At 40.4% G+C, this 276094-nt stretch overlaps 1 protein-coding gene across 1 annotated transcript; it reads right to left on the reverse strand.

Annotated features, from left to right (window-relative positions):
- Positions 1 to 33265: 33265 nt before the first annotated feature.
- GPR158 (G protein-coupled receptor 158) lies at positions 33266 to 219244 on the reverse strand. The gene is made up of 11 exons (XM_034067256.1): positions 218373 to 219244; positions 203869 to 203974; positions 139480 to 139582; positions 135818 to 136035; positions 116012 to 116080; positions 86884 to 86993; positions 58462 to 58700; positions 45611 to 45749; positions 41327 to 41432; positions 39736 to 39882; positions 33266 to 38979 (listed from the first exon to the last, which is right to left on the reverse strand). Exons 1-11 carry the CDS (start codon positions 219242 to 219244, stop codon positions 37525 to 37527), a joined length of 3564 nt encoding a protein of 1187 aa, XP_033923147.1. The 3' UTR covers positions 33266 to 37524.
- Positions 219245 to 276094: the final 56850 nt, after the last annotated feature.

The following is a 276094-nucleotide window of genomic DNA, read 5'->3' on the forward strand; positions in this document are numbered from 1 at the left end:
CATAGATTTTTTGTCACCTTGGACAACATAGCTCCTGAAGGGCATGTTTAGGCATCTGAAAATACTAACAGGGGACTTGAAGATACAGTTATGCCATACAGCTTTAAGAAATAGAGCAGAAAGATTTTTCTAAATACAAACAGCATTCTGTCAGCAAACTACTTCTTATGGAATCATACAAAGGAAATCCTGGGTTTATACACATTCATTTTTTTTATGTTCATAAAATACTGATGAAATAAGAAACTGATTAGGCAAAGAAGGAAGCAGCAAACCTAACAGATACAAACAGACTGCTTTGCAGAGATGTATCTGCATGTCAGTTTCTAATTTTTGTGGTTTTAGAGATAAATGCCACAGAGAATTCTGTATTTTTACCCCTTCACGCATTTGAAAGTTAGAAGCAGCTATCAAGTCACAACAACAGCACCTCTAAGAGGCACAGACATGAACAGAATATTCTATTCTAATAAAGAACAATTCTGCACCCAACTACCTTATCTGGAAACAACTGTCGGAAGTCATGAAGGCATATTCCTTAGGCTCTGACATTTAGAATAACGTTGTGAAGGAAACAGGAGCTCCAAGAAATATTCTTCAGCTTGCCTGACCTCTATAGCCAGAATTTTGTGAAATGAGAGATCTCTGAAATTTGGAGTCATCTGGGTTTTCATGTCTGATTCTGAATACTGTAATCTCGCTACTTTTGGGAAGAATGCCAATGCCTGACAAAACACTTGTGGTTCTTACGATTGAGATTCTCGGGTTTGATTTCAAGGGCACAAGTGACATTAAAAGTAATCCTGGTTTGGACTTGCTACCTTATTCTGCATCTAGTAGTTTGCTTTTGAGTGCTTCTAATGTTTAAACACTAACTTGTCAATCCTTACACCATTTCTACAGCTTGCACAACTACAGTGGACACAATGGCAATCAGGGTTGTATTTAATTAAAATAAAAATAAATTCAAGGTAGATTTTTTATTACTGACTTGTAAGTGATATTCATATCCTCAATGGGAAACAATGTATCTTTGCAGTTTAGCAGCCTCTGCTGTTACAGATCTTGTTTGCAGAAAGCTTGAAAATATTTGTGGAGGACACTACATCCATCTTTTCACCTACGCTTAATAGATACTGTGTCACTACAGCAAACATCAAAGTGGGAGCAGGAGGCATTTCTAAACAGACCTTTATAAATTAAACTTTTATATGTTCCTTCTAAACAGGAACAGAAAGCCGGTCTAGATATTCTTTCTCTTCCCACTCTGATTTCATCCATGCCACATATTAAGTTTGAAGAGGGAGTAAAGATATTTGGCTTTCTTACAGATACAAAATAATGTCATATTGTAGATTGTGAGCTGGCACTGCAGCTAGACCATATGTGCCACTACCAAATAAGGGCCCGATCCTGCAGAACACTTAGCAAGTTGCAAGGTGTCAATGCCCCATGCAATCTGTCCCTTAGTCTTTGTTGGGCTGAAGACAAAACAACATCAGCAATCCTCTGTCTCCCTCACACAGTGATCTACAGTATAATCCATGTCGCTACTCTAAAGATACTTTCACTACGAAGGGTAAGGACCTCAGGCAGGTGTATTTGTAAGCCCTGAATGAAATTCTAGTAAAAATAATCAGATGTATCAAGTCTCTGGAAGTAAAAAAACCAAACAAACCAACTGCTAATATCACAGGCAAAAAAAAATACAGAGTGAATGAAAACAAATCTAAGAAGCACAATGTGATACCTTCACTTCTCCATTAGATTTTGTCTGTGACACAGCAAATACACCTAGAAACTTTTGATTTGGTTTACTCACCTCAAGGAAGAAGTTGACCAGGTATGGATCCTGTTTCAGCTTTGCACGTACTATACAGAGAAACTGAATTTCTTCACTTTCTGTTGGTGTTGCCAGAACTTCACCACACAGCCTGATCAATTTCTGCACTGGCCACCCCACCAGCCCCCTGCGGGGATCCCTGTGCCTTCAACCCTGCACTAGAGAGAGGCCAAGCCCAGCTGCACCTGCAAACGTGCCTGGGAAACCACCGCTGTCCCACGCAATGAAGGCACTGTGATGCTGTGAGATCCCAAAGTGTGAGATGCTGTGATACTGTGAGATCCTTGCTGTGAGATCCCCAAGTGAAGGCTTGGGAAAAGCACCACAGGAGGACGGGGGCCAGGTGACACGGGAGAGGTGGCCCTAGTAGGGGATGCGTGGTGGGAGATGAGGCTGCTCCTCAAGAGGTGTTTGTAGCAGCAATGCAGGGCTACAGCTGATGCAAGCCCCTTGGATGGGAGAGTGATGGGAATGAGGCCAGGAGCTTCAGTTTCAACCAAATACACTTTTCCTGCCCCCATGGTTTATGGCATTCATGGATTTACCAGATGAAAAGTTAAGATTATTGGATTAAATACACATAGTTGATTCTCCGCTTTTCAACCCCCCAAGGAGGTCTGGGCACTGAGACAAGGCTTCCAGGTCCCACTTAAGAAACAGGCAGTGCCTCAGATGCTCAGAGATGAAAAGAGGCTCTCCCTTGCCAACCCCAGGCAGCTGTAGGGAGGGGAGCTCCAGCTACATCCACCCCATTTATCCAGGCCACTGCAGTCCCCCTCCTGCCACCAATCCTGTGCTTACACCAGACACTCAACTGAGGTACTCCTGTTTGCATTGGAGACAGAACATGAGGAAGGAATCAGCATCAGTAATTACATGGTACAGTTTATGCAAGGTTCACATACATGCCTTTTGGGACAAGTACAGGGCACGAAGGTGACAGGAGAGGTTTGTATGCTGTCATCCCATCTCAGGCAGAATGGATAAGGCCAAAATTATGATTACTTTTGCACCTGAGTAGCCTCATTGGTGTTAATTAGGTGGTGGAAAAGGAGGATCCGTGTAAGCAAGATTCAAATCAGACACTGGTATTTATATCTGCCTCAGGTCCTCTCTATAGGGTTGCTTCTGTCAAAGTGAAGAATGAAACAAAGAGGGAAAAACCTAAATAGTGATTAATGAAGAACAGTCCATGTTTAATCACAGCTTTCAATTCAGACTTTATAATTTAAACTTCAGTAATTGTCTTCATGATTTTGGCATCTGCTTATCCCAGCCTACACACTATCTTTGAGCTAACAGCACGGCTTATCTTTACAATTAAACATTCAGTGTAGCAACAAATCTTCAATTTGGTGTGAGTCACTCAGCTGCTAAATCAAACAATATGTCACTAAACAAACCAGTTTTCCCTGACCTCATATGATGATAATGCCTTGTGAAATAGTCTTGAGATTTCTTTGGTGTAATTTGCTGGTACTTTCTGACACACTTGTTTTCATAAACTTAATTGGGTCCTGCATTAGAAACTGGATACAGCAGTACACAGTTGATAGCAGTTATCATGGGAATGAAGGCAGCCCACCTTGGAACTAGTTGCTAAAAAAAGCAAAATAACTTTCTCAAAGTAAGAGCTGCAGGTGAGGAAAAGTTACAACTGCATCAGCTCCAGTGGGTGTGTAGAGATCTCAACTGTGGCTATGGGGATTAGTAACACTGGTGGGGTGGCTGCTCCTGGTGCAGACAGGACCCTGGTGCTTCCATACACCAGCTTTGTTCCGCTGCTCTGCATCACAGGTGTCTGTATGTGCAGTCCTTATTAGCAGTAATCTGTAATCTTGAGCTTAACACAGTCAAGGTGGCACCTGGTGTCAGAAGGTTATGGTATCTAGCAACTCCATCTCTGCACTCAACCAAAGCAATGCTGGAGCAGAAGTTGTGATGTGCAGCCCCAGGGCAGGCAGGGCTCCCAAAACACACACTGCTATTTCACACAGCTGAAGGTTCTCAGAAGCTGGGTTTGGAGGCTTGGTGGATGCAGTCAGTCCCTTACACTGGCAGCACTGCCGTATGACAGTCACACATCCATCCAGAAATGGGTAGTGTTGTTTTGAGTGCTTGTGCTTTTAGCGCTCTGTCTCCTCAGCTCTGGAAGCCGCCAGAGCTCCAATAACCGTATCTGAAAACACCTGAGAGGGCTTCTACTTAAAGGTCCAACTGTGGCACATGAAAGCAGCTCCGTGCAGGTTTTGCTGTTAGCTGCAGGCACAACATGCCCAGTGGTTGTCCTCACTTCAGGCAGCAGCACAAGCTGCAGCATCGAGCTGATGCTGATGCCTGCCACCCAGGTATGTGTCCTTAGGGCCTCTTGAACCTCATAGAGGCTTATCGAGCCAATACTATATTGCAATCTGACATATTCTCACCTTAGCTGAAGGGATCCAGGTAGTAAGTCAATTTCTTTCGCATTCCTACTTCTGATACAGCTCTTTGTCCCTTGTCATTCCCCTCTGGCAGTGAAGCTAGTGCAGGCAAGTTCTCATGTCCCCATGTTAGCTGGTGTCAGATGAACTTTGCATCTTCTGTGCAGCACAAAATAAAGATGGCAATTTGAAAACTGTGGCCCAGAAGCTGTGTGAGAGTCAAGATGTCATAGTCATGGTGGCCTCCTGCAACCAGGAGAAGATATTAATCTGACTGTACCATTTAATTAGCTTATCAGATTTTTCATTGTCCTGCACTGCTTTACTTCAGTTCTCAGAATTATTTATAAGGGTAGATATCCTCCTTTTACCAAAGGAGGATCCTGTATGAAGCAATAGAAGATACAGAATTAGATATGGGCCATCAGCTGCCTGAATGAGCAAATGAACCCTAATAAATAGGCAGGAGAAAGCCACTTACGAACATGATTTCACATTTCAATCAATGCAGGTAAGGTGAAAAAAAATAAAGTCACTCATTTTCAATAGCAGTGACAAGAGAAATAGGCTTCGTGCTCTGTGTTCTCTTTAATTACTGCCTTTGTCTGGCTCAGAAGCTACATGAGGCACAGTGAATGCTATTAGCTATAGCAGAGCTGCTGATCTGTAAAAAAGCAGTATGATCAGATGCCAGCAAGGAGAAGGTAAGAGTTAGTTAAAAAAATCAGTTGTTTCTCATAGAAATAAAGCAGACCTCAGGGTAGGTGACATTCACAACAGAAAAGACAACAACTGAGAGGGACCCTGAGGATGACAAATCTCACTTGTTTTGATTATACATGTTATTCAATTCTGATTTTGCAAACCTTCACCTCCATTTGTGCCACGGAGCTCACCAGCACCATTTCAGCAACCCAGACTTTCCTGGAACAGTTTCCCCTCCCAGCTATTTGAGGCCTGAAAATGCTGCCAAGTTGTCAAACCACCTAATTTTCAACACAAATTAAAATGAACTAACTTATCCCCTTTACAATGGAATCATGATGGAAATTTTCAATTCTATACCTACAGACTACTCTTGGATCATGTTTTCATGTCTTCACAACTGTAGTAATTTTTTCCAACCATTTAAATTAGCTTATTTGGATTTTTTATTCACCTCAGCTTTTAGGTGAAAGCAGAGATGTTCGTATATCCTACAGCTCCAAGAGCTGGAAGAAGCATGCTGCATGTCATAAGGCTCGTAGTAAAGGCAGGTCACACAGTCCATGCCATTACATGTAGTCCTAAGGAAGCAGTGCTAAACACCTCTCCCAGACGTTTCAGAGAGGTGACTGAAAGACACAGATCCCTCCAAACTCATTTCATTCATGTTGAATAGCAGAATATGAAGACATTTCATGCAACCTCCTCCAGCCCAAATTAGTTCAGCTGTTGTGATGGATGTTCCAAGCTTCACTATTTACACATCCAGGCTACCATACCTGATGTGGTACAGGGCATTACAAGCAGGTTAGTGATCAGACAGTGCCACCAAAGTCACATCCCAACTCATGTTGTTTCATGTTTTCATTCAGAAAACATATCCATCCCAGCATATGTTTTCTCCATCCCCTCATTTACCTGAATGCCTCCAGGAACCACCCTCGATGGGAGAGCCAGCCTTGAGAGTTCTGGGTTTCATCCACACCAGAGACTGCATGGGTGATCTCTTTACTCATCAGCAGCTGTAGCTTTGTGAGGAAATTTATCTCTGTGTGTCCCACCTCTGGTATTCACTTACAATTTATGTATTGTAAATACCCCCTAGGAAAAATGTAATGGCAGCAGATTTCCTCACAGAGCTACGGCTGTGAGTGGCAGGCCTAGTGCAAGTAAGTCTTCAAAGTATCCCTTCAGTGTTCTTACAAGAAAAATGGGTCAGACTTTGCAGCTGAAGTCTTCTGGGGCTTTGACTTTAATTAAACTGTAAGTAAGATAACAGCACATCACCCTTATCCAGGCATACAATGAAGGGGATATGCTGCTATTAGCTCTTGCAAATGCAAAAGCCTGGGTGGGAGCTCCTCTTTCCTGTCCACCTGCCTCAAAGCACACAACAGCACTTGTAACATGAACAACCTGTTTAAATGATACGCAGATGATATGCCATGTGGAATAACACCAACAGGGCTTTTGTTCTTATGCCACTGACCAGAAGGAAGCTTACCAGAGGGAGATGCCATGTTATCCTGGCAGCATTGCCCCCACAAAGTACTTGGTTTTTCAGTGGATGGTCCTGGGAGGTCTCCATGGGGGCTACCAGGCTACTGCAGAGCAGGGGAACAAACCGAACCCCCAACCTCTTCAAGAGGAAACTGGTATTTCAGTACAAGTTTTCATGTAATAAATTTCTTTGTGTAAAAAATTGACATTTATGAGAAAAGTTGTCAAGAATAAAATGGGTGAGAGCAGTGAAAGGCTGACAGGAAGGTGTGTGGGATGCTGGAGCTGGTGGCAGGAGCTGGAAACTTATGTCATAGAGTGTGGTGAGCTAATAGATAACCTCAGTTTTACACTTCCAGGACACAAGAGTGACAGGGCAGCCTAAAAGGAAAGATTCTAGACTGCTTTGCTCAATTTGTTTTAACTTCTTTTCTTTTCAAAACAACACTTTGCTCAGCCCGATAAAGTTAGTACAACTTCATGTGCTTGTTTATACTATTCCCTACCTCTATGCTCTCAAACCTCACAAGTTTTTCAGGTTCTTTTCATGTTTTGTGTTCTTCTAAAATCTCAGGTGCTGCAGATAAAGGGCATCTTCAATGTTTTAGTTTCTGCTGTATTTTATAAAGCTTAGACAAAAATAATTTCAGTCCTAAACTGCAATACTTGAAATTCATTCTCATAATGTGAAGGATGACACTGTATTTTCCAATGCTTAACTTTCAAATTACTAATATTGACGCTGCAGAAAGGACTGAAATGTTCAAACCCTATGACTTTCATGCCAAGTGTGAGGTTTTGAGTTCTGGCATATACAGCCTTGTGCAAATATTAGCCCGTATCTAACTAATCTGCCCTAAACATTTGCTGTACCATCAATAACTACCCTCCCTTTGCAGCTTTTAGTGATCCTAAAGTTCTATCTTTTTGAAGACAACCATTAAGTCTATTCAGCATTCAAAGGAAGCCTCTGCTGATGGCTTTGCTTTCCTCCTCTGACATACATAAGCCTTGAAGCAAAGTACCCTGGATACAGTGGACAGGGAGGTGCTTCTTGAATATCAGCGGATGTTGCCTGGTGTAAGGACAGGAGATTTGTGAGCTTTGCAATTTTATCACGAGTTTCACCTGCTCAGTAATCCAAAGACACATATATAATCTGACAGAACCCTGTCCTGTTTGCTGTGGTTTATCTTCAGCCAAAGAGTAAATGGGTAAATGGTATCAGAATACTGAAAGGGCAGCCAGCAAGGGCAGTGCTTATACACCTGGGAGTATAGTATAAGAAGGAAACACAAATGCATCATAAATATGTATTTTAGAGCTGCAAGGCACCCATGCTCACAGCTGGCACATTTCAGCATGTTGAATTGCTTATATTGAATACCCATAATTGGTGATTGCAGCATCTGATTTACACTGTCACCATGCCACACGTCCTAGAACATTTAGTCACCTACTCTACACTTGTACCGAGATGCTTACATTATAAAAGCAAATATTTAAGGTGGTGCTTTTAAAATTATTATTATTTTTATATGAGGCAAAGCACAGCAGACTGTATTTGTGTCTTGGGTATTACAGGAAAATAAATAGGCCAGCTCCATCTTACTGGTAGCACAGAAAGTATTTAATATATAAGATGGAATTTAGTCTCTGGGGGCTACTTTAAAATGACAACTTAAAAGCTAGCACAGTCCCCTTTTGAAGCCAAAGAACATCAGCCCCGCGGATTCCCTCTCTGCCCTGTGCAGCCCTTCAGAATCCAGCCTTGCTATTTGTAGAGTGTTTGGTGCCATAGCATATTTTGCAGCTGGAATCACTTACACTCACTTGGCAACTGTATTCTGGCCATGCTGGCATCTCCTCAAGCTAGCAGCCTGCTTCTGTTCCCTTTTTTTGCTGCAGTCCTTCATAATTGAAACCAATTGTAGTTCTGCCATCTGAATGCAGTGCAAGGTCAGACAAGGGCTCATCCTGTTGTCTTCTGATGGTCACCCACTGTCTGGAAGTAGTTTAGCATGTACTTTATGCATGACATCCCAGTGATAGATGAAGTTCCTTAGGAGTGGCTCTGGGGAGGGAAGGAAGGAAGGAGGTAGGGGGCTGCTGCCCACTGGTCCCCATTCCTGCTGGGAGACCCATGGCTGCATGCTGCCCTGGGGTGGTGAGCCCAGAGCTGCAGCATGTCTGAGGCCCAGCAGCTATGCTGTCATTTAAACTGCTTCATTCACAGCAGCAGGAGACAAAGCCAGCATTCCCCTGGGGAGAAAGAAGGTGGTGAGTGCTGCCACAGCTCACTGCCATCACCTTATGAGGGTGACATCCACCTGTGATGACAAGAGTGAACGAGGCAAGTTCATGCGCTGTTATGGCAAAACCATGTCAGGTTTGTCCAGACTTCACCTTTTAAAGTAGAACGTGTTGCTGTGTGACTTCTGTCTTTTCTTCACTGCTGAACTGGGAAGGGGCAGAAGATGGGCATGTAACTGTAGGGGTACAATTTTGTCTAGTTCCAGATCAGAGACAATTCAAATGGCAAACTTACTTAAACTAAAGGGGGAACAGGGAGAGGCAGCAGCTGCCAAAGCAGAGCCTGGCATTCACGTTCCTGCTCACTGGGGACACCCTGCAACACTCTTCCGCATCAGAGAAGAGAGGAAACCTGCACCCGGCACCCAGCCAGCATTTGCTGCCTGGCATATGCTTCAGATCATGACTGGCTTTACTTACCTCTTGCCCCATGGACTGATGGAGACTGGCTTTTGGGAGCATCTCACACATTCCTGTGCAGTCACGTTTCCAGTGCTTGCCCTGTCACATAACTGCTTGTCTGTGTGTCTGTTATGACCTGAAGGTTTAGTGGTCTTTCAAAACTGCTTTCTTCCAGGTATTTTGTTTGGCATCAGAATTTGTAAGGGTGAAAGCTGGTGATGAGAAACGCATTTTGGGTTATTCTTACTCTGGCCTCTCACTGAACTTCTCAGCTGAATGTCTCTTAGTGAGATCTTTATTTAAACTTGTTTAAAGATGCTGTGATCTGCCTTGGCAACATCTTATTAGAATGCCAGGAACAAGATAGAAGCGATTAAGATCAAGAGCTGTGCAGCAATTTCCATTTCTGTGCTGCAAGTGTATGACATTTGCTCTGTCCATCCCTCATTCCACCACACACTCGACCTCTGGAGGTCCCTTCCTACCTAAGTGAGGCTCTGATTTTAAGACTGCTCCAGCACAGGCTTTTTATTCAATGTTCTGCAGCTTGAACTGAGTTCCATATAATGAGGACATTTGTTAAACAGCGTCTTTTTGAGGTATGTTGCTGCTTTTAGATTCCGTTTCATAGGTGTTTCCTTGAATAAAATATCCCACAACCTATATTCAGTCACATGAAGGATTTATGCCTGTCTTTTTCTGAAATGAGTGAAGAGAGGCATTCTGTATGGGAAAAGGAGGAACAAACCTTAATATTTTTCCTCTTTAGATTTAATTTATCACCATGTTGCCTTCTAAACTACATGTGTATGTGACTTCCTTTGCCTCCTCAGTGTCTTTCCTTTCTTCCTGGAAACTAACACATCTTGGGCATCTCTATTGCTTTTTCCCCAATATAAGAAAATAATTAATGTAATTTTAACTACATTTTTGGTGTCTCTTTTTCATTACATGGTTTACAACAGCTCAGGAAGGGGGGGAATTTTCCATAGGGAGGCACTTCCATTGGAAGAAGCAGGCTCCAGCAGATGCTCAGTTCCTAAAAGAAAAGTTCACACTTTGTAAATAAATAAGAAATCGGTCATGACTAATTCAGTGGCCTCAGCCACTGCAGTTCCTGGCGGGAGTGATATGGGGGTGGGTTCCCCATGGCAAGCAGCCCTGCCAAGAAGCCAGCCCCATAGTGCACCAGAGCTACACATCCCAGGAGGCAATGGGCTGACACCACACACTTTTGGGTCATTTCAACAAATAAAGGTGGTTTAATTCGGAAGTTCGATTTCAGTGGCAAATGATGACACACAGGTTATTTCACGTACATGTAGAAAAAATCTGTTTGAAAATTTGTTCTTGTGGGAAAACTGTTCCAAATCTTTCTCCCTTCTAAAGAGCATTTTCCAAGCATTGGTCCTTCGGGGGAACTTATTTATTACAATGAAGAAAGGCAGTGATCTCCATGAAGAGCTACTACCTGCATGCTGGATTAGAGTCTCCATGGATCCTATGGCATCTTGAAGCAGAGAAGGGAACCTGCTGGCTCTGTCTGGCCCAGGCATCTCCCAAAGGTACGAATTTCCTTTGGAGGCAGAATATATGCTCCAGCCCCTCTTCACACACCTGTGCCTTCCTGATTCCCCCTCTCGCCTGTGGGAGAGGGAACAACACCAACCCCACGCCTCCATCCTGCAGTCAATGGAAATGTTCCCAAATACCAACCTTTGCATAGACATGATTTCCAAACGTCCCTGTGCTGTGTGGGTTTCGCTGGTTAATAAACCTGTTTTACAAAAAGAGAACACTTTTTTTTTAAGCCTGCTCTCAGAAAGGAATGGAAAGTAACACACAATTAATTGGGAGTCATAATAACTTAGGTACTTGGGGATCATCAACGAAACAAACCATACTGTGCACGTTATTCAATGAGCCACAGACAATGAAGTAAATCAAAGGAACTGAGCTGCTCATAAGTAGAGTTGAATAAATTAAAAATTAGGACAGTGTCACAGAGCAACTAGCTCCTGCAAGCATTGGCTGGGAATAAACAGTTTTTATTCACAGCAGAGGACAGTTCTCACTGTGCCAGTATTAAATAATAGTCTTCCTTCAGTGATCCCACCAAGAAAGGAGAATTGATCTGCTGAGAACATTTTGCTCTACATCAAAGCAGATTTGTAGTGTTCTTTGAGGGCAGGCTGAAGAAAAGTGAATATTCCCCATGAATTTTCTGTGGAAACCCAGTTTTAGAGATGCCTGGATGTGCTCACCCTAAACCTACATCTCTCTCTCAAAACATAATGGAAATGCACATATAACCATAGAATGCGTTGGGTTGGAAGGGTCCTTAAAGATTCCAAACCCCCTGCCACAGGCAGGGATACCTTCAGCTAGAGCAGGTTGCTCAAAGGCCTATGTCTGACGCTCCTTGACAACAAAACATTCTTAAAGACAAAACCTTGAGGTAGAAACCAATATCCTCCCCCAGTCATCTGAAACCTCACTGACCCCTCCAGCTTCCTTTGTGTCCCTGGGGGGGGACCAAAACCTGCACTTCCAGGGTCATGGACTTCCCTGTCACTTCCCATGCCATCCCCATTCACCGTACTTCTCAGTTGCTCCCTGTGCATGGTTCAGCAGGCAGCATCCCTGTGGCTCTGCCAGGGGCACCTCTGCCATCCAAACCCACCCATCTGCATCTTATATAGCACCAAAATAATTCTCATTTTGCTGATGTCATGTAAGTGCAGTTTTTAAAGCTAATATGGAAAGAGGATGCAACAGCTGTGAGAGAAACAGCAGCCACTGTGGAAGACACAGCACCAAATCCACAGGCTGAATTTCAAATGTGAAGAGCATGTGTGTGGCTCTGAGGGCTTTGGCCATGGGAAGGACCAAGGGATGCTCCTCTGCTTGCCTGAACTGTCGTTCCCACAGCAAGGAAGTACAGTATTTTAAAAGCTTTCATTTTGATTTAAGTCCTTTGTGCACAATTTTGAGGGTAACTCCCAGCTCTGGCATGGGGAGCCATGCCGAGTAACTGCTTGCCTTGTGGAAACTCATTTTAAAGAATTTCTAGCATATCTCCTTTTGGTCATCACCATTTCAGGCTGTTTACTGTCTCCTCAAATGGCAGCTGTTAGATACACTGGTCATCTTAAACACTGGGGGTTTTATGCTTTTATAGTGTGGGGAAAGAATAACCACAGTACCTACTCTGGCACGTGGCATTCCTTGAGTTAGTCACTGCTCTCCCACTGTTGATTCCTGGATAATCATTTTTCCTCCTTGGCTGCTCTCAAAAATAGAGCTGAGGTTTTTCTAGGACTCTGGGAACTCTTTCTCACTTATTCAGGGGCCATTTTACATTTGCAACTTGTATTTTGTCTCCTGCCCATATTCCATCCCTGCTGCATGAGCAGCACATGCCCACCTGCACTATCTGAGGTTATGTGGGCACCTGCAAGGTCTGGCACCTCACTACTATTGGCAACTTGGCATCGTAAGTTTGGCTATTTGTTGAAATTTAAATCCTCCAGTGTCATTCCCACATCTGCACTCACTAACATGTAGGCTTAATGCCTTCTGGATGTAAGAGGATATGTTGTATTGAAGTAACGAGGAGCTGATGTGTGCCAGGTGGGACATCTTTGCAGTTTCTGCTCTACTTTTCATTCCTTCATCCTGTGCATTTTGTCAAAGGCCAGCTTTTGCTTCTATGAGGAGACTCACAGAGCTGTATGTGATGCTCAGATGGATGCTTTTCCTTTTCTCTCTGCATCTGCCCTTGTTTGGGAAGATGATACCTTAGACAGACATGGTTAAATTGTCCCTTCCTCCCACTTCCTACAACCAATGTGACTGTATGTCTGTTTGCAGACATCTTATCATGGATGTCAAACTTCTTTGCTATACTTGCAGGGACTCAAAAAGCACTAGAACATGTGCTGTAGATGCTGCTGCTTTGGTCTGTGTGATAAGCTCCCTCACTCCCCATGTGCCTTGCACCCATTCAGGGCCCAGGAAGCCCACAGGATTGCTCACAGGAGCTGAAGCAGCAGCAGGCAGCATCTGCAGCAAAGCACGCTGAAGTTAGTAAGAATCTTTTAAGCCCTCACCTTCATTTTTTGTCCTGTTCTTCATCTTTTGCTCTTCAGTGCCCACAAACCCACAAGCACTCAGTGGAGATTTGCTCTTCCTGTCCCATGCCTGCTAGGAGGATGTTGCCACATGGGTGTGATGAGGTGCCTCTCCATGCAGCGCTCTGCACTGGGGCTGACTGCTCAGCTCTCGCTGTCCATGTTTACTCACTGCAGCTGGGGCCAAGGGCAGCCTTCTGGAGCAGTGTGATTCCTTTGCATGCTCATCTCCCACAACAGAGGTTTTAGGAAGCACAGGCAGTTCCTTTTATTCTGATTACCAAGATGCTACCTGGAAATATGAAACTGGGCATTAAAGAGGAGAGGCATAGGTAGGGCATAGCATCTTTATGTAGTCACTCACTTACCTTGCACCTCTCTTCTATTATTGTAAGATATAAATAAAGACATTTTTCTTTCCACAGCCACCCACATCGTTTACTTAATGTTGCAATGGGCGCAGAAACCACTTGGGGGAACTTTTTCCATTGCAGTTAATTATAGATAAGGAAATTGTCACAAATACATACTGATCTGACTCAGCTGCCTTTATGAGCACTCAGTATCATAGAAATCCAGCAGATTTCACTAAGAAATGTCAGATGCTTAGGACACTTGCAAATGAAGCACTTGAGATTCCCTACTCTGATCATATCGTTTAGGAAAGTCTGGATTTGGGTGAGTGCCTAATTAAGCATTGAATTGGCACTGAAAGACCTTTTTGTTTTTTTGAGCAAGTTTTGAACTGTACCATGACCTACAAGAGCAGGCAAGTGTTATTTAGTTGCTAAATAGGATTTTGTATTGGTATAAGAAAACTATTGTGAACAGTTAGATTGGTGTCATGCTAAAAATGGCTCCGTACACACCAGTGTAAGGCTTGTGGCTTTTTGTCCTTTTAAACTCCTTCATTTAAAATACCGTTTGGGCTCTCGTAAGCAGAAGGTACGAGTGGAAGCTGGGATGAGCACCAAGAGCCTCATCAAGAGCAAAGCAGCGTCCGTCTCCCGCTCTGGTGAGGCAGAGGCGCAGCAGGATCACCAGGTGGAGCTCTGCCCCCTGTTCCCCGTGCCTTTTACAAAGCACATCTTCTAAGGCATGTCCTCTGAATCCTGTTTTCAGTGCTCAATAACGTTGTGCTGCTGTGTCCGTGCAGGGAATGCATGCAGCGAGCGAGCCGTACCTGCAGAGAGGCTCTTTTGGGAAGGGGGGCTGGGGAAGGCTCAGGGTGGGAGGCATGGGGACATCTGCGATGGGCATCAGGGTTTGTGGGTGGGCCTCCCTTTTCCCGAAGGAGCCATTAGATTCCATTGTCTGCAGTGGATGTTTTCAATGGGCTAACCCAGTGGTCCTGTCCCAGTGCAGGCACACAGCAGTCCCAGCTATGCCAGAGCCACCAGCACTGGCTGGTGACTGGGAGCCAGGGGAGACAGCACTGAGGAAATGGAGAGGTGAGGAAAAAGGAAAGAGAAAGGAAAAGGGAAAAAGAAAGGGAAAAGGAAAAAGAGTCTTGATGGCCTGAACTGCTACTTGTGTGGAAAGTGGACTTTTAGCCTTCTGACTCTGTAGCTGTTGGAGCATGACTACCTTTGAGAGAGGAACAAGCACATAATCACCACTGAATATCTGGGCCTTCAGCCTGCTGCTTTCCATGCTGACACCATGGCAGTCCTCCTCGACACTGAGCACAACACAGGGAAGCACTTCCCAGGATGGGGGAGCACCCCAAGAGATGCCCTGAGTCCCCATTTTAGCCACCCCTTGAATCATGACCAGTGCTAATGACGTCTTCTTTTCTTTTGGTGTCATTGACTCTTTTAACATTCAGTTTCTCACCTCTACCCTTTCACGTGGTAGGTTAGATGGGAATTATGCCTAACAATATTTTATCTATTTTTTAGCTTCCATGTTTTGCCATGGGAACCATGCTTTTGGAGAATCAGAATCAGGGGGCAGATACAATGCCATGGAAAGGTTGTTTTTCACAGTCCACAGGATATGTCCTTATGGGCTTGATAGCAGATGTGTTTCCTATTCCTCAGCCTGGTCTGGCTGGTCTGGCAAATGGCTCCTGAAGCAATGTATTTGGTAGCTGTAGAAAATGTTACCCCCTGAACTGAGAATGGAGATAGTTCCAGGAAAAGATGTGACAAACATGAGACCTGTGAGGAGATTTGCTTTTTCAGAAGGCAGAGGACAAACAGAGCACTTGGAAGATCAAGATCTACATAAAAAGTTATTTGTAAGGTGGGATTTGTTTGTGTGGGGGGTTTTTTGTAATAAATATGATTTGGTGATCATAGTCAGGTCACTGGATAAACTTCAGGGCTTCAAAGCACAGCTGGGCTTATGCAGCTTCCCTTGGTGGAAGGTCATCACTGGGATTTGCACTACAAAGGCTTGGCTTTCACCAGACCATCAGGGGATTTCTTCCCAAGAAAAAAATAGATTGGTGTTTGGTATCTCCCTGGTATGGCTTTACACAGTTTACAGGAATTAAAAGGCATTGCCATGCTAAAGCTCAGGGGCCTAGTGCTGCCTGACCAGCTCTTGCTAGGGCTATGGTTTGCCCAGCAGCATTAGGGAAAACAGCAAGAAACCCGTCAGCTTCTGGCTGGGACATCTTGGGAGGCTGAGGATTTACATCATCCTTTAAAACGTTTGAGTCACAGCAAACATTACATCTATTATGACAGATCTTTAAATAGAGATTGAAATGATCATTCTTCTTCTGTACCGTAGGAGTATAAGTTTTTCTTTGCCTCCTAGTCTAGAGGCTTAGGGTTGCCTGGTTACTCTGACTCAGAAGCTCTGTGAGGTGTCTCTTGGTGAAGGAGCAGATATGATCTGGCAATTAGAGAAGCTTGATTTGTCATCTAAATGTAGAAATCCTTAGGAAAAAATAACTATTTGAAGAGCAGTTGTACAGAAACCACAGTGAGAAAACTCTCAGAACATGCATTGGTACTGAACTTTGCTGGCTTGCTCATTGTAGAGGCATGAAGGTCATTAATAATATATGCAATAATCGGGATTTTTATTTCAGTGTTCAATTAATAGAATCCTGCTCATAGCATATAGGAATTGCAAATGTGATCAGAAAAGCATTCTTGTTGAAGAATTTCCCCATGGACTGGCGCTATAAAAAGACTCCATTCAGACAGCAATCTGTTAATCTTCAGCTGGAGTTAAAGGAACGTGATGTATTCATGCGAGGGCCACAGCACAGCCAGCACAGCAAGCTCAGAAGTGTCTTACCTGCTTAAGTGTGCCTGTATGTACATACATATTTGTATGTACTATATGTATGTGTATAAATGGTGCAGATGTTCTTATGACTATACATGTGTGCTGATTTGGGAAACCTGTGCTTCCAGAAATGGTTTTATTTTGTGAAGTATTTCCTCCAGAACTGAAGCCATGTTGTTTTAACAGTTGCTTCATAGATGCCCTTTAGTTGTTTGCATTTTGATGGATGGCAGCAAACACTTTAAGAACAAGGAGGGGCATTTAATGGTCAGGAAGGTGGGGAGTATTTGCAGAGAGGTGAGATCTGTGGACTGACAGTTTTGCTTGGAGGTCCAGAGAGCAGAAAGGCTCAGCCAGTGTAAACTCTAAAAGGTCAGAATTTGATTTAATGAACTTAACCTTCAAGAAAACAAGCCTTTTTCATGTAGCTATCCCCTTAGGCTTTCTTAATTCAACTAGCAATAAATGCAGAACAAACAGAATGACAAAGAAGTCCCATTTTGTAAATCTTGCAGTGTTTTTAACCAAGCGTTGCCAACTCATTTTATGGATGAGTTTTAAGATTAAATTTTGGCTCCTTAATGCTGTATCTAATAGGGGCAAGGTAAATCTACAGCACTGCATGGTTCCTTTATACCCTTCTTTTACACTCTCTACTGTAAGCTTCATCACCAAAGTCTGAATCACCATCTGTAACTTCCGCACCAGATGTGCTCTCATAGACTCACTTTAAAGTGAGTGAGTCTGCTCAGTTGCAGTGGGATATATGGCTTTAACACCTCCATGCTGTTGGGATTTCCTACTTCCCACAGTCTGCTTTTTGCAGGTATTAATGTAATGGCTGTAAGAGAGAAGCAGAAAGCAGTAAGTGTATGCCCTCTTGTCATTAAAAATAGAGGTAAATTGGAAAACATACATTCCCCAGGATTATTTTCATTAGCATGTAAGTGGCTGTAACAAACATTTTATATGTGAAATGGTGAAACTGTTAGGTAGTCATGATATTATCAGGTTCTTGCTAGAACTTTGCCAAAGAAAAAATATGCCTCACTAATCTCTTACTTGTTTGCCCAGAGAAGCTGTGGAAGTGCTCAAGGGCAGGCTGGATGGGACTTTGAGCAACCTGTGCAACCAGATGTCATGTCCCAGTGATGTGGGAGATGGCATGCAGAGTGATGGCTAGAATGGGTAATTAGAAATAATGGCAGTCAAAATTAATACCACCAGTTAATAAATAGGTATGTGGTTCAAATGCCAGAGGCGGATGGTCAGTTGCCTGTGGCAGCTCCTTGTCAGCTCCTGTCCCATGTGCTCCGAGTGGCCCTCAGACCTCCACAACCTTCCAGGAACAACAGGGCCCGAGCCTTTGCATTTGTGTTGAACCACCACTTGTGCCCTCCGCACTGCTCAGCATGCATTGGCAATGGGAAGGAGCAGGGAGAATCAGATTAAGAAGAAATTGCATAAAACATTATGGTTTTGTTGTTGCAGATCACAATATGTCCATAACCAGTAAAAGGACTTAAATCTGGTCACAACAAAGCAGGATTAACAATGGGAGAGTGAATATCAGTGATGCAGTTATTCTGAGCGAGCTACCTCCCAATAGTCTGCTTATTTTCTAATGATCTATTAAAGCATTATTTACATCTTCACATGAGGATCCTCCACCTGCTTCTTTACTGAGCCAATCCACTGTGTGAGATGTGTATGGGAGAGATATATGGAAGCCAGTATGATAATATTTCTGCTTGATTCACTCACATGTCTAACAACATTATTCCAACTGCTGTTACAGTTTTGATTGATGTATGTCTTACATTCTATTTGCTGAAGATAATATCTATGTTAACTCTCAGGAAATCCCAAAATAAAATGAACTTCATCAATCTCTTTTGTATGGTTTTACTGACCTCATCTATGCAATATATTTTGTCTCTACAGATAGTTTTATTTAGGAGGATGTAAAGAGAAACTGCAAATCAGATTCATTATATTTTTATACCTGTCTGTAAATCTCTTTTAGTTATTAAGATTCATGTTCATCTTTAGTCAGAAATATGGTCTTTTGCATCTTTTGTCAGTCATCTTTTGGCTTACAGAAGTTGCCACAGTAGAGATACTTTGCATCCCCAAGTTGTCGTTCTCCAGTAAATAACCCAAACACAGTATTCGTAAGATTTCAGTGTTCCCTACTGTAGAGGAGGAAAGACACAATAACACTGAAATGGACAGTCCAAGGATAAGAAGGATCTGCTTTTACACCAAATTTCTCACAGCATCTTTGTCATACTGCAAGTACCACAGTACTCCAGAAAGTCATTTAACAAAATCACCTGAAGGATAACAAACACAGAGACAGAAAGAAGCTTTCATAGGCAAACCTGAATTCAACAAATTTACAGAGTATAAAAGGAAACACAATGTAGAGGAGACTGACTTCTCAAGCCCTGAGGGAACATCACTTTCCTTTCAGAAACAGGTACATACAGTTACTGCAATGTTAGCCTAAACTGCAGCCCTAAGAAGAATCAGGCTTGTGACAGGCTACAGAACGCGTTTCTGCACTTTTGAGTTAATTTTAGTAAAAAGAAAAGGATTTTAATATTGCCCTTTCTTGGCTAATGAATGATCAAAGCTTTTCACATCTTTGGATGGAAACATGCCAGGCTCATTTTTTTTTTCCTAGTCTATGCCCACATGATGCATTCACAGCCTCCCAGTGGAGTAACATTACTTGAGGCTCAGAGAAAGAATAAATAAATTAGTAAGAGGCAGCTGCATGAAATATACATACACATATATAGCTGTGAGGTCCTGGCACCATACTTGGAACTCCTTTTCACAGACTTGGTCGAACAGCCTAGTACACTTCTGTCTTCCTACTGTGAACAAGTTTACCCCTTTTTAGTCACTTCATTACATATCTGGTGCATAATATTAATGATGTTCTCAGCAAATGAGAAGAATCACAAACACCAGTGATGACGGAGAAATAATCAAGGAGAAGGAAGTTACTAATGGCAAAATGGAGCCTCCCACAGAGCTTTCTGCTTAAAATAACATCTTTTGCTAATTGATACAGCCAATGGTGCTGGAGATGTTTTGTTTTGCACCTGATTTACACAGAGCTCAAGGAGTACTTAAATCAGACATGGTTTGAAGTGTTTATTTTTTTCTAAAGCAGTGTTGTAGAAAGTGTCTTAGAGACCCTGGAAACTTAGCAGCCAAGGCCAGCGATGCTCAAGCTGTGTGGGAAAGGATTGGGACAGAGCAGTTTCACATCATTAGGTGGCCTAGAAACTCACCTGAGTATATCCACCTCTGCATTTAGGAGAAATTGTGATGATTTCCTGGATCCTTACTCCCCAGAGACCAGTGGTGCTGGAAAAAGGAGGAGATGAAAAGTAACTCACCTGCCCAGTGAAACCTGCAGTGGGGTGGGCATGGATTTGTAAGATTGCTGGAGTGTAACAAAGTCCAGGCTGGGTTTTCCAGGCTCCTCTGAAGGACTAAGTGCACATTGCAGTGGATTTTCTTGCACCTGAAGCTGTGAATGCAGATGGTTTTCACACAGGACCCCTGGGGACCCTCGAATCCATTCCTGACAAACAGTAGGCTGCATGCATGTGTTGCTGCATGTAGGAGTTAGCTGCTCCTCTGCCATGAAAGTATCCTCCTCAAAGTTATTTTTGTATAGCCGCTCTTTTACTCAGTATGTGCAAAGCCTCAAGTTTTAATTGCCTTCTGATGTTTGAGCCTTTAGGATTCATGTTTTTATGATTCTCCTTGCAGCTATTTAATTCATATAAACCAAAGCTGATTTTTTCTACCTAATAGTCTCTGCATTTAAGTATGAAAACTAAAGACGCACATTTCTATGAAAGAACTAACTACTTATTTCAGATACTTTCCTGCATTATTATTTAAGGGTGTAGGAGGAGGGAGAGAGGGAAGAAATGCACTTCTCTCTGATTCAATCACAGAGGTGCAAACCATGAGTGGAGCTGCTCCCCCAGCTCCATTCCTAGCAAACAATGGTTCTTTGACCCAGCTTAAGATCACTTTTTCATCTTATTGTTGACTTCCTCAGCATTAACTTTGAGGAAGAGAAGTAATCCCAGGCAGTGCTCTGGCTTAGTGGGAGACAGAAGCAATAGCTACAGGAAGCTTTTTCAAGCCTTTCTGAAAGCAACATATTAAAGGGCAAAAGCTGCGCTACAGAGGATGCTCACTGTGCCAGGACAATAGCACAGATACCCTCACCGGAGCTGGTTAGGATTTTTTTTACATGAAGCCTTTCATATTGCTGTCAAAATATGCCAGCCCACTGAAACTTTTCATGGCAATGTACTGATGTACCTTTCCTCACTAAGAGCTTCTTCAATTGTAATAGACACCTCATCAAACAAAGAGAAGGTAACTCACCATGATGCACGAACGTTGCCATGAACTCCAAAGCTACAGTCACTCCTCATAGTTATTTTAATTAAACATGAAAAGAACCACATAAGCAGCAATGACACTCTCCACAGAAGAAGGTTTTATTTTTCCACCTCTCCTTGGTCTTTCCTAATGGCAACACATTGTGTGTTGGCTCAAAGAACGCATGTCTCAGAGAAGCTCTGCCAGAAGGAAGGAAGTTGGATTACTGTTGCTAGAGGGGCAGAACTAGGGTTTCCAAGGTATTTTAGCTATGTATTTCCTTACTTTCAAAAATGCTTATATTTCTTTTAGATTTAAAATAGAGGCTGAAATCATTAATTGCTACAGCTCTGCCTGTAACAAATATTTTAATTCACTTCAGGCTGCTGCCATACCCAACGAACTTTGTTTAGTAAAATCTTAAGAACATAGTATATTGCCAGCATCAATCAAGACTAGAGCTTCAATGGCATTGTCATCCATGACACTTATGTACAGAAGATAGAAGAAGTGTTTTGTACACTGGAAACCTCTGAATGGGAATATTAATGCCACCAGAGCATGTACACTGGAAACCTCTGAATGGGAATATTAATGCCACCAGAGCATGCCTCTACTCTGGGAGAAACACTGACAGAGAGTAAACCCCAATAAAGTGGGACAGAAGAAAACTTGAATTACTATCTGATGACAAAGTATATTGGAGTAGACTGGCTTCTTTTTACATAAAAAGGATTTCTAGAACAAGATCTCGAAACTTCTTGACGTTTCACAGTCTCTTGTCTAAAGGTCCGCCTGCAAAAAGCAGCTGTTCACGCCATAGTGGCTCACTTTCAATGTATATGAACTGCCATAATTACAAAAATTTGGAATATTGCATAAATGTTACTGGAGAAAAGGTATAGCCTAATGGATCTGTACCTACAATGGTGGTAGAATGTATCTGCATAACAATGAGGTTAACATACAGTGCTAGCCTCCTGCTTTTAGAGCTTTTGCTTGTATTAAATAGCTGCATCTTTAGGCAGTACCTAGGAGATAAATCAGGGTAGTTGGATTTTATTGTGTATGTGTGCCCATGTGTTTATTTAAATGCATTATACATACATATATACATACATGTATATACATATACATTACATATATATACATACACAGGCACAAGCTATTTTTCTACACAAATTACTTTGGTTGGCTATCCATGAAAGTATGGTACAAAAGAGAGCTTGAAGACTCATAGCAGAGTTTGGTGTGCTTCCAGCTGCCTACAGTCAGTGCTCCCAGAGAGATTCTGACTGAAGTCAAAGCAGCCTTCATGGGGCAAGAAAGCTTGTCATAGCAAAGAGTCCAGGGTGACCAGCAGGGCAGGCATTGCAGGAACTGTAGGCACAAGGGCAGAGTTAAGAATAAAGACTTCACTTGTCTCCCAACAGCAAACTAATTGAATTGGAGCAAAGTTGAGAAACCCCCAGACTTATATTAGGGTGGGGGGGGGACAGGGATGGGGACGGGGAGAGAGAGAATGGCAGTATACCTACAGAAGTTGAACGAAAGCTTAACAATTACAGCTATTGACAAACCTGACATAAACAGGCTTTGTCACTCATAATTAAGTAGTAATCTTGCTTAACATTATTCAGTAAAGATAACAGTGGTGACTCTTAACCCAGTTATACCTTAGACATGTACATGGTCAGCATCAATGTTTGCATTTAAACCTTAATTTCCTTCATGTTCAAAGGAGAGAAATTAGTATAGAATCACAGAATCATTCAGATTGGGAAAAAAAACCTTAAGATCATTGAGTCCAAGTGTCAACCTAGCACTGCCAAGTCCACCACTAAGCAGTCCCTAAGCACGACATAGACACATCTTTTAAATACTTCCAGGGGTGGTGACTGAACCTTTTTCCAGGCAGCCCGTTCCAACACTCTACAAGACATTTTAGGGTGTGTTTTATTTTATCTCTTAGATGTGAAGTTTAGCAGGAGACTGTGTCCCAGACTCCATCAACTATCTTGGTCTGATTTGTTAAGGGGACCTAAGGAGACTCACAGATAGAGATGTTGGCTCTTACTCAGATGGATACTATCTTGGGTAGTCCTTGCAAAGAAAGTTGCAAACTTCCCTGGTTTCCTCAGTTCTCTCCCTCATCCCTCCCACACCCTTTCCTGGTGGAGTAATCTCTCTTACTGCTTGTTTTCCCCGACAGCAGGGAATCCCTGCAGCACAGGAGAATCATGGGTTCTCTTGGCTCTCTGTGTGCAATCTGGCTGGAATGTGGTGTGAAAGGATGGTCATTCTGCTGAACCACCGTAATCTGTAAAGCAGGTTTGGTAGAAAGCTCTGGTGCTCATAAGGAACTACTTCACCTGCCTGCACTTGCAGGACATGATGCCAACAGCCCTGTGCTAGATCTCCAAAAGAGATGACAGGAGCCTGGATGGCTGCAGGAAAGCACTGTTGTGAAAGAGCACAGCCCAAGGTCATTCTGCCATTTGGAAATGCTGTGCCATTACGGTGCTCCTGAATGAGGGAGCTGACACAGGAGTATGTACTGTCCTTGAACAATTAAGCAGAGTTAAATAAAGGGTTAACTAAGGAAGCATTTGAAAGGAGGTCAGGTTTCACCTGCATGTGGGTCCTAGTATTTGTTTCTTGAATGAGGCCATCAAGGGGAAGATGGAGTCATGATGCTCAAACACAGTGCATTACTGATACCTACAATTTACTACACTGATGGCTGCTATGGACTGCAGAGTTATAATGTAGGGCAAAACACAGCATGCATGCACAGCGAAATGTATGGATATTCATTTCTCAAAGAAAGAGTATGTTATTTAGCTGAGTGGTGTAAAAGATTGGCTTCAACAGCAGGCAGGCCGGCTATGTGTCTCAGGAGGTGTAATCACGCTGCATATATCACACCTGTGTTATGGCACATAAGTTTTTGAGGAAGAGAAAGAAATAGCTAAGTAGATGTGCTGATTTAGCTCAGTGCTAAGTGACATTTTGGGGGCAGAAAGAAGGGGTGGTTAGAATTTCCAAGTGGGTTGGAGTGTGGTGTACCATTTGCATCCCCACCATTGATAATGGTGGATTTCAGCCACTCACTGTAACTATACAGCAAGTGTCCAGCTCTCTGCACTTGTCCATGTATGGAGCATCTTTTAAGCCTCACTTCATACTAAACATGACCTGCCACAATATTAGCATTATGATCCATACACTTCTATTTTCACTGTCATACAGATTTTCAACCCTGGCAAATTACAGATCTCAAATTCATCATATACCTATTTAATAGTTTCTACTGCTAGAATAACTTCTGCATTACTGAGCACTTTATACCTATGATTAATAGCCTTAATATTCACCTCAGTATGCACATATATTTTACCTGATACTGATACTATTCTCCCACCCTTAATTTTAGTAATTTAAGGTATTCTTTCAATATTTAAAAACTGTATCAGTTTCAAGTGAAATTGCAATCCACATATTATTTAAGTCATTTTAAGCTTCAAGTCACTTTATATGACATCATTGCAATTACATCCTTGCTCAATATATAGAACACTTACTCATAAACGAGAATGAGTTAGTCAGACGCACAGAGTTTTCAAGGTCACTATATTGTTAATAAAACTTGTTAACTGACAGAGGCATTAGTCATAAAGCTGAGTAAATGCAATGATTAAGCCACTCACAGCTCCTCACCATTCTGTTACATCCTGCTTTCTAAAGAGAGCATTTTTATTTTGGGGCCTGATTTAAACCTACTTAAGTCAGTGGAAAAACCCCTTGTATCTTCACTGGGCTTCGAATCAAACTGCCATCAAATAACAGAACCACAATCATGAAGGAAGCAGACAACAGGTTGATAACTCAGGCAGACTCCTACATATCAGCTCCTGGCACAGTTTGTGGCTGTAATGTTCATCTCAGTAAAACAGATGGAGCTTGACCAAGCTCTAGGTGGAACTGTAATCACAATTTATTCCTTCAGACATCTCTTCCTGCAGAAAGCACAGAATTTCCCTGCTGCAGAAAGAGTGGAATCATTATTGTTTGGACTTGATGGGGGTTTGTTGATCCCCCAGTGGTAGGCTGTTACTCATTTGCTGGGTGCAAGGGACTAAATGAGAGTATACATGCAACACACAACCATACAAAGTGTGCAATAAACAGAGTGATGAATAACCAAATGGAGACACTTCAGTTTAATGAAATCCCCACTCAGCTCCTGGGAGAGATCAAAACAGATCATCTCCCTTTTAGTGATAAGAAATACAGTATTTCTGTACACATTACCACTCTATGCTGAATGCTAATGAGTACTATGTATGTGTGGCCTGTATCTGCTCTGCCTTACTCACTGAAAAATTAGGTACTTGAATGATCCTTGCCAGATGAAAAGTTGAGAGGCTAGGAAGAAAACTATGGCTTTGTCAGTGCCAATATGCACAATATTGGATGAATCACATCCTATGTGGGATCCCACATCTCACCTAGTATGAGACATCTTGGATACTTCTAAATCTGAGCTAGTCACCCTAATCTCCCTTGGAAAAGGAAAAGATGGCAACTTTCAAGTGTCATTTCAATGACCGCCTGTAGGAGTTGTCCTTAAGAGTGAAGTAAATTATGCTGAGTAAACCTTCATTGACCATGCAAGGGTCCAAGGAAGACCAACTTATATGTAGGTTTCCACGTGGTGAGATTCATTCAAGACAGTCCCACTCAAAACCATCTACTGCTGGGTACCACAAGGTAACAGAAAGACCAAGTTGCCAGTACACACTGCCACTGAAACAGGCAGAATTCTTCCTCAGCAATGCTGAATCACTGCAATACACCCTTTGGGAAGCAGAGTCTGACACAGAGAGCAAGGGAGCACAGAAATCCTCTATGAGGAGACTGTCCACTGCAGTCCCATGTAGAAGCAAGGGACTGCATACAAGTGAAAATGTCCAGTTATAGGAGCAAGTTGCTAAACAAAACCATACTTACACAATGAGTATATACAATGTCTACAGACTCCAGAGATCAAGGCATTACACAGACTGGTGAGGGACAGGCAGCATCACAGCTAGAAAACTGATCTGGTTAGTATCAGCAAGACAGCAAAGTTTTTGTTGTCAGATGGAGCTAGAAAAAACAGTTTATGAATATTATCTTCACTGTAGAGTGTCATGCTGCAGAGGGACAACAGCAGCAAGGTGAAAGGATGACTCCTCCTACTAGTAATAATAATAAGGGAGCATTTAATACAAAATCATTTAATACAAAATAAAAAATACAAAAAGAGGTATCCAGAAGGTACAACAGCAGCAAAGACTTTGCCCTTGGTGTGATTCACATATTGGCACTGCAGCCCCTGCTACAGCCAGCTGCTACAGAAAGAGCTTTTTCTAAACAAGGCAGTTCTTAATCCAGCATGGTCCTAAGAAGGGAACATGAAGATTTTGGGAGGCAGACCAGCAAGCAGCAGTCAGTGCATATGTTTAAATTGCTCTCAGCAAACCAGGTAGGAAATGGAGCTATATAATTCTGTTAAGAATGTGCAGTTCTTGTAAACCAGCATGGAGTCTTCTACATTATTGTAGAGTATGTGGTTTATTAAACAGTATCTGGATACACACAAACTTCAGTTTAGTCAGCAGAATCATTTTAATCTCTTAAAATTATTTTGATCTCTTTTGTCTTTTAGTTTTGCCTGAAATTACCTTAACAAATCTAAAGCAACAGCTTAATAGGCAAAGGTAGCTGGGAAAGTGGTGAAGAGATTTTTTTACTGTTAGCGATGTGTTCATTTTACTCACGTGAGAGTAACCCCTTGTCCTTTTTTTGCTTTTTCCTTTCCATAATCCTAGGCAGTAAGGACTAAAATAAATACGTAAACAAAAAAATAAATAAATATTTACACTTATTTTTGCACTTTTTTTGGTGCATTTTTGTACAGTGCCTGTCACAGCCCAAACTGATACAATGATAGTGCACTCCTGACCTGTGCTGCTCAGAAGATCCAGAAAGGCTGCAGAGGATGAGGCAGAGTTCAGTCAAGTGGGCAGCAGGGTCAGGAGCAAAACATGTGTCAGCAAGGAGAGGAGAATTGAGAGCAGAAGTCAAGGTGAGGGGTGAGGAATGTTTGGGATGTGAGGATGGAGCATGTGGTCTTTGCTAACTGAAATGATTTTGAAGCTGCAAGAATATAAAAAGCAGTAGGGTTGTGCTAAGGCACAAGCACAGACTTAATAGGAAAGGCACCAGAAAACTGTAACAGAGTTTCTGTGTCTGAGGCAAAGATGGAGAAGCTAAATATCAAAGATGAGGAAACATGTGGGGGAGGCAGGGTAAATAGGATTTCTGAAACCCTCTAAATTCTTTGTGCTTCTAAAGTTTCCCTTGTTTTCAGAGTCCTACTCAAAGCCTGTGTTAGTAAATGAGCTTGTTTTGATCACTTTTTGGAAGAGAAGAGAGGGGGAGGAAATGCAGTCCTTGAATGAGATCAGTAGAGAATGCTAGAAAGGAGGATGAGGAAACATAAAGCTTCCTTAGAGATTTGGGTTTATTTTGCATGAAGGTTGTGACAGTGACATTAAATACAAATAAACTGGATGCTAATGACAGATTTGATCCCCTCATTGTGCCACAACTATCCTCTGAGAGGAGTCAGCTCTGTTTACACAGCCCAGCTATTTTAGCTAAGGATGAGGAATAGACTTTGATATTATTTCTGTGAATTTACCTGGCTCTATGGAATTGAACAGAGATGAAGAGCAGCCAGAATTAAACAGACATACAAAACTGTACCAGAGGTACCAGAGAGGCAAACACCTGAGACTATCCTGTGACATTTGGATAGTATTTGGAGAAGCAAGGAGGATTTTAGTTTGCTCTTCCTGTGCACACAGGAATGCCGTGCTAGCACCAGGAAGCTGTGCAGGTGGGCAAGAGAAATTCTGGAGAACTGACATCCGTGCTAAAAACCAGCAAGAATTCATTTCCTGCATCTGAACAGCTCAGGAGACTGTAAGAACTTTAATGCAGGAAAAGGTCACTTCAAATTTGAGTTTGTCTGGGGTTTATCTCTTTGGCTGAGAAAAACTGTACATTACAAAAAAAGACAAGAGGAAATCTCATCTAGGATAAAATTCCTTATATTAACCAAACTTCCATACTTGCAAGTTAATAATCACCTTATTTGTGGATCAATATGCATTTTACTGCTGTTCAACTTTATATATAATCCATTGTCATATAAAGAATGAGGCGTAGCATCACGCATGTATTTCTTAGTGCTATCAAGACTGTAAGATTCTGACAGCATCCTTCTTCCTACTGCCTTTGGAAAGTAGTCAGGTCATCCCTACACAGTGATGGAAAATTAAGGCACAGGGAGCCTAGGAGCCACACTGGTACCTATGTAAAAAAAAATCTGCCCCTAAATGATTTTCCAAATACTGCACTGGAAGTTTACAGCTAGGCAGAAAAGTGAATTAGTGTGGCTTTGTCCTGGTATCTCTGGTTTGGGGCACAGGGAGATATTTTACCAAGGCAGCTCTAGTCTGTACAGTTTCATGCGATTTAAAAACTCCGTGGGATGTTTGGAGAAGATGAGGATAATAGCGCTGCCATCTGCCCAGGACTTGAGCTGGGGAAACTGACTCCTGGTGATCAAAGGGAGCTCAACAGCCAAGAGAAAAAGCTGAAAAGAGCTTTAGTTTGGAGCACAATGCTTCTGGCCTCTGGCTGAAAAGAGAGCAAAACCAAGCATAAGCCATTGCGACATTTCTAATGAAAAGGGGAACCTTTTGTACTACCTGCAGGGTGGCAAAGGGCAGTAAGCACCTGGTGGGACCACCAGCTGGAAAGCAGGGATGTGAATGGGCAGCAGCAGCTCTTGAGATGATGAATGCTTTTTTGTCCTTAAGGGTTTTGCATCAGGCGGATTGCTGACAGCAGGTTTCTGTTTCCCTTGTGTGAATGTGGACCAAATCCTGACTTAACATAGGCCAGATTATTTGGTGGCCTACTTAAATGGGCTTGTGGTCCCTCCATCCCAGTCTTGGTGAAAAGGTGTCTATGCTGTCAAACATATTCTCTCTCCTGTTTGTCTCTAAAAACTCATTGCTGGTAGTCCAAAATGCATTAATTCTGGTTATCATCAGTGTGTTGTTCAAAGTTTCCCATGCCAAGAATCCACCTGGCTTAGCATCAGCCAAGCAGTTAGGATCTCCAAGCAGCTTTACAAGGTCATGGACTCTATTGCTAAATTCACACTTTTTGCTATTGCCATTTGTAAAGATTTGTCACACCATCAAAAACAATAGCCTTTCAGGCTGGAGTTTTCAAAGAAGTCATTGAATTCACAGAGGACTGGACACTAACCTCCTTTTCTGGTGGCTTTGAAAATCAGTAATTTCTATGCTAAGAATTAACCAACTAAGAGTTTGTGTCTCATTCAGTAACTTGATACCTCCTGTCCTGCAAGTCTTCTTTACCTTTCAGTAAAAATGTGTTTCCCATGTGAGGAGACAAGAAACAAGCAGAGGAAAGTAGGAACTCTGCATTAACAGCCCCCCAGAGCTGCCATGTTTGTTTTCTGTAAATGTATTTCCTTTTATAACCTGCTTGATACTCTAAACATGCACACATTTTTGAAGTAACAATATCCCAATAATCTACTTCCGCAGAAAGTCAATTTAATATGAGGCAAAAGCAGGAACAGCTTAAAAGCAAGAACAGTGCCTTGGTATATACACAACCATATGGATGCATGGATCTTTAATAGACATATTTATATTCATATATAAATATATACTAAGACATATATATAATACAGATGTGCAAAAGTTGTTTCTGCACCTTTTGTTGAAATCAACCCCCACTGGATCAAATGCACCCCTAGTAAAAACTGGGGCAAGAACTACAAGATATGTACTTGTTTCAGCTGGAATCACGGGTATTTTAAGCAGACAGAATGTATAGGCAGTATTTGATCAATCACAAATGTAGTAGAGTTGTCTCTAAGCTCCTTAATTCTAAAAATAATCAGTTCTGAATGGTAAATTAATGAACAAAATCCTCATGGTTTTGCTTTCTTTCCCAGAAATGCCAGGGTTTTTACATTTTTACTATCATGTATTTAATGAAGAAAAAAAGAATAGACAGTTTCATCCCGTTGATTTTCAATTATTATCTGCTAGTCCATTACATTGAATTACAAAGTTGTTCCAAGGAATTCACAACAATAGATACATTTATAAAGTAATGCATAAACCAGTAAAGTAGGTGGTTTAGCCAGTAGTTTTACGCACAAACTTGTGTGTAAAAACACTTGTCATACATGGATGAGGTGGTAAATCCAAAAATCCCAAACCCTACCTAGGCGCTCTATTTTTGTAATACAACTTTGCCATTCCAGTTATAATGTAGACAACAAACAGTTGAATGGAAAGGTCATGCAGTGCACAACTGCAATCTACAATTACTCCTAAATCCAAGAAGCAAAAGTACATCTAACTAGCACTTTGAAAGCAACAAATGCATCATTTCTTGCTTACTGCATTTTCTTGGTCATTAAAACAGAATATATTATTAATCAGAATAAAAATTGTCAAAGTTGTGTTTTAAAATATTTAACTATTTCTGAAGGAAAATTCCATAAACCATGAAACTATTGCCTTCTGACTTCAAACACAAAGAAATTAGTGAGGGAAATGCTGGCCTTGTAATGGAGCAGATGAGATGCAAATCAAAGTTCTCTAGGAAGTTTCTGCAAAACAATCGAAATAAGTCACCACAGAGGTAACAAAGCTGCTGTCAACAAAGGGAAATTGAAATACTATAAAACAAAGCATAAAAATTAATATAAACATAACTATTACAATGCACTGCATACAGAGGAGCACTAGCCAGTTTTGGTAGCTTACACAAATCATGTACCTTTGTCAAGTACCTCATAAAACATGATGTGGGAGCAGAGCTGGACAGGTGCCTTCTCCAGTGCTGCTGTGATTTTCCTTCGGTGACATCTCCAAGATAACTGCTTGGAACCACATGGCTCTTACCACCCTGCAGCTTCAAAAAAATCTTCATGCAACAAGGACATCATTATATGATACTATTGTTAGCACTGAAGTATGTCAAATCAACCTGGTTTTCATCTGTAGTACTGCAGCCAGTCTAAAATCCCTGTCGGTATCATCTGTCAAAGCAGTACAGCTAATAGTGTAACTCCAAACAGATGCAGGCAGCCTCCAAGACTTACCCTGCAACATCTAAACCCACCTCATTGCCAATGCTCTTGTTAATGTTAGTGCAGCAGCAGGGGAAAAGTATGACAGAAAGCCACCGTTATGAGTATCAAGCAGATCAATAAAGTACCAGTTTTTAAGTTTACTCTATGATTCCCTATCATGAAGTAAGAGCGCAACAGGCCAGCAGCAAGCAGGAGAGCAAATGGTCACTCTCATGGGCATAATATCCCATGCCACGGTGGGACTGGAGAGGTGTCTGCTTTTGCTCTGCCTCAGAACGTATCACCAATACCAAGAAGAAAACAAGCAGGCAAGTCTAATTTAGCACACATTTTATGCTGGTAGACCTGAAAGACATCTAGTGGTTTGAATTTCATTAGAAGGCTTCCATTGGGCAGGCACAGCAATCTTCTCTTTTAATTGCTTCTAAAGGCTGCTACCCATGTACTGGAAATCCTTGCCTTCTGCAGCTACAAAGATGGAATAATGATTCTGTACACTCGTATGTAAAATATGTGGATCTATGTTATACAGAGATCATAAATGCACATTTCAAAAATATATGTCTATTTTGAGTATAATGTAATGTTTTTCCTTGCTTTGATGCAATGAAAAATTGGACCCAGCCCATATACCCAGAAATCTAAAATCCAGTAATTTGATGGTAAAATGTTCAATGTTTGATTTGTTTGTACATTTTTAGAGACTAAAAAAAGAAAAATCCCCTGCACAAATGGAGAGATAATGTTGAAATTTCCATGTATTAAAGGACCAGAAGATCAAATATTGAAACATGATGGCAGCTCGCCAAACCAAGTTAAAACAATCAGGATCTTGTACTGAATTTCTAGCATTGCTAAAGCTGATTTCCCCGTTCATGAAAAAAGCTCCTTTAGAATGAGGAGAAGTGTGCTCCAACCTGTCAGAAATACTGTATTATTGAGAAAAGAAAAAAAAAAAGTGGTCAATGAAATAACTTCTCTGCAAGGTTTGCCCATGTTGTATAATTGGTTACATGTCCTGTACTCTTAGGCAGGAGTCAAAGGTGTCCAGGGTATCCAATGCTTTCTTGAACTCATGAGGGTGGTAAAATACTTGAACAGGTTGCCAAGAGAGGTGGTAGATGCCTACCAGGTGGTTATGGAAAGAAAACAGGATGATTATAAAAGACAATCTTCCTACTTACCAGCCTTCTACAAATTAGTGATTAAAGAGTTTTGTATCCACCATGTTTGGGGATCTTGATCGATTTCTCTTTCATGATCTCCCCAATGCTTTTTAAACTCCTAATATCCACAACAATCTGTGAAAATGAACTCTGCAATATATTTTATGCCATATGTAGAAGAAAACTTCCTTTGTTTTGAACTGCTGCCCTGGGTGTTCTGTAGTTCCCCATGACAAAACCCAGCATGTATGAGTTCTCTCATTACCTTCGGACCATTTGTAATTTTGTATAGGTCTCACCCCTATCTCAGTCATCTCCCCCCCAAGCTAAAGAAGCTGGAGCTGATTTAGCCACCTCTTACACAGCAGCCATTCTCTGTCTCTGATTATCTTAGTTACCATTCTTTGTACCTTTTCTGTATCTGTTAGACATATATTTTAGATGAAGAATCAAGGCATGCATGTATGTAGTACAGAAGAGCTACAGGATTTTATGCTAACATCATAAAATCCAATTTTTTTATTTCCTAATATTTTCTAATATTCTATTTGTCATTAAATATATATGGGAATATAGCAAGGACCCTATAATTTTGAACTCAAAATTGCAGCCACTGAGTAAAGAGAGCTATTTCCCTAATCTAAAATCCTGAACACAGTACACATCTAGTGTACAGGTTGATGTCATGAAAATTGGAAAATCTGCAAAATGCTAACGACATGATCAGATCATATAAACTTTAAAACTCAGTTAGTTACTTTATAAGATTGATGAGAAAACTGTTCAGTTTGGATCAGTAATGACTTCAGAAAGTGACAACACAAAAGCCTGCAGACAGGTTTCATATAAATGTGCTTTATTGCAGAGAAGTTACATTATTTACATGCTGCAACACATTACAACATAAATCTATCAAGTATTTCATGGTGGATGCTGTTGGTTGCCAGATAGCATTGTTATAAGAACCACATTATAAAGTGAAGAGACTTACAGCTTTATATAGTCTACAACTTGGAGTAGCTAAAATGTTAAAAGTCAAAGGCAGTGTTTTCTCAGGCCTGCCTGTTGTCATATGCATGCAAAAGCCTAAGGAGAGCAAATACAAAAGTATTGTCCAGTTTCAGGTCTATGATGCCACCAAAGCTGATGATAGGTGTGTACTGGTTTATATTTTAAAGCATATAATCTTGCATAAATTATACAAGTCTAGTAAGACTGGTAGAAATCTAATTATTTATAAACCATGGCTTAAAAATAAAGGAGAAATGCAGCTTGCACATGCATTTAAAAGGACAACCTAGCAAATGTTTGTGACCTTAGTGTTTATTACCTTTTCTCTTAACAGATCTGCTAGAAAATATCTTAATTCTAGAGTTGCACTTCTCTTGGCTGAATAATGACAATGAAACTCCAGAAAAAGATAGCTAAGCAATCTAGCAAATATATGCTGGTGGAGAAAAAACTATGAAATACAGAACATTGTTTATGTCTAACTTAGTATGCCTTCATTAAGCAATGTTTCTAGCAGCATCATAGTGAAATAGAATTGTTGAGTGAAGTTTGGCCCCTCATTTTCTTAAGTGTGAATTAAAGTCCCAATTGAATCTGTAGCCCATGTAACAGTAGCTAAATAAACTGGGGAAAGCTTTGTTGTTTTCTAAAGGGAAGTTCTCCAACTACATCAGCCTTAGGAGATGTGACTACAACAAGCCTAAAGAACCATACCAGACATTTCTTAAGAAGTGAGAGAAAGGGTCAGGATGAAGGAAAAGAAAAACAAATAAGGATATACAAGCCAATGCCTTCCCTGGTAAATCAACCATCATCCTTTTACTTGCCATGCAGCTGGGCTATTTTACACCAGCCAAGGAATGGGCTTTGTTTCTGTGTTTCTAATGAAGTTAGAAAAGGAAAAAAAGAAAAGGAGCAAAGAATTGTAGATGGACAGCAGTGGCACAGATGCAATAATGCATGAAGGGCTTGATCCTGCCAGTGATGACACATACCAGGGGCAGTGGTACTGTGTGGACACCTTGCTGATGTTGCTCCCTTAGTGCACGCTGCACCCCAACACAGCTGCTGCTGAGCAAAGCAGAGGCAGTGTGTCCTTGTTCAGCACGAATGTAAAGGATGGAGGGCAAGACGAGTGCAGGTGCCAGGGCTGGCAACTGCTCTTGTGAGTATGTACAAATATCTCCTTTCCTTACTCTCCTATGGACTCCCACTTTTAACCTCAGCACCTGGCTGTGACAAAGTGCTAACTCAGTGAGTCAGCGCAACCTGCTGTAAGTGGCCCCCCCTCCCTGTTTACACAAACCACTGCTGAGATAGGCTGCAGAACCTTTCTGGAGGGGTAGCAGAGGTGCAAGGTGGTCACCATACTTTGCAGGTTGAAAGTTGTGCCTCTCTCTGCACACGAGGTCAGTGTGTCCTCCTGGGGGACTTATAGAAAGCTGCGTTCCCAGGCTGGACTTATTCCCTTGCAGCAAATTTTAGGGTTACTTTATCTCTGAAGCACTGATCAAATCCCACTGATATTGATGAATAGGTTACTAACAAATCCCATGAGTTGCTGGGACTGGGAAGGGAGAATCTGGGCACACCAAGTCTAACCTCAGCTCTTTTCCACACTAAGCAGAAAGCTAGATTTGGTCTGCATGTAGGATGCCAATGGCACTGTGTATGGAAAGTGGGTGCACAAATGTCCAAAGCACTCAGACTCATATGCCTGACTCCCTTTTACAGGTTAAGAGGGGTTGAAGGGGTCCCAGTTGGAAGATGGGTGTTAAAGGCAAAGACCAGATATTCTAGGCCCTAACTACACCCTACAAAAGAGGGGTGGGAGAGTCAGACAGGCCCAGGGTAGCAAAGATCTAAGTTTGCATGTCCCCGTGGTGGAACTGAGCACCATTCAGGCTAACTAGGTTAGTTGGGCAGTTTGGCTGCTTTAATCTGAAGCTAATGAGCAGAATTTATGATTGAGGCCAATTTGTGTAGACAGCACTGAGACCTGAGCCAATGACTTGAGCCAACTTGACCACAGCTGGCTCAGGTGTTGGCACATTCTCAGTTTCAGCTTAGCAGAGGCAGTAGGAAGATCCGTCTTGATCTACCAGTGTAGACATACCCACAGACCCCTGTCCCTTTTAAAGGACAAAGAAAGTCCTCTTCATGCCCAGCTTAAGTCCCTGTGCTCATTTCATTTCATCTTAAGCCACTTTTTCTATGATGCCACAAAAATCAGTTTATACTACATATGTGTAGGTGCATGTGTGTATTAGATAAGACATTTTATATATATTAAACATATATAAATATCTATTTTATATATATATTATATATATATTAAACAACACATTCTATTCGATCATCCTCATTTCATGTTCTTCCAATGAACCCCATCACTTCTCTCAAATTGCACAAGTTCTTTAGGACTGAGCTGTCTTTGTTTTGGAGTACTGTATAGATAGCCAATTCTAGTGGACAGCACCTTACTGGCACTGCATTTAGATAGCTGAGGGTTTTTTAGTATTAGTGATACTCCTCAGATCTTTTACAATAAGTCCTCAGGCCCTGATTCTGAACCATCACCAAGACTCATAGCTGTGAATGGGCCATCTGTGAATTAAGCTCATATGCACAATGAGGACTGTAGTTATTACTGAAAATTAGCACTGTATTAAGCACTAAAGTTTACTGCAAAAGTATGTGTAAATAAACAATTAAGTAAATAAATAAATAAAATCAAAGCATTTTGGAGAGTGGGAGAGAGATACCATCATTTCCCTTCCCACTGTCTCTTACAATTGCATACATGGGGGAAGAGTAATATTTTGGACTTCTCACTCCATGGGCCAATTTTTTGAGGTTTGCCAACAGGGATAAACAGTACACTGTTGTTCTATATGAACTAGCTCATGTATTTCCCAGGGTTATCTGGTTTTAGTAAAATAGGTAATAATTTGTGGGGAATATTTTCATTGTCATTCTTGCTTATTTTAATAGTGGGATATGCTCAGTATCACCACTGATATTTAAGCAAGATTTCTGTTTGTTAGATGACAGTTTCCAGTTAGTAACAAACAACAGATAAGTTGTCCTAAGACTTACCAGAATAAGCAGCTAAGACGACTGAATTTCCACTATAAACAAAGTCTATGAGCATTAACAGGGAAGTGCATAAACAAGTAACATACTGCGTATAAAACCCCTGAATAATACTGTATCAAACTATAAATAACAGAGAGTAAACCAAAAAAGAAAAAAACACTATATAAATCACAGGAAAGAAAAAAAAAATAATCTCCAAAGCCCAAAGGAATTTCCCTATATGAATTACGGCTTCCATAGCCAGTGAAAAATTACTGCAATTCTATATCTAAACAAAAAAGTCTACAGCAGGTATTTTAACTTGCAATTAGAAGAAAGTATCTGCAGATTGCATAAATGCGCTGTTGTGTCACATAATATCAAAGTTATTTGCAAAAAATTATACAATCTGGAATGCTTTAATATGAGACACAACAATGTACTTAAACACACAGTAATAAGAAAATGAGAGCAATCATTATATAAAATGTGTTTTGGGGATGCATTGAATTAGCGGTGCTATCTAGATTAAATATGTAAAGTGAAAAGTCGTCATTTTAATAAGCTGCTCATTGATACCCCTTTTTGCCATCAGGACATTTTGTGTTCCCTACTTCTGCTGGATCTTTAAAGTCCCAAGGGCAAGTTAAAGCCAGTTTTGGCATTCAGAAATAATTCAGTTGAGATCTACACTGTGCGTTTGTTACCACTGCATTTTTTTCTTTTAGAGAAGTGATTTCACAAAGGCAGGTTTCTTTCATTGACACAGTAAAATCCTTGGAGCAGGGACCATATTCTGGACACTGCTAATCACATTGTTGGCACTCAAGAACTAAATAATAACAACATTAATGATAATTTACTTTGCTTAACTCCTACTTCTTTGTAGTGCTGATTCCCTTGATTTGAGTGATGCTCCTTAGGAATTTTCAGATCCTTTTGGCCTAAGTCCCCTCTGTCTTTCCTGTTTTCCCTTTAATGTTGCTACTCTCCTCAGTCCAAAAGCCTCTTATTTTCGAGGTGTTGCTGTTTTATTTGCACTTATAGCAGAGGTGTTCGATAAAGCTACACTTCTTTCTGCATTTGGTAAATCTGGTGTATCATACTCCCAAGGGCAGACTTCAGCTCGAGATGCTAAAGGTTGCTGGAAGTAACTACTTGGCTTATGGGAGTCAGATGAAAGCACATTTCCCTCAGAAGAGGCATTTTTTTTCTGTTCTGCCAATTTATTGAAGTTTTCTTTTTCTGCTGCTCTCTGGGGTAGCTCTTCCAGCTCCCCAGCATAAGTATTAGGTGTGTATCTATTAACATTCTCATGCTTCAGCCCAGGGGAGACTGGAGACTTGGAATTTGACTGGATTTTGTCATTTTCAAAGACCTGCTGCTCTTGTGTCTCCTGAGAGGCTTCTTCCACCTTCTCTGCACATATTTGATTTGACTGCTGATACCCCTCAGGTGTCTTCAGCTTACGATGAGTTTTCCCCTTTGGCTGGGAAGGGTGTTTTTTCTCTGGCTCTGAGGAAGCAATAGACACGTGTTTTTGAACTTTAGAGTCAGAAGGCACAGGACCAGGAGTTTGGTCATATATTTCCCAAGGACAGACTTCTCCTATGTCGAAATTGTCCTTGTGTAGAGACTTAGCTGGGCCTGTGTCTGGATTTGCAGGTGTCTGACTAACCCTTTGCTGCTTCATAATTGAAGATTTATGGGCTTTCTTTGCTTCCTCAGAGTGGGTAGAGTTCTTCTGGTGGGAATCCTTATGCTCACCTTTATCAGAGACCGAGTGCTTTTTGCCGGCCTCCTTACCCTTTGGCTGAGGTTTTTGAGACTTAGTGCTTTCTTCCAGACTTTGTGTTTTACCTGTTAGTCCCAGAGTCTTTTCCTTGGCACTAGCAATAACACTGAGGGATTTTTGTAACACAGATGTTCTTGGATGCAGAGGCTTCTTATCGGCACTTAAGTTATGTGCACTTGCTGATTTGCACACCAAAGGGACCGATTCAGTGGAGACAGCTTCAACCTTTTCAGGAGCATTTTTGGTTAACTTGTTATCATTCAGTGAGTCCAGTAGCGAATTCTCAGCAGCTATAACTTCAGTGCTTTCTGTAGTTAAGCTATTCGGTTCTTCTGTTTGATCCCTAACATGATCATAAGTGCTGTGGGACTTTTTTAAGGAAAAGACTTTATTTTTCAAAGTCTCCTCTTTTGGCTTTGTCGAACTTGTGGAATCTGGTGGGTTTTTCTTCAGCGTAGCCATGTTCTTCACAGCACTGTGCTCCATCAGGTCCTTCTCATCCCTGGAGCACTGCCTGGTGACTGTCTCTGGGATTTCTGTAATGCGTCGCATTATTGAGCGCCCCAACCCTTTTTTAGAGCACCTTTTCTTCTGGAGATGTGGATTATTAGCAATCATCTTTTTCCTTTTATAGATTTCAAGCTGGGCATATAGTTTCTTCAATTCATCCTGCAAAGCAAAATGAATGGAAAAACTAGCAGGTACAGAACGAGTACAGTCAAACAAGCAGCCTGATGAATGCATCGCCTACTGCTCTAAAAATGGCATTGAACTTATTCCTGACTTGTCTAATTCTTGAATATGCCATTCCTCCATCAACCTGAATCCCAATTTTAAGTTCACACAAACGTGTAACCTTCCACAGCTGTGCGTCATACAGCATGTACAATCCATATACATTTATGCTGTATGTTTCAGATTTCACAGGGCTGTGTGTATGCTTTCCTGCTGAACTCACAGCTGTTCTTTACTCTGGGAATATCACCCCTTTTATCAGGTAATGCAGGAATAAAGTGGTTTTTTTTCTGTTAATCATGTGGTTTTTTTATTTTATCTATATAGTTATGTATAGTTACAGATACGTTATATACAAATGACTGGTCACACTGACACCACATATTGCTTGTACTTCAAGACAATTCAAAGAGGCTATGTAAACTGATAAACAGCTCTTGCTATGGACGATTCCTCCTCTTTAGCCTCCAGTATGACTTTTACTACAACTAGTGATGCAGTATCTCTTCATACTAGTGAATATTTTCCATGAGATTTTACATGACCTGATACCACAATCACTGAGAGACCTGAGCTGGCCTATTTCAGCTGATACCTGCACAAAAATTCAAATTGATGCAATTCAGAATTTACTCATAGGAAAAAGTGTTGTTGTTGAAAATAAATGCTATTTAAATTAATTATATCTACCCGAATATCTTCAGGATCCAAACTATGTTCACTCCATGCTGAATTGATACTGCTGTTCAGATAGGATCCAGATCGACCCATGTCAAGCTCATCTTCATAAGCTTCTGTAGCTATATCATCTCTTGGGTTATTGCTTGAATGTGAAAACTGCATAAAAAAGATGTTGCCATCAGTTTGAAAGTTTATTTCAGCATTACTGTACAATTTTACATCAACAGTTTTTATTGCACAGTGATCCTTCTATGGAATTCATACAAACTTCTGAACTCAGATCACTAGCTATAGGTGTCATTGGCACACGTAGTACAGAATATCAGTATTGTATGGAACAAACTCTTATTAAGAATGGCTTAACTTGATAACTCTTAGAGATTTTAACAAGAAAACCCTCTCCCTGAGCAGTTCATTTGGTGCTTGTTTGAACCTCTTTAAAACTGCATTTAAACCAAGCTAGCAGGAAATAGACTTTCAGCCAGTATTTCCAATTAGGCTACTAAAGCCCTAAGTCTGGATTTTATAATCCATACAGTTTAATAATCCTGCAGAAGGCAATTCTCCCATTTTAGATTCTGACCCTGAGAAGGAAGAGATGAGGTGGCAAAAATGGGAAAAAAAAAGAGGAAGGAAAAAACCAGCAGGAAACAAATAAAGAAGCAGACAAGGTAATTTCTCTAAGTTTTAGTAAATGTGTGGATCAAGAGTGGAGAGAGGCTGTCAGCTATTTTTTTATTCATAGTGATTCACTCATCTGTAGTTACTACTGTCCACATAGTCATCTGACTTCAGGACTTTATGAATGGAACTAAACCTTGTGAATCTTCTCTTAATTCCCTGCATTAGTTTGTGTGCTGGAAAAAAGGTTTGTGCAGTGTTACACAGATAACAAACTAAAAATGGAAATGCTGAATCCCTCATTATGAGTCAGCTTCAGAAAGGGCAACACATTTTTCAGGTTAGGCTAGAAAGGCCTCTCTGAAGGTATGAAATAAAGTACATAGATATGAGATAGAAAATAATAAGAATATTCTAAAGACCAGAAAAATAATTTAAAGTAAGGATATTCAGTATTAAGGCTCAGTCTATGTGTCCTCTTACTATGACTGTTTACTGTATGTACATTTGACAGTTACCAGCATACCCTATTCTGACACATAGGCAAAAGATGGGAATAAAGGCTTCATTAACCTGAAAATTGTACAAGTTGAACCAAATATCTGAAAAAAACCATAATTAGGCAAGGCGGGATTCTTTCCTCCTTGTATTAATCACATCAACATTTTAACTACTTTAAACTCCTGGAATTTTGAGAGCTGAAAGTAACAATCTTTGAAAATGTGTAAGAGTTTTTAAAGTAAAAAAAAAGAAAGTACAGCATTTTAGGTGCAGGGGGGGGAGGGAGGCTTGACTGGGGGGGGAAAAGGGGTGTGTGGTACTGCGGGAGACTGAGGTGGGGTTTTAAACCACGACAGCAACATAGACAAATCTTTTATCTTCCTATTCTATCAGCTGCTATTTCATACAGAATTGCTTCTGCCAAACATCTGTCTGCCTCAGCCTTGGAAAAAGAAAAAAAAACAGGAGACTCAAATACCTTAGGGATCAGAAGTAGCCCAACAGTGACTGTCACAGTCAAGTGTGTGTGTGCAAAGAACAGCATCAGCATCCAATCAGACTGAAGTCTCGAAGCAAGAATGAATCTGAAAATAGAATTCAAGGCTGCAATTCACTGCCTTTTCTCCAGTGCATTAGATTTAACATCTTTAATGTTCCATAGGTTTCTTTTCATTGAAAGGTCAGACACAACTGGTTTTATTCTGTACTGCTTTCATACAGACTAAAAATGACATCCTCATGCTTTGCCTATATATCAAAATTTGAAAACAACTCAGAAAAAAACCAATCTCCAACCAACAAAACAAGCCAGACCTTAAATGATATTGTTTATTCCACCTTCTTCACCCTACTTAGCTGTCCTTTTCGATGGTCTATACTGTCACAGCTTCTTTGGCCTGAACTGAGTTACGGCAGCTTATATACATTAAGGATCTCAATAGGTGATTTTAGGTTAAGTAAGCACATGTACTATGATAAATTGCAGTGCACTTCATAAGTACAGGATGCTCACAGATTGCAGCTACAGAGTGTTGCTGATAACCCATCAAAGAGAGAACCAAACTGAAATGCTTTTTAGCAGGGAGCAAAGAAATGGTGTTTATCGCAGGATCCCTCAGCCCAATGCTGAAGGCCCAAGAGCCTTGCAAATGCTAGGAAATGAGTGGCTGAACTTCCCAAACTAAGCAATTCCTTGTTGAGCTTTCTCAAAGAGCAGTAGAACAAGCAGTGCAGTTAAAGCTAGCTGGAACATGCTTGGCTTATCTGCCTTACTGAGTTCCCAGAGATAGAAATGGTAAGCAATGCAATGGATGAATAGATGTACTACTGGCTTGTAATTTGCAGGTTTACAAAAATCATTCAGACAGAAATGACATTTGCAACTTATCCAAGTCCACAGATGCATATTTTGCAGAAGCTTTTGTTAACAGAAATAGTCTGGCATGAAACACTGGCTTATATGCCATAATAATACAGTCATCATTTCTTGTTTAATACTTTGTAAATTAAATGTTTCATGAACACAATAAAATACTGTAATTATTTCTTGCAGAGATGTTGCTGTTGAGGGGTGCAGGGATATGAGGAGGCTCAGACCTGAGGTTTAGCTAACTGAACACAACATGGGAGCTATTGAAGATGACACGAGAAACTGCTGGATGCAAAAAACAACAGAGCAAAAAGTGAACAAAACTTGCAGACAGTCCTGATGGTGGATGGCAAGATTTCATAGGTGGTTAATGAGGAGCCATTTGAAACAAACTTTACAGGTAACTGAATGGAGCACTGGGGGCTCTTGGGGAGGAGAACTTGCAAGGTCAGTGGTACGGATGGAACCGTATCAGTAACAGCATGTAAGGCTGTGATTACCTAGGTAAAGATATCATAAATACCAAATTTGAGTACAGATGCAGCAAAATTGGGACAAATAGTAAAGGTTGCTTATTTGGGAGAATACAAGGACAGAGACAGAGAGAGTCTAAGGTAGATGGGGGAAGTACAAGCATGGAAAGAAGTGGGGATAAAAAGGGCTAGTAACATGAAAGCAAGTTGTCACTGAGCCCTGTACCTGATCACTGCAGTATCTTCTATCTTCTCATTAAATCCATCTCCTAATGTCTGTGTGATCTCACTCACTATTCTGTGCATGTGTGCATGTCCAACTCATGACCAAACTTTAGGCTGGACTAGCTAGCATACTGGAGACCCACATCAGGCAGGTCCAAGGTTTCAGCTCATGACAGGCTACAGGGCCCCAAACCTGAAAATGGATATCAGATTGGCGTAAGAACTGCACTCATATTTGAAGGAACTCTGAACATAGTGTGATTGTGAACCTACACAGGGTGCATGGTTCACTGGCGGATGTGATCAGCTGCAGAGGAGGAACACAACCAGGATGTACATGTTTGACCTATGCTGGTCCATGTGGCCAGCCATGCATTGCGCGTGACTGCACCAGTTCTCCATCTAGCTAGCTAGGGAACAACAGCAGCCAAGTCCATCAGGCAGAGAGAGGGGAGAAAGCTCCCAGATCCTGATGGCCACTGGATTTGGTGAACCCTTAACATCTCCAATCCCCAAATACTGCGAAGGGTTTTCGCTTGTTGTATGTGTGAAACCTTGACTAAGGCATCCACACCATACCCCTAAAAGCAAAACAGCATTTGTAGTAGCCCTTCAGACCTAGCTGAGATGGGATTTCTATTTGAATGAGATTTTTTTTCCATACAAATTTTGCTGTCCTCAGTAATACAAGAGAAAGAGTAATGCAGGAATTTAATGCTACGCTGATCAGAAGATAATCAAGAATCCTCTGTTTCTGAAATGGGAATAATACTTTTAAAGGAAAACAAAATGCAAACAATTCAAGGTTTTATTTAGCGCTTACATGAATCTTACATGAGCTTTGTGAGTTTTCAGACTGGATGGCTGCCTTGTAATATAGTAGGTGTCCTTCAGGGCTCCACTGCTTTCAACTTCACAACAACTCAGATATGTCACATAAACCTGAGCCTTACATTTCCACCCTTTCAGCTTACATCCAAAACTCGGTGGCGGAAGATAAAGGCAAAAAAGCAAACAAAAATAAAAAGTGAATTTCAAAGAGACTGGATTAAGACTTGTCTATACAGAAATTGACATGATCTCAGGAGGAATCATGTGCTTCCCATGCATTTTATTCATTCCTATCCATAAACAGTATGTTATTTCTTCAACAAACTGCCATGTACCAGACAGAGGGCAAAGAATCAATGCAAAATGTACTTTTTTACTTTTTTTTAAAGAACAAGATCAGCAGGCCTTTGCCTGAAGGATTCTTGAGAGGACAAACTAAGAGACCTAATCCTTTTGTGTCTCCTTCATAAGGCATGTATTAAAATGCCACATTTTCTCCTTTTCCCCTCTCTTTAATCCACGATTACTTTCATCCGGTCCTACTGTTAAAAGAAACTTTCAACCCACATAATAGCTCTTTGAATGCACTGAACTGTGCCTTCTAACATGTCCCAAAATATGGTTTAGGAACATTAATTAATGGGTGAAAATTTTGACTGAGAAGCTTTCATACTGGCTATCATCAATACAAAAGTGTTGTAACTGAATTACCTAACTATCTACCAGGAATGAAAAGGAAAATGCTTCTATTGAATAGAGATTTAAAACACTATTTTTGAAGATGCTTGTGTTAGTTGTGGAGTGAAGAAGATTTGAGACTGTGTGGATGTTGAAATGTGGGGTGAGGAGAAGCTGAAGGAAACAAAAAGTTGCAAGCCTGAAAGGTGCAGCAAACTTCATAACAATGATAAGGGAAAAGAGTACTTGGAAGGAATAGAGATGAAAAACTTGCCTTGCTGCTGTTTACTCAGAAAAAAAAAACATGCCTCATGGAAGCAAACATCAAGAAGGCAGAGAAAAATGTGAGTTCCAAGACAGACCAAGGAACAGAGAAGCTTATTTGAAGACTGTCAGAGGAGCAATTAAAAAAATACCCCAGAAGTTCTTAGTAGATAAGGTCTGTCAGGAGGCAAAGGAAAGTGTGAGAATGTCACAGAAATTCAGTAGGATCTCTTACAGGATGAGATTAAATTAATGTTATCTTACTATTTGACGTATTCTAGGATGAATTCATCTTTACAGGGTGCTCTGTAGGAAAGGCACATATAGTAATTTTCACGTAGCTCTGGCAAAGACCCTTATTTATTTGTTACTACTCTAATAATTTACAAGTATGAAATGTAGAGCTTGTTATAATCTTTACGAGACACGCATGCTTTATATTTGTTATAGCATTGTACACATACCTATGTTTTATATTGGCATATAAAGCACTATGCTTCATGCACAAACCAATACAATTAAAATACAGCTGCACCTTACCAATCTTAAACACCAGGAAAAGTTCACATAAACCAACATTCTTACCTGCTGTTCTAGGGATACAAACCAGTGAGCAGTATGTAGGTGACTGAAGACAGACAGTAGTTTTGTTTTATCTAATTTACCATATATGCTGAACTTTGAGACAAGATCATAACAGCTAATTATACTGAAAAAAACCCTAATTATACAATTAACAGGTTGATTGTACATATTCTTGAATTGTATGGCATCACTTTTAAGTTTAGTCATCAGTTCATCTGCAGAATTAAATATTTATAACACCTTCCATTATGCAACCTAACCCATTCACCCATTTTAAATTGCACCATATGAAACCTGAAAGATAAATAGTTAATTACTAGATCTACAGATCACTTGCCTAATTGTATGGAATATAGCAGAGATAATGAGCTCATTGTGAACTGCAACAGCCATATAACGTGGCTCATGAAATGCTGATGGGACTGTCCGCACTGCATAGCAGAGATAAACACCCCACAAGAGGAATAAAAATTCAGCTGTGAGAAGAACAAAAAGAAATAATTTACAATTAGTTTTATAGATGAAAAAGGAAGGAAATTTGAAGTACTACAGTATCTTCTGTATGTGTGAGTATCTATGTAAAGACAATACATGCTTATACAAGTACATATGTACACACATAGGCATTCAAACTCTTTCAGATACAGTCACTGTACATGACAGATTTGGTTTTAATTTTACACACTTCTTTTATTCCAAATCAGGAAGCTTTGCATTCATGGTGTTTCAGTTTTTCAACTGACAAACTTTAAGACAATGTCTAATAATGCCTTGCTTGCTTTTCAAATTGGTATTACAGAAGTTTGACATTACTTAGAATAACAAGCATTTTATTTGTGGCTCTGGTTCTTATAAATGCAAGTACTGGTGCTACAAGCTTTTTAAGACAACAGTTTCATTTCAAAGGTTTATAACTCAGATATAACAATATATTTTGGATTTAAAAATATCCTCTGTTCATGATAGTTTATTCTGCTGGTACCCATAATATGATGAGTCATTTCTGAGGGTCTAATATAATTACAACAAATGACGCACTTCTCTGTTAGGAGAAAAATGAGAAAAGGAAGAGAGGAGTAAGAGGTCAGGATCATCTTAAACTATCCTCTTAGAGCTAACTCATCTGCCCCAGCATTCCTCTGACTTCAGTCAACAGTTTGCTGTGCTTTGTTTTGGTTATGATACAACTGAAGTGATTTGATATCCACCTTGAAAAAACTGTCCGTCCAGAAAAAAAACCCCACATCCATCCATAAGTAGACCTGGTGCCTGTCCCTCTTGCCTCACAGTCTGGGTTGATGATGACTGGAAGTGTTTGAGTGTTAACCAGCAACATGCAGTTCCACGTTAGACCCCTGTAATGTCAGCACTGCTCTAGACCAGCTTCAGAAATATTGTGTAATCCCTTTGCTACTCATACACTCCTTTTGCCTTGTTGCTTTTTTTCTGTAAAAACTACATTCAAAGGTAGTATAATAGTAAAGTAGTCCCTTTTCACAGATACTTTTTGCACAGAATTATTAAACTGTAACTAGAACTGGTGATTGGTGACATCACCCTACTGTAGTGATCAGCAAATCATTACTGATCAGGTTTGGATAAGGACACAAATGCTTGTGAACCCTGCCATTACCAACAGATTGAAATAAAACATCTGCACTGGATATTTCATGAGACAGGTCCTCTGGTTCCTTTACTTTTAATAGTCTATAAATACTGTAAATTACCTATATTATATTGTTACAGCATTTAGAAACTTCTAATTTTGCTGTGAATCTCAGCTAAATCCTAAGAGACAAGTCTGGGTAGAGTGAAAATTAATTCAGTTACACAGATATCTCTGTGGTCTGACGAGTTCAGTTTGAACTCTGAATAACACTTTGCCTGTTTCTTACTTCTATCAAAAATAGATGGCCTAGCTTCAAGACCATTATTTTTACTAGAACATATCCTACATAAACCTGTCAGTTTTCCCAGTTACATAAAACCAAGCATCTGAAGATGCATAATCCATGCATGCAGCTATTTTTGTGTTCTTCCTTACCAAAAACCCAAGAATAATAAACCTTTTGACTAAGTAATAGTTTGACTTGGAACCTAAGTTTCAAAATGAAGGAAGCATGGTATAAATATTCTGAAACTGTGAGTTGCAGCTTTTTCTTTGAGCTCTGCAAAAGCATGCATGCAGGTATGTCTTTCCTATACCCCCCCCACACTCATTGCTTGGGCAAACTGGCTGCTACTTCCATTTCATTCCTAGTTAATTAGCTATGCTACTAGTGAAGTCTCTTACACCGGTGTCATAAAAACACCTATGCAGGAATGACCTACCAAGCCATCTTGCTCCTGAAGTCTTCTCTGAAATACAGATTTTGCTTCAATTAAATAAGATTAAAGGCTCCTTTACAAAAGTTAGCAGTTTTGGGTTTTGTCTCTAAGTACATGTGCCTCGGATATGCAGAATTGTGGCACTGACATGTATTGCTCTTCAAAGCACTATAATTCATTGCTTTAATTACTCTGTATTGATTTAGAAGAAACTGGAAAGGGGAAAATGGTTAGCATTAGGTCACTAAAGCCAAATCACTGTTATTTTACTGTCCCAGGTTCTATGGAAACTCTTCTTATTAATACAGTTCAGAAGGTATTTTCCAGAACATGCCAGAGAGCCTATTTCCTCTCATTTTGCCTTTCATCCAAAGTCTCCCTGCCATAAGAGACCAAACATTATCAGCAGAATTGAAGAGATGAGCTGTGAAATAACAGTCATAGTCCACAAAACTGCTCATTCTCCTTTCTTTTCCTCAACTGAAGTGAGAAGAGCCTCAAGTCTCTTACTGACTGAAAAGATCAGTTGCAAGTGCTGAGGCTGAGAGCTTGAAAACATTTGTTTTTTAAAGGGATGAAAAGACACATACAAAACTCCATATGCTGAAGGTATCCTATTTGAACTGAAGAGTGTGGGTCAAATTTTGCTTTTTTTCAGAAAAAAAACACAATCATGTCTACATTTGAAAATATGGAATATTTTTTTTAATTTTTTATTTGTATACAGGTATGTCAGAGAGCAAATTAACATGAAAAAGCTGCACCTCCATAATAAAAACCAATTTCAGTGACCTGGGCTCATGTGACCTCCAGATCTGATTAATTCTGAAAACTTCCATTTTCAGTTTTCCAATCATAGTTACAAGGAGTCCACAGGACAACAAGAGGATGCTTCAAAGTATTAATGTACTGAAGCATAACAGTAGTTTGCACCATTTAAGGAACAATGATTTTATAAAAGCTTTACATTTAGAGCAGAGTTGGCATTCCTGTCTGCAGATAATAATTAGTGTGACATCTGGTACACAACACAAATAGAGAACAGCTTTTAAATAACAAGGTAAAGAGTTCCTATGCTTGCTAAGCCATACAATATATATGTTACAATAATTTTATTAGCAATAACAAACAAAACAGACTGATAGAAAACCTATTTATTACCTAAACCACTAATTACAGAGCTAAAATGTATTATGTAGAAGATGTGCTTGAGAAGGGAAATTAAGTTCATATAATTTAACTACAAACTACTAGTGCAATTTATGATAAAAATCTGAAGGTGTGACAAAATTTTGCTGTACTGTTTTTCTACATGTCCTTTTTGGTTTCTAAATATAAAATAAGGTGACTTATAGTAATAAATACTAATGTATTTATCACACCAATGAAAAACACAGATATAACTAACTTCAAATTGAGGTTGGCCTAGAGGACATCCAGTGGGCCCTTCCAGCCTCACCTATTTTTTGACTGTGTGATTCTGTGATAGATCAGACGGATAGATAAGATAGATAGATAGATAGATAGAGGAGCAAATCTGGCCATTGTGCAGCAATGTTCTTACGTACCACTCATCTCTGAGGTCTTGTTAGTTCTGTCTATGGCCCACTAGTGACTGTTTCCTGCCAAATATCTTTAATGATTAAAAGTGGTGAGATATGGTATGAAATTTCTATTTGGCTTGCTGAATAATCTTCCACTAAAAGCCTGGTGTAGAAGAGTGACTTCCTGACCACTAAAGGAGTATCTCAGCATGTTGCAAACCTGCCAAGACCAAACGCAAAGCTCAAAACACATGATCCTGTTACTTTTAAGTATGATTTATCATAAGGCTTATAAATTAGCCCATTTTACACATTAAGAACAAGAGATACCATCTTTTCCCCTTCTGAAAAACGACGGAAACTCCTAGGAGACAGAGCTGTCAACAGCTGCCTGGACAGAAAATGTGAAGTCAAAAAAATAAAGCATAAAAGAGCTCTGAAAAAACTTGCAGTACCTACTCTGTAACTGCCCAAACCAGGCATTCAGATTCCAGGTGCAAATGTCTGACAGATAAAAGAGTAACAAAAGGCATAATTGCTTTAAAGGCATAAATGGATGCAGATATGAATGGAAGGTAAGAGATGAAAATATAATGTGACCTTAATATGTCATGTGCACAAATGAATTAATCTTTAAATATGTCTCTTTCTAGTCACTATCTATTTCTTACCCACATAACCTCTTACCTGGTCTTTGCATCATTTAATCAACCTGTTTATTTATATTCGTTAGTGTTTAAACCCCATGATTATTTTATTTGCAATGGCCATCATGTTTTCAGAAAATGAAGTGTTTTGGAACTTAGCTTGTTTACCCAATATACTGGACCAGAATCATGCTTAATGCCATCAGTCTGTTACAACTAAGAGGGTGCCATGTCTGCTCACCTGGGATTTGCTTAGGCCCCTGCTCATATTCTGCATCTTCTGATAAGGAAGGACAATGATACATGTTCACAATTTGTGACATACATCTGCTCCACAGAAAAGGGCAGGCTCTGTGTTAGTATTATTGACTTAAAACTTTGTCAGAAGATACTGGTTAATATATTAACTAGCTTTTGCTAAACATGCAGTTGTCTGTGTTGCAAATCATTCTTTCATATTTAAAACCAGTACAAGGCAAAGCCATGTCAAGACAGTCTCTGTGACCTTTTCTTGCAGTCCATTCGCTGAGTTGTGTCGTGCCTTGCACAGCACAATGAATCCAGACTGACCTGTTCCCGCCTGTCTACCCCCCAGCACAAGTAAACTCCCATGTTAATCCATATCCTTCCTCATTGCCTGCTCTGCGCATGTCTGTAGTTCACCTGACTGCATAGAACTGCAAAGCAAGATATGATGAACTGAAAGCAGTGATCAAGTCACTTTCCTTTCATTCAAGATTTGGAAGTCACCAGGAACTTCCTTACACTTGGGTAGGTACAGGAAGAGAACACGCACAGATGACAACTGGAGTAAAGGCAGCAAGGGCATGACTTCAGGAAAGATAAGAAAAAGTAGATTCAGAGAAGGAAAGATCATATAAAGGAAACATGAAAAATCAAGAAATGTGAAGCTGGATTTCTGAAGATGGCTTACACACCAACTCTTCTTAGGGGCCTTCGGAACATATTTCATCCTTACTCCTATAGCTTTGCTGTCTCTAAGAACTGGACAGCACTAAAATAAAAATACCACATATGCAGCCTTAACTAATTCTCTTTTACATATATAATCTTCAGTTAGCTATATAATTTCTTAAAAGACCAAACTCATCTAATGCATGTGACAGAGCAATTCCAGAGATAAATCAAGGTTGGGTAATGCAAGCTCTTTGATTTGTTGCAAATAGCATCCGTATGTGCAGTGACTGAGAAAAAACTGCAGATGAGAAAAAAAGGAGCCCTGTGCATGTGCACAACTGCATTCTAACTTTATATTTACCTCAAGCTCCTGTGCATATTAAAGAAACAACTAAAGACAAACTTTGCAGAGATGATCACAGAGAGCATTTCTTTTGCTATTTGGATGCCACCATAGGCATTTTTGCTGCAATATGCAGCCGAACTAAGGGCTGTATTTGCAGCCAGTGAGACCATACATAACATGTTATATATAGCTTTGGCTAAGCTTTGTAACTGAGCCAAAGGCATTGTAAAATGGGCAGCCAGATTAAACGGACCATATAACCCTAATCTCAATTGTGTCTCAGCTCTGGCTCTATGAAATAGGGATAATGCTACCCTGTCACTACAAGATGACAGCAGAAATAAATTTACCTGCATTTGTGAAAAGTTTAAATCCTAAACTGTGAATTTCCTTCCTGCCATGGTCAGGAAAGGAAAGTGAGTTATTTCAGGCTGTCCTGGTTGCTTCTTAGGTCTCCTACCCTACCAGAAATGTCTTTCTCTTGTGCTTCTTCAGGGTGGCCTCCTGGTGGAGATGGCTGTAGGCTAGAATTGCTGCAAGGAACTCCCTGGAGCCAGGATACCCATCCCCACGCTCACTTGCACTCTGCTATCCAAAAGCTACCTGAAAAAAGAAGACATCCCTGAAGGACTAAGGCCCACTTTCATGACTCTGTATGATGTTCTATGTCTGAGCATAAGCATCTTTGCAGGCCATGAACAGACCACTGCTCCCCAAAGACAGTGACATGCTCTGTGTCCTTTCCTTATACTAACAAGGGAAAGCCCATTACAGCTGTGGCTTAACTAAGTTCATTTGGCATTCTGAGCTTTGCCCTGTTGGCTAAACAGTACTGTTCAAACAGTTACGCCATTTTTTTCACACAGGTTTTAGATACAAATTACTGATTACAACTCTACTTATCCACAACACAGTTACAACAACTCATCTACTTCTCCATCAGGCTTCATTTCATACAGTTTAAATTCCCCCTACTGAAATAAAGGGTGCTATGGATCTGAAAGCATGGCTCTTCCATCTATTCATCCACTCAGGGTGCCAGCTGGAGCTGAGCATGCACCGTTTCAAAATAGGAAAAGAATTGTGTCCTCAATTGCTCCTGTGTTGCCAGCCAGCACAGCACAAACTCTTTCTGCCTCACTGCATCCAATCTCCCACCTGGAGAGGTGCACCATGTCATAGGAGAAGTTCTGTTCTTCAGCTGAAAGGATTTTCATATGTTTCAATCAATGAACTGTGATTACATATGGAAGTCTTTAGTATTAAGTTATTCCTAGCAAATTATAAATTACCAGAGCTTTACCTCTCACCATATCACAGCATTGTTTTCATTAGCTAGGCACAGCAATACAGGGACCTATGTATGGAGGAAGAATTAATAGTTTCAAATCCAGACATTTTTTCTGTCAGAACTTCCATGGCCTGTGACTGGGCAAGGCTGAGAAAGAAGACAAGGGGTCTGTGGGCTGCTGGGAGGCAAACCACACAGATACAAGACTGCCTTGCAGGTCCACTCAAAGCAACGTAAGAGACATGCTGACCCATGGTCAGTGGGCCCCGTGGCTGGAGGGTAACCTACAGACAACTGTTGCTGACAGTGGAGACATATCCAGTGACTTGACTGTGTGCAACATGCCTAGAAGTCTCACTGCATGAAACCTATGCCAGTACTTACATTTACAACCTCTAGGAACTCCCCTAATTTCTGCATTTCTCTTAGCCATTATACTCATGCATTTTTTCATTTCCCTACACAGATGCGCTGTTCTGCCTTACTCCTTCCATAGTCTACTGTCATTACTAAGGTCGACTGGCCACTCTTCAGTCTTCATGAGCCCCATTATCCGCTTCGCTTACATGTGGATGAAAGAGGGAGAACAGGATCAGAAAGATCTATCACCAACACCTGAAAGCAAGCTGAATGTGGGACCTCCTCTCTCACATGTTAAGGAAGATGCAAGCAATGCCAGTGGCATTCAAAGTATGTGAAAGGCTGGAAAGACTTGGAGCAGTACAAGAGAGATACTGAGGTGCCGGAGCAGGTCCAGAGAAGGGCAACAAAGCTGGTGAAGGGTCTGGAGCACAAGTCTGATGAGGAACAACTGAGGGAATTGGGGTTTGTTCATCTTGGAGAAGGCTCAGGGATGACCTTATCACTCTCTACAACTACTTAGGAATGAGGTTGTAGTGAGGTGGCGATCAGTTCTTTTCTCCCAGGTAAGAAGTGTCAGGACAGGAAGGAAGTGCCTCAAGCTGTGCCAGGGGAGGTTTAGACCGGGTATTAGGAAAAATTTCTTCACAGAGAGGGTGATCAGGCATTGGAATTGGCTGCCCAGGGCAGAGCTGGAGTCATCATCCCTGGAAGTGTGCAAAAACTATGTAGACGAGGCCCTCAGTAATATGGTTTAGTGATGGTCTTGGCAGACCTGGGGTAATGGTTGGACTTGATGATCTGTCACGGTTTGAGCATGTTTTGAGGGTGTTTTTGTTCAAGGTTTTTTCCAGCCAGGGGGAGTCTGGGAGGAAGGAGAGACAGGACACCTGACCCAGGCTAGTCAATGAGGTATTCCATACCATAGCACGTGATGCCCAGGATGCATACTGGGAAAGAGAAAGCTGGAGGGGTAGAGCTCTGGAGAAAAATGGAGGAGGGAGCACATGGTGCTCGGCCGGGCAGGGTGGAGTGAGTTATGGGTCGGTGGCTGGTGGGGTGTTGTATTCTTTTCACTTGCTGTTTGCTGTATCATTATTATTTGTAGTAGTAAATGGCAGTAGGGGTTTTGTGTTATGCCTTAGCAATTAAACCGTTCTTATCTCAATCCGTGGGGGCTACATTCTTTGGATTCTCCTTCCTAACTCTCAGGGAGTTGGGGGATTTGGTTTAAACCACGACATGATCTTAAAGGTTTTTTCCAATATAGCTGCTTCTACAATTCTAAGTGAATTCCAGAAAGGGTGGTGCAATGACAAGAGGAAGTCAGAGCATCTTCTAGCCTCTCCTAAAGCAATCTTTTCCCATGGGTGGCTTGCAGAAGCATCTGAGTAAAACATTTATCAATACATAAACATGCAGCCAAGGCAACCCAAATATGATTTCCTTAGCAGAATTACTTTATAGAAATGGTGCCTAAATAAAGGCTATGGGATTTGACCTGAATATAACATACCAAGAAAAAGTATCATCACCACAGGCAGTAATACAACCCAAACTGCTCAAACTGGGGGTTCCAGTATCTTTGCTACTCTTCCCCATATCTTTTCCAGATTCACCATATCCTAGAGATGAGGGACATAAACCACACACAGTGTTGGTGATGTGGACTGTGTACATGGTAGCGAGAGGCATGGGTTACAAGTAGGAAAGGGACAGAGCTGAAGGCTCCTCTTTAAAACAGGATTCTTTGCCTATTTCTGCTGCAAACATTTTATACAGCCCTGGTATTATAATTTACAGTAAGTTTTTCACAACTGATCACTTATTTTTACATGATACATTTTCAGAGTATTTAATGTGAGAACTAAAGCCAGATCCTCATCAGTGTTTAATTCTAACAAGTGCCTCCTGGTTGGGCTGTCCACATGGAGGAGGCTATAAAAAGTACTCTGAAAAAACAATCTCTCCATGTCTCAAGACAGACACTCAAAATGGATAGCTACTGTTGACAGTTTTGGTTTTAATCTTTGTACATCGATGCTAAGGAGAACATGGCCTAAAAATGCCCATTTTGGAAACAGTTCTTTATTCATTGCATGTTCTGAACAACACACCCCGAAGATGGCACAGGGCCACAATATATAGAGATAACAAAAAGAAATAATAATCATTCACTCACTGAATGCAGCAGAGGGGCTGTAGAAAATTTAATAAAGGGCCTTGTAAGGCTGTATTACAATGCCCTAACTCAGAACTGTACAGGTGGCCCTAAAGCCCAATCTGTCAGAGCCTGTCCTGGCAACTCATGCCCTCTTTAGATGCACAGATTATATATGTTAAATATCAACAAATGAACAGTGGGAGGGAGCTCTTTTGTGAACAGTCTGAAACACTCACTTTGTTCCTTTTCCTGGCTGAGGGCATGCAGTAATCATGGTGCAGCCTCGTGTTTGGAATCCTCTTGGTGCCCAAGCCCTAGAGCATGACCCACTGATTAGCAGGCTATGGCAGCTGCAACAGCCAGCTGCGCAGGAGCAGCACAGCTCCTGCAGCCGGGAGTCAAACAGGTACTGGGGAAGAATACTCCCTGCACTTGGTTAATATCTGTCATCACTTCTGGTTTAAATAAAACATGGAAAACCACACACAGAATGCAACACTACAGCTCAAATCCATGCTGGATAGGATTTGATAGCTGGCTGGGCTGAAGTCAGGAATGTCCACCTGGTAAGATATCACCTCTGCTCTTTATTTGTCTTTGTGCATGCATGTTTACCTCTCTGCCTTTCTCTCCTGTCTGAGACTTTGTTCATTTAACTGGCTATTTTCCTTTTTTGTTTTTTTTTTTGTTCCAGCTTCTGGGAAGTTCTTTTAAACCCTGTGCTGATACCTGTTTCACTTATAGGATCTTTTCCCTCAGGATACAGAATAATAGTTTGATTGGTGACACTGCAAGCCCTCAGGCACCAAAAGTTCATCGCATGGGTTTTTTTTTTCCCCTAACTCGGAATACTGCCTGTGAAAGGTGGAGGTATAGAATATATTCAGGCCATAGGAAAAAGGCTTTGTAGGTGAGCATTTTCAAGCAACTCAGGTCTTTCTGTAACATCTCAGACTGTCAACCATGCCATTGCTTGTCAATGAGACAGATGCCATAACCTTGAAAGTGATGCAGAAACGAACACAAAGGAAATAAAAGTATCTAGGCAAATAACAAATAGGCTACCCACACATATGCAACCTCAAGAAAAATACACACTAACTTACATTATGTTTGTAGATAAAATAAGATACACTGAATGCTAATTTTTCTCATCAGCATATCACAGAGTACAGAGGCAATGCTAGAAATGGCAACAACCCTTGAGTCTACTTCTCTCACAGAATCCTCTTAAACTTAATGGAAATGTAAATATAAAACATTCACTCCAATAAAAGTCTCCTGAGATAAAGCCCAAGTATCATGATTAGTATGGAAAATGCTTCATAAATCCTAACTCCAATAATGTCTGGTAGCATAAAGGATTCATCTCATTATGACTTTCTAACAGAGACTTGTTAATTCTCACTTCACTAATCTGTGACCTTGAAAATTCCCTCTCTGCATTTCAGTAAAGTGTTGACAGCTGATTGGAACAGGGAGGTATTCCAGCAAGGGCTACAGGTGACAGGCTATATTCCAAAACACACACTAGTTTTATATAAAGTACTGTGCCTGACTAAATTAAATAACAAGACTTTCATAAATTATTGCCTGGCATTTTTATTTTAGCATTTTAAATTAAAAATCATAATCCATCTTTTGCAAGGCTGCTCCCACTCAATTAAAGAAATAAAAGGGGTTCTGCACTATGGGTATTTCTCCTGACATATTTCTGAGATGAAGTATCTGGTTTTGGAACTAGTTCCCACTGGCTGTAAGCTACTCAGACTACTAACAAGGAAAATCTTGACATGCATACACACATGTATATTAAATACACACACATTAGTACAGACTTGTAGGTGTACATCTCCTAGTACTGCTAATGTGGCTGCATAGTTTACTGAAGATATACACAAACAAAGCTCTGTTTATAAAGTAGTTTGGGTAAGAAGGCACAATGACAGAACATAAGAAACTCTGCCTCATTTTGTTCAGGCTTGAGAGCTGGCTTTGCCTCTACTGCCCTTAAGTGTATTTTGAAAAACACTTAAAACCCCTCTAATTGTAAATATAGCTTAAAAATCATCTTGGAGTTTGTTTTTTTTTTTCAATACTAAGGAGACAGCAACTTACACAATTTCTTACCCAAAAGGGGCTATTGATCGGAATTAGGTATTATGATATCAGTTGTTAATCACTACACTACCATAGTCACGTATCCAGAGGATAAAAACATTCGGTTACCATTATGCAACAAAGTTTTATTAAACTACACTGTATTAATGTCTTTGAAATGCAATAAAATTTTGATGCAAAATGGGTTTGTGCAGATGACATCATCGTGTTCTACATTTAATTCTCTTTTGTTATTAATTTTACATCATCTCTAGTGACAGCACTATTCCATTACTGCATAGTATAGTTATATATTATCTGCACACCCCTCCAAAAGGGTTCAAATCAAGATAAATTTCAGAATGTCCTCCTTTATACTCCTCTCTGCATGGTTTACCAGTGAGCATATTGACACATGGGGTACTAGTGCGCCTGACTGCCCCTGAGATCTTACACAAAGGGGAGGAGAGCAGACCACAGGGACACCTTGGAACCATGGAAAGTAATTGGCCAAGCTGGAAGCAGTCTTCTGCCCTTTAAAACTGCTGTGTGCTGGCTTTCCGTGCACCACTCTCAGAGAAAACACTCCTCATACCCCCATGCTGCTTCTATCCATCTCATCTGCATTCTCGTGTGGAGAAGCCAACATTACCTCTCCATAATCCTCAGCAGACATGCTCTTGTTAGTGGGGTGTCCATGGGGGAAGCAAGATAAGGGCAGAAAGGCAAGAATTTATTTCAGCTTCCAAAACAGTGATGTATTTGAGATAACGAGTGGCACCGCTGGCCTGTAGTAGAAACAAGAGCTTTAGGTGAAGAAGCACTGAAGCTGTCCAGCCAGTGGGAGGAAGCACATTATATTGTATAACCAAACCCTTGCACAGGGAAGCCACTGTTTGCTATAAAAGTGAGAAAACAAAACTGAGTAATTTTTCTCCTTGATACGAGCTCTGCAGGGTGTCATGTTTTAGCTCCTGTCTATCCCAAGCACTAAGAACCCATTTAAAAAGTACATTTAGTTTGGACATCAGACGTGCATTTTCTACTCCCTTTATTCGATACTAATTTTTGTAAGTTATGAACAAGTGGTCTGGCAAGTTCTTTCCCTCCTCACACAAGAGAGCTCTGCTCAGTTCTGAGGTGCAGAAGCAAAAAGCGTCCATTAATCTAGTTATCATTTCTCCCTTGAATAGCACAGAAGAGCTAAGTATTTTCTGCCTTCAAAGATGAAATTTCTTGAGCACCCATCATGATTTATTACAATCCAAGTTACAAACCTTTGAAAGTCATAAAAGTCTCAGCGTACTTTAATTATGGTTTACTTCTCAGCCCATTTAAAAACATATATGCCAATATTTTATTTCCCTGGAAGCTTTTTACATGATATTAGGCAGGCTGACAAAACTTTAAAATACTCTAAAAGAAGAAAAATGAAAAGGCAACCAAGGTTTATTTAAGAAATTAAAAGATAAGCTAGAAAATGAACATACCAACAGCCATCATGTAATCCCAGCGGTCTATGAGGCACATATTGAAGATCAGGTAGTCAGATGTTTGCCCTTGGCCAATGAGTGGAATGTTTCTCTCCAAATTTTGGGTTACTGCAGAAGTCCAGCCAACGAGAAACCAAAAGACTATCAGGAGAATAACAGCCAGCATCCTCATCACTCGCCCACCTGTCATGTATGGAATACGCTGAGCAGTTCGGGAAAGGAATACCTTCAAAACCCTGAAAAATTCAGACAGAGAGTTAAGATGAGTACAAGCAGTGTTGCAGGAACTGGATTTTCATTTTAGTTCACTATCAGATTATTAAAAAAAAAATCAACCTTCTTTCCCCTGACAGTGTGTACAAGAGCGAAATGTGAAACATTATTACTTTCATATTCATCGTATTTAAATGGAACTGACTGCTGCCCAGAGAGCGCTACATAGCAATAATAGAAAGTATTAGCTATGCTTATATTAGAGATGCACATCCACATGCTGTGCTGTCAAGCTGTTTTGTACCTTCCAGCTCCCAGTGGAACACTTCTGTCTTTGGAAAAGGGAAGGTCATTTCCATAAAACAGCAATCATGTGTGTGAGATTTCATTTTGTTTTGGTGCTGTTTGTCTGCTAATCCCCAATCACGCTATTTACAGAGAAAAAAATTAACACTTCTAGGATATATTTCCCATTGGGTTTGATGCTTCTGAGACAATACTCCTTGTAGAAATAACTGTGGAAGGCATTTTGCTCATTATGTGGTTTCTGACTTGCTTATGGACAAAGCTTGCCGAGCTGGGACAGAACCATTGAAAGAAAAGCCACATCATACATTAGACACACACCATGTAACAGCCACTGAACACATAACACTCAATTTAAAAGTATTTGCACTTACTATTAGGTTTACTCCCACCAAGAACTGTTTAAGGAAACACCACCTCTATTTTCTACTCATCACCACCTGCTAAAGCAGAAAAAGGTCCTGCTCGGAGTATGAATGCAACCAAAATTTGATGAAACAGCCTCAGGAAGAGCAAGTAGTTTGACTCTTCAGGTAGCACAGAGTATCTCTTTGTGTTGCCTGCAGCATGGGATTCAGAAGCATCTAACCTCTCCTATGAGAAAAGGAGGCTTCAGGGGCTGCCACTGCAGTGCTCCTGCCTCAACCTGGCCAAGCTAATAGGGATGGACAGTGAGGAAACGTTATCAGAACCAGATGGGCCGATGTTTAAACACTGAGATTACAATGAGGAGCCTTTTAAAGTGAGCTGCTTTAGTGATTTTATCCTCAAAACCACGGTGGTTCCTCACTCTTGAGCGTGAGCATGTACAGTGAATAATCTTGATATGCATGAAGCGACAAATTACTTCTGAGGTTTATGGAACTTGAACTCTGAAAAAGAGAGCTGGGGTTTTAAATGCCCTTGTCAGCTCCAAGGCCTTTTCAGCATACCAAGCACCAAGCCATCTCCCAAGCTGCTCCATGGCCAGACTTGGCTTTCCAGCAAAAAATTAGTATCACTCCAGATTAATATTTATGCTTATATTTGCTTAAGAGAAGGTAGAAGCAACTGGCGTTGCCTCTCAAACAAATAACAGAACAGTGTCTTTTAAGGCAGAAGCACAAAAGCTTTTCCACATCCATAAAAATGAATCATCATTTGACAACAAACACAGCCTTCACAGTGTGCATTAGGTGAAGTCAGAGATCTGAATATGTTCAACAGTATTCAGCTGTTTCCCTCCCAACAGTTAACCCGCAGGGGGTCACCGTTTTTGATCTTTCCATGTTTGATATATATTCTGCTCTCCCTTTACAGATGCTAAGTGTTTCATGTTGGAAGCAGCTTCCCAAAGACTTCAGGCAGGATAGACAGAAAACTCCACAGAGGCAAGGCAGGCTACTTCCCTCTACATTGCTTAGTCACAGTACTACAGTTCCAGGGCAGCACTGGTAAATCCTCATTTTATTGTTCTAAAAATCAGTAAGTGAGGGCTTTCCTCCTCCCTGTTGTAAATGCCAATCAATATTTAGCTTCTCTAAAGAGACGAAAAAAGTATTCCTTTTGTAGTGAACTTGAAAACACAACCTTTTCACAGCTGTAGCTTGCCACTTGAGAAAGATTTCACTGTACATGTTTCTGAAGGTTTAAGAATTAGAGAAATTACACAAACCAACTCAGAACTACCAGAAACATTTATTTTCTTTGTATTTTGGCTCTCCAAAGTCAGTTCTTGGTGATTCTACTGAAAGCCAAGATGTGAGCCTTTTCTGGATGTAGCAAGGCAGCACCCATTACATTTTTTCCAGTACTAGCTCATTAACTGCTAAGTATGAGACAGCTTTCTAAGGGAGACAGGTGGGCTGCTGATGCATTATTGATCTGAGCAGAGTGAAACAAATATCTTGGAGTACAGCAGTTAAACCCCCTCCAATTTAGATCATGTTTCTTTTTTTCTCTTCACCAAAATAAGTATCCACCACCATTTCTACCTTGGACATATAGGCTTGCATGTAACCCAACCTTGTTTTTCCCAAATTCTTTTTCTGAGAAGCTGTAAGGAAAGCTGAGTTGGATTTGTAGTGTTGACAATCTCCTTTCCAGAGGCTATGGCATAAAAGTACTCTACCAGAACACAAGCTCCAGAATCTCAATTCCCTCATCTTCCTGTTATCATCTCAACACTGGCTGATGTGCTCCACCTCTTCTCATGTCCTGTGTATTATTGAACACGTATGAAAGCAGAGAGGAGTGCCGAGGAGTTTCCCCTCCCAGGAGCAGCCCTACTCACCAGGCTGGAGGATCATTTGCCTTCCAATATCTCTGACTCATATGCTATCGAAGTTCACCATAAAAAAGTTGAATCACTGCAATATTTGATCAAAATGCCCCTGCAAACACGTACTGTCTGATGACTAATACTCTGCATCAGAAAACTGAGGAGTTCTCCATTCGAATAACTGCCCTGACTTCTGGGTAGACAGTGCTCAGCCCTCCTTTTCTGCACTGTTTTATATCTATATATTGGATTGAACTAGCTATTCAACAAATGAGAGAGATTTCTTACAGGAAGGTAAGAAGTGGAGCTGGTGGGATGCATGTACACTAGGCAAGTAAAAATACTCAGGGTGGTCCCTGGCATCGATGCCAACCAGAACAGAAGAGCAGGCATCCATACTATTATCCTCCAGCACAAGGCAGCTGCATGCCTGTGCCAGCTCCTGAACCACACTGGGGAACAGTTTGGAAGCATTCAGCTTACCACAGACCAAGGGCAAGCCAGGAATCACTAAAACAATTCAGCAGGACAGAAGATGGAGTTCCAGCACGAACAAATGTTTTCTGATGCTGCTTAATTTATTAATATAGATGTAGCCATGGATTCAAATCCCTGAGCAAATTAATGTTTCATTATGTCAATGTCAACCAGAAAGACTCCTCCTCCTGTTCTGTCTATCCCCAGAATACCTGGTAGTGCCAGGCAGTGCTCTGGCAGAAGCTTAGGGCATTGTTTGAGATACAGGGACTCTGATCTAAAGCAGAAGAAGAAAGTCAACCATCTTCCTCAGCATCTTCTAACTCTTCTCCCAGCTAAAACCATTCAGCATATGCAATCCACTCTTATGGGCTACTATTGGATAACCCGTCATTTTCAGTGGCATGTCATCAGCTCTGTTTACAGGCAGATCAGATGGAACACTGCAATGTGCCCTACCTGCTTTCCTGGGAGACACAGCTGCCTTCAAAGCAAAGCTTTGACTTATAGACAGCTACTGGCAGCATTAAAGCTGATAGGCAACAGCCGTCCTTTCTACAGAGTAAACAAAAGGCGCAGTTCAGGCTGAATGAACTGTCTGGAGACCACTGCAGGTAACTCTCAACTCTGCTGGCTGCATTGCCAAGCCTGGGGGAAACTAAGCTATAGGGTCTGAATGTTTATTTGGTATGCCTGGCTTCATATATATGAACAAGGGATTGGCCAAGTTGCAAGCATAGAGCTGAGAGCCAAGTGAAGCCCAGCAGCTGGGGAGAGAAGTGATGCTGCAAGTGAATCTGAGGCAGAGGGACAGAGCATGCTGGCTCACAGGACTGCCTGGGAGCACCCACTTGGAATCAGCAAGCAAAGCATGTGGCTGCTGCTGTAGAAGTTAAATCCTGAGATGCAGTGTGTAAACTTAGAAAATAAATAAAATCATACTGAATTTTCATGTCATATCAATAATCTGCCCTGTGAACAGAAAACATGGCCCCCGAACTATCAGCTGACTGCCTAAGTGGCAGGAACAACAGGTGAAGGATCCGGTTTTGACAGCAATGACCTGGCACAATTTGTTTATTTTTTATTTCTAGCATCTGTCATTTTGTGGCTTTACTGAGTCATCCTGTCAAACTGTTCTGTTCCAGACTGATGATCTTTATTGTGATACGAAAGCTACGTCAGAAAGATAACAGGTCAAGCTCTTATGAAGGATGTTGCCCTCCTGTGGTGCATGGATTATGTCTTATCTGCTTTTTCTGGACTAACAGTGAACACACCGCTAGTTACTTCCAGTTTGTAAACTGATGTGAAATTACTAGAAGTAAAAAAGTACTGACAGCACATGTATGTATGGCACTACGTCATTACAAGAGAGCCTACACTTGATACTTGACACACAGGCACACACACATACACAAACAGTGAATGCAGGTTTTATTTCAACATCAGAAAAGGTGTCTGAAGGAAGAAAATCAACACTTAAGGCCCAAGGCTTTACAAACTATAGTTAGATGCACTCATACCACCAGTTACTGGCTCTCAGCTGGGAAGGATAAAACCCAACTGGGAAAACTGAATGGCTTTCTAATCTTTCACGTCCCAGCTGAAAGTCTCCAAATCAGTCATCATCTACTTCCCAAGTGATTTCTCAAGACCTCAGCATAGAACAGACTTGAAGTCCAGCACTGAAGAAGATACTGAAATTGGGATGATCTTTCACTTTCTTGTGTCTGATAATCTCGAACCTGAGCAAACCTGGGCTAAAAGCTGTGCCATGTCAACAGCACAAAAACAGCATGACAAGACCTACATAATATGCATCATGTCCTTCTTGTCCAGCAAAAAGTACAATCAGAAAAAGAAGTTCTGGCAATTATTTGGATGTATGAATACCTCTAAGAGTCCCCATTCTGAGTGTTGCCAGTGAACCTGGACACATATCACTGATAGCCATCAAAATAACTCCACTTGCAATAAATCAAAGTACAGATAATAGACTATCTCCCATATTTTTTCATTTCAGGAGATATTCTGTATAGCAAATACACTGTCAAGAAGACCACTGCCATGAAAGGCAACAAATTTTTAGATGCACTAACCCTTCCAAATACACTGTTATGGGCAACAGAGCACAAACTGACTGAAGGCTAGCCTGCACAGTGAGACTTCATCTTCCTTTTATCTTACATAGAGTTTTAAAGTGATTTCCTAATGTAGAAAAATAATGTAATACAAATTTATCAGATGTATGGCTAGAAAAGCAAGCTGTGAAGAGGGTTACAAAATGCATTTTACCTCAGTGCCTGGTAAAAACTACCACTAATAAGCAAAGACATATGGGTCGTGACTTGATGCTAACCTACTTTGTAGTTTCCTAGTTTAGTTTTAATATCACATATAAAAAGGTAATTCTAGAGTGCCTAAATGAAAGTTCTCGTTCTGGATCAATGTATAGGAGATAAACTGTGCTGCTGCAATTTCCAAGAGTTTGAGCAGACTGAGGAAGGTAGGAGGGAAATCACATGCTGTTCAAGTGAAGGCTCTGGGTTTTGGGAGGCAACAGGAATCCAATAGATTTCCCACTGCAATCAGAACCACTCACTCATTCCCATGTGAGCAGCACTGGACTCTCAGCCTCATGCATATTTAATAACATGGAAAGAGCCTAAAAATATGACCTGCTTTGATGAAAGTGTATTGATTTGAAGTAGCTTTTGTCTGTCAATCTGTAGTTAGGCCTGGAATAAGCAAACAAAATTATTTGTTATTTCTTTCAATGCAGCCTAGATTCTAACATTTTTCATGCTATTCTACACTTTATTTTCTTCTTTCACCTTCAAGACTGAAGTCTCACTTGAGAAACTCTCAGTTTCCCAGTGGACTATAGATCAAAAAGCTTTCTCTGTCTGCAGCCAGTTCCAAGGACCATAGCTGGAATCTTTTGACAGACCAGCTTTTCCCCAGCGCTTCCTCTCTCCGCAGCTCACTGCCCTGCTGCCCACATCTGTTCTGGCTGCCTGCTAGCTCCCATTGCAGGAGACACTGAAACTGTGTGTGCTGTCTTTTGCAATGCTTTTGTTCATATTACCATATCATCTAGGTAAGTCTCATCAGAAATGGCCATTCCTCAACTTGATTTGCCCATCCTGGGTGTGTGCTGAGGGATGTATCGAGCACTGAGAGGTAAGAAGGCTCAACAAGGGGACTTGCCATGTCACGTAACTAGGTTTCAGTGATGCAGACCAAGTCTCCTTATTTATGAAATCCTCATCTGCTTTGTGCTAATTATCTCTTCTAATAAACCACTTACTGCACTAATACCCCCATGAATCCTGCTGAGATTAGCAGAACTACAGAGCAGTCAGTGAAATATCTGACTGTCGAACCCTGACCAGACAGAGCTGTCACAGAGCATACCATGACTATATAAACCATTAAATAAAAAGCCAGTCAATCTGTCCCCAGACAACTAGCAGTGACATGTGTCCTGTTTGTTAACTATTCAAGGTTAAAGCTACATCACACAGTTACTTTGGTGTCACCAAAATCAAGGGCTCACAATCACAGAATCCTGGTTGAGATGCCTAGAATTCTGAAAATCCCAGGTCCTTGGGACAGGACAAAGCCACCTCTCTATGGGTCTGCTACAAAATGGCTAACCTAGCCAATTCAGTAATTTCTTCCTGATAGATATGTTTAAATAACTACAGCCCTCACTCAGTAAAAACAAGGTTAGCTCCTCAGACATTTTACTCCATAACCAAACCAACCTTGTTGAGCTCTTTTCTTCATTCAGATTTTAGGCAGTTTTGTGGCAGAAACCTTAATTCACAGATCCTGAAGACTCCTGCCACTAGTAGTGTAGACTGAAGATTATAAATCCTTCAGCCGATACAAGCTTTGGCTAAGCTAGTTATTTGCTTCTTAAAAATCATCAGGTGGTTACTAACTTTTTGCAAATCTAAAGCCATTCAGTTCTTCACTCTCTTTGACAATACTTTGTCAAATACTTTGACAACAAGCAGTACAAAGGTTCTCATGGTCATTATTTCTCAGAAGTTTACACTGAGAAAATATACCCAAGAACCCCTGGGTAATCCCTTCCTACAAAAGGTCAAAAACATTTTCAAGGCATTCATTACAAAATTTGCTTCACAAAGCACTGTGGAGTTGACAGTGAAAGAGCCAACTCCCCTCCTGATCCCAGCTTACAGTTTTTCATTTAACAAAGGCTGATGAGTAAAACCAGCTGGGATGACATAAATTCCCCTCATTGTTAGTGCTGCTCCATACAGACACCCTCTCCTACTGAAAACATCCACTGACAACTTCAACAACCATTTAAATGTCAGAGATACTTTCTAGTGATCAGCGATAAGGTAGTCCATCAAAACCATATGCCAAATCTTGTATTTTTGTGCTTAAAACAGTCACACTACAGATAGCAAGTATTGCCAAGGATAAATCCCAAACCCAGGCCAACGTAAATTTGGTAGTAGCTACATATCTTGATACAGAAAGATTTTCTTTCCTTTCTTCTCCTCCTTAGTTCTATGGCACACATCGTTCTTCTGATAAGAGAATGACAAGCCCCACTTTAAAAGACAGTACCTTTTTAGCATTTTTAATGTGGCCAAAAAACCAAAATACCTCCTCCCTTTTAAGCCAAAGACAGCAGATACTCTGAGCTGTTTGCATGATATGAAGAGTTGCAGCTTTAAGAAAAACAAAGCATTTGACATTTTCAACAGGATCATAAGAATTAGTAATCCATAACAGCTGTGCTACATGTTTCACCCTTTTATAGATTTATTAGGTTAATTATTTAGGTACTATACAAGAAGAATGCAAAGCTTTTCTCTGGATCAAAAAGTAGTGAACAGTAATTTAGTGAGCTTGAGTGAATTACAATTCATTCTGTTAGCAGTTTTTACTGTGAGGACTGAACTATATATTCATAGCATACTTACAGATCACTATATTTTACTTTTTGAGAAATGCAGTAAACAGCAGTCAGCAACCGAAGGAAAACAGCATAATTTCACAGATAAATGTCTTCATGTTCAGAATGGATGCTTCATTGGTTTCCCCTTTGTATTCCATTACACATGTGGCTAATACAATATTGTATCTTTTAGTTTATATGTGTTACAAAATAAAAAGATTTTATTTTACTTACATACTTTCATTTAATTTACTTTTTTGTATCTCTAATTACATAGCAAGTTTCTATGCTAAAGCAGCATAAAATGAAATGTGCTGTTATGTGATCTCTTCTTACTAGCTGTCTTAACAACACTAAAACCTATTAATTTTGCTCTTACAACATTATCAAGCAATTCTACTACTGAATTTTCCGGAGCATGATCTGAGATCCTACAGCCTGTAGCCCAGATGTAGCTCTTCACCCAGGCTGGGCAGTTACTAGCTGACATCCCTGGGACCCCATTAATGCACAGACCAGTACAGGTGTGTTTGCATGGTCTCCATGGCCTCAGCAACAAGAAGGTTCCCTATCCCTGCTCTAAAGGAACAAACCTATTGATTTACAAGACCTAATCTCAGAGTTTGAGTTTGGATTTGTCATCACAGGAGCTTCAGTGACCAAATGATTTCTTTGAATACTCCACTTGTAAGAGATGGAAAACAGAGCAAAATTCAGTTAACTTAGGAGCCAAACTGTATTTTCCTCACAGTTTCTCATGCTGGTGAGATTTTCAAAAGGATCTTCAAACTCCATGTGACATTGTGTATTACCTATATTCATAAGATACTAAAGATAAAATTCTTTAAGAAATGATGGAGTCAGTAGACTTGACAGATGTGATATTGCCCTGTCTGTCAGAGACTGCTGAGCAAGCTCAGGAAGACACAGATCTGGGAGGCAGCAGCGGGTGGCAATAGGAGACCTGGAGCAGACTGAGGAACCTGGAAACAAAATTCCCAAGAAACACAGGAGTGGAGAGCTTAAGGAAATTTCAAAATCCATTAAGCTGGATCAAATCAAGACATACCCTGCAATGGCATCACACACAAGTGAAGAACTGGGCACAAACACTGCTATTTCTGAACTGAAAAGAATCAGTCACTTTGACCAGTCAAACAGGTGCTTAATTTTCTGAGTTTTCTCTTTGCCTCTTTGGAGGATGTTCCTGCAGGAGAAGGCACGCACAGCTCCAAACTGTTGCTGACTATGGGTCCTGCTGCATTGTCAGAGGACACTTGAGTGTTTTTCAAAACAAACTGGTTTCAATCTATTGCCTTGAAAAAATTCCAGTGAACAGAAAGAGACCAGGAGAAGTTCTGTATCTGTGGAATGCTCACGGAAGCACTATGCCTAAAATCTTTTGGCATGAAAGTATCTCTTCACAAATTGACTTGCAAGCACTTGTTTCATTTTCTGCTGTGAAATGATGTTCCTACACAGTACTTTAAAATGAAAATCCATTATTAAAGATGCAGGAAGCAAATATCAGCAATTGAAGGGACAGGAACCTCTCCCATCTTTATAAAATGTAATGCATCACCATTTTTATGCCCTCCTATTTCATCAGTATCTTTTGGAATGTGTTTTTTTCCCTTTCGCTTTTCTTCTGTCAGAATGTTTCAGTGCTGGAAGTTACTGTGAACTGGTTAAGAGAGCTTCATACAGCTGCCTTCATATCAAATGACCAGAAGCATGTACACTTCACATATTCAAAAAAAGCCATATAAATGTTTACATTTTTAAGTTACATATTGCTCCCAATCTTACCACTTCATTGCTAATCATACGCAGATATGGAAACCTTATTAAAAAACTAAGCCAAAACAAAAATCCTGTATTTCAGCTAACATTTGTGAAATCCACATAGTGAAATTTCCCAAAATTCTTGCTTTTCCTTCAAATTAATACAGTTAATATGTGGAGAAACCTCTTTTTCTACTAGTCCATATAAATGAAACATGCAGAGTTCTTATATAAAAACACTAAAAGTTATCTATCTTGTTCTAACAAAATAAGAGTTACGTAATTATGAATAAGAACAATCTAAATCTGCATTTCTTCTCAACTGCAGGGACACTGTGGAAGAGGATACATTGAAAGGCCCCGTCTTTGATGTGTTCTGCTCTCATTTACTTGCATTCATTATCACACCAGATAATTAAACAGCACAAATGCTATAGAAAGAACTTGTCTTACTATTTTATTTCATTAAGCTGTAAGAAAGAGAAATCACACCCACTGGACACAGTCCTCCTTTCAGATCCATAATGCAGACTCCTGTACTTCAGCAGAGCTCAAGAAGAGGTACTGGGTTGTCAACACCTTTATTGTATGATGCAAAGCTGACAGGAGTTAATGAAATATGGTACAAAAAGCTGCAGAGACACACAACTGTAATATGTAGTTATAATATTTGTTGAGGGTTTTGTGCCCATTTTAATAAAATAAATGTTAACCACTTTATATGTGATTGACAGGCAGCAGTGTTTTATATCAACCCTTTTGAAAAAGCAGCTCTTTATCAGCACTGTGCTCTCCTTCCACTTGTAGAATGAATATTAACTTTATCTTGTGGTTGTGCATACAGGTATCACAGCTAAGACCTTCATGTGTATTTGAAAGGAAAGTTTATACTTCAGCTTCTCTGCAAAAGATAAGATTCAAACCACTCTTACGACAGATAAAATCAGGAACATCTCCACGTGTCATGACAATCAGCAGTGTTACCACCAATAGAAACTGAGACCATAAACAATGCCAACTTCTTTGGATAAAAGTTCCATGTGATAAAATTTTGTTATTATTAAGAATATTCCTCTGCAAATGTGCACCTGGAGTAGATTACACTGAAGGGAATAAAAATCCTGGCAAGGGCATTAAAGCTCACCGGGCATCTGCAGAGTTTTTGTGTCTCTGGTTGATTCATTCACAGAATGCCAGAACAGCCAAGACTGGAAGGGAGAAATTGAGAAATTGCCTAATCCAACTCTTCTGATCCAAGATGGATCAACAAGAGCAGGTTACTCAGGACCTTGTATAGCTGGGCTTTGCGTTATTGTCTACATTACACATCTCATACAGTGGGGAAAGGAAGAGGTCAGTTGCTGGCATGGAAAATCAGGGACCCTCTGATAGAATATAAAGTCCAACATGCAAGTTAAACACCAAAGGCTTCCACAGAAGCTTCACATCTTACAGTGAAGCTTCCAGGCTCACAGGAGATACTTATGGTGCAGGAACAACATCACACATAAATATGGCTTCACAGCATCAATAGATGTGCAGATACAGCTACTAAAGGTTGCAGTACTACCCGCAGACCTCCCTTGCTATGGTAGTCTCTTTATTTTAAATTTTAAAATCCTGCATTCTTAAAAGCAACAATGACAAAAAGTTGTCATTGTTCAAGCTGTGTTCATTATTTCAAACCCCTCTTTCCTTCCAAACGCAGATGATGCAGAGGACAAACAGACATTAGTTGGTAACTAAGCTGCTAGTCATGTAAATTCCCTGATATTTTGCCCAACTTATTTATGTTTCCTTCTTGGCATTCACTAAGAAGTTTAGAGGAGAAAAAAAAAAGAAATTTACAGTAAATGTAAGCAGACCAAAATAGAACTTTTCAGGCCCAATCTCACTCATATTCCTGTTTGTCAAATACCTCTCCTGATGGAAGAACAAGTAAAGCAATGACCATGTAAGAAAATGAACATCAATATGTGCACAGCAGCTTGTCAGCTATAAAGCAGAAAACAAACTCGGGCCAGAGCAAAGTCAAATACAGAAGAATTAGAAGAATGCATCTCTTCTGTTTATCATATTACAGTAAAGGGACAAATAACTGAAAAATCCAGCAACAAAAAAGCCCCAGCTGTATAGAATCAATGTCTGATAAACAGCTGAAGAGGGATGGATTCTTCTGCTCTGATTAGCCTCAGCCTGGCTTTTGCAAGCAGCACGATACCCAGCAGTGCAGATCAGCCCCATGTTTTTGCATATGCTATTTCTGCATGGATCTGGCATGCTACTGATTACTGTTACTGAAACAGATCAGTTATAATGATGCTCTGGAAGAGATAAATTGCATTCTGTATGTTCTTCTTCCAATGTTTCACATAAAATACAACATACAATTAAAGGAAATTTAAAGAAATGTAGTCCAGAATCATTCTCTAGTATGAGCAATATCTGAATAAAAGGAATCCTTTCATAAGTTTCCATGTTCTATTGCCAGGTAAATGCCCATTCAACTATGTTTACTCTCAATATGTTTAAGTGTAGCAATCAGAAAAACCTGCTAATTGGGCTAGTTATGAGCACTTCTGAGGAAGCTACAGTTTCTTGGAAACTAGTTTCTGAACGTCTGTCTGATTTTAAACTTTGTGAAAATAATTAAAGTTGCATGTTTTGACAAATACTTGCTGTTCCTTCCCCTGCACTGCATAAGCCACACTGCTAGGAATCTGCCTCAATCTGCCTCAAAAATCACTGCTGATCATGACTTGAGTGCTCCGTGGATGGTACAGGCACTTTGAAAAAGACAGAATGGAAGAGTAAGTTGTTCTGTTTGTGAGCAGGCAGCTGGGATGCATGGAGCTCTTGGGACACCAGCTGAGGGCTTTTGGTGACACTGTGATGGGTGTCTTCTACAGCTTGCCTGATCAGGAATACAGACTAGGTCCTGACGTAGGTCTTCTTCAGACACCTAGTGGAAGCCTCATGTTTGCAGGTTCTGGTTCTCATGAGGGTTTTCAGCAACCTCAGTAACTGCTGGAAGTGCAACACAGCAGGTCACATGCAGTCTGGGAAGTTTCTGAAACACACTGATGATAACTTCTTGATGTGGATGACTGAGGAACCAAGGAAAGGAAGCACTCTGCTGGACCCCATTCTTACAGAGAAGGAAGAACTGCTGGGGCTGTGAAGGTCAGGGACAACCCTGGCTGCAGTGACCATGAATGGTGGAGTTCAGGATCCTGGAAGAATGGAAAAAAACTTCAACCTCCTCCAAGCTCAGGAATGGATCTTACCAATCTGCAGGAAATCAAGCAAAGGTGGCAGGAAATGCATATGGATGAACAGGGAGCTCCTGATCAAACTCAGATATCAAAAGGAAGCATACAAGAAGTGGAAGGAGGACCCAGGTGACTCAGGAGGAATATAGAGACACTGAGCATACAGCAGTGGATTTACGGAACCCAGCTGGAGTTCATTTTGGTGAGGGCAGATTCAACTGGCAACAAGAAAGGCTTCTATGCATGTAACAGAACAGAAGCAAAGAAATAAAAGTTTAGGGAAAATGCAGGCCCACATTCAGCAAGGTCACCAGGTGCTTGCTGAATGATGCAAGGACCTGGTGCCAAATGACACAAAAGGACTGGAATACTAATGCCGTCTTCACCTTAATCTGTACTAGGAGGACTTATGTTCAGGAATCTCAGGTCCCCAAGATCAGTGGGAAAGTCTAGAGCAAGGAAAAGTCAACCTTGATGGAAGAGAATAAGGTCAGGGAACACTTAAGTGAACTCCATATACTTTAGTCCATGCATGAGTCATGACAAGATCTGTCCAATGTCATTGTGAGGCCGCGTTCAATACTCTTTGAAAGGTCAAAATGATCGGGGGAGTTACTATTGACTGGAAGAAAGCAGATGTCACTTTGACCTTCAAGAAAAGCAAGAAGGAGGACTCCAGGAACTACAGGTTGGTCAAACTCATCTCAATCCTTGGGAATGTGACAAAAATAAATTTTCCTGGAAACCTTTTCCAAACACAAGGTAACTGGGAGTAGTCAGTATGGATTTATGAAGATGGAATCATGCCTGACTGACCTGGTCTTCTGCAAAAAGAAAACTGGCTTGCCGAGGGAAGAGCAGTGGATGATGTTTATCCTGACTCAGAAAGACTTTTCACACTGTTTTCTAAAACATCCTCATAGAAAAGCTGATAAAATAGAGGTGAGATAAAGGACAGTGAGCTGGACTGAAAACTGTCTGAACTGCCTGGCTCAGAGGGTTGTGGACTAGCAGCAAAAAGTTCAGTTGGAGGCCAGTCACTAGTGCTCACCAAGAGTCAATACTAGGGTCAACACTGTTTAACCTCTTCATTGACAACCTGGACAATGGAGCAGAGTACACCCTCAAGAAGTTTGGAGATGGTACGAAACTGGGGGGAGTGGCTGAGAGATCAGACAGTTTTGCTGCCATTGAGGGGGATCAAAAACAGGCTGGAGAAATGAGCAAACAGGAATATCAAAGTTCAGCAATGGAAAATGCCAAGTCCTGCAGCTGGGCAAGAATAACCCTATGCAGTAGTACCTGCTGGGGGCTGACTAGCTCGAAAGCAGCTTTGCAGAGCACAACTTGGGGATAGTGCTGGACACCAAATTCACCATGAACCAGCAAAATACCCTTGTGGTAAAGATGGCCAGCAGCATCGTGGCGGAGTATACCTGCGTACTCAGCCTGAGGCAAAGCATATCTAGCAGCTTGAGGGAGGTGGGTCCTATCCCTCTACTCAGCATTGTTGAGGCCATATCTGAAGTGCTGTGTTGCCACATCTAGAGTGCTGTGTCAAGTTCTGGCTCCCTGGTACAAGACAGACACAGACATACTGAAGCTAAGCCCAGTGAAGGGCCACAAAGATAAGTAAAGAACTTGACCATCTTTCATAAGGGGAGAGGCTTAGAGGGCTGTTCAGCCTGGAGAAAAGAAGGCTCAGGGAGAATCTTTTTGATGTATATAAATATTTGATGGAAGGGAGTAAAAAATATGGAGCCAGACCCTTCGCACTGGTGCCCTGTGACAAAATAAGAGACAATGGGTGCAGAAAGAAATCCAGGAAATTTCATTTAAACACAAGAAAAACCTTTTTTGCTGTAACTGTGGTCAGACAATAGAACAGGTTGCCAAGAGAGATTGTGGATCTCCATCCCTGGGGAAATTCAGAACCTGACTGTACATGGCTCTGAGCATCCTATCTGGCTAAGCCTGCTCTGAGCAGTTAGGTGTGACTATATGATCTCCAGAGGTCCTTGCCAACCTCAATGCTACTGATTCTGTTATCTTTGTGTAGCCAGTACATATACGTATAGATAGATGGAAAAAAAATGTGTTTTCTTAGTATGTTTTCTGCAACAAGCTTTTTATTCAAACCTTAAATCTTAAAGATTTAATACTCTTCAGAAGTATATTAGCATCAAAAGTATAGTTACCTCTAGAAACCCTTTTGTATAAGTTCTATAAACTTCCTCAGAGCTTTGACTGAATATTCTGTGAAGTATCGCAGATTTCTGTTCTCAGGGGCCCACTACAGTACACCTTTTCACTTTTATTTTCCAAATTTATTACAAGACAACACTGTCACCCATTTTAATGAAGAAGGTAATGAAATGCTCACACTCCCCTGCAAGGTTGTATATACCAATGCAACACAAAACTTCAAGAAATAAATGAAACATTCTGTTCATCTGTCATTCTGTAATAAAATATAAACAAAAAAAAGTCAACTGCAAGGAAAATGAACTCTCATCTCCTGTGCTTCCTCTCCTGTGCACAGGAAGAAACAGCCCTTTCTGATGAGCCAAATTCTGGAAAGTGCTGCTTTGCATGTTCATCATAAAATAATGAAAAAAAAGAGACAATTTAAATTAAGGTCAAAGGTCAGTTGTCATTGGTTCTAAGCCTATCTAGAAAAACAAGAAAAATGTGTCTATTTAAAGACAAATGGAATTAAAATTATTCTGCTGTTCTGAAGGAGCAGTAAGCAAGCATAAGGGAGAGCTTATCTAAATGCCACAGTTCTCAAGAAGAAAGAGGTTTACTGCTAAGAGATAGATGATATACTCAGAGGTTCTCACAGAAATCACATGGAAAACATCTAAAAGATACAGACCCAGGCAATCTACTCACATACCACAATGAGACCCTATTGACAACAACATGGACTGAACAGAACGAGGGGAAAATGCAATAAGCTTGAAGCTCTGTAAAACCTGCAAGGACGAAGCAAGGATTAAGAGTTCCAGCTCCATTTTGAGGTCACACATACAGTAGTTGACAGCCATGAACTTTTTGTTTAAACAAAATTATTTCAATCAGAGAGACATCAAATATTGCTAGAAAAGTCCTGTGGTAATGACCTTCCTTCATAACCCAAAAAAATAAATGTGGGGAAAAGGGAGAAGTAATAAGACTCTTTTGTTATTTATAGCAAGATATTGCCCCAATTCAAACTTGGTGACATCCACGCAACAAGAACTAATCACGTAAGAAACAGATTTGGACTTGCAAATCTAGCAAGCAGCTTAAATGTGCTGCTTCATATAGCATGAAGACAAAAACAAAACAAATCAGCCCAGTCTAAGTGAACACGGAGATAAAAGGGAACAGAAAACATGGTTTGTTTTTACTGAAATAGTCTTGAGATACATAATTTGCTTTCTGTATTCTACCTGATAACTCTTGCAAATGACATTGATGATGCTGACTTTGCATGCTAATACAGATGCATGATGACAGACCTGAGGCTTTCCAGGGCACAGCATGTGGCCAGCTCTTCATACATCAGAGCCTGCAAGGGCTGCATCCAGGCTGCAACAAGCTGGGAAAAAGCTAAACTTAAATGCCCATTATCTCTGAGAAGATAGCTACAAAACCCATCTCACTAATTTTGATTTCTGATATCTTCAAGAATCTCTTGCTGATCTGACAAACAAGCAAGGGAATAGGTAATACTGGTTCTCCAGAAGGAAAATGAAGACTGGATAAAGGTACAACCCACTCCCTGTAAGGCTACAATAAAAGAACGTGAAAGAAACATATGGATGCCCTAACCAGGGAAAACTTGGAGGGCATGGGCTAGACCAAATGCTGAGGCAATTGTGCAATACTCTCATCTTCAGGAGGCATTACAGGACATGCTAATCTAATTCATATCTCTGTATCTCTAATACAGAGATGCTGTATTAGAACAAAGCACACCAGTATCAGGACTGGAAGAACCATGACTTTGTTAGTGAGGTGTGTATCTCAACTCTTTGTTAAGAGTTAGGGTTTTTTTGCTCAAGTTGGCCTCAAGTTGTTCCAGGGGAGTCTTAGACTGGATTTTAGGAAAAATTTATTCACTGAAAGGATTGTCAAGCCTTTGAACAGGCTGCCCAGGGAAGTGGCTGAGTCACCATCCCTAAAGGTATTTAAAAGACATGAGGTGTGGCACTTAGGAAAATGGTTTAGTGGTGAATCAATCTAGCAGTGTTAGGTTTATGGTTGGTCTCAATGATCTGAAGGGTCTTTTCCAACCTAAATGATTCTGACTGGAACACTGTTGCAGGGCTCTCCTGCTTTCAGACATCTGCATGACACTGTACCTTGTGGGGGAAAATCAAGTGTCAAGTACCAAAGCACTTGTCTGGTACTCCTGCATCATGCTTCAGTGCATGGCAAATGCCCATTGGTGGCATGCCTAAATTTTCAATCAGAAAGAAAAAAGCTGTTAGCACAAAACCCATTCATCTATGTAAGTCTGATTTTGGTACAGGAAGAACTCTAGAGCAGTTATCAAAGAGTCTAGGTATCGTTGATGAGAACCAGGGGTTCTTGACAAAGATAAATGAATACCAGTACCAGAATGCCACATGAGAGAAAGAGCAAGCACAGGAACAAAGTTCAAAGAGAAGTATAAATAGACAGTGGCTATCACCATCATGTTTCCCTTCAAATAAGAAAAGGATATGAAAACACACAGAATGTTAAATAAGAATTCTGTGTCTTGCCCATATCAGTGATCCCAATGGTTCAGCTGTGCAACAAATGTGAATGCAAATCCTAATGAAGAATGAGAAAAACTGTACAGAGCACCAGTTCATGGGGCTTCCAGCCCTGAGGTTTCATTGTAGGAAGCCAACAAATTGAACTGAGTACCAGCTAACATTTCTGAGAGATACTGACAAAGTTTTCTTAAAAGAGACTAAGCCACAGACAAAACTGAGTACTGCATAATACGTTGTTGCAAACCCCTACATTCTAGCATGTTCAAATGGTAAAATGGTCAATGTCTTTTTCATGGATATAACAGGGTTTTATTCATCAGAGGCCAGTGCTGGAGGATGCTCACCAGAAGCCATCAACTGCTACTTCTAAAAAGAGTTTGACAGTCACCACCTATAAAGTTTCCAGGGCAATACAAGGGCTATTTTCTCAACAAGCAAAGTATGATTTTCAAATTGAATAAAAACTTGGGAGATTGGGTCACTGAAGCCACATTCTCTAACGCGTCTGAAAAAGTGCAGAGGAGCAAAGTCCAGAGCTGGATTATGTTAATCTGATTTAAAAGAAAAAAAAAAGCCTGTCCAGTCTAAGATAGAAGGCAGACTTACTGCTGAGGAAAGATCCTGCATAAGGTAATTAAGGCTATTACTAAGGGATGGCTAGGACACTGTAATTCCAGCCCTTTTCTCAGTGTCAATATAGTACATATGGAGACTTGTTCAAAGCCAACGAGAGTGATTTCTGAGGTGCTAGAGAAACATGTCAGAAGGAATAAATGATGGTCATTTCTGCACAGAAGGAAATCATAGAACAGCTAGGAAAAAAGACCAGTTTAATAAAAAATTATTTCAAATAGGTTCAATACACAACTTCATATAACAAAACAAACAGTAGCATAAAAAAATTCCTAAGAGCTTGTCACATGTCAAAACTAGAAAAATGAGCACAAGAACAGAAGATTTGAAAAAAACATACACACAAACTTGATTGCAACATATGGAAATAAAGTTTGTAGACTGTTAGCCTTATTTCAGTGAGACAATTGTACCAAACAATTCCACACTTATACATATAAACGCTCTTTCTATGATGAAACTGCCATGTGTCTTCTGACACTAGACCTTGTATAGAAGCTATGAATTTATGTAGCTGGAACAGAAGTATGATTTCAGACATGTAATGCCAACTTGCATTATTCACAACTGAATAGTAGAAAATGATGACAAAGTAATGCTGAAAAACATACCAGAGGAAGACCCTGTTCCACATATAGCAACAAGGCAGCACCAATGCATCTCTGGTTGCTGCTGACTTTTTTTTTAGAATACAAAGATGAAAACAAGAACTGCAGCCTGCACTGCTGAAAACTGATGCCAGAGTGAGAGATGCTTAATGGATATATAAAATGACAGGTAAGGAGAAACAAAAAGCTTAGGAAGATTTATGGTCACAAGAGTGGCTGTCACTTCCCCACTAATCTATGCAAGCCAATGCTTGAGGCAGAGGCTGCCTACAGCAGCTGCCCCATACTCACACAAATTTGAAGTCTTCCCTAGGCAGACCTGTGAGGAACAGGAGGCATCTCCATGAAATCCCAGCAATAGGGGGAGAGATTGTTTTGCTCAAGAAGATTCAGAAAAATAACAGATGTTGCTGTTGCAGAGGCCAAGTGCAGAACATGGCTCCACCAGGACAACTGTGCTGCTATGCACTGCCAGAGCACAACCGGTGGTGATGGCTGCGATGAGACCCAGGGGCTCTTGAGTAACTCAATGCTGCCAGCTAACTTAATTCCCACATTAGGAATAGGCACTCAACATTTTACCCGGATTATTAACCGCTAGTTTTTTTAGATTTGCCCAGAAACAGAGGCTCCAGCTTGAACCCTATACAACTAACTGCAATTATGTACAGAGGTTCACATTTGGACCTAAAAGAGGCAGGATGTACAACAGAGAATTAAAACTCAGCTGCATGTAAAATCTGCCAGTGCACCGTACTATAATATCCTGAAACAGCAAAAGAGTTTAAATTTTTAATACAAATATTCTGTGGTAATTTTTAATTGAAAACATTACAGATTAGGTTTAAAGGAATAGCGTGGTACTTGCAACTGAATCAATACATACTGAAGCTTTCTTCAGGACCTATGGACTCCTGAGCCTCAAGCAGCCAAGGCAACACTGTCTTGGCCTTTCCAGTTCAGATCACAGATCTAATTCATTGCATCTAAAATTATTAGAGCACCTTGGGCATCTTTCATAAAAGTGTGTGTGAGGATAACTCACCAATGTGCAGACTGGTACAATGCTGCCGAGCTTCATCCCTGTGTATATTACAGTATGCCAACACACCATTTTACGTCACCAGGGGTTGCTTACCACTGGGCAGATAAAGACTCAAGTTTTCAAGAACATAATGGCAATGTTTGGCCTTCACAATAAGCCAGAAAAGAAGAACTAATATCTGATAATGTCTGGCCCAGGCACCAGTTTTCCCAGTGCTAAAGATCTGCATTAGGGTAAGTGATCAGGACTAATTTCAAAGCTGCTGGTGCATCCCATTAAACAGTGCAACTATAAATACATCATTTCACTTTAAGAATACGCTTAATTTCTCAATAGACCCATACTAACATGAATCCTACAATTTCTATTGTATGTTCATAAAATAAAGGCCAAATATAAGACTAACCACTAAATTATATAGCTTGATCAGCTGAGGATCATGACATTTTTCTATACAAACCCCTGCAATTTGTAGTGGTATTTAACCAGAGTATCTCTCAAGAAGGGATTCAGCCTTGATCTGAAAGCAGCACAAAAAATTCCTCATGTCTCTTGTTAGTTTTTTTCAGTAGCTAAGCACCCCTCTGAGAAGAATTTGTGCCAGATTGCTCATTTGAATTTCTTCGGCTTTGGCTTCCAGCTACCAGATATTAAACCTCAGTCCAATAGATTAAAGAGCCTTTTGTGACTACTTTTCCTCTCCCTGTTTGTTTATACACCACACAAGAAGTCATTGCTCGTCTTCTTGCTGATCTAAAAAACAGATTAGGTTTCATAGTGGCAAGCACTTTTCCCAGCCCTCGAGTACTTTCTGAACCACATACCTCCTTTAAGAATGCATCTCAGGAAAAGGGCATAATGCATTTGTATTACTCCCAAAGATGTTACCTCCTGCTGCGAAATCAATCTCTATTGATAACCTTTAAAACTCCTCCTCAATTTTGTGTCTTTAACTAGTCCCTAACTATAATTTGCCTTTTGGCTGTACTCAAGTGTACCTCTTTGGCTAAAACCAAGTTGCCAAGCAATAAAGATTACTTTTCATTATTATCCTGAAACAAAATTTACCATTTCACCAAGGTTTCCATTGTCCACAAATTTTATGATTTTTTGCTGGGTTCTTCATTGGAACTGAAAATGCTAAATAGTATCAGGCTTACTGCTGATCCTTCACAGTAGCCCACCAGCAGCCTCCCATCCCGTCATGATTTTGCAAAGACAATCAGTGTATGTGATCTGCAGGTCTTTGCTTCCACTTAAATCTGATCAGCCCCTGTGTGAGTCATAGTTAAATCCCGTTTCACTCTCCTCCTCAAATAGCCTGTAATTCATGCATTGCAGTGCAATGCCTGGTTTCTCTTTCATGCCACAATCCCATCCAGCTGGGCAGAAGATACTGTGTTCAGCCAACCAATTCTGCCCTTCCAATATAATGAGGACACCCCCCTTTACACCCCCTCCCTGCCCCAGTCTGTGCAGCTACATGACTCGTATCGCAAGTGCATGCGCAAAGATGCTGCTGCTGTACTGTACCACAGAACAAAGTTTTGCCACTTGAGGGGGTCCTGGACTTGAACAAGTGCATGTGGATGAGTTCATGCTCATGAACAGATGGGTTCCAGCTCCAGTTCTGAGGCTCTTCTGCTATCGTGTAATCTGATGTGCAAAACCAGTCCTTTCTCCCATTATCTGCTATGGTGCTTTTGCATGCTATCAAAAGACATCTGAAAAGGCTTGTGATTTCTGTAGATCATTGCAAAGAGCCTTCCAACCCACTGTAGTTTTTTTTTCCTTAATCACGATAGCAATATAATTTAATATTAAAACACCAGATACTTTCTTTACCTTCTCTTTGAACTTTCCTAGCCAAACTCAGTCTACTACGATAAAGCAAAATGTGTGTCACATTAAGGTGGTTTAAAAAAGCAGCCCTTGGAACTGTATGGCTGTATCTACAATATTTTATATAAATTAAATATTAATAGGAATATGTATGAGAATATTTTCAGGATCACTGTGCTCTAGTAATCTTACATACTTTATGTGCTGCTGATTTTTTTTTGCTTAAAGATAATGTTTATTAGTCCCAGTTCTACACGGTGCTCCATCAAGATTAATTCTGCACTGAGTGCCTTTATAACAGCTGTGCTACATTTTATTAGTTTATACATATGAAAGTAGCTATTTTATTCAGAAATATGAAACAGAACCATTGTGCTGTCTAGTTAAGGCTAGTTATTGCTTGGGAATGGCAGAGATACAAAAGACTAAATATGATTTTAATAATGCAGATTTTAGCAGGAAAAAAAGCCACAATAAAGCAGAATGTGACTCTTATTTAACCTGGGAAAACTACAAAAACGAGAATTCCGTCTTCAGTGTGCATAATACAGGAATGCTATATGGAATTTACTAACATCTCTAAGTTGTTATCTATCTAAAGCCCTGGGGTTTTTCATATGCTACAAAAATAAATAAACAAACTAGCAAAGGGTGGCTGCAGGCTAGAGAAATGAATTACACCCAGGAAATGAATTAATTAGGTTAAAACATACTAACAAGAAAACAGTTTTTCCTATGACCAGTCTAATTAGTGAAACTTTGCTCCTTATGAACTTCTACTGTATGTGAACACAACACTTTTGCAGCAAGTCCAACTCTCTTCCTCCTAAGCGGTATCTCCCAGCTTTTCACTCTGCCTCAAACCCTAAAGCCTCTATTTCTCTGCCATTTCCCCCAGCAGCCAGGCATGAGGCACAGCATGGGAGCCACCAGCAGCACGTGGTCACTGACCACTCAGGGCACATCAGGCAGAGAGGGACCTGCTGATGCCGTGGGTTTTGGCCTTCTCTCTACAGGAACCTTTGTATGGTCTGTTTTCTGTCCCAACACTTCTTCTCAAAGTGTGTACAACCTCTTATTCAGTGCTATCACTGAAGTCTTTTCATCAGAAACAAGCATCAGCAATGCAAGCTTCAAATAACACAAATGACATAAGAACACAATAATAGTTTCCCTGTCCTGCTCTCCTGGTTTAAACAGAGATGGGTAAATGTGCTACATGTGGAAAAAGCAGTGGAAGAGGACATGGATGCCCTGCTGTCATGTAAGACTTACTTTTTCCTAATTACATTAAATTAATAATAAATACCAAAAATACCCGATGCCTTTCTTTGTTCACCATGTCTCTCTCAGCCAGCTCTAGGTACCTCCCTCTCATCTGAGTCATCAGTATAAGAAAATGAAGCTGATAATAGTGACAGTAATGAAGGAAGGCTCTTTTTTAATCTTTAATTTCTGCACTGCTGTTGGCTCTGATATTCAAAGCAATGTCATGGAGCTCTCACACAAACACAAATTGAAGAGGCACAACAAGGAGCTACAGCTGCAAGAGCATCAGAGGCATGGAGCTCCAGCAGCCCAAAGCAAAACCTATATGGCTGTGAGCCCTTCTCTGCCAAGCATTGGCAAATTTTGGAACCTTCTTGAGATAATTTTCATTGCAGAAGAGAAACTGGCAGTACAAAACATGTATCTTGTCAGTGCAGGATGTTTATTTTCTGAAGTCCAGCTGCCCTTCTTCCTGAAGCCGGAATGATAACAGGCAGTGCTCTGGCAACAATGTTCAGCCAAGGCTTCAGACCGTGGGTCTGACCATGTTTCTCCCCTCTCCAGAAAAAAGTCTTCACTCCTTCACTTCCCTCTCTGCAGAGATCTGCATAGACTTGTGTACCAGACAGCACTTACTGCTTCTCTGACGGGAGCTTCATTTCTGACCACATACCCCTTCCCTTTTTCTGCTTAACACAATGTAGCCATAAGACCAGGGAAACAGCACATCAAACCTGCCCTGATGTTGCATGGAAGATACAGAAACATGGTGTCACTCAGCTTTGTTTAGACTGTCAGGAATTAAAGTTTACAAAGAAACTTGAGATTACACCTTTGTTACACAACTGCACAAAAATAACATGAAGTTTTCTCTGTATTAACTGTTAATTCAAACCCAATTCCTACAAAAAGCCATCTTGGGGTGAATACTAACTCAAGTTGCAGCCTACACGCTTTCAGTAGGAGATGGGAAATCATCCAGTTATAGGCAGTCCCACAAATCCCTCAGAAGGAGAGTCAGATAAATCATCTGTATCTTCTTTCCCTTCCCTAGCTACAAGAGGAGGTTATGCCATGACCTCCTCTTTCATGTTCTCACCATCAATGCAAACCTCCACCCAAGTGCTTCAAGAAGCAAACCAACATCTTGGATTTCCCTGCTAGCACCAGTCTCCTCTCTGTAAGGTACTGAACCATGACACAGAGAATCACACTCTTTTGGGTTGGAAAACACCCTTGAGATCACCAAGTCCAACCTTAAACCTAACACTACCAAGACAACCACTAAATCATGTCCACCACTAAATCATATGTGCACCACTGCACACTACCCACACTGGTCTTACCATCCTTTCTTTATCTTCTACAAAGATCTGTAGAAAGGGCATCTACATGCTCCGACTGTTCCAAATGGCAAGGCACAGCAATGTAATCTTAGCATAGCATTTTAAAGAAGTGCAGAACTGCCTCACAGTGTTAAGATCTTGTCCTCCCACTAACATGCCCATCCCACCACCACTACTTACAAAAAAGCCATTGTATGCCATTGTCTTGTTTTCCATACCTGGAACATTATGTTCTCCATACCTTCTCATTCTCCTCACCTCCCCACTTTCCTCTGTTTCTCCTAGTAATATAAGAAATGGACACTCCCATAAACTAGTGACCCCATTCCTGTGTCGCATTCTGCTAAACTGTCTGTAAACTGTCCTCTGTATGCACACACGCATATATATATGTCTGTATGTATAAACCTATAGCTTTCTTCCATTCTCATGCTTTAACACAGAATTAAGGATTCTGTACTAATCCTGACACCAAGACAGCAGAAGTTAATGAAATACTGAAAATAATGAGATAATCTGTCCATCAAATATAGTGCTCATAAAAGGACACAAAGAGTCCTCAGTCACAGAAACATACAGAAAGATGCAACATCAGCACCTCTTTTAAAACTAAAAGATTAAATCTGAGACATCATTATTTCTTCAGAGAATGATTTTGAAGAATTCATTGTTGAGGAAAGTATTTTTATGTTCACAGCTCTACAGGTACATGTCTTAAATTAAGCTCATTTCCTTACCCTTATTCTTCCACCCCCATAAACATCAGCTCATTATTTCAAAAATGCACAATGAATAAGAAAGAGGCAATTTAAGATGAGGCACTGCAGAAAGTGACTGTGACAGGCGTTGAAAGAATGAATCAGTACAACTTCCCTGTTCTTTTCCTTAAGCATTTGCTTTTGGCTACTTTTCTGATTTCTCCTTGATGCTTGACCATAACAAAATCTCAGAGAAGGCTGGGAAGTGGGAAGCTGTGAGGGAAAAAAGCCACAAAGAAAACAAGTTTTTCAGTGCCTCCTACCTGTCTTTGGGTAACTTTCATGTGCCAGTGCTACTCAAAGCACCTCATTTGTTAGGAAATACAGCTTTAGACTTTCTGGTTATCCTTAACAGCTGCTTTTACACAGTACTGGTTTCCCCATTAAGCTTAGAAAAATCACAAGTTCCTTGCTAGCAATCAGTTCTTCCTCCAGGCAAGACACAGGCTACCTGCAGCAGGGAACCAGTGCTTGTCATGTGTATTTGTGGTGTCTGCAGTAAGCCATTCTTCAACCCTGCAATGACTGTGCATTAAATTAGACTGCCAAAAATTCTACCAAATTTCTATTAGCATTGTACTATTCCTAATTAGCATAACTGCTACAAGTGTATATAATAAAGTTTATCATCTAACTTGACTCAGTCTTTTGCAATGCAGTCTCCTGGACTAAAATATTAAGTACTAAAAAGACCACACTATCAAGAATGTAGGATATGAATGGTCAGGACAGGATCATGTGAGGAACACAAAGATAGATTCCTAGAGAAAATAATTCTAGATTCATGTATTAAATAGTTCGGTCTTTTTTTCTCTATTTTTCAGAAATAAATATAGAATTACTCAGGTTGGAATTACCCTTCAAGGTCATCCAGTGCTCACAGCAGGCTTAGTGCTGAATTGAGACCAGGTTGCTCAGGGCTTTATCCAATTGGGTCTTAAAAACCTCCAAGTATGGAAATTCACAACCTCATGGGCAACCAGCTCCACTGCCTAATTACCCTAACAGTGAAAATGTTTCCCTTGACCCTGATTCTAATTTATATTGTAAAAAGTTGAAATCTCCCATTTCATCATCATCTTTTGTTCTTCCAATATACACTGCTGTAAAGCTTGGCTCCATCTTCTCAGTAACCTCCTTGTAGGTGTCAGCTTCTGCTAGGTCACTCTAATGCCATCTCTTCTACAGGCTGAGCCAGCCCTGTTCCCTCAACCTCTCCTTCCAGGGCAAGTGCTCCAATCCCTGAACATCTTGATGGCCTTTCAGTGAACTCACTCAAGTCAATTGATGCCCTGGGAGAGTCCAAAACCGGACCAAGAATTGCAGATATGGTCAAAGGCTTGCTGAGTAAAGTTGAATAATCACTTCCCCCAGCCTTCTGGCTGCTGTCCTGTTGATACAGTCCAGTAGGCTGCTAGCCTTCATTCTTTTGTGCTGACCAAGGATGAGGATGTAGTTCGTTCTTTGTTTCCTATTCAGTCTTTGTCATGTTTGCTGATTCTGTCAGCAGAGGTGCCAAGTAGCACCAAACAGCTGAATAAGCAAAGCAGAAGTGCAAGATTTTCTGCCCAATTTTGCAGCCTGTCCCAACTTCATATAAACAGAAGATCAACTGCCCTGTCAAAAAATTGCTTCCTCATATCATGTAAAATCATATAAACAACCTTTTAGGGTAGCAAAACTGCAATGGCAATGTGAGTCTTCCACAGTCTTTGGCTGTTTCTTTATATATCTGAGCTACAGATAACAAACGATTCAAGCAAAGTTTCCGGTTCTGTTATCTCTTCTACAGTGCCCTACTTTTTATTCTTTTTGCATCAGAAATTGTCCATCCCAGAAAATATCATGAAGGTGTAGGATTTTCTGGACGGATTTCAATGCAAACATGTGGCCAGACAGTATTAGACAGTCAGAGTTCACCAGCCCAAGTGTACACTTTTAACCAGGGACACAAAATAGAGATCTGCAAGAAGAGGCTCCATTTCAATGGAAAGCAGGTTTTTTCTTCTCCAAAAATGTGACATACAATTAATGCAACATAAACTACAACATACTATCAGTCCTCATTCAGTTTACAAACATAATATCAAACCTTGTCTTTCTAACATGCCAACACAGCAATGAGGTTAAGATAAAAAGATGAACAAGCCTACTCATCCAAGATGTCCAAGTACCAATATACACACATGGAAGATTTCTTTGCTCCAATAAACATACTGACAGAATGTAACAGTAATTTCTTGCACTTCAGTTTAAAAAGGAAAAAGCATTAAGATTTCATCCAGCATACCCAGAAAAAGCTTCAGTTTTTAACGGGACTGTAGAAGTGGGACTTGAAGTTGGGTCTATGAATCGCATATGAATGTACTGCCCACCCTGTGGAACCCAGAACTTCCCACACATTTTTGCTGACAGGCACTGATGTTTGTAAGCATATAGCCTGTTTTCTGTGATCGCCTGAAGAAAGCAACCCTTGACTTATGAGCCATAGGAAAATATAGTAAGTATATACACCATACTGCACTGTTTTACCCACCATTGCTGTACCTTAGCTTACACTAGGAGATCATCTCTCTATGAACACTTTACAAGGAAACTTCTGAATAGTCTACAAACACCTCTATATTTCCTGTGTTCAAGGAACATATATTAACTTCCTGGAAAAAGGAGTTCTTGTACAATTTCACAGCTGATGTATACATTTTTCATCAGATCCTTTCTGCATTCACAGTTCTCTACTGGGATTAGCAGCGCACAATTTGAGCAATCATGAGGAGAAATACACAGCGGTTTTAAAAATCAGAAACAGCGATTGTTTATGATAATGTTTGCAGCTCTTCCATCTACGTACCCACACAGATTGCACATACTCCCACAGAGATGGAAATTAATATGCGAAATACCTGTGCAGTTTGAGCGTCACAGTTCCATAAACAGTAGCAAAGCCCAGAAGACGAACCCATCTTAGGAGAATACAGCGAAATACACTTGGCTCAAAATACAAAATGACAACCTATAGAACAGAAAGAGAGAGCTTCAGTACTGTTTTAATGTGAAAGGGGTTCTTCATTCAGATGCAGAATAGTTGCAAAACAGGACAGCAGACATATTTCAGCTCATATTGCTGTATATTTAGATTTTCTAGTAAAGTGGCAGGAGGATCAGATCAACCAGCTGGCACAGTTCTAGGCACCAACTCCTTCTGAAGGGAGCTGGAAAAAGCTCTATGACAGACTGTGAAGTGACAACACTCTAAAATGCAGTTCCACTGACTTTTCTTAACTGAGTGAAAACATGTACCCAGAGAAGAGGATAGAACAGACAAGGACATTTTCCTTAAGCTATTCGAGTAATATGCAGCTGGCCTAATTCTGATTCGATGGACTGTATTTGCTAGGTTACACCTCAAAGTCACTACTTCTAATAAACTAGCAAAATGATAGCTGGCCATTTTCCTCTACCAGCTATTCTGACACACTAAAATTGATTGCACTACCCCCTCTCTGTCCCAAACCCCCAAATCTCAACATCATATTTGACTCTTTCTTATTCTTTCCCATGTATTTTCCCTAAGGTATACTAAATATCCCTATGCATCACCACTTGCTTAACAAAAATAACCTATTTGTTCACTTATGGATTTATCTAATCACAACAACAGAAAGGTCCTACTGGTCTTTTACTCTATCTACTAATTAACCACGCATGAGAACAACATTCAATGAATAGTAACATAAAGCTACTTCTGCAAGTACACAATGATTATAAAAGCATCATTAGCAAGTAAAATGTCACCCTTATCTAAATCAGGGCTATCCAAGTAATGGACTTGGTCATGATCTGAACCTTGAGTCCATTTCTCCTCATTCCAACAGATGTTTTCCCAGGTGTCCAGAGGGATGATCCCACATTTCTTCCCACTGGTTTGGCCCCACCAGGAACCTGCAGTCACAGGGATTTGGCTGTACCCCTTACCCCATGTGAAGACCTGGCTTGGTCCAGCAAAGCCAGGTCTGGTGTATCCCACCTATTTGACTAGGATGTAGTAAAATGACCCAAAGCACCACAGTACAAATCAATTGGGTAATCCTGGTCTAGAGAAAGAAAGCACTGAAACATTTCAGGCCATCTGCCACAGCTTCATTTAGAGTCAGTACATTCTGGCAGTAGAGGTAGTATTGTGCCTACCGGCTGCCACATGGTATTATTTTCCTAAGTAAATGCTTTTCTATGTGGGAATTCAAGCCCAGGATATTGGCCAAAAGCCCAGGACTATGTCCTTTGGGTGACACAGACATATTTAGGAGAGTGGGGGCAAAAATGGCAGACATGTGGGCTGAGATAGAAAAAGCTGTTGTGCTTCATTGGCATGTTTTTTTCACAGCAGAATCAAGCTATTTCTTAAAAAAATATGGTTTGTTAAATCAAACCATGGTGCAAAATTTAATCTTTTTTTCAGTTATTGGACTGACATGTTTCAAGACAGACGTTTTCTGGGAATCTGACAAATTCTGCATGTGGGGAAGATAACAGAATACAGCAAAAGGCCCACTTCTCCTTGGAAAATCAGCTGGAAAACCAAAATGCACCCAGACACATACATGAACATGCTTATGTAAATAGAGCATACAGCAAGAAGTTTCTCAGAAGAACCTGAGTAATAGTATTGACCTCTTATGCTAATATTATACACATTAGGATAATTGCAGAACCAGAGCAAAGTCTGTAGCAGTAACCCACCTCCTGAGGTTTGCCAGCGGGTGGAAAACACCACGTTTAATCTTTGATTCTTCCAAACTAGAAAAACTCTGTCAAATAAAGAGACTCTGAACATGTCAAAGCTGATATGAAGGCAGAATTTTTCAGGTTATTGAAATGGGTGGGTCTGAAATCTCTCTTGGCATAGAATTTTCTGAACAAGGGCAACAGCTCTCTTTGCCATGCAATCTGACACAGCAATTTTATCTGCAGTTGCTTGCTGAAATATTAACTGCTTCTGTCTAGAAAATCTCATTGATTTGCATTGAAACATTTGTATGAGCAGCTGAGGCATTTGGCTGGCTATCAACCAAGAAAACACCACTTCAAATGCAGCATGGTGTGAGTGGGTATGTGGCAGCTCACCATGAAGGCTGCAGAGGCAAGGCTCTGTTGGTGAAAACTGTTCTCACTTTTTCAGTTTGAATTGTAGACAAATTTTAACTACTTATCTACCTAGTGGTCGAGTACATTGGAGAAGTAAAACTTGACCCAAGTTGATCCCCTTTTAGGTCTTCCTTGTGTTTATACAATGGAGAGTAGTCACTACAGAACCACATAATGGTTTGGGTTGGAAGGGACCTTAAACATCACCTAGTTCCAACCCCCCTGCCATGGGTTACAATCCCCCCAAGGGCCAATACCCACTTCAACTTACTTTTCCGTAACCTGCACATTATAGTCTGGTCTGGCAGGGACAGTTACAAAATGGTCTGACACGGACCAAGGTTTTGAACAGCAAGAATTGCTGTACTTACGTTTTGCCTGCTTTTTAGGTTTTCCAGAAAGTTATTGTAAGAATACATTATTCCCATTCCCATCAGGGCTCCCCGGGATGTTCAGGTGACCACCTTCTCTAACCTCTTGTCAGCATTAAGGCACAACTTTTAAACTGAATACTCTTTCATGCATTGGAGCTAAGGGCTACAGAAACACTGACCTGGAAGCTCAGCACAACAAAAGCCATGCTCAAGCTTTTCATCTTGCTGGAATCACATTATTGTAAAGAAAATGTATGTGCTGAAAAGTATGGCTGCTGCCCTCCATCCCTCACTCTCCCTAGCTAGAAAGCAAACAAAAAAAGAAACAGAGAACCACATAATGGTTTGGGTTGGAAGGGACCTTACAGATCATGTAGCTCCAACTCCCCTGACATGTGCAAGTACACCTTCCACTAGACCAGGTTGCTCAAAGCCCTGTCCAGCCTGGCCTTGAACACTGCCAGGGTTGGGGCAGCCACAGCATTTCTGAGGAACCTGCTCCAGGGCTTCATCACCCTCACGGTGATGAAGTTTTTTCTCATATCTAATACAAATCTCCCCTATGTTAGGTTAAAGCCATCCCCCCTTGTTCTACTGCTGCATGCTCTTGTAAAAAGCCCCTCTCCAGATTTCTTGTAAGCCTCCTTTAGGCACTGGAAGCTGCTCTAAGGTCTCTCCAGAGCCTTCTTTTCTCCAGGTTGATCCACTCCAACACTCTTAGTCTGCCTTCACAGGAGAGGTGCTCCAGCCTCTGATCATCTCTGTGGCCCTTCTCTGGACTTGCTTGAGAAGGTCCACATTCCTCTTGTGTTGGGGGCACCAAAGCTGAATGCAACACTCCAGGTGGGATGTCCTAGAAGAAGAAGTCTTGGTTTTGCTTTTTATCAGCCTGTTCTACCTCCTGGTTATCAGAACTCTATTCCCTACTGTTATTCTCAGATAAAAGCTTCCCTTAAAGCAACAAACTATATGCAGCAAAGGGTTGCTGAGCTCCAAGCGAGGAGCGTAGGATAAGCACAGAATTCACCCACGTACCCTGGCTGCTCTCAGCAGAATAAGGGAATCCCTCTGTAGTTCTAAAAGACTACTCTGCCCACCAAAAATCTGACAATCATTCTTTTTCCCTTTTCGCTTTTATAATGCATTAGACCGTGACAGCAGCATAAATCTCATTAAAAATGCTTAGATGGAAGCTTTCCTGATGGAAGTCACAAAACCTAGTTACTGTACATAAGGAAATGTGATACCCTCTGTTTCAGCAGCTTCTGAAATCCATTTAAATACTAGACATCAGTTTCTGTTTGTTAAACATCAAAGATTTGGGGGGAAAAAATGGCTGGAAACCAGCAGAGAAGTCAGTGCCTGTTCATATCCCAGCTACTGCAGCTGTGCATGCGACTTCATGAACAGTGGTCCATTTTTGTCATTTGGACAAATTCATTTAGATGTTTGCTTTTAACCTCAATGTATTTTAAGCTATTGTTACCCTTTTAAGCTATTGTTAACCTTGCCAAAACACTTTCCCAGCAGTCATGCTACTACTTGTGGAGTCAGAGATGAAAAGACTTTCTAAGGTCACCAGCTAACTGTCAAGTATGTTTAGAGCTGGAGAATTACGGACATGGAAGAGAGACTTAGGTTGCTGACACAGCGATCAGCCAGCTCAGTTATTCAGCTGACATGATGAACAGATGCACATGCTCTCTAAAGACAATGGCTAAAGTCAATGCAGGCACCTTGCCCACTACAGCAAATCTTTGTTATCACGACAGGTAGGACAGTAAAAGTGCAAAGAGGACTAACATTTAACAATTTAATGTTCAAAAGCATAAAAGACATTGTTCTGACAAGAAATGAGCAAATAATGAGTTTCATAGCCTCAGTGCTGCTTCTCCTTGAAAGATACACAACATTTAGAGAGGTACTTTAAAAGAAAAAAAAAAACAACACAACTTTATCAAACTTCATCAGTGCTCTGCAATGTTAACAGTGAGCAATACTTCCAGGCAATACAAAATACTTTGTTTTTCTGATTAAGTGTACTGTGCACATTATAACACAATTAATTTTGTCCTTCACCTTGGGAACAAGATCCAGGTGAAAATGTTTTATTTAATACTGTGCAGTTGCCCAAGGTGCACTGACTGGGATTCAGTCTGCCTAAATCAGACATACAATTTCTCTCTACATTGTAGGGGTCTAGTAAATCAGCCCTCCTAATGTGAGTTCCACAGATAGACCATGGGTAAAAGCAGGTACCTTGAAGGACCTTGAAGAAGTTTAGGGCTTCAGCTACTTGGACAGAAGCTTTGCCTAAAGGCTTCATATAATCATCTCCACTGACTAGAAAGCTACTTCAGCACTTATTTTAGGGAAGTCCCTTCACTGTATGTCAATTAATAATCTGCATTAGGAAGACTAAGCCAAACACTCTGTAGCCAGCTCTATCAATTTTGTAATGTATTTAAGACAAGTTGCTTGCTACTTTGATTCTTAAGCCATAAAAATCACACGAATAGATCAAAACCTCATTTTCTTTTTCAATCATCAGATTTCTACACTCCATGTTGAGAGGGAATGGGCAATGCTATAATGTCTCAAAAGATCAACAGTCAGACAACAATTATTTTTAAAAATACATGGAATTGTCATGTAAAATTTTGAGCAGGAGGTTAACTCACAAAGCTCCAAAGCGTTCACTTTTGAACTGCTCTTATTTTTGTCCTCAGTTGTAGAATCATAGAAAGATGTGAGTTGGAAGGGACCTTTATGCGTCATAAAGTTCCTAATGCTGTGGGTAGGGATGTTATCCATGTTATGTACTTGGAAATGATATACAGAGCTTAGACTGTGAGCATCAGAATTATCTGGTTATGGGTCTGAAATGGAAGTCACCTATGCTGGATAAAAGCAATGTAAAATTATTACTTTTTTTCTCATTTTCAAATAACCAAATTTCTCTTAAAATTGTGCCCCATTAACCCAAAAAAAGCTTTACAGGAATACTTCCTACTTCTTTATTTAACTTAAGATTTTGCTGCAAATACTCAGCATAGTTCAATGCAGGACATGACACAGCCATTTAAGATAATGCCTTTTGGGCTAATTCCATTAACAAGCATCTAGGAGATACTGTGAAGAGATACATCCGATCTGTTCCACTGCCCAACACCATCTGCCCTTGCCTGTCTGCAAGAGCTGTCTTGGGCTGCCTCTAGGCAATTCTGCTATGGAACAAGCCATCAGATGCTTCTTCTTGGTACCGTGCTGTGCTTTGAGATGGGCAGTTGTCCATGGCTCAGTACTTTCTTTCAACATATAAAACATCCTCTAGTGTAACCTAGTACATCAAGTCACCTATTAACGCTTCAATCCCAATACTGAGAAGAGATTTCCTGCAACAGAGATGCTGTTTGCATTATTAGATAAGCTTGCCATCCAAACTCATAATAGTCTGGCACTATGCTTTCTAGAAAAGGGACCGATCCACTTGCATGTGGGCACACTGCCATCTTAACAGATGGGCATGAATAAAGGGATTCATGAGCCTGTGTACACCACTGGTACCACATACCACTGTTTGAAACATGATTCACAGCTCAGAGCAGCTGCTTAAATATTAGCAATGCACAACTCATTATCCACTCCTGTACCACCAACAAATATTTCCGGTGCAACTACACAAAACATTTTAGAGGTATGGTAACAGTTAAATACAGACTTAGGCTAATTACATAAGAACACTTCCATCTCCATCCCATTTTTTTAAACAACATGTGCTTTCTAAGCCATAACATTTTATTCTAATAGACCTGTGGACACACAGTACCACCAAATCCTGTTATCCTTGAAAATCTCAGGATTTTGAAGCAGAGCTGTGCTGGCTCATTAGCTCAATGCCTCCGTAGAGCACACAGTTGCTGCAGAAAACCACAGTAACTATTCAGTAGGTTTTATTCTTGCCTTTGAATTGGAAGTAAATCAGCATTTGAGGCTCTCTGCTGCTGGGGGCAATGTGTTTCAGATGTATGCCAAAGTCAAAATAATTACAGCCATTTAAGATCTTTTGGGTTTCTCCATAAAAGACATTTTTTTTCCTAGTCACCCACACAAAGTCCAGCTTGAAATTCTGAAAACCTTCTCTTCCCTCCCACTATACTTTCAACTGTAGACAGGTTTTCTCCATTGTCTGTCTGAAAACAAACATTAAGCCTCTGGTGTGTTTCAGCAAAGACATGTCTTGCCTGTAAGGTCTTTTGGAGACCATGACGTAGTATATGTACATAACCACAAGGAGCAGTGTAAGATAGATGGAGAGACATCTAGAGCTGAATTCATCAGAATGCTTTGCTATCACAAAGTTTTATTACACTTTGGATTCATCCCCATCAAGCAGTAATAGCAGATCTTTACAGCTCTTTATGGAACATATTTCTTACAGGGGAGCTCATTTAATCTCCTGAGAGATTCATCTGGCAAGTAAGCAAACAGAACTTTCAACATCATTTCAGTTTGATACAAGACTCCATACTTAGCGCCGTTTTTTATTGGTATGTCTTCAATCATGATAACACTTGACAGGGCACCTCTGAATAGGTTATTTTCAGGGAAATGAACGTCCATGTGACTTCCAAGATGGCATCATGTCTTTTCTTCAATTCGAAGAGAAAAAGTGGTACGTCACAGATCCTACCAGCTCTGAAAATATTCATTTGTGACCTGAAAATTCATTTATTTGCCATAAATTCCAGCCTCTGGTTTGTTACTAATGATTCAGCTTCACTGTTCCTATTGACACTGGCTTAAAGAATAGCATTCTCAAGTAAAGAAATGCAAAGCTAACACATAATCCACAATATCTTTAAGAAGAGACATGCTTGTACTCAGTAAAGAGATTTGCTCACAACAGAAGAAGTGTTAAGCCCAGCACAACTGCACATGCAGTAGAGGAGGGCATTCCAGGTTTTTTTCCTAGTAAGTGCTACAATTTCACCAGCAAATACTCCCTTAGCTTACAAGAGATGTCAGTTGATGCCCTGGTTGCATCAGTTATAAATGCTAAGGGTTGCAGGGTTCCACAGGGGTGAATTGACAACCAGAGAGAGAAAAGGGATACAAAGAATGACAACACACCATGTCTGTGTTCTCTCTGGGGAAAGAAAAGCGTTAAGAACTGGTACTACCAAAAGGACTGGACCCTTGCTCCATGCAGCTTCAGGAACCTTCTGGGAGAAACAAAAATTACCTTGAAACCAAGCTAAATCAAGAGACGCATTATCATATACCTTCTCTGTATCTATCCCCAAACACAGAAATTAATGCCTAGCTTTTCACTGTAATAGAATAAGCTATTTAATTGTAGACTTCTCAAATATAGAGATTTCAGTGGTACTGCTCAGGAAGTGGTGATCCTAAAACAGTAAAGCATAGTCATTCAGAAAGTATTACGTCTCTCAGCCTAATGGGCTATAGGCATTGAGCTGATGGAGGTGGCAAACCCAACTTCTTGGGGACAAATATGTTCCCAGAAAAGGTGCCTTCCTGACCATTTTGAGTTACTGCATGCTTCAACAGTCAGATGAATGTCCTAGTTTACCTACTTCATATGTGAAGAAAAAAAAAAACAAAACCAAAATAAACCCTTTCTTATTGGATGCACTTCTATAATCTTTTCCTAACAAAGATGTGGTCACCAAACATTTTTAGGAGCTGAATCATCTCTATCAAAAAAGATAAGACATTTATTCAACCAAGTCATTTGCCAAATACTTAACGTATTTTAACAAGGCTAAAATGTTAGTTTCATTTTATGAGTAAGTGCACTATGCAGTATTTTATTTAAAAAAGGAAAATCTAACAATTCATTTTAAGACAATGTCTGTGATTTGAAGAAAAAGGAACCTTTGAAAAACATTATGGTAGTCTATATTGAAATAAATCTTGCAAGAGCTGAAGCTAAATCAAGAACATAATAGACTAAATTATTCAGAGCACCTTGTCAAGTATACTTAATGCAAGACACAAGTCATAAAACAGCCTCACAGATGTCTGCATTTCATTACAAAATGGCTGAATTCCCTACGAACATACAGTGCAGAAAGGGATTTCGTGGAGTATTTTCAAACAGTGACTTCTACCTGGGAAAAAGAGTTCCAAAATTTAGAGTTCCAAAAATACCTGTTCTCCTGGTCTTAATCTAACCAAGCCAGTGAAGTATTTAATACCAAGTTTGTGAGAAAAAAATACCTGATGGTTCCAGGAATACCTCTTTCCTGGCTGCATGCTCTCTCTAACTACACGTTGGGCAGATCCAGGAGCTAAGGTAGGAATTTTATTGACATCAACTTTTAAAATGGTTACTTGGAAAAGATAATGGGGACACCAAGTCTTCAAAATACTTTGTTAAACCACAGCAAAGAGTAGGACAGAAGTGGTTGTTATCCTCTGCAAGAAAGTTTTTGTCAATATTTATTTTGACAACTACTGATTTAGAAAATCTCTTTACACAAAATATCAGCCAAACATCTCCAGCCAATGCTGATTAGTTTACTGCAGACACCACTGCTGGAACTATTGACTTTTCATCTTCAGCTTATATACCTGTGGCAGCAACAGCAGTGGGAACAAGCCAAGGGCCCCAGTGTGACAAACCTCCAGCGGAAGTGGTGGGAGCACTCCACCTCTTCATGTTCCTGAGTACAGAACAGATGTCTCTTTGGGAAATCTGCTTTAGGTAAACTGAAGCTATCAGCTTCAATAGAGGTAATTGGGTGAATTGTGAAAACGAGCAACATACTCTGATGACATTGATCTATAACCCCACTGTACTTCTATATTAACCATATTAAGCAAATTATGTCATTAACATTATTAATTATTTATAGGTAATTAACAAAGTCCAAAAGAAACCAGCCACAGCTGCGATCTCAAAATTCACTCCATAGTAGAAATTATAGAAATAGGAAAAAAACAATTTCTCTTCCTACTGTTTTTCTTATATTTTTCACAGCATGAGGATATGAACATTGTTGCCTTCCAAAAAAACTGTGGACAGTTGGCTTGGGTAAGAGGGACAGAGTGCTCTTGCTCTTTGGTTCTAGTCAAAAGGAAACAAAAATGTTTTATGTAAGTCCAGGCAAGAAAAATACACACTGTTGAACAGGTATTGAGAAATTATCATGACTGAGAAATTAAGACAAACTTAGCAAAAACAAATTTCTACATTCAAAACAATCAACTCTTTGGAGACTTTCTCTCAGTCACATATGATCTAAAGGTGATTTTTAAAGAACACATAAATCAGTTCCACTCCTCTCTGAAGCACTGGAAGAGAGCAGACTGCAGAACCAGCTCTTTTCTGCACAGAACACAGGCACATGTACTATGGATCCACTTCTCTGGAAACACAACCATAGGCAAGTCACTACTTACCTACAGATGGCCCAGGGATGCTGCAAAGCAGTAGTTAAATAATGGCCCAATAAAGGCAAAGTGGATATGATACATGTATGAGTGGGATTACTATCATGGTTGACTGAAAGAGCAGGGGACTGATCTCAGTGAAGAAGGAGACCTTTCTTCTTATGTGTTCCTAAGGCAACAATTTTCCTCCAGGTTTTTATTGACTTTTTCTTCACAGAACTTGTATTTTGGGATGTATTTCTGCCATTCTGGTTCTTCAGCATGGACAGAAAAGAAAAATCTCAATCACCTCTATAATTAGAGAACAGGTGAGATTAATGGAAGGACTACAGACAAGGAAACATGCTTCTTATCTCCTGATTTCATTTAGGCTCCAAGGTGCAGGCGAATGAAGCCTACAGCACAATTTCTGTCTTCCTATTTTGACTTTCAGTTGGCAATTGAAAACACCAGAAACAAATTTTGCTCCTGTAGATCTACAAGTAGGAGCTCCCGGGTCTTGGCATCTGAATTTGAACTCAGACATATCTGGGCCCTTACATTCCTTGCCATGCACGTACAAGATAAAGCCAGATCAATTAATCAATAACATTTTTATTTTTCTAGAGATAGGATTTCCTGTCTCTCATGGCATTTAACCAGCATACTTAACCCTTCACTGGCGAAATCTGTCTCACCAGCCTTTCAGGTCCCTGCATTAAGGTGAATAACTAGGTCTCAGGAAACACAAGTCCTTCTTCTTCTGTCACAGTGTTTCAGAGGAGGAAAATATTCTTAAACAAATTAAAGCAATACAGAGTAGATACTTGGGTGGTGCAAAAATGAATGCATTTATAAAACTTCAAGATCCTATAAACATACATTGACACTATGGTGCTGCAGAACTTTATTCTCTGTTTATCGGTATACGTGTGCATATGAGAGGACTGTTGTAAATAAAGCATCAAGCATTTTTTGTATGAAAATTTTATATACATAGACATTTCTTAATCCCTTTTCAGTTGGCATGTATGCATGTGTGTGTGCATAAAATGTACAAACTTATTCCCATGCTTGTATGAGTATTTATCTATCTATACATTTATACAGAGAATAGATTTGATGCTTTCCTTGTGATTTCTTTTGTGCCTGCAAAATCATGATTCTCCTTCAAAAGTTAGCTACTTTTCATACTGCTTCTACAGCACATCGATTCCAAAATAGCAGCATAATTAAATTGAAGTATATCTGTGCCAATGTTTTCTTCTTAATGAAAAGCAACACAGAACTTTATCAGTATCAGTCTCCCTGAAATACACTTTTAGTGCAGAGGGGTTCACAGGCATCTCCATGAGCCAGAAAACACAGTATATGAGAAAGTCATATTCTCTGTCTTCACTCTCTTCCAACCCCATGCAACTAGAGTGAATTGATACTATAATCCCTATATTTCTATAAGGAATATAAATCTGGAGTGAAGTTTCTACACATCTGTTTTAGGGAAGACAAGTGAAACATCTAAGTCCAAGACAGTCCCTCTGTATTCAATGGGGAACATCACAGAGGGCAACTCACATGATCCTCCTACAAACCCTAAGGTGGTCCATCAGAGTTGCTGTCTAGTGCTGTCCATCAGAGATGCCTACTTTGCTTCTCAAGGCTATAAAGGGAGCCTAGGGGTAAAATGTGACATTCAGAGGAAAATAGCCACTGCAAAGTTTTACTCATGGTTCCCATCACTCTCACCACTCTCTCCTGAAACAAGTTCACATACAGCTGGTAACCTGGCAGACTATATAAATTACATCCTTCAACTCTGAAATACTACAGAGGGGAACAAGCTGGAAGAAGCTTCAGAACTATTTAGCTTAATTTAATATTTATTGCTACTTTAAATTGGAGGTCTCAAAGGAAGCAAAGAACTTAGGACAATTCAACTGTTTTGGAAAGAAATGGGCCTAGAACACAGGGTATGTCTTGTGGATTTTAAGGTAGCTATTAGTGAATGCAGAACACAGAAATAAGATGGCAATGAAAGTAACAAAGACATTAGCTTGTTGAGGGCTATGATCTGAATGGACAGGTGTTAGTTCCAATACAGAAGAAAAATGCAGAGGTCTTATAATGACAAGCAGTGATCTCAGACTAGCCATATTGAATACAATCTGTCAAGAAGCAATATATCAACAACATAGCTGGATGATCTCAGAGAAGCCGGAAAAGGATTCTTCTTTACAGACTGCAGGAGGAATATTTATTAAAAGGTACAAGAACAACATACTCAACTCTGAAAGATCAGTTCTCAAAGCTTCAACACATGTAGGTGGCAATCAACTAAACAGAGCAACGAGTAAGAACACAAATCTCCCTCTGGAAATGCTGCGCAGAAGTGTGAAGTAGGAGGAATGAATCTCAGAGCAGATCTTCAGGAAATTTCATGTTGCCTTGGAAAAGTTTAGTCTGTGGAGGTCATTGAGCAGTTGGTGGGAAGTCGGAAGTAAACTGGTGCAGGTAAGAGGAAGCAGGTGAAAAGGGGGCCTGCACAGTGTGATATCACTGACTGGGGGAAACTAAGGGTAATAAATTCTCTACCTCTGGAAAGCCAAGTTTCATGACAACTTAATGATCTGTATTACTGCTCATCACCTGAAAAATCAGCAACAGTAAAACCCCTCAGGGATAATAGGCACATCTCATCTTCCAAGAATCACATTTGCTAACCTTTGCATACATTATGGCTTTCCATAAATTGCATTGGCAAATGCACAAGTAAACATATTGATGAGTTCTTGATTGTCTGACATGGGCAATTTCTTTTTCAAAAAGAAACAGATAAACCACAAAAACATTCAAGATGTAAGGTTGTACCAGTATCTTTGATCTTTAATGTCTTTTTCAGTTGTCATAAAAAACTTCAGTCCTCTCTCTCACACGAGATGAACTCTTCTCAGGTCCTAAAGATCTGAACTCAAACACTCAGGACAGCATTATGATTTGCAATCTATTTTGCTGAACTACGCTTTCTCTGTAACTTAGGGTTTGCAATTTTGTGATTAAAACTGTCTTTTAGTTCAATCATATAAAATAACTGCAGAAAAATCAATTGTGCATAAGGAAAAGAAACTCAGAGGAGGTGATTTTTCATTATTTTGAAAATTTAGTGGGATTAGGAAAACAACAGACCTGTCCTCAGTGCAACAATCAGCAGGTTTCTGAGGAAAGTCCTTGAGAGTTGATGCTTTAACCTGGAAAACAACCAGCTTCAAGCTATGTTTTTCCAGTAATAACAGTTCAGGTCCATATGCTATTCACTGCTCATACCTAAAAATAACTTAAGTATTCATTGAGGCAGGTATTAGAAGCCAGGTCTCCACCTTCTAACCAACAGGTAACCTAGCCAATAGGTAAAATACCTTTCCTACTACACTGTAGAATTAGATTAATATTTGTGCTTATACCCGTTTACTACTGCCTAACAAAGCAATGTGAAATGGACCATTAGCAGCACAAGAGGCTAAACACTTCTCATGCTACAGCATTTTAGACCTTAAGCACTAAAACCTTCTTCAAGGTTTAGTCTACAATGTTTGTATCCTCTGAGCCAGAGAGGTGAACTGAACCTGAGTGCCATGTCCAGAATGAAACCAGTACTGAGTGGGATACTGGATAAAAAAAGCTATCTATAGATTGCTGGTTTTATCACCTATACTCAGTAAGAAAGGAAGGCTTGCATGTGCACCTGAAGGGAGGGCTCAAATCTGCAGCCCTTTGTGAAGGAAAGCATTTTCCCATGCACAAAAACTAGGCAGATCATAAACCACAAATCCTCTCTTCAGCATATCCAACTCGTTCAGCTAGCAAAGCGGGTGTGCTGGCTTCTGTGCCTCTGACAGGAACACACAGTTCTCTAGTGTAAAGAGTACCTCACTTGACCTCAAGGCACCAGAATCAGGCACTGCAATCTGGAGTTGCAATGCATAACCCCTATGGCTAGAAGTCGAGTCCTTAAAAGACTTGTCATGATAAAAATATGAACCTTTTTCATATTTTTATCGTGGCAAGTCTTTTAAGGGCTCGACTTCTAGCCATAGGGGTTCCCTGCTGATGGCTTAACTAATCAACCATCTTTGGTCTCCTTTCAGAGACACTCACCAAAATAGCTACAACCATACCTGATGGTTTCCTCCTGTGGCTGTAGCTGTAGCTGTAAAAATATGTATTATTTTACTGATCTTTGAGGGCAAGATCTCTCATTTGCATTCCTGACACATCTCACCTGCACAGTCCACAAAATGCATTCATTCACAGACAACAAAACAGCAGAAGGAGGCTTTCTTCAATGTGCCATTCCTTTCTGAGCACAAAGGAGTCCTCAAACATTTCACCAATTTATCAAAGAAAAGGCCCACCCTCTACCAGAAGAGACATATTCTACTGCATTTTGCTGTTAGGCAGTCTTCTGCATTTAACACAAATTATTTATTTATATGAACTTCTTTCTCCATCCTCCCTACACAGCTGCTTGGAGTGTTGCATAAACAACTTTACAACAAAAACAACATAAATGCAGAAGGACAAAATCTTTAAGAGCAAAATAAACAGTTGTCACCAGAACTAAGAATGAGATGGGAAACAGAAATCAAAATAACCAAACCCCAGGGGGGGCAGGGAGAAACACAGCAATTTAATTTTTTTAAAGAGAAGTCAGGCTGGTACAATAGATAGAAAGGACAGAAAGGTGGATAAAACACCCAAGCAGGGACACCCTGCATCTCAGACTGGCCAAAACAAACACTTCAAGACTCACAGTTAGATGATAAACTGGGAATACCAAAAAGGCCATGATCTTGTTTTTCTTCAAGGTGCTTGAACACTTACTATATATATATCGCATCTACTTACGACTTCAAACAAACCCATTCAGGCAGATTTTGACAGGATTGCTTGTGACACCTCTCAGAAAAATGCATTACTTCAGATGGTCTATGAGAATGAATCTAGCAGATTCTGTGTATTGTGCTACAGAATTTCATCTGCTTTATGAAAGATACACATGGAGGAGGAAAAAAAACCCTTTCTTTAAACTTGCTTAGGTAACTACAAAATCTCAAGAATGCCTGCCATGCTCTTTAGACCAACAGAGCACTCAGACAATGTTTAACTACAGGGACTTCTCTAGCCTCTATTTCTTTTCCTGCTTTTCACTCTGAGTGGTTTCAACATTTTTCTTTTCTCTGTACACTACCCAAATTTCTTAATCAATTAGGATTAAACATTACTTGAAGTGAGATCAAGGTTACAAACTTTTTTTTGTTTGTTTATTGAAAATAACAGTGACTTTTCCAACTTTGTTTTCAATAATTCATACTCCTATAACTTGTTTGTTTTAGATCTGTGGCTTTGTCATTAATATAAAACCTCCATATGCTAAGTACGGTATAAAGTAGGATTAGTTATCTACTATGAAATTAATTTAATGACTACAAGTTCTTGATCACCTCTGATGTCTGCAATACACACTGGAGAGTAAAAACAGAAATGTATGCATTTTACAGTTGCATCATTTAATATGAAAGGTTGTTGATACTATCAGGTTAGCCCATTTATAGACACTAGAGGAAATCCTGAGACACTAGAGGTTTCTTTTGCAAATGTCATAAACACTGATGGCACTAAACCAAAACAGAGGAGATATCCTCCCTGAGAAAGGGAGTGCTCCTTATTAACTCTCACAACCAACAGTGGTAACTCTAGCCCATAGAAAGTTATCTTGGCTTGGGGTCAAACAAATCAAGTTTCTTTTCCTATAAGCCTAGTATCCTGTCTTGTCTTTTGGTTCCAGAAAAGTTACATAAAGAGCAGCTAAAAATTAAATTTGTATTTTTTTTAAATATTCTTGGTGACATCTGAAATTGGCTGACACCTTACTGTTACCAATGCTAAATCTATTAATCTTGCTTAAGACTTACACTGTAGGTATTTAGAGTACATTCTGATTCAGGTATATTCCAAAATTCCTGCAGCTTCACAAAATTGAGCATATAACTGTCTAACAGAGCCTTATGTTGAATTAATGGCTAAGACAATCCTTAGGGTTTGGAAAGACTTGTTATGTCAGCATTTTGCCTTTTCTTCTTGTAGCAATGACTGGTGATTACTTGAACATAGAGTGCCTGCTACTACAGAAGTAACTTATTTGGATTATGATTTCCAAGATGTAAATATGCCTCAAGGGTTGGACTGTAGATACAAGTTTAATAAATACAGAAATTAACCCAGTACACAGACTTCTACAGATGAGTTCTTCACAAATTTCAAGGCAATGCCATCAACAGACAGAACAAATGATGAGCTGTCTCCATGGGCCTGGAAGCTCTGTCAGAGCCTCAAGACAGCATTTCAATGGTTCAGCATGCTAGTGACTGGGTTAGGAGTGAGCTGAACATTGCGAACACTTGCTCTGTACCTCAATACATTCTATATTTGAAAGAATTAGGCAGTTAACAAATTAAGTAAGACTAGTAGATCAAGCCAACATACTACTGGAACACATAAAATTATTTTCAACTCTGACTAATATGACAACTTGAGCACTTTGATTGACATGGGAGAAGAAGTATGAACACTAAACCATAGCTCCAAGGTTTAAAAGCAATTGTTATGTTTCCTATAGAAAATTCCCAAATTCAAAATAAAAATAAAACTCTAAACAAGATACAATACTGGGAAGAAAAGTGGAAAGAACTTCCTTATGTCAATAAAACTTTCTTTACTTCTCTTCCTCAATGTTATTATAGTCTACACAAGTACCAGCATACCAGCATATGCTATACAAAATGCCTGTTGGATACACATGTAACAGGTTTAATCATTTGTCTAGTGAAAATGACCAAAAAAGTTTTGCTAATACAGGAAAATTAGTATCAACATGCATTTCATGGGGGGAGAAGTTAAGCAAAGAACTATGCAGATTTCCCTTTATCAAAATTGTTTCTTCACCAAACTTTGTACACACACCATGAAGCAGAACCAAACCTCTTCATGTAGTAATACACTCTCAGCCAGCAGGTGCCCACAGTGGTGATGTGCTGCTGCCTGAGTGGCAGCCAACCACAGCAGCAGCAGAGGGCACATCTTCCTCTGAGAAACTCGTAACACAACTTTTCTCCACCACAAAGCACCAAGATTTCAGCACACCCAAGGAACATGCTCCGCCTCTGCAGCAGACCTGCCCATGTGCACCAGGACACATTCAAAATTAATCAGAATTCAGTATGTACACTATGACTATGCTTTGCATTTTGCAGTGGATCTGGCCCTTTAGATTACTTTTAAAACCAATGACCCCAACAGTAATAAACTTTACAGGTATTCAAAATGATTTCTTAGGCTTACTTTTACCTGCTTTTTGGCTTACTGCCTTTCTCACTACCTTTGAGTTAGTCTCACACCGAATATGTAAAAAAAAGATTTTCTATTGTCTGCAATATATAAGAGGAGCAGACAACAAGTAGTCCTTATTTGCCAAGGGGCCTAAGGCATGTAAATGAACTTACACTAACTTCAAGACTTATGCTCTGCTGTTAGTTACAAAAACCTTGCCCAATCTTGTATGCATCTGCACCACCTCCCACCCAGCACTACCACTCCACACAAACGAACAGATGTAACTCACGCCAGTGCTGAACTATGAAACATCTAACTCCCTTCTGAGCCCTCGTTAGCTGTTGGCATGTAAGAGCCAGACATGCTGGCAAGGACAGACCAGGGAACTGAGCAACCTCACTCAAGCCATGTAGAAGCAGTTTTAAATCCCTGATCAGTTAGAGAATGTTCAAAGACATGTATCTCTAATAGCATGCCAACTGTGAGGCAGCTCAACGATCTGAAGCTGCCCTGTTCTCACACACTCTAGCAGAATAGACTGTGAATGCAGTCCACATGGAATGCTTGACTGCATTCAACGGGACAGCCTGTACCCTTATGAGTTCAGGTCAGGTCCCTAAAATCAGACAAATCTGAGTTACAAATTCATGGTTCCCTGACTATTCAGTAGAAGACTTAAGAATTCACTTGAGTAAAATTGGGACTTCTGGTTCTTGCTCCTTGACATTGCAAGCATTCCCACTATTCCTCTTGCTATCTTAAATCCTCTAGATTGAGAATTTCTAGTGGGAGTGATGTTTTTTCATCTTACTATTGCCTGCTGCTTTTTTTTATTATCGAATGTCTTGTCATGCAAGTGGGGTGCAGCTCCATAGAAATCAGTAGAGTAATTCTAAAATACAGTCCACATGGGACTGGAATCAGGCTTTTTTTTCTGTTAGCATTCTTATGGCTTAATCTTTTCAAGCACAAATCAAACATTTTCAGGTCATTTTCATAGAATACCTATCATCTCTAGCAGTATAAAAACAGTTGCATGCTACCAGTCTTTTGAGAAGATGAAAAATTCACCATCAAATATGTCCTTGCTCACATCTTTAATAAAATATTTTTAAACACTTTCATTGTTATTATTAGTAACAGCCATTTGTAATGTGATTCCTACTCATTGATCAGGACCCTGCTGTGCACAGCACAGCTATGCCAAACATCCCTGTACCAAAGACTTCATAATTAAAATATGAGACGAGAAACCACACGTCAATACAGAGGAAGCACAAGGAAAGAATAAAAGATTTATCTTCTACAATTATGTAAGTGGTGGTTTAGGAAAGGAGAAGAAAACTTGCAAGAAGTATTGAGAAATAACTGTATGCAAGCAAAGAACAAGCACTGAATGTACAATCTGTGGTTTTACAGGTGTTTTCTGTAACATGTAAGCATGACAATGAGAGGAAAGTCAACACTATATCAAAGTACAAGATGTCACTTCTGTCTTGTTTTCATTTCTCTATTGTTAGTTGCTCAACTGTGGATTAATTTTCCTGTTGCTATATTTGACTTTAGAGATGTTTTAATTCTCAGGGCAAAGCTGTGCATTTTGTTTTCTCATTAATATCCTTCCTTTTTTCCCCATATATTGCTTTTACTAGTTGAACAACAACAAGGTTTTAGAATCCCATCTTATTTAAAAGATTAACACCAAAGAATAATGCAAATTGTGGATGATTGAAATAATTAAAAATAAATTTGAGAAATGATACACTATAAGAGAACTGTATAAACATGTTATTTTTTTCCACTTGCAACTTCTTGTGTGATGAAAAAAAGTCTCATTTATTTATTTTCTATGGGGTTTTTGTCCATATATATTATCTTGGAATTGCTTACTTTTGGGTTTTTTTTTTTGCTTTGAAATCCACCCATCCATTTCCAGTGAGAGTTTTGATCAAATTCTCTATTTCTCTCTTTGCTTTTTTCTTTTTCCCAAGAAAGTGCAGAACTTACCGAACTATACCATACTACTACAGGAAATCTACTTTGGATTCACATTTCAAGGACAGATCAGTACACAGATGCTATACGTTGGCTATGTACAAGATAATTTTTAATAGTTTCCTCAAAATGTGTATATATTTGCAGATCTGTATTTTAGTCACACAAAGGCAGAGGATCTAGAAATCTAATAGTTAGTATAAAACACTGTTTGCTGAAAATACTATTGCTTTTTCTATGTGGGCCTAATATACAGACTTGCATGCAGTCAGGTTTGTATCACATTGGTAAAAGCTATTTGTTTGCATTAGTGAACATCTTCTATTCCATCTCCAGTACTACTGTTACTTGAAGAACAGCTAAGAAGAAATACAGCATATATTATACATTAGTACTTGTTGACGTGCTTGGATAATTTTATATTGCAACTTACATTTTATGTTGTAAACACGTCTCTGCTCTCATTTGCATTACTCTTTCCAGTTCCTCTCTACAAGTGAAAAGCTAATTCCTTATTTGCATCAGGTAAGAATTGCTTTTGGGGTAAAAGCATTGATTTAAATCCCATTTATCCCAGAGTTTAGAAATTGTAAGTTTAAATGTACTACACAGTAATAAACCTTTCCACTATCAATATTACAAATCTATAACATTTTTCCAGTGCAGTTTTCACTAGTTATTATAGCATTTTGCATGTAAACTGAGAACTGCTTAACAAAATCTAGCAGTTGGTATTAAAAGCCATAAAGTTATAATTCCCAGCATCTTCTCAGTTCTCAGAATACAGAACTGACTAAGGGCAGTCTCATCTCTGATGGATGAAGTCTCCTTTCTTAAGGATCTGTTCCAAAACTATCAACTTTTCTTTCTCCATCGCATTGCATTGAATTTCTCATCTCTCCTAATCATTAATCATTAATCATCTTCCATGGTATGACACTTTAAGTCGATGGTTAGGAAATACTAATGCATTCACATACATAAAAGAAGAGGGACTGAGAAGAAAAACTGAGTGCAGAAAAAAGCGTATTTCAACTCCTGTATTATTCACATTGAACAGGCTTTGAGATGGAGATTCTGTCTTTTCCTTTTCCTCTCTGTTGATGTACAGCACTCCAAAAAAAATGTCATGGAAGTTGATAGGTAAGATATCTTGTTTTATCACTCAGCTTTACGTTTTAAAACAGTCTGTGTCTTACCTTTAATATCTTAGCCTCATATTCCAAGGCATAGTGAGTTATCATACCACCTTGTGCCACTCTGACTGCACTGGCTTACAATTGCACTGAATTTCATATCAGAAACAGCTTGGTAATATCAGATTATCTAAGTCAAGTCTTCCTTAGGCATGAACTGCTTCTGCTTTCATTTTGCTTCAGCTTCTTCTTGATGCAGATAGCAATAACCCTGAACTAAAGAAGCAGGCAACAACTCAGTCAAACAAGTTCAGCAAGGTTTAACAACAAGGTTCAGGCTTTTCACTTGACTACAGTTGTTGCTGTGTGTGCATCTCAGGTATGAAAGCATGAATAAACAGTGAGAAAGCACATTTGGTGTAGAAAAAATATGAACATACCTCTCGTTTTCACTGAAAGACACCTGGGTAAGTGAAAACAAATGATGGAAATCTATCTCCCATCAACACGTAGTCTCTCAGGAGCTAAACTAATTAGTGAAAGTAAATCATTGATGTCAGGACTATGCTATACTGAGAATATGTCAAATGTTACATACAACTTTCAATATTTTCCTTTCTGTCACAGTTCAATCCTGGCTCATCTATAGTAGCAAAAACTCTTGTTACAGTTTAATAAAAAGTGTGGTGTATAATTTTTCATCATTTTTCCTGTAAAAGTTCTATCACATTTATATACCTGAGAGAGCTTTCTTCATGTGTTGATTTTTTCATAAACTTAAGTCACTGCAGTAAAATCTGAATATAGTCTAAAACACTGTGCACAATGACCCAGTTCACCTGCTCAGTGGTCAATGCAACTATCAATGACTGTTCAGCCAAGAAAACCATTTATATCCTTTCCAGCTTATATGTCACTGAAATCCACAAGAATTATATAAAAGAGAATACACAATCATTCAGTAAGACTTTTTTCCTGTTTTGATACTCCAATTCAGCAGAAATAGTAGGGCCAAGTAAAGAATTTCACTGATCAGATTTTTTTTCTATCAGGTGCTCTTCAGTAATTCCTTGGCTTGCCTATGCTGTGGTCTTCCACTCAAGTGCTAGCCAGTCCTCTAATGGTTTAGCTTTAGAGAGCAGGACAAAGACGATTAATTATTATAGCATGGTTACAGGCATTAGTAAGAAGCATTAGCATGGAGCACTGCTTTTCTCCATATGAATGCACCCATATTTCACTTGTTGATAATTTTTGTGTGTCAATGTTTTCTATGATTAGAAAAGAGCCCCCCCACAACTTCTACTTTTTGAATGTAGCAGATTTTTAATTTGTGCACGTTATTACACTATATCAAATGAAGTTTCAAAGTCCTGGTTAAATACTGTGCATTGGTTCTCAGGATTGTGGTCTGGTTTTATAATACTACTTTGAAAAGAAGCTAATTTAGGGCCATTATCTATAAGTTCTTATATATGCAAGGAAGTGTATTCATGCGAGTTACTTCAGTAGAATTGAGTAAAGACCACAAGATCTTGCCCTGCTCCCCTCACCACAAAGATTAATTTCACTGAATAAAGGGCTGACAAAACTGTACCACATACATCCCTGCAAGCCAGCAGTGCAGGACAGTCATTTAAAATAAAAAGATCAGTGAAAACCCAGTGTGGCAGTCGGTTCAGGTCACCGACTGCTGTCCTTTCCTCTCCAGCTCTAAGGCCCAGCATGAACACGTACACTTGGCTATTCAGTGAACCTAGATGCTGATGAACATGTCCTTCAAACTCAGTTCTCACAAAATCTTTCGGAGTAGCAAAAATAATACTGTTCTCCTACAGTCCTGTACTGCACCTTTGGATCCAGGGAAGGAGGAAATCAGGTTTTGTCTCAGTATCACAAGCAGTGTCACAAGCATTAGCATGGGAGTCCAAGAAATGAAAATAGTAACATCAGTACCCTTACTTCACTGACCTATCTACAGCTTGTCATTTAGAAACTTTACTGTATGTTCCAACAGTATCACATATTTCATTATGGTTTAAAAACTACAACCATCTAACTTTATTATATGCCTGCACGCTGCCCAGGTTTTTAAGACCCATCTGGATGAAGCCTTTAGTAACTTTGTCTTATGGCTAGTTTTGTAACTGACCCTCCTTTTCACTGGAGGCCTCCTGAGGTCCCTTCCAGCTTCACAGTATCCTGTGAATACAGCACACAAACATACACAAACACAAAGGACAATCTCCTCACCAAATTCAACCTTTATAAATTCTTAGAATTTATTATGTTGTAACTCCACTGAGTTTCCACTAACCCAAACATTTGTCATATACACAGAGATATTGCTTTGAATGCAAACCCAAAATTATTAGTTCCCTAGTTGCATGTTAACTTCAAAAAGTATCTTTGTCTGACAATGACACTGACTGAGAGAGACAAATTATTGCATAATATGACAAGGGGCAAGGGCTTTAATCTAATAGAGGGTAGGTTTAGGCTAGATATTAGGAAGTTCTTCACAATGCGGGTGCTAACACTGGCACAGGTTGCCCAGAGAAGCTGTAGCTGCTCCATCCCTGGCAATGTTCAAGGCCAAGCTGCATGGGGCTTTGAGCAACCTGCTCTAGTGGAAGGTGTCTCTGCCCGTAGCTAGGACGTTGGAACTAGATGATTGTTAAAGGTCCCTTCCAACCCAAATCATTCTATGATTCTGTAATCTTCTGCCCAGTTCCTTCACTTCTTTTCCCAAGCAAGACATAAAATCCTGGCAACACAATTATTTATAATCTGTCTTATCCATTGGTTAGACATCTAATCCAAATAAAACAGAAAAACCTTTTCTAGAGTAGAAGGGAAATCTGTAGTGATTCTCTCAGAGCAGATAGTTACACTGTGTTCTTGGACTTCAGTACCATGAACAGTATACTGAAGACATGCAGGTTCTTTAGCTACTGTGAAACAAGAACAATAAAATGATCAGTGCTTATTGTAAAAGCTTTAAAACCTATTTTATGAATAAAGAAAATGTAGTTACATACTGAAAAAGAATCAAGCTAAAACTTCTGGGGTACCAGAGCAGGCTTGCAGCACTAGATATTCTGGAAAAAGACAATTTTTTCAATTGGCCTCAGTGAATGTCAACATGTAAGGAATAATCAGTGGCTGAGCTCTTGCAATTCATCTTTTATAAGCATACTTGAGGGACAAATGCATAAAAGTATTATGCAGTATTCCATTTTCACATTCATTAATGCCAAACCCAGAGGTTTTCAGTGACCTTCTTGCTCTGTTCAGGGCTGTGACTAATGGAACTACCACAGCCTAATCCTCCCAGCACTTATGGTTCACCTCTTCCATGCTAATGTACGTATATTATGTATGCATGTAATGCATGATTATTTGAGAGCAATAAGCCTACATCCACACCTAAGCTCCAGTGCTCCCTACTTTCTATTCCTTCTCATATCACAGAAGGGGTAGGTAAGTCATTCTAGCTTGAGTATGAAAACAGAAGTAGCACAGTCCCAGAAACAGATCCTGACACCTATCACATGCAACAAGATGTCCAAGAACAAGGTTTATTCCAGGCTTTGCTACTGAACTGCCTTATGAGCATTAGGAAGTCAATGCACTGCCACTCAGAAGCTCCATTTCTCTAAACTTAGAGCTAGATTGCCACACTATAATTAGAGGGTTGGAAAAAAAAAAAGATAACCATGAAGACAAGGAATTTGGATTCTTAAGCCAAAAAAAAGAGACAACTGAAGGGAAAAATCCTAACAGTCTTTGAAAAGATACTATGCTGTTTCCTAAACTAGTTCATCTTATGGTCTGAACTCACTGTTGTAAAGATTCTCCTCCCACTGGCTAATATAACTTTCACTTGCTGGAATTTAAACACAGTACTTCTTATCTGCTATGTCAAGAACATAGAAATTATTCCCTTCCTCTTTGTTTCATGGTACTCACTAACTTTTATTACTGGCTGTAGAAAATATATAATACTGCATGGTTTTTGGAGTGCATTTTGGAGTTTCAGTTAAAGCTGACTAGCACTATGGAAAATCTTTAATGTATCAGTTGCCTAGATGGAACTCATCACCAAATACCCCAGGCTTTCTTTATAGTCAGTTAAGCCTTGGCCATGATCCAAGTCTAAAACAAGTCATAAAAGACCCTGTTTCTTTTCAGAAAGAAACTTGGTGAGTGTAGAACTGTTTCAGCTATGAATACATATATAAGAAACACAGACTCACAGAAAAGTTTTATTTGAAAGGATGCTCCAGATGTCATCTAGCCCAGCTACCTGCTCAAAGCAGATCAGGTCACTCAGAGCTGTGCCCATTCAATTCCTGTTACCTCCAAGGATGGATATTCCACAAACTTGGAGAACCTGTTCCAGCATTTAAACACCCTCACAGTAAAAAAATGTTTTCTAGCACCTAATCAGAGTTTCCTACTTTCCTACTTGTTACCATTAAAGACATCTAAAATCAGCTGAGATCAGACTCCTAATTGAATTAATAGGCTACTCTTTCATAGTATCGTGCTTGTGCTCACTTTATTCAATGGTCTTTGCAGCATGCAAAGAGTTTTCAAATCTGTGTTGCTGCAAGATGCATTTCAAACATTAATAAGACAGGGAGTTAGAAAAGGCTACGAAGAAAAGGTTAGAAAAAAAGCCCAACAATAGTTAGTATTTCTGGAAAAGGAAAGTAATGAGAATCCTCCCATCAGATGCCAAGTATAGAAGTTAAGAGACTCCTCCATAAGACAGCTTTTGGCTCTCTGTTCAAAATCTAAGAACAAAGAAATATAAGCAAAATCAATTAGAAAGCCCACTGTTAATTTGGATAAGGTCCATCGATAATTGGAAAGACTAAATAAAGGGAAATCAAAGATGTCACTATGAGAACTGAAAAAATGTACGAAATGAGTGCCTCAGAAATGACAGCTTCCCAGCAACTCCTGGGTAAAATCTATGCATTTATAATAGACAAAGCTCATCTGCCTGCTTATAATTCAGGACAGATCCGTATGTTGTTATCAGTACAGCAGAATTTGAATAATAAATTTTGGTGGAGACCATCATTTGCACTTCCCGTTTGGTTACAAGGGCATTGTAACAGATGTTTTTCTCACCAAAAGCAGCTGGCTGGTGATATTATTTTTCAATTAGTGATACTACACTATGAATAAATTACTGCATGTAGATATGAAAACAATGACAATTAGTGAAAGAAATTATGCAATTAACAAAGTAGGTTTTGGTTTCTGTTTAATTGGAGGGTAAGGAAAGTCAGAGATGCAATAAAGCCCTTCTGGATGCATTGAAATTTGTATGCTGAAGTCTCTCAAAACAATCCAAGACAGACTGGGTAAATGGCTCTAGAAAAAGCAAGAATTAGGGAAATGTAGAGAGACAGAGAGTAAAGACGCAAAAGACTTACAGCAGTATTGAGAAAATCTATGGGGATTTTGCTTTTCAAATAAGAATGCAATTTTGCACTGAATCCTTAAAAGAACCAGAGATTTGAGTTATTTAGAACTGAAATGCTGTCATTTTATCTCTTTACATTGTACATACAATTACATGTAAATTACATGTAATTATATTACAGCTGTGTAATTCTGCACTTAGTTGAGTGTTAAAGTAAAGCTTTTTGGTTTTACCCTTTTGGAAGAAGAGATGACACAAAGAGAAAAACAGCCTTATGTTACAGAATACTTTACTGTAGTGATGCTCTTACTGTAGTGATGCTAGTCTGGATCAAACCGCTGAACTCCATTCTGTATTTTAACTTGCATTTCATGCTAGCTGAGGAAAACATAACCTAATGCACGTGCATAAAAGGTGAGACCTACATTAATTAGTCTTCAGTCTCTAAGTACTTCTTTATGGGAAAATGAGAACCAAATCAAATATATGAAATAACTGTGCCTCTGTGCATGTGTATCAGCAGAGATGCCATCTTTAACCACATCACTGAGTTACAGAATACTGCCAATTCTTCTCAGAAACAAATAAAAGTATCAAATAGCAGAAAGAAGTAACAGAAAGAATAAACAATGGATATGATCCAGGAAAAAGATGACATGCTTTGCATGTATCTGTCTTAATAACCAATATGATAATCTGTGCTATGCACCTTGCTATAAAAACCTGAGTGTGAATGTCAGCTGGTACAAATGAGACTCTCCATTCAGAGCTCAGGTTTTCTTTTGTTCTTTCTCATGCCATCCTGCTCTGCACTGCATTCCTTTTCCAGACAATAAGGAGGCAAGCACATTTAGATACTGCCCATGTACAGCAAAATGTCAAGAGTTCGCATTCCAAGGACTCATACCTTGCAGAAACACAGGCTCTTCTTTCTTAAAGATTACATAGGGTCCTCTTTCTTAAAGATTATGTAATAGACCTCTCTGGCTATGGGCTATGCTTTGCATTCTTTGCACATTTATTGTTCCACTCTCTTGCCCTGGATCAGAAGTTGATGAAATCTTCCTTGCAGTGCATTGAGGGACAGAGATGTTGAAATCCTGATATCTCAGTATCAGGCCAAATCTTCTTTGTTTTTTACAAAACCATACTCTTGCAGTTGGTGAAATCAGTATTAATTCCTCTGTCTGAACATTAAGATGACTTCCCAGTACCACACTCTCTACATCCCCCCCCTAAGACGCTGAACACAGAAACAACACTTTTTCTGTGTTTCAGCCTGATCAGGAGTCACAGGCTGATCAGTAATTACCTATGTAATAAAGAAAGAGAGCCTCAGCAAAGAGTGTGGAAGCACAAAACTGCTGTAAGAGAGCACTCAGGCTGCACACTTGCATGTTAGTGACTAACAGAATGTGTTATCAGTGGAGAGTTTTATACAGTATGAAAATGAAAAGTGCAGAGAAGGACAAGCTCTAGTCAGAAATCGATATCCCAACCTGGAGACAGGAATCAGGAATTTTTAGCAAAAATTTTCCCTCAGAATACACTAAATTGCCAGAAAAAAAAAAAAAGCAGGGGAATGTTTAAATATCAGTGAAAAGCTGAGGGGATGCTTCAGTTATCAAACCCCTCCCTCCCAGCCCCATTTCCTTTCCTCTCTTATCCCTCTGCATTTAAAGGTTGTGTGGATGGCCATCTGTTGGCACCTGATGCCGGAAAATAGACAGCCACCAAAGGATGTCCTTTGTAACATAGAGGACCAAGACAAAACCTGGAAAAGAAATTGAGGAATCAGTGACAGGGAGCAGACTGAAGACACAGCAAGAGCTATGATGAGGCTTCTGGCACACTTCAGAATTGAGGCTGTGCAAACATTTCTTATGGAGCCTCAGTCTTGGGAAGCCACTACAATGTCCCAGAGTTCACTGGGAAAGCCACTACAAGGCCTCAGGGTTTTCTGGGAAAGCAGAGAGGAGACAGCCATGGACAGGAAACCTCTCATGTTAATGCTTTAAGTTGTGACTTTATAAATGCTTCATAGCATTTCCATACAGGCCAAGAAAGCAGTGTGCGGGCTTTCTGTTCTGCTCACTGGAAAAGGGTATGAAAGAAGCATTTGTGGAATAACGTGGAAAACCCCAAAACTTTTCTGCCTGGCATCTGCAAAGTGAAAGATAAAAAACCACATAAAACTATCCTAGAAATGCACACACTTTTTCTTCAGAACCTAAAAGGCACACGTGATAAAAAAAAACCCTGCATATAAATTCCATTGGGGATTGTGTTTATCATAGTATTCTTCACACCTCATTCTACTACAGTTTATCTGCTACTTGTTCTGCAACTGCTAAGGAGCTCTGTTTTCCAGCTAATCTCTCACTATCTAAAGGATGATCTGTGCAAGCACAGAAGATTCTGACTATTGAGGAAAATAGAATAGGAAAATAATCCAAAACTCTGTTTTTGTTCCTTCTGTCTCCTGATCTGCACGCTATCAACTTCATTCAATGTACATTTTGGTGTCTTCCTTTATCTAGTCATTACATTGGTTTTATGTGGCAATTAACAAACTCAGGTTTCCCAGGATTTTTGAAAAGAGAAAGGAATAATATTTCTATGAGTTTTGTGATATAATCCTCACATGACTGTGAAATAATTTTTTCCTACTTACAGCATAGGGATCACATCGTTTTCCCAAATACATGGTACTGCAGATCTCACATAGCTTCAGAAATATCAAAATATATGCCAATAATTCTCTGAAGTAATCACTCTTTATACTACATTCTAAAGAAATACTTGGTATAATCAGTGTCTTCCTTTTACATACCTTGCGTATCCTTCCCACAGGATAGTACAGAGAGGTACTATCTTTCAAAGCAAAAACTCAGTTTAACCCAGAACACCTAAAAACTTCTAAATAAAAAACACTGGAAAGTTCCTTAAACTGAAAATGAAGAATTATTATAAATATAGGAAAATGTTCAAGTGTTCTTAAGAATACTCACTGAAGACAGCCCATTTTATAGTCAGATTAAACTAATCGTTACATAAATAGTTTTGACATTTATATGTTCACCAAGGTGATTCAATGTATTAAGATGTCAGCAAGGATGTAATTTTTCAAAAAAGCTATAGTTTGACTTACCGGGAAGTACAGAAGAAGTGATCCAAAAAGAATGGTTTCCAGCAGCACCAGCCCTGAAGCCCTGATACTCTAGAAGACAAAGAACAATACAAAACATTAGAAAATTCTCTCTGTGTCACATTTACGTGCTGGGTTCTTTGCAGAAGGCACCTTCACTCCTGTCATCATAACTCTTCCACAGTAATGCTTACTAAAGCACAGTATTAAGCTGTCTGTCATACTGGCATGCTCCACGTTCTTTAATTCACAGGCCCATTACAATGGTTGTGTTTTACAAAATCCAATTTAAAAAATCATTCTTTCCTATGTTAGATACTGTTCAACACACATTACCTGGATACCTTTTGAAACTGCTAAAATTGCTCTCAAGTGTGAAGAATTATGGATTGTGGGAATTACAGATACGAATTTGACTTTAGAATTTGTTCTGTACTATTTAAATTTCAAGAACTCCTTTGAACATTTTGACTTATTTAATATTAATGACTAGGCTTCTACAATACATATGAATAATCGACAATTTTAATGAATACAGAGTGTGCTCTTAGATTGAAAGCACCCTTTATTCTCCCTGAAATTTTGTACAAAGATGTTGATTCAGACATTAAACTTGTCAGGCTTCTAAAATACCATGCAGTTTCCTCACTGGTTCTAATTCAGTCTCTTCATCATTGTTTTCTTACATTTTAAAATTTGAAAAAGTCAATTCTTTTTCCTAATACAAAATATATTCCAATAAGTTTAATGATTTATGTATAGTGCATCTGCATCTTAAAGACAAAACATTAACACTGTTTCCCATTTATTTAACCATCTCATTCCCCTGAGATACTGTTTCATACTCTGCTCTAGAAGAACACAGCTCTTTCTCAAATGCAAGCAAGGCAGGCATATAGGATAGCAGAATCAGCTTCGCCAAGAATCTTCTGAAAAATACCCTTCTTTTACCTCACAAATTCCTCTTGTGGGCTGGAATTAATGGTTTGTGGTAATCTCTCTAACGGTTTTAGATGGGAGTAGTTTATCTTTCAGAACTAAGGCAATCACTAGAAATATAATTGTCTATCAGAATGGATTTGCAGACAAACTTGGTGCCCTGGGGTCCAGTTTCTGCTTGCTGGTAGAATTTTCTAGATAAAATGCAGTATTTCAGTGAATCTAGACTCTTACTCAGGTTTCCTATTTCATCATTACTTTAACTAGCCACTTTTAAATATCTAAAGTACTGAACATAGGTTGAAAAACATGGAGAAAATTCTTAGGAAGCCTTTTTAATATGAGACAGTTATGGAGCTACCTGATTTCCAGTAATGGTGAAATTTGCAGCAATGTTTGTCCAAAGCACGTGTATCAGCAGAGACATCAACAATATCCTATATAAGTGTTCACCTCAAAAATCATCATGAGAAGTTATTTCCAATGGGTATCCACATCAAAGCTTCTGCTTTAAGAAAACACTAAAATAACAGCTCCAGGACCATCTTAGTGCTACTGATGCTGTATTAGTCACAATTTAAGCCTGGAATGAGGATTATGAATGGTTTTCCACTCATTTTAAGATTATAACGGCACCTTTTTGGTTCAACCACTGCAAGATGTTTCCACAAAAATCTTGGGCCCACAGCTCGTTTCCTTATTTTTTGGCCAGAATTGCTCATGCATTTGAGAATTATTATGACTCCTCTTTTCTAGACTTTTCCAATTCTTTCACTTTTCCAATTCTTTCACTTTTCCTCGTGGATCTTAACCTTAGACTTTCACGTTAAGAGTTTCATACCAAGGACTGCAAAACTGTTCTGCCTCCTCTCTCTAAAACTGAATCCTGAAACCAAGATACATATATTTTTAGCAAAATTTTTACAGAAATTATATCATTCCATGAAATGTTCCTTACTGAATACTGACCAGCAAGTGCAGGTTATATTTAGAATGAGTTCCTACAATGCAAGGCACTGGTTTCAAGAACCAAAATGTAAATGTTTTGGGTTTTCTTTTTTTTCTATTATGATGTTGGGTAAAGCATAAACATAATCTCAGCAAAAAGCTGGGAAATTGATAACTGAAATGCCAGTGTCAGATTTTTAGGCTCAAGTGATACCATTGTTCAACGACATATCATATTCAAGTGAGTCATTAATTTATCTTATTTGTTTCTGTCACTTGGATAGACAGGCAGCCTCACCCACTAGTCTGCTAACATAAAGACGGTCCAGCACTTCTGTACTATATTTCCCCATGCAATAGCGCTGCCTCATTTCATATGTAGAAGGATGCGCCAGAGACACAAAGCATTTATATCAACAGACAAAAAATTGCCCGAAACACATTTATTCTGTATTTGCGAGACAGTCATTTGTTATAAGCATCCCTAAGCAATAAACAAAGACCCAAAGGGATGATATTATCTTCCATGGCTGCTGTAATAAAATTGTTAATGTACCCATATTTCTGTATTCAGATGCATTCAACTTTTCCAAGTGGCACTTTAAGATCAATACATATAGACAACTGCTCAAAACTGCTTTCTGCAGACACCTCTGATCTAGACTAAAAGCAAAAAGGTGGAAGTAAATGTTTAAATGCCAGTTATGAAGTCATTAAATGGAATACTTCCAGGTTGCTTTAATTAAGAAGTGACTAGACTCCCAATTATTTTACAGCGTAAATGTTCAAAGCTATGGATCATGGACACTGCTTGGACACATATAATAGAAAAGTGCAAATATTTTTATAAATGATAAATGCAGCACGAGTTGTTTCACGCTTCTAATGAACACGTAAATTTAGCCTGAGCAAGATGTAAATTTTGTGTGCAGCACATGAAAAAAAAAAGCTCAGAAGGCTTAGAAAAAGTTAAAAGGACAACCAAAGGACTACTTTTGTGTTAAGTGTAGAGAAAAAAAAAAAAAGGGAAGGAAACAGAAGTATCATAGTTCTCCCAAATTCATTTTTTGAAACTCTGACTTTTAACTTTCTCTGCTGCAGAGGTATTTTAATATCAAAAAAAGTAACATGAAATCTTTTTGTATATAATACGTTACAAAATTGTATACTATATGTATATATATACAATACCAACTGAAAAAATATGTGAGACTTTTTTTCTTCCAACAACCCCCATGATAGCCCAAGAGGTATGGTCCAGGAAGTAAAGTTTTCATCCAGCACTGAAGCTTTAATAACAGTTAAGAGCTAAAGAGGAAAAAAACAAAACTAAAGCAGGATGGTTTTTAACTGATCTTTAGATAAAGGTATTCTATATCAGATAGACAGCATTGCCAGCAGTTTCTGAGCACCACTTTTTCCACCAAAAGTTGAATACTCCATCGTACAGACTTTGCAAATACAGGCCTCTAAGGCATTGCTGTGGTCAGCATCGCGAACGTTTGCATGGGAAACTGCAACATACTCAGCAGTGGATATACCCCCATACCTCAGGGGATAAGCCTTTGTTCTTTTAAGAAAACAAATGAAAGAATGGGAACAAATAATAACCTAAAGCCTCCACCAACTGGCATCCTATACTGTCTGCACAGTTAAAATTCTCCACAGAAATCAAGGTATTTTAGGAAATAGCCCTGAAATGCCATGCAGTGGGGTTTTCTTCCACTTGCATGTAACATTCGCTCAATTTCTTTTTCTCTTCCTTAACAGCTGCTTGGGGTTTTTTGCATCTGCCTTGCTTGCTGGCATTTATTTTGGTTTTTTGCTAATTTATTTCTGGCTGTTCATCTTGTGTACAGTTTGTTTATTGCCACTTCATCTGTGTGCTCATTTCCTTTTGGGGATTTTATTTCTATGTTTACTTATTTGTGTCAGTAAAACTGTCCTTACTAGTTTTCCTTGTCTCACTTCACAGTTCTATATTGCTGTCACTTAAGTAATACTGCAATTTATTTTGCTTCAAGTTTCATATTAACTTTCATACTTAGCTTAGCTACCTCTACCATGCATTTTCCACATTCTCTAGATTTGTTTGCTTTTTGATTAACTGAGATCTTGGTTAAAACAACATTATTATGTTGATGATGATGTCCAAGGAGGAAAAATAAGTATTGGAACTAGGCATTAGTTTCAATCCAGCCCTCATCCAGAAACACTGGAATCAAACCAAAAAGAAGAAATTTAACAGTATGGTATGTATTATATTAAAGATCAAGGCCAGCTATGTACTGGTCCCTACCACTTTCTGAAAGAAGATGAAGTAACACCACACAGCGGAGTAAAATGGTAACTCCTGAGAAACGTAAACCATCAATTAGCTGACTTAAAGCAACACTGCTCACTAAGATGGATTAAAATGATGCCAAGGAAAGTCACCAGAAAAAAAAAAATCTTATAATTAGAAGTTTCTTGTTCTAATCTACTTTATCCAGAGGAAGTAAATAAGGAAAGTTCCAAAACTTGATATACTCCACACAAGCTTAATAAAGGGAATACGAACATTACAACTAGTAATGAGCTGAAAGAAGACTGAGATGCCTTTTTCTTTTCACAGTCCCAGTTACCAACATGCTTTGTATCTAACAAATAAACACTCTAATATCCACAATGCGCATAATAAAATCTAAATAGTTTCTCCTGCCCCTTAACTTCTTTGCAATCCTATCGAAGCTTAGCTCCCTCAAGCTTTACCAGTATGTTTTATGCTCTAGTCCCCATGAGTAGTCATTCACTGGACCCTCTCTGTTTTTTTCCACACTCTTTTTGAACCATGAAGCTCAAATATGGACCCAGTGTTTCAGAAGCAGCCTCACTAGAACTAAGTAGAGAGGAGTAACAGCTTTCCTCTGTCTGCTGGTCATCCTCCTGTTGCCCAGTATATAGTTTCCTGCACTGCAGCAGGGCTCAGTGTTGACTCATATTAAGCCTGATTTCACTGAAACTTCTGCAGCCAGGCAACTCAGGACATTTGATTAATGGAAAGATCAGGATAAAATAAAGACTTGGACATACAACATATGAACAGCCTTTGTTAAGATGATAGTATAAAGGCAAGGGATTTTCACTGAGCTTTCTCATCCATCTCATTCCAAGGCTGTGTTTCAGCCAGGTTTTTTTATCTATCTGCCTACTGGTTCCAGTTTTGGATCTGAGGGAGCACAAAACTGGAATTTCATCCTCTATTTGATAGATATCTTGAGATACTCCATAAAGAAACTGACCAAAACAAGAGGGCAGCTCCTGGAGAAAAGCAGAAATGGTGACTACAAGAGCTGAGGAGCAAGCACACATGTTCTAACTCTCAGATGTCCCTGGAGAAGAATGGGTGAAGACAGATCATGCTCATGTCACAGCACTTCAAAAGCAGGTTTTCAGTGTTGCTGAACTGTTCAGTTTACTGCTGAGACCTTCTCTATGCTACAAAGGAGCTATTCATCATGTCCATGCATGTGATGGACATATATTGTACACTGCCTATGAAACTAATGGGTGGGTGGGGAGTTCCTAGGTAGGGCAGGCCAAATATCCCCTATCTTACCTTCTGCTTCCCCTTACAAATTGCCTTAGTAGAGCAATTGACTTGACTAGGCCTGCAAACAATACTGTTTGCAAAAGGCTGCAAATTTCTGTAAATGACTCCGGATTTGCTCAGTCTTCAGTCTATTCCTATGCACTGTTTTTATAAAGTCTATTTAACTTTTCACCCAGTCTTGTCCCATATAACTTTTCCCAACTACATGTACATTGTTATCTTTTTCAGTGAAGTAGCTGCATGGAAAAACTATAGTGCTAATTTTCAGAAATTTTATTTCACTCTAAGTTTACCTTTAAGAAATAGTATATAGAGATCCTTCTTTCTGTCCCTGAGCTTGAGCTACAGCGAGCAAGATGTTGGCTACTTGGTTAAGAGATAAAAGCTGGACCTGCCAGTTCCCAGGTTTACTGCTGACATTTAGAGAAGAATGGAACTGCATTTCACTGTTCACACCTGGATGAGAATTAGTAGGAACTAAAGAACTGGCACAAAAACAACTGGAAGGAGTCCTCTGAATGGTTCTGTCACATTTTTTTCTTATTTTCTCAATAACAAATTCAAGCCCTTATTAGGATTCCTACCCAGGAAATGGGAAAATTCAAATGGCATCACAAGGCTGTGCTTTCATGTTATTGTGGTTGGTTGACGTACGAAATTCAAGCAACTCATTTCCCAGCTAACTGCAGGAAGCACTCTTGATTTCAAGCGAGAAAGGGCTGCACCTCTTTTGAAAATTTCTCTGTAAAATAATCAAGATGAAATTCTGTGTCCTGTTCAACCTCTTACCACACTGACAAATACTTTTAATGATAATTGTTCTATTTGAATAATAGCCTCCTAATAGCACATGGATTGCAAATACAGTAAATTTCATAGCAAAGGCCAATTTTCCAAAGACAGACCTACAGTTATGTGCTGCCATTTAAGCCATACTGGCAAACTGACAGAAATTTCTGGCATTTGCAGGTTTCGTAAAGTATTCCTAAACCAAATAAATATAATCCTCTTGGGTTTTCCTCATTTCTCTTTAAAGAACACTAACACAAAGGTCATTTTTTTATTACTAGTTATAGCAGAATTCAAATAAAATATAACTATTAAATTTACTTTATACTTGAAAAAAATCAGGAAAAGCAAAGGTCAAGCAGCCATCAATCATAAATCAATTTCATTCAAAGTGCACAAGATGTCAGGGAACCAAGAAACCCCCAAATACTTAATTTTTCCACTCATGTGGCCCTTAATTCTTTCTGTTATACAAGTAATGAAATATTGTTATGATATATCATGATGAAGATAAAGTGTTATGCATTTTGAGACATGGGTCCTGCTGCATATAAGTTGCACTACACCACCTACAAGACAGACATTTGAAAAAAACAGTATTTTTTTACGAACAACCCTCACAGTGAAAATTGTTAATATCCCAGGGACATCTTTTCTTATAAGAGCAGGAATTTGTTCCTTGGGGACATACTGTTTAGATCAAGACACCTGGTTCTCACCAAACAGTAGTGAATATGTAGACAAAGGAAAATCCGTAATGAGGCAAATAATGCCTAAGTTCAGTTTCAGTCTCTTCACATCCTTATGGGCTAATTTAAAAGCTGAACACGTAAAATGATTATCATCAAAATTCTGGATCATTTACAGTTCCTGTTTCACTAGGCTATGCATTCAATTAATGCAGAAATTAAATGAAAGGAAGATGCAAAAGCATTATGGTCTTCAAGAATAAAATGCACTTTAGTGTTGATAGCTGTTTAATCAGCAAGAGAACAAACGGAATATACAGAAAATGTGATGGAATATGAAACCAAATTTCATAAGCAGGAGATAGTGTTCAGTTAGCATGTTCTCCGATTTAGTTTACAAATAGCTTCAGAGTACCTGAAGTTCAGCTTTCTTATTCAACATGGCGTCACCTGCTACAGAAGGCAATACCACGGCTCACTAAAACAGTCTGTACAAATTGCAGCTCAACCATGTGGAAAGAATTAATTTATGGTAGATTATGAAAGGGGGGAAAAAACCAACAAAAAAAACCCCTAAAATAACAACCTGACTGCAAAGCTCAAAATTTGTAGTATCTCAGAAAAAAACAAACTGAGAATGACATAAGAAGAGAAAGGTTAGAATAAATCTGATAAAGATAAAATCTCATTATTCACATGACTGAGAAGGCAAATGAACTATAGATGAAGAACATTAATCTAATTTCAAACAAAAGCTCTTAATTCTGAAGATTTTAAATCCAACTCCATTTTATTTTATTCACTTTTACTTTACAAGAGCCAAGAGGCTAACAACTAATGATTGGATCTGAGAAATGTTGATCCCCAAAATGGTGAGATTTTTTGGCTTGCCAGAATTTATTACTGTAAGTAATAAGTTTAGATCACAGATTGCCTGTTTCACTGAAAATAAGAGCCCATTTGCCTTTGAAGGAAATATTGCTATGTATAATTTTTCTTCCAACCACTGTATTGCTGAAAGCCCCAGACTCAGGTCAGCCTCAAGTTATCATGGGTCCTGCAGAAAAAGGCAATAAAATAGACTGTCTTTCCTCCACAAAGATAAGGGACAACATAGGGATAAGGACAAATCTGAACAAAACTGGAAAGACGAGGCAATATCATTTATTATAACAAGCAATCAGTAGGCCCAGTCTACCAGCATCCCACCTGTAGCCACATCTTTGTTAGCACTTGGATCTGAAGACATGATACAGAGAGCAGGGGAAACTCTCAAAAAGCTCCTACTAAGCATAAGGGAAGGATGAAGGAACCAAGGGGTGGTTTTGAAAAACGTAACAAGACGATGATAATGGAGGCTGGTGTTGACACCTATGCATGAAAGAAATGGCATCAGGAGGGAGAAAAAAGTTCATGTGGGAGTTCAAAAACTAAAATGTATAGCTCGTGTACAGTGTCAACAGGGAGGTGAAATAAGGTCAACACAAAGTGGCAGGACAGAAAACTGCATCATTCCGGATAGAGGCAGGCCATGATTGCACGGCCAGCTGAAAGGACATTGCGGTAACAAAGACACAAGATAACAAGTTGAAACTGGAATTTTAGATCTGTGGGCCAGCAGAAAACATGTATTAAAAGGGAACTCAGAAGGAGTTCAGTAAGGCTTAGACATAGGTGGAAACTAAGTGAGCTCCTGAGTTCAAAATGATGTTAGATAACAAGCAGGTTGCTACAGTAACTAAGAAAGCGGTAGCTGAACATCTTAAAGGGAAGCAGGAGAAGATCAAGGCTTCTTTTCAGCTATATTGATATTGATGAGAAGATGTCAGAGAAAAATGTCAAGATTTTATTCCAGACAGTGGGAGGCATGGCTGGGACAGGGAAGGCAGCAAGCAAGCTGACTGTGTTCACAGCAAAAAGTCCTAAAGAGAAGCTGACAGCATAAGGCAGCTGCTTGTGAGCCATAAACCTACAACTTTTGGCCAAAGAAATGAAGAAAAGAATGAAGAACAGGCATATGTTTTAGTGTGAAGGATCTGTGTTCAGCTTCCACCACATGATATGGCAAAAAACCCCACCACATAAAAAGCAGCACATACAGTTTCTCTGAGGATGCTACCATTAAAGTTTTACAGTAAAAAAAATTTAGTAAAAAATGAAAGGCTTTTCCTAGAATAAGGTTTCCAAAACAGTTTTATTTCTGCTGTTTTAAAGTTCTCATGCTATGCTTTTTCTGGTATTTTTTTCCCCAATTTCTTAATTAAAGCTATTCCTTCCGTCTTCTGAGTGAAACTTAAATTATAAAAAAAAAAATAAAATAAAAATTCTCATATTCAAATGTACTTTTTAGTTACACCAGTTTTCAGTGTCAAAATGTGGTCCGAACACTGGAACGTAAATCCCAGCTGTATCAAACCCCTCATTTTAATCTCCAAACCTTGGCCCTGTCTAGTGGCCAAGTGTTTTTCCCAGGGACAAAGAGCTCATCAAGCAAATGACTGTCAATATGAAATCCTGCAAGCCTTCCTGGTTGAAAAGCCCCTCCACAACAAATTTGACTCACACCTGGAAAAGTTCTTCTTAGACCCTTAAAACAAAAAGAGCGGCTTACTTCAGACAGATGTCTGCTCTTGGAGATGGAAGCATGCCAAAGACCTTGTGCAAACCAGTAGGGACTTCGCTATTGTTATTGATTGTACAAGGAAGTTTCACAGCAGCATACAACTCCAAGACAAATAGCAGGATAAATAAATAATGTTGCTGTTGTTCTGCTGACATGACAGGAAGTCCCATCACAGCCAATCTGCAAACACCCATTCACAAACCCAAATGAAGCTTCAGGTAAATGCAACTGTCCTGAAGTTACTGCATCAGAGAATCAGTGGGGAAAGCTTATTATCATGTGAGGTCTACTCAGCTTCCCTACAAGGACCATGAACACAAGCCTATGTTGTAAAAGTTGTTCTCATCAGAAAACATACGCTGAAATTCAAGGATTCAATTACCTTTACTTTACATAATTCGTTTTAAAAGCAAAATCATAGTGTAATACAATTAAACTCACATACACCTTTAAAGGCTACAACAGCCTTGTCTCTGGTGACAACTATCTTCCAGGCCAGCACCCTACACTGAAAATGCACTACTATCAGCTCCATTAACTTAAACTTTGGGGCTCTATGTTGCAAAGTTTTGTGGACTGCTGGTGAAACAGAAGCTGACAATGATTCATAGACTGCAAGTTCTTAAACATCAGGACATTAAGGTTAAGAAAGTAAAGGCCAAGAATCACTCTCAATACCAAAGCAGAGCAAACATGTCATAGTCCACAGCTGATTTACATCACTTCAAAGGCAATACACTCATCGATAAACTGAGTACTGATGAAAAGTCATTCTTAAGACCTAACTTGTCTATTAAGGGTCAACTCTGTCTAGATAACACTGTATATAGCCTTTTTGTGCTCACTACTGCCCTGCTCTTCTCATTATCTCTTCTTCGTAAGACTGAACTGAAATAAACCAACACATTTTTTATTTAGATCTTTATTTTCTTCACACTTCAGTTTTACCTTAGGCCTAAAGCATCTATAGTGGAACTAGGTTTATTCTTCTATTCATAATTACTTCATTCCTCTAAGCCATGTATTAGAATGAAAATTTCTACAGAGCTGAAGCCTTTGGGTTTATTGAGTGCCACAACACCCTGCAAACACAGGGCAACACCACCATTGCAGCCATGCCTACCAATGCCTGCTGTCTTTGGGAACTCCAGCAGCCATTATATCATCTCTGATTCTCAGCTGCTGCTGCAGACTAACAGCTCCTGCACTTCTTATCTTTTCAGTGTGGCAACTCTGCAATTATTTATGTGGGAGTTAAAAACATACAGCATCCCTAAAGGCATATCTTAACTACGCAGAAAAATGGAAAAGGACATTTTATGAGTCTTGTTTTATGAATAAAGGGAATGAGAATTCCACTAAAAAAAACAACAGTTTTGAAAACATCACCAATGTCTTTAAAGCTGAGAAGCTCAAGACTACAATAAGCTTGCCTGACAATTCACAAGAAACTAGGTTCTCACCCTAGGATATGATGAAGGAAGGGTTTAGAAAGCACTGCACAGAATGTGTATGTGCTGAGTGAACTGTCAGGTATGCCCACCAGCACAGCATGTAAAGGCAGCTGCTCCATCTGCGCAAGATCTCTTCCCTCTATCAAGTTTCCACTTCAGCTGAAATGTCAGAAATTGGCATCTAGGGAGAAAAAAGCAGAATGTGCACCAAAGATGAAAGGCATCCAGACAGAAGCACATCAAGATGCCACTGTAGAGTTAAAGAAACCCAACAGGATTGGCTGATTTACATTAGCAAAAAATGTAGTTTGCAAAGTCAGCATGCTTTAATATTTAAACATGTATCACACATCAATAGTCTGTGATTATCTCACTCTGAATGACTGCATCCTACCATGACTGAAGTAAGGGAGAAAAGACATTCTTGATTTCTTAATATTAGAAAGGGGAAGTACAGCATTAATTTGCATGTTGCCTTTCCATGTATGTGCAGTTTTGTGCAGTATTTAAAATCATATTGTTTAGCAACTATATTAAGTTTTCTAATCAGATTTAGTAGAACACTTAAAAGTATTTACACTAAATGGAAAAATAGGAAAGTGATGGCACAGAACATCTAGCTACCCTGAACTCTAAACACTAGAAATCTTTATTCAACAGAGTATAAAAACATGCAAAACCAGCCAGTTGCTGTTACTTGCCACAGTTCCCTCAAGAGAAGTAAAATGATATTTTCTTCTTGCTGATGAGCCATATGGTCTTTTTAACTGTTTGTTCCTTGATCACTGTTCCAGATACAGATTTTTATCCTCTCATTAAAAATACTTATATTTCTGTATTTCCAACAATTCTTGAGCGTTCATAAATGGGGGCAAAAAAAAAAGACTTAAGGTAATTTTGTTATAAATTTCAAACATTTGGGATTGGAAATAGTCTTGAATGAGGACAAGCTCTTCATTTCAGTGGTCTATATTGCAGCCCTTCATCACTGATAATATCACATGACATCACCATTCCCAACTGTTGTTTCAAAGACTCTCCTCTAAGGATTTTTTCCATTATTTTCAGAGGTGAAAACATCCTTTTCCAAATGTGCTTGTTGCTGCCAGTTTTACCTTGATGTACTGGATCTACCTCCATAGGTATATCAGGAAGATGAAAAGATCAGATTCCCCCAAATGTTATCTCCAACACACCAATGGTTTCCCTAACCCACTCAGACCCTGGCAGCACCACAGTGCATGACAAAGATGATGGCAAAATAGCTTGGCTTTAGTGCAACTACTCTGAAGCCTTTAGTGTTGACCTGAATGAGAATGCACAGCAAAGACCCTTCTGAATAGATCTAGCGTGAGTCAAGATTGGCATCACATTTTTATCTCTTCTTCATCACTGAAGAAGCAATTAGCCTCTTCCACACTATTGTTGAATTCAGCTTCTCTGGTCTCCTTGCCAGTAGTGGTTCTTAGCATTTCTTAAGGGCATTTACAGTTCCTCACAGCAGTTGTGTTCTATCTAATAGCTCCATGTTTGAATTGGTATGCTGCTACACTGTTATTTTTAGCTCTTCTTTCCAATTCATTTGAAAAGGCAGCCCAATAACAGATGAGCTCTTCAGGTTTTTTTCAGGCAATGTCCTTCCACAGTCCAGGAGTTTCATGAGAAAGTGTCCCTCAGGGGTCGGTGTTGGGAGCCGTCTTGCTCAACATCTTTGTCGCTGACATGGACGGTGGGATTGAGTGCGCCCTCAGCAAGTTTGCCGATGACACCAAGCTGTGTGGTTCTGTTGATACGCTGGAGGGAAGGAATGGCATCCAGAGGGACCTTGACTCACTTGTGAGGTGGGCTGATGCCAACCTCATGAAGTTTAACCATGACAAGTGCAAGGTCCTACACCTGGGTCGGAGCAATCCCAGGAACAGCTACAGATTGGGCTGAGAAGAGATTCAGAGCAGCCCTGCAGAGAAGGACTTGGGGGTGTTGGTCAATGAGAAAATGAACATGAGCCAGCTTCAGTGTGTGCTTACAGCCCAGAAAGCCAACCGTATCCTGGGCTGCATCAAAAGGAGCGTGACCAGCAGGTCAAAAGAGGTGATCCTGCCCCTCTACTCTGCTGTTGTGAGACCTGGAACTGTAGGAACAAGTCCAGAGGAGGGCCACGAGGATGATCAGGGGACTGGAGCACCTCCCATATGAAGACAGGCTGAGAAAGTTGGGGCTGTTCAGCCTGGAGAAGAGAAGGCTGCATGGACACCTCATAGCAGCCTTCCAGTATCTGAAAGGGGTCTATAAGGATGCTGGGAAGGGACTGTTCATTAGGGACTGTAGTGATAGGACAAGGGGTAACGGGTTGAAACTTAAACAGGGGAAGTTTAGATTGGATATAAGGAGGAAGTTCTTTACTATAAGGGTGGTGAAGCACTGGGACGGGTTACCCAGAGAATGAATGGTGAATGCTTCTTCCCTGTCGGTGTTCAAGGCCAGGTTGGACAGAGGCTTGGGTGACACGGTTTAGTGTGAGGTGTCCCTTGCCCATGGCAGGGAAGTTGGAACTAGATGATCTTAAGCTCCTTTCCATCCCTAACTATTCTATCGTTCTGAGAATGAGTTTACAATGCAGCTGGCTTCCTTTCTAAGGTTCTGGTAGATCTTTAGCCCTTGTTATCCTATGTTAATTTTGAAATAATTTTAAAAATAATCTGTTTTTTATTTATATTTATTTAAACACTCTGTTTCTTAGTGGTACTGTGCAGCTTTGCTACAGCAAAGTTTGCACTGCATGTAATCAGTGCTCCAGCTTGCCACTCTCTGTTTGAGCTCTCCATTGGTTCATATAACATTACTCACATAGATGAGTTCTATTTTATTGTTATTTTTCTTAAAAAATCACTGTTCACCTTCTCACTTTTAAGAATATCTGTTACAGCACTTGTGATTTCTGTCCTTGCCTGTCCAGCTACTCCATTTAGCTTAGCCTCATACTTTTGGGACACGTTTTTAGTAGTAATATTTGCATTTCCCAATCAATAATAATGCCACAGCATGCAAGGATGTTTGCTAATGTTCACCTTGAGCTGATTTTGTTTTTAGCTGTTCAGCTTGGAGAATATTTTGCACCTCTGTATACAGCCTTGAAGACTTGACTGGAGGACTAAAAGTTCTTCTACAGGATCCTCTCATAGTCTGTCAAGTCCTTTGAAAACTGAAGAGGAGCCTAGTCCTTTATACACTCCTTTACAACTGCTAGAACACAGACCTAGTCCATCCAAAGTGCTGACTGCCCCAGTTAAGCCTGTTCCTTGCTTTGCATCGTGTCCCTTTACCTGCCCTGCACTGCAGAAGCCTCAACATCTCCCCAGCTGCAGCATTTAGCAAGATCATCCTGTTGGGGCAGTCTGATAAAACTCAATGTTTCCAGTATTCAGGAAAACCCTCTTTTACCCAGGTTTCATTGCACAGCTCCCCCAGTGTCATCAAACTGGTGCTGACAGGTGGTGTCAGCTTTCTGATGGGATTTTGTCCATTTCCATCTCCCACTTTTTCAGCCTCTTGCAGTTTGTATCAATGCCAGGCTCAGGGTTTCCAGCTTTCACTACTGCTTGGCATGAGTGTTGTCTAGAGTAGTTAAAAGATTTCTCTGAAGTGATCTGCACATCTGCTTTCCCTTCTGTATTACCAGTGAATATCTTTTTCTTTTTTCTTTGTTTGGCACATTTCCTCAATTTACTCTCCTGATGAAATGCTTTGTCTTTTCCCATTACAGCAGTAGCATCTGCTTTATCTTGTTACATTTTTCATCTTTTTCTGTCTTTCCCTACAATGCTTTTCACTAGTGGTTTAGCTTCTGTTACTCCTTCTGTTCATTCTTCCTTTTTTTTTATTCTTATCATTTTGGAATCCTCCCTTCTCTCGGCAAAAGGCCACGTTTTCTGCCTGTGATTTTCTCCAGTTATGACACTTGCAGTTTAATAACACTGCTGCTGAGCTAATCCTGGGGCTGCTGAGTCACTTTCACCTGTGTTTGACAAAGCCTCAAATGAAATCCTCAGCATCGATCTGAGCTTTCTCACAGGATCTTTCTGCAGTTCTATTTTGCACTGTTTGCCAATGCTGACTACTGCTTGAAGTCACCAGTTGGCAGTTTCATTTACAGATTAGCAATGCCAAGACTCTGTTCATTGGTACCAGTGGTACTTTGGAGTAACTGTGTCTTGGACAAATGAGCTGAATTTTGCTTTGCCACTTATAAACATGCAAGTCTGCATGAGTAACTACAATGCTTTCAAAAAGAGGAATGAAATCTAAACTCTGCCATCCTACTTCAGGTCACAGCCTGTGCTATATTATTAAAGAAGGATACCAGAGAGTAATTCTTCCTCCTCTGTCCTCCCAGGTTCCAACAATAAAAGTTAGGGACTTCCTGCACCAGATGTTTCACCAAACCTTTGTGTTTCAACAGCCAATAATGGAAATATATTTCTAAACTGTATCTGAATCAATTGATACTTTGGGATCCATGTTATTTTTGGCCTATGAGTGACATATAGCAACTTCAAGTTCTGTAAAAAACCTATTTGATATTTTTAACCACTTGAGAGATGCTTTGAACACCCTCTAGTTATGTCTTAAGAGGAACCATGATACCTGTTCACATGTCAACATGTCTGTCCTACATGGCTTTATACCACATTTCCTGCATTGCCTTTTTCCTCAGTCATCTCTTGGTTACCTACAAGAAGTGTAGTCTGGCCCCTTGAGATCATAATTTTTAAAAGCTTTTAGTTGCAAACTTTAGCAAAAGTACTCTCATATCCACATGCTCATAAGCCACCTTCACAGAGCCATAAATATATCTGTAGGGTGTCATATTCTCACAAAAGCCCACTTCCCACACTTATCCATGGAACAAGTAGTTCTATTTTTTATTACCATTCCTATGAATTTGCAAGTTGTGTAGATTGGACCTACTGATCTTTAGTACTTGTCACCATCAAGGGAAGTCTGTGTAAACACAGATGTCACATTTCCTACCTTCCATTCTTCCTCTACTGCTGTTAATGTAAGCAGTCTCTCACTCCACAGCAAATACTTCAGTAGTTTTGCAGAGCTCTTTCAGAAGCCTGAAGAGGACTCTTTAGAGGAACCTTCAGGAGTTCTGAAAGAAAAGACCTCTCTCTAAAGAGAACTCTTGCTTTTAGAAGCCAGTCATCTGGCTTGATGTAGGCTTTGCCTATTTATTACCATCCATTTTGTCAAAATCTTTCACTCATTGAACCACTTTGGTAGCAACTGTTGAAAACATCTCTGTTCTTATTGCTATGCTCTTTGGAAGCAGATCACTAGATCTATTACCAATGATGGATATTTTAGTAACTGGCTTTGATCTAGCATATATTCCACACTATAGATGAAATAAGCTGATGAGTGACTCTTCCACAGCAGTTTCCTTTTTTAAGTACTGCTTGGTCATATGTGTAACCACTGTGCTACAAATATCTGAAGTATTTCTTCTCTAAAATACTTCAGATGTGCATCTGCTCTTACTGATCTGTTGAATTTTTTGCAACAAAGGTTGTCACTTCCATCATCATCTAAAGGGTCCTTATCATTCTCTGAATTATTATACTCACAATATCACAGTCAAAGTGCCAGGGGTTCCCAAGGTGTTTCCCATTTGCAGATCATAACCTCTCAGGACCTTAGTTAACATTTACCAGAAGCCTCTAGAAACTACAAGCATTAAGTAGTGTTTTGCACAGTCACTTTTTCTAGAGTGGTAGTCTGCTCCCATTTGCCTTCTCATTTTACTGAGCTCCTTTTACCAATCAGCAAAAGTACCAAAATGCCACATTATCTTCATTCTTTCCAGCACTGTGGCATTAACTTATAATTTTTTTTTATTCTTAACCCACATCCTTTGCTCTTCTAAGAGACTGAAGAGTGTTTCTTGATACGGTAGCAGTATGCAGCTGTTTCTGTTAGAAAGCTGTACTAAAAATTACTTTTTGTAACTATTTGAATATTATTGTGCCATATGTAGGAGAGAATCCAAAAAATGTTCTCTGACAACCACCCAGCACAGTGGAAATGAGCAGTTTAACAGAGTAACTTTAATCACAGACACATATACTAACCTAATTAAAATCTGTTTCACTAACAGCTGGAAATTCTCAAAATGAAGATATTTTGAATATATTTCAGTATCTGTTCTTTCATTTTCATTACTCTTCCCCCTTGGCGGAGAGTACACAACCAGCTACTTCACTCCAAATTTCTGTCATTATCCAATGTAACCAGCAGTTTTCTCATGCAAATACTCACTGTTCTCAGTGTGTTTGCCCTTCATACAACTTCTCATTTAATGGTAATCACACAAAATCTTTTTCTTTTTAAAATCATGCTGTACCAACAAGATAAAGAACATAAAAGGAATCCAAGAAAAAAACTCAGCTGAATGACATGAAAAGCAATGGAACATCTATTTATCGGTTTCTATTCCTTGGAAACATTGATCACACAGGAAAGCACTGTTAATCATCAATTTTTTTTTTTGTCTCATTTTTCCTCCCCATTTCCTTGTGGGCTATACGGTTAAAGAAAAGCAAACACTCTTCTAAGGTAGCAAAATTATAAATGAATCCATCTCTGTCCAACTAAATGAAATGCAATGTCTCAAAGGCATCGCATTCTTTTCCGAAGGAAAAAAAGGTTTTGTTTAATGTCCAGCTCTCTTTCAGATGTTATGATGTAAGTAATCTAGAAAAAAATAAGCTTAGTCTTTTTCATAAAGACTGAAAAGTTCTTTAGAAATGAGGCAAGGTGTGTATGTGCCTCTTTGGTATTGACTGATGGCTTGGCTTTGTGAACGAAGATTTGGGAAGGGCTTTACCCATGCTTACTACAGGTGCGATGATGACTAAAAGGGCAACACAGAACAGGCAAATCCGGCTGGAAAAAAGGCTGCTTGGTCATTCAGGATGTTTCCGAACAAGCCTGTCATCTCCTGGGTCAATCTTGAGTGACCAATGTCCTGAATCGCCTGCATGCAGGGTTGGGTCTGCGGCTTTCAGTGCACCTTATCACCTGCCATTTTGTCCCTCGCCTGTTGCTACAGGGCTTTGCAAGTGTGAGTAAACCCTTCAGGCCTGCACAGTGGGGTATTACTTAGGTATTAAATAATCAGATTCCATCTGCTTCTTTTCTCGCAGCCTACTTGAAATGGCTAATCATCACAAAAGTAAAAATGCACCTTTCATTACTAGCAGGTTTTGTGAAACAAGACTTTTGTAGTATGTTTAATAAAGATGTGTCTTTTCCTTACTCTAGGGGATATGTGTATCAGAACACACATAAGTGTACAAGTGCAAGTGTACGCAATTTTACTCATCTCAGATCTCTAACTATATATCAGAAAACACTGAAATTTCTTACAAAACAATCAATATTTCAGTATGAAATAATAATCAAGCCAAACTTGCAATAGTTGCATATCAAGTGATCTAAGTGATTTACTCTGTTTCACTTTGCAGGTCTAGAGGGTAAAGTTTTGCTAGAAATGCCTCTTTCAGGATGATGTCTATGACATTAAAATCGAGTTACATTACGGTGTGGACTAAAACCTCACAAAACTAGAATGAAGTTCTCCTAAGTTAATGTTAAGCAACTGAACAGATGCCTACAACAGAGCTTTCACAATGAAAACTTTATAAATACAATTAAGTCTGTCATTTGAATCATTTTATGAAATATCGTTAAATACAAAGACTCTGTCAGAAACAGAAGAGACTAAAACAAACATTGTTACTGCTCATTCTGTGATTTCCTGCCAGGATATCAAAGTCTTTCAAAACGAACCACACATTTGTAACACAGACACTGTAGGATTACGAACACTGGGGGACCTAGCATACCAAAAACCCAAAAGGAAATGCTTATCTAGCTATGGAAAGTGAATGAAGCTATTAATTTCAACAGCGTAGCATACTACTGTGTGCACACCTACATCTCCCAAATACAGGTAGTAAATATGTACCAGCTTCTACTTCTTTTTTTTCCTTTTTTTTTTTTTTTTTCTGATTTGGAAATTTCAGAGAATATTCTGTATTTACTGAGGCAACAGTCAGATTCTATGGCATCTCACATGTTAGAAGGTTCTAAGTGAGGTAAAAGCAAAAAGTTCATTAGGTTAGTACATAAAACATAATCGCAGCCTGCATTAGCAATTGATAAACACTCCTTAATATATTCACACTTTAGATAAAAAAATCTCTTTGACCATGGAATCGAGATTAAACTCCCTAGGAACTAGAATAATTTGGAAAAATTTCTCTTTGATACAATTATTTTCAGCTAGTCGCAAACTCATTGAAACTAGACATCATTCCCAGAAGTGGTGAAACAGACTTTCAAGATCCAGAGATTATAAATACCCACGTGCCTCCTTAGATGCCCATGTAATTGGCCTGTTCTCCCAAGACTACTTTGAACATAGTAGTTTCCTTGATTTTTGCTGATCATCCATAAATGTAAGCAGATTTCAGTGGGAGACATATATTGCTCAGATTCCCAACCCAGCCCCAAAAAAAATACATAAACGATTTAGGTACCTCCATGCCTAATGCAAAGCATTTCTGTTTGTAAATCACACCCTGTCCTCGAGTTGAGCTCCTTACTTGAGAAACCGACTGCCTCAGTCAGTTATAACATGCGAAGCTATCACATAAATGAGTCTGTACCACACAATAAGTCGAATATCAAAGTAAAATGTCTGCTTACCTTTGCCTTGCGAAAATGGTAGACTACCAGCATGCTTATGAAGTCCAGCAGCATACAGAGCGTTTGGAATGAGATGATAGCCAGCCGTAAATACTTGTCCTCCTGTGCATAGCAGGGAGTATCGTCTGTACAGTAAGAACATCCTTCCCTGCAGGGCAGGCAGGTGTAGACTTCCTCCGACAATTCACCACTGGAAAAGCGATTTTCTGCATCCTTTCCTGAAAGTTTCAAGACAGTAAAGGGGAGACACCTTTAGTTGTACAGGATGGGCAGTTCAACCATACAGGAGAAGAATTCCTGTGCTGACTCCCTTTCCCTCCTTGTTGGCGCCTCTGAGCTACAAAATGGCTTGCCTCGACTGCTTTTCTTGTTTCACTCACCTTTTGTCACTTTCAGAAAACACAGACCAATTTAGACATGAAGGAAAGTGATCTCCTTAATTGCAAAAACTTTCCTACTGGATTTAAAGTGGGCTAAATCTGCATGGGAATTCTTCGAAGGTGAAAAAAATACATCAAAGATTTGGGAATAAGGAAAGGACTTTATACAGGCACAGGAAAAGCAGACCCATTAACTACTTAATGTTCACAGTACAAGCTCTGATCCTATTGCAGATTGTTCCTTAATTTCATAAACATGCTATCTAGTGAATTAATTGTCTTCAAATTAGATAAAACCCTTCTTAATTAACATTTGTTCATCATCCTGTTGCATGATTGCACTACTCTGTCTCCAAAGCAAAACCAGTGCACTTATACTAAGCATATTTTTCCATTGATCATACAGCACACCAGGAAATCGGAAAACCTATTGGCAAGTTAATATTTTGTCTACAAAAACCAATGATTCTTGGGCTGACATCTTGTCCATCAAAGTAGACCCAGCAACAGAGCACAGAGGGGGGATTCCTATTTTTTCTGATCCATGAATACTTGCCCATAACCCCTGTGGAAGACTGCTTACCCTACAGGCAACAAATGGAATAAAAAGGTAAAAGAAAAATGGGAAAAAAAAAGGAACATTGTTAAATACGAAGGAAAAGTGAATTTGCTGAAGATGTTTCACGTAAGCAGGACAGCCTTAGGAACTTCCAGAAGGAAGAGAATGTGGCTGAAGTAAAATTAATGGTGTGTTAAAATGTGTGATGACATCCCTCTTCTTCACAAGACTTCACCAGCCTATCTCCACAAAGAGATCTTCTGCCAAAACTGCTTGTAGGATTCTTGCCTAGAATTCCTGTAGTAGTATCAGCTTGAACCTCCAAACACATACTACAGCCATTCTAACCATGTCATCTTTTCCTTTATTCTTTTTACAGAATGCAGCTGGGTGAGAGGGTTAAGTTTCCTCAAACCACTGTTTTTTCTCCCATTACTTCAGTCATTTCTAGTCTCACAATAGCTGTCCTACTGTTCACTTTTTGAAATCATCTGTAGAGTTTGGCAGATCGAGCTGCATCTGGATGAACTGAAGGGGTTTTTCATTACTAGCTATATCAAAACTCATGTTTATGTTAGCTCTCATTAATATATGCTCAAATCAAGGTGACCCCAGATCATGTAATTACACCCCCTAACATATCAGCACATGAAAAAACTTTAATGAGACCAATTTCACATTATGTTAGCTATTTAGAAGCTAAATATCTAATCTAAGGTAGCTGCATAGGCTCCTCCATCTATACTAAATGGAGAAAATAAAGGTTATTTGCCTGAAGAGTTACTTTTCCCATCTAAAGACAATTTCTGCCTTTCTAAAGCAGCAGAAGTACCCTCCAGGGGAGTCCTGCAAGCCCTGCTCTCAGTCTTGACTACAGTTGAAACCTAAGTGACTAATACATGCCAAGCATACACACTTTAGACAGCTGATATAAAACAAATCTCATCCTCATCCCTAATGATCAATGCTGTTATGATCTCTACCCACATTATTTTTGTGTGTTCTATGGCATTTGGTATGACAAAAATTTAAGATTTTTTTTTATATAGTAGTTAAATCCCAACTCCATCATAACTCACTGCAGTGCAGGAGGAACCGAACACCATCCTTTACCAAAAGATTCAAACAACCAACAGAAAAAGCACTATCACAAAGCTGCCTTCTGCGAGACTCCACAGTATGAAAAGGGAAACAAATACTCACCGGATAAACTGTTGAACAAACTGTGCTATTTATGCTACATATATACAGGACACACAATATATATGTCTCTCTGACATATATATGAAATACTTAGTTATCTTGGCCAGTCTATATGCAAACCAGATCAAATCAATAAAAAACAGGCCAACCCATGACACAGGTCAAAAGATTTAGCATCTGGAGCTTAGGGCTGTGAACAAATAGAGAATTTTAAAGCTTTCTTAATATCAAAAGTTACTCACCTTTCCTCTATAATCCCCATCACATTTTACATAAGAAAGCAGAGTTCAAGAGTAACTAACATAGGAAGGAACTCGGAAGTTTTACTTGCAGATCTGTAGTATGGGGGCATGATTTTATATGTATCACGTCATATAATCCCACACACGATTTACCAGTACAAAACTCCTGAATCTGTATCTAGGAGCATCACAGGGGTGCAAATTAAGTGTTGAATGATATTAAAGGTATTTCTGTAGTGGAACAGGAAAAGCTAGGGTTTGCACAAGGCAGAAAACAATACACACAGTCATGGACAAAGCTTGGTGAAAGCTACTCATCCACAGGTATTTATACAAACTGCTCCTACAGCAGAGAACTGACGACATGAACCTTTGGCTAAAGGATGGTGTGAAGAAGCTGGGGATGGTATTCACATGAAAGCAGGAGTCAGAGAAGGATGCCTTGTTACACCTTTAAGCAACAGCTTTACACCTGTGACTACACCGTGAGCTCTGCAACAATTCCGGCACAAAATCTGCACAGCGATTACACTTTGGTTATATGATCAAAACAACAGACATCAGCTTTGGGCATGCAGTTTATATATTTTCCCTGCTGAATATCAACAGAGTTCTGTTTCCCTTACTGTAAGCAACTCAGTCTAAGTACCACACAATGTGCATCCTGGGCAAGCGTGGGCTGTATGTCATTCATACCATACAGCCAGACAGACTCTCAGGCCTGACCCATTTCTAATGCGTCATCAGCAAGTATTAAAATTTGAATGCTCCTCTGAATTCTCCTTTGCAAATGAAGTAAAATGAAAACGTATTCAAGGCCAGGTTGGAACCAGATGATCTTTAAGATCCCTTCCAACCCAAACCATTCTATAATGATTCTATGAAAACAATTAAAGCCTACACAAAGCCAGTGGCTAGGACATTCTTGTTTGCTCTGGCCAAAGAGAAAACTACTGGAAAATTTCCTCAGTACTTGTGCTTGACAACAGATGCCAGAAATCTCTGTTTCTCCATAGCAAGAGTTCTTTCCATGCTTTTAAATTTATTTACAAATCAAATATTCTTCAAGTGGGTATGTTTTACAGGATCCCCAAGAGTATCACAAATGACAAACCAAAGGGCTAGAACTCCTTAGTGATTATATAATCTGAGAGTTACAAACCACTGGGATTTTACTGTATAACCCTGTATGAGGATAAAAAGGAGCCTGTATTATTAATATTAGCTCTGGTTTATTTTTTCTATTTTTAAAAATAAAACTCATGCAAAGGCACTTACTCTGAAAGCTGTTCACTGAGAAGATGTTGGGATCATAGAATCCAGCTTTGCAAATACACTTGTAGGCTCCAAGCACAAATCCAAGGCCTTTAATTGGCATGCACTGTGAGAAAGGGAAGAAGGAAAATCATGTAGATGATTATACAGCTATATACTCAGATGTACATTCAAGCAGAAACACATTACAAGATACTGTGAGCAGACTTCTAAGAAAAAATAGGCAGTCCTTCCAGTCTGACAGTATTTTCTCAATAACTTTTCCCATAGTCATGTATCACTCTAGTTTGTATTTTTTTTCTTGTTGTTCATCACAACAAAGAGTTGTAATCAAGTCTGCCCCATTGATAAAATGGCCAAGTGCCAAACTTGACTCTTGTGCTTCAGCTCTAGGTGGGACATCAGATGGCTGTGCTTTTCCCTAAGGAGTTTCCAGCACTTTTCCCCAGCACATTAGGTAGGTTTCAGATGGCTGGAGCTCACACTACCTGAGGAAGAACACGGACACCTGCAGCCAAGTCACCAACCTTCTGCAAGCAACATGTGCTGGTACTGGTGCCCCCATCACAACAGCAACCACACAGGAGTAGAGACTGACTCGGTCAAAACAAAGCCAACAGCTGTAAAGAAAAATGCTGCAGACCTAAATCCAACCTACATGAAAGACAGTAAACCTACACCAACAGAAGCCTCATGTTTCTGAGCTCTCTTGTCCCTTTTTGAGGAAGTGATGTGAAACAAGTTTTATTTTAACTTCACTTTTGCTTAATGTTGACATCAGGACAACCACAGCAAATTTATCACGGTGACAGAACATCTACTCTCAGAACTCTTCTGTACAACAAATAGACCCTGCCTAATACAGATGAAAGAAACAGTTCATCAACATAAAGGCAGAAACACTGGTAAGATGGTTTTGCCGTAGTACAGCTTATTTTACTTTATCAGATCAAAGTAGTTTACTGTACTAGATGCCTTTCCCTTCCATATAGGTGTACCTATATCAACTTGCCTCCATGAACAAGAACAAGACACTAGCAGTTCCTCAGTGAGCAACTGAATGATTTAACTAAAATACCCTCTGTCCTCTCACTTCCTTACATTTCACTTGTTTGTGACTGTGACTTCAGAATACACTTCAATCTCTTAATGCCTGTGACTGGGAAGAAGATGCAGAGGACATGCCTTGTTAAAAAAACCCCTGTATTTCAAAAATCAAAAGCACACCAAAACAGGACAAGTCTGCAATGACACTCAAGAAAAACTGAATTTTCTTATCTCAGATTTCAGCTTTGTGCCATAATTCTGCCTGATGTTAGGAAAGCCACTTTGCTTTTCTTTGTGTCTGTTTCCCAAATGGCACTGTCTTCTCTGACACCCTTTGCAAATCTGATGTCCATGCACGCACTGCGGGTCTGTAGGTGCTATTGGAAAACAACTAATAAGCAGGAAACTGGCATGCAAGAACAGTGAAAATTCATTCAGCCCTTGTACAAACGTGAGAGCAAGAAAAAATGGAAAGAGAAGGCACAAATCATTTTCCTTCACTCTTCACCTTCACCCTACAGAAATGTGACTATTGACAGGCTGTAGTATAGGAGAAATCAAAGTGGAATGAGTGTGTGTGAGAGTCCAGTAACAGCAAAACTTCCTTAACCAAGCACAAAAATGTAGTTAAAGTAATAAAAAGAATTTTTCTAGGGAAAAATCTGTTCTGGCTTTCTGACATCTTACTTTGTAACAGGAAGGTACATGCTGCTATAGACACTGCATTTTCTTTTTGAAGGCAAGGAAGAAAAGTAGCTTCTACTGCATTCTGAGAACACAGCAGCAGCCCTAGTACCACTTCCATAATCCACTTCCACTGAACAAATTCTTCATATAAAATGTATCACAGACTCATGAATCTGTTCTGCATTAGAATAAATGCCTTACTGATGATCCCTTCAAACACATCCAATATTCACACAAAAAAATACAGTCTATAAAAATTTGTAACTTTTATTGCTGCTGATCAGTCTAGAACTTTAAATTCAGCAAAATATTACAAAACACTGTCTTTCCTTGGTCTAGAACATCATCATTTCCAGTCTTTGGCAGCTGTAATGCACATCCTAAAAAAAACACTGGTCAAATTCTGTTTCTTGCAGTCTATATAATCCCATGCAAAGGTGTACTAGGGATCAGAAGGTCAGTCTGGTATAAGAAGGGATGAAAAGAAGGAGAGAAAGCAGCCTAAATCCCACTAGATGCAGTTTCAAACTCTGAAATTCCACGTGGCTCAACATTAGATGGAAATAGAACGATTTACAGCCCAACTTTCTTTAACAAATTGCAGCAGCTATGCAAGGAACTGCACTAAATATCATGTGGCCAAAAATGCAGAAAACACTTTTCCTGGGAAGAAAAATATCCCCTTCTTTTTGCCAATGATTTAACGGTCACTTATTCTATTAACCAATGGTGGTAAAAATTATGGTGAAAAAAGTAATAAGTAAACTAAGAGTTTGCTGGTACAGAAGGAGTTTAGCAAAACAAGCACAGATTTATTTAATCAAGATTCTTTTGTCAGATACAGAGGCTTTTCCTGGCTGTCTGTACGTGACTCCACATAATGCATAGCAGGCACATCCAATCAACTTTTCTCCTTGTCCTGGCAAGAAGCACCCTGGTTTCCAGTGGACCCCACAGCAGATCCCGAGACCAAGCCTTGCAAAGCTGTACTAGCTCAACCATGGCAGCCTACAGCATCAGTTGTGGGCTTCAGACTGCCAGGACCACAGACACTGAGCAAATCACAACAGACCATGTAGACACAGCCAGTAAAATATTAATCTGCTGTTAAGTTACTTAAGATTTGACCCATAAAGAACTTAGCGCTAAAAAAAAGCACATGTGTGAAAAATATCTGCCTCCACATAAGCAAAAAAAGGAAGCATAAAACTGACCTGGTTTCAGATTTCATTATAAATGCGAAAGCAAAGCTCTGGGAATAAAACTCCATCTTCCTGAGTACTTTTTTTTCTTCATCAGCAGTCATCAGCCTTTTTAAAATCATGCCTTATTTAATTCATAAGAGCAGCTACCATAGGATAGATCAAAAGCCCCATTTAGTCCTGTATCACATCTCTTATATGCCCAGCAGTCAGTGTCAAGGCAAACAGTGAAAGATGCTTGGTGGCATCTTTCCCCCATATACCCTTCAGGACATCATTCTCCTAAATGGAATTTGTATTGCTTTACTTTCCAGCCATTAGTACTTATAGATGGCTTGCTTACATTAAGATCAGTTTTATCATAATCTTTGCTAAAAATAGAATAATAGGTGGCTGTACCATTCATACAATATATTTATTTCATCTGTCTATTCCCTGGTATTATATTTTCAGCTTTACAAGATAATATAACAACTCCCAGGCCTAACAGAGTATACTTTAAAAAAAGTCAGCTCAAAAATAAGATATTCAGTGAATATTTATCTTGAAATTATTTATAAATATATAGCTTCTGAAGCAACACAGACACAACAACTAAACCAGTTTAAAAATAATAAAAATAGTTGTATTGGTTTAATTTTACGCTGCTTGTTGTAAAGGACAAAGTTAGAAAAATCTAAAAGGATAACTCTGTTGGAAAGAAAATAAATCCTTCACATAATCTGTGCAATTGCTTTGCAAGTCTGAGATAGATCTTCAACATTAAGACTGGCAAAGCTCTTCATCAGATCTGATAGCCAGAAACCAAATGACAAAGTATTCAGCACATACCAAAGCAGGTGTTAGATTCACATCAGAAAACAGAAGAGAACAGGCAAAAGAAACCAGTAGTGTAAGAGAAAGTGTGGGGCATCATGTCCCACATGTAATTTAGAAACTGAGAAAAACCATTAACACTAAATAAATCCGTCATGTGGTATTCTGGCACAGAGGGGTTAAACCAAAAATTTTAGATTTTGATTTAAGAAAATCAAAAAATAAGCCAGACTTGACTTGAGTATCTCAAGTTTTTCAAAGTGCACCTCTGAAATCCTTTATTTCCACATACAGCAATAAGGACATCTCCCTTTTCTAAAGTCAACTCCTTGTTCCAATGGTGTAATACTAACAAAGACATGACAGATAAAGCCCATATTCTTTGCTCTTGTCAGGCGTAGCACATATGGATTTTCTAGAAAATGCCACATATGTAATAGTCATTTTGTGCCTGGCATATGATAGCAGTTGGAGCAGATTGGTGTCCTGAGACCTTCTTTCTGATCATATTTACCATGTGGTCAAGCACCCTAACTCATAAAAATAAATGAAAGAAGATAAAAGTCAGAATAAATTCTCTCTGCCAAAATCAGTGACAGCTCTGTCACTGAAAAGGCCTTATCCACTGTATTTTCTCACTTCATTTACCCTTTGAGAGCAGCTTTGTGTTACTGTGTGTCTGCAGCCTCAGAAGTGAACAACGAGCACATCTGTGCATCCGAGAGCCTTGTGCATCGCCCAGGAGCACTCTGCTAGTCTCTAGCCAGCTCAGGAGGCAGCCAGCCTGCCAACAACACTAGTCATAAGCTTTTTCTTTCCACATACAAACTTTGCTTTCAAAAGGACAGGACAGGGGTTGCCACTCCATAATTTACACTGCATAGTTGCATGATAGGCCCTATAGCTTTTGTTGCCCCTTCTGAGTGCGCTAGTGGAATTAATTGTTTCTTAAACTCAAGTTTAAAAATGTGTTTTCCAACAAGGGACTTCCACTGACACTGAGTTGTTTAAGTCCTGAGTCAGGCAAATCATAGTGACAGTTGATCTGCTTAAGCTTAGAGCAGAGGTAGCCGTCAGGACAATATTTGCCTTGACAGTTTGAGGCTTTGCTAAAACATTCCCCACTGCTTTTTAATGTGACTTCTCACTATTTTGGTTTTGTTAAGCCATGGGACAAGATTCAATACCAATGGTAATGAACCTCAGCCCGTTTACACAAATAATTATAAACTAATGTGACTACTGACAAATCACAAACAGAAAAGTCAATGTCAAATCATCCCCAGTTCGAGCAGAAGGCATTCACTAAGCATAAGACACCGCAGTGTCTTTAACTTCTAACTGACCTCTCCCGCAATGTGAATCAGTTTGGTGACCAGACTCTATGTCTGGGGACATACAGGATTCACTTCTGGGTCTCATTTCCTATGATGTCAATGTTATCAGCCCACTGGTGGACAAATATGACAAAAATGCAAGTGCTTGTGAAAAAAAAAAAATGGTGGAAATGAAGCATTTTGCAAAGAAACAGAAGAGAGATCAGAAATCCAAGCAAATCACGGTACTTGCGTAGAAGACAGTGAAAGGGGGAAAAGTTTAATTTGGCAGTACCTGAAAGCAAGTTGTTTGGGGGCCACAGAAGAGCTAAAGAGAAAACACATTATCAACACACATGGAAAACCCAGGGTTGGCTTACGAACTGTGCTTCCCACAGTCAGGATCCTTTACAGAATGACAAAAGCACAACTACAGCAGTTTTCAGAGGATGGGTAGCTTGGACACTTCAAGGTTCTCAGCCATGACAGCGTTGCAGACAGATTTTTCACTAGTGCTGGAAATACCTGTGCAGGTTATAATCAGGCTCCTCTAAAAAACAAATCTTCTCAAAAGTCTCTTCACATGACAGACTAGAACTGTCACTGGTAACCCAGATATCTTTTTAGAACACATCGAACTTTGTTTCCAACTAACATACTAAACAACTAAATTACAATCTCTCCTAGAAAACTAAGCAGCAATTACAGGGGAACCTGTTAACAGACACCAAAAGGACTGAGAATTTTATAGCCATTAAATAATGTAGCATGATTACTTTAAAGGCATGTTCTCAGGGCCAGATCTCCTCAGCTTTGAGGATAAAATAAGAATTTTTTCCACTACTAGCACAGGTTAAACTGCATTTAGAGCAAAGTCTAATGCACTTCCTTAGCATCTTACATACACTACAGGGAATTATTTCAATACTGAATCTCCACCCCTTTTTTCCTATCACCAGGATATTTTTAGCTTTAAAAACAGGCAATGCTGGAAATACCAAACATTAACTGCAGAATATCATCTGGATGCTGTTAAGGAAAATATGCCAAAATACACAGAAGTCCGTTACCTCTGGATAACTGGTTCTGTCAACTACTTCTGCATTGATCTGTACTTGGCAGCAAGTGTTACAGACGTTTTCACAGTTGGCCTGCCTCTGCTAGTAAATGCAATTATCTGCACTGTGACAATACAAATTACTTTTATTCTGAAATCCATTTTGCACATTTATAGACTTTATTAAAAATATTTATTCCCAATATTAAAAATACCCATTCACATTTTCTTCTAAAGGCTGATAGGAAATACTAGAATAGCCACTCCAAGCCAGAACTCATAATGAGAATTGTGGAGTTTAAGCAAAGAAAACTCACTTAAAACAGAAAGAGAGTGCATGGGAACTGCCCAGATCATCTCGCAAAAGTGCACAGCCAAATATCTTGTAGACTGCACCATTCCTCTAAAACACTCTGACTGTTAGGGTACTGCCAGCATGGATACCCTGATGGCCCTGCTAGTTGGAAAAGGAAAAAAATCCTACAGTTAATTCAAAAGCTAACAAATAGCTGCTATAATAAATAGGTAATCGAGATGTATAATTCAAAAAGGGGAATTGCTGTAATTTCTGTTGCATTTCCCAGCAACCATTGATGTAATTATTTCTTGACCCTTACATACTATTTTTAACCTGATTCCGTACACTAGGAAGACATATGTGATCACACTGGAACTGCGTGTACCAGTTTCTGTCTGTTTTCCCAACCCAGTATAACTCTTCAGAACTACTGGCTGGTTCCACACAGTGCAATCAGGGTGAGAAACTTGCTAAGTTCCTACATGCTTCATGAAAATAACATCCTGGTAGAGAAGAGGAACCTTATCAATGTCCCTGATAAGGGAGAGACTATAACATAGAATTATAGAATAGTTAGGGTTGGAAAGGACCTTAAGATCATTTAGTTCCAACACCCCTGACATGGACAGTGACATCTCTCACTAAACCATGCCACCCAAGGCTCTGTCTAGCCTGGCCTTGAACAATGCCAGGGATGGAGCATTCACAGCTTCCCTGGGTAACCCATTCCAGTGCCTCACCACACAGTATAAAGAACTTCCTTCTTATATCTAACCTGAACTTCCCCTGTTTAAGTTTCAACCCATTACTCCTTGTCCTATCACTACAGTCCCTAATGAAGAGTCCCTCCCCAGCATCCCTGTAGGCCCCCTTCAGATACTGGAAGGCTGCTATGAGGTCTCCATGCAGCCTTCCCTTCTCCAGGCTGAACAGCCCCAATTTTCTCAGCCTGTCTTCATACGGGAGGTGCTCCAGTCCCCTCATCATCCTCATGGCCCTCCTCTGGACTTGCTTCAACAGCCCCATGTCCTTCTTGTGTTGATGTTATCACAATGGCATACCTTTTACTGGACACTACAGAATGATCTCTGAAACATCACAGTCATAAGAAAAGCTTTAGCACTTGTGCCTTCTTAGACATCAGCTAACAGCATAAGAAAACCCATTAGGAAAGCAGGCTAAAATAATATGATGCTCCTGTTCCTTGGCATTTAGTCCATCTTCAGGACAAGCTGGTCCATTTTTCCAGAGGTTTTTATTACTCAGGACTGCCAGGAATCTTGAGTTGAGTCCAACTATGCGAAGTTCGGTAAATGATGCTCCTAGTCACAAAATCACTTCTTACTGAAGTTCTACTTGAGTATTTTATATGAAACATGATTGAGAAAACAGCTGCATAAGAGATACAAATTTTATTACCTTTGCTCAATTTTATAGTATTCTTTCCTTTCATATTAGTGCAACATTAGACAGCAATTGAAGGAAAATACCCATCTCACTGGTACTTGAGCGAAGATGCAGTATCTTTTACCACAAAACAGAATCTGACATGATCAGTTAAATAAGCCTTTCTCTTTACTTGGAGGTCGTTGGTAAAACACAACTCCTACCTAGGTTCTGTCCATCAGCAGCACACATTTTGAAAGCATATTTCTTTCATTCAAGAAGACAGTCAAGTCCTGTAGCAGGGTGACTGCTTCATCCACAACTTGATCAATACCCTTGTATTAGTTTTGCTTTATTCTGGACTGTAGCCTCTACAGTTTGGCAGTGTGTCAGCTCATCAAGAAAGTTAATCTTGCTTACAAGACAGTATCAGAGTGTGAGCTTTTCTGCTTGTCACACAAGCCTCCATCTTCCAGCCACAAGTGTCCCATCCCCTGGGTTGGTTGGGATATCCCCTAGAACCGAAGTTGAGAGCACTATTTGCTAGTTCATGCAGTCTCTTCTTCAGCACTAGGCAAACACAAGGGCTTTAAAAAATGCATTTGAGCAAGACATATAGGTATATTTTCGGGTAACGAACCAGAAACAAGAGGTTGCAACTAAAACTAATATCAAACAGCAATACACTGTCTACTTGCTTGCTGCTTCATCCAGGACACTGAAAAGAGATCAGCCATGAGAGTACAACATGGAATCCTGTTTTTTTGCTCTGAACACTATAATTTTTCTTTCAACTTTTATCAGTTTTGAGGAAAAAATGCTCTAATTTTGAGTAGTAAATGTCTTATAGGTAAGTCCTCACTTCTAAGTCTAAGGCTAGCCAGAGGACTGGTAATCCAGCTCCCCATATGCAGCCACCATATTCTAGGCAGATACCTCAAAAATCTTCCCTCTGTTCTTCTCCCCTTATCTCAAATCTGTACTTCTTATCTAAAGCCAGTATACCCATGGTGACTCATATCTCACTCCTCCATTGTCTTCTGGAGCTGGAGGGGTTGGCCATAAATATAAGTACTTTGGAAGGCTCTCTCTAAATGACCACTTTTGACATTTAATGATGCTTCTGTCTGCCAGCCATAATTTTTCCCTCAGGTTTGTACTTAATCCAGCAAGGCTATTCCTGTGCCCTAGCGATTAACAGCCACTTTTTTCATTCCTGCTCAACTGCCATTTTCTGCCCAAGCTGAACTCCTCCTGTATACAAAGCTACAGCCAGTCTCCGTTTAATATTACAACACTCACCCATTAAAAAGTTGTTCTTTATTCTTGTATAAATTCTTTGTCGCTGACATGGACAATAGGATTGAGTGTGCCCTCAGCAAGTTTGCCGATGACACCAAGCTGTGTGGTTCAGTTGATACACTGGAGGGAAGGAATGCCATCCAGAGGGACCTTGACACACTTGTGAGGTGGGCTGATGGCAACCTCATGAAGTGTAACCATGACAAGTACAAGGTCCTACACCTGGGTGGGAGCAATCCCAGGCACAGCTACAGGTTGGGCTGAGAGGAGATTCAGAGCATCCCTGCAGAGAAGGACTTGGGGGTGTTGGTTGATGAGAAACTGAACATGAGCCAGCTTCAGTGGGCACTTGCAGTGCAGAAAGCCAACCATATTCTAGGCTGTGTCAAAAGGAGCGTGACCAGCAAGTCGAAGGAGGTGATCCTGCCCCTCTACTCTGCTCTTGTGAGAACCCACTTGGAGTATTGTGTGCAGTTCTGGTGTCCTCAACATAAAAGGACATGGAACTGTTGGAACAAGTCCAGAGGAGGGCCACAAGGATGATCAGGGGACTGGAGCACCTCCCGTATGAAGACAGGCTGAGAAAGTTGGGGCTGTTCAGCCTGGAGAAGGGAAGGCTGCATGGAGACCTCATAGCAGCCTTCCAGTATCTGAAGGGGGCCTACAGGGATGCTGGGGAGGGACTCTTCATTAGGGACTGTAGTGATAGGACAAGGAGTAATGGGTTGAAACTTAAACAGGGGAAGTTCAGGTTAGATATAGGAAGGAAGTTCTTTACTGTAAGGGTGGTGAGGCACTGGAATGGGTTACCCAGGGAAGCTGTGAATGCTCCATCCCTGGCATTGTTCAAGGCCAGGCTAGACAGAGCCTTGGGTGGCATGGTTTAGTGAGAGATGTCACTGTCCATGTCAGGGGTGTTGGAACTAAATGATCTTAAGGTCCTTTCCAACCCTAACTATTCTGTGATTCTAAATCTGAAGTATAACTAATCTTTACTATAGAAGTACAGTCCCATTTAATTAATCCTCCAAGATGTATAACAATACACACACAGAAATGAAGGCTAAGTTCAAATTTAAGCCAGAAGAATAAAATAGACTGTTAGCTTTAGTTTAGTACTCTGCTTTCCCTCAGGTCTGCAGTTTCTTCAGTTCAGCACCGTTTTTTGAGCCAAGGTCCTAAAACAGCAGACAGCTTAACTAATTTTAAAATGAGCTCTCTGCTAACTCCAGTGGCATACAGCAACACCACAGAGATACAAGAAAGACGGCATTGTTCTGGTTTGCAGTTGGAGGTCAAAGCAAAGTTTCAAACAATCTCTGGAACTTTGTATTCTGTCTCCTGCAGGGTAACTACTTGTAATGCTGTCTGAAAAGCACACCTGAAAATATGGAAGCCAGTTTCCTAGGGATCATTAAGAATGTCAGAAAAATCAGCAAGCTCACACTAAAACACAGGAATCAAAGTGGCCTTCAGGAAGTCAGGTACCTATAACCCATCAATTGTATTTAATGAACTCAAATGAAAGTGGGTCCCAACAAATAACAAGTAAAATGGTATATCCACCGGACAGAAAGCAAGCTGGAGTTTTCTTTCTATTATTCAGCAGCTGCCAGGAGCTGGTTCACAAAGCAGGATGGGCTGGATCTTTTCTGACATTGCTAAAATTAAAAAGGAAATTGTTTTCTATTATTAATTAGAGAAATGTATCTCTTGTTCTCAGAGCTCTCAGAAATGGTGAAACAGCATCTGGTAGCAGTACACTGCAGACATACAGACCTCGGCAGACAGTAAGATGCTTGGAAGAGTTTGCCTCAGACTCAACAAAATGTCAAGTTTACTTTCCATCTGATGGAGCAAACTTATTTTGTTTCCTGTAGCCCAGAAAGCCAACCATATCCTCGCCTGTGTCAAAAGGAGCGTGACCAGCAGGGCAAAAGAGGTGATCCTGCCCCTCTGCTCTGCTCTCGTGAGACCTCACTTGGAGTAGTGTGTGCAGTTCTGGTGTCCTCAACATAAAAAGGACGTGGAACTGTTAGAACAAGTCCACAGGAGGGCCACGAGGATGATCAGGGGACTGGAGCACCTCCCGTATGAAAACAGGCTGAGAAAGTTGGGGCTGTTCAGCCTGGAGAAGAGAAGGCTGCGTGGAGACCTCATAGCAGCCTTCCAGTATCTGAAGGGGGCCTATAAGGATGCTGGGGAGGGACTGTTCATTAGGGACTGTAGCGATAGGACAAGGGGTAATGGGTTTAAACTTAAATAGGGGACATTCAGGCTAGACATAAGGAAGAAGTTCTTTACTGTAGGGGTGGTGAAGCACTGGAACAAGTTACCCAGGGAAGCTGTGAATGCTCCATCCCTGGCAGTGTTCAAGGCCAGGCTAGACAGAGCCTTGGGTGGCATGGTTTAGTGAGAGATGTCACTGTCCATGTCAGGGGTGTTGGAACTAAATGATCTTAAGGTCCTTTCCAACCCTAACTATTCTGTGATTCTGATTCTATTCTATAAAACCACTACAGAAATAGCACCAAAGACTTGCCAGACTTAATGTGACAGACACATGCACACAGGAAAGCCCATCCTCACTCCATCCATCATCATCTCACTTTTTAACTCTCACTTTGAAATCATGTGAAGAGGTTGCAACACAGTTATCACTTCTATCAAGTGGCAAAACCCCTGAGATCAGTGTAACTAAAGCCAGAACACACAAAAGCAGAATCAGGTTGCATATTACATGCATAGATTTTAGTTGGTAACATGGAGATATCATAAAGGTGACAACAGAAAAGGAAACAACTTTCAGGTTATGAGAGAAAATGTTTGGCTACTAACTTCATCAACCTGCAGTTAATGGCATCAGACTTTGCTCTGTATTTAGAAATAAGTAATACTTACCATCTTCCTTCTATCAGCTCTACAAGAACAACAATATTATACACAGGCTTCTAAAATTAACTTACTGTTACATTTTACATTACTGCTCTCCCCTCTGTCCTTTCCACTGCAAAACACAACATGTCACTAAGGACATAAGACTTGTGACCCACCTCCCCAGAAGTCTTAAACCTCACCCTCAGGAATGGCTCTCCATCTGCCTCACTCTGACAGATTCTTATTCCAACATTTATGAAGCAAGTGGCAAATCAGGCACCAGCCCATTCAGTAATCGAAAAGCCTTCCCTGTTCAAATACACTGATCAGGACTTTTCCAAGTCTAACAGACACAGATCGAGACTTACAAATTTCTCTTCTGAGACTTCTAAAATTCTATCTTGACCACTGACTTCATTTAAACAAACAAAAAAAAAAACTCTCCGAAAGGTAAACTGTATTTACATGTTTCTGTATGGCAAGTGAATTATAAACCAGCTAAGTTTGAAAACAAGTTTCTATCAAGCTTTCTTGAGCATGAGATGAGGCAAAGTCTCTCAAGGACTGCCATTGCTTCATAGATTCCAGGAAGTTTCTGAATTCAATATACAAAAGTTATAATTCTATAATACATTGAATACAATCCTATAATAACTATAACCAAAAATTAAAAACTTAGTTATCATATTATAGGATTGTATTCACTATATTATAGAATTATAAAGCTTCATGAATTGACCATGGTAGAAGGTTATGGTAAAATTCTGTTCTTGCTCACCTCAACCTTCCAGAGTCAGCTGCAGAAAACTCTAAACCCCAGGAACAGTGTTCTGAAGGCTCAGAAAAGCCAGAAACATCAAGTGAAGAAGCAAAGCACTCTATTATCAGCATGAGAGCCCCGCTGACCTTCAGAGCCACAAGCTTGGCAGGTTCTCGATAAGGTTCAATATACACAAGAGTTCACAGGCACCCCAGGACATGTACTTGAGATTGTCAATAGGACTTACCTACTAGGCATCCTTACCTATCTCTCACCAGGAAAATGTTTAATTTGCTTATCTACAGGATTCTTTTTTGTTTGTGTTGCAAATGATTTATCTTTTTCTTACCTATGGACCTCGGACTTCTCGGGGAGGGGGACTTTTTTTTTTATCCCACTTGCAACTCCTCAAGGCATCTGAAGATTGGGCATTTCATACAGCTTTGTACCATGAGAAGTATTTTGGTGAACTCGTATAAATACCAGGACATTTACCCAATATCACACCCATAAGGAAATATAGCTGGGGGAAGGGGGGAGAGGGAGGAGAATCACAGAATTCCAAGGGTTGGAAGGGACCTCAAAAGATCATCTAGTCCAACCCCCCTGCACGAGCAGGGAAACCTAGAGTACAGAGAAGGGAGGATCTTTGGTCTAAAAAGCAGTAACTTGCTCACTATAATGTAAATAATTATTAAAGTATTGTGGCATAGAGAAGGTTACTTGACAAGCTAAACTGTACTTGGATTTTTTTATAATGCTTTGCTCTCTTTATTAGCTCATTTGAGAATAGTATGTGGCATATAATTACCCTGACCTGTAAAAAAAGTTAATATTGGCAGTGATGCTGGTACTGGCAGAGCAAGTTATAGACCCTGAAGTTAATTATATTCAAAGTAAAGTAAATTTGGGAAATGTACTGGGATGCACTCAGCATTTGGCTACTTTTCAAATTACAATCTACTGTAAATGCACAATTTCATTTCCCCAATGAACTTTTATAGGCTTATGTTAGAACAATTAGCAGTTTTGTGACGGAAAAGTTCCCTGCTTAAGGACCAAATGCAAATAAGTGAGGGTAAAATGAAACACCTCCACCTACAGAATATATCCTTCCCCCTGCAGCTAGGTGATTGCCAGATGCCCTTTCATCTACCTCCAGCTCCCACAAGTGAGAGAGGGGAAGGATGGGCAACTATGTACTGCAGCCATCCTGCTTTCTCTCATTATAGCTTCCACAGCTTCAAGACAGAAACATTACTTTCAACAGCACTCTTTAGCACCTTATGAGATTTTACACCAGTAGTCACAGAAACTATTAGTAGCCTGAAAACTGTCTCACTCCCTTAGAGATATGCTACAGGCTCGTCAGTCACATCTCATCACTAACTCCTCTTATAAGACTGAAATAAATACATGGCAGAAGGGAAGGGAAGACATCTCATCCTGCACTCATCTCATAGGAATAAAAGTGAATACTACTCTTAATTTGAAATAATAACTACATAAATTTACACAAATACCAACCATATAAACTTAATATTAAAAAAAAATACATAATTCATACTTAGCCACCAAAGAAACATGTCTGCATGGAAACCTGTACTGAAAATACCCAACATAATTACTAGAGTGGATATTTACAATCACCATCAGTTAGCCATAGCTAAAGCAACAGAGGGTACCCTCATGGATTACTTCTTATGCTCAGGTCAGAATCTGGATTAAAGGCTGGTTTGGCAATAAGAAATTTCTAACTGTAAGAGTGTAATATAGAACAATATCAAGCGAAATCCCAAGAAAATGCAGAGAGAAAACAATGTAAACATAAATGTTGCAGGGGGATATGGGGGAGATGATGGGAAGAAGCCTGCAGCCAGAAGGCAGCCCGCTGGAGAAGCAGAGAGGTGCTGCAGCCCAGCCATGCACTGGGGTTGTCTCCTTGCCTTTCTGCACCTCGTTGAACATAACTGATATGTGCCCTCAAAAAAATCACATCAGTTGAACCAGCATTTTCTATGAAAATCTCTTTGCATCAGAAAACTGCAGCTCTTATTTTAAACTCTTCTTATTTTAGTTTTTCTCACTTCAAAATTAACATGGGGGGGGGGGGGGGGGGAGAGAATTGACTACATCTTATTATCACAAGGACCCAATCCACCATCATCCTCCCCTTACTTCTTTCCCCACCTTTTAATCGTTAAACCTTCCAAAGAAAGCCATTTATCCTCACTGGCAATTGTGCTTCTGAATCTCAAAGTACAGCTGAGGAAACACATTTGAAAGACAAACCAGCTTCTAGTGGCATAATGTCAAAAGCAGCTGAAAATACACAGTGGTTCATCAAAAAGGACAATTCTTCAGGAAATGATTAGTGGTTATTTTCAGAATCACAATAACATGCTTCTATGATTTTATGCTCAGAGCTGTGCAGAACAAAAGACATATATGGTCTCTGTCACATGAGGTTTATTGTAACAGACACTTGAAAGACAAAATGAGAAGGATCCAATTCTGTTCTCATTTGCCTTCATTTTAAGTAACAGAATTCCAGTGACTCCAATGCTTCCAGTCACCTTACTGAAACTACTGGCTAATGATGCCAGAACCAGTGCCACTTTGTTTCATTCTGCTTTTATACTTTAATTTATACTCAACTCCTTTAATATAAATTCATTTGTTGAGACTACTAAGAAGTTATAAAACCTAAAGAACAAAGACCACCATCATCTCAGGTGCCACTCTAATTGCCAGCTTCCAGCATATTCCAGAAGGACCCAAGGTAGGGCAGCCTTGCTGCTATTGTCAATTAGCAAATAACACTCATTAAGCCACATGATTTTCCAGGCCCTCAAAAAATTCCAGCTTTAACAGTGAACACTTTCCTAAAACTGTTTAATCCCCAAATCCTTTTTTCAATCCACAGTTTCAGCAAGCCAAGCCCCTCTCCTGCCTGTAAAGTAAACTTGCCTTGAGATGCCAACCAATTGCTAAGTTTTACCTTTGAAATGGCTGGATTTCAGTGTTAGCAGGGAGAAAAAATCCCTGAGCTATTCTTGAAGTCAATAAAGTGGACTGTGGGATCTTTGAAGGATGAAGAGAGTTATGTGATTGTTAACAGCACTTCAATTACTTTTGTTGAACATCCTACTCACCATAATCAATGCCAGAGAGATTATTGACACAGCCTGAACTTGATTGGTAGGACTAACAAAGGTAGGCTCTTTCCAAGAAAAAAACAAAGCTCCTTTGGAGTATCTATTTGTAGCATCACTTGAGATTATGGAAAAAGCTAGCTCAGAACATAACACTGTGCCATGGCCTGATGCACATCTTAATTAGACAACAGAAATAGCTATTAGTTTGCAAAAAGCCTGTCTCAAAAAAGCAGTTCTACTGGCAGAACTTCAGCCCAGAGACACCTTTTCACTCTCAGTAGATTAGCCAATTTTTATGCAGCAGCAACAGGTAGCTATGAGAATTTCAGTTTCAATAATCATCTATATCTCTCCACACACAGCAAACTCTCCCTTTATCATGTAAACCCATCATACTTTTCATGTCCTAAATTACTCTTCATGCAAACTGCCCACTGGATTGGAAAGGCCACGTACCACAACACACGTTGGGTTTCCCCTTTCCGCCCTCCTGCCTGTAGCCCTGTTTGCATCCTTGGGAGGTTTCTCTACCTGCACAACTTGAAATGGTGTCAGTTAAAGCTCTCCCTTCTCTGCCCTGCTTCACATATTCTCTTATTTCACTTTTCTTTCTGGTCTAAGACATGCTTTTTAATTTATAGCAAAACTGGGGAGAAGTTGCTAAAAGTTTTTAGGCCATTATCCTGGCATTCACACTCATTATACACATCTCCTGAACTGAACGTTTCAGCAGCTCCAAACAAATAAAATTGTTAGTCTGTTACTCCTATCAAGATCATGCAGATTTCAATCAGGACATTTATTACAAAATTTCATCCTTCAAAATAACAAAACTGCATTAAACTTATTGTCCAAGTAAACTACCTCTTTCAGAGAGGTAAGAGGCACTCCCCAAATGAAGATACTAACTTCAGATATATTTTCTCCCCATTTGCTTTCAGAGAAGCAGGCATCGTAGCTGCGTATGTCTTATGGCTACAACAAAAATTCCTTCTTTGCATGGGAGATTATGCCATCTTCTCTATACTGTTTTGCTGCTTACTCTGAAACAGTTGCTTGGATTTTCATGGTTGCCTTGCTGGAATAAGAAACTACCAAAGTGAGCAAGACAATCAAAACATAGTCCTAAAATAAGGTGCCTAACAAAGCTGTTATTCTGTTATCTTTGGAGATGTCAAGCACTTCTCAGCTTTTGGAAGAATCATTTATACAAATATTTAAGCCCTCAAAGCCAACACATTTACCAATCATTTAGACATAATCATCTTGTCACTTACATACAGCTCAACAAACATGTCATTGGGAAAACCCTACAGTGTAATTAACACTGGCTTGAATGACAGTCGAATAAAAAAAAAACATTATAAGCATTTTCATTCAAACCTGAAAGGCAATATCTAGTACATCAACACTCACTTCACCAGGAAGATGGATTTTTCCCCATTATTATTCTTAATTGTACATATGTAGCTTTCAATTTAATTTCACTGAGTATTTTAATCATGGCTTGGCTTTAAGGTTTCCTATTTAGCAGTGCAGTCCACATTTTTATTCTCAGGAACAGAAGAGATCAAGCCACATTGCCTGATAGCACTATTGTCAAGAAATCCAACAGTCAGAGAGAACAGAAAAGAGAAAAACTGACTGTAAATTTTAGGAATCTTCAATTCTGTAGATAAAAATTTAAAACCAAACAGTGCCAGCTCCACTTCATTAACCATATCTTCCCAAATATACTGTCCAGTTTTCTGAAGGAACTGTGGCCTCAAAAGGTCTTTTTTTTGCTGCCAGTGTTGTATTTCACAGGGAAACAACCTGCAGTCATGCTTACCTATATTTCCTCTACATTGACTGCAGAGATGCAAGCAGAGCTATTTGTCAATGTATCATTTTTCAATACACACACAACTGTTCTCTAAGCAGAACAGCCCAGAGCTCCAAGATGCAGCAGTCTCACCAGCACATCTGAATTCTGCATAAATACTATTAGTGTCTGATTAAATATTAATTACAAGAATGTAGTTGTAGAGCATTTAACTGGGGAAAGGCTATTAGCAAATTGCATTTTTTCTGCCAAAAAAACACCTAGCACAGCACAATCTCCTGCTTTCTGCCCTACTTAATATAGATCATAAAGAGGCAGTAAGTGACCTGAAAGCATCAATCCCACCCACCCAGTGGCAAAGGCTGTGGTCCACCATCCTCCTCAGTTTTAACCAGACCAAATCCTGGCTAAAACACATGCCTGGGAGACACAAGTACTATTTTTGTTTCAACAGAAGCAAGAGGAGAACGTTCAGTTTCAAAGAGAAGCCAAGTCTGTAAGGAGGAAGCCAATGCCACAGCTACTCCTGACCTCCCCTATGGCTCCTCCTCCCCTTCTGCCTGATGCACTCATACCCCAGAGCTCCTAGCCATGCAGGGGTACCCACTGACCACACATGGACCACAGCCATCCTTCTCCATGAGGGAAGGACCATCTCAGCTACCCACACTTATTATTTGCAGATAAGACCAAGAACCCTTCCCAGGCTCCCTGCCTTGCCCAGCTGATGCCTGTCTTATCCTGGGGATGAGCACCAGCTCTGCTAGCAGCTACACAGCAATGACACTGCTTCTTCCCCTAACAAACTTATGCTGTGTGGTGGGTATATCACAAAGACTCAAATTCTACCAACAGGAGAGCAGAACTAGCACCTCCATCAAAAAGTTGCAGTTGTTCCTATTTGCTAATTTACAGTGATAAGATATGGGCTGAAGACAAGCTCCAGCACTACTATGGGGAGGGCTGAGCAAATACTTCTTAACTGTTATTAGCAAAATAAGAATGGTTTGGGTGATATTTAAATTCTTTATATATTCACACCAGTAAAAAGTACTGGAGAGGAAAGGGAAAGCTTAAATTCTATATAATTAAAACATTGGTTCAGCAATGGCTGCAGGAATGATAGTCCACCAGGTGGGCACTGACAAACCAGAACTACCTACACCTACAAACGCAGTGCTGTGGGCATCACAGGTCCAGGTCCTTCCCTTGGGCTGAAGAGCCCAGGCTCACATCTCGCATCCCTAGAAATTGCTCTAGCATGCAGAATTGTTCCGAGTTTCTCTGAGGCTCCTTAAAGTATTTTATTTCAAGTCTCTGAATATGTCTTAGAAAAGGTATCTCACCTCTCAGATGCACCCTTTAGCTACCAGGCTACTGATCAATTCACACCTCCTCAGCACTTCCATGCATCATGGCAGCACTTAAATAAAGTGACTTATTAAGTGACACTAGTGGGGTAGAGTTGAAGTGTAAAATTCACTTCCCATTTCCCCACACCAAAATAACACCTTTACTTTTTTCCCCCACAGACTTTTCTCCTGTTCAAGGTGCCCTCTAGGCTTTCACATGTTTGAACTGAACACCGGAATATTTTATAGCACTCAGGAGAGCAACGGATGGCAGAGACACATGGTCCGTGTCCAAGGGACTCACAGCCTAAAGAAGCAGGCAAGGGTGAGGCAGCAGGATGGTAGTAGCAGTTTGGTGTCACAATTTCTGGGACACCATCTAGGCATCTCTGAGAAATGCCCTTCCTGGGCTTTCCCATTCAGTGCTGGGTTCTCTCCTGTCTGCCTCCCTTGCCTTTCGGGAGACATTGTTACAGTTCAGAGCTGCACCTGTAGCAATTTCTCTGCTCATCTTTTTCTTCTTTCCCTGTTTTTAATTTCCTTCAGAGTCTTTCTGCTTCTGTTTTTTCCCTCATTTTCTGTTTCTTTGTTATATCAGTTTGATATGACTGAAATCAAAGCTATTATCACTTTTGGTTAATGAAGGCCAAACTCAATCACAACATTCTTCCCCATAAGACAGGACACATGAAATGCTTAGGAATTAAAAAGTGACCAAGCAGAGGTCTATGTGGGCTATTTTTTCAGACAAACTTGAGCAAATCAAAAAAGGACATGAATCCAGAAGCACCTTTAGCTTGGCTGGCATCCTCAGTCAGGATGAACCAGCTCCCTACAACCCTGTGCCACTTCTGTCACCTTCCCAAGGCACTTCCTCTCAAGCAATCCGTATACCACATTTGCAGTATTTTTTGTGTAGTCAGAGCAGTTGCTATTGGAAAGCTGGTAACTTCCAAGAAATGAGGCATGCAACCTGATAGAGTACCATCACACTAAAAGCTCCCAGGGGCTCTGCAGGAAGTGCTTGTCCCACCTGGGGCCCATAAGAAACAGTGCTGCAAATAGCACCATGTACAGAAGTATAAAACTATGCTTGGGGACAGAATTTGAGAATGTGTTTTCATTCCAGTTGTTTTTTGCCTGCAGCTTCCTTAAACACGTGTGGTATTGCTCCATGTGACCCTCAGTTTCTACACTAAAGTTTTAGAGTTACAGAACAAGCTGAGCCAGAGATGTTCTGTGTTGCCTCTGCGTTTCATACGTTATGCTGAATGCTGAGGGAAAATTAAGAAAAACAGATTTCTTCTTAAGGGTTATCAGCATAGGATTAGCCTACTAGGAGATGAATGCCAAGGAACCTCTCACTAGGCAGCCTGGATTCAGGCACTCCGGAGCTGCAAACTCTCTGGGAGAGCACAAGCTTTTATTTGCAGATACACTTGATCCTAGCTTACACTTGTAATTATTTGTCACTGTTCATCTTCATAGAAATTAAAGGATTTACATATTTTCAATAACTGGTTTAAAATAATATGTAAAGGTTTGATTAGTTTTCAAATGTAGCTTACAAAGATAATTAAAAGTGTTCAGTCTGTATTACCTAAAAAGCAGCCAAGGAAGAGAAGCTAACAAACCACGATTCTTTCCCCTTCTTTTACTAATGCTTTTTTTGTGTTCTGCACACCTCAGTATTTAGCTATATACTTTTAAAATTGAACATTGCAACTAGGATTACTGTGCCATTTCTCAGGAGTCACAGTGAAGATTTTTAATATGTTTTTTCTTCTGTTGCCCTCCTTTGCTATGTTTTTCAACTAATACTGAGGCATTTGAAAACAAAAGTGACCCAGAAAGCCCAACAATTAATTCCAGAAGCAGTGATTGCAACAAAAAGTTGGTATAACAGATTTTAAATAGGCTAGTGCTCTAATGCCCCTGCCTTCCACAGTCAACAGCCATAAATCCTAACTCATTCTTTGAAATCAGAAGCAGGTTGCTGATGCAGACAGCTCCAGTTTCACCTGGGAGGTACTGAGGTGAAGTCATTGCATGGGAGAGAAGAAAAATACAGCCAGCTGACTATGCACCATTTAACTCAACAGCTCCTTAGTGGAGCAGCATCAGCAGGGGTACAGCTGCCAAGTGAAATGTAGCTTTGTATAACACTTTACTGCCCATTTGTGTGCTATCGGTATAGCAAATAGTCAAAAGGCCACAGAGGAACAGAGCCCATCAAAGCAATCTGCAATCTGCTGAACCCAGGGCATACCCTGAATGGTTAGTAGGTAAGAATTCAGCAAGCTTGTGGCTCTGTCCCCTGAATTTTGTTAGAAATTAAATTTTCTCAAAAATGCCTTCTGAGACAGTGCAGTGCTTGACAGCACTGACAGGATGTAAAGTCTCTGCTTTTAGACCTTAGACTATATAAAGGGTGGGTGACAAAAGGATTTAACATCTCTCTTGCTACTCTAGATGCCTTTGTTACCACCTAAAAAAAAAATCTACAGGCAGTACAATGAAGGAAGTCTGGCTTCTTAAAAGATGTACCTCATGTGACATATACTGTGAAGGCAGTGAGGCACTGGGAACAGGCTGCCCAAGGAAGTTGTGAATGCTCCATCCCTAGCGGTGTTCAAGGCCAGGTTGACAGAGCCTTGGGTGACATGGTTTAGTGCCCCTGCCCATAGCAGGAGGGTTGGAATTAGGGACCTTAAGGTCCTTTCCAATCCAAACCATTCTGTGATTCTATCTTTCACTGGAAGCTCTACTTAAATCATTTCACGTAGCCGGGACACTTACAACATGCTCTGCACTTCTGCAGCTTCTCCTGTCTGAAGCACATAAAATCACTCCACATCTTTCACTTCATGGAGAGCTTTCACTCTTCTCCACTCCTTTCTCTCCACAAAGTGTATAAGACCATAATGTATTTGTGACATACATCCCACTGTCATACTGGCAAATTGGCTCAAAATTTTCTCTGTGAGATGGCCTGCCAGTCACACAACACAATCGTGAATGCATCTTTTACATGGGAAATGAGGCTATAAATGCAATAGAAATATATCCAACACAGCTTCCCCCACTCCCATCACTCACTAACCCTGGATTCTGTGCTCACTACACACCAAGCTGCAAGACTGCTCCCACCTAACCCGGATGGCTGGCCTCCAAAATACTTCGAAGCAGACTCCCCATTTAGCACCACTGGGGTATTGCAGTGTGCCCACAAATCTGCCAAGATCTGAATCTTCTTTATCTCAGGGCAGATCTGAACACCATTAGAGAGCACTCAGTTTCAGCCCTTTTTGCTGTCAAGCTTTGCACACCTCTGCAATCACAACTTCAAGTGCATGACCTGGACAGAGAGGTGACTGCAGTTACCTGAAACAGAGGAGTGACCAATATACTTGACACTTTACCAAATTAACGTATAAATCATCAATAACGTATAAATCAACCCATTCCTTTTCTTAGGATCATTTATCTCCACCATAGCTTCCATGTCTCTAGAAGCACTACCACAGCTGCAGATAGGTTAATCTCACTATAGCTATGCTGATCTAACTAAACACTTCTTGTGTCCAGTTCCACTAGTTGAGTCATAGAATCATAGAATCACAGAATGGTTTGGGTTGGAAAGGACCTTAAGATCATCTAGTTCTAACCCCCCTGCCATGGGCAGGGACACCTCACATTAAACCATGTCATGCAAGGCTTCGTCCAACCTAGCTGCAAGTCAAGGGCAACAGATAAACATTATGACATTAGCATGCTAACTGCCTCTGTGACCATCCAGCAGCAGAAAGAAGGGCTCCTACTGACTGATGGTATCTTCAGAGGGAAGGGAAGAACCCAACACTACATGCTTTCTGAGCAAGGAGACTATACCAGCCAATCAGCAACCCCATGCAGCTAACCATCAGCTTCTCTACTCAATAACACTCTGAGGCACTCATGCCCACCACTGCTGCCATGACTTCTCCTTCCAAGTATGGCTCCTGCCCTGTCCAAAGCAGCAACTAAGCAAGGATAATGATATAATAAATACTAATTGATTATTGATCAATAGTCACTTTGATTATCATCTGCAGAAACCAGCTTCCTGAGCAAAATAAACAAGAGTATAGGGGTTTCCTCATGGACTTCTCCCAACCAGTGAGTCACTTGTCTGCAGCCTAAAAGGATCTGCCCCAAAATCCAAAGGTCCAAAGATGATACAAAAGCTGCATAATCAACTTGGTATGCATCATTGACCTACACCCCGCCAGAAAACACAGTAGCATTTGAACCATCCCTTGCCACATTTGTAGCATTGATAGCAAGATGAGCAGCCTCAATGGCACCATTTCAATTCACTGGAAATGTCCTCACATCTGGGGTGCTGCTGCACCTTGTTCAGACAAGCATTGTTAATCAGACAGCCCTCAATGTTAACCAAGGCTGCAGCTGCAACTTTACACATAGAATATGAGGATGGACTACAGAGAACTGCTTATGAAAAACAAAATGTACTTTCTAATCTTGTTTCCCCAATGGATTCAATTCAGAACATTCTGATTTGCTGTTTCAAAGCAAGCACACAGTCAGAAACCTATATTCTTTCCCCACATAACAGGAACGCGTCTTTGCTGTCTCCTAAGCAATGCAACAGTGGTGTGAAAAGATTCCTAGGAGAAACAGGAGTCAGAGCCTAGAACACAGGCAACAGCTGTTTTCTTCTTCCTCTTAGTAAATCCTCAGAATTTTAATAATTATTACATGACTTCACTAAGAAAGTTTCAATGTCAGAACAGAAACTCATATGCAGCAAGAAAATGCAGGAAATGAAGTGTCAATTCACTAAGGTAATTTTTTCATTAAAAAAATAAAATCAAGTTCAAGGTTGGATAAACCACTATTGGGGTTTGCCATTATCATTACTGACAAATAAAAATGTCTTTGATCTGTGTGCCGCTACTCTTTCCAGTGAAGATATGGGTACACATTAGCATTTGTGCTTAGCTTTCTGTCTGAATTTAAGATTTGCTTTCTGGTGCAATGGGAGATTCTAGTAACACTCTAATACGATTTTTAATGAGCAGATACGTATTTACACTTTCAGCCAAAGGATGAGGTTTTCTGTCTGGGAATTACATGATTTTTTATTTCATGTCTCAGTGCCTGTGGACTGAAAGCACACCATGCTGATACTTCTCTCAAAGTAACTTTTAAAGATTTTTAATTTTATATACTGTCTTCATTTCAAGTCATTCTGTTCAAAACCACACTTAACTAGAAACTAATGAAGTATTTAGATCAGGATCATTGTATTGTTTTCGTAAGTAAAAATCATGTTTTCCTTAACCAGCTAGCAATATAATTATCTGTCATTCCAAATATGCATTATCTTTATTATTCATAAGAATGGCATTAAACCATTAAATACACAATTTGACATCTTTTAATTGTATTTTTCACATAGTACTCTAAAATGATTAAAAGTTTCAGTGAATCTTCTCTAATCCAAACTCCCACATATATTCAGCCAAGCAGTTTACCAACAGAAATAATGGTGTGAACAATGAAAACCAAGTGGCAAATGCCTAACACCTAGACACTTGCAATACAAACAGGCGTACAGAACATGTGTGACAAACATGTTCTAAGAAAACCAGAAGTGGTTTGAATTTGCAATATTAAGTTGTGGAGAAAAGCTAAGGCAAACCAAGAATTAGCCACCAAAATGTTGTGTGAATGTCTCTGCAAAAAAAAACATACGTAAGGAATTAATTTTTAAAACCAATCTGTTTTTCAGTTTTCTCAGCTCTAACTAATATACACAAAATAAAAGAAACAAAAATACTAAAGTTGTGCAATAAAGAAGTTAAGTCAAATACAGTCAAGATTAGTGGAAAAATTCCTCTTGCCTTATTACAGTGTTTAAACCAAGCTTTACATAAATGTCAACATGAAGACACTAAGATTTCTAAAGAAATATAGTCCATAGCATTCTAACTGTGTTTGCTTTTTGCTTTAGTAGCTAACTCAGTTGCACAGCATCTTTGCTGTCTTAATCATTCCCCATTTCATCACTCCTTTACACCACAAGGCAAAGGTTACTCAAGCAGTAGTAGTTTCTTTTATTTTTCTTTCTTCCTTTCCTCCTGTGATTAACTGCATATTCATATATTACCACAAATCTTCCCCAGATCATACGGGAATAATTTCAATCTGCCCCAGGATCATTTCTGTCATTATTGACTATTCATTCCCATTAGCAGCTGTCACCCATCCTGCTATTCAACATAAAAATAAACTCCTGCATTATCCAATCCTTGCGTCATAGGACATGAGTCTGTCTCAAATGTGATATATCATAGAATAGTTAGGGTTGGAAAGGACCTTATCCTTTATATGATGTATCTCAAAAGACTACAGCATAAACTGTGACCTGTCTGCTCCAAGTTCTGACCAGCTCTGCTGAAGCTTCTGACTGATGGGAAGAAGCAACAGTTCAGAATGTGTTTTCAGCAACAGTCCTGCACTGTACCATGGCTCCCAGGAGTCCACTTTCTCAGTCACAGCTCCTTCCTACCAGAGACATCAGTCACAAAGGTTGCTCCCAGTAAAGCTTTGGAGGGCAAACTGCAGTCTTGCTCCCCTCTTGCGGTTCCCTTGGCTTTCTGAGTTTTCCAACACAGCTCACCATGCCTGACCGACTGACACCATGACAGGAGGTGAGGCCATTCCTGATCACCACACCATGACACTGCTGGTGATGTTCCAGCCATGAGCCACATGTATCTCTCTGTTGCAGGCTCCCTGGGCTGTCCTTTCATTGCCATGTCATTAGCTGCATTTCTGAATGTCCTACACTGGCTCCTTTCTCTATCATTTTCTCAAGCCATGTATCATAAATATTACACATCTACCTGTTTCTGAATTCATATGACTGATTGTTCCATTTTACAAATCCTGCTCTGTCCTGGTGCCATTTCAGCTAAACCACCTGGGCTTCTTTTCATTCGTGTTTGAACATAGCAATAGACTTCCTAGGATGACCTGTCTGCTGTTATCTTCCACCTTCACCCTATGGTCCTGAAATTCATGTTTCTGTGGCCCTTACAGCACTGCTCTATCTGACACCAGAAGCAAGGAGAGGAACTTAAGATGGCCCACCCAGCAAGCGTCAAGACAAAGACAAGAATCACAGGATAAAATATATCTGTATAATCTCAGGCTGTCACCCCTTCTTCATTCAACACACAGGCTACATCTGAACTTGGGACAAATCCCAGTAATTACTGACAGTGCCTGCTGCCCAAGTAACCCTTGCTTCATTTGTTGGGGTACTTGAGCATTAGAGGACTTGCCAGATGATTCTGGGATTCAGATAACTGAATGTACTTCCCTGAAGAACCTGTTTCTATCCCTGCCCAGACTCCAAAGGGTATATGTAGTCTATCTGGCAGAACTGAGCTCACCCTGCCTTTTCTACAAGTCAACATGAGGTCTCCTGGCCAGTGAGCTGATCCAAAGCCATGTACCTCCACAGCACAACGCCCAGGCTTATATGCCCTGTGCAAGAAGTCAGGCACTTGGTTGCATGTAAGGTGCCTGGAATCAGCAGTCAAGGGTTTACCAAGAACACTGTCTTTTTTCCTACAGGTCAGTTTGGTTGGACCCCATCACACTTTCCTTGCTGCTACAAAAAATGTATGATGCTCAAAGCAGCTCTCCTGAATTCTCCTCACAGCACTCCTATCAAAATAGGAAGCAAAAAAGAGTTTTCAGAGAAGCAGACATCTGCTGAAGCCTGGGCTTAGCAGACTTTGGTTAAATCAAAATCAAGAGAAGCAAAGCAGCAGAGATCAGAAGAAAGAAACAGGCACTGAGCAGATGACATTGCACTCACATGTTTTTGCTGCTGCAGAGGGAAGCCAGCTGAAGCAGTCTGATAACCACACATGGTATGATCAGCAACTTCAGTGGCTAGACAGATGGGAGCAGGAAGCAAAAAAGATGACACAGAAACAACACCCAGGAGTAAATAATGGAAAATAATTCCAGTGAGAGCTGCCTTAACAGTGCCTCTAAAATTTGTGTGTAAAGAGTCCTGCAGAGGCCACTGCACAAGGAATCTGAAATATATAGCAGCATCAGAGTGCTCAGCAACCTGCAGCTATTTGCAGGTTAGAAGCATCCTACATGCTGAGCACAGGAGTTACAGACTCACAGGGTGCTTGTTCACCCTCCCTGCTGCACAGCAAGTGGGACCAGCAGCAGGACCAAGCTCTTCTGGTTTCACTGCACACTCACCTGGTCCCAAACCACCCTGCATGAATCAGCTGCTTCTTGATGGTAGGTCACCTCTGCCCCTGGCTGCCACCTCTGTCAATGGATAATAACTGCTGCAGTTCTTCCTATATATTTGTATGCAATAATATGACTCCATGTATTTCTACATGGCCTAGCAAACACAAGCTGTGTTGCTGACTTAGTTTCACTTGCATAATGCTAAATCTAAACTAGTATTCTCAATGGTGTTTTATAGCTGAATTAACCTGTAAATATTCTAGGAGTCAAAACACTGAAAGGATGCAGACTATGCTGTTCTATTTTTAAAGAAGCAACTGTTACATTTCATTTTAGCAAACATTTATCTTCATTTTCATTAAAAGAAAATGCTGTTTCCACAAGGTTTGATAGAAACTGAGTAAAGGATGCTACATGCCTTGTGAGTCCCATGTAATTCCCAGCTTTCACAAGCCTTCAGAGTTACCTTAAAGTAGGAAACACCCAGCCAACATTTCCTATAATTTAGCCCCAAAAAATCAGAAACTAGTGTTGGGGGTTATGCTCAGAACGACTCCAACAGTAACCTTAGAATAAAGCTCTGAACAGGGTTTGATGATCAGATGGCATGCACCAAGGTGTCAAGAAATAAGTGTACTCAAACACAGTGAGAGATTGTTTTCCTCCCCCTTCCTATGATCTCTGACCCTGCTCTGCAGTGATCATATGCTACAGCTTTTATCTAAAAAAAATCCCCAGTAAAGTCACAATAGGTGAAGTGATAATACTGTAGACATAGCCTACTTCTCCTTTTGTGTGGCAGCTCTCTGAAATACTCATAAAATATGCATGTTTTAAGTTTCTTCATGGCACAGACTATTGTGCTAGTTAGCTTGATGAAAACAGTGCAGCAGCAAATTTAAAGGGACACTGCCAGTTTGGTTTGAGGCCCTAAAAACTGTTTAAATGGACTCAAATTGGGCTAAAAATGGACTCCAATTCAGCATCTGTGTTTGGAGGTGTTGGGTATTAAACAAATCTAATAGCCACAGAAATACATGTTGCAACAAATATCTTTAAGAATAATCTGAATTCTTTCAAATTATGTTCCATAAAATTGTGAAGCCCCTTTCAAAACATGACTGTCAAAATAAGAATAAAGAAGAAAGAACTTTTTGTACCACAAACCTCCCCAGCAAAGATCTTTGCTTCTTCCACTGACTTGCTATCTTCTGAAAAGACAGCTCTAAAGTAAAGATAATATTGCAGGGAAGTTCAAGCATCTTGGTTAAGTCTGAAAACTTTTCAAGTCTTGGTGACAAAACCTTCAGAGAAGCTAACCCCAGCCTTCAGCTCTGAGTACCCATTACCTCAGACCACTCTGGAACATACCCAGAAATGGCAGATGGACTTCAGCTTTAATGCTTCTTCCATTACTAGCCTTTTTGACTCACTGATCCATTCCCTAAAGAACAACTGCAGAACTTGGGTCATGAAGGCCTTAAGTCTGTTGACAGACTTCCTTAGCAAGAGCTAACCAGGCTTGCAAACTTTCTGAACAGATGTTGACAGCCAAGGAAGGCACTGAACCTAAGTAATCCTGACATTGCTGCTCCCCCCCATACCTGGGCATGCAGGCTGGCAGGCACGCAAGTACTGACAAAGCAGGCTCCCTGCAGAAGGCAGCGGCTGCAGTTGCCTGGTTGAGCATCTGCCCTTCTTCCCTATTTCTGTGATAGTTTTTAGGTTAGACCAGTTGCATAGGACACAGAAAGACATAGGTTTAGGTCCATCTTGTCAGCACCATGTTCAGACACCTTTTAAATCCCAACAAGGAGCATTAACTACCACACTGGATGTGCGTGTGAAAGGAGATGAAGGGCAGGAAGAGATGAGGAGCACTCCTTAGCCATGCAGCTGAAGCATTATCAAATAGAATTAAAGATTCATTATACAAGACAAAGAAATTATATACACAGCAGGAAGAATGCAAGCCTTCTCCCTAACTAGGGAGGTCCCTAACTATTTGGCTACAGACCAGCACTTTCCCCAACCCTTTTTGCCTGTCTGACTCATCTTGAATACTTGGTTACACAGTAGTATCAAGTAAACAAGAAGAGAGGTTAGTGGTATCCTAGCTAAGAACATCATCAGCCTGGTGGCATACTAATCCTCTGATCTGGGTGGTTTTGTGTTCACTCAGAAAGAAGACTACTGGAATTTGGTCTCCTTCATCCTGGGTGAGAGTTTTAATTACTCAGCCACTGCAGAACACGGGTACCAGCAGCAGCTCTTCCTCCAGCTGTGTTTTAAAATTAAAAGAGTGAGGCATTGTGAGTTCCATGGGAAAAAAAAAAGAAAGGCTGACCATAATGAATATGGGGGCTCAGCAGCATGTAAAGAAACATGCCCTCGCTGGCTTGCCAAAAGTCATACAATAGGTCAGCAGCAGAGCAGAGAACTAAATCTGACCTGCCTCCTGACCCAGTGCTCTTTCTGCTGCATCTTCTGAGCCCCCGGCATTGAAGTAAAGCTCAGCGACTCAAGATTGCACAGCTTAACATGAGTTTGCCTCGCAGAGTGCTGAACCCCTTCAGCACATTTCCTCTTGGACAAAGAAGACATACACACACTATTCCTCCCCTGCTGGTTTTATGTCTTGGTGGCATTCCCCTACTTTGAAGAAAAGGTACAAAGATGCAGAAAGACAACCTGCCCAGGCTCTGGGGAGCCTTCTCAGAGTGCATGGCTATGGTGAAATGATCAAAGCAAAACAGTTTGTGCTGCTACCACTCTTCTCTGGGTCCTTTGAAGAAAAGAAGTAACAGCTCACAAAAAAAATAATGGGTATTTACTCTTGCAGTTTACACAGCACGTGATCACTATCCAGCTTCTTTGGCTTTTGCTACAGCTGGTGACACACTTCCTACAGCTATTGGAGGGAAAAAAAGCTTATTTTCAGACATCAGCTATTTCAGTCTCTTAAGGGCTTTTCACTCTCCTTCTCACAGTTAACTGGCAAAGAATCTCTCTAAAGCACTGTCTTCCAAATTGCTGCTCATGGAGCTTGGCAGTCAAAGGAATAACATCTGATAATGTCAAAGGAATAATCTATATCACCATCACCTTCTTCTGTCTTCCCCTTCCCCCAAAAGGATAAATCAAACTAACCATCACCTACTTAAAGATTTTCCCTCTCTTTTGTTACCCCTCTCTAATGTCTACTTAAAACTGTGGCTCAGAACATTTCTCAGTGTATGGCAGATAACACACTGATAAGACAGTAGGACAGTCTTAAATGCCAGAAAATTTGGAATGACTCATCTTCATGAAAGCAAGCCATGTGAGTCACTGCCATGATGACTCAGAAGCTGGAGGAGAAGGCACCTTTCTGAAAGGAAGAACTGAAATTGTCCTACTTTTCCAAATATATAACTTGGAGAGGAGCTTCCCATAGGGGTAAATTTGGGGGGCAAGGAGTGAGGGGGAATTACATCATCAAAAAGTAAGGGTCAACATGTATATTAGTAGCATAAAAGAAAACCACCACTGACATTGTGAATCACCATATTTTCATTATTAGACCTCCTATTTAATAAATAACATCCGTTTTTTCTTGTTATGGCAAATCAAATTGCGTTAGGCTTTTTGTTGAAGTGCTTGATAGCCTGAACTTCATTGACCATTCAATAAATGACTTCATGAGTGACCACAGGAAAAATAAAACTCAAAAGACCTACAGTTCATTAAAGCTGTCAGCAGAAGTGGATAAATATGACACACTGAATAACAAATTGCAGTGTTTCCAGATGTAAACTTGATATGGCATTTATCCATCATGCTTCACTTGATGGCAGCAGCAATATCAGATTGGATCATCTGAAACAAACAGTATGACCTTTTAAGTCTGCTTGTCATAATTTATATGTAAGCCGTAAATTATAACTCTGCCTATCAAAAATCGTGCAAAGATCAAGCACCCAAATGTGATGGCAGAAGTCATGCAAATTTCCCTGAGAAAATGTGGTCATCTATGGACCACATGGGCTCCAGGCTATGTGAACCACAAGGCAAAACAGTCTTTGTAGACATTACAAGGCTTTTTTTTTTTTTCAGGGTCTTACACAGAGCTACAAGAGAGAAAATCCATTAAATAGAAAAATTCAGCTACTACAGAGACAGGTAAGCTAGAAAACTCCATCTGGTTATCTGGTCTGAGCCATCAAATTTCAGCTAACCTATCCACCCAGTGCTGAAGCAGGTGCCTCAAAATGGTCTCTCATATCCCAGACCTCACTGCCAGCTTGGTGCTAAAGCTGAGGGCACACTGAACAGCATCGCACAGTTCATCATCCATCTTGTTGCCTGATTAATGGGCTTCCCTCCCTCAGGCTTTTTATCTGTCTTTTTTGTCTGCCTTGTGTGTCCTTAAACTCTTTAGCTAGTCTCTTCTGTGATCTCACCTTCCAAATTTTCAGTTTCCTTTTCTAAACTCTGTGAAGACAGTTTGGGTTTTTCTTCTTTTCCAATGTTGCCAACAGGATCTGCACTACTGTTGAGTAAAATGTCCTTTGAATGCTTCCAGTGTTAAAATCACTTTATTCTTCCAGTTTCACCCCTTGCCACCAGACTGGCTGTAGAAATCTGATTTTTCTTTCTTCAAGGCTGTAGAAATCTGATATTTCTTTCTTCAAATTGGCCATCCTACACCTGCAGCTGTTCTGGCCACATTCTTTTACACTCTTGCATGGACTTAAGGCTAATCAAGGGCAGTCTCTAAATACCTTCTCTTCAACCTGCTTCACATTCCCTTGAATTGATTTTGATATTTAATTTTAGATGAGAAGACCAGAAACATGCAAATGAACTCCTGAGGGCCCTTTCAATCTGAGCTGCTCTCCGAGTCTCTTGGGTTCATAGCCACTGTGCCTTAAAAGAAAAGCAGCAGTTTCTTCCCAACCAGAACCTAGCTATTTGTCTGAGAAGGCATCACCATTTCAAGACAGTTTACAGTGCATACCTACCACCTAGGCAGTCACACAAAGACCTGCTTTAAAAGGCTGTGAGTGTTCAGATACTTCATAAGGAGAAGCACATAAGCATGCAAAGCAGACAGGTTTCGCAGATGTTCCTGAAAAATTTACCTGTTATTGAGTATTGAGCCAGACAGCCAGCATGACTGGCTCTAGCTCTTGAGGATATTGCTGCCCTGGGTGTTTATTCTGCCCCAGCCACAGTTGAATTACTCAGTTCTCACTCTGGCCTTACCATCAGCAGCTGGTAAAGGTGGGTTTGCATTAAAGCGCAGGATGGAAAACCGATGTCTATAATCCCTTGTCAGCACCCTGTCACAGAGGTGCAGGCCTCCGACAGCAGTGATATGTAGAGGGCTGGGGCAGCAGTGTTTCAATCTACCACACATAGGTTTGCCAGCAAATATCTATTATAGTCTGGAATTTCTCTGGATTTCAATTCAGGTAATTGTTTGTTTTCTTATAAGAGACTATGGATGCAAGGAGAGCAATGCTTTCCTCCCACATTTCTATTATTACCTCAAAGGTACGTATAGATCTTGCCAAAAGTTCCCCAGCAGCCAGCTCTTGTACACGTTCTGATTTCAGGATGCCTCAGCTCGATTCACCTGAAAAGGCCTAGTTACCAAACGCACCAAGTGCCAGCTCTCTCCAGAAGCAGGCTGTGTATATTTGAGTAAGTAGACTGCTATTGCTAGCACAGGAAAGAGTGACTTTTTACAAGGGCATCTAGTGACAGGACAAGGGGAAATGGCTTTAAGCTGACAGAAGAGAGATTTAGATTAGATAGGAGGAAAAAATTCTTCACTGTGCAGGTTTTGAGGCACTGGCACAGGTTGCTCAGAGAGGCTGTGGCTGCCCCAGCCCTGCCTGTGTTCAAGACCAGGCTGGAGAGGGCTTTGAGCAACCTGGTCTAGTGAAAAGTATCCTTATCTACGGCAGGGGGTTTGGAACTAGATGATGATCTTTAAGGTCCCTTCGAACCCAAATCATAACATGATTCCATGATTGTATTCAGGAGGCTGAGCTCCCTGGTCCCTCTGCACAGCCAAAACACTTGATCTGTCTCCCAGACTTTTCCTCTTCATCAGGCTAGATACATGGCAGGCATGAATCAGCAAAATTCCCACTGGCTAATAGAAATTTTAATACCATCTTCTGGCAGGTTCTCTACCTCAGCTGTCATAGACATATTGCCCTTCAGTTTTCTATAGCTTTCAGTCACCTCTTAAAAACTAACTTGAGGGCACACCACAGAGTACTCATTTTGAAGCAGCAAGTAAAGACAACTTAGAAGAAAAACCATGAAATACAAGTGAAACCAAGCCAGAATGACTTGCTAATCTCTGTGTATATATGTGATTATATGATATTGCTAGTTTTGCCGAGGCACACTAAGAGAGTCAGTGGTTTTGGGGCTGCCTTCAGAAAGAGGAGTAAACAAATTCCTCTGACACAATTGTGTTTGTGTTTATAAAAGTCTGATTTCCCTGAGCACAGAAGCAATCAAACAGCAGAAGGCAGTGGGTGTGTTGGTGCTGCAGAATGCAGTGCACCTTCGAGAGATCCCATCTTCAACCAGGCTGGCCCAAATTGCTGCCACAGGAGCTCACAGCTCCCATTTGGGCCAGCACATCCATTCAGGCTTGCAGGTTAACTGCTTAATGCTTTCAATGTCATCTTTCTTTGGTCCCTGGCTCCCTGGCTGTAGCACTAAAAGTCAAGGAAAACTTGATGGGAGCAAGCTGAAGCAAACTGCAGTGGCGGTATTCTCAGCCAGTGTGCAAGCCCTGTGGAGCTGCTCGGAGAGAGTGTTAGTAGTGGCAGTCAGAAAGCTGCCACCCGTTGCACTCTGTAGAGCAACCAGCAGTGCACTCAGCACTGAAGCTTAGGATGCTCCAAGAAAGCACTAAAGTTTCCTGAGCCAGAGCGACTATTCCCTAAACTGAGTGACCTTATATTTAAGCATTTCCCGTGCCACTGCATGTCTTGCTGCTTTTACTTTTCCTACCCATCCAGAATAACTTACATGAGACTTCAGGAGCTATTGCAAGGTAAGACTGGATGTGGGAACAATGCACTCACTGTACCTTAGAAAACATATTTACACTTTAGTCAAATACATGCATATCCTTAAGAAATACCGATAAAAGGAACTTCAGTGGCTCTAGGAGCTAAAATCTGGATTAGCCTCAGGCTTGTCCATACTCTTGGCTCAGTCTCTGAGCTCCCCTGTCTCCCAGTGCCCAGTGCCCTTTTGTTCTTTCCTTAGCTGCTGTCATTCCCTCTGGAAAAAATCACTCAGAGATGCTGCGTGTACAGCAGGAACATTTATTACGCCCTGCACCACATCCCACCTTTACAAGCTGCTTCTGCAAGCGATTGATAAGATCCTGAATTACATCAACAACAGAAATTAGCATTGCTGCACAGCAGTGTTAATGCCTCTATTAATTCACGACCTCCATGAAAGCAAGGCCAAAATTCACAGTCATCACTTACAGGAGATTCCAGGCACAGCCCAAATCAGACAATCAGCAAACCATATGTCTAATGATAAGATATTGATACTATTTGACATCGAAATTACTTCAGAACTTCACCTCACAAAGGCTATATATTTTAATTATGAAGTTATTTATAGCCTTGATAAGAGGATAAAACTAAGTCCCTTCTGCCTATCCCTGGTTGCTGAGCACAGGGATGTTAAAGATCCTCCTTGCATTCAGGGATCAGGATAACCCATCTTACTTCTTCAAAATAACACTGCCCTCAAAACTAAGTTTGCAAGTGTTGACTTTTTTGGTATTTATTTGTATTCAAACATGATGACATTAGAGGTAACTACCTACACCTTAAGGTACTAGAGCAGCATAATGTTAAATTGTCAATAAAAGTAAATTGTTCTGTTTTCACTGGTTATGAACACATCTCAGAATACCACAGTTAATACAACAGCTGTACACATAACATACATAATTATAAACATCTGTTCCGATTTAAAGAAAATAAAAAGTAATACTTCTCTTAAAATGCTGTTTACTACAAAAATAAACATGCAGAAGTAGATTCTATTGCACTTTTTCTTGTGTTTGCAGACAGCTGAAAAATAATGGGGAGTTATACAGATAAAGAAGCAACATATATGAATTTACCTCTTGTCATCTTAGACATAGGGCTGCAGTGCAACTGGAAGGATAATAGAATCATAGACTAGTTAGGGTTGGAAAGGACCTTAAGATCATCTAGTTCCAACCCCCCTGCCATGGGCAGGGACACCTCACACTAAACCATATCACCCAAGGCTTCCTCCAACCTGGCCTTGAACATGGAAAACAACAGTACTTTAAACTCAGAATTATCTCCCCAAAACCACTTGTACAGTCTATCAATTCTGACAGCATTTTGCTGCACTTAAAATGGTCCCACATTTTTTAGTGGCTGGAATTATAGCATGATACTAATTTTTAATCTGTTTTTTTCAGAAAGGGGGTGACAGGACAGGACATAAGGAAGGAAAAACAAAATTCCTCCAAATTACTTCCTATTGCAAAGCATTCTTGAGTTCAGTGTCCAGAAACTGTAACTGCTTGCTCCAAACAGTTACCAAACAGGCAGTTAAGAAGTAGGGAAAAAACACAAATTACACATGCAGCTGACAGAATAATCCTGCTAGAGCCAGAAATCATAGGTGTAACTTTCAAAATCCAGCCTTACTAAGCCTTCCTGAATTAATAAAGAGATAACCTAGATATTTTCCTATCTTTTCCTTTTCCACAATTCCCAGTTCAAAATATTGGTTGGTTGTGCAATCTTAAATTCCCACTTGCTCTGCGAGAACTAACGCCTTCCTCTCTAGCCAACATTTTTTACAAATAGATCTTCAAGAAATACCCTGCGCAACAAGCAGAAGTTCCAGAACATTTGGATGGGACTGCTCAAATAAACATTAAGGACATCTGTTCTGAAAACTAAACTGATCTTTGTGGTTTTGTATGAGTAATACGCTAAAAACGGATCATAAGTGGCCAAATTCTGTTCTCAATCAAACTTAAACTTCAATGATTTGAACACTACCACCCTAATTATCTCAGCTGATATGCACCACTTCTGCCCATTGGCAAAGAAGCTACAATGTTCGCAATATTTCAGGATGAGGTGCTTTTCACAGCACCTCGTCCTGAAATTCTCTCCTTTCATTATCATCGTTGAGATTCTCTCCTTTCATTGTCTCTCCACTGATAATTTTATCCTTCCTAGTCCTTGATCTACTATAATTTAGTCATTTCATTTCACTTTGCACTTTTCTTCAAGTTGAGAATTACAATTTGAAAAAAGTGCAGAAGAAAGGCAGAAATGGAGAATGGCTAGCATTAGCATACATTTAATCCACTCAAATCACACCTCTGTTCAGTCCAACAGCAGACTATGAGCTAGTAACAGCCATGAGTAACTCAGGGGGATAGATTACCAAAGGAACTAAGGAATTTCCCATTGATTAGAGTCTTTAATTTCACATTGTGGTTTGTCTCAAAGAAATGCCTGAGATCAGCTGCAATTTATCAGACTTGACAGCTTTTACTTACACCCTAGAAAGATGAATTTCCTCAACAGCAGGAATTACTGAGTGACATTTTGTGCTTTGATTTATGCAGGTGATCAGACCAGTTATTGGTATCTTCTCCATACGGCCTTGAAATTGGCGAGTCACAGCCGAGACTATGATACCTGATTTTGAGTCACCTAGACTTTCCAAATAAGTATTTATTTTATAGGCTAGTCTTTGCCTCAAACAATTGTAAGGTGAAACAATTTCTCAAGTAATCAGGTTCTGGCTCGTTCCAATTCTTCGTATTCTTGGATAGGAATGTGTTTCTTAGCTTTGGTTTAATCCAAGTTCAAAATTAAGAAACTTCATGTATGCACAAACCATAGCCTGGAGGAAAGCAATAATCAGTTTTAGGTTGTAGGTGGGAAAGAAAACACAACCCACCAATATTTTCTTTCAATACCATCAATACATCATTTCTGATCACTGCTAACTTTCAGTTATTTTGAGATAGAGAAAGACAAAGTGATTTTGTAATCTTTACTGTATTCTTTGTATCTTTGAAAAATTAAAAGAATAAAAACTACTCTAGTGCAAGATTCAGTGAATTCAAATTTCCACAGCTCCCCACAGAAAATCATTTGAGGCCAGGAAAGTTAATATCTCACAGCAGCAGAATATCCCATCAGCAGCAGAACAACTCTTGCACTAATGGAACACAGGAATTCTCAATTACCAAATGGTAGAAAGCATTCTATGCAATTCCTGGCAAAAGGCACAATATCAAACATATTAAATCACAATTACATTTTATAACATTTTTACTTTCCCCCTCATTTCAATTTGGATGTGATATTAGCAACCAATAACTCAAGAGCAGTCAGAAATAGAAATCAGATCCTTGTACTATCCAAGAAGAGCTTAAAATAAGGAAAACTATTTCAAAGGCTATGAAGCACTAACCTTCTCCTTTAACATTTTTTTAAAGTATTATATACTGAAGCCTTAAGTCATATGGGAAACGGGAGGAGGCAACATTAGAAGTAGGTATCAAAAGATTACATCCCACAATTCACAGTAAATAATTACTTTGGCAAAGACAGAAATAATACAAGGTTACATAAGAATTTCAAACATTATTTGTACCCTGCAATCTCTTCCAAGAGCAGTACCATACCCTGCAATCGTCTACAATGTATTTCCCTGTCTCATTGCTTCTACACTGCAGTAACCAGTGCATCAGCAACAAAAAAATATAATTATGGCTGAATTTGATAAGGGGAAGTCCACAGGGACCAAAATCAGCCCTTCAGTGAATATCATACTCCAGTGGCAGCAAAGGGGATAAATATGAGGCTCTGCTTGGGCATGATGCAGAAGAAACTGAAGTCAGTGGAGTCAAATAAAATTTTCCTACTTTGTCTCACCCTAAAGGATTCTCAAAATTGACAAAAAATAGATTAGAAACTTTTTAAAATTTCATAGAAACAATACGGAAGTTGTAGCGAACTCCCAGTGATAACCACTACACCACATTTGAAGTCTCTAGTGTTTTTTAAATAAAATTTAAAAGGACAATTTTTTACTTTATGCCTCGACTTTACAGTCTCATTTTGCTCCATAAGTAGTCTAGAATGATATTCTGACTTTTCTAGAGCTACTGTCCAATGCAAGCTACTGTGAAAAACCATGTTCAAGTCTCCTTTCAAAAACAATGCAAACCCAGCATCACAGGAGAACTCAGAGGACCTCTCCATAGCAGGGAAAGGATTTGTCATCACTTTTACATTGCTGTAAAGACCAAAGGTCATCTCTCTTCACCATTTTCATCAAAAGAAACCACTTGAAATGACTGTGGGATGTTGCCAGCTGAGAATATGGATATCAAGCACTGAGACTTTTAGCTGTGTTATTATGACAGCTCAGCAAGGTCTCAAACACCTTGATATTACATGCACTAAAATAATATAGAATACACCTGCCAACAGGCAAAGTTGCTTTATACTGAAAAAGGTCTATGCTAATTGCACAAACCTATAGAGGAGTTAAGCACTAGTAACAGTGATCCCAGCAGTATGGACAACATTGAACAAGCAGGTGGAACTAACAAAGCTAACAATAGGACACTTTAAATTGATACATTTATGGGTTTAACTGAAAATAACTGTATCTGGAATCATGGTACATATTACTTGCATACCATAATAATTTGAAACAGCTGGAAACTTGTGTATTTTAGGTGCACACAAAACACAAAGTAATGAAAGAGTAAATTTGGCACCTTTTTTCCATGTGCACAATGAAATGCATGCAGTGTATGAAAACCATTGTTAAAAAAACTGTAGCAAATGCATTATATGATATAGTGGGATGTTTATTTGGTAAAGGGGGAGCTATAAGTCAAGTAGAATGGCTAAACTGAACCAGTGTGGGCTACTTGAGGTGCTGTGAGTGGTAATTCTGCTATTAAATCACATTCATAGCTTAACAGTGATGAAACTGTAAAGGCTTGAAGAGTAGAAGCTTATACCTTGACATGGAAAGCTATACTGTCCTGAGCTACTGCTCAGCTCCAGAAAGATGCTGTGTGTAGCGAGTGTTGCAAGCAAGTTAGTAAGGCCCCTTGCTGGCAAAACTTACCAGCTCAGGATAGCCAGCTCAACAAATATGCAAGGAATAAACAAGAAACCATCATCCCACTTGTTCACCCTGGAAAAACAAGGGCTGCATGAAAGATCCTGTATCACCTGTGGCACAACCTCAGACTGAGCATCTAGGGGGGCCAGGCATGTATTAGGAGCCACTCCCTGCTTGAGGGACACAACAAGTTGTCTGTAGCAGAACTCAAGAATCTATCCACAACCAAAAGGTAATCATATGGAAAGATGACTTTATACTAGGAGCTGTAGCATAGATACCCAATTTTAGCACAGGTCTTTACAATTATTCAGCTTCTAGGAGATCACTGTACAGTTGTGTGTGTTCTGTTCAAAATGATGCTTGTAAAAGGATCTCTTGGAAAAAAAATAAATCCATAGGTTTATGACTCAGTAATGTATGGTGATAGGCAGAGAGCAAGGGGAGACTTCAGGAAGATAAGAGAGAAATCACTACCGTTTTTAACCCTTCCCATTCTCCACTAAGGTGCAAAGCAGCCACTACATGGTGCCAGCAACCACCCCGGCACTTTCAGTTCCATACAGCTAAAGACCTCAGCTGACTTTTCTGTCACGAGCATCCTTTGAAAAAAGCCATCAAGAGCATAGGACAGGACATTAAATCAGACCAAAGGTGCAAAGGCACCTAGCATCCAATCTGGTACTTTTCACTAATAGCAAATGTAGTGAAGCCCATAAGGACTGGAATAATATACAGTGATGCTTCTCTACAACACTCTCCCAACTTCCAGCTCAGGGATAAGAGATGGTACACCACTGGATTTTATAATCCCCATTTGATTTTGCTTCCACGTGTCCAGGCATTCTTTGAACATGTGAACTGTTATCTTCCACAATGCTCTCTGTCAAGGAAATTCAGTGCTGAATTATTCAGTGCACAAGGGAATCCTTGCTTCTTTTTATCACCTGCTCCATCTATTTGGTATCTTCCTTCCCAGAGTACCAGTTATTGAAAGAGAAAGTATCTCTGGTACCTAAGTCACCACTTGGGGGGAAAGAAAAAAATTGGGACAGATCTTGACCTCCTTGTACACAGTAACAGACCAATGCTGGAAGAGAAGGTTAATACAGGATGGTGTTCTCCAAGCACTGCGAGAAACCAGAGCCACCTTCTCCAGGAGAGAGCTGTATCCCAAAAGGCTACGCCAAACCATTAAAGCTGGCAGTTGTTAACTGTGGTCAGTAGGAGAGATTGAAGAGCTCTACCCCAAGCTCTTGTGAGGAAGTCAACTCATTGCCACAAGTATTATAGCCAGTGAGGAACCAGAATTGTTTCTGGGTCTGCCAGCCTGTTTGGCAAGGATGGGAGACAGCGCTGAATACACTAACAGACTAATCAATAAAATTACATCCAAAGGAGTTACGTGCATGCTCCAGTGTGTATTTATATCCAGTCATTTAAGAAGATTTTAATGTAAATGTTGAAATACTTCTGACTGAAACAGGAATGTGCAGCACAGTTTCCGCAGAAAGCTCCTTATAACTGCATTTCTCATCTGAAAAACAGGCAATGAAACATGCTAGGGCAAATAACCAAAGATTTCAGAAAGTTATCTAACATAGAGCTAGTCTCCATGAAGGGAGCTAAAAGTAATGAGGAAATAATCACCCTACAACAAGAAGCAAAATTGCACAGGTTTCATCAGCACAGGCTTCCAACAGTCATGTAACGTCATAGAATCCTGGGAGACAGAGAGCAGACCTTGCTTAAAAGTAACCCTTGCTACGAATACACAATAAGCAGAGCTGATCTGCACCAGAGAGCCTACAAAAGGCACAGTCTTGTCTGATGGAACTGGTAACAGACAGCACACTTCGGGTTCAGAGGCAGATGGCAGCTATCACATGCCTTCCAACTCCCATACCAACACAGGGTACAGTCTGGCTGCACTTCTTAACACACTCATGCACTAAATCCCCAGTAGACATCTAGACCATACTGTACAGAACTATTTTTAAGAACCTCTGAATTTAAGAGATACCTGCCTTAAACAGAAAGCTCCACCTTGATTCTGCTACACATGTTCTAAGTTTCAATGTTTTTGCATTTTTCCGGTTCATTATTTGGGGAAAGTAAAAAAGGCCTTTTCTGTTCATCCTTCTTTGAACAACTGTTTCTCCAAAATAAAACTCAAATCTTCAACTGCTATGTATACATATACACACACACACAACCTTTTCATATCCACTATCGATTTAATGAAAAATCAGGATATTTTCACTAACACAAGCAAGAGCATGGATATATTTGCTAAGGAATCCAAGATGTCTCCTTTTCCTCTTGCACACCATCTCACTTGGATACTAATTTATTGTGCACATTACACTATGTGCTTCATCAACACGAAATTCAATTTAACGCTTAAATAAGAAATAAAAATAACCAGACATTTATAACTACAACAACTTGAGGGTTTTCATTATGATTTTTTTCCCCATTTGATTTAGTTCCAATTACTGTTTACTGTTTTAGTAGCTGATTGAATTTGGGAATGATGCTTGCTGAAAAAATTGTACATTCTGCTTTTCAAACATTATCCAGTGGGTTCTGCTGGTGTTTACCATACCAGACGTGCGTATTCCAAAATGTGCTTTCATTGACTTCTTTTTAAACTAGAAAGATTATTCTCTGAAAAATGTATTCAAAAAACAGTGCTAAAGTACTAGCCTTCATATTCTAAGTCCTTTCAAACATTAAAGACAAACAAGGGCTTGGGGGTGGAAAGGCGCTTCCAATCCAAACCATTTAATGATTCTATGATTCCATTCCATATACTCAGCGCTGTCACTGTGCAGTGAGCTACAATGCAAGGGTCAAAGTGGAAGCCAGTGCCAACCAGCCACCACCAGCACCTGATGCTACCCACCACTCCAGACAATGCTTTCAAGAAGGCAAGAGGAGGAGGCTACAGACTTTTTAATCTTAGTTCTCATGCATTACCATGGTCTGCTACTTGGATAAGGATGCTAAGATGTGCCCTAAAATTAGAAACACTTAATAGCTCACATGATATTTTCAAGATTAAAGTGGACTGTGGCATAGGTACTCTAAGAGAAAAACAACTACCACAGAGATAGACATTGCCTCTCTACACTGCAGCCATCATTCTCTACAGCAAGATGAAGTGCATTGATATATACCCCAAATAAAACCACAGTCAAGGAAACCGCTGCCAATTGCAGGCGAACCTCTACAGTTCCTGGCCTCCATAAACACAGCCAACACCTCATGGAAGCCAAGTGGTCAGCACAGGTTCCTGGTGTCTTCTTAGGCAAGAGAAAAACTACTTTTTTGCCTGCAAAATGTGCTATAGTAAGCAGGGACAAGGAGCTAAGACATTTCACCCCAGTTAAATCAGCAGTTAAGCCTGATCAGCCTTGTGGGATTTTGTGTGCATTGGCTCTGATGGAAAAATCAGACATCGATCTTAAATATTACGTTAGTGGCTTTGCTGTTTTCAAGATACCAGCATATCAATTCTAGGAAGACTCCTGCAGAAGATCAGAAACAAAACTTCACAATATTAAAGTGCTTTCATTTGTTCTACAGAATTACCTTTATTCTGTTATGTTAGTGACAGCCTAAGTAGATCATAATTTTGCTTAAGTTTTGAAATATGCCTATCAAAATCCATTACCACAGCAGCAGCCTTTCCTACTCAAAGCCATTAGCCAGCAGGAAATAACAAAACTGTTCAGACACAAGCAAGGAAAAAAAAAGAGCAAAAATTAGAAATGTGCTAAGACAAGAACAGGCTAAAAATATCAGTGAGCAAGTTTCCAGATATAACTGAAATACAGTCATAGAAAACACATCCAGCTCCCAACAAATGCTGATGCTTGCTGTACATGGGCAATGGTCACTAACTTGAAGCAAAATGTTACACTATATAAGAACAGAGTAAACTCTCAGAACTTGGTTGAAGAAGCTAAGAATACCTTTGAAGATCACAGATCTACCTTTTCTGTGCTAACAGAAGAAGATGTGCTTCTCTCAGGCCATCAGTCACATGAACATGAAAACCTGTCCTAGCTGTGCAGACTGAAAAGGATACACCATTTTTCATTAAGTCTTCACTTATAATTTTTCACAGGTTTTATTTTGAGCCACTAAGCCTGTCCTTCGGTAATAGCTAACTATATCACAGAGAGGGCAGCATTTTGCTCTTTTATTTGACAACAGTAGCTCAGGGCTGAAGCAGATCAGCATCTTCAGGGTAACAGAGATCCAGCTACTTTATTTGGAGCATATTGGGCCAAGACACCTAAAAAGTTGCTGTAAAAGATGTAGTCCTAACCCCCCCATGAATCATTCCTGCTGCTGACCACTTATAATCCCTGCACTCCAAAACACTGACTGAAGAACACAGGCACTGCATAGCAGTGAGTATGGGTATATCTCACACCAAATCAGTGGGTTGTGATAAAGGCTACAAAGCAGACAAAGGACCAAGAGAGCTCAGCCTTGCTGTGATTCTGCAACTCTTTAATTGGTCATTCATTTGGCTGGACCTTACCAATTTGTAGGCCTTCAGAAGTTAAGTGCTGCCAATTTTAAAAGGTCACAGAACATGTGATAATCACTTTTATCAAAAAGATTTATAATGAACAGTAATATTTTAGAGGAAATTCAAGCCTTCAATGAATAACCTCAGGAATTTGCAATAGGAATACAAAGTCATTTCTTCTGTTTCAAATACATGTGTTTTTTCTGTTTTAAATTTTGGCACGTTTTTCCCCCTATATTCTGTATAACTATTTAGCTCGTAAGACCTGCTCTCTGCCAGGTTCCACAACCCTACAAAGTCATCGGTTTTCACAGCCAAGGCTCAGAAACAGCTCCATTCTTATAGCTGCAGCTAGGGGGTGAGGGAAGTTTGTAGAAAGAAGATCTCATCCTGAGAAAACACCAGGACAAAAATATCATTACTATTTCTATTAGGATGTCAGTATCAAGACATTCTGTTTTCAGAACTGTCCCAGCCAGACAAGGATCTCTAGACATACTATGTAGTTACTACAAACCTGAAGCTACATATGTACCCCAGCACCAATCTCCTGCTGACAACCTACCACTGAAACTACAAAGGAAAAGGGTGTATGTCCAATCAGCAACATTGCCCTTCTGCTACAGAAGCATCTGCAAAAAACTTCTCATTTACATGAGCAGAACAAAATTTCACCCAAAGTAATTATGCAAAATACTTCAGTTCTGGATACCTAAACACACTAACTCTTCGTTGCAAGAAATCCAGGGCAAACAGTCTGGGTGGGGTTAATGGAGTCTTCTGACACTTAAACTAAAACCAGGCTTGGGCAGATAACTCCAATAATATGTCAAAGATACCTAATTTGAATTGATAAACTCAGTCACCTTCACCTAGTACCAAATGCATAAGTAGCTACTATAAAGTAGACCAGAGAGATTTTGGTCCTTTTTATCTTACAGGAAACTCCTACTGATGTCCTATGAAATGGAGAGCCAAACTTGGAAAACTATGGTTTAAAAGGAAGGCATAATCAAGAACAAATACTACTAAAATTACATAGAAAAACAGGTATGTCACAGCCAGTTATGAAGGTTCAAAGAACATGAAATTTAACATAGCTGTACTTGAAATCATATAACTGAAGAAGCAAGATTCTAAGGTAGATGATGACAGTGTTAGGGAAAACAGTTACACAGAACATGACTGAAGCTTAGATCTTCATAAAAGAGTCTGATAACCACTGAACTTGAAATCAGGGAAAGGAAACTTACAGACTTCTGAAGGATTAGAAGTTAGTAACTAGCAATTAAAATTCATCACCAATTACTACTGACTGATAAAACAGCAGAGTTGATCCTGGCATATATAATCAGGAGTGAATGGTGCAAGAGTAAGCAGATCATACTAATACACTATGGCATCCATGAGGTCATAACGAAAAGACAGTAGCCTGTCATAAAGACAAGACAGTCGTTATGTTCAAATTTCAGAAAAGATATGGACAAACAAATGTCAGGAACAGCTACAGGAATAAGTCAAAGGTCAGAAATATACACGGTGATAATCTAATTCATTAAAAATAATAATAACTTCATTTCATAAATAGTTCTCTGCCAGACAGACTTCTAGTACCGGTTGCCTCTTTATACAACAAAATGACCTGGCTCATTCCAATTCTTAAAAATTGAAGTTACATAACTTCAAAATAGATTACATGACATCAAACACTAGCACAGTGACTCTGAATAACACACCAAAGATTACAGCATCCAGTTCAAACTGAAGTAAGGATGTTTGGAAAGTTTCAAGAAAAACTGACACTTAAGCATGCTAGACTGTTAAATACTGCCTCCAAAGGATGTTAATTAATATTATTTAGTATTATGCCATCTACTCTTTCCAGTGGTACGTTTTAAATGCGCAGGATGTAATAGATGTATTAGCAATAGGCCAACCAAAAAAAATAATTATGGTTGGTTCCAGTAACCCACCCACTTAGGAAGGCATCCTTGGTAAATACTGAAGCATCACAGGCCTGCAAGCGCAGTTCACTTCACATTTAAAAATCTTTTTATCAGTTACATATATAAAAACACACTGTGTGCATGTATTTCACATTTCAAATTCTCCAGATGTCCTGGGTTCAGCAGCAGCAATAATTTTTTTCTCCTTCTTAGTAGCTGGTGCAGCACTGTGTTTTTGACTTTCGGCCTGGGAGCAGTGCTGATAACACCAATGGTTTTAGTTACTGTTCAAATGTTTAGCCTGACCAAGGATTTTGAGTCTCATGCTCTGCCAGGGAGGAGAGGAAGCCAGGAGGAAGCAGAGACAGGACACCTGACCCAAACTAGCCAAAGAGGTATTCCATACCACAGCACATCATGCCCAGGATGCAACTGAAAGTTACCCTGAAGGGCTAGGTCACTGCTTGGTTGCGCTAGGTATCGATGGGTGGTATTGTATTCTCTTCCCTTGTTATTCCCCTTATCATTCTTATTATTGGTGGTAGCAGTAGTGGTTTTGTGTGGTACCTTAGTTGCTGGCCTGTTCTTATCTCAACCCATGGGACTTACATTCTTTCAATTCTCCTCTCCATCCTTTTGGGAAGGGGGGGGAAAGAAAGGGGGGGAGTGAGCAAGAGGGCTGCATCACTACTTACGGCCTGGGCTTAAACCACAAAACAAGAGCAGAAAAAAAATTAGTAAAAATATCAATATGTACTAAATTCTGAAAATCACTTCCTATTTCACTAAAGGCTACTTCCAGTTCACAGTTTGAGTAAAGATACCATTCAATTTGTTTTGTTTATTTCCCAAAAAAAAACTCTTCAGCCACTCAGAAGCAAAAGTAAACATTCCAGTCACCTAAAAGACTGAAAGAGAACATAATATTTTAATATAATACCAGGAAAAATATGAAACAGTGAAGTCAGGAGATGACACCATCTCTGAATGCAGCAATGGTGAAGCACATTCTGGGATGTGTGCCCATTCCTGGCATGTATGTTTTGTGAAGGACCAGTGGTACACTGGAGTAAATTCAGAAAGAGATCCATAAAACTGAACTGAGCACCAAAAAATGGGCTTTACTGGAAGACATCCTCATGATAAAAAAAAATGAGTGGTTCAGATTGAAACACATTTTCACAAAGAAAGAAAATTTGAGTACCAACCAAGTATCTATACTGGAAGAACTAACAGAAAAGGAGATCTTTAGATACAAGGCCTGATGAGATTGATATTTAAATGTTATCTATGGATTTGCATATGACATTTATGATGAAAAACAAACCAAAGTTAGAAAAACACAAATATGGAATAAGAGACTTATTTATCATGCCACCAAGCAGACTATTGAAATGTAAAAAAAAAAAAAAAAGGGCATCTCCCTCTCCAAGTCATTGCCTTGTGGCCTGCTGATTTCATGGAGGAATTTGTAGGTAACTTGGTAACCTGTGCTGCACAAGGTCTTGGTTTTTTTGATATCTTTTCTCAGGAAATTACTGCACAGAATTGTTTCACAAATGATGTAACAAAGAAATCCTGGAATACTCTCTGAGTAATAATGTCAGACAAGAATGTTTCTAGTCTAGATTTTTAACTCTGTCAGTTAGGACTGCAGTTGCCTTTGATTTTTGATTGCTTGACCTTGAAATAATCACAGTCTTGGCATTCTGCAAAGGTAGAAGACTGGAAGAGCAGCTGCAGTTTATTACAATGATAATACAGTGAGAACAACCACAAAGACTTTCCTGAAAGCAAGAGAAAAACTATCAGAAATAAAAGTAACAGCAGACTGATGGAATATGGTTATTCCTTCTGCAAAAATGGGTAACAGAATCCCTTAGCTTTTTTTGAGTTAAAAACATAACTCCACTTTTAATACGCATAGCAGGTTGGGCTAGCTGGGACGAGGGTGCAGCAAGAATAATTTCTCCTAAGAAATAAAAAGGTTAGGATTATTCAGCATTGCTATCGATTAAAAAATATATTTTAGATGCCAAAAAGACAGCATAAAACTATGTATTTTTCTTGCTCTTATGAAGCCTTTATGAAAAATGTGTCTTCACCCAAAAGGCAAACCAACTGATCTTAAGCAAAACAAGCTGTGGATGCAGAGTGTGATGGCTCTGATCTGTGTTAACCACCCAGTAAAACATTCCTCTTTCCCTTCTAAGCAACCAATCCCTTGCAGTCAGCTAGTATCAAACCCTGCAAAAATGACTGTCCAGACCAAAATGTTTCTTTATTACAAGAATCCTGCAGACTAAAGGTGGAAGGGCAAAGGAAAAAATGCCTGAAAATAACCTTTAATAATTTCTGATTAAATAAAAATTGATGTTTTAAAATCACTTTATAGTGGGTGACAAAGAAATGAGGATTCCTAAATTCTGTGACTCTTACATTAAATAGCACTTTTTTCTAACATCACTATACCCAGTAGAGCTGTCTATGGATTGAGGTGTAACTGAAGTAGAGAAGAGTAATAAGCATCTTTTTCAGAGAATGCAATGGGAATGGTCCCATATTCCATTAAATTTATATTCATCGTGCCTCTAACAACAGAGCTGTGATACAATTTCCACATCATTTCTTCTTTCTATTGACATAAAAAGACTTCCCTATTTCTACTAAACACTGGTAGGGACCTGTACAGTGGTACACATCAACACTGAAATTCCAGCATTTCTTTCTGGTCTATTTAAACTAATAATCAGTTCTAGTGCTGTGTCAGTGCTGACAAGGTAAAAAATGTGAATTTTATTCAGTAGGGAAATTACAGTTTTTGCAAGAGAACTGAGAGTAAAGAGCTTCTCAGTAGAAAAAAAAAAAAAACAAAAATGAGATCCACAGGGCTTAACTCATCTGCTTGTTTTCCCCAACCTCTGTTGCTGTCCCTCACCATCATGAAACAAACTCCAAACACATGAGGTTTCCTTTGCCTGGGGAGTCTCACCAAGCTCACTAAGTGATGCATAAGCACTCTTACCATTCTTTGCATGCCTTTCTCAGTCCCCAAATAAAAATGGCTTGCTTTGTGTCTGTCAGACCAGAGAGGATTCTAGTATTCAATTGCTTGGACAAATGCTGACACATCCCTTTGACTACCACAGACAAGATTGCCATCCATTGTGGCATTTTTCTCAGCTTTTTTTTCTCCTTATATAGTTCATACTTTTTTCACATTACTTACGAGGTATGGTGCCCTTGAAGTATTTATGCAGCACTTGGGAAATAATATTTTCAGCATGAAGAGGAAACTACTCAGCTACTTGTACTTAACCAGGCAACAAACACACATGTTGGCATAATCTGCCCCAAACTGCATTATCTATCTTTCTTCGCTACTGCTGCCTGGGATAAGTAGACGGAAGTTGTCTTATGGACCACCTTTTGTTACTTTTATCCTTATTTAAATGTCAAAACACCTTTTCCAGAAAAGACTGACACACAATGGACCTTATCAAACAATCCTTTTCACTATTACAAGCCTCCTCCCAGAGGTGTGTGAAAAAAAATCACTACAAAGAGGGGTAGCCCACACATCGAAAGACAATGGTCTTGTACCCTTTTCTGACTGAAGACAAGTTTTACAATGTACTGCTCCACTTCTTCAATCAGCTCTAGGCCAGCCTTCCTATCAGGAATGCAGTTCAGCTTGTGCTGAAAATTAAGGTTGTATTTCAGTACCATTGAGGTTTAAGTCCTATCTTGTTCCTGATGTTTTCCCACTCCAAAACCTTGAACCAATACACAAACAGATCCAAGGTCAGTCTTTATTTGAGAGCAAAAGACTCCAGATAGCCTACCTTACTGTTGGCTTCTTCATTGCTGGTTCTCTTCTGTTTGCAGCCTTATTCAGAAATGAGGCTCTCAAGCCTTCCTTCCTAGCATTGTTTTGTTGATTTGGGTTTGTTTTTTTTTTCTTTAAAACAAGGTCATGAAAGCCTAACCACCCTATAGCCACTAAAGATAACACAGGTGTTACCATTAAACTCGTGAGAAGCACAATTCCTCAATTTTCCCATTACATTCTTAGGGAAAAAATACCCAAAACCTTAGCATGCTCAGCATGTAACAGTCACAAAAGAACAGAACTTCCGAAGTCTCCAACTGCTGAGTTCTGCTTCCAAAACTGGCTTGTGTATTTACCATCATGCTTTCTGACTTTTCTTATTTTCCAGTGGGAACACACAACCTGAAAACCCTAGAATTTAGTTATAGTAATGATTCATAAATAAAAATTCCATTTTGGTACAGTCAACCACACAGGGTAAAACCCTGCAAGTCTTTTCAGAGACTACAAGTACATACTATTTTGCTTTCCTTTCATTACTGGCATTGCTACCTACTGATTAATTGACAACTCTTGTACACAAAGTGCATACGAATACTTGGCAAAAGTAAGGTCGAAGCAACATTCACAGCTGAAACATTAAAACACTGCACTGTAAACTGTTTAGACACATTATTTGCATTTAACACTCAGTGTTAGACACAATACTGAATTGCTCAAGCTATGTGTAGGCTTGGTCCTGTTATAGACCTGGACAGCAAAATAGATGGCACTTTCTTACCCAGGATTTCCCCCCTCCCCTAACTTTACCAGTAATACACACAGCTTCAGAGAAAGGTGCTCATCAAGTACCTAAAGACCAACTTACTTAGTTTCAAATGGATAAACAATTGAATTCTTAGTTCTGAATTCAATCACTGGTATCTAAATGATACATGAATATGATCAGAAAAACTTGAACCTGATTTTGTTTCATATAAAGAAGCAAAAGATTTCAAGTTGAGGTTTTTTATGGGTGAAAAGTTAAAGTGAAAACATCTGTAAAAATAGTAAATATGGAAATTAGACAGTAGCCACAAATATAAAACAAAAAAGCAGAGAAGGAATCATTAAAAAACCTCGAAGTCATGTTCTGTGACTCTTGGGGAACTAACTACCTTTCACGTGGCAGTTGCTAGAGCAATGCCTCAGGTTGAAATTGCTAAGGAACACACGGTTTGGTGATGATTTGACAGCTTAACTCAGAAGCAGTTCCTTGGAGTCTGTGCAATCACATTCAAGTAAACCCTCTGTAAGCAAAAGGTAAAAGTAAACCTTTACTAACCTGTCAGTATTAATCTTCAATAACCTTCAAGTATTCTGTATCTTCCTGACAGGGTTAGAGTGAGACATAAAACAAGCAGCAAGATATGCTCCCTACCACACAGTATTTCAGTTGGGCTCTTTCTTAAAATATCCAGTTCTCAAATCAGTTTTTCTCATCTCATCCAGGCACGCAATTATAAAAGCAAACTCAGTTACCGACTGTAGCAGTAAAGCAGCTCTCAAGAGTGCTGTCCACTGCTAGAGTTTCTCATTTTAAAACTAAGTTCAGCCTTTTAAGTTGGGTAAACTGGACTGGACACCATGACCCTGAGCTGGCTTCTTACAAGACAGCACCAGCAACAACATTGTCAAAATTAAAAAAAAAAATAAAAATAAGATATAATAAAAATGCAGGAACAAGTGGGTCTTAGCTTCTTCATTAAATGGAAGGAAATAGATTATATACAAAATGCATGAACTGGGAGCAACAGAGATAAATAATGTATCTGTTACTTGTTTGCATAATGGAGTCATTTGATCTGCTTTGACTTTTCAAGCACAGCAAAAAAGTAATGGCTTTCCCACTTTCTTGCAAGAAGTCCTCAGCAAGTCATGTCCTCCTAAAGGCCACAAGAATGCAAATAAACTTCCAGCTGCGCTGGGGACACCTGTAAAATAGCATAGCAGATTTTGCCACTTGCACTGGTAAAATACCAACTGGTGGACATCTGCCTCATTTCATGAGAGAAGCTCAAGTACTCATGCAGGTAGCACATAAGCATCCATTTGTGCTCAGGTGGCCTGAAGACTGAATGGGGAAGTAAAAAACAAAGGCATTTCAGAAAGGTCCGTTTAAACTGATTTAGGGTCCTTTTCCCCACAAATCAACCATATTCTTGTGAACTTTTAGTACAATAGTCTCTCCACAAATTAGCATTTTACAAAGCTCTGAAAACTTCTATAATGCTTTCAAAGGCGTTAATCAATACTTTCTGAATTCAAAGGCCATATGGTAACATCCAGCCATTTGTAGGGCAAAGCTCTGCAATGGGAAGTTCAGTCCTAAACTGAAGTCAGCTGCAGCACTGTCCAATGAGGAGCATTTCTAAGCATTTCTAAGATCCACACCAGACCAGCATCTGTTGATGTTACATGTAGTAGCTGTACTTGTGCAGGTACCTGTTGCATTGCCAACTCCTATGGTCTTATGGTAACTTCTACACAATTGCAAACTTCAGGTCTTGGAGTTCCTGCAGTGATCTCTTCAAACACCTTTTCACTCCAGTATTCAAACCAACAGTATTTGGCCAAAATCAATGCATGGAAGTAAAAAAATTAGTTTGAGTTTTCCAGTTCAAGGAATTGGAAGACAAAGTACCTTGGCCTCTGAGTAATAGCCAGTTTTATGCACTAAAAAATGAGTTGCATTCTTTTAGACTTGCACAATTAATTCTTTGCTCCTAGCATCTTCTGGCATTAACCTTGAGATTCATAAATGACTCAGCAGTGTGAACTTTTACAGCCAAACATCAGTGAGAACACAGTAAAACAACACAACTCTTCAAACATAGCAGAATCTTTTGTCCTCATTTCATCCCAAAACTTAACAGTTCCCAAATTTCTGCGGTCATTCAAATTGTGTTTAAAGTTGGTACCAGACCCCTCAGAAGGTTTGGTCCTTGCCTAAACTGTTACTGTGGCTCTCATGTAGGAATTTAGGGTGCAGGCAGATATTGGTGTACTTGAAAACCCTGAGACCACCTAACTGGACAGGTGCTCATTAACGTCTTTATGGGAATACTTGCTCTGCTCTTTTGGAAATTTTCTTAGGAAGCCAGGTCTCCTGTAATGGAAGAACTATATTCCTGCTGGGTAAACTAATGTCTTATTACAGAACAGCTTTGCCATTAGTTTCATTCTGGATACTCTAAAATTAACATTAAACCCTGGGATTTTCCAATTAAAAAACTGCCTGATAGAAGTGCATATACAAGAGAAATCTAAACTTAAGAGTCTAAAATGTAAGTTAGTTCTAACTTACACTGTAATAGCTTCCTACACAGCACTCTACTGAATAAAACTGGCTCACTTTCCTTAATGAAAACAATTAAATTATAGGACTGGATTTTTCTCAGTGTTTACAATTTTAAATTTAATAAAATGGCTTTTCCCCCATCTGATTTGTTTAGTTAATATCCTCACTATGCTCTGTTGAATAATTACATCCTCAAGTAAGAGGCTCCTGTTATCTTTCATTGCACGTTAGGTTTTTTTTTAGCTAAGATGCTTGCTGATCTCTCATCTTCATAGATTCTCATACCTGAAAGCACCTTTTATTCTATCAACAGAATATTGTTGTAATTTTTAAGTTCTAGGATGAAAAAAGAATCCACCAAACAATAAGAAAGGATCTTATTGTGATCTAGAAGATGCTGAGTTGTGTTTTACAAAGCAATAGCACACAGCAAGGTACACTAGCAACGCATCAATACCACTTGGCTCCTCTGTCAGAATTCACTTGTGTATGCTGACAACCTAGGCATTAATGCTTTAATCACTCAAAATGTGAGTATACAGCCAAACACAGCACCACTTTTAAATTACTGTGCTTATAAAACAACTAACTTAATAGCATCATTTTCATGGAGAGCTGACAACGTACTTACCTTTAGTCACTATAAATATTTTCAAGTGCAAGCCATAAGAAAGAGCAATTTGTTTCCAAGTTTCCTATCCAGCATGAGGAAACAGATCATCCAAAACTGCCCAGCCAGGTCTATACCCATCTCAGTACTGTTAATTACTGCCCTAAACACTTGCTTTGTTATTGATAACCAAATTCATTACAAAACGTAAAATACCTAGAAAGAAAACCAGAAAAACCATGGGCCTTTCCCACTAAGTGGCACGTGTTCTCTGTTATCCTATCCTTTACCTTGGTTTGAATACAGTCTATTTGATTACAAACTCTCCAATTTTGATTTACATTTGCTCGTGGAACTTTTACTTACATGGTAATAAGCATGTCTGTATACCTTACATCTGTGATGTAGAACCCATCACACATTTTCCCAGTACAAGTGAGCTTTTTTGGGGAAAAGTTCTTAGCACTGGTCTCCATAAGAAGGAGAGCAAATCTGGCAAACAGCATCATGTTGCAGAACACATCCTCATTGTCATCTCTCCTGAAGAGGCTATATGAGGGGCCCTTCCTGTGAAGATTAGATAGTGCCTCAACATTCAGGACCATCAGATCTGAAATGTCAGCTAATGGCATTTTGACAAAGACAAGATAAAGCAATTCTTTGTGAGAAAGGGGAATAGATAAAAACAACACTGTTCTGAAGGACTGCTGAAAAAGTACTCAATTTGGAATCTACATTGTAAACATTTTTAGATGCTTTGACAACTCATCATTCCAATAGGTAATCTTTACCTTTCAGTCAGAGCACAGTATCTTGGGTCAATTCTCACAAGATCAGTGTTAGCAGTGGTTTACTTTATACAGGTAGGGAGAACAAAGAGAAAAAGACAAAGTTTAATAAGCCTGAAGCCTGCTGTTCTGAACTGGACTTTTTCCTTACAATGCCTGCCCAGAGTGTTTTGAGGTGAATGTGCAAGCTGCTTTAAAATAGCTGTGCTGTTTCTTTAAAAACCTGTTTTCTTCTGCATGAAGACTGTCACTATGAGGCTCCACACTTCACGTATCTATCCTGAACAAGATTTACTTAGTTCATATCTGTAGCTTTTCCTCTCCAAAGCCAAACTGGCAGTCTCAGGCAAGCATCCAAAATCTAGTAGTTATTTTCTTTCTTATGGTCTATTTTCAGGAAGAGAGAGATGTGACCAGTACAGTGGTGCTCCCCATAAGGCTCTCAGGCTGCTACAGCATACCAGTGCATTGCTTCTTCTCTCAACAAGACACAATGGAGAAAATAAGTAAGACTAATTCTGTAACTGAAATGTAGCAGGATATTTAAGAAAGCACAAAGAAAATTGTTAGAGGCTGACTGGGCATCTTGATTTTCATTACAGAAGCAAGCTTAATTTGAATTAAGCTTTTTACTGTCTAATAATTTAACAATTGAGGAAGATTCATGAAGGAAAAAAGGTTTCTTCTGCTATTCTTCTATTTTTGTTCAGCTGTGCCAAGAGTTTTCATACATATGAGTAGAACAGGTTCAAAATAGAAATGGTGGCAGATTTGGCAAGCCAGATGCTGCCATTTCTGCATTTTCACCTCTCTCAGAAGAGGCAGATGCCTTCCCACCTGAAGCCACACATCCTGCACCAGCCTTTGCTCTATACTCTAGAAACCAGGAGTTTTACAGCAACCACATTAGCTCCTGTTGTCTTGAAATTCATGACTGAGTAGTAACATTTTAAAGCTTTACAAAAGTTTTGGGTTTTTTTTCCACACACATTGTGCTGTTAATGACAAAAACTTCACAAATATGAGTGGCTGAAGCAAAACGGAAAACGGTTCTAAAGGAAAAAGCTCTCAAAATGGGTTAGACTAAAAATTGTACAGGACTGTTGTTAAATTATCTGGGTTTGGAAGACTCACAGCCAATTTGGTTTAGAAAGACATCAAAGGCAATAAGGCATTTACTGTGTTTCAAAATCACTCATCTGAAAGAATAACAGGACCAAAGGTACATATGATGAAATGATCCAGCACTTCTATGATTTCATTGACTATATTTTAAGTCAAAGAGGAGTATTAGACCACACCACTCCAAACAAAACACCTCTGCCTGGATCCCAGCAGCACGTGAATGGCTACTAAAGGCCTTCCAGAAAGGTATCTGGTCTGCATTTGAAAACCAGAGAGAGAAGATACTGGACCATTTGGATTTTATTTTCATGGTTAACAGGGCAAGTATCACCACTCTACAATGCATTTGCATTCATTGTCATCAGGGCAATATAACACATACAAATGCCCAATTATTATACCGTCAGCCACTCAGCCTCCTCAACGGTCCTGTATCAGACAGCAGAAGGGATTTCATACAGATAAAGAGGAAGGCCCAGGTCCAAGGGAGAGTGCAGCAGCCTTCTTCCCTGCATGCATAAGCATTTACATACTTGTACAGTACTCAAGTGTCTGCTGGTTTCAAAAACCACTTCAATCCAATACATTCCAGCATATTTACTAGAGGCACTACATGAGCTGGTAAGAGAACAAAAATAATAGGAAAAGAGTAACAGAACAGAAATACAGCTAGAAAGGAAAGCTGAAACTCCAAAGAATTTCACTAAATAGTCACTTTATAGAGGAGAAAAAAACAAAAAGCAGACTTACAGCACAAAGAGGTGCACACAAATAGCTTCATTTACATCTGCATACTTCCCCATACCAAGAATACAATATAAAACTAAGGGTAGGCAAAGCTTTATTTCTTTAAAATAAGACTGCAGAATCAAGAGCACAAATTTATACAGTTTCTGGGATTGCTGGTTTTGGGGTTTGATTTTTATTGGTTCACCTCCTCCCCCCCACCAACAAAAAAAGTGTAACATGGATTTGGTGGGGGGAAAGGTAAGAGGGAAATAGTCCAATTGTCCCAATTATGACACTGTATCAAAAGGCAAAAATAATGATGGGTAAAATCTAAGACGGCCAAACAGCCCCAGGGTCCCACTGCACGAGGTGCTAGACAGAGTCAGATTTCACCTCCACTCAAAGACATCTCCAGTGAAAGAAAACATTAAAAACATATCACTACAGTGGTGGCTATTAATACAAAGCTGCTTCTTGAGAGGTAAAATATGACCACTGTGAAGTCTGCAGTCATTCCAAAACATTAAGGGAAATGTCACTAGTAAGGTAAGTGGTTACTTCATTTCAGGGAATAAAAGGGTTCTCCTTTCCAAAAGAGGAAGCAGAAACTAAAGACATTTTTTCTAACCTGCACAGAGGTGCTCCAGAAAACAGAATGAATGCCTGCCAGAAACCAGTCTGACCTCAACAATTTGGACCACATCCACAGAGCTATACTTCAAGTGAGTATGTTGCTTGTACCGGTGGTTAAATTGAACAAGATCAATAGTACCTGAGAAGGTGATGAAGGGAGAATGATCCAATGAATGGTGTGCTGATTAGCCTTTGTTATGAGAGGGATGAACATACCCCATTTGCTTTCATTCTCCAAGATCTAAAATGCCTCATTACAGAGAATACTCCAAAAAGCTGGTCATAGAACAAAGCACAACAGGGGCTCAGAGGGCCAGCACAACAGGTCAGCAGCTCCACACATCTTTGCAGAGATCACAGATTACTGCTTCTGTTCTTCTGGATCAAACAAGGATTGAAATCATATTAGTGAGAACTGTCTGCAAGGTCCAAACTGAAACACCAGTTCCTAATGGAAAGCTATTGATTACTATGAAACCACACAGCTATGGAACATCTGAATGGATAGCTATAAATATACTGACACATGCATCTCAAAATTATTCATTACTTAATCAAGGCAAGAAATAATATGGGGGGAAAAATACCCAAGGACTGTTCTTTGTAACTGTGTTTATATCTTTGGAGGTAACAAATGGAATGGAATAAGAGCACAGAGTCAAATGTTTGATGTTTGCAATTGACAACTGAGACCCTACTTCACTGTAAATAAGAGTTAATGTTAACAGTGCTATGTAAGTCTTACTAAGAAGGTAAGTATTTAGCTGTTGTACAGAACTTTTCCTTTTCAAGCCCTCCTCTTCTCCTGATAGGACACTGAAGCTTGTAGCTCTAGCTTAAAGGGAGCCTTCTGTAACCGTAGCATCTCACTGACATACATGGTGCTTTACACTTGTAACAAAATATACTGTTATAATGTATTATTTTGTTGAGCCATGTTAGAAAGCAGCTAGAATAATCCATTGATGCATAATTAAAATCAACTCTCAATCACCTATGGAAAGGAAGCATAACTGAGACACACTAAATCTATAAAACAATTCTTTAAGTGTCTGAGTAATCTTTCATTAAAATTGCTTTTTAGAACTACGCAGCGTATGTAGCAGTAAAGCAATCCCTTAGTAAGCAATAATTATTATGGAGTCCTATCTTGCAAGAAAACTCAACTTTAAACTTCATTCCATTATCAAGAAAAAGTTTTTTTCACAAAAATACTCTAGAAGAGTCATATTGGGATGATTGGAGCACTTTATTTAGACGTTCATGTTAAACAAGCTTCCTATTAGTTATCCATATAAAAAAATCTGTATAATTGAAATACCAAGAAATGCCTCCTTCAGCTATTGTAATGCAGTATTCACTTTTAAGGGCTCTGGAACAATATGAGTATGAATTTGAGCCAGGTTTAGAGATGATAATTTTACTTCTGTATACCAGTTGTAATATGGGGGTAACAGTCTTTATGTTATTGCACAATATATGGGACTACTTGCATATCTTCCAAGATAAGTATATCAATTCTTTAGTGTGAGGTGTCCCTGCCCATGGCAGGGGGATGGAAACAGATTATCATAAGGTCCTTTCCAACCCTAACCATTCTATGATTCTATAGAATGGACCAGAATCTTTGATACTGAAATGCAGTATATTTACCTAATTGTGCTTAATGCTACTAGGGACATTCTTCAGACATTGCACAGTCCTCTGAATGTAGTGATAACAAACGAAAGTCCTGACGGAAGCTGCACTCTATTTATGCCTAGATCTCATATAACGACTGCTACTTCACATCTGAGAAAGGTAACTCACAGCCATCCTGCCAAAAGAGAACGGTGGTTCACAGTGCCCAGGCTCCTTGCTGCAAGGTTTTCTGTGGCTTCCAACAGACCCTGATCTTCTTTTTCTTGCCCCAGCCTGCCAGTTTCTCAGTCTCTCCCCACAGAAGATCTTTTTCCTTATGCCCATTCCCCTCTCTGTGACTTCCCCTTTGCTCCCATCAGGTATCTTTTGCCAACGTTCCCCCCCAGATAACTCAGCTTCTGGGCTTCACCTCTTTACTTCCCAAACACAGTGGGGTGAACCACCAGTTCAGCTAATTGGTGTTGCCTAACAGGATGCTCTGTCCAGCAGAGAAATATATGAAAGCTGTAGCAACAGACCTGAAAACTGGTAACTGATGCAATGCTATCATTGCCTGTCAGCTGCAAGAGAAACTAAATATCTCCCTGCTATTTTCATTCTTTCAAACAGCATCATTCAGCCAATCATCTACTGTTTTTCACTTCTTAACTCTGAGATGGAAAACAGTAGCAGATAGAAGTGACCTGGATTAATTTAAATGCTCAAATTAACACTGCTAACTAGGATGCAAGGAATTGTTGGAAATATTTTCTTTGAGGAAAACACCGATAACCAAAATTAGCTCCTGCAAAACAGAAGCATTTAAAATTTTTTGTCTAAAAAGGCAAAGATGCTGTAGCTAAGCAACCTCACTCTTCCCTAAACTGAAAGTTGGTTTTCATAGCACCTTGTTTATCACTGAAAGCTCTGACAAACCACCACCCTGTTTTATGTAATTTTATGCAATGTCTGGGGGAGTGACAGATTAGATCTGGTATACTGTCAAAGGGACTTTTCCCATGAATACAGATGATGGCAAAGTTATTTTTAAAATAGCATCCAAAACGTTCTTTTGTCTACTGGATGTTCTTCAAATACACTGAGTTGTGCAAGCAGCCATCAGTCAGAGAAGAGATATGCCTTTCTGCTTTTGGAGCCAAGAAGCACTGGCTACATTTTCTTTATCTGTGTACTGAAATAAGTTGCTCCCCTTTCAGGTTCAGAATGCTACTTCAGCACAGGATTTGATATAGCATTTAGTGTCTGTATTCTGCCACTAAAGATCTTGGTTTTTTTCTAAGAGAAAATGTATTGTGATGTATGCTCTCTACCCTGGTTTGGGTACTTCTCTTGCCCTACCTTGGATATAATCTGTAGCTCTAAGGACGATGATTATCTACAAGTTAGAAGTTAATTGTATTGTGTAAATCCCATTCACTCAGTTTAAATCAAATAGCTTTCTTTTAACTTTTTTCTCATTCTGACTGCATTTTTCCTAATGGACAGGACAGAAAATAAATACAAGTAATAAGCAAAACCAGTAATACTGGATATGACCCACTGGGTTATGACTTGGAATGCTTATCTCTTCTCAGGCTTCCCCTCCCAGAGTATGTGAATTAACAGCCTTTTCAGTTTGACAAAGGTATTGGAAAGCATGTGTCCAGCCCCTGCCTTCCCCTTTTTTGGTAGTCTGTCTGTAACACTACATACAGTACAATAAAATATGATGGTCCCAAATGTTTTGCTAAGCAGAAAAAGAACAGATTTTGGCTGTACTGCTCATCTGTTTTCTTTTCTCAATTGGTTTTGTGTTTGTGCAGAGTACATACACACTCACAGTAAGCCTATGCATCTTCCTACACAGATATACACACACTATATACAGAGAGCAATGCGGCTTTTCTGTTTACTCTGCCTCTATAATTCCCTCTAGATATTTTTGCATACTGTCATTTGTGGAATACTGTTGAAACCCAAAGGGATGTCAGCTAAACCTGCCTCGCATTGCAAGCTGTTGGCAGCCTTCTTAAGGATGGGGAAACAGTGTGCAGTCTGCTGCCATTTTTCACGGACTGATGCTGTTGGTTGGAAGCATTTGATTCAATGGGCTTCAGACTCTCCTCAGCCTTGATTTTATTGTTGGTGTCTCAACAAGGCCTCCAAAGTTGTTACTAAAGTGCCAGCAGCTGCTGCCAGCATGTATGAGGAAGGAATCTAATATATAAAAAAAAAGAATATTAGAAGGTTCTAAAGAGGGCAAAACCACACATTTTCTTACCCCACAACCAGCCTTGCCTGTACAATGAAATTAATTTGGACTTGTTATAGGGTAACCATATTTTTTCAATGTGCTAATTTTTAAGTTATCTGCATCATTTTGTTCTCTACCCAATTCATTTTAATTATCTCTAACTCTGCAGATATTACCCACCTCATCTATGGCAGACCCACTGAATCCATATCTTTTGCCCATGTATCTTTTCAGGGAAACTGCTGACTATTTGGGTGTCAAAGTGGAGAGGGCAGGAAGGAGAACGCAATTTTGTGCTTCACTAGGTGAAGAAAAGATGCCCTGGCCATCAACCTCTTTTTTGGCTAATACAGTTTAAGGGGGGGGGGGGGGGGGGGGGGGCGGACATTTTTGGCTAATACAGTTTAAGGGGGGGACAGATCAGAACTGAAAGAGTTCAGCCACTGTTACAGCATGGCTTTCCTGTGTAAAGTCTCACCTAACTTCCTGCCTAATTGGACTAGGCAGGGCACTCTCGTTCTCCCAGTTCATTTAGGCTGCTGTGAAATCAGGGATATATGGTCCTGTGCACAAAACAGAACAAATCTGGGAAAAAAAAATTACTGTATTAGGAATTTAGGTCATTAACTTAAAAATGGGGAATCTAAAGTTCCCACTGCTTGCACCTAAATCTAAGGATACACAAAATCTAAGGAAAGAAAGAATATGTCTAAGCATTTTGTGCCTGAGCCTCATATTCTTTAATTCCTCAATCACACACTATTTTTCTGTCAAGCAAGGACTCGCACTACAACTATTCCATCTCATAATCAGATTACTCTTGATGACAATCCAAAACCAAATCCCCATGTCACAGTTTGCATCATCTCCTAGTGATTCTGTGCTCCAGCACATGGAAGTGATACAGTACTTTCAACAACCACCTCTTTATTTCCTAACAGAGGTTAGGTCCCACCCATTCCTTCTTTTTTTTCTGTCTAGCACACTTAGACCACTGGTTTATCATGTATTTACATCCACTGTAACATACCTCCATCTCCCTCCTTTCTACTATGTTTGTTTAGGAGATAAAACACTTCAAGACAGCACAGAAAGCAGGAAAATGTCTTGCCATGTGCCTAGATTTTAGCCACTATAAAATTAACTGAAACGTAAGACAAAGCAAAGAAGCATTTTAGTAACCCGTAAGTTGTTTTTCTCCCTCTTGTCCATTCTCTAAGTCACTCCTTTCTCCTTCATCATTTGCTATATTTTCATAATGTTAGGGAAGAAGGGAGTTGACTACCTGAAATATGGAGCTTTATGCCTTAGATTTAATGACGCTGGTTGTCCAGCCATGTAGTATGGCCTGTGCAGTAAACAGACTCAGCACCAAATCAGAAGTTCCCTACGGCAAAGGCTTACAAGTCACTGGAAAGGCTATGCTGCACTAAACACTAAAGTCACCTAAAAAACTAAAGAGAGGAAGGAGGATCTAACTTAAGCAGAACTGGAAATCCAGAGATCTCCATCCTTTTCCTTAACCTGCTGGAGAGAGACTTTGTAATCTGGAACACAGCTTTCCAATGTGAGCAGGTATTTTTGTATCTGCCTCGGAGAAGATAAAAGAGAGAGTGGGGAATATAATTTCATTAGCATTTATAAGGGAAACTGTGGAAAGCATTGTCATACAACTCCATAATTTACCCTTATTCTACAGGGTAAATTCCAATGAAATCACATGTGAAAAGCAGCATATGGATCTTGCTTGTAAAGAAGTACCCATCAGTCTGAGCTCTCTTAAAATGGTGACCATAAGGTAAAGAGAGGAAAAGCTTCTCTACAGATTGTTTGCAGCAAGTCCCCATCCATACAGTCACTGTAATTAAGCAAGGAGTCTCATCCTTTTCAGGTGCAATAAACAAAGGCACTCCCTGCTTGCAACTTTCATTAGGAGGAGATTTGTATTACCTATATATCCTCTTAGCCATGAAAGCATTGGTGATTTAACACTCTAATAAAGTGCCACAGAGAAGGAAGAACAGCTGGTAGGTTTTTGCTCTACATAAAAGTTGAAAAGCCATTCATGAAGTGACATTCATTTCCTTACCTATGTTAACACCTTAAGGTGTGAACATGAGCCACTTGTATTCACAGCATCACTCATTGAAGAACTTCTGCGCTAGGATGTGTTTTAATTCCTTTTTGCATAACAGGAACTCTTAAGAACTACAGCATCACAGTAAGCTTATTTAAACAAATACAGGCAACTGGCCATTAATACAATAAATACAATAAAACATCTTTCGTAATGTCAGCAAACATCATACTTCCTATTGCTTCACAAAACAGCACTGCTTGAGCACAGCCAGCTTTACAACACCACACCCCAGAATACCAACGTGAAAAATTGATCTGTAATTTGAATTCAGAATTTAAAAAAAAAAAAAACCCACACACCACCACATTTTCAGATATATTTAAAATTTATCTTGGATCAAGACTACTCAATTCCTCATTCCAAATTTATTCTAAGGAGAATAAAAAAAAAGAGAAGGTTTATGAAATTTTCAAGTTTTTCTTGCACAAAAATGCAAGTAGGTGAATGCATCAAAACCAACTCTTTTCCTAAATTTAGATTTGCCTTTGATAAACTGGCACAGAAGTGCATGAGGTACCTTCTCTCACAGAAAATAAATGGGTGTCTTTGAAAACAACATCATATGCCAGAATAAAAAGAAAAACCATTGAGTGCATTTTGGTTTAAAGTTACATTGAACAAGTATGACTAGCCAGGCTGAATGATCTATGATATGCTGACAGACAGAGCCAGACACAGGCCTTCAAAAGAAAGGGGAAGCAGGAAGGAGCTGAACAGAAACATTTAGTCAGCTCAGTCAAAATGTTGGCATTCCTATTAAGAACTAACTACAGTATCCAAATCTGCCTGTTATTCTGTATCATTCTACCAAAAGCCCATGTATTTCTGAATAATTATTTGAGTTCTGAATAAGTATTTGAGATACTTTTACTGTATTTCACAAGGCAGTCCAGTCAAAAGTGACACTGACATTAAAAGCCTATTTTGATTTTGACTGCGAAATAACTGCTTGACTTGCAAGCAGAGCTTCATCAATCATTCCACTGGTAATATTATTTTTCTTCATGACCATTATTCTGCACAATAACTTTGCTTCTGTTTTATCAGGAATATCAATGCCAATACTCCTGAAATGCAGGCACTCCTGAAACTCATGCATACCATAATGCATTGCACAGAAAGATCTTTTCAGTCTGCAAACCACAGTTAAAGTCCATAAAACAGATAGCATTTATACTACAGAAAACTATTCATGCTAGAGAGACTTGTTCTTGAAGTGTAGCTCAGTCCCTTAGGGACAGACATACCTCAGAATTGTTGAGATGACACCTGTGCGTCCCCGAGAACCACCCCTCACTCGAACACTGGTCAATGTCCACCTTCTGCAGATTGATGTCCACTTTGACAACACCTCTGAAAACACAGAAAAACAGCCTTGAACACAGGAACTACAGAAACAGGTTTAAATTTTATGATGCTGTAAGCTGAAAAGTGGAACTACCCTTTTCTTCAAAATACAGAATTTCATATAATGGTTTGGGTTGGAAGGGACCTTAAAGATCATATAGTTCCAACCCCCTGACATTGGCAGGGACACCTTCCACTAGACCAGGCTGCTCAAAGCCCCATCCAGCCTGGCCTTGAACACTGCCAGGGATGGGCAGCAACAACTTCTCTAGGCAACCTGTGCCTTTGTCTCACCACCTTCACAGTAAAGAACTTCATAATATCTTAACCTAAATCTCCCCTCTTTCAGTTTAAAGCTGTTCCCACTTGTTCGATTCCTACATGCCCTTGTAAAAAAAGGATCCTCTCCAGCTTTCTTGCAGGGCCCCTTTAGGTCCTGGAAGGCTGCTCTAGGGTCTCCCCTGAGAACTGGTATAACTCCCAATACACCATCAGAAGGTCAGCACAAGTCAGGAGTACGCCACTGATGTCTGTGAAAGTCTTCAAAGAAAAAATAATGTTTCCTAACACACAAGCCCTAAAGTACTGTTTGAACCGTGTTAGTTCTGCGCCAAGAACATTCAAGTTTTCATTGTTTCTCTCAAATCTGTTTGAATGAAAAGCTAACAATCTGATTTCAAAGCCAACGCTCTTTTATAAACATCTCAGAAATCACAAGAAAAAAAAAAGCTGTAAGACTGCAGCTGTATATTTTTAAAAAGCCTTCAAAATTTTCTTTATTCTAAAATAACCTCCACAATTACTTTGTATGTAGAATATTTATAGCATCATCTTGTGAGAACACACATTTGTGACTGCTTCACTGCTGTCTGGCTTAGCAGAAACGTCACTATGCAGCTTCTGGTAGATCATCACATGGAGTCACTCCTAATTTCTTAAGTCTAGGTTACCATTCATTTTAAGTCAACCATTTCAGCTACTCCAGACAAAAGTTGCTATTTCCAGTCTAGACTTCCACAACTACAAACACCATTATCTCTCTTTTCACACTGTGGACTACCAAAGGCATGACCCAACCTCTATCTCAAGAATACCTCATTCACCTCAAACCATATTGTGTCTTTTAATTAAAGCTCAGTGTATGCAGAACAATTACAATGATGGAACTACAGAGCCATATAACTGAGAGAAACCACTTGTGAACAACACCAGAACAGGAATAGGAGTGAGCTTGATCAAAACCCAGGACATTATTGCTCCCTTGTGCCTGGCCTCACCACAACCAAGAGCAAAGTGTCCATAACAGCTATATTTAGGCATTCATTTTCAGACATGCTGTACAGTCATTGGAAAAAAAAAACCCACAAGTACATCATTTAAGTGATCTGAAGAAGAATGCATTAGGAAGTTATGTAGGATTGCCAGGAGGAAGTTACACGGTATAGGTGCACTTCATGCCCATCCATCTCCTGCCTAGAATCTAAGTCATCTTATGCTGGGCATACTTAGAAACTATGTGAAATATTGAAGTGCTGGCTCTAGCAAGTTCAGTTTGAAATAGCACACATCATGCTTCTTAGAATATCCAGAAATATTTTTAGTTAACAGCTTTGTGCCTTTCCACTCCTGTTTTGAACAGCAGCTTCTCCAGGGACTGCCAAAACCACACCTCCCCCCAATGAAGTGGTTTTTGGGTTTCAGTTGGTTTGGTTTTGTTTGGTGGTTTTTTGATTTTTTTTTTTCAGTGGCGGGGAAGTGTTTGGTTTTTACCCCCTTGATGGTTGCAGATTACCAATGACTCCAGGAGAAAAATCTGCCATAATACGCAAGCTTATCTTAATCTGATAACTGGCTATCTGTCTCAGATGTGCTTAGAAACAGAAGCAACCAATTCCTCATCTGGTCACATGCAGACCCCACCAGATAGGGTTTCTAATTCTCTGGACTTTCTGAGCATAAATATTATTGTGGGAGCTGAGACAAGACCTGTTCTGCAAGTGAATCATAGAATGCTTAGGGTCAGAGGAGAATAGTCTCACTGTGGCTGTGTACAGGCACAAAGCAGGTAGTAGGACCAGGACCAACAGTACTCCTTGCTCTCCTAGATCATGTTATACACAAAGCAACTTGCCAAGGCGGTCTCAAGCATCATTCTGACTGCACTAAATAAATCAGTTTATACAGGAGGAAAAAGTGATGATTCATCCTGATTAGGACTGCAATAGACTTTCAAGCACCTTAAGGAAATGGGACTTTATTTTCTTTACAAGGAAAGCTTTTCCCTTGTGTACATTTTATTTTTAACTGGTAGGACAGGAAACTCCGTTTTCTCTCTACAAACATTTCTGCCAAGAGAGGTACAGGCTGCAAATCAAGGGTAAACTAATCACTGCTAGGAGAGGAAAAACACCTTAAGACTCTGTTGCGTGGTATCAACAGCAGGCCCTGTAGGAGCACAGTGTTCATACAAAGGGATATAAAAATTTCCAAAAGAAAACTTACCTAGAGGTCACTTGTAAGAGAGAGAACAGATACAAGCCAGAGGAATTAAGGACAGCACACGCACTGAGCAGGCACTTAAGTATGGTCTTGTATCAGCCATGCTGCAGTCTGAAGAATTAATTAGTGGCACATTCTAGTGGGCAAGAGGCAGAAAGAATAATATCCTAGTGCCTAGAGCCACATACTGGGAAGAAAGGAAAGGTACTTCCAGATTTTTCACATCAGAACTGATTAGATAGCTTGTATCTTTTGAAAACTCTTTGATATGACTATTTTGTTCAAAACATAAGTGGAAATCAGATTTATATAGCAGCTGTCACCTCTTGTGATCATCCTGTCCACCCAACCACCTGCCCAATGCAGGCTCAGTTCAGTTGGATTTTTTTTTAATACCTCCAACAATGGAAGCTTCACCACCTGTGGGAAACCTGATCTAGTGTCTGACCACCCTCAGAGTGTCAAAATAAGTTTTCTGATGTCTAAATGCAATATCTTGTATTTCTTTCTGTACTTTCACCAACTGCCCCTTAAAAGTGACTGGCTCCATCTCCTTTACACTCTTCTCTCAGGTTATTTACATATATGTAAGATCCCCCAGAGCCTTTTCTTCTCCAGGCTGAACAGTCCCAGCCCACTCAGCCCTTCTTGCCTGTCAGGTGCTCCAATCTTTAACCATCCTTGTCACCCTGCAGTAGGCTAGCTCCAGTACATCCATGTCTCTGGGACTGAGGGGCCCAGAAGTGGACACAGAACACCTGAGAGCACCCAACACCCCCACCACCCCCCCATCAGGCTGGACAAAGAGGAAGGATCCCCTCCCTCAACCCATCGGCAATGCTCTTCCTCTCACAGCCCAGGAGACCAGTCTTCTTTGATGCAAACACACGCTGGTGATACGTGCCAAACTGGTGTCCACCAGGACCACAAAACGAAAATGTTAAACATAACCAGCTCCAGTATCAACCCCTGGGTTATATCAATAGTAACTGGCCTCCAGCTGGACTCCAATCATCTATATACATAAGGCTACTGGGTTAAACACTATTTCCCCTTCATAAACTGTTGATAAACTCCCAATCACATCCTTCATGTGTTTCAAAATGGTTTTCAGGAAGGTTTGTTCAATTGCCTTCGTAGGGACTCAAGCGAGGCTGATCCGCCTTGAAGTTCTTGGAAGACATGAAGTACCTTGGCCTTTTCTACATCCTCTGTCAAAGTCCACTGCACCATTCAGCAGCTGACCCACATTCTCCCTAGTTCCAGTTTTGCTGCTTCTTGCTGCCCTTCATATTCCTCACCACATTCAGCCCCATAGGGGCTTTGGTTTCCCCAACCACACCCTGACATTGAATCACAGAAACAGAATCATTTAGGTTGGCAAACACCTTTAAGATCACAGAATCCAAGCATTAACCCAGCACTGCCAAATCCACCATTAAACCATGTCCCTAAGCACCACATCTACACCTCTTCTAAATACTTCAGTGATAGTGACATGACCACTTCCCTGAGCACCCTGTTGCCATATTCAACAACCCTTTTGGTGAAGTTCTCTTAATATCTGACCTAAACCTCCACTGGTGCAACTTGAGGCCATTTCCTATCATCCTATTGCTTATAACCCAGGTGAAGAGACCAACACCCACCTCACTACAACGTCATTTCAGATAGTTGTAGATAGTAATAAGGTCTCCCATCAGCCTCATTTTCTCCAGGCTGAGTTCCCTCAGCCGTTCCTCACCAGACTTGTGCTCTAGACACTTCAGCAGCTTCATTGCCCTTCTCTGGGCCTGCTCCAGTACCTCAATGTCTTCCTTGTAGTGAGGAGCCCAAAACTGAACACAGTATTCTAGGTGCTGCCTCACCAGTGCTAAGTTCAATTCCCTAGTTCTGCTGACCACACTATTTCCAACGTAAGATGCTCATGCTCACATACTCATGCTCAGACCATGTCTCCTTATTCTTCCTGGGTTACCTAACGCTGCTTCCATTTCTTACACACTTTCATTTTATGCTTGAGTTTTGTCAGGAGTTCCCTGTTAAGCCATGCAGGAGGCCTGAAAAGCATCTAAATTAAAAATACTTTTACACTACTTCTCCAGAAACAGTATAAAATTCTTCCATTTGCAACTAAATGCATTATACTTCTGCTTCTCTTGTGTTTAGATCTTTCTTACATGAATGTTAGCCTTCCACAAAACACAGTCTTTATGAACTCAAGACAAACATTTCTACTTATGCTCTTCTCCTGTCTGCACCTCTTCTGTAGCACAACCTCAACCTCTGATACGATTGAAGTTACTCTGTTTTTAACCTTTCTCAGAGCTTTATGAACTTATGGGGTGAAAAACCTACAGGAAAGAAGCACCATATAATCCAGAAGAAGGCATATGAAAACAATCTTTCCTGGTAGTTACAACCTGCCATAGGCTTTCCACTTTTTAACCCAATGGTGTGTATTATTTTGTTTTCACTAGGCCTCTGCAATTTATGTTCATGCTTCATGGCAATGTCACAGTTCTGCCAAAGCAGTAACAAGGTCTGCGACTACTTATTGACATAATGCTTTCAAAAGAAAAGTTTCTTTAAGTATACACGCGGCATTTAGAGAACTGCCTTCAGTTGGGATGCTTTGCCATTTTAAAACACCACCTCAGACTTGTACCCCACCGCTATTATACACAGAGTACACCAACATGCTGATACATTTCTGAAATTCATCTGTGATTAATACAGTAGCTGGCACAGCCTGTTTGGCCACCCACATTTTCAGTTATTTTTGATTCAGCATTCAGAAAATGGAACATATGGAAGAACACATCCTCCTAGAATATGGATGGACGAACTACCTGCAAGTGTTGCATTTACTGAATTAACTGGGAGTAACTGCAGCTCTGCTATCTTGAGAGAAGAGATCAAGACAAATATCAATGGCTTAAGAGTAGACTCAGCTCGTCTGCATAACACATTACTCCACACTGACAATGCTGTCTGGCTGAACTCTAGTCATGGTGATATGTTAATAACAATATTACTGGTAATTGTGTACCATCTTGCAAGTAAGTATATTTATTGTTATAAGGAGATTAACATCTGTCTTCTGCCGCAATTTTACAGTCCTTACACAAAAAAAAAGCAACCCAGATGCTTAAGGAGTGCATGTTCAGGTCCAACATACAGTTGGAGGAATGAGCTGAATTGTACACAATAGACAATGATTCATGATGGCATCAAGGATTTTCTGTCAGGTCAGAGGTTTGATTTAAGAGGCTTTCATGTCAGTCTTAATTTCCAGTACCACTGTTTGTTGGCATGCTGTTTGCCTTGAAATCTGTGCCAGAAATTGATTTAAGCTTATTTTCCCAACCTACTAGCTATCTTGATAGTTTCAGTAGTTATAATATTTCATTGTAACAACATGTTGTAAAACCTGTATCTACAGAAGATTTTTTTTGCCTATACTGTTACATCATAAAAAAGCAGAAGGAGAATATTCTCTTTCCTCCCAGCCAGCTTAAGCCAGAACTGCACAGAATAGTAGCCTGCCAACATTTAAATGGTGATAAACAGTATCTTTGTCCTCTAGATGTTCATAAGTTTTCTGGCACAGAGGTCATCACAGCTTAGCTAAACAGGTGTTTGAAGTTTGTCTTCTAAGTTTGTATACTTATTTTTGTGTTCATAAGCACTGCACACAGCCATAATTAAGGTATAATCCATGGCTGAAATTGACACTATCAACCAAATCTAAAGCTTAGATTCACACTGCCATGATCACTCAGACCTCCATGCTGTCCTTCATAAGTCCTCCTTACCACAAAACAAGGAGATAAAAACCTAAATACTCTACAGCCATCCCAAATCTGCAAATGCCCACACTTCTTGATAAACGCACACTGTAATTAGTATAGCAAATGTTTCCAGAGCAGGTATTTTTTCTGACCATTCTCATTTTGGAGGCTGACACTTTCAAGAATATTAATTTTCAAACAGTACATACTACCTGACACCTGAGGCTCCTTTAGGGTACCATCAACTGAGCATAAAAAATAAACCTGGTGTCAAATGTGCAAGTGACTTTCAGCCTCAAGTCTTACTGGCACAATTAGTACCTTCTACAGGTTCAAGTTGCTTTTGAAAGTTAAGATTTAGATTTCTGCACCACCTAGGCATTTTTGAAACTATTACCTCTGCATATCCAGCCAGATTCACAAAAGGCCACTGGGACATTACATACAATGCAATTTCGACCTGGTCATGCAGTTACCACTAATTTCTTACTAATAGGACAGAGACAGACTTACTTAATTTCCCAGCTGCTGCTTTTAAGCACACATTTTCACGGGAGAACCAGCTTTCTTTAAAAATAAACTTAACTGAAATGTAAGGTATATCTGTGTGGGCACATGAATTAGGATTCACCTGCAAAACCAGAAAGTCCCTCTAGGCCATTTGGAATCGTACTACAAGGACAGAATACTTAAAGCTGAACCCCCTGCCTGAAGAATTATTTCAGATTGAAACCTGCCTTCAGATTTATGGCACGCAGTGCTGCCTCTCTGGGGATTTCCCTGCAGTTTAGTCAGAGAGCTTCCTGGCTTCCCCTGCTTTGAGGGACAGTGACTTCTCTTTTTTTTTTTTGCTTGACGATATTCAAGTTGCTGCTATCATATTAACTCTGTAACAAAGCATCACCTTGTATAGGAATGCAAGGTGTCAGTGATGGTGGGGTAGCACTTACTCTAAATTCTCCCTATGAAAACAATAAGTCTTGCAGCTAAATTCAAGCTATTTAGTAAGAAACCAGCATGGCTTTCTAATGCTGCCATTACTATCCAAGGAGACAGGTGAAAGAAAGGGACCTCAAGGAACTGCATAGAAAGTGACAGAATAAAAGAGGCTGGGAATAGGAAAAGCTTTTGAATCAGAAGAATCCTACATGGAGCCTAGCTATCCAATCTTCTGACAATGAAGACTTGGAGGTAACAAGTTAATTTTAAAAATGAAAAGTGGAAACCAACATTAAAAAAACAAAAAAAATGAATTAAGGAAAATTGAGAAGCATAAACTTGAGCAAGGAACATACAAATCTACAAGAATGCAAGACAAAACCAAGACATTTTTAGAAGCAGCATGTTTAAAGCTTAGGCTCTACTACTAAAAGGCTTTTCAGTATCTCAGAAGAAGAAGGCCTGAAGTAGAATCTGTAAGGCCAACAGACAACCAGGATATAAAAACTGCTTGCAGTAGAGAGTCTTTTGCAGAAAACAAATTATTTTCATCACTGCACACTTAAGAGCCAGGAAGGCTCCAACCTCTGAGTAGCCTTAGAGTGTATCAATGTGACAAATGTCAGCTTTCACACGCAAGGACGTTAACAAGCTTGGCACCACAACCACACCTTCTTTGTTCAGTGCATTCACAGATGAACACAAGTGGGTGACCAGTACGTAATTCTAAATCTGACACAGAGAAGATGAACACTTTCCAATTTTTTTTTTTAATCACAAGAATCTTCATTAGATTAAAGAACCAAATTTAAAACCAGGAACCACTTTTTTTTTCCCAAACACTTATTTATATTATGGAAGCCAATGCCAAACCACGTTGCAGAAGACAAAAAGGCTTAAAAGGGAATTAGAATACTGAAGGTCAATTAAAGCCATACTTACTATCAAGACTCAAGTCTGAAAAGCTTCCTTTTTATTGCTTATTATTCATAAATGGGGCATATCCAAGATATGAGAACTTAGCACTTCTGCTGCTCTTATGTTTTTCCCTAAGTACCTGCCAGAAGCTGCTTTGGAGAGAAGGCTATGTAAGTGTTTCATCTTTCCTAACACAGCAATACGTCTGTTCTTACCTTCAGGAACTTTTAGTTCTCTAACTCAGCCCACCTTCATGAATAGACAGAACAGGGGACAGTCCTGGAGCAGAATCTCAGATAGAAAGGAATGTTGCATATCCATTCCTGTTGGGTGATATGGTTTAGTGTGAGGTGTCCCTGCCCATGGCAGGGAGGGTTGGAACTAGATGATCTTAAGGTCCTTTCCAATCCTAACTATTCTATGATTCTATGATTCATAACCTGCTGCCCTGGAAGCCTTGTCCAAAGGGGATGATGGCAGAGAACAGGAGTGGAAACAGCAGCTTGACCCAAAAAGGTAGTTCCTTTTATGGCATCTTACCATGTACTACGTAACTGTGGACATAAATGCAGCACGTGTTTCAATCTTCCAGTCATATTTAACTTCTTCCTTCAAAGACAAACTTCTGTTTCTCCAATACTGAAGATAGCTGAATCATATTTCTAAAAAAGAAATCCTTATTTATTGTTCCTTTTGTTACACTGCTATCCAGTTTCCTATCTTTCTCCACAACCTCATACAAAAAAGGCAGAAACGTAACTGGCTGCTACAGAATACCTGAAACATGTTGGACGTTTCTATATGCAGACAGTAAATATAGGAAGAGGTTTCTTCTCACCTCTTTCCAGGAATATAAAACCAAGACTTTCAGAAGTTCTAGGAAATAAGTTACTTTTATTTTTAAAACCTGTTCAAAATCCACCCACACCTTCAATCATGTTGTATAGGCCATGGCATGTTATAGAGATAACTGCCTCACCGTTTAAAAAGGGTTTTAGGACTATCAAACTAATGCATCATGTAATAAAAAAAAAAAATTAGAGCCTGTTTAAACAGTTAAAGACAATTTTCTTTCTTAGTTCAGTACTGAGACTAAAGGGAGATAGGGTGGGTGAGAAGACTAAAAAAGAGGGCTAGAGGAAGAAATTAAGCCATACTTGAAAGAAAAAAATTGATTTTTATAAACTTTTTTAATGTCCATATTTACAGTTCTTTTAACAATTTAACAGCTATGAAATATTTAGCAGAAGATGAAATAATGTGTATTTCCTAAGAAATTACTTACTTGTCACATATACTTCTACCTCCACCATTTAATTTGCCTTCAATAACGTTTCCTTAACTAAGAGCCCCATTATGGCCTAATGCTGGAGTGGTCAGAGTCACTGTTAATGGTTCAGTGGAAAACACCACATTAGACTGCCTTTAGGGAAGAAGCAGCTAAATTTAACTGTGCAATGAAGATTAATCTTTGCACTCCCAAACATCTCTCTAATAATTGAGAGAAGCAGCAAATGTCAGGAAGACAAAAATATTAAGAGGTAACACTTGGTTCAGCAACGCTTCAGAATGAAGTTATCTGCAAATGCTCCAGAACACATCATAGTTCAAAATTAAAATGATTTTTAAAAACCTTACCTTGTTTATAGTGCACCTTTCTGGCATAACAGCCATTATTCCATCATGTTCTTCAAAAAATCCTTTAAGGATACTGCAAATACTGCCTTGGATTTGGTGAAAAAACCTACCTGTCCTTGCTGGAACATGGTGGAAGGGGAAAAAAAAAAGGTCCCTAAAAAAATCCTAAAGCTATTCTGACCTCCTAAATGAAAAACAGCACAAGAACAATGACCAGTTCCCAAAATGTTGACATATTACAACACAACATTAAGGAAAATGAGAACAGCACACAAGAGAACATTTTGAATTACAAAAGCAGCAATTCATTCATCAGAGTTTGGGGATAACTGATGTCACTGCACAAGGCTGAAACTGCACACAAATTTGACTAACCACATTCAAGAAATGCTGGAACAAGACTTGAGAAGAGGGACCATGGCAACAGAGAACTTGTAATGGGAGACTAAAGAAAGCTGGTTTGTATAGTTTAGTAAACAAAGATGGAAAAGGGACTATTGCCTATAAATAGGTCAGGGCAATAAGCATCAGTGAGGAGTGCTATTTCATGCAGAAGGCAGCTCTGGAATAGAAATAAATGGATGAGGACTAACATTAGATCTGAAATCAGAAGCAGCTATCCAACCATTAGGCCCAGCACAGCAGTGGTCAAGAGGGAAACCCACCTACTTTAAGATGGATATTGGTCAGCTGATGACATTAAGAGGGTTTGTGACAGCACGAGACTGACTCATCCAGCCAGTAGGAACTTTGTTTAAGAAAACTTTCATGTTCCTACTAGCTGACTACTTGTGCATCTTTCTTCCAAACCAAGTGATCCTCCTCATTGGCCTTCTAGCAACAAAGGCCTCACATTTCCTCTCCAGGGGCCAAGCAAGTACTTTTAGAGAAGGAAAAGTGCTCACAACATGCAGCTTCTTACACCTTTCTGCTTTCACAGTAGGACTGCAAAGAGACCCCCGAATCACCCTGAGCCATGAAATATGGTTCAGTCTCGTAATGGGAAGTAGGAGAGGAGGGTCTCCAAAGATCAGTGACAAATTTTATGGTGCTTTACCCTCTACAGTAGTAGAGTTGTAGAGTGAGTAGGAATACTAGATAGTGAATTCCAGCTGCAAACTGCATCAAGCTTAGACTTTTTAAGAAAGGAGATGGGAATGGTTACCATCGAGTGATGACTCCTAGTCTCTGTGGATCCTCATTTCTGAATGAAAGCCTAAACTGTATTTTGCAAGCAGGTGATAATGCTTTCTCCCTGCACTTTGGGTGGTTCAAAGTCCCCTGAATGCAAACACCAAAACATTAGCAAGCACTGCTAAGCAGCTGTGAACAGTCAACATGCTGGCTTAGCATTTCACTAGGCTCATGTGGTCGCTTTCATTTGGCCAGCTTCTGTTATGTTTGTCAGCACAATCAACTTGTCTTCAGTTTCTCCACTTCATCTCTGTATTAGCCTACAGTGCTAGCCTTGGCAAAGCAAGCATATTCTCTCACCTTTCTTGGCCTTCACTTTGGACCATTTGGCTGTCATCTCTTGAAAAGGAAAATGGGAGAGGGTGGGAAGTGAAATTTAAGACGAATAGCAAGCTGTTTGCAAGAGACTCCCCCACCTGTAATACTCACTTCCTATGACTTAAGCACTATAAGCCTTCACAACATGAACAAAGCTTTTTTTCTTTCCCCTGCCCTTTCATAATGTCATTGACAACAGCACTGCAGTAGTAGCATGTATTGAACACACCAGTAGAAATCATCAGTATTGCCTTCATTAACTCTTTCCATTGCTATATCATAGGACATACCCATGCAACAGAAGAGATGCCAAGAAGCAACAGTTTTTCCTGCTGTAATCTGAAAGAATTCTTTTCCACTGAGATAATGTGTTGCTAAATATCTCTTAACCTAATGTACCATATCATAAACCTAATGTTAGCAAAGAAGGTACATAAACTGTTAGAAGAAAATTCAAGGTGCATGCACTGAGTTATCACCAATGACCTCCATGCCAGACTATTAGATGTAAAGAGCATGTAAACCAATCCATTAACATGTGCCTAACAGATGGTTCAGAGATACTTTGCTAGAAGAACCAATGCAGCTTTCTCAAAAGATGGAGGTTAATACATTCCGCTTTTTAACATATGAGCCTTAAACAGGACTTTAAAGTTAAACTGCTGTGTCACTTAAAGACAGATGGTGAGGGGAAATAAAGCTTATTTCAAGAGGCACCTTACAGTATTAATGCTAATGTTCCAGTAACTCCATTAGATTTTCCATTTTTGTATTACATGCTTATACTTTAAACCATTTTTTCTCTTAAGAACTCACACTGAAGCTGTGTCTCTACCAAGTACAGGAAATGCCGTGCAAATATTCAAACATCCCACAAATCTTGTGAGAAGAGTACTTTGTTTATAGGATTTCCTATGTATCTGCAATAAGCTTTTTATTAGAAGACCAACTAGGAACAGAGGAACTATCATTTAGCCTTTCCAGAACACATGCATACACGTGTACATATATGTACTTCTTCCACCAGCTTCCTTATACAGTTACCAAAAGTACACTGACCCATTTTATTAGAAATACTTACCAGCTCATCTCTGGTTTTGATGCGACAAAACTGTGTTAATTTTGTCCTAACTATTGCTGCCCTACAACAATAACACAACACTTTGACCTTGTAACAGTATACCCCATCACAAGATCTCCTAAATTAGAAGAGGTTCTCCAAGCTTACATGTGCTTAATGGATGCCTTTTGAAGTATCACAGTTACAACAGGTTATTCTATTTTCTCAACTGAAATGACTCCCACACAGTAAACAGAGGCTGAGAAGATGAGGAAGGCAGTGCTTTGTACTGCACCCAGGAGGACCTCTACTGGTTGCCTTGGTTGGCTAGAGTTACTCCAAAATGGACCTAGTGCGTTCTCACACCAGAACTACCACTGCAAAAACCGACACCACTGCGATGCTTCCTGGCAACACAGGATCTTGGCACAAAGCTGAGATGAAACCTTTAGACTCTTCTGCTTAAAAGATATGGTTTTGGTTTTTTCTTTTCACTGAAATCAAGACAGAAGTTTCTTTGATTTAAATTGGTATCAAGATCTGAATTCTTGAGACAGCTGGTTAGTAGCTGCCACCCTACCCCAGCCTGGTAGTTCTTCAAATTATGTGAACTTCTGTCCCCAGCAAGAGAATATCAGCCTACCCTAGTTTTAATCTGCATCATGAAGTTATATAACAGAACACTACATTTCAGTGATCTATGAGAAGTGTCATGAACTTTTCTTGACCACCTGCAAGGTCCAGAAGATCCCTGCTACAGAGTTATTCTTGAGTTTTGGCCTGGAGAGGAATTCAGCAATAAGAAGCCTGCAGATGAGCTCATTGTACCTTAACCCTGCCAGCCCCGTAAGTGTGAGTTTCAAAGCAAAAAGTGATTCCATAGAGAAATAAGCAGCCACTCTTTAGTCAAGAGTTGTTTGGGGTTTGTTGTTTTTTTTTTCCCGAAAGAAACATTCGTACCTGTTGGATCCCACCGGATTTCAGAGTAAACCAAGACAACCATCGTTCACAAACATTACTGGCTCACCACTTAGGTATGGCAAAATCTCTTCAGCATCTGCTGCGTTCTTGGCTACCTTTACCTACTACCAATTTGCAGCGTAACACAAGTTCTGTGCTCTTCTCACCCCAGACAAATGACAGCTGCTTCTGGGCAGTGGGTATTCCCCAAGGGATAGTGTCATTCGTGAGCACCACCACAGAAGTGCCAGTAGGAAGATTTGGCATCTCATACAGAACAAATTGCTCTCATTCTTTGGACAAATACCCCTTTGCTAGAAAGACCCAAGAATGGCTGTTTTCATACCCTCCTCTCTGCTAGTCACAGCCCTGTGGCAAAATCCTGGGGTAACAGGAATAAAAAAGTAAGCAATTCTTTACATATGCCAAGCATCTGCTCCACAGCTATGTAAACCAGGGGTGTCCATAAAGCAAGCTTTCCAGATGCCAGTTGAGGCTGTACGCACATGCACTATGACAGAACTGCAGTCACAAACACTTTTTCACCTACAAACATACTGACTACTGACCAGGCTTGAGCACCCCACAGTGGATGTGCTCTGGAGGCTAGAAACCACAGCTTACCAGCATAACAACGTTGATTCCCAGCTGGTTAAAAATCACAGCTGGGGTCAAACTATGCTTAATTACAGTGTAGCAAGAAATTGACACCTCGGTAAACATCTCCCTCTGGCAGTCAGAAATAACTGCAACTGGCAACTGCTTCTCTCCTCTCCCCACCTGAAGCACACCAGGAGCACAGCCCACACGCACACCTGTTTCAGTGCATGTAAAGCAAACACTGTCTTACAGATGGAGATGAAAGTGATTCTTCTAGTGAGCAACTGCTCCCTAAGGCACACTAAGGTAGTGCTCAAGAGGAAGGCCTGAGGTTGCTCTGTGGTGTGACTGAGCATCCAGTCTGGCAAGGATGGGTCAGGTCACTCCAGAGACACAGCATGCCCTTCCCTAGGAAGGGGGCATAGCCAAAACCCCATTCTGCCCCCTTCTCGATAGAAAACAACAAGACGAACACTCCTCTTACCTGAACTCTGGGAGGAGGTTTGGCCGAAGCCCATAGAAAGCCGCTGAGAGAGTCACCAGCCAGCCAGGTTTGTAATTCCCATTCTCACACTCCAGATAAGGCGAGGACCACCTGATGTGGTTCTTATCGGCAGTGAAGCTCTCCCATCTCTTCCAGCTGTTCTCTAAAGTTCTGGGCCCCGTGTTCAAGACCTTCCTATGCAGATGTGGCCTCCACTTGCGCTTCAAGCTGTGGAACCACTCTGTTTCCACAGAGGCGTTGGCCAGGCGGTGAGCCGAGGAGGATAAGTCCTGCAGGAGGACTTGGCTCTCGTGCCTGCTGGCCTGGAGAAAAACCTGGGGTGTGGAGGAGAAAGGCTCCGTGCTGAAAGTGATAGCTGCCCTGGAGATGTTGGGGTCCCCCTCCAGGAGGCTCCTGATCAAGGCGCGGTACCACTCCAGGTCCTCCTGCAAGTTCTGCTCCCGCGACTTATTGCTCTGGAGGATCATGTTGAGAAAGTTGGTGGCGTGGGTGAGGGTGTCCAGGGCCCCGTGCAGGGACGGGTGTGAGGTGAAGCGCGACTTGCCGGCCAGGCTAGCCAACTCGTACCTCCCGGAGCAGTTGGCACGCCGCAGCTCCCGGGAGTCACCCGTGTAGAGGAACGAGGCCACGTCCTGGGGTACCTCCTCAGCGAGCCGCTGCGCCAAGATGGTGCTCGCCGTAGAGCGGCTCCGCGGGGCCGGCTGAGGCTCCCGGCTCTTGATGTGGTTGTAAATAGGATGCCTCCCTCTAAGTGCCCGATCCTGGCTGCGCACCGCCTGCCCTTGGCCGGCGGCGGCCCCGAGCCCCCGCTGGGCGAGGAGCAAGAGAAGAAGGAGCCGGAGCAAAGCCATGTCCCCCGGCGCTCCTGCAGGCGCGGCGAAGTGGCTGAAGACGGGCTTCGCGCAGGCGGCCGCGGCGCAGGGGCACGAACGCGCAAGGGCAGCCGAGCGGCAGCGGGGCGGAGATCGGCCCCGGGCCCGCGAGTAACCTGTAGCAGCGTCGCCCGCGCCCTCCCCAGCGCGGGTCGCCGCGCAGCCCCGCCGCCGGCGCGGAGCGGCTCGGAGCCCCTCCGGCGACGGCAGCGGCCGCAGCGAGCCCGTCTGCGCCTCCTCCCGCCGCGGCCACCTCGCTCACTGAGCTGCTGCCCAACGCAGCGCGCAGGGGCGGCGGCGCCCGCGCCCGGCGCAGCGCAGGGTGCCCCCGCGGCGCCCCGCCGCCGCCCGCGCTCCGCCGCTCCGCATCCTTCAAGCGCTGCTGCCGGAGAGGGGTGACCGGGACTGCCACTTGCTGCGGGATCAGCGGGCGGGGCTGCTGCCGGGGAGCCAGCGGGGGGACGCCCGCCTCCACCAGCACTCGGCTCCCCAAGCGAGGACTCCCACCTAGGTGAGGCTCCTCACCGTGCAGCTCCGCCGCGGACAGCCGGGCCCCCCTTCCCAGCCGGCCCTTATAGGTGTACGCCGGGCAGCTGCCGCCCTGTGTGGCCTCCTCGGCTGTCAGTCAGCCGGCAGCCATTCACGGGGCAGGAGGATGGCGCCGTGCGGCGCTGAGGGGGGCGGTACCGCCGCCGCGGAGAGGCGTCGAGGCACCTCTCTTCACCTGCCGCCGGCTCAGCAGGGAACAGGACGGGGCGGGGAGCAGGGGGGTTGCCTCCCGCCGCAGCGGCAGCCGCTCAGCTTTCCCCCCGGCCGAAACCCGCTGACGGAACCAGGCCCGGAGCGGCTTCCACAGCGCCGGCTCTGCCGGGGCTCTGCGAGGGGCTTGCCCGGGGAGTGTGGCAGCGACACCTGCTGGCCGGGCGAGGGGTGTGCCGCTGCTCCTCCGCGCTGGGGGCGGGCGGCCGCGAAGGGCTGCACAGCGGCCCCTGGGGCGATAAGAATACCCCCGCCGCAGGGCACAGGAACAGCCCGGCGCTCCGGGGTACGGCGGCTGCAGCCAGAGCCTCGCAGTGTGGGGCGGTGCTTGTCCTCTGCTGGGAGGGAGGCGCGCTCGCCCCACACAGTGCTGAGGTGGGTGGGACGGTTGGTATAAGACTGAGCCTTGGCTTCCCTCAGCAGGCGTGAGTTAGCCGGGCTGCACCGGGAGGGAGGAGGAAGGCGTTTGGGAGGGGTGTGACTCTTGGGTGGGAATGGGGAACTGTCTTTTCCAGGCCCATGACCCATCAGCCCCCGTCGTGTGCAGGTGCTGCCACATTTCCCAGCCTTCTTGCATGGGCTGCCTCACGTCACCTCACACATAACACAGAACGGCCCATACACAGGGTACATCCCACCATAATGGGAACTGAGTCACGTCCCTCTCCAACTACAGTGGCTGGCTAATTGTATTTATGTAACCGTAACCTTGCCTCCTTTTTCCCTTTCCTCCTTTTTTAACTCCAAGTTGTTAATTCCTACTGCTGTCTTCAAAACTAAGAAAGCCCTTAATCCAGTGGCTTTCAACGCTGACCTGCAGAGCATCTGTGTGGAGTCAAAACAGCACTGGCTGATCACCTAGGTTTGCCACTTGCTTGGCAGAAACCACCCTTGGAAATGCACAGATGCATTCAAGAGGTATTTGGGATTTTCCAGATAAGCCGTGAGTCACAGGGCCATCATGATCAGTAATATGGATCTAGTTTGCAGCACATCTAAACAGATGTTTAACTTTGTGCATTCACCTGCTCGATATCTTACTGTTGATGAGGGGTTTGTGGCAAGACGCAGGTAGCAAAAAGTGAATTTTTAGAAAAGGAGGCCAGCAGCAAAATCTTCTAATTACAATTAATTCAATTCTGCCTTAATATAAAACTCACTTTTGAAATTCAGAAGTGCAGATGAAAAGAGTTGTAAAAAGAGGATCCTCTTTTTTCTTTCTCCCACACACACATGTGCATGCGCATCCTATAAGGAGCAGATTTCAGTCATGCAAAATACATGATCTAATTTTAAACCACTGACAAGATGTGCTCCTTAAAGCATACTCTTATTTTAGAATTATTTGAAACTATACTTAAAGGAATGGTCATTCTAATACAGCCAACCATAAATCACATTTGCAATCCATAAATCCTGGTGATGTAAATGCACTTTATCTTTACATAGGGTGAACTTTAATAATTACAGTATCACATGTGGATAAGAGAGAAAGTTATAAATATGGCTTTTTTTCTTGTTCCATGCAGATGATGAGGGTATTCACTGCTTAAGAATAACTTACTTATTCTGAACTTTCCCTCAAGTGACTAGCCTGTGAGATTATTTAGAAAGCACATATATTTAGTAACTCAGAAGCTGATATTTATGGTTTAGCACAGCACAGGGAGTCTGTGTTTCCAAGTCTGCACTGAACAAATACCTAAAGATGCATTATTTGCTGTGGATAAGTGAGAACCAGGGCTTTTGCCAGGAGCAGCTGTCAGGACTGAGCTAAACTAACATGGGATCAGTTACATGGGGAGATATCAATGGAAGCATAAACAAACAAGCATTTTTTTTTAATGGTATGCCTGTGCTGATTCTCTTTACTGACTGTCACAGGCTGCTCTAAAGGAAAGGTCAGTTCCCTGATGGTAATTCGCTTCCCCTAATGTAGCCTGACTATTAATATCCATCTAAACTGCACTCAGCCTGCGAAATGGCCACATTCACACATTGCTAGGACAATCAAAAATCCTTTAATGTACATGCATAGTAAGCTCCTTCTGTTTCTTGACCTCAGAGAATCATATCAGAGAGTGGTTTGGGTTGGAAGGGGTCTTAAAGACCATCTAGTTCCAAACCTCCTATCACAGGTAAGGACACCTTCCACTAGACCAAGGTTGCTCAAGGCCCTGTCCAACCTGGCCTTGATCACTGCCAGGGCTGTGGCAGCCACAGCTTCTCTGGGCAATCTATCTGAAGAGGTAAAAGGCTGTTTTTCCTGTTACCTGTTTCCTCTGTGCTTGTGCTCTCTGTGCTACTGAGCCAGAGAGAGAGGAGAAGAGGTTAACTAGAGGATTTTCTTATTAAGGGTGCCAGGTTTATTGTTCAGTCTCATACAGCTGCATCGCAGAGAGTTCAGTGAGCCTTTCTTTATCCTCTCAGGCTCCCTTCCGCAGTCAGTTCAGATCTGCTCTCAATTAGCTGTTGTGTACAGCCAGGACCAAAGTAAGGTACAAACAGATTTTAAACCATTGCAGATGTGCACCTCCTTACAGCCTTGTAAAAACTGTGCTGTGGGACACAAAGCCCACCATTCAGTGCCCAGATCCAGGGCACTGGCAATGTGGAAAGACAGTACTCTCTTACATTAAGGAAATCTACCAGGCATTATACTTACAGGAGTTTACTAAGGATCGGAAGAGATGTAGGAACCTTTGATCATTGTATTTTTATTTTAATACTGAAATGCAGTGATGATCCTGGTGTGTCATTTATAGTCAGTTGACCATGTCAGGAGCCTGTTCAACTGTGGCTGCTAAAATGTGAAAATGGACTGGGAGTCCCCAAGACACACAATTACTGTGATTGAATAATGTTTTGTTTGTTTCTGTCTCAGTTCTGCCAGAGCTGCTGCTTCAAGCCATCCACCAGCAAGGAATCAAGGCATCTGACCATGGTCCTGCATACTTCTGAGTTTTTACAACTATCACAATTGCTGCATGCAAAGTACCTGTGTCTGAAGGGTCTTGATTCACTGTATTACCTATCAGGCTAGAAGTCTGCATTTAGATGTGGTGTGAGTTAAACCTGGGTCTAATTACAGTGTATTAAAAATAGCAGTGCAAAATGTTACCATTTTTTAACTGAGTAAGTGTAACCTACTTTCTCCAAATACTGTCTGTGCAAAAAGATCTTGGTTTATCTGAACTATTTGCAATGCTAGAAGCATCAGAATGACTGCACTCTTAAAATCAACTGGAATGAATGAAAGACTGTTGTAGCTGTGAAATATATTTAATTTATTAAATATTTATTATTATTTGTCCTAAGCTATTTATTAATATTTGTCCTAAACTAATTAGGTGATGCAAAGAGTATACTCATTAAGAGTAAGTGCTAAAATTCTGAGAATGGTGTATGTTGTTTCTCTCACAAAACAGAAACAAAATGTTTATCAAAATCATTGCTAATGCTATTTAAAAACAGATTAAAAATAAAGTGATTTTAAAATAAGAGTACTCTTACTTTCAGCTTGATTACCTAAAGAAATAATGTTCTTGCAATCATATTTTTGTCTGTCTGATGAGTCCCTTCTGTCTGCCAATAGCTTCTGGTCTTGTTAATTTCAGCTAAGTCTGACAGCATAACGAAGGCCTCAAAGTTTATATAAGCTTCTACAGATCTTGTGAAACTCACATGTGGATCACAGAAAGCAACCCACGTTAATATTTGTGCTGCAGAGTGACTTCAACAGTTACACAGTCTCTTCGGTCTTTCTTCTTGCCACTCATATTGGCCAATACCATAAATATACCCCAAAACAGCTGGAGCACATGGACAGCCTCCCTGCTCAGTAGACAGGGAACAGCCAACAGAGCTGGTGGGGGAGAACTCAAAACGATAAGGAGGAGCTGGAGGTACTGTTGATGGTGGGCACAGTGCCATGAGTTTTTAATATATGATGCGAAGAATACATGGGGCTGGGAGGTATGCTGGGTTTATTGAAGGAGACAATGACAGAGATAGTAAGCACAAATCCATTGTAAACCAGGCTTCATTAATTCTCTTTATTTGCTCTCACAAATGAAGTAAAACCACCACATAAACATAAAAAAAATGAAATAGCCAAAATGAAGAGTACTAAAGTTCTTAGAAGCTGATGGAAGAAGATGGAAGAGCTTACATGTAAATTAACATTCACTTGTAGTGAGAAATTGAAACCCACTGTGTATTTTCTTGGAAACAGTGGGACAGAAGGAACCTCACAGAGGTTACCCAGTCGGCACTCCTGCACTGCAGCAGCATTAAGTACAACACGACCCTCTCTGGCAGGAGTTTATCTACCTTCTCTCAGAGAACTTCCAGTCAGATGGACTCCACAGCCACCCTAACTACCTTGTTCCAGGTTTCATCACCTTAGCACCCAGTGTAGATTGAGGGGGTTCTCTAACATGCTCAGTCTTTATTTTGTTTCTTTGCTTTCTTAGAGTACAATCACCATAAGCCAGTATCTGTCTGCAAAAGATCACTTTGACTTACTCCTTTTTTCTTTTTTTTTCTGGGCTAAATTGAACAAATTTCTATGCTTTCTAAAACTGTTTTGGGCCCTTCTGTTCTCTTCTGGACTGTCCGTTTTGTTAGCCTCTTTCTCTTCCTGTCCCAGGCAAGGACATAGGAAGCCTGCTATGAATCTTCTGCAGGCTATGTAAAATTCTCTGTTAATACACCCCACATTGAGGCTTGCCTGCTTTTTCACCCTCCCCACTGTACTGACAACTACTGAAGTCTGTAACACTATGTAATCTTCATAACCTTTCAAAACATATTGTTTCCTAGTTATCCTTTTTTTTTTTTTATTTGAGGGTTTGAGCTCTGCTGCTGGTAGTAATTTGCACCTGTATTTGTTGAATTTTACCTTACTGATTTTAGGCTCTCTGATTTTTCAAGATTATCTTTAATTCCTGTTCTGTTCTTCAAAATGCTTGTAGTCATTTACTTATTTTATGACCTTTTATTTCCTTACCAAATTTATTCATTGTGGCTGAGATCAGAACTCTTCAGGAACAGAACCTACCTTAAATGTCCTCCTGGTTTGGCAGTGTACAACTGATACTTTTTGAGAATGACTTCATAGGCAATTGCTTACCCACTCGTGAGCTGCCTACACTGTATTTCCTTAGCTGCCTGGTGAGAACCTCATGCTAAGTATGTAACGAATGTTGCATCCACTGCTTCATCACTATCCATGAGGTCAGTTATGAGTCAAATAAGAAAATTCAGTTTGTTTCATATGGAGTTTTCTTGACAATCCCACGTTGGCTGATTTTCATCAATTTATTATTTTTTACATGATTGCTACAATGTAGTTTAATAGTTCTTTTCTGAATCTTCTGGTGATATTTGTTTCATGGGCTTCTTTATAATCTCTCTGATCTGTTTTTATGAAAATACAGAGTATGATTTTTTCCAACTTTAGAATCTTCCTCACAAACACTTGGAATGGCAAGTGGTAGTTTATGTTTGGAAGATCACGTCTTATCTCCAACAGAAAATGTTATTCTAGATTAGGAGAAAATTGTCTGTTAGACAACATATTGATGGCTCTGACTCCTAATTGTTTATGGAGAGCTTGCATTTGATATGCAGATGTATCTAATATGCAAATGCAGGCTCTGCATTTTAAATAAACACTATTCAAAAGCTTTATAAGCTTATCCACAGTTGGGAAAAGATAAGGGGATGCTGAAGTTAAGGTTGCAAACACAGTCCAGTCTGCTTGTACTTTACAGACATGATCTGAATGTTGGGAAGCATTGCACGTATATACTGAGAGCTGTTAATGCCTTGAGACTGTGGCAAGGACACGCAGCATAATGCACTTGTGCCAGGGAGAGCAAAACTGCAAGTAAGAGCACATACCAAAAGAAGTCAGACCCCTAAAGCAATTTCCATTAATTTCTTTATTTTAAATTAAAACAAAGGTAAACCATAAATGTCTGTGGCTATAAAGGCAGAGTGCAACAAATGGAATAAATAACTAGCCTAGTACCTGGACTGTCTTCATGGAGTGAATCCAACTTCCTCATAATTTCCAGTATAAATGGTGTGCCAAATAAGAACATTAAGTGGGCAACACTCCTAATAATGGTGGAATAAGATTCAGTGCCGTATCCAAAAGGAGATAGTAGTGCTTCAATCCCTATGTTACAAAGCCTAAACCATGGCCTAAATCCTTAGCCGCTGCAGCAGAATGAACAGCTGAGCTCGGCCTCTCAGCCATCCCTAGGAGAGCAGTAACAAGCATGGAGAAGGAGGACTGCTCACTCCCCTGTTAATATGTTCTGGCTGCAGCAAGAGCAGCATTTGACTGCAGCCTCTCACTCAGATGGTAAAATACTTCTTGTGCTTAGCCACTGAAGTATCTATTTGGGTACAGATGGGATGTCTACTAAATCTCAGCCAGAGGCTGTGGTATTGCTCACCTTCAGATTAATAGCCAGTGCCTAGAACATTTCAGTGGCAAGTGAGAGATGGAGGACCTTCTTAGCAAGAGCTTCAAAACCACAGCTTTGAGAAAACAGCCCAACAGCAGACATCCACCTTGTCAGGGCCAGAATGGAGTGAGCAAGAAATTAATAAAAGATAAATGCACAAAGACAAGATAAAGGAGGAATCATCTGAAGAGTAAAGTTTAAAAAAATTATAAGCATCAAGAAAATTAAACCTCAACTAGCACATGCTATACTGATAGCTGAGTTTCCTATGAGTACCTTGCCTTCAGTGATGAACCTGTTGATTGCAATGAGCATCCTAATCAATACTGTGCTTTTGAACAACTTAATGTAATTCCTTCAGAACTCCCAGGGAAGAGTAATTGCTGGATAAGAGCATACACAAGGTGAGTTTCTTTGTTCTTTTGTGACAAGAATAACATTCATAGTATTTCCAACAATATCTCAACAAAACTTTTATCAAGCAATAAATCGTGAATGCACACTATACTGCTGAAATTATCATCCTATCCTAATCCAGTCTGTAAAGCAGTAAAATGCTATCTGTGGTCTTCTTCCCTGGTTTCTCTCTGCTTGGAATTTAGGGAATTGTCAACTTTTTTGAACTTTCAAAGGTGTGACTAAAAATACAACTGTATGGTGACTACTTTGGATTTAACTGTATGTCTGGATCCTTGGATCCAGATTCTTCCTCCCAGTTATTCTACCATGCCTTTTTTTCCCCAAATGCATTCCAAAACTCAAATCATCTTGCCTTTGCTTCCAGTTACATAAAATAGAATAAATTGTCATCTGATGTAGATTAGCATATCTTTCCTGAAGCCAATGAAATTACATGAGTTTATATAGATAAGTATTTGCCCACTCGCCTTATATACAGAAGACAAAATCCAGAATTCCTATTAAAATGTTTCAAAAACTACATCTTGTTACATTTTGTTCTAAGAATCTGCAGATGTCAGCTCATGAAAATAGACTTCAAAGGGTGGAATCGTTTGAATTAATTGGGAGCTAAATCACAATCACAAAATGAGTTCTGTTTGTAAATGGTTGCTTTATACTGTGCGGCTGGGTGAGTATTAGCCTTTTAACAGCTCTGCTGTTTGATACAGAGCCTTCCACTTGAAATGAGAATAGCAGAAGCTACTGACTGTGGACCTTGAGGTCTGAGGCAGCACTTCCTAATGCTTCCGTGCTGATAAAGTACTCAAATGAAGCACTCAGTTAAGATGATGCTTTTTATTTTTCTTCTTGGAAAAAACAAGATTCCTTCAAGAAAACCAAATTACCCTCCTTCTGCTCCTGTCCTTCTGCCCCATGCCACATTCACAGTGAAGCCAAAGGTGAGATGTGGTATCTCCTCTGACTCCTATCAACAGTGAATGAGAAGGGAATACAAATGATACCAGAGAGAGAAGAAGAAAGAGGAGCCAGGGAAATTTCAGTTTCTGACTCTTTTTTAATAACTTGTAAAAAGAGAGGCTTTGCTTGACTATATGTCAGCCAGATTACACTCTGGAGGGGAAAGGTGATGTGGTGGAGGAGGCACAGTGAGGAGCAAGGGGAATAAAAATACAGTCTCTTGTCATATGTACAGGCTACAAAACATCCATCTTGTTATTTATGTAAACAGTTTTAATGGACAACAGGGCATACGGCTGGAGAACCATAGGGCAAAGTTTTCAACAGTCGTACAAAATCTGCAAAGCACGGACAGCAGACAAGCGAGATTACACAGGCATTTCCCACTGCAGCATTGGAGTGGGGACTCTGTAGGGTTGATCTAGACTCAGGAATCCTCTGGCACTGCAGAAGGAGGACTGACATGAAGAAATAAGGCAGACAATGGATAGGAGTGCGCTGGCAAATACACTTTCAGGTCTCCACTGAGATTGTCATCACTTGTGTCCTTTATTTATGACTATGACATTCATATATCCTCATGTGGCCACTTGGACTTGTAGTGAGTAATGATGCACAGAATTACATCTTTCATACGGATGGTAAAGAGGTCTTTTGGGGCTAACAGCTTTTGGTCTTTGAACTCTGAAAAATATCCTACAGATGAAGAAGTTTCTTCAGCCAATCCAGCATTTCCCTGGAATCCTCTTCAAAATGAATGCACAAAAGCAAAAAGAGAATTTCTGTACATTCCTGTAAAAGTGGAGATGCTCAAACCTATGGTTCAACTGAGCAAGGATGACACTCAGGAAAAAGTGCTTTTCACCAACTGATTCTACAAATTGGTGGCTTCCATAAAGGTTGGAAGCTAATGCGAATGACGTAGAAGGAGGATTCAACCATTACTGTCAAGAAGAAAGCTAATTTCAGAGGAACATTTCAATTTACCTTCTCTAGAAAGAGTGATGATTTCCTGTGAGAAAAGAAAAAAAAGGACTACTCAGAAATAGAAGAGGATAACTGGTTTTCAACACCTAACCTCATTCTGTAGTTCCTCTCCCTAAGTCATATTATAGTCGGTAGCTCAGTTTTTACATTATCTCAGTCCAATAAACATTCAATAAGTGTTCGCAGCAGCAGTACAATACAGAACTTGATGGTGTGTCTTTTTTGCCAATGTAGGCTAAAATACCAACTTTGACAAAATCTGTGGGACTGATGTCCCTTGAAAACATTTAACGAAAGAGAGTGGAAGATACAGATAACATAGCTCTTGACATTGTAAGTTCCTAAGCCTTCACTTTGTCTGCCCCTGGTGCATGTTACATAGACTGAAACAGGAGCTGGATAATACTGTAAAGACAGCTCAAGTACATCCATCCCATGCTGCTGGGCAGGATTTGTGGAAAGTGGGCACCCTTCACATATAACTATGCTGAGGACAATCCAGGTCAATACATTTTTTTTACTTACTTGCAAGAGAAGGTCTTCCAGTCTTACCCTGTGTAACCTTCAGCTTTGCTCTCAGCATCAATCATTTACAGCTAATATTTTCAGCAAGTGTAAGCAGCCTATGCACCCACTGAGCCTTTTGAACCATGACATTTTAGTTAAAATAATTCTGGAAAGTGAGACTTGGACTCTTCAGACTTGGGCAATTCACAACATTCTACCTTTTTTCCTCCACAGATCTCTAAGAGTTCAATTAAAAGATACATAAAGCATCTGTTCTCTTCCACAAACAGGAGAGGCATCTTCTGTTTGATAAGCCAGAGCTTATCACCCATCTTACCTCAGACATGCTATTTATACTGCCCTTCTGCAAATGTGTTATGACTGCCCTGCACCCTGTTCTAAGGCATTTACCACAGAATCGACAGATTTCCACATCCGAAATGAGCACAGCCCAGATCAAATTTATACAGAGGCTGGAACTCAGTCCTCGTTTTGGATGGCTGCATGTGGGAGTGCATGCACGTATGTGTATTTGTGTGGGAGTATCAGCATTCATTTCATAAACTCTGTTCATGCTGCAGAAATTACTTGTATCGTGGTTTATTTTAGTACCAAATTGCAAGGTTAGTTCATTTGCAAGATGGCAATTTAACACACTGGGAGAAGGAGGGAGAATAGATTTCTTCTAAGATCTGCAGTGTCTGTGATGCTCTGCAGCAAACAGAGCAGAACAGAATTCTGGTGACCATTTTGATGAAAAAGTGAATGTGCTCAGTGAGCCAACAAGGAGCAGTCAGGGAAATCAACTGTGAGACTTGGTAATTTTTTCCTCTTCCAGCCATTCCATCTGACTTTCTGTAATTTTATTTAAGGCAGAAATATTGTACTTTAGGGGCTTTAGTGCTTTTTTTTAATTAAATATGCTCAATTAGTTTGTGAAGAAACGTTCCCTATAAAAATCATCTGTGATACTCGGTGGGTTCCTTCTTTCCCTAAAGCTAAAATCAGCTTCAATAGCTTCACTCTTAACTTTAGAAAAACATTCTATAACTTGGGCATTTTAATCTCCACAAAAGCCTTATTGAAACAATCACAACAAATGAAGATTGAAGAATAAAAGCAAGCTGGCTTTAGGGCTTCATTACGCTAAAAATGGGAAGAGAAAGGAAGTACATCTTCAGAGCCTACACAGTACTGTAGCATATGCTACACAAAAATGAAGACCTCGGAGGCCTGCAGCTGGCTTGGGTCCTACTGTTGCTGTGATCTAAGGCAGTGCGAGTCTCCCTTATTTCTGCCCATATGAAAACTTTTCACTTGTCATTTTGATGTACCTACTGGGTAAAATTCACATCCTCTGCTCAAAGCCTGTGGCACCTGCAGGCTCCCAGTGCTCCAGTGTCTGCGTTACCTTTCAGCCTCCCACAGGCTCAGCCAGGAGGGACCCATCTTTTAGGACCATATCTCCCAGCAACCCTACCCTGACCCAAGCAATTGTATACTCTCTGCTGGGGTTCCCCAAGCTCTGCCTGACACCCAGGCACTGCTAAAGGAGGAGGCACCACTATACACTGTAACACAGACATAGGCTTGGTGTCTGTGAGCAGTGCTGCAGGTGGATTTTCTACTGCCTTTTTTTTTTGCTATGAATAACAATATACTAATGGAATGCCACAGGCACTGGGTACCTCCATTAAACTATCAAACCCTACAAAAATAATCCAACACCGAAAAAAACAAAATCCCTTTTCTTCCCTTATTTTCATGTTCTGTTTCACAGCTCTGATCCTGTGATACTAATTAAGTTTTCTGCTCTTGCCTTTCATTGCACTCTTAATGTGTTCATCTATGTGCGTGCACACATGCATACACCTTCATGCTTTGAGCCCTATGACACTGACTTAACCATGTTCCTTTTCTACTCCAACCCCTTTATCCCACCTACATTTTTAATCCTGAGAGACTCCATTGCCCAGCTGAGGCAGTATCACAGCAAGCATTTGCAAGGATGAGAAGAGCACAGTGCAGCTGTCTCACACAGCTGGGAAGGAGCAGGGGACAAGACTGGTGGAAGAGCTTTCTCAGCATTCCTGTTATTCCCAGGACTAGTGCCTGCTGGCTGTAACAAAGGCTGCAGTGTGAGAGGTAAGGGTTAAGTCAGCTGAGGTCCAGGTCACACACTCTGACTGAAGCTTGCAGTGCTTTTAGTTTCTCCTTCACCCTGTGAGCTCCACAGAGGTGTGTAGCTGCTGGCCAGCTCTGCTGTGCTTTCTACCTGCTCTGTTCACTGTGCTGCAGATGTCACCTGTCACTTTGCTCTAGGCCGTTAGACTTGATAAATTCCTATGGCAAGCAGAAGATAAGCTCTGTGTTTAGCTAAGTGGAATTATACCAAGTCTATTTTAATTTCTGCTACCCCAGGAATATGCATTATACATATGTTTTATATTTATGCCAATTGACTCAATTCTGCATCTTCCTATTAGCTGAAATTACTACCTTTGTTTTTTTGCAGTGGTGTGATGATGCTGTATTTACCTGAACAGGGATTTTAACTCACGGCACCACTCAGTAGCTTAATGTTTCTGCTTCAAGGCACCTTATTTTGAATGAGGATGTAGAAATTGACATGGTCCTATCAGTAACAGTGGTAGAGCACCCTCCATGGTCCTTCCGTCTTTCCCATCTCTTGGAGTTTTGGCCTCTGTGGGGACCACCTGTGACAGGGGAAGCAAGGGCACAGTCCTGAGCAACAGCATCCAACCTACACAAGTAGATGGCCTTGCCACTACCATTTCTGTTTGGAAGCAACACTTCCATGGAAATGTTTGGGCATTAATGCCAACCTGGGGCCATTCCCAAGAGGCTTTCTGGCCACCCTGTTCAGGAGTCTAAAAGCATTTAGCCCTACAGGTGCAAACTGCAGCGGGCCAGTCAGCTTCTGAGTGGTCCCTGAGCTTTCACAGTATGCAAACACAGCCTACAACTCTTGAGTGAGTTTGCTTGCATCTTTTCTGTTTTCTCCATAATCCATAGATTCAGCCATTTTAAGCTAAGCTGCACCTCTCTAAATAGGCACATTCTGTCTCTCCATCTCTGCATTCTCATTTGCAGCCAGCACTCGGATGTTGCCACTTTGCCCCCTTTCCAGCATTCAGTTTTGCCAGTCCACCAGCTCTTTGTCCACCATCTTCCATTTCTTGTCATCTGAAGACTCTTTCCTTCAAATCTTCTGTAAATTCCTGGTCATCTCCACCTTTGTTATCTCCCTTCTCTTTTTGTCAATTGATTCTGGTGGTAGTACCCTGGCAGTAGCACTTTTTACTGGGAAGCAAAAATATATGATAGTAGAGGCTTTAAATCTCATAGTTCTTCATTTTCTCTCTCAGTCCTTTTCTCTTGGTTATCTTCTCCATCAACTTTCTTTCCATGTCATTTGATATTCATTTCCCACATCTTTAGAATTCACCAGCACTCTGCTATTCCCTCTGCTTTTCAAGCTTCTTTTTTTATCTCTTCTCTTTTTTCCCTTTTTCTTTTTTATAGGTGGAGGCTACTCTTGATCTTTGCAGGAACTAATCATCTCTGTGCAGCACCTGACTCCTTTCGTGCCCCAGCGTCTCATTTTACATCTGGTCTGCATTGCATAGCCTAGTGTTCAGCTGGGTTTCCTGGTGCGTTTCATAGCTTCCCCCACATCATTTTTAATCTTTTCTGTACTGCTTCTCTCTTCCTTTTTATGCCAGAGGCAGAAGGGCCCTGTTAGTTAGTTCTGTTTCATAGGAAATTCACTTTTAACAGCAGAGAATATCAGACTGCAAGCACAATTAAAACTTGCTCACATCTCTCTAGGTCCTGGTGAGTTACAGCATTGGAAAAAGATTTATGCCCCAAGATTTCTTATTCATCCTTGGGGTTGAATCAACTTTGTCTAGCCAATCAATTTTGTCTAGCCCAGAGGTTTTGACACTCAGTTGATCTCTTTTTCCATGTCTGTACCTCTGTGTCAGCTTTAAAAATCATTGTTTCACCAAAAACCTTGTCCTGCTGTTCTCAGTCACTCACATTTGCCACTAATGTATACTTCATGTTCTAGGATAAAATAGTTTCTTAGAATTTCATATTTGTAGAGCTCCCACAGCCTTCCCAAGCAACATGACCCCTGTCCCATCAGCCTTGTTTTATCTTTGTTGCAATGACAGCCTCTTTTTCTTGTACCAGCACAGAGGATGTGGTGAACTATTCACTCCTTCCTCACTGCAGGTACCATTTACATTTTGCACATATCTGCTTTCAGCCTTCCCTTCCCTGGATTGAGCTACCGCAGGGATTTCAACCTTTTTTCCTTGGGTCATGTTTTTTAGAGCTCTGAGCATTGCTGTGTTCTCTCCTCAGGTCCCTCAGGATCTCTCTCCCTGCCAGGTTACTCATACTAACACACTAACACTGCTTTACCAACAAGAAGCATTTGCCTCTCCATTAGTCTGCTCATTCTCCATTAAAGTTAATATTTACATTCTTCTGTGTTGGAGAGGAAGCCTCAGTTCCCAGGTCTGTGGTTTATATATCATCTAAACCTAAGCGTGAGTGCTTGTTAATGCATATAGAAGCATTTGAAATAATTGTGATATCACAGAATCACAGAATCGCAAGGGTTGGAAGGGACCTCGAAAGATCATCTAGTCCAACCCCCCTGCAAGAGCACATAGCACAACCTTACTTCACTCCTCCGTCATCCTTATCCCATAGGGTACATTGCTTTTTCCTAATAATACTTCTCTTAATTCCCTTAGTAGTGACTTTAGGCTGAGGGTACCCTTGGTTTCACTGTCAATTACTGTAGTCTGCAAGATTTTACATTGAAGCAGCTCATTTAGTTTTCACTAGCAGCTTTCTTTCTCCCTAAAATAGCAGGGTTAAATACAGCATTTGTGTTATCCATCAGTATTGAATTCCTAGAATTTCCTGAAGGCATATAGAGGGCTGAACACACAAAGTTCAATGCTGTATTTCTATTTGAAATAACCAAAGGATATAAATCCACCTACAACCAGTGACCTTTCAGGATTTGCAGCATTAGATGACATCGGAAAAACTTTGACAGATGAAAATATAAGCACTGGGGAAAAGTAATATCTGGGATCCCAGGTGAAGTGTTTGGAAGACAAGATTTTATATCAGTTATTTTACCCCTTGATTTATTCACAACTCTTGCATCTCCCCTCAGGCCAAAGTGCTCAAACTCTCCATAAAAATTTCACATTTGGCCAGATTTTTCCTCCAACGAGATGCTGGCTGCCTGTGGTAGTTTTTTTCTGAGAGACCTAAGTCTTTCCTCTGACAAAGGTTGCAGCTAATGTTAAGCCTGTAATTTCTTTACAGTATGTTTGCTGCTCCTGGCAATACTGTAGGAAATGAGCAAAGGGCAATGTAGTAAAATGAATGGTAAGGATTTGCTCTGAGTGCTAGATAAGACCTGTCAGAGGTGGGTCTCCATCCGCAGACATGCACAGACACACACAGGTCACAACATTAAGGTCACAACAAACTTTTGCACTGATGTTTATTTCAACTCTTACCAAAGAGTCCTTTGTGCCTTTTAGAAGTAGGTTAGACATTAATATGAAAGACATTTCCAACCCTAACTATTCTATGATTCTATGAAATGCTGAAATACCATTTTAATGATAGATAAATCAAAGACAATAAGCAACCCCAGTACTTTTACCCAAGATTCCTTCATCTCTAGATTTGCTTCAAGTTTTGCTCTCAAGTCACGCAAACTCAAGGAAGCATTTCTAAAACTTGTCTGGTTCACTTCTTTCAGTAGTTTGAATAATTTATTAATTAAATAATATTGTTATATATAATAATTAAATATATGTAATAATAAATATATATGACAATTAAATAATATTGCTTGTGGATGTTATCTACCGAGATTTTAGTAAAGCCTTTGGCACTGTTTCCTACAGCATTTTCCTGGAGAAACTGGCTGTTTATGGCTTGGGTGGGTGTACACATCACTGAGTAAAAACTGCCTGGATGGTCAGACTCAAACAGTGGTGGTGACTGGAGTTAAATCCAGTTTCCCATGATTTGGTGCTGGGGCCAGTTCTGGTTAATACCTTTATCAGTGATCTGAATGACAGGATTGAATGCAGCTTCACGTAACTCAGGTGCAGATGACATCAAGTTGGGTGGGAGTGTTGATCTGCTGGAGGATAGAGAGGCTCTACAGAGGGATCTGGACAGGCTGGATTGATGGGCTCTGGCCAATTGTATGAGGTTCAACAAGGCTCGGTGCTGGGTCCTTCATTTGGGCCACAACAACCCTATGCAACGCTACAGGCTTAGAGAAGAGTGACTGGAAAGGTTCCCAGAGGAAAAGGACCTGGAGGTGTTGGCCAACAGCCGGCTGAACATGAGCCAACTTTTGCCCAGGTGGCCAAGAAGGCCAAGAACATCCTGGCCTGTATCAGAAATAGCATAGCCAGCAGGGCCAGGGCAATGATCATCCCTCTGTACTCAGCACTGGTGAGGCTGCATCTCAAATACTGTGTTCAGTTCTGGGCACCTCACTATACGAAAGACATTGAGGTGATGGAGTGGGTCCAGAGAAATCTCTGCTATATTTCTCTGTATATCAGCTCAAGCTCTGCCAGTAGGCAGCACAACTCAGATAACTTACCTAATCCAGCCACAAGTCTCACCTAGAATGCCATCCCCTCCAAATCACACTAATTCCTTAAATGTTCCTGTGCCATGTATAGCTTACAGACTTTTGCAGGCTTCTGTGCCTCTGAATGAAAACAGGAATAATCCACACGATAACTCTTACCTGTTGATGTTTCATAAGAGAGTCTTCGTCTGTAAAAGCTTCTGCACTTCAGAGTTCTTCATTGGGCTTTAGAGATGAGATGATTGAGCATGTGTAAAGTGGGGTAGATTTTACTCTCCATAAACAATGTTTTCATTTCTTCTTGTGGAAGCTGGCTTAAAAAGAAAAAGAAAACCCAACCAAATAAGAAAATCCACCCAAAGCAAAAAGAGCTTCTCCTTACCACATAAATCCCAGGATCTGCTACACTATCTGTGGCTATAATAAAAGCAGCCATCATACCTGAGATCCTCTAGGCTGATTAAAGAAACATTACATAAAGCTGTATTCGGTGACTTAACAGCAGCTGAATAATTCTACCTGAGCCCACACCCTGGGACCTGCAGTGGCAAAAGGCAATCCTCTGACATGTCAGAGCGTGGAATTTGCCTTTAATGCTTAAAGGTAAGATATAAATTTAGTTTTCACTTTGTTCCTACTTTAGGGTTTTCAACCTGAATAGCTATGGAAAGGTTTTCCTAGGAGGCTTGACAGCAGGAATGGCGCAGTCTTAAGAGTGGAACCAGCTATCATCTTTGCGGTGGGGTAACGAAGGCTCCTGACTCAGGTGTGGTACCCTGAGCATCTCTCTCTGTGTGAGCAAGTACGCGGGGCACCCATAGCAGCACTCAGCAAGCTACGCACCCTGGCCTGGTCTCCCCTCCCCAGCCAGGGGCCGTATGAACCTGCAGCCCGGGGGATGTATAATATAGAAACAACATTAGGGGGAGCTCCATTACCTAGTCCAGTTTTTAAAAGAGGGAGTGTTCATGTCAGTGGCAGAGCAGTGCCTCCAGTTCCCGGGAAATCACGGTTTTCCTGTTCAGTCTCAGGCTGCTGTGCACGGATAACGAGTGCTGGTGAGTAATAGGAGCAGGCTGATTACAGGCATTTGCTGATTGGAAAAACTGGCGGGCAGCTAATGTTACCCTTCTAGTGGCCAATTACCAACAATGATTTTATGATTTCTGACAAAAAGTCAGAAATGCCACAGAGTTACTTTTAACTATAGATAGTCTTTACATCCACAGACTTATTAGCTAATGAGATCAGTAATTAGCTATGGGAACTTCATGCTCCCAGGTCGTGGTGCCTCTACAGTTAAATGTTTTGGCAATTTCCCTGCAATTCTTAGGGCTTATGACCCAGGCAGTTTACCACAATAATTATCCCAGAACATTTGTTCTGTAATGCTGCAGTGTGCATAATTTAATTCATAAACACTCATTAGAGAAGGAACGGAAAAAAAGTAAAGTTCTGATTCAAAGGGGATGGGATAAATTTGAGTTAGAGAGAATAGATGTGGGCAGATCACAGCAAAGCAGTCATGGGGAAGTGCAAAGATGGGTACTCTAGGACAGTGGAGGAGGGCAGCTGAGACTGGAAGAGACAACAAAGTCTATGTAATAGTGCCAGAGAGATTATTATCGTCTTTATCTCTTCTAGTGCCGGGACACAAAGATCAACTCTAGGCTAGGAAAAATAAAATGCTTTTTACTAAAAAGTTTCTTACCCATCTTAAAGCGCTTCCTACCCTTACAAGTCCCCTGAAAGCTGTGGCAGTGGTCACACAGCAGTCCACAGTTATGCCTTGAAGCACAGTTTTAAGCACCTAAGACAAAAGGAGGAGGCTTTGTTTTCAGGTTCTGTGTGCACCATCTGCTGAGAGGAGACACAGACTTTGAGAAGGCTGCCAGCTGGCTGGCCATTCCTCTCTTTTCAAATAAACATTCAACATGTTTTCAGTAAATTCTGAATGATGGAAGTCTGCTTTTTCCTCTCTGCACTTCTCACCGGAGAGGGTGACAGCTTCCCCCCCTTGGCTATTTATGTATTTCTTTCAATATGAACTTTCACTTCAGATTGTTATCTCATAAAAATAGCACACACATAGTAATACTCATTATTAGGGTAATATATTACAAACTATGAAAGAGTTATTGGCTTTCTAAAGCATGATAAAGATCACTTAAAGATCAATACCTGAACTATTCCAAGTATGTTCCAATAAATGAAGTTCTTGTAAAGATCTTTCTTCCAAAAGTATGTCATTTATAAAAAGTAAGGAATGCAGGCAGCTCTGGCATGAAACACAAATGCTGAACTACTATCATTGCATAGTGATCCAAGACACCAAGTGAATGTCATATCTATGCACAGAACACTGATAAGTACTGTGGCTCAGTCACTGTATTTAGCAAAGACCCTGCAGCCAGCGCTGGTGTCTTCAGGAGTTAAGACCTCAGTTTTATGTCTCCAAGGATGCTCATCATCCATAGACATCCAGATGTTCATGCTTGAAGTGAGCAGGATGGAGCAGTCTAGCATGGGAGAAGACACTTCTGTAATCTAAAAGCAACACACACCTGAGCCACAGTCACCCTCAGTAGGACTGCAATGCTGTAACACTGCTTTCAACTTTTATCTCAACATATTCTAAATAAAATCACAAGGAGTATAAAGGTTATTGGGGTACCTGACTCTCCCCACCATTCCTTTTTAATGCCTGTGAGAATATGCAAGTTATTGTTATTAGAGGAAATTCCAGAGCATCAGCTATTGTCTGATAACTGCTCATCTGAATGCTCTTCCTTGCGGGACATGTGAGGTCATTTTCCCCTCTTTCATTCACAGATAAGCAGTCCCAGACCCCTTGGTCTGGGAAGGTACAAACAGATAAATACCAGGTAGCCCAAATCTCCCATTTTGTCTGCTCTCCTACAAACCTATGCCTATGACCATACCAGCACCATTATTCACACAGACATTAACACCCAGTTTCTGTTTCTTAATCTGTCCTGGCCCTTACTTCCATCTGCTGCTTTGCATCTTGCATAAGAGAACATAATATTTGTTCTAATGTTTTTATTTTATGAGCCATGCACTATATAAAAGGTTTCATTGTACGACCTCGAGTGTAAGTACCAGATTTATGTCACAGGATTCAGAGTATTTTGGGTGGCAAGACAGGTGGACAGGCAGGCATAGAGAACACTGTGTACTTTGAGAAACCTGGGTAAAAATACTCTACAGTCTGATCCTTCAAACAAACATTCAGGCCAACAACTTTTCTTGGGCACATTCTCTTATCACCTCGGTAAGCTCCTGTAAAATTATTCACATGCATAAACATTTACATAACCATTCCGGGGGTCATTTCACATCACCCAGTATTTTAAGCTCATCTTTTTCTTTGGTGAAACATATTGTTCACACACAAGAAGCTTAATCAAAAGCACAGTGATATTTTACTGGTTTAAAATCTTTTGGCCCAAAGCATAGGACAACTTCCTTCCCAGGAGGATGTGTCATTTAAAACAAGTTCTGACATAGCCTTTCACCCTCCACCCACCCCAAAAATGTAAGACATTTCATATTTGGCTCATTTCCTTCTGGGACAGAGAAATAATGTAAGTGAGAGTACATAGGAGATTTGTGTTCATTAACTTACTGGCAACACTGATAGCCTGTCCAATGAAGTAGGAAGGAAGTATATTTCATTTTAATGGCAATTCCTATTGTACGAAATGTCTCACATGCTGAAATGTTCCTTGTGGCCATGAAAATGTATCCTCGTGCTACTAAAAACAGACTAGGAAATTGTTGCATACAGAAACATAAACAAAAATTCCCAAAATAGTCTAAAAGAATGAAGAAAACAATGAAGTTGAGGAAATTCCGAATGAAGGTGGTAACTACATCAGGCAGTGGCATAACAAATATAGCGCACCTAAATAAACCGAGACATAATAAAAGGTAAATTTACTGAAGTGCATTCCACACAACTCATATCCTTCTGCATTATTTCCTGTCATTAATTACCCCATCTACATCTAAATAGTATCAATCACTCAATTGGAAGCACAAGTTAATGAGCAAAATTTCATACTCAGGGGTCAAGTTCCTTTTCCTTCATTTGTCTTCATTAGCAGCACCTCTCAAGGCTTTCCCAAAATAGAAGGCAGTGCATTAGTCAAAGAGATTTTAAAAGTCACACTCAAGCATGCTCAGAAATAAAATAGCAGGATTAGCCTCAGAGCTCTTTGGGTGAAATGGAGGTTGTTAGTGTTATTAAGAAGATTACCAAAACTACGTGGCTCGCCTTCCTAATAGTTTTCACCATCTGTACTCTTGACTGGGTGTCACATTTGCTTGGCACCTTGGCACTGAAGGATGTATGAATGCTTTACAAATTACTGCCTGGTCTGTAAACCGTAAACTGTAATGACTTTCCTTCTCTGGTTACTCCAGTACATCGCAGTCAGCAAGTTTCCCTTCATAGCACCCTGTCCTTTCTTCCTGTCCAGTTAAACTGGGCTTGTCACTTTTCTTCCAAAGGACAAAGCAGGCAAATCAGCCACCATCGGTATGCCATAGCATCTGCACAGAAATAAGGAGACCAATACAGCCACGGGATGGCCACACAGAGATCCTGCTTCTCCACACTCCCTCCTGGGGACTTCCAGTCTGTGCAGAGTCCAAATCCCTGAAAAGAATACTTACGGGCAGGACCTGGGGGGGCAAACAGGAAATTGGAAAGTTCCTGCATTCATTCTACCAGGATACCAGGAAGTACCTGCATACATCCTACCATTCATTCTTCATCTTATGTCCTTTCTGCTTATAAGGTTCTAGGAAAAAGGAGGAGGCAGCATCTCAGGGAACCCTTCTTCATCAGTCAGCTTGAAACCTCTGTCCTTATACATAAATATAACATAACCTTATAGTCCTAGAAAATACTTTGGTCACCACAGATATGCACCAACCATGAGGTGAAAATGTGGCAGTTATTGAACAGCTCCAGCAGTGTGCACTCACAGTGAGGTGAAGCATCAGCATCATTGTGAACCCCTATGGACCAGGGCAAAGGAGGTATTATGGGAGGTCAGTGGCAGGACATAGTTCTTCTGTAGCACTGTGCAGAGGGAGGCAATCCCCATTCAAGGAACATGAATGACTGAAAAGTTCAAGGTGCACAGTCCTACCTGAACACTTGCACCCTGACATGGCTGTGAAGAGGAAAGAAAGGCTTGGTTTAGTCTTTTTTCGTTTATAAGAGGCCTTAGTTATGGGTCTGAGTGGGTATAGAATCATAGAAGAGTTAGGGTTGGAAAGGACCTTGAGATCATCAAGTTCCAAACCCCCTGCCATGGGCAGGGACACCTCCCACGAGACAGGTGGGAGGTCATATTTAATAGATGACTCATATGTAATAAATGAAATAGAAAAACTTATTTACTTAATTTCATCATCATTTTTTGTGAAATAGCTCAAGAGAGTTGCAATGCCGGACTCTAGATAGAAAATTCCTTCTGCAGGAAAACAGATACCGAGCTGTAAAACTGGGCCCTGGAAGATTAGCCCAACCTTCATAGAGCAGTCTGGGTCTTCTTTTGAAGAAATCTTCCAAATGCCATTTGAACAATTGGCTCATCTCTGGATCCATAGACAGTTCCTGTGAAAGAAAAAAAATAGTCCACCCAAAGTTGTGGCCCTACAAAAAAGCCAGATTAGTGACGCTGACAGCTGCTAATAAGACAGCTATTATTGCTATTGATTTTCCGTGGAAAACTGACAGAACTCCTTAGCCAAGCCTGATAAAAAGGATGTAAGACTGATTTTTGTACCAACTGTCCATCTTGGTCAGTCATCTCTGCTGGCAGATTGATAGTGAGTGGAATCAGGGTTGTTTTGGAAATCTGTCTATCAGCAATTTATAAATTCGAATTAAAAAATTCTATTACAAACTCTTAGCATGCGATAGCAACCACACATTAAAATGCAAACTTCAGATCATGAGGCTGATCTGACTTTCTTTCCATTTTTTTCCAGGAGGAGATGCCACCACTGATGACAAAAGATAAATGCCAAGATTTTCTGTAGCTTTTGTGCCTCCCACTCAAACAGAAACCTTCCTCAGCAGAGAAGGTGACCAGGTGAAGAAAAGCTTGTGTCTACCCAACAGATCCCCAGCTGTGAAGACTTTAAACATCTGGTGATGCTGATTAAGGGTTAGATGATGGTGAAAGTGATGCCCCAAAGCCCTAAAACTGTGAAGCCTTATGACTGTACCTGTACCAATGAAGTAGTGGTGTGCTTGAGTGTGTGACAAGTCAGCCATTAGACATTATGCCTGTCTGTGATCCATCAAAGAGCTCAGAAAAGCTGAGGCAAGAAAACTGTGGTACTGCTTTGAGAGTGACCAGAAAATGGCCCAGAGTGGCATTATAAGACATGCAGCATGAACTGCACACACAGATGTATAAACTTACTGAATAATCTTCATTATTCAATATACTTCAATATTCAATATTATTGTGAGTTTTGGTGTAGCAAATAGTGTAAAATAATGTAGAAGTTGTTTAAAAAAAGAGAAGAAAGTGACTGAATGTTACCACAAGCCTCAGCTTGACTTCAATCATTCTAATTCAGGTTAATAGGAAATAAAGTAACAGGAAAGCATTAGAAGCAAAGAGTGAGAGATAAGCCTTGACATCCTATCCGCTGGATTTACAGAAAGAAGCTGGACTGCAAAGAGCAAGGAGCTATATCTTCCAGCCTTGAAAAGACGGAGATAATTTCATATTAGAGATAAGCTATTATAGGAAGAACTCAACCCATATCTGAGCTCATGTTCAAGGAAAGATTCATATCTGCAGATGTCTTGGGAGCTTCCTTAGTGCTCAGGCAAGTTTAGGTAAGATATCTCTCCTTCCAGAGAAACTGGCTCCCTTATCAGTGAATGATCTTTAAGTCAAGGATCATGTCTTTCATCTGTAATTCCCACTTCTGTACCTGTTATCACAAATTTAGTCCTGAAGCCCTATAGAAACTCTTATGCTGTAGCAATATTGTGTTGTCCTTTTTATCATGTGTTCAAAAATAAAAGCAAAACTCTTTTTCCATCCACAACAGTGAGCACATTCCTTGGACTTTCTTCCTTTCAGCTCAGGTTTACAGATCAGCTACTAATGACAGGATCCCGCTTAGCACATGCTTAGTATGTGGGTAATATAATTAAGCCATTAGAAAAATGCATCATGGCAATAGGAAAACTAACAAAAGAATGTATGCTGTGATGCATAGGGATGCAACTGAACTGTATAAAGGATGATCACTGTCTGCACCTCTGCACCTCTTGGTTGATCAGTTCTCTGCTCATATCAGGTGAAGAAATCACATGGGAGCTGTGCCCATGGGTGAGCAGTGCTAATGGTGCCCAGTGCTCTTTGTCCCCAGCAGCTGAGAGGAGTCAGCCCTGGAAGGGGCATTCACCACTCAAGAGGATGAAAGAAGGCTCCTTCACTTCCCAGCTGGTAGCTGGAAGCCAGGTAGGTGTTTTCATTGGCCCTATGAAGGCAAACTAAACCACCCAGAAGCTGGAGCTCTGGGAAGAGACAAGCTATGAAATATGTGAGGTGGAGGGCTTGTTCCCTGCAGCCAGACCAAGCAGACACCAGGATGATGCAAGGAAGGCAAATGTCATTACGAAACACAGCCATCAGGTCAGCATCTGCACAGGGCACTTAAACAGGACCACCTGATTTTGTGCAAACTTCTGGAGTGTAGAGGCATTGCTCCAGAATGCCCTGGAAGCATTGCAAAAATCCCTGAACCTATGGAGATCTGAGCAAACGTTTCCATCAGCTCAGTGCTGCTAGCAGCTTGGACCTTGGTGGCGTGATCCCATTTATGTTGTGCTCCATTTGAAAGTGAACCAATAGGCCTCTTGGTGGAATTTATTCGCTTGGATGAAACCTGATGTCTCTGTTGGGGGGATGGGGAGCAGGAGCTTGTCATGAACACTGTTGAAGTGCCTGTACAAAGGTGCACAAACTTAGTGCTTCTTCCCCCATAACTTCTTTGACCTGTATGCAGTTGCATGGCACTGCATGGCCACAGCTCACCAGCTGCCACATCTGACCAGCTGCCTTGCCAAGATGTCTGTCCCATCTCTCTGTATCAGTGCCCACAAGTTCATTGAATTTTGAACATGTGGACAAACCCAGACAGCCATGGTCCTTGTAGCTGTGGCCCTTGTCATGGCGGGAGAAAGCTTTAGCATATGAATTGGGTGAATCCACAACCTGTGAAACAAACAAAAATGAGCACAAACATATTACTTAGAAAATCTTGTGGTTTTAAGTCAATCTGTTCCCTGGGGATCATTGCCAGTGTATAAATACAGCTAAATGAAGTTTACCTATCCTGAAGGAATAAGTTCTTTACTGTGAGGGTGGTGAGGCACTGGAAAAGGTTGCCCAAAGAAGTGGTAAATGCCCCATCAAGACCAGTCTGGACAGAGCCTTGAGCGACATGGTCTAGGGTGAGGTGTCCCTGCCCACGGCAGGAGGGCTGGAACTTGATGGTCTTAAGGTCCTTTCCAACCCAAACCATTCTAGAAACCAGCTTGGCTAGGTTACATGAAGCCATGACAGATAGGTCTTCTTTTCTTCTTCTGGAGTCTGCCTACATATGAGCCCAAACATCCAGCTTCCAGGCCCATCACACAGCTGGGTGTCCCATCAGCTGCTGACAGTCCTGTTTCCTTCACTTGAAGTGGGGCTAGTTTCTGGCTATGTTGGAGCTGATTGAAACTCTTCACAAGACCGGCTGATGAACCAAGACAACAGAAACATTGATCAGCAGGAAGCAGCACATCATGAATATTCAGGAGTAGAATTTCTTTAATAAATGACACCCCCTCTTTCATGATGTCTGGAAGTGTCTCATTTGTGACTACTGAGCGAGCAGCTTCCCCCCAGCCTTCTTGCACAGCAGAGCACTATCATGCTCAGGAAATATGCTGAAAATACTCAAAGAGGGTGACAGAGATTTGTCATGCACTGATTATCTCTCCCAAGAGAAGGCAATAACCTGATCTTGACTGGTAGAAGAAAGAAATCTTTTACAGTGAGAACAGCCATTCACTGATACAACCTTCCCAAGGATGTGGTGGAGTCCCCATCACTGGAGACTTCCAAATGAGCCAGTCCCAGGGTGCTGGATAATAGGCTCTCTTTCCCACAAAAGGCTGGACCAGATGCTCTTTTGAGGTACCTTCCAGCCTGGGCTGCTGTATGATTCTGTAATAACAGTGAGTATGAACTCCTGAAAATATAAAGCAGGTAATCGCACTTTGTGGGTCTCTGTTTCTCTGTTGGCTTTGACCAAAAGTACTTCTGAACCCACTGCAGCCTGGTAAAGCAGGCAAAAGAAACGGAATCCCCTCGATCATAGCATCTCCTTCTGAGGCAGCAACAGCCAGGACTCTGCAAGAGCTGACAGTTCTACAGCATGTCAGCACCCAGACCCATGCAGAGAAGCTCCAGCAGCAGGGACAGGGGTGACATCTCCAGGGCTGAACACCTTTTTCTCCCCTTATTGTGAGGTTAGATACAGGGAGTTTGGCATATCCCTGTGCACAGGAAGTCCGGCTGGATTCATTACACCAGCATTTGCATACACTAGCATCTCCACTGACACAGGGCAGCTATTATTATGTAACTGTCCCGTTAGGAAGGGGCCGTCAGTCGGCCACCTACGGCGCTGGCAGGAGGCAGTTTGTTGGCGGAGAGACTGCTGCAGCCTGCTCTGCATGACATGTGTTTGACAAACAGCACCGTATCTGCCAGCAGATTTCGCGATCCGTCACCGTGATGACACATATCTGCTCTACCATTGAAAGGGAAATCTCTCTATATTTGTATGTATGTGAATTAAAGAGGCATTGTTTCAGCAGCTTCTTAACCCAGATAAATTGTGAGCAAGGTGAATACAAATTTTGCATTAGACTTTCTGTCCTGTTTTATAAATCATAACAAAAGATTTGAGATCTTTCATATATGACTTCAACCAGAAGCACATGCTGAATTTCTTGTTATCAGTTATTCACAGCTTTTTGTAGTGTACAGAAAATGGTAAGCTCTGTAAAATAATCAATAAATAGTTGGCATTTTCTGAATTAGAAGACTTTTCATAGAATCACAGAATCATTTAGGTTAGAAAACACCTTTAAGATAGTAGAATCCAACTGCTGACCCAGCACTTCCAAGCCCAGCACTAAGCCATGTTGCTAGGCACAAAATCTACATGTCTTTCAAATACCTCCAGGAATGGTGACTCCACCACTTCCCTGAGCAGCCTGTTCCAATGATGGATAACTCTTTTGGTGAAGAAATATTTCCTAATATCCAATCCAAACCTTCCCCGGCACAACTTGAGGCTGTTACCTTGTGCTATTGCTCATTACTTGAGAGAAGTAACCAACACTCAACTCACTCCATCCTCCTTTCAGGTAGTTGTAAAGAGTGATAAGATCTCCCCTGAGCCCCCTTTTCTCCAGGCTGAACAACCCCAGTTCCCTCAGCATTTCCTCATAAGACTTGTGCTCCAGGCCCTTCATCAGCTTTGTTGCTCTTCTTCAGACACACTCCAGCACCTCAGTGTCTTCCTTGTACTGAGGGGCTTGATGGGATTGCAGTAAATACTCTGATTTCTGAAAGGTTTGTCTGTTTTCTTTCACTGAAAACAAGCACACTGTATGACACTCTTAGAAACCCAATGTTAATCTCAGCTCCTGACAATGATACCATCCGTTCTTGTGGGTCCCTATGAGGTCAATTCTGCTGATGGAAGAACAGAAAATTTCTGAAACAGAAATTGTAATTACTTTTTGATATAGAATTTGCCTGGAATGTTTTGCAAACAAGACAGATACTACATTTAAAATGATTTCTATTTGTACAATACTATGTATTTGGTATGCAAATGCACATCTCATGAAGAAGAAAAAAACAGTAAAGAAAACGTTACAGCCTGGAAGGTGCACTCATTTATCACACAAATGTGCTCACAAACAGGACTGAAGATCACAGATAAGAAGCAAAACCTGAGCCATTAGTGGCTGTATGGATAGTACAGCTAATGCAAACAGCAGAGCGGCTCTTCAACCCGCAGAAGCCAGGGCTTTGCAGAGTCACATCTTCCTGATGCACCAGAGGACTTTGCTGATGATTAGAGTCCGGCATGCCTAAGAAAGACTGATCTGTGACAGCCACATAAGCTGGGTGCTGCTGATGGGTCCTTCCAAGAAGCTGGGGTTAAGTCTATTTGTGACAATCTCCGTGATAAGTGCAAAGCAGCCCCTATTCTCAGCCTCATTATGGATAAAAATTGTGATGGGGAAATAATGGGAAAGGTGGTGAGATACTGTCAAACACCTGTCAAGGCAAAAGCCAAATGTCATTTCCTACGCAACGCTGCTGTGTCAAACAGGAGCTATAACAGAGTACTTTACGCAGAGGAGGACTGAGATGGACAGTCTGGCAGCAGCTTAGTTACTTTGGAGGGGCTGATCACTGCCAGTTTTTCCTGAGGACAAGTATTCAGCTAATTGATAGAAAATGCCAATGAAGGAACCTACAAACCACAGACCAAACTCAGAGCTTTGTTTAATTGAGGAGATCTACCAGTTACACCGAGATACAAGATGACACTGTACTTTTTGCAAAGAGAGGTTTGAAGCAAGGCTGGTTTATTCTTTCTAAAGATACCCAGGGATTAAAGAGGGAAGACAGGATGATGCTGTCACATTCCCATTTAGGACACCTCTTCTGACAAGACTGTTTAGGTACAGCCCTCACCATTTCCCAACAGTGGATTGCATATCTGATAACATATAACGTGTTTAGTCTGTTCTGTGGATACTTCCTCCTCACCACAGAAAAGGAGCCACAACACAGTCAAATTTGGAAAGAATGTGAGAAACTGTGTTAAAACCTGAGAGGAAGTGCTTCAGAGAGAAAAATGCAGCTACCAGAGTGAATTCAACCATGATGTTCTTCAGAATGTGTTCTGGGTTCTGTCATGCCCACAAACAGGAGAACTACACTTTTGCAGAGCAAAAATACCTCCTGCCAGACATTTGGAGTGTGCTGCAAAGCTTTCTCAGATGCAGAGCCGGATCATCCATCAGGAGAAACACCGAGCTCCATCTATTTGCCAAAAAGAAAGAAAATCAGCATCAGGCATCATTAGAAAATTACAAGGGGGAGGGGGGGAATTAGTCACAACTTGATAAAAATAAATAGCTTTTAAAAACAGAGCCATGCTTTGGAAAGCAAACAGCTAACACTTTAGAAACAAACTGTTCTGCCCTTTGCTCTCCTTGAGGGAAGGTAGATGGCAGCTCCCTGCTGCACAGCATGCCCACAGCCCCCTCTCCAGAGGATACAGTGCTGCAGAGATAAAGAAGCTGTTAGAGCAGCCTTCACTTCCCTCCCAGATAAGGATGACTAATAACTCACTCAGCAGGGTCCTCTTTTTTGGAAGTGCCATTCTTAAAGGCTTACAATTAGTCAAGTCTGAGTGAGGAAAATAACATTTCCTGGGAAGTGGTAACCAGCTGAGAAAGCTGGTGGCCCCAGATGAATCAATTAATCCTCATCAGCCAGTCCCCAGAGCAGGAGATTGGTGGAGGTCACAGGAGGTCTGCATGAAAGCCCACTGCTACCGAAGCATGAGCAACTGTGCACTGATAGCCTGGGCACTTTTAAAGGGTGAGCCCCCATCCATTCATCCACCAGTGTAAAATCCTGTCATGACTAACCCGCTTGCAAGAGAGATCATCGAGTTTGCTGAGCCCTGATGTGACATTGTCTTGACTGGTGCCCCAGCCACATTTTTATTCAAAGCCGAACATGCCATTCATGGGTCTCAACCAGAGGACTGGCTGTCAGCAGCCCGAGACCATGGACTGTTGGCAGAAGGGAGGGCAAAAACATCTTCATGCCAGGGCCTGTTGCCTGGATCCTGGCTCTAAAGAGAGGAAACATCTCAGCTGCTATCACTAATGGCTCATGAAATCTGTGCCTGCACATCAACATAGCCACACTTTTTAACCCCTTGCTGACTTCAGTTGCTGTTCCCCAGTGCTGCTGCTAAGGCGCATTATTGAGGAGGTATGAGCTCCTGGAGAAATCTCAGCGGCAAAGGCTGGGGTTGGTGATGCCTGTCAGGAGCAAAGCAGTGCTTTTCCTGTTGCTGCAGAGTGCTCCTGCTGTCAGCAAGTTCCTCAGGGAAGCGATGCCAAAATTTAAAGGCACAAAAGCAAAGAGGATTGTGTCTGATAAAGAAGGCAGGATGGCACAGCTGCAGGCATGCTACTGAGGGGTCTTGGCTCTCCCACTGCACTGATCCAGGCACAGTGACTGCTGAACAAGAAGAGACAGGAGCAAGCACCCCATTCCCTGTGTGTCAGGAAAGCGAAACAACTGAAGTCTGCAGGATTAAACCCTGCAGACTTCAGTCAGCACCCGCTGCTTACACTGAGGATTTTGGGCTGCAGATAGAGGTGGTGTGGATGTTTACATGCAGCATTTTAAATTTGTTCCTGTGACTCATCATGATACAAATATTTTCCTCAGTGAACGTAGGCATATAAAGATTACCTGTGGAACTGCAGCCACACTTAACTACTGCCATGTTGCAATATCAATAATTAAATAGTAACCATTCTGAAGATCACAGGAGACAACAGGCTGAACTTACGATGCTGTGAGAAAACATTTTCCTATAATAGCTCTGAGAATGTCTTAAAAATACATCTTGCAAGACTGCGTGCTTTCCGTGATCTGTGTAGCAGCTCTTCAGCTTTCAAGTGAGAGCAATATAAAGGATTAAACCAAATGTAACTGAAAAAAATTGAGAGAAAAACACTCATGAAATGGCACTTTCATTTTACAAGTAGTACACGCTCTCTCCTGCTTTACCCACATTTCCCACCCACAAAAAATGATTTGCCAGCTCTATGAATATAGTAGAGAAGTTGTGCAGCAGTGCCTTCCTGCCCTTTGCATCACTGGGAAAACTGAATGCTGCCTTCTACCTTTTGGATACTGATGTGCAGGCACTGCAGAAAACCAGCCTGGGTTTCCAGCATACAGATTATGTTTAAGAGAACTGGGATGAAAAAAATGTCAATTGTATGCCAGGCAAATAGTCTGTGGTGTTTATTAGAAAGATAATAGGCCACCCCACAATTGATAGCTACAGTTATGGCTCTAATACTGCTTGTTTTACAGGACAGAGGAGGATTGGAGGATGGTCCTGAAACACAAAACCAGGCAGGCAATCTTTTCAAGGCAGATTAGGTAGCTACATTACAATCAGTGTGCAATGAGCTGGTAATATCACCCCACTTCTGGAGGCAGTAGATACTCCCATTAGAAAAGTCATCACCAAAGCTATCGTCTTTCTTACCGGAGGCAGGCAATTCAGCTCTGGGCCTCCATCCCTTCCCAGAAACAGTCGGGCAGGGATGCGGATGCTCAGGCTGCACTCCTGGTGCTGCTCAGCAGGCAGGCACAGGTATTTGTGTGCCTGGAGTCTCAGGGCGGCAATTCTGCCTAGGCAGTCACTCTTACAGGTGGAAGAGCTGTACCAGTTCATGCTAGCCTGGCACTGCAAACCATTACAGCTATGTTGGTAAAACTCCCTCAGACACAGTCATATTCAGGACCAAGGTGGTTTTTTTAAGTTTACCACCATGGACTAGGAATCAGTTTATTCCAGAGGTGGGGTTTTCCCATGGGGATTTATACCTGTTTATCCATATTGGCTTACATGTACTAGGACAAATACATCAGTAACTGGTAAATATCCCTAAGGTGTTTGGAAATATAATGGAGACAAAAAAGGCCTGGGGAAAGGGAGAGAAAACGAAGAAAGTAGAAGGAGAGGAGGCAAAGGTCTGGGCTGTTTAACTGCTCTCCAAAGTAGGAAATCTTGGAGCTACATCCCTAAAGTGAGGTTTGCAGGGGGTGCAGACATCCCTTTCACATGCACTTTATCAATTCCAGGAAAGCTGATGAGATTCTTTCTGAGAAAGCAGGTGGCTCTGCTCCATCCAGCTCTTTGCAATCACCTAATGAGATCATTTCATCCAGGAAGGCTGAACTGAAGAGCCCACACTGCACAGCAGCGCCAAACAGCAGAGCAATCGGAGAGTGAAGGGCATTCAAGGTTTCAGAACCACATCCTCCCTCATCTCAACATGATCAAATCAGTGATGAGATGGCGTCTGCAACAGCCCTTGTCAGCGATGAAGACAGAGCGATCGGTCCATCAGCCAGCAACCAGCAGAGAGCATCCCGGTCCTAGGGAGAAAGTAATGAAGCTTCGTTTCCACTGCCGTCTGCTCTGTGACAGAGAAAAACTAGATTTTGCTGCTGCGTTTTTCAGGTGATAGATTCAGGCTAGTTTAAGGCAGAAAATCAGGAAAATGCTTATGAATGTTTTCTGCTGCAGGTGCACCACAGGGGCCCTGGCAGGGCCCTTCCTGCATAACAGGAGTGACCTGAGCAATTGCTATGCTGTAGAAGTTTGAAAGCCAAGCAGAGACCTCACACTTAATTATCGTAAAGTTCAGGTAATATACAGCCAGTGTCATCACCCTGTAGCATCAGATCTGTTCTTCCAGCCACTGATCCTTTGATGCCCTTAGAGAAACAACCCGTCCATCTCGTCAGTCTGACAGGATTTCTCCAGTACATCTCCCTGGCTGAGGGGAAGCCACCTGGAGTTCAAACCCTTTTCCTAGTTCATCACATCCTCCTGGGAAAGGAGAGAGAACCACTGATAAAGAACAAACTCAAAGTTCAGGTGCTGGGTTTACAGCCCTTCCTTGTGGTCAGTCTTTGGCTGGGAAGGAGAGGGGGAAATGTCTTCATGCTGTTATTCCTTAGCAGATGACTTATGCCATAAGCAGTGCTCTTTGACATAGCCCTCTTTTCTATCCTCAGCTCTACAGCAGGACTTCAGGGTTTGAGAGCTGATTTCTCTCTCCAGCTACTGCTTTTCCTCGCTGCCCATCAGTGATCATGGAGCAGCTCAAGGTGAGAAATGTATTCCTGAGACACCACTGAGCATCTTCAAAGCATGAGATCCTGGGTTAGATAGAAACAGTTTAATACAGTAGCTGTTTCCCACTGAGCTACAGAGCACCAAGATAAAACAAATGCCAACCGTCTAAGTCAGAGTTTAGCTTGCTGTGCTGCAGTGAAATACTGATTTACCTGGTTTTGATGTGGATAGTGCTTTTGGTTTTTATACAGATAGAGTAGGATTTACACTCACTTGGGGATGAGCAAGTTTGGGAATGCTGAGTATTTGAAAATGCATTACTGGCAGGGGCAGAGAGAGAATCTCTTCTTGAAGGCAGAGAAGAACAGAGGCCTAGGGCAGACAGCAAGGTCACTAAGTCCCATCGCCTGCTGTCACACAGCCCAGATAGTGTCATCCCTCCAGATGCCGGCCACTTTTCTTTGGCAACATAGCAAAGCATTTGTTCTGTGAGCAGCTTGGAGGGCTTACTGCAAAACCTTGTTTTACAGGCTGGTAGAAACTTCCGGACTTAAATATACTCTCTGTATGTCCTCTCTGGTTTGTGACAGGATACCATCCTTTCAGTAGACGCGTCTCCTCTTTTCCCAGTGTTTCCCCTTCAGTGTATCAGCAGGCAGGGGTTTGGTTTTCTGGGCCCATCCTACAGCCACACAGGACACTGGCAACCCCTAAGCAGGCTGGACACATCCTTGAGATCACTGACAGAGCTCTGCATGGAGCCCATGCAGTCATCCCTCAAACGGCAGAGCAGCCTTGCTCTCCAGTCCACACTGATAGGATAAAGTCTCCTGGGTCTCCCTGATAAAATCACCCCAATGTAGAAGAGAACATGAGCCAGAAGAGGGTCAGGACAGGATATGTGAGCCTGCAGGGTAACTGAGGCAGCCTTTCCTTCTGCCCATCACTAAACTTACTGGTGAGAAATTAGTGAGTTTTCTGTTACGATTTCTTCTTGTTGCCATTGTCATTGACAAAAGGTGCTGTGTTTAAAAGAGGTCCATACAAATATCTAGTTAACATGCTTTAAACATCACTGCATATTCTCCCAGTATGAAGAAATATTTCAGGGCTCTGTTTTGATCAGGCTTTTCCCTTGTGAGACACCTTCTACTGTTAATTTGGATCCTATGTAGTATCCATCCCAATTAAAGCCACACTGTAGAGTTATGTGACTGTTCCTTCCCCTTTGAGAACAACACCTGAGTCACCCTTAGGGATCCCTTAAAGGGATGCAGTGACTCCACTCCTGTAGCGTGTCCCCAGGCCATTGTGCCCAGGAGGAGAACCCTGCTGTGGTAGCAGGCAGGTGCAAACAGGCAGCCTTGCTGGGGAGGCACCAGCGTTTGGCACAAGATTTTGCTGTTCCTGTTCTGCAAAGCTCCTCAAAGGCTCAAGGACATTCTTTAAATTCCTTTCTCCCCGCCTGTTTTTTGATAGCCCATATATAGCTCCTTTTCAAACACAATGCTGGAAGCCCCAAGTTATGAGCCAAAAGTGAGAATGTTTCAGTATTTAAGCACTTTATTGTACTTGAGGAGGCCAAAAGCTTTAGTGCTTTTTTCCGCTTTTAATTTTGATCATATTCAAGAAATGCCATCTATCTCCTGAGATTCTCATAAAACAGGGCTGTTTTCCTTCAGTCATCACAAATGACTGCAGAGCACAAAAGGTTGCGAAAATAGCAAGGATGAACTGAGCTGCAGCAGCCCTGTGCTTTCATGAGGTCAGCTTGAAGATCATGGCCAGGGTTTTCACATTCAGATACCTAAATATAGAGCTGTGCATTGCCAGGAGCCTTTATGTTCAGGGCTAGAACCTGATCAACAACTTCTAAAAAATTCTCTATGTCATCTAATTTTGGGTACCAGAGAGCAAATGTATTTTAGAGCACAAGTTACTTTTGGAAATATTGACATTTATTTTCATTCATGTGTCATTCATGGGATTATTTTGTTCCATGACTGTGAAGGCAAGAGCAGGGAGAAGTGACCTGAGATTTCCTAGTATTAATATAATATTACTTTACAAACATCATACCAACAATAACCTGGTTATCCCACCCTGTTAATTCAGCACCTCCTCAGAGCAACATGAAGTCTATTTTCTGGCTTTAAGGCAAAGCAGTGCTTTTGAGGAAAGCACTTTCCAAAGGGATAGAAACATATTTTGCTTCCCTGGAGACTTTTCGGCTGTGCCAGTGTGTGCTATGTTAACTGCCTCATTGTTGCTGGGGTGTGCTTCTACTGTACATCCATGCACAGTTCAGTGTTCCTGAACCCTGTGCCACTGGTTAGTATTATTAGGAGCAATTTGATGCCATCACATGATAATGTATGGACTATAACAGAGTAAGATATCTATTACCAATTTGGCTCTGGGGTCTAAAAATGCTGATTAGTCTTTTTTATCTGGCCAAATCTGACCCCTCAGTAGCACAATCAACATTTCACACCAAACAGCCTTTAATATCAGGGATGTTTATTTAGCCCCTAGCCTAGCTTTACTCTGAAGCATGTGTTTACCTTGCCACCTGGGAATATTCCTTTTAAATGATAGGGCCTGTGTGATTAGTTTCAGTGCATGCTGAATTGCTGAAGTAGACAAGGGTCTCCAGGAGAAACAACCTCCCCTTCCCTGTGTCGCTGCCAAAGACCTCTGCACCCCATCCATCTTGGAGCAGACTAAGAGACTGAAGACATATTGCGCTCATTTCAGTGATAGCTGCTATAAATGTTAAGTGGACTGTGCGGCTGGGAATATCCTGCAGGAAGCAGCCATGATATATAATAAGTCATGATAAAAGTACTAGAAATGCCTCCCAGCTTGTCAGCTGATGTATCTTTGCAGAGGAAATAAGCACGAGCAGCAGAAAACTCATCCCCAATCCGGTCACTCTCACATAACTTTCTTGCATTGGCAGTAGGTGGTTGAAGGTGTCAGTAGGTCCCGATAGGTCTCATTGTTATCGCTTGAATCCCTGTCCCTGTCCCTGGTCCTAACCTCTGCCATCCACTGAAACACAGCCTGGAAATCTGGAGGTGGGACTCTCCCATCCCCACTTTCCAGAAAAAAATCCATCTGTCTGCCCTGTTCAGGATGCTGCTGTCCCTCCTGCTTCCCGACAGGGAAAGACTTGTACCATCCTGAGGTTTCCGCTTCCATTTGCCCTCCATTGCTGTGAGGTCATGGACCGACACATTAAGGAGCTTATTCTTCTACAGAACTGCCTCTGTCTCCTTGTTCTCCCCTAATAATATGACTTGTTGGTTTAAGATGAAGCTGTCTTTCAGGTCCTCTTCCGATTTTAGCAAACGAGAGGCCTTGTTTTGCAGCTTGATCCATAACTCTGACAGTTTAACCAGTTACTCAATCACATGCAAGACCAAACATTATGACATTTTTCTTCCTTCTGTAGGCTGTAGATGCAACTTTTTCCAAATATCTTCCTACTTTTATCTAACCATTCACTCACACATCATTCGTGAAACAAAAATGGGCAGGAGCTGTGAAAGACTAAAGATTTAAGGAAGACCTTCAGCTGGTACAAATGGCATTTCTCCAGTTGGCCAGTGGAGTGCTGCAGCCTGTAGAGCAGCCAAGCAACCAACCCTTGTGGTGCCTGGACCATGAGGACCTGGCACGGTGTGTATCACAGCACCCAGGCTGGAGGGGTAGGCACTGGAGACATCCTCAGCCACAGGAATCAGATTTGAGACAAACCTACACTCACCCCACTTTGGAGGAATGCCAAGAGCTACTCCTAACACAGGAAAATGGGTGCATCTTAATGCACTTTGCAACTTTAGGCCCATAAACAAGAGAAAACTGCAGTCCTTTTTTATAAGCAAGAGGAGAAACAAGCTCCATAAAGGCTACGGGGTGCTTTCTTATTGCTGTGTTGACCTTTGGCTGCAGTGGTGGAATCTGTCAAGGAGCTCATCACAGTGTCACACATTCCTAAGTAATGCAAATGAGAGTGGTTTTGCTTTAACATGTGTAACTACTTCTGCCTTCTGCTCCCAAACTGTATCTGGTGATACACAAACCTAAGAGACAAGTAAAGATTCAGGTTAATTTCATTTATAGGATAACATTAAGGAGTCAGAGAAAAAAAGATATATTTTCCCTTCTTTTGGGGATAAAATCTAATATAAAACAGTTGCATCTTCAGAAGTCATATTGCTCTAGTACAACAGAAGCAGATCAGACAAAAAGCCTCAGCTGTACCAGAAGGAGAAAACGATGCTGGCAACTATTTGACTAGCTGTTCAGGAAGGAGAATCCCCTCCAGGCCAATGTGGAAATGAAGGGTGAAGAGAGAGTATCTTTGCTGTGGTGATATTAATTGCTCATTTGCAAATTTTTACCCAAATTTGTTCACTTCAAAACCTCAGCTTGGGGACTGAGAGAGATATTTTTTCAACAAAACATTAGTCTCAATTAACTAAATGTAACTAAGGTGAAAAAAAAGTAATAAAAAAGGAAGCAGATAAAACTGGTGAGACCATTAAATCCATAAAAGGAAGATGCTGAAACTTAGAAGAAACCCAAATACAATCCTGCAAGGATTCCAAGGCAGGGTCAGGAAGGGATAATGGGGCTCTCCCATGCCAGGGATGCTGAGTAGCCAGACGGTATTGACACAGACAGTCAAACAACAGCGCAGCCCACAGCAAACACTGTGCACTAAGGTGGCAAAGAATTTTAATGAGCAATTTCAGCTTCATACGTGCTATGAAAAAGGACTTGGCATTGTTCCCAATGGCAGTGCCCTCCAGTTGAGAGACTGAGTCGCAGCATCCTCAAGGGAGGATGAAAAGAGACAGTAGTCTCTTTCTTTCTTTCTTCCTTTGATCCTGATACATTAATAGTAACGTGCATATGAGCTATGTTGGAGCAAAAAGAGCAAGCTGAAGAATAAAAAATAAAATAAAGTAGAATAAAGTAAAAAAAAAACCAAACATAAAGTACTATCTAAAATAAAATAAAATCTAAAATAAAAACTAAAATAAATAAAATAAAACAAAATAACATAAAACAAAACAAAATAATGTCAACTGATTTTAAGGCATTAATCCACAGTTTTATTAACACCTCAGGTAAACAGTAACTTATTTAACCAACAGTGCCCCTTTAAAAGTCTTTTCTGGTGTCATCAGAAGGACCAACATCCCATTTCTCTCAGACGAGGCAGATGTACAGAAGCAAGCAATACCTTATCTGATGAGAGGTTCTGCCCTCAAAAACACAGTGGAGGAACCGGCGTGTACAGTGAAGGCAGGAGGAACAAAACGCTCTTCAGGGGGCATCAGAAAGCTCAGCTGTCTCCTGCAAAATATCTACAATATGTTATCAGCCCAGGGTAAATGAGCCACATGCTTCCCCCAGGAGCCACTGCACCCAGCCGGGACAGGGACTGGCAGATGGCTGCTGGGGATGCCTTTCTGTCCGGAAAACCAGGAATGAACAGAGTGTGCCTCTGAGCACAGCTGATCTCTTAATGACACACTCATGGTAACTCATCCCCAATTCCAGCATGCCTGGGAGCTCTCCTACCCGGGGCAGTGTCAGCGTCAGAGCTGTCTTTGCTCTCCTGAGCAGAACACAGGCTCCCACAGCATCTTTGTGGCCTTTATCCAGCTTTAGGCTACAGAAGCAAGATATAAGTCGGCAAAACTCCTGAAAAAGCCTACTAATTAATACAATTTTAAGGCTGAAAGAGCAACATGCACATCATTTCCCCAGCTCTGCACCACAATGTACCATGGAAGTCCTGCAGGAAAGCAGCATCTTTACTTTTTTGCACAGTTTTGTTGCCATGCTATTGTGGGCTCAGCCCCCTTGTGAGAGCAATTCCCCAACCAAGCTGCAGAGCCAGGGAAGACCAGTTTGCTTCATCTGCTACTGCCATTGTTTGCTAAAAGGATGGACCCCCTCACTGCTATTCCATTCATTTCCATTTGATCATATTCAGTATTTGTAACCAGTTTTTTATAAATCAGAATCCTGCAAGAAATCCCCAAATTGAGTGTAACGGAAACCCAGGCACATGCAGTGCTTGTACAGAGATAAAGAAATGCCTGTTAAACTGCAGATGGCTCTGTGTGACTCTGAACGTACAGCCTTGCTGCTATTCACATGGCTGCAAACATAGCTCTTCAGCAACCCTGAGCCAGCTCACACAGCCAGGACCACTTTGAGTATCGTCTGGGTGTCACACAGACACAGTCATCCTTTCAAACTTTCCTATCAGGAGCTGGAACACTTGAAAGCAACTAAAAGTTTGAAAGGACAGATACGCAAACTGTTTGTTCCTCCACCATCTTGTGAGTAGTGACATTTTTCTAGCTATTTGGAGAGGCTGTCATTATTTTTTGAGAAAATAAGGTAAGTTTTTTACAGAAAAGGCTTTAAACTATTCAATTTTTTCCTTTCCTTTTTCCCTGGGTAGAACAAAAAGCCTTCAGTGTTTTCTACATCAGTGGCTCCCCTCAGATTTTTCACTCAGAAGTCAAAAAGGTAGAATTTTAACTCAGTAGATTATTTCCTATTATTTATTTGCGCATTTTTCTGCAAACAAGACTGACTACTTAATGCAAAGTCATCTCCTGTGTTTCGCAAATAAGAAAGTAGCTGCTGTCCCAGAGGCAGCAATAATTGCTTGAACAGCAGTGAATAATTGCTTGGTAACAGCCAGTGCAGGGCTTTGCTTTTCATCATGGAACTATCCCCTACACAGAGACTAATTAGCTACTGCCAAGAGGAAAAGGGAGACTTGCAGAGCTTCTTGGCTACTCTCATTCCCAGAGATTTGCAAGGTGTTTCCGTACAGCTCCCAGGCTCAGACCAGCCATGGTCTGGCTCCAAACCCTGCCTTAGCATGCTTGGCACCTGCTCTGTACCATTCCTCTGCAAGAGGGTTTACAGCCACACTGCATTTGTCCAGTCTCTGGAGCAAAATGAAATCCCTAACCCTCAGACAGTAAGGAGGAGCTCTTCAGCCAGGCAAAGGGCTTTTGGTTAACCAGCAAGTAGTGGGGCTGTATTGCGGCAGAGGCACTGGACCATCACTTTAATAGAATCCTAGAATGGTTTGAGTTGGAGAGGAGCTTACAAATCATCTATTTCCAACCCCACTGCCATGAGCAGGGACACCTTCCATTAGACCAAGTTGCTCAAAGCTCCATCCAGCCTGGCCTTGAACACTGACAGAGATGAGACAAGAGAAATGTAAGGGAGAAGCAAATGGGACAAACAGACACATGGCTCCTTTCTCTCCTCTGGAGGCTCCCCACGACTACCCTCTGTCATGCCAGAATGATCTAACCCTTGAAAATTTAGGAAACCAAGAGTTTAAATCAAATCTCTCTCTACTGGCTTCTAACACAACACATTCTGTGAAACATGAAAACCCAGCTTATAGGGCTATATATGTACCCACAGACATAATAGGAAGAAATTTCAGGAGTAAATTATCTGTGATGATATAATTAAATACTATATTCTAAAGAGTATATACAAGGAAACTGCCTTGGAAGTTACGACTTGGTTATTTCCTAGTAGTGAAATGTATGATCTTGGAACTGTGGCATTTCTTCACCCAAGTTTTCAAGTGTCATATTAACAGGGAGCTTCAGTAATCTCAGTCACAGACTTGACAAGTATCTCCAGTGATCAAGTCCCTTGTTGTGTTTCAGCTTCATTACACATGGCAAGCATGAGGGAGATGCAAAGAGTGAATAAGAATTTTAATTGCTTTGGAAAGCATGATGTTCTGTTCGTGTTCAAATTTATATGGAGTCACTTGTTGGGGTAGCTCTTTTAGCGTGTGTAAAACAATAATGAAAAGGTTAAGAGGGAATGTCATGGATAATGATTTTAAAGTTAATAAATGTATAATTCTTTTCCAGTCTGCATTTTGCAATAATCCAGTCTTACTCTTGCTGAACTCCATGGTAGTTTTGTGATTCACTTGAAATGAATTAGGTGGCAGAGCTATCAAAATGTAAAATCCAGCATTTAAATAAAACCTTATTCTGAAATTCCAGAGTCTTCTTCAAGGATGAATAGTACTATTACTCCCATTTATACAGATGTAGATGCTAATGTTACACAGAGTCAGCCAGATGGTCAGGTGATGGACAAGAAAAGAATAATTTCTAGCCTGCTTAAACAAATAAGTTTCAGTGAAGCTACAGATTGCCTTTCCCAATGATAACATCATTTTCATCATTTACAAGGGAAGTTTAGCTTCTTGCAATCTATTTTTAAACACTATTTGAAAAATGTATTTTAAATATTTATTAACAATTAAAATATTACCTTATCTTTTGACTGTTATCTGGTATTGCCTCCCTAAATATCAAATTAGCCCAAGGGTTCTCAGCAGTGCAGGTAAAACCACTCACTGCAGGGAAGAACAGTGGTACCAGGCAGCTGCAGTACCACAGCAAGGGGAGAGGGCAAAGGGGTTGGGATGGAATGGGGCAGCTGGCACTGGCAGTGCAGGGAAGTAGGACCCAGTGCCATACTCACCGCAGGTGTGATACTCACCTGCTCCCCACAGCAGGGCAGTGAAGTTCCCCAATTCCTGCACTGGTGATGGTCTGGGGACAAAGCAATAGTTCTGCTGCACAGCAGTCACTATGGCAGCACATGGCCTCTCTTAAGACCTCACAGTCAGGCTTGGCATCTGCAGCTTGTGAAAGCCTCCGATGAATCAGGAGCAAATCTTCCTGGTTTTCTCTGCAAGTGCCTGGCAAACACAGCTGCATCTTCCAACACAGCCTCCAAGCTACTATTTGTTGGGTCTTTTTCCCATCAGGCACACATACCAGCCGTCTAGGATCAGGCTCCTTGCCAGCCCTCTAACACACTCTTATTCTTTTTGGATGGGCTGTGTAAAGCAATGGGTATTTGCTTTTCATCATTATCCTTGGTCCTGGTTCCCAGCTGAGCACTGTTTGGACTTCTTGTGGCATAACAGCACCTGGTCTCCTTCCAAAAGCAAGATGCAGATTTCTGGTAGCTACTTCACAGTAGTGATTGCTGATTTTGTCTCACAATAATGAGTTAATTCCCCTCTCTCCGATAACTCAAAGTGTTTCAGTTACAAATTATGTATTAAAACTGAAAATTAGCAGTGTTTTTTATTTTTTTAATAATAAAAGCAAACAGCATTTCCAAAAATATTCCTCTCATTTATGTATCAGTCACCAGGCAGAAAATGCTCTTGAATTATCACTGCTTGTAGGTAACTGCCTTAACTTTACAGATAGCTGACCAAAGTGCGTATTTTTGTTATCATTAAAGAAAAACTCATATGTCCTTCAGCCTGCCTGTATTTCAAAGCCCATCTGAAGCAGAGCAGCAGGTGCAGCAGTTTCTCGCAGTCAGTCAAAAATACTGATGATGAATTGCATATATGCCCTCAGATCTCTGCCCCTCCTCCAAAAGCCAATCTCTCTCACTAGGCTGAAAGCAAACTGGGCTGCACAGGACCACCTGCTCTCCTGTGCTACATAATGTGGTTTCCAAGCCCAGATGCAGCTGGAAATTCAGTGAATCCAACTTCAGAGGAAGCAGCTAAGGACAGTGGAGTATAATGGAGTGGGCTGCAGAAGAGGGTAATTTATTTTCTAGTTGTCAGACTGCTGCAAGTCTGGCTCTAACATGTACCTTTTGACTGTTCAGCAAATGCCCAAAAATAAATGCTATTGTATACTGTGCAGCAACATTTCTGGCTTCAGATTACAGACTGATTCGCTTAGAGAAGCTTGGGGAGCAGCAGCTGCTACAGAGCAGGAGCTCACAGTGTGACTAGGGAGCCTTCCTTTCTGAGCGCCTTCATCTCTTCCATATGAAGTCCTGTTTCTCCAGGTTCCTCAGGGATTTAAACAAGTTGGCAGCTTAGTTCATGGGATACATTTTCCCCACTTTTTGTCTGTATCTAGTTCACACTTTGTAGCTCTGGAGATCTCTCACTAGTATCATGTCTCTTTGTCACTTTGCAGTTAACATTCATGGAAGTTTTGTTTGACTGCAGAGAGAAAATCATCTGAAAACAAAGTTTATAGGCCAAATTGAGGTCACGTCTTTCTCTGTAATAAACAGACTTCCAATATGACTGCCTCATTTCTTCCCAGATGAAAAAAGCTCCTTTCTCAGCTACCTTTTGTTTCCTGCTTTTTGCCCAATTATCAGCCTAATGAGCCAACTTTCCACTTATTCCATTACTCTGCATCAGAGACATTGTACTGTGACCTGAAACTTTGCCAAATGCTCTAAAAAGCTATTGCACTCCCCCTGTACACCATGATATTAATATCTTCAAACAATTCTGCTACATTAATGAGTTATGACCTTTCTTCCTAACACTACAATCACTTCCCTATCTTCTGGCCCTGCCACTTGGTTGTTTTTCCACCACTTGTTTATTCCTCTCTTTAGTTAAGAATACTCTGAAGGAATTTCTTAACCACTTCAAGTACCAAGCTATATCTCTATTTCCCTGAATGTTTCTATTTTCCAACCTTTGAGATTTTTCTTTAAATATCAGTTGGAAAGTAGTGAGCATCATTCATGCACTTGAAGTTACAGGTGAAATTTACACAATCTAATTATATGTTACAATAAAAAATGTATCAATTGGTCTGATTGAAACTAGTGAATGAAATGTAATTTTCACTATGCTCCAGAAAGGATACTCTAGGCAAAATCAGAGTTAAATCCTATTTCAAACCTGGTCCTCAGAATTCCCATTACAGGGGCACTGAATTGTCAATCATTTTGTGTTTGCAACCTTCTGGAAAAAAATCCAAACAAATGCAAACAAAACAAAATAAGGAAACAACACCCCCACCCCACCCCCCCCCCCCCAGAAGCTAAATGGATGGAACCAGTGTATATGGGCAGTCTGGCTTGAACTATCCAAGTGGTAGCTTTTAGTCTAATGTCCTTCTGCTTGCTTAATCACCTTGTTTGAGAAGTGACATGAAGAGATTGGCAACACAAAATATGATGCTGGCAGGAATGATCCTGTTATGAAGGGTATGCAGAGACAAGGAAACACAGCCTCTCCAGTTAGGTTTAAGGAGCTTTAGAGCATGTGCCAGATGGCACGCACATTTCTTCCATGTCTGAACCAAGTGAAAACCAACACAAGTCCAGTAAGGCTTTGCTGCATTTGAATGACATCCGGTTATACGCATAATATACCCAAGCATCAAGCCTATAAAGGGACTTAGGCATTCCCAAATGAGATAACTTCTTTAATCAGAAGGATTTGAAGGCAGCTGAGAGTCTACTTCTGACACATTTAAAACGTGGTATGCTTCTGGGGACAGCTGCTGCTTTTGGCCATGGCAGCAAAGGGGAACCTATGCCAAGGCCCAGCAGCCCTGGGGACTGCCATGACTGGAAAACAGAGGAATTTCCATCTGGGTGCTTGTGTAAGCAATAGTGCAGTCTCTTTTGTCCTTAGTCCCTACCCCAACCTTGGATATGCACATCATGGCTGGTAATATTGTTCTGGCTCTTCAGCCCTGATGCCAAGCTGGGCACCTGCACAGGTAGCCAGAGGGCTACCTGGCCACTGCAACACTTCAGGGCCACCACGCCAAGCCCTACAGTGTGGACACTGGGGTCAAGAGCAGTGAGAGTGCAGCACCACATGCCAAGTGTGCCTTCAGAGTTATATGATTCAAGTGATTTCACCAAATCTTGAAAGCAAAACAGTAAAGGGTGGTAAGAGGCACTTTTGACCGAAGGCTGATTGGAGAAGCATCACTCAGACAGGTTAGGATGGAGCTGACAAGAGGAGATGAGGATCACTGCAGAAAAGTATATGGGAAAGGAAAAAGGACAGAGAGAAGGGGAAAAAAAAGCATAAGAGGTGGTTTCTGCTGCTTTTTATTGGTGTGTCAGATTTTATATTTAGTAAGAGAAGTATTTCAATCATGTTAAAATACCCCAGTAAATCAGTACAAGTCCTCAGCTGCAGACATGCCATCTTCTCAGTGTTTGCTTTCTCCCTCAGGTTTTATAGATCCCATGTCAGCATTTCGTCCCCAATCCCCAAGACACGCTCAGCAGCTCAGCACTTGCAGTTCTGCCCGGTTTCACTTTTCCTATCTTGCACGGTCTCAGTTTACATAGTCTCACAGCTCAGCGACAGCTTTCTCAGTAACAGTGAGCCTAGGTCAGGCAATGGTGCTGCACAAACCCAGCCAGGGGTCAAGGCCAGCCAGAGCCCTGAGCCATGGACCATGCCACATTCCTGAGTCTGACTGCAGGGCTCAGGAAGGTCATGTGGTCCCTCTATGACATTTTACATGCACTGTGTAGTGGGGACAACTGTATAGGCCTGATCCCACCTGGACCTGCTGGTGCAATACACTGGTACCCACAGGGATGCACCTCTCTTTCAACACATGAACTGAGGTGCATCAATCAAGATGTCTTTCACAGTGATCCTACGAGCATGATAGTCTGTGCACACAGTAAACTGAAACAGACATACAATCTGTGTACCTGTATGTTCCAGTACTGAAAGGGTGGCTACAAAGAAGACTGACTCCCTTTTGACAAGGAGTCACATGGAAAAGATATGGGGTAATGGGCACAAGTTACTCCTGAGGAGATACTGACTAGACACAAGAGGAAAGCTTTTCACACTGAGAGCAATTAGCCACTGGAAAAATCTCCCCAGTGAAGTGGTGGATTCCCCAAGACTGGACACTTTCAAGATTCAGCTGGACAGCATGCTGAATTTACAGAGATTTCTCAAGAAAACCACAGCTCCATTTTTACAGGAAGGTTTTAATGCTAGAGGTGGCCTGGTTTAGTCATGGCTATGTTCAAAGGAATTGTTTAAGGGGGTCAGAGTTTCAATCTTGGGCATTAATTCAAACACACCTGTCAGAACGGTGTTCAGCTTCTGACTATTCATTGGATCTCATTATTGCCATTGTTTCTCCCCCCATCTTACTTTCTATCTATCAAAGTCTAATTTTGAAATAGCTCTTTGTGTCATTCATTTATGAACGTGGGGAGGAGGAAAGCAGGAAGAAAACCCCAGCATCCCCTAATTAGTTCTAACAAAAAGAAATGTTGCGAAATTCACCACTTTCAAGTTTTCTGAGAAAGCTATCAGCTTATCAAACATCAACACAGTCATGAATGTATGCCTCTCCTCCTCTTAGGTCAAGCTACAACAACAGAATAATGTCTTCTGGCTTTCCTCTCCACTGGGAATTGTTGTATGCACACACTTTTCCTTCCTCTCAGAATTCACAGCAATTTGTAAAATCCTGCCATCAGACAGCCGTCAAAAGGAGAGTTAATAACAACACAGTTCACACAACTTCAGTATGAACAATCCAAAGGGTACCTGATTCCTGTGCGGAAATAAATTTGCAGTTTGCAGTTCCAGCGTCAGCCTGAAAGGAACTTAGTTACATTAACTACAAAATGCTTATTACAAGATTATTCTTTTTTAAATTTTATTATTCTGGTATTTCGAGTTGTAATCTGGAGTTCAATTTACAAAGACTGGTTTTAGATTCTTCTGTGAAAAGAATTAGAAAATTAAAAACCAGTTATGCTAAAATGGCTTTATGATAACGGGTGATGAAGAATTTGAGGGCATTACACACACATCTGCTTTTCAACCAAGAAAGAATTACCAAAGTGGTCTCAATGACACTCCAAATGTGGCTTATTTCTTCTGTCTGGCCTGTAAATTCAATTCTACAAACTGCATCCTCACTAACAACATCTACTGCAGCTGGCAAAGAAGGAAACAAAGAGACAAGGCAAAGGAAACACAAAAGCATACAGAAGGGAATTTAGGAACACGAGACTGGGCAACTGTTCCTGAGGAGCAAGAACCAACTGCATAATGAAACTACTTTCATAAATTGATCAAAACCCATCTTAAATTAAAGTGACAGAAAACTCATTGGGGGAAAGTTAAGGGACATTGAAGGTTAAAGAGACCAATTTTTGTCTTTTTTGGTCTTTACCCACACAGCCACACAAGGCACAATAACTCACCAGCTTCTCAGCTGCACAATTACTTTTAGGCTGTTCCATTTGTATGCAATTTGATTTATGAAGCACATCATGCAATTAACACAACAAACAAAACCTCATTGCTAAAGATGATGCTTCTGCTGCCCCTGACCTGATCAAACAGCCACCATGGTGGGAGGTGGGAGCCCTGCTCCTCACCCTATAGGCTTAGCACCACAAGCTAACTGCTCACAGAAGCCACACTTTATTTCAGATAGATTTAAAAAGAAGAGAGATGTAGTTTGTATTTCTTCATTTCCCCCTGTCAGCTGTCAGCTGTGTCTTGCGGAAATGAGGAACACTTTGGGATATTGGGCACTACAGAGAACTTAGTAGTTTGTGAAGTAGTTTTCGTCTAGCTTTTATACTGGCTCTGGCAAGTTCACTTTGCACTAAAATCTTCCTGCCCAGCTTTGCCACTCTGCATTTTGAAAATGGCATGTCTGTGTATGAGGTTTGATTTGTCTTCTGTAAAGTAATTCTAGTGTCAGGCAAAAGTAACAGAGTGGACAATTGTGTCTGTTTCATATTCAGATGCCATTGAGAAGGAAGGGATCTTGTAACTAATTCTTTTCACAATTATATAAACAAATAAGAAAGTAAAAACTCTACCATCAGTGACCCCGGAGCAAAAGAACAGAGATGCTGGCAATTCAGGTGTTGCACACTTCCTGGAATCTGGACTTAAAAGCGAGTGTCAACAGTTTAAAAATGTAACACCTTTTTGCTTTTTGTAAGGTAGGTAAGGACTTGTTTTCTGTTTACAGTAACCATCAGTGTATCTTCAGCATCCAATATAAATTCAGAGAACCCAACATGTTTTCTTGATCACAGATACAGTAAAAATATATTGTTTGGAAGTATATGAAATACTTAAGTATCTGATAATTTTCTAAAATGTGTATTTCTGGAGTTCTGAGTCTGAGGCAGAGAAAGGGAAGCACTGAAATAGATTCTATGTTACTGACTTGGGTAAGCAATTACTCATGTTGCATAATGACCTCTGTATCCCACCTATTTGAAAACCTCACAGAAGTGCTTTATAAATCTAACTTTTCAATAGGCAAACCTGGTCATCTGTTGAGGGTAAACAACTAATTTCCTCTGGAGCACAATTATTCCAGAAAAAAAGTTCATTAAAAATTATAAGCCAGGGTGATAAATCATTTAGAGAAATAAAGTCCCTTGCATGAAACACAGCTTCTGTCAGTAATTGTGCTTGCCTGCCCTAGGCATAGGTTTGTTACTTATGGGAAGTGATAATACTTCTGGTTATAGTTCCCAGTATTCCATTTTCCTTTCCCAGGTCACACTGATAGCTATGCTTATCCAGCAGCAGTTACATAATATACAATTCCAAACATTTATAATCTACCACTTGCAAACACTAAACTACACTAAATTAGCCCCTGACGTGCTTTGTACTAGCAAAGCAATTTGCAGATCCATCATGAAACATCAGTACTATTACTTGTCAGCAGTCAGTATGGCCATTATTTTCTGACAATGTCACCTGCAAATGCTTGGTTATATGAATTTATAGTGGCTGTCATGTAACTGACAGACCCTCAGGCAAAAGGACAAAGTCAGTGTCATTTATTTCCCCCATTTAGGGGAGCTGGAGTACCCATCTATCTGATTAGGCATCATGAGATGTCCTACAACCAACATCAGCAATGGCTGAGATCACTGGTTTCTACTGGTGGGGCCCATTGCACCCTACTCTTTATGGCATTTTGGGGAACCCTAAACCCTTGCTGTCATCTTGGCTAAGCTGTTTCACTTGTTTGGTTATGTATATTTCTACTTACAGACTGTCCTTCAGGATAAGCCCTCTCCACATGACAGCCATCAGCCTCTGAGAATGTTTCTTTCCTCAGTACATTTGCTTTTTCTTTTTTTAAATATCCTCTGTGGAACAGGCTTCTTCCTCTTCTCAGTGAAATCCTGTCCCCATCTACTCAGCCAGTGCTATGCCTAATTACTACCAAAAAAATTCAGTGTATAACTTAATTGGAAAGCTAACAGCAAGAAATCAAACAACACTGAATAATTATTATGCATAACTTTGTACTGCAATTTCCGTATCCTTGAGATAGTAATTTTCACTTTACCACATTTCTTTAAGGTTTGCAGCAAGTGGGAGATGCTCAGGCCCTCAAATTTCACTGGTACTCAACAGGAGATACTATTAACTCAGCAGGTTTGCCTCTGCAGTCCCTGTGACAGCAGGCAGGTTTTACCAACCTGATCATTCTGAAAGTGCTTTTTTACTAACTATTGCTTTCAGCAGACAAAAAAAATCACATTCTATTTTGCATAGCCACTTTTGAGAGATGATAGAGGTATAACAGCATCTTAAGGTAAAGAACATCTGCCTAATGTCAGAGCAGTGCTCACTCACTCGGCAAGGACTGTCATTAGTGTCAGCAGCGGATATAACCACTACTCTGTCCTCTCAGCTCTGTTAAATGGTAGAAACCAAAAGCAGAGGACTTGGCACCAGCAGGGAGGCAGCATGCAGAGCAGAAGGATTAGCAGTAAGTGTATACATGCATTAGAAAAGATGCCACAGAAGTTTTGCTACCACAAAAAACAAAGAGAAGAAAATGAATCTATCATAATCCTTTCTGTTGACTTGAAACAGACTTGAAAAAATTCCACAACTTACATTGTATTTAAGCACAAACTGAAGGTAATGCTTTTTTTTCCCACACCAAAATGCAACTAGGTCACTAGCTAAAATGAAAATGATTACTTAGCTGAGGTTTGATCTTACAGAGTCAGCAAAAATGAGCAAAGTAAGATCAGGACCTTAACCACGGGGGTGAGTGGGGAGGGGAAAGCAAGTATAATATGCATGTCTGTGTTACATAAAAGCTCATGCACTTGCATTGGTTTAGTAGGTTACACTGTGCTCCCTTCATACTTGTATTTAAGGACAAAAAATAACAAGGTTTTGAATTTAGCATGCAAAGATTACAAGGAACTGAAAAAGATATAAAGCCAGAAAGAAAGCAGGGCTGCCTGTGGGCTGTTATTATCAACCTGGATGGCCAGCATTTGAAAATACATTGCTTGGTTATTTTAAGATTAAGCTATGAAAAACCCTCCCCTGCACAGCGAGATATAATATTTATACTGCTTTTTCCTGTGAACACTGTTATCGGCTCTTCTTTATCCCAAAACTCACAAGTCCCTTATGCTGCACCATATTTGAAACCACGAACACTTGAGTTTAGCATAAAAGACCATGATTTTATTTCTGCTCTTGATTTAAATATTAAAGAATTGCTTTTTTAAATTATTTTTAGATTCTTATATTAAAGCAAAATTGATTCAAGAGTTACAGTTGAAAAGTCTGTAGCAGCATATAATGCCATGAATTAGTGTGGTGTTTCGCTGACCTGGAACCATCACATCTTTCTGGGTACTCCACATATCATTGAGTATTAATCTAATTATCATTAAGGCTTCTTAGTTAAATTGCTGTTAATTAAATTTTATAAAATGGAAAACACAAAAAAGCTCATATAACATTACAAATGCTTATGCCAGCCTGTCATTTAGAGCCCTTCAAAACCAGCAAGAAATTACCCTGTCTAGCAAACTTCTGTTAGGAATGCCATCTTGTGGTTAAAAGCTGTATATAACAACGCTTCGAAGTAATCTAAACTACATTTTTACTTGCAAAATACTGCTTTTGCAGAAATGGGCTATTCGTGTATGACTTCTCAGAACTGTCGACTTACTCTTTTATTAACCATTCTGGATGAAAACAACCGTGAATATGGCTTTCCTGTCCTCATCTGTGTACAATGCTAATTAATCATGCAGGGAGCACTAGTTTCATTAAGAGAAGGGATGCATTTATTAGCATTTTAAACAGAAGCAGATTGCCACATGTACATACTACTCTATTTAGATGTAATTTAATGAATTATTCTAAAATGCATAGAAAATTCATTTTTCTCAAAATACATTTATAGAACAGAACCCTATGAGCACGTTTTACCTTCTCTAAGCTTTATGGAGCACCTTTGGTTGGTATATAAAAGGTCGAGTTTAACTATAAAAAGGAAACATTGGATTTTTCAATTTGTTTTATACAGATCTTATTATGAGCTGAAAATGAACTGAAAATGGCCATTTGATTGCAACTTGCTCATGAAAGCAGACAGAAATGCTAAGTAAACAAGAATGGTAAGAAGGGATCCAGAAGCATCTAATAGACTTCAAAAGATCTCTAACTTTCAAAAGCTTGGAAAAATAAATAATAATTAGCTGCATTCAATAAAGCTGACATTTGCATAGGCACTTTCCTCCTGTGTGTGTTCGCCTCATTTTTATAATGAAAGCATATATTGCCCAAACCATCACAACACATATTGTATAATGAAATTTAAAACTAATGAGCCATACCCTCATAGCCATGAGTCAAATCAGGGTGTGCATTAGTAGTCCATTTAAAATTGTCTAGAGACAGAAAGAACAAGGCTAAACACATCCAGTAGCCTATTTAGCACACAACTTGTTCTGTACACTGATAACAATGCCACAGCAGAACTGAAAGGAGTTCACAATCTCTAGCACTCAAACCTCTGCCAAATACTGTTCATACTTCTGCTTGCGTGCAAGTTACTCCTGTGGAAGCCAAATGGGACTGCCAGGATTATTTAGTTTGACCTTTTGCATAACAGATCTGATTTAGTCTTCCTTCTATCAAACCGTATCTTTTCAAGAAATTATCTAACACATCCAGACTAGAGCAACCTTTGCCATTCTCTTACATGCCTTTATCTCTTCTTGAAACATGTCCAGCTTCTACTTACAATCATGGATGATTTTCTCTGCTAGATGGAACAGATCTTTATGATAAAATTTTTGCTCCAAAGATGGTTCTTCTCAGCTCTCTCCCTTCACTAAACTAAATAGATTCTGCTTATTGAGACTCTCAAGTCACTGATTCTTTTTAATCCTTTTATTGCTCTCATGACTCTCTTCTGTCCAATTTCCCAGTATTACTGGAAATCGTGATTGTTGAAGTTGGGCATAGTCTTCTTCCAAAAGGTTACTCTAAAGTCAAATAGAGACAGCAATGTTACTTCCCTGACAATATTCACATTTCTAAACCTGAGAATCTCACTGGTTCTTTTGGCCACAAGGCATGCTGAAAATCCATGTTCAGTTAAGTGCGCACATCTCCAGACACTGGTCAAAGTCAGTATTTCCTACCTGCTAAGTATGTTCTCAATCCTCTGCTCCTAGACACAAAGGTCTGCTTTAGGCCACTTTAGGCCACAGTGTAACACAGACTGCTTACAGCTCCCAACTAAGAAATTCATCTTACCCTCTTTAAGTGGTTCCTTAGTATTTAAGTTTTGTGGCACCACAGATTTGAGCAGCCATTTTTTAATTTTATTTTATGTTAAACTCACAGTTAAGAACCACATTGTGTGTGAACTCAGGTAACAAACCTGTTCACTGACAGCTGTCTTTTCAGATATACATTTTGAGATATTCAATCAGTGTCATGATGAATTTTAAATCTGGGGGTGTACTGCATGTTGCTATAGCAATAACTTATTTAAAATAATAAATAAATAAATATTTGAGAGTTTAAGGGTATTTCAAGTACCAGTGATGAAATATCTAAATAAAATCATAGAGCAACAATTCCTGTGCTATATAACCAATTTTATGAAGTTTGAGATACGCTTTTAATGAAAAATGTGTTCCTGTGTTGTACATGGAAAACAGTGTAGTCTGGTTATATGTTCTATGGTATTGTACATAAGCAAGTAAATCAGGCATTTCCTTAATTCTGCTGAACAATTTTCCTATTAAATATTTTATTCCCTGTGCTGTTAAGAAAGCAGCCAAAGACCAGCTTAAACAGTTACCAGGGAATAAAATCTTCTCATGTAAAAGGCACAAACACCTTCGATCTACCTCCATGCCAGGAAACCTTCAGAAGTTTTACCCAAACTGGAGAGCAAGATCAAGACTGATGTCTTTTTAGATTGCTGCATTCTGAATTGTTGAAGCAACAGCTTCCCAGTTCCAGTAAGTGTGCTGAGCATACTTAAGACTACTGTGAAAAATACAGAACATCCAAATTCTCCTCAAGCTGCTCGTATATGCCCAGGATTAACTGTTTGTTCACATTAATTCACTGCAAGGAACTACTAATTTCTTATTGTTTATTAATTTAAGAAATTAAATAATTAACTTAAAGATGAAGTAATTCAGAAATTACTCTGGAAAGTAATTTTTAAACCCGTGATCCTGAAATCATATACCAACTGAAACAAAGTTGCTCTGCAACCAGCTCATCCCTCCACTGAACTAAGCATGACTAAGAAAGCTTAAACTGTCAGAGGCTTCCTTTTCTGTACCAGTTCCCTAGAATGCAGACTTCCCATGCAGCACCAGACAAGTCTGTGGTACAACATAAACAGAGTGTTTAGACATTTGCTATGTTTGAAGAGAGTTTATTTTTTATACATACTTTCCTTCCAGGATGATGTACATTATGCAAACATCTGCCAGTCTCAGCAAAGTGAATTACTAGGTCATTTACTATACACCTAATTTTCAAGTAAACACAGATCACGTCTTTCAAGCCTTAGTATCAAAATCTGAAACCATTCCTTTTAGTGAGTATCACATTGATAAGGATTTAGGAACATATTTGCAATGAAAGTGCTACAGGGTGGATCCCACATTATTTATTTACTAAAAATACAGTGGATACAAATGACTAATGCATATTTCAGGCATGCCAAACATGATATACTTAATAACAACGTGTTCTTGATGTCCTTGAAGAGCAAAGTTGACCTCCTGAAAAACAAGAATCTTCCCTTTAGAGCTCTGTTTGCTAAAATATTTCATCACCTCAAAAACAGAAATAACAATTCTAAGTTGCCACATAATAAGAAAAAACAGAATTATGGTCTGCAGTCATCTCTAACAGCTCTATTCCCCCTTAACCTCAAATCAATCTCCATCACCCTGAGAAGCAGGACAGTGAGTAAAGGCAAGTAATGAGCAGCTGGCAAATCTGTAAGCAAAACAAAAGTATTTTTATCTAAATATTATTATAATAAAAAGTGCGAATATAGACATTTAATTTGTCCTTAAGTTTTATTCATGTAGGATCAGTGTCCAGCAAAGATTTATCTATACAGAAGAACAATAGCTTAACTACAGCTATACTACTACTGCAGGTCAACAAAGCCGGTGGAAATACATCTGTATGCATGCTCACATTCTCTGTAAACCTGGCTTATATTGATTTAGAATGCAAAATCCTGCCTTCAGACAAATAGGAACAAACCATGTATACATCAAGCCTGAATGGCATAAAGAATCCTGTTAATAATTCTAATGTAGATTTGCTTTTGTACATCATTAGCACACTATTTTGCCCTAAGAAGTTAACAGAAAATACTGCATGAAAACATTCGGTGTACACAATGCCTGCAAAAGAAAAAAGTAACTGAAACTTGTGTCCAATCTTAATCATTAATGCCCTTTGAATCTTCCATAATACTGATAGAGTGGGGAAAAAAGTGTAACAGTAACACAGCGTTTGTCGATCACAGCATTTTGCTGACTGACATTCACAAAAACTGAGCTGTGAAGGCAGGACTGCTTCTGCTTCCCTCACTATCCTATGCCCCTAACAGCCAGCTACACTGACTATACCTGAAACTCCTTCTCTTCCATTCCTCCAGGCCCGGCAGGACAAGGCAAGCCAGAGAGACCATACCTTACAGCTACCACAACACAGCAGCAGCACCTGGTCACAAATACTGTGTACATCCAGGATCACACTACTGCAGTTTTTATACTGCCCATTACTAGAAGCCACAAGCAGATGTGGTGCACAAAAGTAGTTCACTGAAGTCATAAGGAAGTCCATAAATTAATTAATTATTTTTAAAAATCAGTAGATACTGTATTGTAAAAGCCCTTAGGCATTCTGGGAAATAGACTAATACAGTATGTACTCTTTAAAAACTACCTTTGTACACCAAATATATAGTGAAAGCCTGTAACTAAGAACAACTGCTCATTATTTTACTTATTCAATTCATATAAACTGCTGTGATGGAAAACAGCACTAGAAATTTTACTAGTACTTTTTCCTTCAAACCAATCTTGAGTTACTGCCACAAACTTTGAAATATTGTTCGAGTCATGCCATAATAAATCCTCTGCTAGTTTAGTTCTGGCTGGTTTATCTAATAATGAGCTAACTCAAGGTAGAATTCTGGCTTCTAGCCTAACATTTCAGAATCTCAGTTTTCTCTTTTAGGTACATTCTAGGAAAACAAGCTCTTCTTTGTAGGTATTTCTATAGAGTATCCTGACAGCATGTGACAAATTGCCCTGTGACATCAAATGGCATTAAGCCCCACTGAACCAGGTACTACAGGATTTCCAGAATGCTGAAATCAATTCCTGTTGCAGTAATTCTGTCAGGACAGTTGGGTATGTATAGGGTTTTTGTTTGGTTTATTTTGTTTTGTTTGCCTGTTTAAGATTTAGAATTCTGGTTTTGTACTGAGCACATTCAGGGAAATTACACATTTCTCCACTTGGAACTACTGTGAGAATCAGTCTGAAACATACAACAGTAGGTGGTAAGTGGACATGCACTTACCACCTACACATGCCATGCTTTTTTTAGCAATGTGCTTATGCAAAATTTTTTTTTAAGAACTCGGATTATATTTTGGGGTTTTTTTTTTTTATTATTACCTATTTATGGTCTTTCTCGTGCTATGGTTGGAAAATAACAAAAACTCCTCTGCCCTATGAGGAGAGACTGAGTTAGGAGGATCAAGGGGCATCTCATCACAGTTTTCCAGTACCTAAATGAGGGCTAGAAAGCGAATGGAGGCTCTCTCTTTGCAAGGAGCCACATAGACACAACAAGGGGAACTGGGTACAAGTTGCACCACAGGAAGATTCATCCTAAGAGAAACAAGTGAAAGCATTCAGTCACTGGAACAACTTCCTCAGGGATGTGTTAAGAGTCCCCATCACTGGAGGTTTTTAAGACCTGATTGGGCAGGCTACTAGGTAATTTCATCTAGACTGTCATACCCATGAAAGGTACGACCCAATGATGTTTTGACGTCCCTTCCAACCTGGGCTGCTCTGTGAGTCTGTGAAAACAAAAAAAAAACCTTACTTTCCAAGGTTACTGCAGGAATAGCAAACAAGGATTGAGCAAAAATAAGAACTAGAAAGATCCTAAAAGGACATCAAAAATTGGCAGAATCTAGACAGCTACTGTGTCACACTTTTTGTTATCAGTTACTTTTAATTTTATTGTATCATGTATTCACTATGGCAAATGCACATCACACTTGGGTCTTCTACCTTACACTGCAAGAAATGACAATTCTATAAAAGTTTGCTAGATGGTGTCTTCTTCACCTCTAATGTAGCAAAGAGTAGAAGCAGACACACAGAGGAAGCTGGTGGCTATGGCAACAGTTCAAAGCCCCAAAGGAGTCCTGACATCTAGGAGATGCTGCCTCTCAAAAAGGCAAAAGAAGTTATCAGTTACCACTTCTCTCGGCAATACTCTCCCTGTTTGAATCTTGGTGGGAAATACAGCCTCCCACAGCTATTATGTCCTCAAACCTGATGACTCTTAGCTCTATACCTGTAACTGCATGCCACTCAAAACTTGCCCACATACAACTTCGACATTTCTCTTAGTGTGAAATCTAGTTATATTTTATGTCCTTGCCAAATATAACCTACATTTAGCAGGGTAGATTTGTCCATTACCACATGATCGCCTAGGACAACTTGCCCTATTTTTCTGGG

The sequence above is a fragment of the Melopsittacus undulatus genome, chromosome 1, assembly GCF_012275295.1.
Source record: "Melopsittacus undulatus isolate bMelUnd1 chromosome 1, bMelUnd1.mat.Z, whole genome shotgun sequence".
Lineage (NCBI taxonomy): Eukaryota > Metazoa > Chordata > Aves > Psittaciformes > Psittaculidae > Melopsittacus > Melopsittacus undulatus.

Coding starts and splice junctions, on each gene's coding strand:
- GPR158 (XM_034067256.1), bottom strand. CDS start 219,244: ATGGCTTTGCTCCGGCTCCTTCTTCTCTTGCTCCTCGCCCAGCGGGGG. Junction 58,701..86,883: donor GTGACGCTCAAACTGCACAG/GTATTTCGCATA, acceptor TGAATTTTTCAG/GGTTTTGAAGGTATTCCTTT. Junction 45,750..58,461: donor GGATTACATGATGGCTGTTG/GTATGTTCATTT, acceptor TTCTTCTCACAG/CTGAATTTTTATTCCTCTTG.